General features: G+C 47.4%; 1 protein-coding gene across 1 annotated transcript; it reads right to left on the reverse strand.

Moving 5' to 3' along the window:
- Positions 1–86837: 86837 nt before the first annotated feature.
- Positions 86838–214269, reverse strand: LOC119394394 (venom metalloproteinase antarease-like TtrivMP_A). The gene is made up of 14 exons (XM_037661692.2): positions 214158–214269; positions 173315–173484; positions 170810–170902; positions 167475–167598; positions 150807–150878; positions 149843–149973; positions 145755–145826; positions 143960–144084; positions 143711–143760; positions 129079–129187; positions 128875–129006; positions 116679–116838; positions 110250–110348; positions 86838–86955 (listed from the first exon to the last, which is right to left on the reverse strand). The coding sequence occupies exons 1-14, from the start codon at positions 214204–214206 to the stop codon at positions 86923–86925; spliced, it is 1419 nt and encodes a 472-aa protein (XP_037517620.1). The 5' UTR covers positions 214207–214269; the 3' UTR covers positions 86838–86922.
- Positions 214270–288358: the final 74089 nt, after the last annotated feature.

Below are 288358 nucleotides of genomic sequence, written 5' to 3' on the forward strand. Positions count from 1 at the left end.
TATTACAGCAAAAGCTGTTATGAGATCATTTCAGCGGCCGTTTTTGGCGCCGTAATTGTCCGCCGCCGCCGGTGTCCGTAACCACTATCGCTCCAAATAAGAAAAAAATGAAATAAGAAAAAAACGCCAGGATGGAACGAAGTTCGAACCTGGGCCCTCTTCGTGGGAGCCCAGTATTCAACCTTTGAGCCATGCCGGTGCTTGAAACTGCTTTGCAAATACGACTTATACCGGCTTCATGTAGGGAAGGAACCACATTGACATATGCAATATAGCGTGGTAGAAGAGAAAAATAAGCACCAAGCGTCGCACAACGCGAATTCTGTAACCAGGTGTCACGCAACGCGAATTGCGCACCGAGTAGGTTGTTGAATGCTACCAACCCATTGCGAAGGGCTCCGCCATATTTTTCATCGTCATCAGGCACAGCATCAACAAAGCGCATAATGCCTTACATGCGTTTAGAAGGTACCACGGCTCTCCGTAGAACGACGAAAAAATGGCATAGTGCCTCCTTCCCTACTTCTCAAAAATTACAATGATTTATAGCGTAGTGGATTCCTCGCAAGTGCACTTGTATTGGTTGCCAAGGAAGCCCATAAGCGCATTCTCCATTTCAGCGGGGTCCAGTAAAGTTCATCGTCCCCCCCACTCTCTCCTGCGCCAATGTATGTTATAGAGCATGGCGGGAGAGGGAAATAGCGACTGGGCGTCACCCAATGGAAATTGCATAAATGGTGGGTCGTTTAAAGCTTCCAGCCCATTACAAAGGGCTGAGCCATAATTCTTCATCGTCATCAGTCGTCGCGTCAACAAAATGCACATAATGCCTTACAGACGTGTAGCTGGTGCCTCGCTTCTCCGCAGAATGAAGAATAATAGCTTAGTAGGTGCTTCCCAACTTCAAAAATAATGTGATTTATGGCGTAGTTGGTACCTTGCTAGTGTATTTGTATTAGTAGCCCCAAGATAGCTTACAAGGGGCCTTAGAAACGCCGCTCTTCCAGCTTTCGCTGTGACTGTGCTGCGCTTTCAGCGCAGGCCTGTAGTTTTTTGTCATTTCAGAACAATAATAATAATATCTGGGGTTTTACGTCCCAAAACCACGATATGATTATGAGGGACGCCGTTGTGGGGGGCTCCGGAAATTTCGTCATTAGAGAACAAAAAAAATGTCGAAAATTAAGCGTATAATTGCAAGGTGTAACTGGTCTCTTTTGAAAATGCATTTATTGATGGACATATTTCGGCCTTTGCACGGCGGATATAATTTATTTCTTTCGCTCAAGTATTGCTCATAAATTAAACGAGCAGAGTATTGCTAATAGTAGTATGTATGTTTTCGTAATTATTTACAGCACTATCGATAGTATTATTGGTTGTACAGTTAAATGGGCACTAAAGAGCAGCACAAAGTTGGTACAGGACGAAAGATGAGCATTCAAGAATGCGTGCAGGTTTTTGTTCTTTGCAAAAATATGACTTATTATTGGAGCAAATCGTAATCGAAGGCAAATATCTCCCTCAATTTGTCTCGTCACAATTTTTGCGCTGGAGCTGTGTCGTTATTGATTTCATGGCGCTCAGCGAATCAGAGGGCGCCATGATGCGTCACCGCATGCGTAAGCGGCCGCTGCGGCTGATTCATGGCTGCTTCCGTGTTTTCCGTGATCATGGCTGTGATTAGTAGCGGTGCAGACGCTGAACGCGCTGAACCTTGCAACGAAAACATCGCAAGGGAAACGGGTTTATATTTCAGCGACTTCAGCTAAGTGGAGCGCGATATGCTTCTTCGAACTCGGGCATCTAGTTGTTTCAGCGCACGCCGTCGTGGAGCGAAGCCTCGTTTTCATCGACGGAAGGCGAGGCGGTCAGTCAGCCAAGCGACGCTGTCGGTGAAGAGCTTCATTTGCGACTCACCCGTACTGACTGGTAAGTGCTAAAACATTTAACTGCCCACGTATTTCTGCCGTTCATGAAAAAGAAATGGTGATTCTTCTAGGTGCCTCGGAAGTAGGAGGTTGCTTCAACGCGTCGAAGCGAGGATATACCTAGGGCGAGAATTCCGTTCGCGTGCGCTGTGCAATCTCTCCTGCGGCTTCTAATTTATGTAGTATCAGGATGATGTCATTGAGCCCAATCCGCAGCGGTGTCTACGCCTTCATGTCTATGAATGCGCCATTCGCGCTGCATGTTTCGTCACGCGGTGCACTTTCGATCGCATTCGAGCCGCGATAGGGATTGCAACCGGGAGCCGGGCGCGATTAAAAATATCGATTCTCCTTGGACTCGATAACTGTCAAAATCGCACTTTGCGACACCTGTATCGTACGCAAAACGACACCAACTCACCCGGACCTGGATAGAACTTATTTATTACGATTGACACCGCAAGGAAGCTATTTACATTTTGATCAAAGAATGAGATCTCAATTGGGCTCCACCTTGACCTAATGATCCCTGTTACCGTGTCATGCGCAGCTCCTCACCAACGATACCTTACGCAAAAAGGCGCCTCCAGCAGCTATGTATTGTGTGCACTTTCGTATTGCCACGTGCGTTTCTTTATCAGTTTTGCTGTATTCGGTTTTCTCCCACAAAGACGGTCAGCAACGCTCAGCGCGAACCGCACCTCCTTGTTCGAGAAACTTTGCGATCATTGTGGATCGTTTTGTGAGGATTGCGCGCAAGAATTGCACACTCGAGCTTATTCTAGAACTTGCACGACAGCCAGCCATAACGCTGGAATATTCGACGGCACATGTTTAAATGCCGACGCGCATCACCGCTTGTCAGTTCATCGAAGGTCGACGCTCTGTTCGCCGCTATCAGTGCATACAGTGTGTATTGCTGTATATTACCTTTCCGTTTCTCGGCCACATCATCATCATCATCGGCCTGTCTACGCCCACTGCAGGGCAAAGGCCTCTCCCATGTTCCGCCAATCAACCCGGTCCTGTGCTTTCTGCTGCCACATTGTACCGGCAAACTTATTAATTTCATCTACCCACCTAATTTTCTGTCTCCCCCTCACGCGTTTGCCATCTCTTGGAATACAGTCACTTACCCTTAATGACCACCGGTTATCCTGCCGACGTGCTACGTGCCCGGCCCATATCCATTTCTTCTTCTTGATTTCAACTATGATGTCCTTAACCCCCGTTTGTTCCCTGACCCACTCTGCTCTCTTCCTGTCTCTTAAGGTTACACCTATCATTTTCCTTTCCATCGCTCGCTGCGTCGTCCTCAATTTAAGTTGAACCCTCTTTGTAAGTCTCCATGTTTCTGCTCCGTAGGTAAGTACCGGTAAGATGCAGCTGTTATATACCTTCCTCTTGAGGATTGGCCACCCTGGTGTAGTACTTGGCCACTACCTCCCACATGAATACACCAATTAACCCTTCTCGGCCACAAGTTCGGCCAAATAAAGACTTTCATCTCGGACACGTCGTCTGCGGTCTTCGTCCACGTCACGACTCCGTGACATCTGGTGGAGTGCTTTTCCTTCATGTTCCCGACGCCCCCATGAAGCCGTGAACCCAGTCCAAGTCGCAAAAAAGACGTCGACGCCAACCCCGACCTACGAGCCAGCCGCAGACAACGAGGTCTAGCACCAGAGTACGGGCTTCTACCTGATAAGACCCGGAAGACACAGGCCATGAGCACGACGGCGGCAACGATAACAGCCCCTGTGCCATCGCCCGCGGCAGCCGTACTACAACGCAGGGAGCCGGCAACGTTCCGCGGATCATCATTTGAAGACCCGGAAAGCTGGTAGAAGCGTACTACCGCGTCGCCGTCTTCAATAAATGGACCAGTGAGGACAAGCTACGGCACGTATACTTCGCCTTCCAAGACGCCGCGCGGACCTGGTTCGAGAACCAAGAGCGAACCCTGAAAACGTGGAACATTTTTCGCACCAGGTTCCTCGTCACGTTTACAAGCGTCGTCCACAAGGAGAGGACCGAAGCTCTACTGGAAACCCGTGCCCAGCTCCCAAACGAAAACGTGGTGCCCATCACGGAAGAAATGACCAGACTGTTCCGCCACGCCGACCCCGAAATGCCGGAAGACAAGAAAGTTCGCTTCCTCATGCGAGGAGTAAAGCAGGAGCTGTTCGTGGGTCTGATGCGGAACCCACCGAGTACTGTCCAGGAATTTATCTCCGAAGCAACCACGATTGAAAAGACGCTGGAGATACGCACCCAACAATTAAATCACCGCTCGACGCCAGCGTACGCAGACGTTCAACCACTCTGCTCCGACGACCTGCGTGAAACGATCCGAGTCATCGTGCGACAGGAGCTGCGAAAGCTCGCACCTTTGGCACTGCCCGAAGTGACGTCGATCGCTGAAGTTGTACGCGAGGAGATCCAAAAGTAACTGGGTGTTCCTCAGCCGGAACCGCCGCAGCTTCAATCAGTGAGCTATGCTCTGCAGCCCGACGCAAAGCCCCCCCTCCTCGCCCACGTCAAGACGCCGCACCGCCGCAGCAGTTCCGCCACCAGGCACCAGCGCCGCCAGCACCGACGCCATACCGCCCGCCAGCCGGCCAGCGATACACTCCGAGGAAGACCGACGTTTTGCGCGCCCCTGACAACCGACCGCTCTGCTACCACTGCGGGGAGGCCGGCCACACGTACCGCCGCTGTCAGTACCGACAGATGGGGCTTCGAGGATTCGCCGTCAACGCGCCGCGCTCGCAGCCAGGAGAACGACCTCGCGATATCGACGACTACCTCACCGGAACACAGTGGCAAGAACGACGACCTTCCCGCTCGCCTTCGCCGGGCCGCTACATGTCACCGCACCGCAGGCAGTACACTGGCCCAAACCGGGGCCGGCCGCCTAGCCCGTATCCGGGAAACTAAGAACAGCAACCGATGGAGGTGCGGTTGCTGTGCGACGAAATGCCGAAGATCCTCCGCGGCCGCCGCCGACGACAACGCGGCGAAACCTGCAGAACACACCGCGAAGCAGACGAAGCCCTGCCGACGAAACCTCGCGGACCGAAGAAGACCCGACGACGCAACATGGAAGCAGCGGAACATAACGACGCAGCCGCGACCCGACGCAGCGACCCAACCGCAACGCACGACGAAGAACGAGTGACCTCGACGTTCTCATCGACGGCCACAACATCACCGCTCTCGTCGACACTGGAGCCGACTATTCCGTCGTCAGTGGGCCATTCGCCACAAGCTGAAGAAAGCAAAGATCGCTTGGAGTGGACCCGAAATCCGGACAGCTGGAGGCCACCTGATAACGCCGATTGGTGTCTGCACGTCGAGAGTCACCATCAATAACCGGACTTATCCTGCGAGCTTTGTAATCCTAAAAACCTGCTCCAGGGATATGATACTTCTAATGGACTTCGTAAGTGACCACGGCGCCGTCGTCGAGCTGAGGTCTGAGTCGATAACACTAACCACAGACAAAGCGCTCCCGCCCCGCGCGACGCCAGGGAACCATGCAATGAATGTGATAGAACAGCTGACCATTCCGCCGCGTTCCGGCATCATTATTTCCGTCGGCACCGAAAAACCTGCGTACCTTGAAGGCGTCATCGAGGCCGATCAGCACCTACTCCTGAACCGTCAAAGTTGTGTCGCACGAGGTGTAGCCGAGCTGCGTGACAGCAAATCAGAGGTAGTGCTGACAAATTTCAGCCACGAATATAGGCACATCAACATTGGTACGACGGTCGCCCACATCGAAGAATGTGTAGCCGCCGGCGATGCTTTCGCCCTCTTCGATGCTGCCGAACCTGCTTCGACGAGTCGAGGTCCCAAACCAGATTTCGACGTCAACCCGAGCGTTCGGAATGTCAAGCAAGACGAGCTCAAAACCCTGCTCCTGCAATACAAGGACTGCTTTTCATCGTCGTCCAGACTTCGGCAGACACCGATCGCAAGACGTCGCATCATAACAGAAGAAAGTACCAGGCCACTTCTTCAGAGCCCGTACCGAGTTTTGACAAGGGAACGTGGGGCCATACAGAAACAAGTCGACAAAATGCTACGCGACGACATCATCCAGGCTTCAAAGAGTCCGTGGGCGCACCCGTGGTGTTAGCGAAGAAGAAGGGTGGGACCCTATGTTTCTGCGTCGATTATCGTCGTCTGAATAAAATCACGAAAAAGGACGTGTACCCTCTCCCACGTATAGACGATGCCCTAGATCGACTCCACAACGCGAAGTAGTTTTCTTCGATGGACCTCAAGACCGGCTACTGGCAAATCGACGTCGACGAGAGAGACTGAGAAAAGACTGCCTTCATTACACCGGATGGCCTGTTCCAGTTCAAGGTCATGCCCTTTGGTCTTTGCTCGGTACCTGCGACTTTCTAACGAGTCATGGATACTGTATTACCTGGCTTGAAGTGGCAGACTTGCCTTGTTTACCTGGACGACGTCGTTGTGTTTTCGTCGAACTTCGACGAACACCTCCAGTTACTTCAATCCGTACTTCAAGCAAACAAGAATTCCGGGCTCACCCTGAAGCCGGAAAAGTGCCGCATCGCGTACCAGGAGCTCTTGTTTTTGGGTCACGTGATCAGCAAGACTGGAGTACTGCCAGACCCGCAAAAGACAGCTCCCATCGCCGCTTTCCCGCCAACCACCGACAAGAAGGCCGTGCGCCGATTTCTCGGCTTGTGCGCCTATTACAGACGCTTTGTCAAAGGCTTTTCACGGATAGCCGAGCCACTAACGCAGCTCACGAGGACCGACGTCGAATTCAGGTGGCAAACAGCGCAAGTCGAAGCATTTCATGAACTCAAACGACGCCTGCAGACACCTCCGATACTTGCGCATTTCGACGAATACGCCGATACGAAGATTCACACCGATGCAAGCAGCGTAGGACTCGGCGCCGTCCTCGTTGCTGCGGACAGGTGGACTGGAAAGGGTTATCAGTTATTTTAGCAGGTCGCTGTCTAAGGCAGAGGCCAACTATTCCACAACAGAAAAGGAGTGCCTCACCATCATCTGGGCTACGTCAAATTTCCGCCACTACCTCTACGGCAGGCCCTTCAAAGTTGTGAGCGAACATCACGCCTTGTGTTGGCTAGCTAACTTGAAGGACCCTTCAGGTCGCCTTGCAAGGTGGAGCCTAAGACCTACTGAAGGGCCTTGTGGATTACCTCGTAGGCAGGACCACTGTTGTTCCGAAGGTATTCAAGCGGGGACTGACGTCGTTGTTCTTGCGCAACGGTGTTCTTCTAAAGAAGAACTTCTCACAGCTTCGAGCCGATTGCCTTCTCGTGGTACCCTCGACATTGCGGACAGAGGTCCTCCAGGCTCTCCACGACAAGCCGACGTCTGAACACCTGGGTGTTTCTCGCACGCCATCAAGAATACAGGAGAAGTACTACTGGACGCGCCCTTTCGCCGACGTCACCCGTTACGTAAAGACCTGTCGGGATTGTCAGTGACGCAAGACACCGCCCACTATGCCAGCACGACTTCTGCAGCCTATCGAGCAACCTCAACGGCCGTTCTAACAAATCGGGATGGACTTACTGGGGCCGTTACCGACGTACAATACCGGAAACAAGTGGACCGTCGTGGCAACTGACTAGCTCACCCGCTACGCCGAGACAAAGGCCTTGCCCAAAGGCAGTACCGCCGAGGTAGACAAGTTCTTCGTGGAGCATATCGTCTTGTGTCATGGCGCCCCAGAGGTCCCCATCACAGACAGAGGTACCGCCTTTACTGCGGACCTAACTCAGGCGATCTTCAAATACAGCGAGAGGAGCCACCGCCGCAGCACCGCCTACCACCCGCAAACCAATGGCCTCACCACATATCTAAATAAGACCATAGCCGACATGCTGGCCATGTACGCCGACGTCGAAAACAAGACATGGGACGCCATCCTTCCATACGTGACCTTCGCGTACAACACGGCCGTACAAGAAACGACACAGATGACGCCATACAAGTTGGTCTAGGAACGGAGCCCGGCAACGACACTCGACGCCATGTTACCAAACGTGACCGACGAGGAAAACATCGACGTGACCACCTACCTACTGCGCGCCGAAGAAGCACGACGACAGCTCGCCCGCCTACGGATCAAGAAGCAGCAGACGACTGACAACCACCGCTACAACCTTCGACGACGCCACATGGAATACCAACCCGGTGACCGTGTATGGGTATGAACGCCAATACGCCGACGGGGACTTAGGGAGAAGCTTCTTCGACGATACTTCGGACCGTACTGGGTACTGCGAGGCCTCGGCGCACTCGACTACGAAGTTGTCCCTGACGGCATTATGAACTCTCAGCGGCGCCGTGCGCGACCTGAAGTCGTCCATGTCGTGCGCGTCAAGCCATATTACGCGCGTTAGTTTATCTCAGGACTGTACTTTTGCTTACTGTTTGTTGTACTTTCTTGCTTTATTCCTGTTATTTATTGTTGCATGTATTTGCCACCCCCCGTGTTCTGTTTTAAGCATCGGGACGACGCTTTTTCAGAGGGGGGCATTGCCACGTGCGTTTCTTTATCACTTTTGCTGTATTCGGTTTTCGGCCACAAAGACGGTCAGCAACGCTCAGCGCGCACCGCGCCTCCTTGTTCGAGAAACTTCGCGATCATTGTGAATCGTTTTGTTAAGATTGCGCGCAAGACATGCACACTCGAGCTTTTTCTAGAATTTTCACGACAGCCAGCGATAACGCTGGAATATTCGACGGCACATGTTTAAATGCCCACGTGCTTCACCGCTTGTCAGTTGATCGACGGTCGACGCTCTGTTCGCCGCTATCAGTGCATACAGTGTGTATTGCTGTAAATTACCTTTCCGTTTCTCGGCCAGAAGTTCGGCCAAATAAACACTTTCATCTCGGACACGTCGCCTGCAGTCTTCGTCCACGTCACGACCCCATGGCAGTATTAGCGCAGCCACACGTGATATTTTGGAGTGCTTGTTTAGTGCTGTTGCAGGTGCGACTGCGAACATTGCGTGGTACTCGACAATTTAAGCGAGGAAGAGTGCCTCTGCTGTCGAGAGATGGGAGACCCTGTCAGCGCTGCGCAGCCTAGAAGGATTCGTCACAGAGAATCCGGAGTTCCACCTCGTGTCTAAACATCGCTGTGCTCTGTACTTCGCACAGTGCTTTGCCCAAGATCAACTGCACCTAGTTTAGAGATTTTAAACTGCATTTCACCGACACCGTCGTTTGATGGTCGTACAACCCAAGGTCTAACAAAAGTCGGTTGCCTTACAAGAGTGCACATTCCAAACTCATGAATCGAGGCATCATCATGTCTAGTTTCCTCGTAGCCCTACAGAAATTTCGTGGACACACAGTTGTTGCCAGATTCAACAGTCAGATTGAATGCCTGCTGTCCACCGGTATCGCAGATCACCTAATCCGCAGCACTTCTGAAGGCCCACTTCAGAAAATAAAATCTACAGAAAGGAAACAGGAACCCTCGATTCAACAACCACCTTAAGTTATGCCATATTTGCATTGCCTATCACAGCACATAAAAAGGTCGCAGAATTGTACGGAATTTGCGTCGTGTTTTAGTGCCATGCAAACAAAAAAGTGTGCCCTCTGCTGACTAAAGGAAAACACTAGCAAGGCTTGTGCACAGAGGACCACAAGAATGACTACACAAAATGCGTGTGAAGTAATATTTATTAACTTCTTTTGTCTTATGGCCGGTCGTATATTGGTCAAACCGGCCGCTGCTTCAATAAATGCGCGCAGGAACACAAGCAATCTATACCCACTGGCTCGGGGCAGTAATCTTGCCTTACAATTCAAGAACTGTGACAGCATGGGCTGTTTTGCTCAACTCGATAAAACTAACTTCCTTTGAAAGGCAAAAACGAGAACAGAAAGATGTCATCAAGGCTTTCTTCATCGCAAAAAAAGATAAAAAAGTTAATAAATTTCTTAGATTGTGACATCTAAGATGGACCCTTCTTATATTGTAACACGCCCGTGGTCTTGCCACATTTTCGCAGGCTGTTAGATTATCAGTGCAATTGCTCTCTGTTAGCTCTTATAAATGTTCTACCTTCAAGAAATAAGCATATATGAAAATCTGCATTCATGTGCGTGCGTCTTATACGTTTCTAACGTCTCGTCTTCTTCGTGCACTTTAAACAGTCTAAATTTATGAACCAACTATTCCAACAACATGCCTTACTTCAGAAGAAGGATTGCTCAATGACTGCTTGGAGACCCGTGAAACGCATGTTTCTGTTACCTTGATTCCTGGTATTAGGAATCATGATGCGGTCGTCGATAAGATGTCCTGTGCCACCAGGAATTGTCGTTCTGCGCAGCCTCGCAAGGGCTATCATGTGAACTAGAAAATTTTCTCCCAGAGTTTAGGGCTGAATGTTCGTTCCTAGACATAAATGCATTGTGGGATCTTTTTAAACTAAAATATTGTCCTTGACAGAAACCTTCATTCCATCACGTGTCATTACGGCCCAGCGCCGAAACGATATACCATGTATTACTAAAGAGGCATTTTCGATGGGGGCGAAAATGTTTGAGGCCCGTCTACTTAGATATAGGTGCACGTTAAAGAAACCCAGGTGGTCGAAATTTCCGGAGCCCTCCACTACGGCGTCTCTCATAATCATATCGTGGTTTTGGGACGTTAAACCCCAGATATTATTATATATTGGATTACTAAAGAGATTCCTACGTTGATAAACAGAAAAAGCCTTGATGACATCTTTCTGTTCTCGTTTTTGCCTTACAAAGGAAGTTAGTTTTTTTCGAGTTGAGGAAAACAGTCCATGCTGTCACAGTTCTTGAATTGTAAGGTAAGATTACTGCCCCGAGCCAGTGGGTATAGATTGCTTGTGTTCCTGTGCGCATTTATTGAAGCAGCGGCCGATTTTACCAATATACGACCGGCCATAAGACAAAAGAATTTAATAAATATTACTTCACACGCATTTTGTGTACTCATTCGTGTGGTCCTCTGTGCACAAGCCTTGCTAGTGGTTACCTTTAGTCAGCAGAGGGCACACTTTTTTGTTTGCATGGCACTAAAACACGACGCAAATTCCGTACAATTCTGCTACCTTTTTATGTTCTGTGATAGGCAATGCAAATATGGCATAACTTAAGGTGGTTGTTGAATCGAGGGTTCCTGTTTCCTTTCTGTAGATTTTATTTTCTGAAGTGGGCCTTCAGAAGTGCTGCGGATTAGGTGATCTGCGATACCGGTGGACCGCAGGCATTCAATCTGACTGTTGAATCTTGCACCAACTGTGTGTCCACGAAATTTCTGTAGGGCTACGAGGAAACTAGACATGATGATACCTCGTCTCATGAGTTTGGAATGTGCACTCTTGTAAGGCAACCGACTTTTGTTAGACCTTGGGTTGTACGACCAGCAAACGACGGTGTCGGTGAAATGCAGTTTAAAATCTCTAAACTAGGTGCAGTTGATCTTGGGCAAAGCACTGTGCGAAGTACGGAGCACAGCGATGTTTAGACACGAGGTGGAACTCCGGATTATCTGTGACGAATCCTTCTAGGCTGCGCAGCGCCGACAGGGTCTCCCATCTCTCGACAGCAGAGGCACACTTCCTCGCTTAAATTGTCGAGTACCACGCAATGTTCGCAGTCGCACCTGCAACAGCACTAAACAAGCACTCCAAAATATCACGTGTGGCTGCGCTAATACTGCCACGGGGTCGTGACGTGGACGAAGACTGCAGGCGACGTGTCCGAGATGAAAGTGTTTATTTGGCCGAACTTCTGGCCGAGAAACGGAAAGGTAATTTACAGCAATACACACTGTATGCACTGATAGCGGCGAACAAAGCGTCGACCGTCGATCAACTGACAAGCGGTGAAGCGCGTCGGCATTTAAACCTGTGCCGTCGAATATTCCAGCGTACCGCTGGCTGTCGTGCAAATTCTTGAATAAGCTCGAGTATGCATGTCTTGCGCGCAATCTTAACAAAATGATCCACAATGATCGCGAAGTTTCTCGAACAAGGAGGCGCGGTTCGCGCTGAGCGTTGCTGACCGTCTTTGTGGCCGAAAACCGAATACAGCAAAAGTCATAAAGAAACGCACGTGGCAATGGCCCCCTCTGAAAAAGCATCGTCCCGATGCTTAAAACAAAACACGGGGGGGGTGGCCAATACATGCAACAATAAATAACAGGAATAAAGCAAGAAAGTACAACAAACAATAAGGAAAAGTACAGTCCTGAGAAACTAACGCCCGTAGCATGGCTTGAGGCGCACGACAAGGACGACTTCAGGTCGCGCACGGCGCCACTGAGAGTTCGTAATGCGGTCAGGGACAACCTCGTAGTCCAGGGCGCCGAGGCGTCGCAGTACCCAGTACGGTCCGAAGTATCGTCGAAGAAGCTTCTCACTAAGTCCCCGTCGGCGCATTGGCGTCCATACCCATACACGGTCACCGGGTTGGTATTCCAGGTGGTGTCGTCGAAGGTTCTAGCGGTGGCTGCCAGTCGTCTGCTGGTTCTTGATCCGTAGGCGGGCGAGCTGTCATGCTTCTTCGGCGCGCTGTAGGTAGGTGGTCACGTCGATGTTTTCCTCGTCGGTCACGTTTGGTAACATGGCGTCGAGTGTCGTTGCCGGGCTACGTTCGTAGAGCAACTTGCATGGCGTCATCTGTGTCGTTTCTTGTACGGCAGTGTTGTACGCGAAGGTCACGTATAGAAGGATGGCGTCCCATATCTTGTTTTCGACGCCGACGTGCATGGCGAGCATGTCGGCGATGGTCTTACTTAGACGTACGGTGAGGCCATTGGTCTGCGGGTGGTAGGTGGTGCTGCGGCGCTGGCTTGTCTCGCTGTATTTGAGATCGCCTGAGTTAGGTCCGCAGTAAAGGCGGTACCTCTGTCTGTGATGGGGACCTCTGGGGCGCCATGACGCAAGACGATATGCTCCACGAAGAACTTGGCCTCGGCGGCACTGCCTTTGGGCAAGGCCTTTGTCTCGGCGTAGCGGGTGAGGTATTCAGTTGCCACGACGGTCCACTTGTTTCCGGTATTGTACGTCGGTAACGGCCCCAGTAAGTCCATCCCGATTTGTTGAAACGGCCGTTGAGGTAGCTCGATAGGCTGCAGAAGTCCGGCTGGCCTAGTGGGCTGTGTCTTGCGTCACTGACAGTCCTGGCAGGTCTTTACGTAAGGAATGATATCGACGGCAAGGCGCGGCCAGTAGTTCTTTTAGATGCGAAGTATCTTAGGGCGGAGTTCAATCCGGTGGTGGTGGTGGTGTGCGGCGTGACCACCCTTACTGCGCATGCGCATACCCCTTCCACACACCTCCTCTCCACTCACCCTCTCCCTTCCCCTCACCACTTTCCCTCTTTCCTTCCCCTCTCCACTTTCTCTCTCTCCCCTCCCCCTCTCCCATACCCCCCTCCCCTCCCCCTTTCCACTCTTCCTCTGAAACGCGGGCTAGACATGCCGAAATTCTCTCCTGCGCAACGCCGCGATGAGCTCGAGTGCATGCGCGTCCCCTCCCCTTCTCCCTCCTCTCCTACGCTGCCCCCCTCTCGCCCGCCTGTCGACCGCGTTCCGGGCTCGCCCTGTGAGAATTAACGGCCAGGCTAGATGGAAGATACGACGCGCGTAGCGTCCCTCTTCGCGTTCCACGACGAGTGTAGGGGCGAAAATTTGACGTAGCCCACATGGTGGCGAGGCACTCCTTTTCTGTTGTGGGATAGTTGGCCTCTGCCTTAGACAGCGACCTGCTAGAATAAGTGATAACCCTTTCCAGTCCACCCGTCCGCTGCACGAGGACGGCGCCGAGTCCTACGCTGCTTGCATCGGTGTGAATCTTCGTATTGGCGTATTCGCCGAAATGCGCAAGTATCGGAGGTGTCTGCAGGCGTCGTTTGAGTACGTGAAAAGTCTGACAAAGCGTCTGTAATAGGCGCACAAGCCGAGAAATCGGCGCACGGCCTCCTTCTCGGTGGATGGCGGGAAAGCGGCGATGGCAGCTGTCTTCTGCGGGTCTGGGAGCACTCCAGCATTGCTGATCACGTGACCCAAAAACAAGAGCTCCTGGTACGCGAAGCGGCACTTTCCTGGCTTCAGGGTGAGCCCGGAATTCTTGATTGCTTGAAGTACGGATTGAAGTATCTGGAGGTGTTCGTCGAAGTTCGACGAAAACACAACGACGTCGTCCAAGTAAACAAGGCAAGTCTGCCACTTCAAGCCAGCTAATACAATATCCATGACTCGTTGGAAAGTCGTAGGTGCCGAGCAAAGACCAAAGGGCATGACCTTGAATTCGAACAGGCCGTCCGGTGTTATGAAGGCAGTCTTTTCTCAGTCTCTCTCGTCGACGTCGATTTGCCAGTAGCCGGTCTTGAGGTCCATCGAAGAAAAGTACTTCGCGTTGCGGAATTGATCTAGGGTGTCGTCTATACGGGGGAGAGGGTACACGTCCTTTTTCTTGATTTTATTCAGACGACAATAATAGACGCAGAAATGTAGGGTCCCATCCTTCTTCTTCGGTAACACCACGGCTGCGCCCACGGACTCTTTGAAGGCTGGGTGATGTAGTCGCGTAGCATTTCGTCGACTTGTTTCTTTATGGCCCCACGTTCTCTTGTCAAAACTCGGTACGGGCTCTGACGAAGTGGCCTGGTACTTTCTTCTGTTATGACGCGATGTCTTGCGATCGGTGTCTGCCGAAGTCTCGATGACGATGAAAAGCAGTCCTTGTATTGCAGGATCAGGGTTTTGAGCTGGTCTTGCTTGACATTCCGAAGGCTCGGGTTGACGTCGAAATCTGGTTCGGGACCTCGACTCGTCGAAGCAGGTTTGGCAGCATCGAAGAGGGCGAAAGCATCGCTGGCGGCTACACATTCTTCGATGTGGGCGACCGTCGTACCAATGTTGAGGTGCCTGTATTCGTGGCTGAAGTTTGTCAGCACTAGCTTTGCTTTACTGTCACGCAGCTCGGCTACACCTCGTGCGACACAAATTTGACGATTCAGGAGTAGGTGCTGATCGCCCTCGATGACGCCCTCAAGGTACGCAGGTTTTTCGGTGGCGACGGAAATGATGACGCTGGAACGCGGCGGAATGGTCACCTGTTCTGTCACATTCAATGCATGGTTCCCTGGCGTCGCGCGGGGCGGGTGCGCTTTGTCTGAGGTTAGTGTTATCGACTCAGACCTCAGCTCGACGACGGCGCCGTGGTCACTTAGGAAATCCATTACAAGTATCACATCTCTGGAACTGCTTCTTAGGATTACAAAGCTCGCAGATAAGTCCAGTTATTGATGGTGACTCTCGCCGTGCATACACCAATCGGCGTTATCAGGTGGCCTCCAGCTGTCCGGATTTCGGGTCCGCTCCAAGCGGTCTTAACTTTCTTCAGCTGGGTGGCGAATGGCCCACTGACGACGGAATAGTCGGCTTCAGTGTCGACGAGAGCAGTGACGTTGTGGCCGTCGATGAGAACGTCGAGGTCGATAGTTCGTCGTCTTACGTTGCAGTTGGGTCGCTGCGTCGGGTCATGGCTGCGTCGGTATGTTCGGCTGCTTCCATGTTGCGTCGTCGGGTCTTCTTCGGTCCGCGAGGTTTTGTCCGCAGGGTTTCGTCTGCTTCGTGTCGTGTTCTGCAGGTCTCGCCGCGTTGTGGTCGGCGGCGGCCGCGGAGGATCTTCGGCATTTCGTCGTACAGCAACCGCACCTCCATCGGTTGCTGCTCTTAGTTTCTCGGATACGGGCTAGGCGACCGGCCCCTGATTGGGCCAGTGTACTGCCAGCGAAGGCGAGCGGGAAGGTCGTCGTTCTTGCCACTGTGTTCCGGTGATGTAGTCGTTGATGTCGCGAGGCCGTTCGCCTGGCTGCGGGCGCGAGGCGTTGACGGCGAATCCTTGAAGCCCCATCAGTCGGTACTGACAGCGGCGATACGTGTGGCCGGCCTCCCCGCAGTGGTAGCAGAGCGGTCGGTTGTCATGAGCGCGCAAAACGTCGGTCTTCCTAGGAGTGTATCGCTGGCCGGCTGGCGGGCGGTATGACGTCGGTGCCTGGTGGCGGAACTGCTTTGGCGGTGCGGAGTCTTGACGTGGGCGAGGAGGGGGGCCTTGCATAGCATAGCTCTCTGCTTGAAGCTGCGGCGGTGCTGGCTGAGAAACACCCAGTTATTGTTGGATCTCCTTGCGTACAACGTCAGCAATCGACGTCACTTCGGGCGGTGCCAAAGGTGCGAGCTTTCGCAGCTCCTCTCGCACGATGGCTCGGATCGTTTCACGCAGGTCGTCGGAGCAGAGTGGTTGAACGTCTGCGCACGCTGGCGTCGAGCGGCCATTGAATTGTCGGGTGCGCATCTCCAGCGTCTTTTCAATCGTCAGCGCGGCGTGGCGTCGGGGTTGGCGTGGCGGAAGAGTCTGGTCATTTCTTCCGTGAAGAGCACCACGTTTTCGTTTGGGAGCTGGACACGGGTGTCCAGTAGAGCTTCGGCCCTCTCCTTGCGGACGACGCTTGTAAATGTGGCGAGGAACCTGGTGCGAAAAATGTCCCACGTTGTCAGGGTTCGCTCTTGGTTCTCGAACCAGGTCCGCGCGGCGTCTTCCAAGGCGAAGTATACGTGCCGTAGTTTGTCCTCACTGGTCCACTTATTGAAGACGGCGACGCAGTCGTACGCTTCTAGCCAGCTTTCCGGGTCTTCAAATGGCGATCCGCGGAACGTTGCCGGGTCGCTGCGTTGTAGTACGACTGCCGCGGGCGATGGCACAGGGACTGTCATCGTTGCCGCCGTCGTGGTCATGGCCTGTGTCTTCCGGATCTTATCAGGTAGAAGCCCGTCCTCTGGTGCTAGACCTCGTTGTCTGCGGCTGGCTCGCTGGTCGGGGTTGGCGTCGACGTCATTTTTGCGACTTGGACTGGGTTCACGGCTTGACGGGGGCGTCCGTAACATAAAGGAAAAGCACTCCACCTGATGTCACGGGGTCGTGACATGGACGAACACCGCAGGCGACGTGTCCGAGATGAAAGTCTTTATTTGGTCGAACTTGTGGCCGAGAAACGGAAAGGTAATTTACAGCAATACACACTGTATGCACTTATGGCGGCGAACAGAGCGTCGACCGTGGATCAACTGACAAGCGGTGAAGCGCGTCGGCATTTAAACATGTGCTGTCGAATATTCCAGCGTGATCGCTGTCCTTACTTCTTTCCTTGAAGGTACGCGTCTTTTTGGTTTTTGGTTTTCAGTTATCGCTGGCTGTCGTGCAAGTTCTAGAATAAGCTCGAGTGTGCACGTATTGCACGCAATCTTAACGAAACGATCCACAATGATCGCGAAGTTTCTAGAACAAGGAGGCACGGTTCGCGCTGAGCGTTGCTGACCGTCTTTGCGGCCGAAAACCGACTACAGCAAAAGTGATAAAGAAACGCACGTGGCAATGCGATAGTGCACACAATACATAAGTGCTGGAGGCGCCTTTTTGCGTAAGGTATTGTTGGTGGGGAGCTGCGCATGACAAGGTAACAGGGATAATTAGGTCAAGGTGGAGTACAATTAAGATCTCATTCCTTGATCAACATGTAAATAGCTCTCTTGCGGTGTCAATCGTAATAACTAAGTTCTATCCAGGTCCGGGTGAGTTGGTGTCGTTTTGCGTACGATACAGGGTGATTCCACGTAAGATCGAACAATCGATGGCTGGTCGACCTCTTAAATTTATTTCAAAATTTTACATATTATTACCCGATGAGTGGAAAGAAGAGATCGGGAATTTGTTTTGCCGCCAAAAATTTTTTCGAAGCACAGGAAATCAATAATGACGATGAGGTGGAGTGGAGCGCTCATCCGCTCTGCTGTTTTGGCCAACTTTCGTTAGCAATTGCACAAAAAATATTAAAGTTAGGTAGCTGAAATTTATTTACCTAAATATATGCATGTTTTTGCTTCTGCTCAGGTATTTTTAGTTTTTATGTGTGGTGTAGATGTTTTTATAAAAAACCTCGAAAATGGCCCAACTGGCAAAATTTTCTTTACTTTGAAGGTCTTTATCTCAAAAAACCCTTGTAGCAGAGCGACGAAAATTCCGCATTACGTTCTTCGCATGCTTATCTACTAAACTGCCAAATATTGTATTTATATAGCTTTTCGGTAAAGGGATATGATCGGGCTAATTTCAAGAAAACACCGAACAATCGAAATTTCTGACGACAATTAAAAAAAAGACCCAATTTTCAAATTTCTTAAACTTTGTCCACTTATTCTCCTCCACATCAGCTTTCACAATCATTAAAAACATGTTGCATAATGTCGTTGCACTAATAGTTACGGCCCCTCCAATGAGACCCTTAGGCAAGGATGGGCAATTCCGACTTCTTGCCCATCAAGTGTATAAAATACAGGCAGGATTGAACTTCTTTTTATTAAAAGGCCAACAGTACTGAAAAAGGTGTCGCCGGCACTAAAGACGTTAATTTTGAAATTATTTGGTCACTGCAGCGGCCACGAGCACGGGGCTACCGAACAGGCGCGCGCGCACCCGTGATGCTCGTTGTAAGAGACGGTGCAGTGAGAGCTCGTTCTCGCGTCCTCAGACCGATTGAGTTCGAAACAGCAACACGACTCCGGTGACTTGAACGCACGTGCACTGGAAATTCACTATTCTATCCGCCCTCTGTCCGCATCTCAGCTAGGCGCTGATAACACGGCGGAGATGGAAGCAAGATGAAAACTCTAAGGGAGCTATGAGCGCTCGCTTCACGCACGCTGCTGCCACAGAAACTGCGCTGCGCCAGTTGCGATCAGTGTAAAGCATGAACGTGGCGCTCCAGTGGCAAAGCAAAATATGGATTGTCAAAGGAAAGAAAAGCAAAACTATCGGTAACCGGATGCGCTTGCCTCTATTAGATGTCGGCAGCAGACGGCCTGAAATGGCCGCGCGTTCGGTGCGCTGTTCACACTTCATTCGGCGCGGATAGTTCTTGCGCTTTGCTCTTACTCTTTTTTTTATTGAAATGGAAAATAAATAAAAGAGTTGTTGTCACCATTGCTTGATGACGGCTAGTCCTTTCCACATAGTTGTTAGGATAAAAAATAAGAAACAAAAATAATGTGTGTATATATATATATATATATATATATATATATATATATATATATATATATATATATATATATATATATATATATATATATATATATATATATATGCGGTTTATCCTAGTCGGCCATGGGCCTAATATTTTCGCTAACGAAAACGTTCGCTCCGAGTCCAGCGTATGAAGTCCCTGTTCGAGTCGCTGTCTATGTGTGTCATGCTTGGGACAGTCGAGCAACAGATGATGCACATCCTCGTCGTCGTGGCCGCACGAACACGTTGACGATGATGCACGCTGAATCCGGAATAAGGAGTGCTTTGTGTAAGCGGTCCCGAGTCTTAGGCGATGAATGAGTGTGTCGATACGTCTTGGGAGCTGGGGGTCTAATTGGCACTCACAGTTAGGGTCAAGAGCGTACAAGATCGATTCCTTTGTGCTGTCTGGGAACCAGGTGGATAAACATAATTCACGTTTTGTTCTTCGTAATGCCTTACTCTACTCCTCCTGTGCGTCTCATGACGAGAAAGTATAGCTCTGAATGAGTCTATTGTGGAGACTACCTTTCGAAGCACAAGAAGCTTAAAGGAGTACTGACACGAATTTTAAAAAATTTCGGTTTGTTGCTCTAAATCAAAATACTGGTGTCGAGAAACCTAGAACGACTATTGTGGTGCCTGGGAATGCATCGTATATATTTTAATTAGCGCCACCTTAAAAGGACACTTTCGGTTTAGATATCGAGGGGGTGGCTTCTCAGTGTCGTTTCATGGCAGTGTGACGTCACGGAGATACAGAAACTCGCGACGTACTAGCGGGAAATCCGTCATCTGCTCGTGGTGCAATAGACAACGATGAGTGAATTGTCGTCCATTGACCCTGACAGTGATTTCTTCGATTTAGGCTGCATGCAAGACGCAGAACTCGCGAACTCAGAGGAACTGCCTTGACTCGTCGGGATAATGTCCTTGCAGTGTGGCTGGCTTGCAAATGCTCAGCGACGAAAACTTCAAAGTCAAATTAAAATATTTTATGCGTGTTCTCCGGCTCCAGTGTGTGGACAGCGTGGACAGTGCATACCAACGCAGTAAAAAATGTCCCTTTTGCGATGTCTCAAATTTGTGTCAGTACTCCTTTAATTATTGCAAAGAAGCCAAAATTTCGCAGAGCTACCGACCTCGACATAAATGCTTTGAAGGAACGTTTAACGCCCGAAAGATCAGTCACTGTCAGTGAGACGGACTACTTGTGCTACGCGTTTTTTTTTTTTTGCTACCACTGCAATGAAAGATCTTCACGGAACGCACAATTTAACGATGAAATTCTTACGCCCCTCAAAAGAAATCGACGCAATTAACCAGATCGCTGCGACTACCAGTGCACGTGCGTTCAAGTCACCCGAGAGGTGTTGCTGTTTCGAACTCAATCGGTCTGAGGACGCGAAAACGAGCTCTCACTGCGCCGTCTCTTACAACGAGTATCTTGGGTGCGCGCGCGCCTCATCGGTAGCCCAGCGCTCGTGGCCGCTGCAGTGACCAATTATTTTCAAAATTAACGTCTTCAGTGCCGGCGACACCTTTTTAGGTACCTGCTGGCCTTTTAATAAAAAGAAATTCAATCCTGCCTGCATTTTATACACTTGCTGGGCAAGAAGTCGGAATTGCCCATCCTTGCCTAAGGGTCTCATTGGAGGGGCCGTAACTATTAGTGCAACGACATTATGCAACATGTTTTTAATGATTGTGAAAGCTGATGTGGAGGAGAATAAGTGGACAAAGTTTAAGAAATTTAAAAAATGGCGTTTTTTTTTCATTGTCGTCAGAAGTTTCCATTGCTCCGTGTTTTCTTGAAATTGGCCCGATCATATCTCTTTACTGAAAAGTCATATAAATACAAGATTTGGCAGTTGGGTAGATAAGCATGCGAAAAATGTAATGCTGAATTTTTGTCGCTCTGCTACAAGAGTTTTTTGAGAAAAAGGCCTTCAAAGTAAATAAAATTTTGCCAGTTGGGCCATTTTTGAGGTTTTTTATAAAAACATCTACACTACACATAAAAACTAAAAATACCTGAGCAGAAGCAAACACATGCATATATTTAGGTAAATAAATTTCAGATACCTAACTTTAATATATTTTGTGCAATTCATAGCGAAAGTTGGCAAAAACAGCAGAGCGGATGAGCGCTCCCCTCCACCTCTTCGTCGTTATTGATTTCCTGTGCTTCGAAAAAAAATTTGGCGGTAAAACAAATTGCGGATCTCTTCTTTCCACTCATCAGACAATAATATATAAAAGTTTGAAATAAATTTAAGCGGTCGACCAGCCATCGTTTGTTCGATCTTACGTGGAATCACCCTACAGGTGTCGCAAGGTAGGCTTTTGACAGTTGTCGAGTCCAATGAGAATCGACATTTTTAATCGCGACCGGCTCCCGGTTGCAATCCCTATCGCGGCTCGAATGCGATCGAAAATGCACCGCGTGACGAAACATGCAGCGCGAAGGGCGCATTCGTAGACATGAAGGCGTAGACACCGCTGCGGATTGGGCTCAATGACATCATCGTGATACTGCATAAATAAGAAGCCGCCGGCGAGATTGCACAGCGCACGTGAACGGAATTCTCGCCCTAGGTATATCCTCGCTTCGACGCGTTGACGCAACCTCCTACTTCCGAGGCACCTAGCAGAATCGCCCTTTCTTTTTCATGAACCGCAGAAATACGTGGGCAGTTAAATGCTTTAGCACTTACCAGTCAGTACGGGTGAGTCGCAAATGAAGCTCTTCACCGATGACATCGCTTGGCTGACTGACCGCCTCGCCTTCCATCGATGAAAACGAGGCTTTGCTCCACGACGGCGTGCGCTCAAACAACTAGATGCCCGAGCTCGAAGAAGCATATCGCGCTCCACTTGGCTGAAGTCGCTGAAATATAAACCCGTTTCCCTTGCGAAGTTTTCGTTGCAAGTTTCAGCGGTTTCAGCGTCTGCACCGCTATTCATCACAGCCATGATCACGGAAAACACGGAAGCAGCCATCAACCAGCGGCAGCGGCCGCTTACGCATGCGGTGACGTATCATGGCGCCCTCTGATTCGCTGAGCGCAATGAAATCTATGACGACACAGCTCCAGCGCAAAAATTGTGGCGAGACAAACTGAGGGAGATATTTGGCCTTCGATTACGATTTTCTCCACTAATAAGTCATATTTTTGCACAGAACAAAAACCTGCACGCATTCTCGAATGCTCATCTTTCGTCCCGTACCAACTTTGTGCTGCTCTTTAGTGTCCATTTAACTGTACATCCAATAATGATATCGATAATGCTGTAAATAATTACGAAAACATATTATATTCTGCTATTAGCAATACTCTGCTCGTTTAATTTATGAGCAATATTTGGGCGAAAGAAAAAAATTACATCCGCCGTGAAAAGGCCGAAATATGTCCATCAATAAATGCATTTTCAAGAGAGACCAGTTACACCTTGCACTTATACATTAATTTTGGATATTTTTTGTTCTCAAACGACGAAATTTCCGGAGCCCTCTGTTCTCAAATGACAAGAAACCCCAGGCCTGCGATGAAAGCGCAGCACAGTCAGGAAGAGCGGCGTTTCTAGAGCCCCTTGTAAGCTCTCTTGGGGCTACTCATACAAGTACATTTCATTATTCTTCATTCTGCGGAGAAGCGAGGCACCAGCTACACGTCTGTAAGGCATTATGTGCATTTTGTTGACGCGACGACTGATGACGATGAAGAATTATGGCTGAGCCCTTTGTAATGGGTTGGAAGCTTTAAACGACGCACAAATTATGCAATTTCCATTGGGTGACGCCCGGTCGCTATTTCCCTCTCCCGCCATGCTGTGTAACATACATTGACGTAGGAGAGAGTGGGGGGGAGGGGGCGATGAACTTTACTGAGACCCCGCTGAAAGGATAATGCGCTTATGGGCTTCCTTGGCAACCAATACAAGTGCACTTGCGAGGAACCCACTACGCTATAAATCATTGTAATTTTTGAGAAGTAGGGAAGCAGGGACTATGCTATTTTGCGCCATTCTACGGAGAGCCGTGGTACCTGCTGAACGCATGTAAAGCATTATGCGCTTTGTTGATGATGTGCCTGATGACAATTAAAAATTATGGCAGAGCCCTTTGCAATGGGTTCGAAGCATTAAACAACCTACTCGTTGCGCAATTCCCGTTGTGTGACACCTGGTTGCAGAATTCGCGTTGTGCGACGCTTGGTGTTTATTTTTCTCTTCTACCAAGCTATATTACATATGTCAAGGTGGTTCCTTCCCTACATGAAGCCGGTAAAAGTCGTTTTTGCAAAGCAGTTTCAAGCACCGGCGCGGCTCAAAGGTTGAATATTGGGGTCGCACGCAGAGGGCCCAGGTTCGAACTTCGTTCCATCCTGGCATTTTTTTCTTATTTCATTTTTTTCTCATTTCGAGCGATAGTGGTTACGGACACCAGCTTCGGCGGCGGCGGCGGACAACTACGGCGCCAAAAACGGCCGCTGAAGTGATCTCATAACAGCTCTCGCTGTAATAAATATATATTTGAAGTCACGCAGTTTCGCTACAGTAGAGCAGTTCAAACTAATTTTCATATGTCAGCCATGTATTCTAATGCAGCAACTCAAACATGACATCTTACTTTCCCTTGAGCCTGCTTCTGCTCTACCATATACGGTGCACTTGGGGAACCAAGTTTACGCCGCAATGGAGTTCGCGTGGTTGGTTTTATACAATTGATTATACTATCAAATTCCCTATCGATACCTCTTTTTACCATCAATAGCTCGATAGCATCCTAACTATCAATAGTATTGATAGTACCATCATTAGTTCTGCATCCCTAGCGTCGGTGTCACAGAAAGTGGGAAATCCCTCTACTCAGCACACAGCTCCATTATAAATTAAGGCAACACAAGGGCGCCCAAACCCGATTAGGGGCTGCACGTTTCATCTTGTCTTGTTAAACAACTGTACCGAGTGCTACGGCAGTGACTGAGCGTGTACCGGTTCATGGCGATGAGAACTTTCTATTTACGGCACACGGCAAACGTCTACCATAACAGCTCTGCTGTATTATGGTGGCACATGTGGTTGGTTTCTGAACCGGTACCCAAGACTAGGCTATAGAGGTTAGTTTAGTGGCAACTCAGAAATCCAACTTTAAGCTCATGGCACGGCCGCTCGATGAAAAAAACGCCAGGCCTGCGCTGAAATCGCAGCACAGTCACAGTGAAAGCTGGAAGAGCGGCGTTTCTAGAGCCCATTGTAAGCTTTCTTGGGGCTATAATACAAGTACACTAGAAAGGTACCCACTACGCCATAAATCACATTATTTGTGAAGTTGGGAAGCACCTACTAAGCCATTATTCGTCATTGTGCGGAGAAGCGAGGCACCAGATACACGTCAGTAAGCCATTATATGCACTTTGTTGACGCGACGACTGATGATGATGAAGAATTAAGGCTCATCCCATTTGTAATGGGTTGGAAGCTTTAAACGGCCCACCAGTTAAGTAATTTGAATTGGGCGACGCCCGCTCGCTATTTCTCTCTCTCGTCATGCTGTATAACATACGTTGACGTGGGAGAGTGACGGGGAGGGCGAAGAACTTTACTGAGACCCCGAGGAATTGGATCATGCGCTTATGGGCTTCCTTGGCAACCAATACAAGTGCAGTTGCGAGGAACCCACTACGCTATAAATCATTGTAATTTTTGAGAAGTAGGGCAGCAGGCACTGTGCCATTTTTCGTCATTCTACGGAGAGCCATGGTACCTGCTAAACGCTTGTAAGGCATTATGCGCACTTTGTTGATGCTGTGCCTCATGACGACGAATTATGGCAGAGCCCTTAGTAATGGGTTGGAACCATTCAACAACGTACTCGTTGCGCAATTCGCATTGTGCGACGCCTGGTTACAGAATTCGCGTTGGGCGACGCTTGGTGCTTATTTTACTCTTCTACCATGCTATATGGCATTGCTAATGTGGTCCCTTCCCGACATGAAGCCTGTAATGGACCTTTTTGCAAAACAGTTTCAAGCACCGGCATGGCTTAGAGGTTGAATAGTGGGCTCCCACGCAGAGGGCCTAGGTTCGAACCTTGTGCCATCCTGGACTTTTTACAGCGAAAGCTGTTATGAGATCATTTCACCGGCCGTTTTTGGCGCCGTAGTTGTCCGCCGCCGCCGCCGGTGCCCGTAACCGGTATCGCTCGAAATAAGAAAAAAAAAACGAAATAAGAAAAAAATTCTAGGATGGAACGAGGTTAGAACGTGGGCCCTCTGCTTGGGAGCCCAGTATTCATCCTCTCAGCCATGCCGGGTTTTTTTTCTTTATTGCCTCATAAAGTATTTTCATACACTAATCGTAAACCAGGGAACAGTACAATGATACACCACCAGCTGTTAGCTGACTACATGTTAAATCTTTGGCATGTGTAACAACGGCTCCACTCTGGGAACCCACTCCGGTACATCCATCTGCACTTTCTGCATTTCGACAAAACGAGAGACACATTCACGAAAGTAATAGCGAACAGGTCTGACTTCCACATCGGCATTGTGAAAGGCCGTTCGGGTTTGCCATATACTATGCATAATAAGGTCATAAGGTACGCCATCTTCATTTTCAACCGAGAGAAACCTCTGAGCCCTGCCGGTGCTTGAAACTGCTTTGCAAAAAGGTCCTCTACAGGCTTCATGTCGGGAAGGAACCACATTAGCAAATGCAATATAGCGTGGTAGATGAGTCGCACAACGTCGCACCAAGCGTCGCACAACGCGAATTCTGTAACTAGGCGTCACACAATGCGAATTGCGCAAGGAGTAGGTTGTTGAATGCTTCCAACCCATTACAAAGGGCTCTGCCATAATTCTTCATCGTCATCAGGCACAGCGTCAATAAAGTGCGCATAATGCCTTACATTCGTTTAGCAAGTACCAACGTTGTCCGTAGAATTACGAAAAATGGCACAGTGCCTGCTGCCCAACATTTACAACGATTTATAGCGTGGTGGATTCCTCGCAAGTGCACTTGTATTTGTTGCTAAGGAAGTCCATAAGCGCATGGTCCATTTCCTCGGGGTCTCAGTAAAATTACAATGATTTGTGGCAATGGGCGACCTCACAGACCGGCGAAGTCTCGGCCTTACCAGAGAGAGAGCGCGCCCGAGACGACCGCCTTGATGAGAAGTATTTTAGTCTATTTCTTTCGAACGCAAGCGCGCGCAGGACCATGGCAGCGGCACCTGCCTCGTGCAAGAGCGAGCGTCTCCGTCCTCTTCTTTGCGACGCCGATGCTGCTGCCTCTACGAAGGGCTCCCCCCTAGAGAGGAGGGAAGTCCGACGAGCGATCATAACTCCAGGTGATACAGGATGTCTTGGGTGTCGCATGAGAAGGCAGCGATCCGGGACGCAGTAGCGTTGCGTCGCACGATGGTGGGGCCGATGGCAACGTTGCTTCGAAATAGGCAGAGTTGATACGTTCGAGAGCGATTGTGTCGGGCCGGCCGTTGACGCTGACGACGAATGTCGACGGACGACGCTCCAGAACTCGATACGGCCCGGAGTAGTGCGGCTGCAAAGGCTTCCGCACAGCACAGTTGCGCACGAAAACGTGTGTAGCAGAGGTGAGCTGCGGAGACCATAAGGAGCTCTCGATTCGTGCGGGCGTGTAGGCACGGGGCGTAACTGCTGGAAGATATTTTGCAGGTCGGAAACGTAGTGTCCAGCTAATGGCACAGGCGTTTTGGCGGGGGCTTCGAAGAAGTCGCATGACAGGCGTAGCGAACTGCCGTAGACCAACACGCCACATGAACAGCCCAGATCGCTTTTGATGGAAGTTCTAATGCCAAGCGAAACGAGGGGCAGTTGAACGACCCACTTCTCTGGTTATCATTGTGCCATGAAGGAGGACTTTAGATGCCTGTGGAAACGTTCGACCAGCCCATTGGTTTGTGGGTGGTAAGAGGTCGTGCGGAGGCGTGTCGTTCCGAGAAGGTTGAGGAGTTCGTTGAAGAGCGCCGATTCAAACTGCCGACCGCGATCGGTGACTATGGTAGATGGACAGCCGAATCTCGCAATCCATGTTGACACGAAGGCTGCTGCAACTGTGGGCGCTGATATGTCGGCGATCAGTGTAGCTTCTGGCCATCGTGTGTACCGGTCGATGCATGTCAGTATGTAGCTGTAGCCCTTGGAATGTGGGAGAGGGCCGACCAGGTCCAAGTGTACGGTGTCAAAACGCGCGTCTGGAGGAAGGAAGGACTTCGCAGGCGTAATGGGATGGCGCTGGATCTTGGAGCGTTCACACGGCAAGCAACAGCGCACCCAGTCGCGAACTTGCGCGTTTATCTGAGGCCAAACGTAGCGACTGGAAATGAGCTTCTGTGTAGCGCGAATTCCGGGATGCGACAGACTGTGTACAGCATCGAACAGGCGTCTGTGAAGCGGTTCCGGGATGAAAGGTCGCGGTGTGCCGGTAGAAGTATCACACACTACCGATGTACCATCTGAAGTCAAAACGACGTCCTCCAGCTTCAGGGTCGTTGACGAATTTTGGAGGGTACGTAGGTCAGTGTCGTCACGCTGGTGAGTAGCGAGTAGGCCGACGTCGATAATGGAAGGCTCTGCAGTTCCTGTGGAGACTGCATCGACGCGGCTCAGAACATCGGCAGGAATGTTGTCGGTGCCTTTGACATGACGGAAAGTTGTTGTAAACTCCGAGATGTAGGAGAGATGTCGACTCTCGCGAGGCGAGTAGTAGGACGCCGATCGGTTCATCGCGTGCACAAGGCGCTTATGGTCGATCAGGACGCTGAACTGACGACCTTCTAGGAAGTGCCGGAAGTGTCGAACAGCCAAGTACACGGCGAGTAGCTCGCGGCCGAAAACGCTGTAGCGGCTCTGTGCAGGCTTGAGCTTCTTTGAAAAGAAAGCGAGCGGATTCAATGTACCATTGATGAATTGTTGCAAAACGGCGCCGATAGCGTTGTTCGAGGCGTCTGTCATGATAGCAGTCGGTGCATCTGGTTTCGGATGTTTCAGGAGTGTTGCACTGGCGAGGGCACTCTTGACTTGTGAACGCGCGGGTGGCCTCTTCAGTCCACTGAAGCGCTTGGTTCCTTTTGGAGCTGAGAAGACCCTCTAGAGGGGCGACAAGTCGTGCACAATTGGGTATAAACCGTCGATAGAAATTGGCGAACCCGAGAAATTGTCGAAGTTTGGTCATCGTTGTCGGCTGTGGAAAATATTCGACGACGCGAATCTTGGAAGGTAGTGGTCGAATGCCGTTCGCGTCGACTACGTGTCCAAGGAACTCGAGTTCCTGTCGACCAAATTCACTTTTGGCGGCGTTGATGACGTTTCGGCGGCTGGCGAGGCGGGAGAATAAAAACCGCAGGTGTCGAACATGTTCTTCAGCGGAAGGACTTGCGACAAGAAGATCGTCGATATAGGCAAATACGAATGGCAAGCCTCGGGTGACGGAGTCGATGAAGCGCTGGAACAATTGGCCAGCGTTCCGTAGGCCAAAGTTCATGCGGATGAATTCAAAAAGACCGAAATGTGTGGTGATGGCGGTCTTCGGAATGTCTTCTTCGGCGACTGGCAGTTGATGATAGGCGCGAACAATATCGATCTTAGAAAAGATCGTCACACCGTGCAGTGCTACCGTGAAGTCCTGGATATTCGGAAGCGGGTAGCAATCAGGAACCGTGATGTTGTTGAGCGCCCGGTAATCGCCAAATGGACGCCAATCCCCAGACTTCTTCGGTACCATATGAAGCGGAGACGCGCAGTTGCTAGAAGAAGGTCGGATGATCCCGAGTGCGAGCATGTGCTCGAACTCCGCGCGGGCAACCTTGAGTTTCTGAGGGGACAAACGCCGAGGTCGAAAATAAACCGGAGGGCCGGAGGTAACGATGTGATGACAAACGTCGTGCTGGACAGGTTGCGTCGAGTCCGGCAGGCGCGTCAAAGTGGAAAACTCACGGAGGACCTCAGCGAAAGGTTCTTCCAGCATAGAAGATATGGGCGCGATCGGCGATGTGATTGTTGCAAGGGCGCCGGTAACGGTCAGGTGGGTAAGAGAGTCGGTAAGACGACGGTGTTTCACGTGGACAAGGAGTCCATAGTGGTGCAGGAAATCAGCTCCGATGAGGGCGCGTCGGACATCTGCAACCAGGAAAATCCAGCGAAATGCTCGTCGGAGGTCAAGATTGAGCATGACGGAGCGTGATGCGTAGACTGGAATCCTGGTACCGTTGACAGCTTGCAAAAATGACACAGGTGTCGTTTTTCGGTCGGAGCGTTGAGCAGGAATAATGCTTACGTCTGCACCAGTGTCGACAAGGAAACGTTGTCCTGTGGCTCTGTCCGTGAGGTAGAAGAGGCGACTTGTGTGCTGGGCCGGACCGCTGGTCGCCGTCAGAGGTCGGCCGGCCTGTTTCCCTGCCACGCACAAGGATGGCGGCAGTGACGAGCGTCGTTTCCAAAACGGCGATGGTAGTAGCAGATGCCAGGCGTTGGTGATGCGTCACGGCTAGTGGGTGTGCGTCTCGGCTTGCTGGAACTTCGGTGGCGTGAACGGTGAGGTGACGCGCGGCGATGCTCTGCTGCAGAGACGATGCGTTCGAGGCGCTCGCACAGGGCGTCGAGCGGCGACTGGGCTGTCGAAAAAGACGGCAGAGTTCGCAACGTGGTGGTACTCTCACCAGTCGACGCTGTCGTGGCTGCGATGGCTAGCGTGGCCACTCCCATCACCTTGTCGGCCAACGCGGCAAGTTCCGTGAGGTCCATGGTAGAAGCTGTTGCCAGAAGCATCTGCAGGTTAGCCGGCAGTCGTTGTAGAAACAGCTCGCGTAACAGCGCGTCGTCGACGGATCTCGCGTTGTCTCCGAGCAGCTGCCTCATTCGGCGAAGAAGTTGGCTGGGGCGTCGGTCGCCGAGTTGTTCAGCGGACACAGTGCCGGGCACTATCGAATATACATGTATCTTAGATACTATCTTAGATACACTTTGGGTATCTTGTATCTGTATCGCGATACGTCTCGAAAGACGAGGATCTGTATCTGTATTTCCGATACATTCGATAATGTATCGTGTATTTTAAGATACAAGATACTTCTATCGCAACACAGCCGTCCGAAACAATAATCGCTGGCCAAACTCCGCTTCTCAAGCTGGTACTGGTGCCACTAAGCGATCTGAATAAATCCAAGGGCAGTGCCGTTATTTTTACGCCAGAGTCGTCCAGTGAGGGTAGATCAGGAATACAAGCACGTGGACGTCTACGCCCAGCCCACGTACCTTTTGTTTTCTCTATTTCGCTTCGTTTTAGTTGCTCCAATGCCGCTACACTTGCTCGTAGCCACTGTCCTGCGCCCCGTACTCCACTGCGTGCGGCGTCTATCGCGCAAATTCTGATGTTGTTACAGTGTCGTTATTGCAGATTATTTTGCGTCTTGATCCGTAACGAAATTTGATGCGTGTAAGAATGAGGTTGCTTCGCGTCGCGTGGATTTTACATATTAGCGATTTAAAAGATCTCTACGATATAAGTTTGACTTGCATGCAATGAATTGCCTTATATGCAAATAAGATTCTAACAACTTTAGCACCACAGCTACTGATGCTAAATCTAATAGAGCAAGCGTTTACCTAACAGAAAATATCTTGGCGTACGATATTTTTCACCTCCATCTGCATTTATTCAAAGAATTTATGAAATCATAATTTGATTATTAGCACAAGGCACAAGTGCTTTATTGGCTGTAATTTTGCGTCACATACATTACCTAGGTCTCTGCACTGTTTTTCCGGTCTGGTCGCTGCACTATGTCTTTTGTAACGCGCTCCCAAAAAAAAGATTGCTGCTTTATTCTTCTAACTATCTGCTTTATTTCTACTACTGTTCACACATTTACACGTTGCCTAAGGCGATTTTGAAAACAAATATATTATTATGTGGGCGTGCCTTGAGTATACAGTACAAAATATTCTACTTACCGCTTAAGAAAATAGCGAAATTGAGTTTCCATTATAAAAATGGAAGAGCCATCTTAAAGATGTTAGGAATGGGATTCGAGAAACGTTGTTTTACTGAATGCTCCGTTTTACTCATGAGCGTCCCAACGAGCCGTTTCAGGCAATTTTCCATAGGCACTGAATTTCACATTGGCTCAACCAAGCCCTTAGCTTGGGGGCCGGGGCGGCTAAGGGCTTGGTTGGTGGGGGGAGGGGCCCGGGCCACTACCCCCCCCCCGAAATTTTGGTGAAGTAGGTGGTTATACCAAAAACAAATAATGAAAATTGGTGTTTTTCTCAAATAGTCAAGGTTTTCAGCAAGTGCCCCCCCCCCCGAAAAATTTTTGGCTACGGGCCTGGTCTCAACAGGTAAGTTGACGATACTTCGTGATCAGAGTAGAGTCACTGCATATGCTACCTTAGGTAGCAGAGTAGCGCATAGGTCCGGCTAGCAACCACAGCTATGCGGTGAAGTCGCACTTCATTTTGGCAGGCGACATGCCTACCGCGTCGCCGATAAACATGTCTGGCGTGTCGAAGGCCGGCGATAAACATTGGCTGTCGATAACTAGTGTTAATTGAGTGAGCTGCAGCGGCGGCGTCGAGAAATACAAAAACTGGCCCGAGCGTCAGCTTCTCCGCAATGCATGGTTGCTAGCGGCGTTGGAAAACAGATGCGCAACTCTGCTACCTAAAGGTAGCATATACAGTAACTCTAGATCATAGCAGTTAAGGGCGCCATCTGTATCGTGTTTCTGTACTCATTCAATGTGAATGTTCGATAAACAACCACCTCTCTATATGACTTATATTTGTTTACCGGTTTTAGGCCTTCTTAAATATTTTTCTTATTACTAATCGCTACGTAAAGGGCGGCAATCGCTATAAGCGGCAATAGCGCGAATAGCGGCGGTGTCCTGCGATGCTTCGTGCAGCTACGCAATACGTCTGAGACATTTCTGTGTTGCACATGTTCCCTTGTTCAAGAAAAATTGCTAAAAAATTGCACGTTAGTAAGTATATCAACAAAGACTCCCTTACGCCAGCAGCTAAGTAGAACATGGAAATTCATTGCAGGTTTACGTCATCCACATATACAACAGGGGTCTCAAACTCAGCTTATAGCCGGCGGGCCGCAGTCGCGAAATTTAGCTCCAAAGGTCCGGGGACAGTGAAGATGGTGGGGTCGGAGAGAGTTTGAACAAAATGACGTTGCCATTTGAAAGGAGACCTTTGGCATATCTCATATATAGGTCATTTCTGAAGGAGATTTTGAGTCCGGATTCCAGAAACAACGATACGGATGTACATAACGAGTGAAATCTGGACGCGGATTGAAATATATATAGAGTTTTTGTTCCACGGTTATGTTTCTGCACATGGTGACCACGTGTTCCTCACGAAAGAAATGCTTGAGACCAGTAATGTCTGTGTAGCTCACTAACATACTTATTTAGAAAACAAAAACAAATGGAAAGGAGACGGTCATGTCTGCCGGCCGAGCCGCTAGCGAACGGTTGCAAGTCCCGTATACACCATGCGTTCCCCGCTCCACTCCCCCCCCCCCCCCCTAGGAAGAAAAAAATCGCTATTAGCGTTGTTGCTGCTGTACACCTGTCCGGATATATGGTATTGTGCAAACTGTCTTTTACGGACAAGGTAAAAGTCCACACCGGTATTTGCGCTGTCGTGCGAAGGCTTCTTATTGACGTTATTGTGATTACATGGCAACCCGCTAGCTGGTCGGCAAGCTGAGCAGCGACTCCCATCAATTACAAAAATGACAAGCAAGAACTGCTGTCAGCGAAGTGTATAAAGAGTTGTCCTGTGAACAAGCTGAAACAAGCCCCAATAAGTTGTTTTGGAAGGAAACTAATGTACTTTGAGCAAGAAGGGCAAAACTTTTGAGGTACTAACACATTTCATGCAAGTGAAACTAAATAGATCACAGTTCAGAAATTTTCAAGGAGACATCTTTGTGTATAGGCGTTTGCTGCTACATTGTATGGATCTGTAATAACAAATTTGAGAATGTATCGAAGTATCTTTACAATTGCCAAGTATCGTATCGGATACAATTAGTGCGGCAGTATCTTGTATCTGTATCTCCAGTACTTTTTGCCTGAGTATCTTGTATCGTATCGCGATACAATTTCAAAGTATCTTTGCCCAGCCCTGAGCGGACAGAAGCTGCTGTATGCGAGAACGCTGTGAAACTGCCGTGCTCTGTAGCAGGGTCGTCTTGAGATCGTCGTAGGCGTTCGCAGACAGCGGGTTGCTCAACAGATCCGCTACTTCATCAATGGCGGTGGGCGAGAGTGCCGCAACAGCGTAGTGGAACTTCGTAGCTTGGGAGCGGATACCATCAACTTGAAATTGTGATTCCGCCTGAAGAAACGACGCCGAAGGATGCTGGTCCCAGTACTGAGGAAGGCGGACAGCGATGGCTGAGCAGGAAGGCTCACCGCGTTGCTCGGGAAGATTCTGGTCTCGAGAACTTGTACCGTCAGTCTGTTCCATGGCCGCTTCTGCCACGGAAACTTTTGGCGACGATCACGTCCGGGTCACCAAACTGTGGTGATGGGTGACCTCACAGACCGGCGAAGTCTCCGCCTTACCAGAGAGAGAGAGAGAGAGCGAGCCCGACACGACAGCCTTGACCAGAAGTATTTTAATCTCTATTTCTTTCGAACGCAAGCGCACGCAGGCCCGTGGCAGTGGCACCTGCCTCGTGCAAGAGCGAGCATCTCCGTCCTCTTCTTTGCGACGCCGATGCTGCTGCCACTACAGATTTATAGCGTAGTGGGTTGCTCGCAAGTGCACTTGTATTGGTTGCCAAGGAAGCCCATAAGCGCATGATCCATTTCCTCGGGGTCTCAGTAAAGTTCTTCACCCCCCCTCGTCTCTCTCCCACGTCAACGTATGTTATACAGCATGACGGGAGAGGCAAAGAGCAACTCGGCGTCACCTAATGCAAATTACACAACTGGTGGGCCGTTTAAAGCTTCCAACCCATTACAAAGTGCTGAGCCATAATTATTCATCGTCATTAGTCGTCGCGTCAACAAAGTTCACATAATGCCTTACAGACGTGTAGCTGGTGACTCGCTTCTCCTCAGAATGACAAATAATGGCTTAGAAGGTGCTTCCCAACTTCACAAAAACTGTGATTTATGGCGTAGTGGGTACCTTTCTAGTGTGCTTGCATTGTAGCAGGGCTGGGCAGTATCGCGTTACAAGAGTATCGCGATAGTATTTCAGAGATACTTTTGAGTATCTGTATTTCTGTATCGAGATACATTTGAAAACTGTATTTGTATCTCAGTAGTGAAATACTTTACGATGTATCGCTTGTATCGCGATACAATGCAGGACAAGGGTATCTCGTTATATTTTCTTTTTGTCGGAAATGAGTTCACGCGTGTTTCCAAGGGGGTATGACGGTTTTTAAAGACGATAGTCTTTCTTGGGGAACTTAAACGCAGAAATTTTGGTCTGTCTTTCTGTCTGTCCTTCTGTCTGTCCTTCTGTCTGTCTTTCTGTTTGTCGGCACGTCCCTCGATTCAGCCACTCGGCCAAAGTTGAACCACTTGCACAAGGGCCAGCCATCGTGAACGGCTCACTAGGTTCATGCTTGTGTACATGGTTGATCAAAAAGCAAACATTACGCATATCTGAGGCGCAACATCACTAGGTAAGTATTAGGTGGCGTGTTCCTTTAATAGAAAATACATAGATACGTAATTTTAGAGACCCTAGTTTCTTAAGCTGCGCTGAAAATGCGACTGCGCCGAAACTTGGCTTCCTCCGTGTCTGCGCGAGCTCATTGTTGTGTTTCGGTTTTTACTTCGTCGTCGTCTAGTGAGCGCTGTTTCAACAAAGCTGAAAATGCGACTGCGCTGAAATTTGCCTTCCTCCGTGCCCTTCGCACGAGCTCATTGTTGTGTTTCGGTTTCGGTTCTGTATTGCACTGTACGAATGCCATGGGTTGGTGTTGAAAAACTTCAGTTTTGAGAAGGCCAAGAAGGTGAAAAAAAATATTTACAAAATGAAAAAGCAGCGTTGTGGGCGGCCTTCAGGCTGCCGGTTGTGGGCGCCGCTCTGGTGTTCCTGTTTTACCCAGGCGACGTGTAAATAAAAGAGTGTGTGGAGAGTACTCGTTGAGTGCGGACGTTTCTCTGCTTCAGCGCTTCGCGCCGAACCGCGTTTTCGGGCTGGCTGGCGTCCCCGCCGGTCGCGTTGGTCACCGCCGGTCTTCGCCTGCTGCTGCGCCGGGACTACCAGCACGCAACACAGCACTCATGTTTCCCGACGTATTGCCAGATGGCGTCCATATCTCACACAGCGCCTCTTCTATCGTCTTTACACGACATTTGCAGCGAAGCACGCAGATACGCGGCCAATTTTTTTCATTTGTGTTTGTGCCAAGACAAGTAAAGGCTCGCCGCCGGTCGCCGATAGAAATGGCGGCGATAGTTTTCCCTCAAGCATAGAATGGCCCATGTGGTAAAGCGCGCGACGCCGCAGACGGCAGAATCGCGGAGGCAGTGTTGTTGGCCTCTGCCGACGAAAGTCGATGTCTCTCAAGGCCAGTGCAGCTCTCCTAGTTTTTTTCCAGTGGCAAACCATTACTTCGTGACCCCCCACGCGGATACCGCCTTGGAACAGAGGCTTTGCAACGCTTCGCGTGCGTTCAGTTCTCAAAGCGGCGGCACTTCTAAAAGCAGTTCCCATAGTCGCGGCGGAAGTGACTAAAAGATTGCTATCTTTGTCGCGCTTTCAGCCACCTCTCCAGCGTGTCAGGGTGCGTTCCTAATTGATCACAAGCGTGAAACGGTATTTTGTGGTGCCAGGCTCCCCCACCGCCGGAGGCGACTTTACCTGTTGCGGATTGCTGAAATGGGTGCTGGTAGCGTCGGTGGTGGTGACGCCTTTATTGGAGAGTGACCCTTTCGGCCCAGGCGACGAGGGTTTGCTGTAGTTTCTGACGGGGCGCTCTGAGCAGCTGTCCCTGATTACACGTCAGTTTAGAGAGCCTGCAGTAGCGACTTGGGTGGGCATACACCCTCTCATCCCCAAAGAACGCGACTTTAGGAAGCCAATTTTTCGATTGTGCAGTCTCGACATATTGGGCTCCATTGCGCGTATGTAATTATGACCGCCCTACATGGGCAGCGGAATCCTCAGTCGTCTGACCCGGCGCTGACCGGGCCGGACGGCTGAGGATACCAAAGATGGCGAACGACTTGGGCTTCTGATCGGTCAGAACAACCCACGTGAGGGAGGAAGTGTTTCGGTATCTAGATGGCCCGGGAAGGGATGTCGCCGCGTCCAGTGCTATCCGGCTATGAAGGCGGTATTTATTCAATATAACCCGAATTTGTGCCCGTCTACAGCGCTAGATAGACATCTTTTCATTCGCGAGTCTTGTGCTGAGGCCGAATCTGCGCTGTCTAGAAGACAGCCTGCTTCAGAAGCTCACACAACAACCTACTCAGCAAAGCCGATCTTATGTGCAAAGTAAATGTATACCTTTTCTCAATTCACTGGTGTTCATTAGTGATTCGAGTGATTTGCTTGAACTATGCTATTTCTAGCATAGCTCATTTAGTTGTCACCAAGCATGTCGATTTCGGTGCCCAATTTTTGTTACTGTTGCTGTGAAATAGTGTACTTTTTTATTGCAATTGATATCTGTAATTATGTCATTATTAATAATTATGTACTTTGTAAGCCCCCCTCCCCCTCTGTGATGTCTTAATGGCGCTGAGGGTACCGTAATAAACAAAAACTAAACGTTTCAATGCATTGCAACTTTATTTACACTATTAGGCTGCACTTATAAATGTCTTTGCGGAGTACGAGCATCTTTGAAATAAAAAAGAAGTATTCTAGTATCTGTATTGCCGTATCTGTGTTCCGGAATACTTTTTTCGCCATATTGCAAAAGTATCTCCGAAATATCCCGTTACACTAAAGGCAAATGTATCTCAGTATCTGTATTTTAGGCTTCCGGTCCATGTATTTCGATATCTGTATTCCGGAATACTTTTCCGAGCTTCTCTGCCCAGGCCTGTATAATTGTAGCCCCAAGAGAGCTTACAACGGGCTATAGAAACGCCGCTCTTCCAGCTTTTGCTGTGACTGTGCTGCGGTTCCCGTTCGTCCCTCGTAGTCGTAGTAGTGCGTAACCAGTCGTAACGCTAGTACCAGATCTTGACCTCCAAGGTGGTGCCGGTGGGAGATTTTTCCTGTATGTTGTTGAACGATAAAATATTCGCAGCGTGCGCGTTAACTAAAAGCCGAATTCTTCTGTCTCTCATTCCCCATTAGCAGCCATTGGCATGTTCCAGTAGGAAACGTTAGTAGAAGTGGAAGTGGAAGTGTTAGCTAAAAGCCGACTTCTTCTGTCTCTCATTCCCATTAGCATCCATTGTTTACCTCCAAGGTAGTGCCTGATGAGATTTCTCCTGTGCGTGATTAAACAATAAAAATTTTGTTCAAAACGCCGTTGATTGATGAAAAAAGGCAACGAAAGACGCTAGATGTTTTCTAAAAGCAAAACTAAAGAACGCCAGATGTTTCTAAAGTAAAACGAAAAGACGCCAGCTGCTTAACGCAAGACGCCAGATGTTTTCTAAAGCAATAGTTTTCTAAACAATGAAAATTCACAGCGTACCTGTAAAATTAAAGTGAGCTGCAAGTCGTCATAACTCTCATTGAACCTTTAGTATAAACGCGCCCGATCTCAGGTCGGTGATGATGTACTGGGCAGAATTCACGGAATATTCACGGTTTACCGATGAACCTCCGCAGCTTCGCCCACTCATCATCATTCACTCCGTGGATATGCTGTGATTTTTTTTTTCTTATTTCGTTTTCTTTTATTATTTCGAGCGATACTGGTTACGGACACCGGCGGCGGCGGGGGCGGACAACTACGGCGCCAAAAACGGCCTGTGAAATGATCTCATACAGCTTTCGCTGTAATACACACGGTGTGGCCTGCCTCCTGGAGCGGATACTGCGTCGCGCGCGTAGTGCTCCTGGCTGCCGACGCGGCGCCACCAGTGGGGGAGCCTCTGGGAGACCGAAAGCGAGAGCACCGGAATTATCGCGGCAGATCGCGGCTTGACAGCGCAGCTGCGATGCGCTTATTAGCTTTTAAAGTGTTACAATAAACTTGCTATAGCGTTAGCTGTATTGGTAATCGTCCTACCGAATGTGCGCCGGCGATGCTTCAACCTAAATATAGCAAGTGTTAGTTTTATCTGAAGTGGTTGCTCGTGCGAGTTGCGCTTTTTCGCGTCATGTTTTCTCTGTTTTGTTGCCGTTGCGCTGTTCACCCTCGATGATGCATGTTTGTGCTGCAGTTATTTTATTAACAGGAGAGTTGCTCACTGATAGGTTCGGTTGTATTTCCGGAATGACTGTTGCTCACACCTTAGAAACAAAAGCTTTGTGAACATCAGGGGAGTCATAATTGCTATATTGCATGTGCCTGAAAAAAGGATCACTGTGTTATTGAAATCACAGGCGCAGCACTTTGCTGACCAGAGGTTTTTGCGCCAAGCGTACGAGACACTCAAAGACATATTAACATTTCCTGCCCAGTTGAGAAGCGTTCGTAAGAGCTTTTTCACGAAAACTTTGCAGACTTCCATGGCGTGGTCGTCCGCCCTGCAAGTCCACTTTCAGCACTTCCATGGTCATAGAGAACAGCTGGTCACCTTTCAGACATCTCGGGAAAAAATATCCGACAGGAATAATATATGATGTTCACACGCCTCTTTTTACAAAACATAGCAATCGCTTTGCCACTTGGGTTACCGCCGTTGAGTGCTCTTCTTCACCACGGTCAACGAAACCACAAAGTTTTTCGAATTGTCGGTCATATATGACCATCTGCTGTATGGCCATCTCGTCAACGATCAGGGAGCAGAACACTTCTTACTCTACAGTGAGACCCTTGAATTCGATGCACAGCCGCTCCGTTATCAACGAAGTGACGCCGATTCCACCTATTAAATGGCCTACATATTTCTGGAGCGTTGAGCGACAAGGGGGCTGAAATATATTTCTGAACCTTGCATGCTCAAAAGTTTTGTTAAAGCATCCCTTCCAAGTTACACATTCCCTTAGAATGACGTCACTGTAGTGGGGATTTTTCGTCGAGAAACTAAGGACTTGGTTTTTAACCAACTCGGCAGTCTCGTCACCTTGCGCAGCACCATTGAGCGCCTTCATAAAACAGGCAATGTCCGTGTTATTTTCATAAAACTGCGCGCGCTCCTCAGCCTCATCCACTTTTCCTTGAAGGGCCTGCAGTGCTCCTTTCACACGAGCGATCTTCGCTTGGAAGCAGCGCGTTTCTTTTGCTTCTTCTGTCACTTTAACAAGGTCGAATATAGTTTGATATGATGCATCTGAAAATGATGTCATTTCGACACACGTTTCATTTATAGTTCAAAGTGGTTGGGCGTCGTGGCTTCAGTGCTGTCACTTGACGAGCCATTTTGGCTAATGACAAAACGTGTATTTTGAAGCAGCCTTGCCCGAGCGCTCGGCATGCCAGTGCGTATTATCGGCTTCTATTTCGGAGCTTGGCCGCTTCTTCCTCGGAGCAGGCGTGCTCATCGTGCTCATGTAGCTTGGATAACTGGGGAACACTGTCGGCACAGCCGTACGCAAAGTGTCCTCAACTTCTCGGTCTTGTTGTAATCCTGCTCCGCAAAACGCAAGGCGCACACCAGGAACCTGTCATTAGGCTGCCATACTGTTGCCTTCCCGCCGGGTCCTTCACGGGAAAGGTTTTGCTGCCATGCTGCCCTGCGTTCTGCGTTACTGGGAAACTCGTTGTCGCGTATTTGCGGGTCCTTGGATGCATTTGTGGAACACAACGGCACACAACAGTTATATGTTTTAACAAGACTGTTTGTTGGCCTAGTTCCGACCAACACAACACACACACAACACACAACAGTTCACACAACAGTTACGCGGCATTCTGCCTAACGTATAAAATATCACACATGCGCAAACTGTCTTGAGTGTCACTCAGTGCGAGCGATTCATGTGGTGAAAAACAACCACTACCTCGACCTACCCGCTGAACATGCGCTCCTTCCCCCCCGCACGTCGCGTGGAGCCCTCCCTTACTACTGCCGCTCTCATAGCGAAATGCGGCGACAACTGTCAACTATGCTTTCTTGCTCTCGACCATTGCCTGCGCCGCGACAAAGCAGGCCGCACCGTGTTTTTTTCATCGAGCGGCCGTGCTCATAGTTGTGACGTGAGAAAATGTAAGAGGGGGAATGCACCAGCCATTATTTGAGACCAGGAATTGTGTACAAAGACTTACCAATACACAATTCCCAATTACCAATACAATACACAGTGCACCAATGTACACAATTATTATACAAAGACTTACCAATAAAGGTACGCGGCAGCATTTTTCCCCTCAATGGCTGATCAGGTAAACCAATACGCTAGTTCCACGGAAGAAATACTAAAACGCCACGATACGAAAGGAGGGGAATCCTTCGAGTCGCTCCTTCCATTGTTAGACATAACGAATGAAACCCACAGACATTCAAGCCAAGGAAATCATAGCGGATATTATTTGTTGTTTTTCGAAGCTTGTAGTTTCGGATCCCTACGAAGGAAACAGCGCGTTTTCATCCACTTTAATTCCTTTCAATTTATGTACTAATCATGACACTGCAATAAAACAACAAATAATGTCGCCTACGCTTTCCTTGGCTCAAGTGTCTGTTGGTTTCATTGATTGCACCATGCGAGGATTAATTGGGTAAAACGAAATGGCTGTGCAATGAACCACAAAAGTTATTCGCAATAATATTTGGTCAAATACAGATCATTTGCATGTAATATCGCGCGAAACTTACCTAAATTTCCTTATTCGCATCACATACTATTGGACAAAAATGTTATAAGACGGACAGGATCACACTCTGCTGAAAGTAAATGAGATATGGAAAAGTTTCCATTCGGCAACCCTTTAATGGCAAAATGCGACACGATACACGTTAGAGACATAAGGGAGAGCACGACATTTCTATAAAAAGGCATTAGCGAATTACAAAGCATAAAAATAAATATTATGTACTCACAAAGCAGTGAAGAAATCTTTTTAAAAGACAGGGACGCATTACAAATGCAAAAAACACATGATCATACTACACAATCAGATGCAGTGCAGTAACTCGAACAAGAGTTGCGTGAAGAAAGGGCACTTTGTGAAGAAAGTTTAGAGATTATCATCATTAGTAAATGCCTATCTGATGTCAACTGTGCGACATCTCTTCCAATGAATTCCAATTTTACGTGTCGTGCGAGAGCCCATACCATTTTCGCGACCGCTCGAAAGCGGGGCCAGGCTTTAGTTGTGGGAGTTGGTGACCGAATTATGCGCCATGGGGAACTATGCCTGTTCTGGTGAGAGCGGGATCATATAGAGCAGAGATAAATGTGGTCATTCTGCTGCCTCGCCTGTCCAGTACAACATGCTTCACGGGGGATTCTTCAGCCAACGTCCCGAAAGTTACGATGTTGAAACGAAAGTGTCTCCAGTGTCGTGACATTTTCGGAATGAAAGAGCGCAAAAATTTGTTTTTGCCGAAGGACGCACATCTAGCTTACTGTCATGACCATGGTGCGAACGAATGGTTTGAAGCGCGTGGCTAAATTCTTATTGCCCATATTTCTATATAGTAGCTGAATTTCAAGTAGAAAATGGACAACGCCAAGAAACAGGGAGACGAAAAGCAGACACTGCACAAGCGCTGACTTCCAACTGATTATTTTATTGAAATGAATGCATTATATCGGCATTTGTGGAAATAGTTGCAAAGAAAACAAGTGCACTGACAATAAAAGAGCAAAACATCACCAAGACAAAAAAATGACAATTATAGTGGCGTGCTGTGCCTACTCGCACATTCCAAGAAGCAGAGGTCTCTGTTAGGTAGCGCAAATGACAGCTTACTTCACGCCGCCGCTCTTCTACCTAACCATATTGCCGCCTCGCTGATTAGACGCGCTTGCTCATGCTTGATCGTATTTACCACAGCGCTACGCAGTGAGACAGAGATGAGGGGAAAGGCCAGGAGGATAACAAGATATTAGCATCCGCTTTGCTACGCTGCACTGGGGGCGGAAATAGCGGTCGGAAAGAGGGCGTAGAGAGAGAAAGCGGAAAAAATAGAAGAAACAGAACGCGTACACACACACACACACACACACACACGCACACACAAGCACCGAAAACAAAGGAAGAGCACACACAGGAAGGCGATTCTGATTACAGTCGTTCAGAAAAGCCGGTACATTACAAGAAGCGCCGCAGCTCTTGTAGGGCCTTCTGCGACTCTGAATCCTGTGGACGGCCTATATTTCTTCCTTCTGACAAAATTACGTCATCCAACTTCTTGAGCGCGTTGCAAAGGGATAGTCGCTGTGCACTGTGCTGTGGGGAGTCGCAAAATACATGTGCAATTCTTTCTTCTTTGCCGCAGTTGTCACAGGCTGCAGTTTCGGCCATCAAAATGCGGAACACACAGGCGTTGGTAAATGCAAACGCCTAATCATAGTCCACACAGAAGATAAGCGTCTACTCGGCGAAGCATCGATGGGACTCCAAGACTTATTTGGTGGGTCAAATGAGTTTAATCGGGCATGCTTGAAGCGAGGCTAATGGAATTGCGACGCGTTACACTGGCGAGAAAGCAACTCGAGCTTCCGTGCAGTGTCGGTCCAAGAAAGCACTAGGCGTAGTTAGTGTCGTCTGTATGGGCTGAACGGGCAGTTTGATAGGCCCGTTCATTGCCCATGATACTGCAGTGACAAGTCGCCATTCAAAAGTGACTTGACTTCCTTTACTAGTAAGGTGGTGACTTTTCTTAAGGCGATGGGGCACGGAGTTGTTGCTAGGTGTGACAGCCAATCTGTCTCAAATTTCATCTATTCTTTCTTTTCCATCCCTTGCCCCTACGTTTCCTTTTTCAGTGCAGTTGGTCAGCCTACAGAAACGAGAAACGGGCGTAGGCATCCTGGTTCTTCAAAGGTGTTTCGACTGCGCCAGGATACTGCCTTTTGAGACGTGATGGCCAGAACTCTCGAAAGAGTTCGAAAAACATGATGTTACTATAGCTCTCTTCACTAGCTTACCATGAGCCGACGTAAAAGCACAGACAGGCGTCTGCGCAAGGAATATATCATACCAGCTCGTCTGGTCCTCTCAATAGAACTTCCCGAGATCTTGGAAACGAATCTTGTCCCTTTCCGGCATCTCATGAGTCACCATATATGAAAAGAGGCACTGAAGTAAGGTGTCTAAAAGCTGCGCGAATTGCCGACGAAACATTTGATAATCACATTGCATATGGAATTGCATTGTATAAATTTTACAATGGCTTGGGGTAGGTGGTTCCAATCTGCAGGTTTTCGAAGTATAACTGATCGATAAAAAGACTGAGAGTTACATAAAGCGGTTTCACACTTATAACGCGTAAATGACGTGTTACAACAAAAACAAACCCTTTTCGCATAAATAAACGCGCTTGAGGGTTCAGCGAAGTACAATGCACAGGAATATCCACATTTTAAATGTCCACGTATGTTTAAATGTCCATATCCACGTATTGAAATTTAAGTGCACGTTAAAGAACTCAAGGTGGTCGAACTTCCCGTTGGCCTCCACTACGGCGTCTCGCATATTCATATCGTGGTTTTGGGATGTTAAACCCCAGATATTGTTATTATTAGAGTCTAACATGGTGTGTCACTGAATGGCTGTTTCGGCTTTCGCATGTTCAAAGAACGTGTGACAGCAACTAGCTTAAAACGATTGTCCGCCCCAAGCAGCAAAATGTTATAGGCGCAATATAGGGGACTGCTCGGCTAGCTGCGCATCGGCGTTTCATAGACCTGCCACTTTTGAATGAAATAGCGAAACAAGAAAGAAAAGGACGATGAAAAAACAGGCAGGATGGCAGTCATCAGCCAGCGTTCAATACGCACTGAAGACAAGCTTCTTACCTGCTGCGTCTTTCTGTACATTTCACTTCTTATCTCCCTGTACGCGCTGCCACATGTTTTTCCATGTCAGTGTCTGAACGCTATCCCCCCTTAACAAATCGAAATAGCTGCTCAAAAAAGCACATATTTCTCCATTAATTTCATTTTCGAAATTAGACCGTATAATAGTTGCAAACCCAAAATTTGTGGAGAAATATGTTAGGAATGAATTCAAATGATCAATTCCAGCATCAAAACTCCGCCAGATGCGAAAAGGAACCCAGCAAAAAGCATAAACAAACCGCTAAGCTCAGCCATTGGGTCCGACATATTTTGAGGGTGGTCCAGCGCAGCTGGGTCTCTGCACCTTACGACTTCATGATCAAGGTGTGTCTCACGTATCCTTCCCACAAAACGACGAAAATCTTTCAAAAGCGCAAAATTTTTACGAGCAGTTACACCAATAAATACTGCGTTTAGCGTATCTTTAGATTCAACAAACGCAGACGTACTTTCTTCGCGCAGGCATTTGGGCAACATATCTGTGAAACAGACATGATCATTTCGTCGTGCACATGATAGGCAGTCCATGGCGTCTTCGGTTTCCAAGTACTCCCTCTCTTCTTTAGAATAGAAAGCTTTACTCAGCTTTTCTTGGAGGTTCGTGTTGCTCTTGTTCTTCACAACGCTGTGATGCATCATAGTACCAATGCGCAGACATGGTGTGAGCGTTTTACGGTCGAGTGCGTCATGCAGTTCATTGAGTGTGTCTATGTTTTCCCCATGAGAACGAACGCTCAGTCGTGAAGCGAGCTCACTACGGAAATAGTTCGACAGTGGAAGGATGGCCATTAGCCAGACGCTGCAAATAAGCAGGCGCGCCATTTGCGAACTTTTCACTCGGGGAATAGGAATAGAAGTGGCGTAAAAAGAAGCCAAAAGCAACAGAAAGTACTTCGTGACGAAGTTGAGGTCAATGGGATGCCCTTTTTTCATGCCGGCGACAGCTAACGGCAGCAAAGAACAGAACATGGCGATTAGTAATAGGCACAGTCCTAGCCAAGACTCTGTAAGGATGTTCGCGAGAGCGACTAAAGCGGGCAGCGCTTTTCTCACGTAGAAAACATCATTTTCTTGTTGTATTACTTGAACGTCATAGTAGCGTGTCATATATGATTGAAGTATTGCAGGATTGCCTATAATGTCTGCACGTCCATTTATAATGGAATTGCTAATAGTACGTTGGTCCCTGAAATACACCCGTAGTACGGTAACATTGTAAGAAGAGAGTAGCTTCAAGATAGCCTCAACGGTTCCGAACGTGCATTGAAAGGGAGCTTTTGTTGGTTTCAAGCAGGCAACATATATTGCTTGATTTCTAAGCCGGCTTTGTCGTGGTTCTCTTGAACCTTGTGTTTCATAGAAAAGTTCACATTCCCTATTAGAAACTGAAATAGCAGCAGGCACTGAGGAAGGAAAAGGTTGGGCAATGTACCCTCCTCTGCTGTACCGTCCGCTGCTCTTGCAAGCCCGAGCTCTCGCATTTGAAACGCTAGCATAGCCATTTCCTGTTTTTCCTTCATCACGCACTTGAACGAAAACGCAGTCAAACAAAGAAAAATCCACAGCTTCAGTAGGGCACATGCTTAGGCATTTGAAGTCGTTCTCACTGGGATTTATGGAAATAATTGTCGTCTTCAGCCCCGCGTCGACATTTGCTTTGAAATACTGTGTGGAACCCTTTGACGGACGCGTCCACACTGTGGCTGCCCAAGGTATCTCGCTCAACAATAAGCGAAGTTGTTGATCTGAATATCCTTTGCATGTTACCACTGCCACTCGATCATGCTTCGAAATGTGCGGCCTTAGCACTGTACGTATATCCTCAGTTATACCACTCAAATGACGATTATACGCAATGCGAAAGAAGTTGAGATAGAAGAGCAATATGAATAGCACGGTAGCATTTCGAGCCATTCAAAATATATTACCAGTTTCTAATATGAAAGAAAGTTTAAACGGGCGGTGCAAGAAGGTAGAAGTGAACTGCTGAAAAAGACTGCCGCGTGTTTTATGTGTTACACTCAAAAGAATAACTGTAATTAGGATCGCAAACTAAGCTTTGCTGCTACGTTTGCTTTAGGCTACTGCCAGTGATGTGCTACAGGGCGAATAGGGTGTGTCATGGGCGACGAAAGAACTGCACCTGAAACAAATAAAATGAAAGCAATGACTGTAATATTTGTCGTTTAGAAGCTATTGCATATTTGTTATCCATAAAGCCTAAAAATTGACCTGATGAGCGTCTTTCTGCTTCCTGATGCTCAACTTGTATGAATGAGTGCATCAAATATCAAACACCCGTACTCTTGCGGGCAAGAATCAAGCCGTTTTGCGCTGTCCAGTTGCGTCGATATCGAAGCCGAGGCGAGAGTTATCAAATAAAGAAGCAACAAAGAAATGAACGCTTTGCAGAATAAATTGTGAGAAGAAAATGGTTTGAGTATGTCGTTAGTAGTACTGGCGCCTGTGAGAAACAGCACGAGTCCATATGTCACTGACTCAGCTGGTCTCGCCTTCCCCACACAAGAAACGCCTTGAAGCATCAACATTACTAAAAAACTTCACGCTACCACATTGATGCACAGCCAAAGTGCGAGGGAACAATCACTTTTGGAGTGCTTGTGGATCTTTGGAGCAACGTATTTGCGTTATTTTTTAGCCATCGCGAAAGCAACACGTTGAGCGACATGAGCAAATTGAACCACAGAAATGCTGGCACATACCCAGTGAAAGTATGGATTAGGGGCCTTTCAGGTGCAAGTGGCCATGTTTATTTTCATTGATTGGCCTAAATATTGTACTTCTTTTACAGAACTAAAGAATCCAGCCGAAAAAAAAAACAGTCATCATTTAGCGAAACACAGTAATGTAGACAAAGAAATGTTCGACACAATGTTCGGTTAATTTAACGAACCGTCATGGTGTGAATACGTCTACCGATACTCGTACAAAATGCGCTTGTCTTAACAGGGGCTTTAACCACGTTTAATGGACAACAAACACTCATGGTGCTTGTAATTGTAACGTAGATGCGCTGAGGGAAATGCACAATCGAGTAACGGAATAAGTGGACAGGACGAGTTATGCACAACAGTGATAAGCTTTGCTACTCATGGCGCATGCACCACTCGGTGTTAATCGGAGCGACAACAATAATTGTTGGGGTCCTACGTCCCAAACGAAATGTTGTGGCTTGCTCCGCAAATTTTGACCATCTGGTGGTCTGTAACGCGCATCTAAATCCAAGCACACGGGCTTCTAGGATTTCGCGTCCATTGAAATACAGCTGCAACATTTGAGATTCGATCCCGCGACCTTCGGTTCAGGAGCCGAGCATCGGTACCATCAGGCCACTGTGCCAGATAAAGGTACCCACCGTGTTTCGCGCATTAACAAAAGACTGCGGGCCATGAAAACCGGAAAAATCGCGGAATGGACGCCGCGCACATTGTTCTTGCGATAACCGTGTATGGTGAGACAGTAATAGGTAACGTGCACGTGTTTACGCCAGAGAAAGTTTTTAAACTTCCACGCCGCCCTGTGGCGTAGCGCAAGCGCGCGTCATCTGGCAGTGTGCTAATCAAACGTCACTCACCGTGGCACGAGTTGCGTCGATCGTATAACGTGTAGCTTGCAGGCCCGCGTCTGCAAGTGCGCTGAGACGGAAAATTGAAAAAGGGGGCATGCGATTGGCGTGTGCGTGCCTGATGCACTACTTATCTTTTCTTTCCTCTGTTCCTTGTTTCTTGCCTTGTTTGTGTCGCTACATGTGTGTGTGTGTGTGTGTGTGTCACCTGGCTAGAAGTGCACCGCGTACATGTGCCGCTCGGATTGCTCCAATTTTCAACTGCCCGTCTGTTGCTTCTCTGGTTAAAACATTGGTTATGTTTGTAAGAAAGAAGAACCAGGCACGTGGACAAAGGCGAAGGCCTTTTTCCAAGTGCAGAATCCCGAAACTCGTGAAGGCGAAGATCCAAAAAATCAGCGAAAACTGTTTCAAAAACATTGCCCAATGAAACTTCTGTATATCTTTCTGAATAAACCACGACGTCTATCGCCATGGGAACGACGACATATGCAAAACAGAACACTGAGCATAATTTTGTGAGGGAACTGTAGGTTCACTGCATTTGATGTATGTGCGTCGAAAAACCATCCTTGAATAACTTACAAGCAGGTAGGTGGAAGCGCATAGAGAAGTGACTTCACCATTGAACCCTCATGCACGAATTGTAACACCGTTAGTATATCATTGTAACTTTGGAATCAATAAATATCGAGTAGCAACTTATGAATATGAAATATGTGATTTATCCTTTCATTCTTTGCGGACTTTGAAGAAGATGGCTGCGGACGAATCGCTGGATCATAACGGAATAATATTGCAACAGATTTTTGTAACACAGAATTTAACAATGCTTGGTTTTGTCCACCTCATAAATATATGAGCGCAAATAAAATTATGTGTCCCGAGCAGACTTTGCCGAAGAAAAAGTTGAGTACGCTTGAGCTTCGCGTTCAAGAATAGAACGCGATAGCGTAATCCGTGATACATTTAAGGGAGAAAGTTGGGCTAGATGGTAACGTGAATAATAGGTCATGTTTACTAGGGAAAAAGACGTGAAGGAGAAGGATGAATACAGGAAAACGCTAGACTTTAAATAAACTTTATTACACATAACACTCAGGTATATATAGACAACTTGGAGACCACATGCGCGCAACGCTCATGTTGAACTGAACATTCAGCAACAAAGATGAGTTATTAGTGTCTTTCCAGATAGCGAAGTTTTCTGCAAGCGGTCTCCAGGCTGCCTATATATGCCTGGGTGTTATGTGTATTAAAGTTTAGTTGAAATCTAGCGTTGTCCTGTATTCCTTCTTCTCGTCTACATCTTTTTCGCTGGTAAACATGTCCTAATATTAGCGTAATCGGGGCACGCTCGCATCGTCTTCTCCTTGGCTGCTTCGCTTTTCGGTGGACTACGAAATCATGCCGCAAGGAAAACACTGTCTGTGAAACTGTAAATTGGCCCTTTGAATCTTAGAACGCATTCTGCAAGCACATTGTGAAGTGCTGATTACGACATAACTCCTCCCACCACGCCGTAAGGTACCCACAACGCGTCCGTAGGTTAACTCACGCACCTACGCTGCTGCAATCGTAGTTGAGGCAGTTGTTCATAAATACAATTAATAATGAACATGTGCTTTGCAGTTCGTGGGCGTTTAACCCTATCACTGCTTGCGCAATTCACAAGTTTGATGCCTAGTGTTATTTTACGCTTCCGCCATGCCATATTCACGCGTTAGCGTTAGAGAACTCGCTTCACAGTAGCTCTGGTGTCGGCGTCGGCGACGGCGTCGTTGGTTGTGAGCGAAGAATTGTCTGTGACCGAAAAATCGAGAAAGATGCAAATAAAGTAAACAATAAAAATCTTCGGTCCGACTGGAGATCGAACATGGGCCGCAGCGTGACAACTCGGTGTCCTACCACAAAGCCACGATGTTACTTGCGACTGCTTCGGAAAAAAACACTACATAAATGCCATGTAGTGGAAGCAGTCTTTCTAACGCTTTTATTGTTGCATGGTAGAAGCACACAATCGCGCATGGCTACGCTTAACTGCATCAACCGTTTCAGTGCGATTTTCGCGTGTGAAAAACTTTGAAGTACACAGGCATGTGGAACCAATTTCACATCTTTCGCCCTCCGATCGGCTCTCGGACTTCTTGCCGTGTGCCTTGCAAACTAAGCACAGCTTTGAGGGCTTCTTTATTTTGTTCGGCAGGTGTAACGACGGAACGGAGCCCAATCGGCGATTTGTAGGCGCATTGGCGAGGCCACCAAACTACGTTTTTTTGCGCGACGCCTAAAGAACTTGCTCAGTTGACAAGATGCACAAAGCGATCTGGTGACTCTCGCTGGATGTCTCACTGAGTCATCGCCGTAGAATCGGCCACACTGCGACATTGTAGTTGCAATTTTCGATGGTACCCTGCGCTTACGCAAAATCAACGGGATATTCTTCAACTCTAATGGCCTGTACAAATTATGAGTTATGTCATATGGTCTCTCACGGCGCCTGTGACACCTGAACCGATGACTAAAGACACTTTTCAAGGCCTCAAAAAGGAGACGTACGTGCACTATTTAGACGACGTAGTATTTTCTGCTTTGTCTCCACCACCGCCCTACTCAATGTTCTGGCCTGTCCTGCAAGCGCCACTCTTCAACCTATCATAAGAATATGCCGCTTGGGGGCAGACTATATTTCATCTAAGCTTTCACCTTAGTACCGACAATTAACCTTCGTCTTTGCCAAAAGTGGCGTCCTTCCTAGCCTTGACATGCGCCGCGGTACCACAGAGTTTCCGCAACTGACTAGCTTTATAGATCTCCGGTGGTTTGTCTGTCTATGTGTATAAGTTCGACGAATATTGCGGATATTATCGCCTCCCGGACGAAACTGCTGGCTACCCAAGGCTTGCTTCGTTAGTTCGATCGGGCCACTGACCAAGCCACTTGGCGGCGTCTGCTTGTTACGCCGCCCGTCCTAGGCCAATACGATCGAAATGCCCCAATATAAACTCGTACAGGCGCCTTACCACAGGGAAAATCCCCTATTAAATGAGCATGGGGTGCCCTACCAAAGTCGCGCGCTCACCTATGCCAAAATCAATTACTCTCTCTATAGGAAAGTACTTGGCTATTTTATGTCCTAGAATTCGGGACGTCGACAAGTAGTGCCATCTGTTGCGTTGGCTGCCGAGTGGCAGCGTCACTCATTGGGAGCGATCATCAAACATTTATTGTACCGCAACGCTTCAATATACGCTTAAATTACTTGGTCCAGATCATCTGGGACTCATTATCTGAGAGTGTGAGTAGTTTCGCTTTAGTCACATAAACTTCCCGGGTTCGCGAACCACTTTTATGTGCTATGTGAAACTACTTAGGAGAGAATTTAAAATCTTCTATAAAAACAATGCATCCTCAACTGCTTAAATTACTGAGGTGTCACAATCTCGATGATTCAGTCATCGTAAATGTGAAGTTTGGCTGATGTAGGCGAAGTTTCTGAGGTTAGACTGGATCTTTTGAAAAAAAGTTGCATTGCAGCGAAATCAACTTATAGAGGTGCTGCGCTACATAGTGCTTTCGGTTGCCCCACAACACGTTAAAATATCGGTGTTTTTACGTGTTTGTTTTTCTTGAAGATGCCAAATATATCATGGGTATGACTACTGTATAGGTCTTAAGTTTGTAATCTGCGATAAGAAGTCCTAGGTTAATGAGAGCAGATGATCAAAAATGAGAATAGCTCCTCGTAACTAAAAGTAACTAAGGATTAACAATAATCATTAGCACATGTAAACCTTCCTCTATTTGGGTATAAGTTGTGATGTTGTATTTTAGGATCGTCGCGCCGTAGAGCGTGTGACGCGTTGAGGATGGAGGAGACGATGGCTGATTGCTAGAACCACACGACAATTATATTTGGACGGCACACACACACGAAATACAAAAGAGGAGAACGTACTACAGTCGATCGTCCCACGTGGCGGTGCTAGAGTCCGGGAAGTAGTAAGCTGGTAAGAATCCCGGCGTTGACGTAGCCGTCGTCGGATAGAAGTCGGGCGTGGTAGTTACGTTGCAGCAGTAGTGGTCATGAGAGGAGTGGTTGACCCACCACTCGGTAGACGGTAGCCGCCATTGTCGGTAGCACCCCGGGTCTCTTCGGCGCCAGGCGGGAATCTTGCGACGCTCGCTGTCCTGACGGCGGAACGACGCCCGGTAGAGGGAACCACGCGCGTAAATGCGGGTTCCGCGACAGCAGCAGGCCACGTAACAGGTCTTGCGAGGCGGAGAACGTGAGGCGCTCGTTGTCCCGAAGGCAGGCGCCTCTGTGCGCGAACCCCGCGCGTCGATGCGGCTTCGATAGACCTACGGCTCGTTCAGACCGTGTTCCCAGACTGACTCGCCTGCGCGAACCCTTTTTCATCTTCCCAAGCACGAGCTGTTTTTTTTCTTCTGCATCCAGCGATCGGCCGCTCCGTCGTCTGCTCTTGCTGGTTCGCCTTTACGTGCTTCTTCACAATTACCCCCACTTAAAGGGACCCTGAAACGGTTTTGACCATTTTGTGCGAACACATTGGGCCGGTAGAGCAAGTCGTACGGATCACTTACAGACCGATTTAAGCTATGTGTGTAAACTGTGTAATCCATTGCAAGGCTTTAAAGCTGCAAATCGTCACCGATCACAGCGGCTCAGCTGTGAACCCCGCCAAGTTCCAGTGCGTGTTGCACTGGAAGCGCGACGTCACGCAGGCGGCTGGATCTGATTGGATATGTCCAGTCCACATCACTGAACCTTCTGTGGGCAACCAGCGTCGTCTGCATATGTTACAACATGCTCTGTGTGGACGTGAGCCGAGCGACAGTGTTTATCTTGAGGTTTCTTTTCTTAGACAAATTGAATTGCCCTAACCGTGTTGTGTAGCACATATCTAGCAATTGGTGACTTGTAGCTGCGACAACATGCAATGTTTGTGAGGCATCTGGCGAGCGGAATCCCTTCAGCTCGTCACTGCAATGAGCGTCGCGCTCTCGGTATCCGTTCAACCCCACGATCCACATGTCTGCGGCTGTAACTTCACCCCTGAAGACACAACTACATTACCAGTGTTTACGCTTATCGGTGATCGTTCTCGAACTCTTTGTTTCTTCGCATGCTTTTGCAGGTTGTCGCCGCACAGGAGAATAAAATAAGATCGACTGGTAGTTTGGCGGCACCTGTCGGAGCAAATATTAACCACTCCGCGAGCGGCGTGCTGCCGGGCACAGTGGGCTTCCGAGATTGCGCGCAACCTGTCGGTGCGCAATATCAGAGGCCATGACTGGGCGAAGCTCAAACCGTCGAGTGCGCTTATGACAGCGCTGCGATCGCCGGCGATGCCAGCGTGTCTGTGAGTGTAGGGCGCAAGGCAGGTTGAAGAGGAGGGTATATATATAATTGTACGAGTGGCATTGGTACACTGTGCGTCGCTTAATTTCTGGTGCGAATGATTTAGGGATGCCATTGCCTAAACGCTGACAAAACTTCAAAAACCCGTTTCAGGATCCCTTTAAGAAAGTTCTTCCTCCTGTAGAACTTGATGCCGCTTCTTCAAAACGTGGGGTATCGTAGCACACTCGCCCTCGCAGCACTATCACTGTACCACACTTTCGAGCACTGCATCATACCCATACTTTCGAGCACTGCACCACAATTCCGAGCACCGCACACTCGGCACACATGAGTAAACAAAACCTGTCACGAAAGTTCCGAGTACGACACACTCGGCCCTTGTGGGAGTAATCACAGCACAGGTCAGAAGTTTACCCTCAGCTCTAAGTAAAGTTTCATAAAAGCAAATTTTATCTACAAGACCGAACAATTTTAAAGCATCAAGTCGAGTAGATACGATGTTCATGAACTTGGCAAGCGACTCATATAGTCCGCTCCTACGCCCTCGCTGCCTTTTATATATACAACGGACAAGTAACACTCCATCAGGGCTGGGCAGAGATACTCGGAAAAGTATTCCGGAATACAGATATCGAAATACATGGACCGGAAGCCTAAAATACAGATACTGAGATACATTCGCCTTTAGTGTAACGGGATATTTCGGAGATACTTTTGCAATATGGCGAAAAAAGTATTCCGGAATACAGATACTGCAATACAGATACTAGAATGCTTCTTTTTTATTTCAAAGATGCTCGTACTCCGCAAAGACAATTATAAGTGCAGCCTAATGGTGTAAATAAAGTTGCAGTGTATTGAAACTTTTAGTTTTTGTTTATTACAGTACCCTCAGCGCCATTAAGACATTAAGGGGGGCTTACAAAGTACATAATTATTAATAATGACATAATTAGAGATATCAATTGCAATAAAAAAGTACACTATTTCACAGCAACAGTAACAAAAATTGGGCACCGAAATCGACATGCTTGGTGACAACTAAATGAGCTATGCTACAAATAATATAGTTCAAGCAAATCACTCGAATCACTAATGAACACCAGTGAATTGAGAAAAAGTATACATTTACTTTGCACATAAGATCGGCTTTGCTGAGTAGGTTGTTGTGTGAGCTTCTGAAGCAGGCTGTCTTCTAGACAGCGCCGATTCGGCCTCAGCACAAGACTCGCGAATGAAAAGATGTCTATCTAGCGCTGTAGACGGGCACAAATTCGGGTTATATTGAATAAATACCGCCTTCATAGCCGGATAGCCGTCCGGCCCGGTCAGCGACGGGCCAGACGACTGAGGATTCCGCTGCCCATATAGGCCGGTCACAATTACATACGCGCAATGGAGCCCAATATGTCGAAACTGCACAATCGAAAAATTGGCTTCCTAAAATCACGTTCTTTGGGAGTTAGAGGGTGTAAGCCCACCCAAGTCGCCACTGCAGGCTCTCTAAACCGACATGGAATCAGGGACAGCTGCTCAGAGCGCCCCGTCAGAAGCTACAGCAAGCCCTCGTCGCCTGGGCCGAAAGGGTCACTCTTCAATAAAGGCGTCACCACCACCGACGCTGCCAGCACCCATTTCAGCAATGCCCAACAAGGAAAGTCGCCTCCGGCGGCTTTCCTTGTTGCGCAAAAGACCGCAAAAGACCGTTTCACGCTTGTGATCAAATAGGAACGCACTCTGACACGCTGGAGAGGTGGCTGAAAGCGCGACAAAGATAGCAATCTTTTAGTCACTTCCGCCGCGACTATGGGAGCTGCTTTTAGAAGTGCCGCCGCTTTGAGAACTGAACGCACGCGAAGCATTGCAAAGCCTCTGTTCCAAGGCGGTATCCGCGTGGGGGGTCACGAAGTAATGGTTTGCCACTGGAAAAAAACTAGGCGAGCTGCACTGGCCTTGAGAGACATCGACTTTCGTCGGCAGAGGCCAACAACACTGCCTCCGCGATTCTGCCGTCTGTGGCGTCGCGCGCTTTACCACATGGGCCATTCTGTGCTTGAGGGAAAACTATCGCCGCCATTTCTATCGGCGACCGGCGGCGAGCCTTTACTTGTCCTGGCACAAAAACAAATGAAAAAACCGTCACACCCCTTGGAAACACGCGTCAACTCATTTCCGACAAAAAGAAAATGTAACGAGATACCCACGTCCTGCATTGTATCGCGATACAAGCGATACATCATAAAAGTATTTCACTGCTGAGATATAAATACATTTTTCAAATGTATATCGATACAGAAATACAGATACTCAAAAGTATCTCTGAAATACTATCGCGATACTCTTGTATCGCGATACTGCCCAGCCCTGCACTCCATAAGTATGAGGCTCCAACGTAGAACACGGCTGTTGATGTACTTAGCGGACTTGATGTAAACGAGAGGCTTATGGTTGTTGTTGGATACGTTTCAAAGAGGAGAAAGTGCCTCAGACCGGTGGCCGATGGTTCAATAGGAGGACCTATCTTTGTCAAAGGCGCCTTGTTATCCTTGGCGTGTTAGTTTTAAAGGGTTAGTGTTGACGTCATGTCCAGCGGTGGCACTTGTCGCTGTTGCTAATTGCTGCCTGGAAAGACAAAACTAGAGAGAGCAGTGTATCCCCTCCTACATCATTTCAAGAAAGTTTGCAACGGCGCTCAGGCCTCTTATCTCAAAGGTAAGGGAAACTGCAAAGAAGAAAAAGTGAAAAAAGGAAGATAAATGAGATAAAAAATTAAAAAAAAAATAAAAGGGGGCGGTCTACCAAAGCGAGAGCCGTCAAAGGCACAACAAAGAAAAGAGCGGAGTATGAAAGCAACTTGGAAAGCCTGCAGAAGGGCAGCGCGTCTAGCCATCACAAAGGGCTGCAGAAGATTGTGGGGAAGGCAACTACAGGCGGGAAAAGCGCGCGGCGTACTTTTAAAAGCCTACATGTCGAATTTAATTGATATTGAGAGGCGCGTCTGAAAAACACGGGCTTAATGGGTGAAGTCATTGGCCGATATACGCGTCAAGTGTCATCGATGGCCTCAAAAGTTGGGCGGCAGTCGAGTAAGGGGAAGGAAAAAAAGAGAAAGGGGCCGGGGGGAACAGCAGGAATAAGGCGCGGAGAACTTTTTGGGAAGGCGAAGACTGTAACAGTGCGGGACAGGAGCGGTCGTAGAAGCGCGGAAAGGGGAAAGGAATCCGTGGTCTGAAGGTTTTAGATAATGAAGGCATCTTAAGAGTAATATATGTATATACAGGGTGTTTCAAGAAATGTGTCCAACCTTCTCAAAAATCAGGAAAATGCGATATTTGATTGCTGCCTTCAGAATTGGTTTTTCTGTAGTGGCGGGGATTTTAAGATGGTTAAAGAAATTATTTGGGACTGTAATTAAAGAAGTTAAGTTAATTAACTTTTTCTATAAGTTGAGTGAGGTGGTTGTGTCAAATGGGAGAATTGAATTTCTTCATGCCACAAACCCAACCCAACTTTGAGATTTCGAAAAAGTGGCATCTAGTAATAATTACGAAATAATGAAATTTGACCAAATTCAATGGCGAAGCCAAAACAGAAACATAGAATAACGCAACTTCCATATTCTTCTGAGACGTCCAAAATGAGTGAATGACTTTTTTTGTAGCGCTAGGCATCTTAAGATGTTTATAGACATGACTTGAGACAGTAATTAAGAAAATTAAATTAATTAACTTTTTAATTAGCGGATTTAGGTGACTGTGTCAAGTTGGGGAATTGAAGTTCGTCGTGTCAGAAACTCAGCCCAGCATTGAGATTTCGAAAAAGCGGTCTCTAGTAATAATTACGAAGTAATGAAATTTAACCGAATTTTATGGCTTTCGCTGTTGAAAGCCGTTGCGTTTCGTTGAATTTCATTACGCCACAACAATTACTAGAGCACGCTTTTTCGAAATCTTAAAGCTCAGATGGGTTCCTCGCATGAAGAACTTCAATTCTCCCATTTGACACAATCACCTAACTCCACTAATTAAAAAGTTAATTAATATAACTTTCTTAATTACTGTCCTAAATGATGTCCTTTACTACCTTAGGATTCCTGTCGCTACAGAAAAGTAATTCTGAAAGCCCTGAGCAAATATCGCATTTTCCTGATTTTTTTGCAAAGGTTGGACACATTTCTTGAAACACCGTGTATAATGCGTACCCCCATACATACGCATTTATATATGTAAGATTGAAAAATTATTAAAAAAGAGCATTGTGGAGTATTAATGAGGCTAGTAGGGATTTTATGTTGCGAATGGAATATTGGTCAAGGTCATTTGAAGGCTGACCGTACTTTATGTCTCCTAATATTACTGAAATCATGCTCTGGCTTTTAGTGATTCCAAATTACCACGTGATAGATATATTCCTGGTGGGTGTGGGGATTGAAATCTGTGTATCAAATACGATTCCATGTTTTCCATCTCACGTGGTGACCGGAAATTTGTTTGTAGAATGTAAAGTTTGGCTTGATCGAAACTGTGCTCTTGTTGGTTGAAGTGGCTAGCTATTGCTTTTGGTAAATTGTGCTTTGTGTCTGCGCGGTGGCCGTTCAGTATTACATGAATTGGTTTTCCAGTTTCGCCTATGTATTGTTTTTTACAGGTGGTACATTCAATGCAGTACATCAGGTTGTTTGAGGTACACGTGAAGTTCGATGTTACCTTGTGAATGTAATCCGATGCTGTGCTTTTTACGTTCGTAGATGGCTGTATATGTTTCCATGTAGAGCACCTCGAGCGCCCACATGGACCAGATGTTGGTGAGGGTAGCGATGCGGGCTTGTTGGTCTGTCTTGGTTCTTGGATGTGGGCGCGAAAAGACAAGGACGAATGCAAGAATGTCACGCACACTGGCGCTACTGACAACAAATACGTTTATTTTCAATCACAAAGCCTAATTATATACCTATTTTTGCACACGACATTCACGTGACCACTAGCATATAACATGAAAAACCAGCGGCACAATCATCAACATGACAGGGTTGAAAACCTCCTATGACGAAGCTGACTGCTTCTGCAGATGTTGGTGGAGTTCTTGTTGCGAGTTTTGCATGAACAAGCAGATCCTTAAATTTGGTGCTGCGTCTGTTGAACGCTTCTGCAGATGTTGGTGTAGATCTTGTTGCGAGTTTTGCATGAACAAGCATATCCTTAAAATTGGTGCTGCTTCTGTAGGCGACCCTAGGCGGTTCGGGGTAGATTTTTAAAAATTTCTGGTTGGTTGTTAGAATTGGATAGTATTTTGTGAGGATGTTGTTTATGCTCGGAAGTGTGTTTGAAAATTTTGTAGTGAGACGAGCCGTTGTTGTGGTTGTGGTCTTAGGGCGTGGTTTGAGTGTCTCAGTCGGTCTAGTTTTAGTGCGTCCGTGTAAGCCTTATGAAGGAACGCGTTGTGATGGCTGCTGTTTGCTAGTGTTCCTTTTAGGGTTTTATGTCTGTTTGCGTAATCCTCATTTTCTACGCATATGCGGCGTAACCTTGTTGCCTGGCTCTACACAGCCTCCACACAAACTCAACGCAAGGTCCACAGCCGAAGCCTCCACACAAACTACATCCAACACGAGGCCCACAGCCGAAGTTTCCACACAAATTACATGCCCATCTCAACACTACCACCAGAAACCGGACACAACGGACACCGACGGAACCAAATCCACAACCAAATCCGGAACCGAAGTTGTCACGCAGACGCCCATCCTCATACCTCCGCACACAGACACCCAAACCGTAACAGCCGTCGAAATTAACGAACCAGAAGTTCAAACAGCCTCCAAGCCGAAACGCACGGACGCAAGCCGGTCCACCCGCACAAAGACAAACAAGTGACAAACCCTTGCAATCACTACTTCCCAGATACGTTTCATTGAATTCATACAAGCCAGAAAACTAACCCGAAAACTCGCCAACTACACCTGCCACCGTACAGGCACTGTACAGAGAACAACACAACCCCCAAAGCACTAAAACTGAAAGCGACACCCGCTTTAGGCACTCTCTACACCCATTATCAGATAACTGGCAAACAGCACTAGACAACGCTTCATTTTCGCTCTTAAATATATTCAAGAGCCACTGCACGGAACAAATCGAAGAATTCCCTAAAAAACTCCAGAACATAATCCTAACAATCGAGGAAAGAAGCGACCTAGAACAATACAAACATAAACAGAATAAAAAATTCAGGCAAAAGCAGAATAAGAAATTAAGTTCGAGTCAAGGAGCAATCCCTCGAACAGCCACCCTCGTCCCGCCGACAATTGACAATATAAACAGAGGAATACCAAGCACATCTAACATCACCACACAAATTAAGCAGTCCAATGTTGTACACATTTCAAGATCATTATGTCTAGAGGAAACAAGGGTCCTGAGCAAGGGCCTAGACTTTTGTGCAACCAACGACACCATAACGCTTATGGCTCAGTCTACTTGGACTCCTGTACCAGAACAGGCAATAGAACTTGACCTATATCTTAAAACTATCACTGCAGAAATCATTATTCAATCTAAATCATCTAAGAAGCCTAAGAACTTGACTTATTCGGAGAGCTGCATTATTTCTAAATTCAAGTCGGGCGAAGACATCATCATCAAGGAATGTTATAAGGGAGGAAGCATAGTCATTTGGCCAATACAGAAGTACAAGCACAAGGCTTACAGACAACTGAATAACCCAGAACACTACCGTAAACTAGACAACGATCCAACGGTACAATACACACTCAAAATCACCAACACACTTAGACACCTTCTTGCTGATAAATTATTGACTCCATCAGAATTTAAGTTTCTAAAAATAACGAAGCAGCAGGTCGGCTTTACCTCCTCCCAAAAATTCACAAAGTGCCATCCGCCGAATTATACCCTGTCAATATTCCAGGGCGCCTTATTGTATCAAACAACAACACCCCAACCGAAAGCCTCTCCGAATTCCTTAACCACTTTCTCGTTGACATTCCGAAGACATTTCCATCAATTGTACGGGATACCCCACACCTCATGCGAATAATAAAGAGAATAATAGCAAAGCCACACTACCACAAAACGCCATTCTCGCCACACTAGACGTTATCGCTTTATACACGAATATTTCGATCCCAGAGCGCCTAACTTCAATAAAGCAAACCTTATCCCAACATAATGTACAACATTCTACGGAAGTATATTTATCATTACTCGAACTAGTACTATCACATAACTACTTTGAATTTGAAGAAACTTACTACCTTCAAATACTAGGAGCGAGCATGGGTGTCCCATTCGCACCCACTTATGCAAAAATACTCATGGGAATTCTGGGAACAGACTTCCTGTCTCGCTGCGCGGATCAACCGCACACATACCTTCCGTACATTGATGACATACTTATAATATGCGGTCATGGCAGGGAGAATCTAACTAAATTTGCATCATTCCTAAGCTCCTTTCATCCAACAATAAAGTGAACGTCCGAGACCTCAGCTGAGAGCATCAACTTTCTTGACACAACCATATATTTTGAGAATGGCATATTAAAGACAACGCTGTATAATAACCATTTCACAAGCAACAATACCTAGATTATACAAGCCACCACCAGAAACATTAAAAACGGGGCATATTCAAGAGCCAGGTAACAAGCTGACGTCCGATATCGCGTAGAAAATGAGGATTACGTAAACGGACTTGCCACCCTAAAAGGAGCACTAGCAAGCAGAAGCCATCTCAATGCGTTCCTTGATAAGGCTTACATGGACGCACTAAAACTAGACCGCACTGAGACACTGAAACCACGCCCTAAAACCACAACAACAACAGCGCCTCTTCTCACTAGAAAATTTTCAAACGCACTTCCAAACATAATCAACATCCTCACAAAATACTATCCAATTCTAACAACCAACCAGAAACTTAAAAAAAACTCTTCCCCGAACTGCCTAAGGTCGCCTACAGACGCAACACCAATTTTTGAAGATGTTCTCATTCATGCAACACTCGCAATAAGAACTACACCAACATTTCGTCCCTGTAAGCGCTCGAGATGCTCTACATGCAAACACCACCAACGTAAAAAATCACAGCATATCCACGGAGTGAATGATGATGAGTGGGCGAATCGGCGGAGGTTCATCGGTAAACCGTGAATCTTCCGTGAATTCCGCCCAGTACATCATCACCGACGTGAGATCGGGCGCATTTATACTAAAGGTTCGATGAGCTATAACGACTTGCAGCTCACTTTAGTTATACATGTACGCTGTGAATTTTCATTGTTTAGAAAACCATTGCTTTAGAAAACATCTGGCGTCTTTCGTTAAGCAGCTGGCGTCTTTTCGTTTTGCTTCAGAAACATCTGGCGTTCTTTCGTTGGTTTATTTCATCAATCAACGGCGTTTTGAACAAAATTTTTATTGTTTAATCACGCGCAGGAGAAATCTTACCAGGCACTACCTTGGAGGTAAACAATGGCTGCTAATGGGAATGAGAGACAGAAGAAGAAGAACAGAAACTTTATTGTCAAATCAATGCGATTTGAGTCCGGCGTCTTTTTAGTGGGCCTGGGCACCCACCGCGGACGCGGTTCCGAGACCTTGTCTCGAAGCGGCTTCCTCGGCACGCTGGACGGCCCAGAGATGTGCTGTCAGGTTCGAGCTGAGCAGTGCGGTCTTCCAGCGCGAGCGGAGGCTGGCGGTGGAAGAGACGGATGAATCGGCACTGTTCGATTTGTCTGTTAAGCCCTGACACTCCCACAACATGTGGCTAAGCGTGGCAACCTCGCCACACGAGCTGCATCTGTTTGTAGTGTAAATATCTGGATACATGGCGTGCATGAGTCTGGGGTTTCTGTACGAATCTGTTTGTCATTGTCTCTACTGTACCGCCTGCGTCCTGTTTAGCCTATCGTGAAGGGATGGGTATATGCGTCTCTGTAACTGGTAGTGTGTCGTGATATCGTGAAACCTGGTCATACGATCCACCCACGCCCAGACGTTTGCCGTTCCCCGCGGGAGCTCTTCTTCCTCCGGCGATGCTCGGTGAGTGAGGCCTCGAGCAACACGGTGAGCCGCTTCGTTTGGGGTGCTCAGTCCGGTGTGTGCCGGTATACACAGTAAGTGCCTTCGGTTATCGAAGGCGACCTCTCCTGGATGTACGGGTTGTCGCTGTAGTATGTGGCACGCCTCTTGCGAGATGCGCCCGTTCGCAAAATTGCGAATCGCTGTTTGCGAGTCGCTGATCACGTACGTGGCCTTGGTCTGTGTGAGGGCCAGTGCTATAGCCGCTTCCTCTGCCGCTTCGGCGTGTGCAGTGTTCATGGTCACGCTCGTGAGGTATTTGCCTCGATGGCTGGTAACTGCCGCCACGAAACTCTTCCTGTCTGGATAACGGGCTGCGTCTGTGAAAGCCGCTTCCTTGTCGTTGGAGTAGCTTTGGTTCATGCTTTGTGCCCTGGCTTCACGCCGTCCCGTGTGGTGCTGGGGATGCATGTTGCGAGGCAATGGCGGAACGTATATTCGCTCGCGTACTGCTCTTGGAATTTCGACCTTGATGCCATGCTGCGTGTGGTATGTTATGCCGAGTTTTTCGAGCACGTGTCGGCCCGGGCGGGTCTTGGATAGGCGCTCGAGCTGGGACACTTGTTGCGCCTCCACGAGTTCCTGGAGCGTGTTATGCAAGCCTAGTTCTAGGAGTTTGCTGGTGCTAACTCAAGGCGCAAGTCCCAACGGTAATTTGTACGTCTTGCGTATGAGGGCGTTAAGCTTGTCCTTTTCCGCAACCTTCCATTTGTGAAACTGTGCCATGTATGTTATTTGGGAAATGACAAAGGCTTGTATGAGTCGTATGACGCTGCCTTCGCGCATGCCCGCGTGTTTATTCGCGATGCGTCGGATGAGTTGCATCGTGCTGGAGACTTTTGCCGTTATCCTGCGCAGCGCTTCACCATTGCCGGCGTTCTGCTCTATCATCATCCCCATCACCCGGATCTTGTTTACCGTCGGAATGGGTGAGCCGTTTGATGCTGTTAATTTGATCTCTTCTTTTTCCAAGGCGACGTAGCCCTTGGGTGGGCGCCCCTCTCTGACCGGTCTATATAGCAGCAATTCGGATTTTTCAGCCGAGCAGGTGAGTCCCGTGCCTATGAGGTAGTCTTCCACGCATTCTATTGCCTCCTGTAAGCGTTGCTCGATCGCTTCGTCACTGCCCGTTGTCGTCCAAATCGTAATATCATCCGCGTATAACGTGTGGCGCAGTCCTTCGAGTTGATGTAATCGTTCGGGTAACCCCAGCAGGACTAGGTTGAAGAGCATTGGCGAGATCACCGAGCCCTGCGGGGTGCCCGAGCTCCCGATGTTGATTTGATCTGACTCCAGTTGTCCCACACGCATGCGTGCGGTCCTTCCCGTGAGGAAGTCTCGGACGTAGTTGTACGTTCGCAGTCCGAGATTCAGCTTGTCTACTTGTCGCAATATGGCGTCGTGTCAAACGTTATCGAAGGCCTTCTTCAGGTCCAGCCCGAGGACAGCGCTCGTCGAGCGCCCAGGATTTTCTATGATTTTATGTTTCAGTTGTAGAAGAGCGTCCTGCGTGGAGAGATATCTTCGGAACCCAATCATGGTGTGTGGTAATAGTTTGTTGTGTTCGAGGTAATCCGTGAGTCTAATGAGAAACGCATGCTCCATCAATTTGCCTACACAGGACGTGAGGGAGATAGGGCGCAGGTTCTCCAGCTGTAATTTCTTGCCGGGCTTCGGTATAACTATGACCTGTGCTTCTTTCCAATGCTGGGGTAGCTTGCCACGCGTCCAACACTCGTTGATGTATTTTGTGAGTTCTTCTATCGATCCGTAATCGAGATTGCGCAGTGCCCTGTTCGGTATTCGATCCGGACCGGGGGCCGACTTGGTGTTGAGTTTGATGAGGGCTGCCTCGATTTCGGCAACGGAGAATTCCGCGTCCAGTGTGGTGTTGGTTTCTCCCGTGTAGTCCGGATGTACTTGCGGTGGCGTTTGGTATATGTAACGGAGTTCCGCCTCTCGTAGGAAATCTTGCTCCGTTCCCCCGTAAGCGTGTATAATTTTGTAAATGCCTTGCCTATGTGTGGTCTTGGTATTGGCAGGATCTATCAGCTATCGCAGCATTTGCCACGTGCGACTCGTAGTGAGCTGACCGTCCATCTCCGCGCATTTCTCTTCCCATTGTTGTTTTTGTAGGTTAAGCGCGTGCTTTTCTATTTCTTTGTTGAGCTGCGCTATCAGTTTTCGCAGTCTCCGATTGTGTTTCTGTTGTTTCCAACGGTGCTGCAGCTGGGTTTCGGCTTCCCACATGTGCAATAACCGGGTGTCTATACTCTCGAGCCCAGCTGTCGACGGTATCGTTTGCGTCACGTGCTTGATGTCCCTCCGAAGTTGGTCGGTCCAGTGTTCTATGTCTTTGATGTCTTCGGATTGTTGCTTGTCATGATTTTTCCGTAGCTGGTTCCAATTAGTGACCTTTATTTGGCGACCGGCATTGTGTTCCTGTGGGCCGCCTTCTGCTTCTATCGAAATAATGTAGTGATCACAACCCAAGTCTTGCATGGTGTTCGCCCAAATGACTTTGCGTGTGTTGCACGTAAAGGTAAAGTCCAGCGTCGTGTCGGTGCTGACTCTATTGCCCTGCCTTGTTGGTACTGCGGGGTCAGTGACCAGCTCGAGGCCGGCGTGTTGGGCCGTTGCCCACAAATGCCTGCCTTTCGGGTGATCGTGCTTGTAACCCCACGCTGTGTGCACCGCGTTGAAGTCGCCCCCAATGAAGAGCTGTTGCCCCTTGGCGATGTCGAGTGCTCGCTTGAAGAGGACGTGGAAGCGGTGTTTGCGGCATTTGGGACTGCTGTAGACGTTCAGTACGAAGATGCTGTCGGGCGTCTTGCGTGGTGGAATTAATTCTACGAGGACGTTTTCAATGTCCCTTCCATGGGTGTCGTGTTCGATAGCCGTGTGCGCTCGCTTGACCAACGTGGTGACGTTTGGTTTCTCCGCCTTGCCTGTTATTGACTGCTACCCCGAAAGTTTGGCGGGGCCGTTCGTTTCCTGCAATATGATGACGTCTGGGCGTTCGGGGATCGTTTTCAGATATTGTTGTAAGTGCGCTCGCTTGTTTTGGTAACTTCTGCAGTTCCACTGCCATATCGTGTGTTTTTGTTTCGATGGGTGTCGGGCCATGTTCACGTGGTGCTAAATGTGTGGCGCCGCTTCGCTATGCGACGTCCCCAGCGTGCTGTTAGCAGCTTCTAATCTGGACAGTCTGAGGTGAACGCTCTCCAAGCTCTGCTGGATGGTTTCCTCTAGACTGCTTAACCGACCCTCGAGTGCTTCGAGTCGCGCGTCGCGTATTGCTGCGCGCGTGCGTTTGAGACGTACTGCCTTTAGAGGGGTGGGAGTGGGTCTGCGTTTAGTATCAGGGCCTTCTACCTCATCGTCCTCTGTGGGTTCTTGTGTTTCCTGCATTGCCTGTGGATCAGTCTCGCTGTTCGCGGCGGACTGCAGTTGTATTAGTTCGTCTTTTGCGCGAATCTGTGCCTGCATGTGTTCAATTAGCCTTTTCATCGTTTGCATAGCCTGTGTTAATTGAGCTATCTCCGTCTCTATCTTAGTGGGCGTTTTGCCGCCAGCCTCAGCGGGTGGTGCTCGTTTCCCCTTGACCGCATCGGCAAAGCTCACCGATTCAGCGGTCTTGGTGTCCCCCGTTGGGGTCCCTCTGGGAGTGCGACTGCGGGCTCGGCGTTTCTGATGCTGCTGGGGGCCCGGGGTGGGGCTCCGGCACCGGCAGCGGGTCCTGGATCTTGAGCGGGGCTTGCAGGCGGGACCGGTGGTGGCAGCGGCTATGGCGGCCTCCGCCTCCTCGGCGGCCCTGCGTCGTTCCCATTGCCTCTTCGTCACGACGTAGGGGGTCTTGTACCTTGCGCGGCAGTTGCGATCCGCCGTAATGTGTGTGCCCCGCACAGCTTGCATCGGGGGGAGCACTGGTGGTCGGGGCCTGGGTTAGGGGCGTCACAACCGCGGCACACTTTGTCCTGAGGGTTTTGGCACACGTCCATGCGGTGACCAAGTCTTCCGCAGCAGTGACACATATCGATTTGCTTGCGATACAGGACGCAGCGAAGGAGGGCGCCGCGGTTCCTGACGTAGGTGGGCACTCGCGGTCCTTCAAATGCCACTATGACGGTCGTGGTGTTACTGAGCCGTTTAGCTGCCAGGGCTTGAGGGTTGCGTGCGTGAACGATGTTGGTGTGAATTGACTTGGCGTCCTCCTCCAACGGGATGCCCTTGATTATTCCCTTCACTGTGTAGTCGGGGGCCGTTTCGTAGGCACTGACCTCGTGGCGGCGGTCGCCGACGGTGATGGCTTGTAAGTGTCTGTACTTAGCGGCGTGAGTAGCGTGGGGTGTACTCACGACTATGATGTTTTGGTGGTTGTTGGAGCACACCGTGTCCTCTCCAGCTTCATGCGCAGGAACGTTGGCAGCCCGGTAAATGGCCGATGCGAGGCGCACGGTTCCGGTGGTGGCCACGTCGAGGCCTCCTCGGGGTCGTGGCACGATCTTGAAATCGCTTCGTGGAAGTAGTGGCATTTTGCTGTTCCTGATAACTTGCTGCCTGACGTTACGCTGTTGTTGACGTGAACGCTGTCGGTTGCCGACCGTTCCCTCGCCGGTGCGGGAGTGCGCTCCGGTCTGGTTGTTGCTCTGCGCGTTCGCACGGTTAACTTGGGTCTTGGATCCGATGGTCTTGGATCTTGGATCCGAACGGGGAGGATATCTCCCCCGAAACTCTTCGGGGGAGATATCCTCCCCGTTCAATTGGACTTCCATCGCAGATGGGCGAAGCGGGCGCCCGCATCAGAGAAAGCGCTCGGCGCGTCTCCTCGGGTGGCTGGCTAGCGTTGCGCCGAGCCGGTCGGGCGCGGGTCAAAAACCTCTCGAATTCGGCAGAAAAGTCGATTCCCACCTTGCATTGTGGTGTCAGTAGATTGCTGGTGACTTTCCGCTTGCGTTGGTGTAAAATTCATAGGGTGAATAACCGAAAACCACTGGGAAATAGTTCTTGGAAGACGGAGCCGACGTGAGATGCGTCCGCTCCCTTCGGCGACCAGCGCGTTTCCCCAATGAGAGACAGAAGAAGTCGGCTTTTAGCTAACACTTGCACTTCTACTTCTACTAACGTTTCCTACTGGAACATGCCAATGGCTGCTAATGGGGAATGAGAGACAGAAGAATTCGGCTTTTAGTTAACGCGCACGCTGCGAATTTTTTATTGTTCAACAACGCACAGGTAAAATCCCACCGGCACCACCTTGGAGGTCAAGATCTGGTACTAGCGTTACGACTGGTTACGCACTACTACGACAACTACGCGGGACGAACGGGCGCCACTTTAAGGAGCTTCGCCCCTAAAAGCACAGCATCGGATTACATTCACAAGCTAACATCGAACTTCACATGTACCTCAAACAACCTGATCTACTGCATTGAATGTACCACCTGTAAAAAACAATAAATAGACGAAACTGGACAACCAATTCATGTAAGACTGAACGGCCACCGCGCAGACACAAAGCACAATTCACCAAAAGCAGTAGGCAGCCACTTCAACCATCAAGACCACAATTTCGATCAAGCCAAACTTTGCATTCTACAAACAAATTTCGTCATCACGTGAGAGGAAATACATGGAATCGTATTTGATACACAAATTTCAATCCCTACACCCATCAGGAATAAATCTAGCATGTGGTAATTTGGAATCACTGAAAGCCATAACATGATTTCAGTAATATTAGGAGACATAAAGTACGCTATGCCTTCAAGCAACCTACAGCAATATTCTATTCGCAACATAAAATCCCTACTAGCCTCCATAATACACTAATAATGTTCTTTTTTAAAAATATTTCAATCTTACATATATAAATCTGTATGTATGGGGGTACATATTATATATACATATATTGCTCTTAACAGGGGCGTTGCCAGAAATTTTTTTCGTGTGGGGGTTCAACCATACTTTATGTATGTTCGTGCGTGCGTTTGTATGTGCGCGTGTATATATACGCAAGGAAAACTGAAAATTTTCGGGGGGGTTTGAACCCCCCACCCCCTCCCTTGGCTACGCCCCTGGCTCTTAAGTAGCCTTCATTTTAAAAATCTCAGACCACGGTTCTCTTTCCCCTTTCCGCGCTTCTACGACCGCTCCTGCCCCGCATGGTCACAGTTCTCGCCTTCACAAGATGTTCTCCGCGCCTTATTCCGATTCCCCCCCCCCGGTCCCTTTCTCTTTTTTATCTTTTTATTTTTTATTTCTTTTCGTTCTCCTTACTGGACTGCCGCCCAACTTTTGAGGCCATCGATGACACTTGATGCGTATTTCTGCCAATGATTTCACCCCATAAGCACGCGTTCTTCAGCCACCCATCTCCATATCACCTAAATTCGACATGTAGGCTTTTAAAAGTTCGCCGCCCGCTTTCCCCGCCTGTAGTTGCCTTCCTCACCATCTTCGGCAGCCCTTTGTGATTTGATAGATGCGCCACCCTTCATCAGCCTTTCGAACTTACTTTCATACTCCGCTCTTTTCTTTGTTGTGCCTTTGACGGCTCACGCTTTGGTAGACCACCCCCCATTTACTTTTTTTTCTTTCTGTTTCTTTCCTTTTTCTTCCTTTTTGTCTTTTTCTTCTTTGCAGCCTCCCTTACCTCTGAGATGAGAGGCCTGAGCGCCGTTGCAAACGTTCTTGAAATGATGTGGCAAGGGCTAGACTCCTCTCTCTAGTTTTCTCTTTCCTGGCAGCAATTACAAACAGCGACAAGCGCCACTGCTGGACATGACGTCAACACTAACCCTTTAAAATTAACACGCCAAGGATGACAAGGCGCCTTTGACAAAGATAGGTCCTCCTATCGAAACGTCGGCCAGCCTGTCTGAGGCACGTTCTCCTGTTTGAAACCTACCCCACTCCGTGTATCCATCTGGTGGCTCCCTTCTTCACCTATGGTAGCTTTGTAATATGAACTTGCTTCCAAAGAAGTAAATGTGAAATGTTTGGACAGCTCACGTAAGTGCCAGGGCTTCTCGCTCAATTGTCGAATAGGCAACTTGTCTCGGTTGAAGTCGGTGTAGCATACCTCCATGACGCTGCATACGTAGCACCTACGCTTGTCAATGATGCGTCGGTGCGATGTATAAACGGCTTGGAAAAGTCGGGCGCTCTCAAGACAGGTTGCATAAGCAGCATGGTCTAGAGTACATCGAAGGCCTGCTGCTCCCGCTCTCCCCAAATTACTTTGATTGGGGCTCTTTTTTTGTCAGTTTCCTGAGTGGTCCTGCTATCTCGGTAATTGTTGACAAAATCTCTGTAATACCCCTAAGTCCAATAAAAGAGCGCACTTATTTTTTAGTCTGGGGACGTTTGGCTGCCTGTATCTTGTCAAGCGTTTCGACCTGTGGTTTGATCATGCCATTTTCAATATGATGGCCCAGCAATGTTACTGACCGTCCACCAATCTCACATTTCGTTGGCCGAATCGTCAACCTCGATTTTCTGACTCGTTGAAGAAAGGCTTCAAGGGTAGGCACATGTCCTGTACAAGTTTCAGTCGCAGTGAGCACATCGTTGAAGTAGAAATAAATATGTCGTATATCTGCTACAACTTTCCTCATAAGGCGATTAAAAACAGCTGGGGCGGTTTTAATGCCAAACGACATGAAGCGAAACTGATAAAAGCCGGATGCCGAAGCAAACGCTGTCATTGCTTTCGACCCTTCATTCATGGGCACCTGCCAATACCCTTTAGCAAAGTCGAACTTGGAAAATATCGCACCTGCCCAGGTGTCCAAAGATAATATCAACCCGAGGTATAGGCTCATTGTCGTTCACTAGAATCTTGTTCAGTTGTCTGAAATCAATGCACAGACGTATTGTCCCGTCTTTTTTCTTGACAACTACTATCGGCGACTGGTATGGGGACTCAGATAGTTCTATGATGCCTTGCTTTAGCATGTCTCTAATTTCCTTTTGAACGGCTTCTCGCGTAGCAAACGGTAATGGATGCGACCGTATGCTCACTTGTGTGTCCGTGGTAACGTTCAGCTTGCACTGGGTAAGGTGTGTTCTGCCTGGACCGTCGGTGAATACCTTCTCATACGTATTCAGTATGTAGGCGACCTGAATGCGCTGACTAGTAGAGAACGATTCCGATATGTTGTCATCGGCAGCCGATTCTTTTGGCTGAAAGGGCGCGCATGGCAGATCGTCATGTTCGGTATCGTCAGTCTCACAATCAGCTGCCGCTTCCTGCGTTCATGGTGGTATGCATGGCCGTTCTTCATACTTTTTGAGAAGATTTATATGGAACAGGGATGTTCTTGATCCCAGCTCAATAACATAATCTACGTCATTCCTCCTCTCAAGTACGGTGAAAGGGCCTTTCCACGTCAGGATGAATTTGTTGTTGTCTGAGGGGAGTAAAAGTAGCACGTTGTCTCCCATAGCCAGATGACGCGGTTTAGTTTTCTTGTCGTAGTGCTTCTTCTGGACAAGTTTGGCTTTCTGAAGTGCTTCCTCGGCTAGACGGTAAGTGCCTTCTAGTCGTGTCCGTATGTCAACTACATAGCCATATGAAGTCTTCGTGTCAGCATCTATATCATCGCCGGCCCATAATTCTTTCAATATTGTCATGGGCCCTCTGACGTAACGGCCATACAGTAAATCAAAGGGTGCGAAACCCAAGCTCGACTGAGGAACTTCTCTATAGGCAAAAAGTAAAGGGACTAAGTACCGATCCCAATTTTTGGGCACTCTTGACACATCCGTTTTATCATTTGTGTTAGCATACCATTGAACCTCTCGACAAGGCCATTTGCCATGGAATGATATGGTGTAGTTCGCAACTGCGTGAAGTTAAGGAGCCGGCTTAGCTCGCGCATCAGGTGGGACGAAAAGGATGACCTCTGTAGCTGATTACTTCCTGAGGGAACCCCATTCGCGAAAACACTTCCAGTAGTGCTTCGGCGATTCTTTCCGTTTCAATGCTAGGCGGTGCCGCCGCTTCAGGATACCAGGTTGCCATGTCAACCACTGTCAGAACGCATCTGTTTCCTTTTTTCTGACCTGGGGGATATCGCGCCCACAATGTCAATGGCAACTCTCTTAAACGAAGTATCAATGAGGGGCGTTTTCCCAGCGGTACTCGGCCGACTAAGTGTTTGGGGAAAGTCCTCTGGTACGTGTCGCAAGATTTCAGAGATCGTGTGATGTCGGACTGTACCCCTCGCCACTAGAACTCCTCAGGGACACGGTCTTCTGTGCGTCTTATTCCTTGATATCCCGCAAGAATTCCCTCATAGCCATTTGCATTACGAAATATCGGAGGGATGTTGGTACAAGTTGTTTCAGTTCTCTCCCCGACCGCAAATCTTCCATAAAGAATTCCTTCTTTCATAACGAAATAAATCTCGGCAAATCTCGTTTTTAACGGTTTGTCAGCTGCTTCCCAGCATTTCTGTAGGCTGCTGTCATCTCTCTGTCTTCTCCGTAAATCGGTTGGACTTATATCCAGGGGACTAAATGCGGGTACCGCTAGCAGACGATAACTTTTCTGTTTGACTGTCGCAGCCACCTCTTTGTTGTGGTTCGTTTCCCTCGCAGCAGATGTTAGGGTTCCCCAGGATGGGATGCTTGTGGCTACGTCAAAAACAGATGCGCCGGAATTTGTTAGATGCAAGGTGAAGTTTGGTAACGTTACTGTAACTGTAGTTAGTGTATACGTGCACCCTCAAGCAAAAGTTTCATACGCAGAGTTGGCTGCAGTGTGTAGATCTGATCATGATCCCATAATTATATGTGGTGACTTTAACGCGCACCATGAATTGTGGGGTAGTGAGCGTTGTGATGTAAGGGGTTCTGCTATAGTAAAGATATGCGAAGACCACGGTTACGCTATACTAAATGATGGTTCTCCGACGTTCCTACGGGGGCATAACTACTGCAGCGTACTAGACATCACTGTGTGCTCCTCTGAATTAGCGGCTCGAGCGGACTGGACTACAGACGCTGATACAAGAGGAAGTGACCACCTGCCAGTATTCATTTATCACCCAAAGTTGAAGAAAACGAGAGATAACCGCACAGCAAGAATTACAAATTGGGCAATCTTTCGAGAGCTACAGAGACAAAATCTTGAGCCTTGTTATGACGCAGAAACGTATGCATCGAAGATAAAACATTTTCTAACAAAAGCTACTCGTGCAGTACCCATTCCAGATGGATATGCGGGTGTTGACGCTGAATATGAGCGGTTTCGGGCAATTCGACGCCGATCTGAAAGAAGATATCGCAGGTCGGGAAATTTAGAAGATTTCAAGGTTGCACAGAAAGTACATTCTGCAATGCAGAACCAACTGCAGAAGCTTTCAACCAAAAGGTGGCAAGATTTATGTGCCTCACTTTCTCCATTTACCTCGGCGCCTCAACTGTGGAACATGGTACGCGCCCTCCGACAGCCAGTACTCCACTCGAGACCACTACAGGCTCTAGCGCTGTCTCGAGGAGTTAGCGAACGTGTGATTGCCGAAGAATTTTGCGATCTTATACTGAGAACTGGAGAGGCCGTCCAAACTAGCGAATATAAATCCTCAGCAGAATCAGCTTCGGCGGTTGTAACGAAGTTCTCTGCGGTCAGTTCATCAGATCTGGATGACAGCTTCACACCAGAGGAGCTCCAATATGTGCTGTCTTCTGTAAAACGAACAAGTTCACCAGGACCAGATGGAGTCACATACGCTGCACTGGCTAATTTGTGCGAGAAAGGAAAATTGCACCTGTTGGACATTTACAATAAAAGTTGGCAAGAAGAAAAGGTTCCGGAAAGTTGGAAGATATCGAAAGTAGTACCGTTGCTAAAGCCAGGGAAGAGCCCTATGCAGTTGGATTCGTTTAGGCCGGTTAGTTTGACAAGTTGTATTTCGAAAGTGATGGAGAAAATGATCAATGAACGAATTTTATGGTGGCAAGACATGAAGAAACTACTACCAGAAAGCATAGCCGGCTTCAGAAGAGGTAGATGCACAATGGACTGCATTTTGGACTTGGTCACAGATGTGGAAAACCAACGTACGGAAGGAAACATCACTGTCGCTGTATTCCTTGATGTCCAACGAGCATACGACACAGTGAGTCACGTTCACGTTCTGGAAGGCCTGGCCCTGCAGGGATTCAAGGGCAAGATACTGCGTTGGATCGCTGACTTCCTGAGGCACCGGCAAATTTTTGTAGTTACACAGGAGGGCCCGACGTCAGAACACGTCGTCAACCAAGGAGTGCCACAGGGCAGCGTGCTAAGCCCTACTCTCTTCAATGCAGTCATGGCGCAGCTCCCGTATAATCTTCCACCTAACATCAGATGTTCAGTATATGCTGATGATATAAGTATATGGACGTCTGGTCCATCGTTTTTGGATGTCCAACAAACTTTACAAGAAGGATTGGAGTATGTAGACCGTTTTCTAAGAAAAAGAGGTATGGCACTGAGTCTGGCTAAAACAGCCATACTACCGTTTACATTGAAAAGACCTGGAGATTTCCAGATTAGTCTGCAAAACCAGCCTATTCAAATGGTAAAAACTCATAGATTCTTGGGAGTGATTTTAGACCGGAGACTAACATGGTCGCCTCATGTCCAGTCCCTTGAACAAAAAGTGAATCAGGCCATTCGAATCCTCCGGCATCTCTGCGGGGCAAAATGGGGCGGTACTACAGAGTCGTTATTAGCCCTACATGTTGCGTGGATACGCCCCATCGTAAGTTATTCACTGCCGCTGCTGCACGGACTTCCAGCCTCCACCGAAAGGAGACTCCACTTGTTATTGGCAAGGAGCTTGAGGGTGTGTCTGGGGTTGCCACGGTCAACTTCCAGTGCTTTAGTGTATGCAGAGGCTCGAGAACCACCTTTGGCAGTACTCCGAGCTAAAGAAACATGTCGAAATTTATTTAGAATTTTCACGCAACATGAAAGTCATCCTTTATCTGGTGCACTAACGCAAAGGACGGCAACGAGACTACAGGATAGTGTATCATCATTTCAAGCAGTAGTACCAGGATTTAAACGATGGAAACCTTCAAAACCACCTTGGACGCTGCCGCTTCTCAACGTTATCTATGAAATAGATGGCATACGGAAGAAAGCAGACATGGCGCCTCTAGTAGCCGCACAGATGGTACTTCATCATTTTCATATAACGCATAATGACAAAACGAAGATATATACAGATGGATCATGCACTGAAGAAGCGTCAGCCTGTGCGGTTCTTATACCCGAAATAGAGGAAAAGAGAATGTACAAATTATCCCACAAATCTTCATCGACGACAGCAGAATTGGTGGCTATCTTTGAAGCAGTTAAGCTTATTTGCGAGAATTCTGAGCCACGAAAGTGGGTGATATGCACGGATAGCAAACCTGCCCTTCAGCTAATCAGAAATGCGAGATCACTTTACAAAAATGGTGAAATAGCACAATGTATTGCAGAAACGGTGGAATATGCCTCAGCGCAGGGTCACAACATTGTATTCCAATGGATACCCAGTCACACTGGAATAAAGGGAAATGAAGAGGCTGACAGCCTCGCGAAGAAAGCATTGAACGAAGGACGGGATTGCGCAATCCCTGTGTCTGGGGCGGATATTCGACATTTTATAACGCAAGGAGCTAACCATTGTTCGACGGAGAAGTGGTTTGATAGCCCTAAATCAAAGGAATCAGTACTATATGAAGTTGATCCACACAGAAAATTTTTCATAGCGACAGATCTCCCACGACACTTAGAGACTTTAATCCACAGACTTCGATTGGAAGTAGCCTACACAAACAGCTTCCTGCACAAGATACATCGATCCAACTCCCCGGAATGCCATTGTGGTCAAGCAGAAGAAAATGTTCGCCATATTCTTTTGGAGTGCGTTAAATACGCGAATGAAAGAGAAAAATTAAAGAAAAAATTAGCAAGTTTGGACAGACGGCCCCTCACATTAAAGAAATTACTTGGACCATGGCCTGAGATGCATCTTCAGAAAAAGGCGAACATCTTCCTGACAGATTTTTTAGTGGAGACCGGACTGGATAAGCGCCTGTGATAAACAGCCAGGGATTGATTTATATGAAATGTGTTAGTGCATATACTGTTAGTAGAAAAGGAAGGTGTGCGGGTGAACAGTTTATGACAGTGTGAACTGCTGCAAGCAAACTGTGTATTGGTATGATTTTTTTTTCGGATTGTTCATGTTTAGGTACCGTTCAGTATTATTCTTTTTTTTTTTCTTCGCTGCATAACTTCGTGATATGGAGTAGCCGAGGCAATATGGACCTCAACCTCTCCACAGCAAAACAGTTAGAACAGAACAGAAGTCCTTGTTATCTTCCTGCCAAGCTGATTCTTCCACCGGACTAGATGGATAGAGGTGCCTTTGCCAATCAAGATCGGGATCGGATACATCACGGACACCTTTTACGTGGCTCAAAACAACGTCGTACAGAGGGTCGTCCATGCATATTGCGCGAGTCTGGCACGTGAAGAAAGGTGAGGTGATTCGCACTTCCGCTTCGGGTAGTGTCAGTACCGTTAGATCGAGAACACAGGCAGAGGAAAATTTCCCTGTCAGCTTACTGACTGGTACAAGGGACTTTCTTAAATAATTAAATCGCATCCCGTATCTCTCAAGACGGTAACGGAGTGGCCTTCAAGGACACCTTCAGCCGTAGGCACTGACTTGTCATCCCGTTTAGGCATCTCCCCTCTTTTGCGTTGCGACGAATCGGTACCATGTCGCAAGACTTGTGTCTCTTGGATTATTGACTCGGTCTGGTGTTCTTGCTCTTTCAGGCAACAGGCTCTGCCGCTTTCCTTGTTAGGACAGTCCTCGGTGTTACGCTCACTACGCCTGCACTTTCCGCAAAAAGTTTTTTTTTGTCCTCGTCCCCTTTGTGGTTGACCAGCAGTCTGCGGCTTTGAGGCCACGTTTTCCACAAAGAAATCATTGCAGCTTCCCTTTTTCCTCTTTTGGAGGCGTGGGCTGAGCTTGGTCTGGCGCTTTATCTAGTTTGGCGTTCTCGTTTTTACCCTTGTCATGATTTACTAACCGCTGGGACGCCATGTAGTGATCAGTAGCTTCGGCCAGCTTTTCTATTCCTTGGCAATTCCTTTCTCTCAGGAAAATTGCTAGCTTCCCATGGCATGTCAGGAGGAACTGCTCCGAAACAATAATGTCTTGCAGAGCGTCATATGTTCGTTCTGTCTTGGCAATCTCCTGCCAATTGTCAAAATATCCTAAAATTGGCCCAGCGAACTGCCAACCTGTTTATGAGATCTCTGGTTTCGCCGACCGAAACCTGGTGCGGTACCCCTCCTCGGTAAACCTGAAGCGCTGCAACAACGTCTTCTTCAGTGTTGCATAATCCGTGGCATGGTCAGCGGCTGTTCTGGCAGCAACAGTTCGCTTCGCCTGTCAAACAGAGGCTTAGTGAGAGGGCCCATTTATCCTGCGGCCAATCTTAGCTCGTGGCGACGCGCTCAAAGCGCTGGATAGAAGCATCTAACTCATCGCGAATTTCGTTGAAGGGAGGTATGAGTCTGTGCGGACTCTGATAGCTTTGCGGAGCGCTCATGTGCGCACCCTCCGTTAACTGGCCAGTACCCATGCTACCAGCTGTCGCATCGAACTCCCGTAGCATCAACCTGAGTTCCAGTACCTCTTTCTCTGCCTTCCACCTCGCCAGTGCCTCAGCATCAGCTTCCTCTGCCGCACTGCGTTCGGCTAAACGTGCTTCACGAACTTCTCATTCACGCACGCGCTCTTCATGTATGCACTGTTTTAGCGCTGAACCGCTCAACCCTAGTTCCTTCCCAATTGCCGAAAGCTTGTCTGTCTCCATCGTCAACCGTCAGACACGCATGAGCAACGCGATGCTCTTTTACACAGGTTTAGAGGAGTCCTGTTTCGCGGACGCCAGATATGTGAAGTTGCATTTTAGGATCGTCGCGCCGCAGAGCGTGTGACGCGTTGAGGATGGAGGAGACGGTGGCTGATTGTTAGAACCACACGACAATTATATTTGGACGACACACACACACGAAATACAAAAGACGAGAACGTACTACAGTCGATCGTCCCACGTGGCGGTGCTAGAGTCCGGGAAGTAGAAAGCTGGTAGAGTCCCGGCGGTGACGTAGTCGTCGTCGGCTACATGTCGGGCGTGGTAGTGACTTTGCAGAAGTAGGGGTCATATGGGACTAGTGGGTGACCCACCACTCGGTAGGCGGTAGCCGCCATTGTCGGTACTACCCCGGGTCTCTTCGGCGCCAGGCGAGGATCTTGCGACGCTCGCTGTCCTGACGGCGAAACGATGCCCGGTAGAATGAACCACGCGCGTAAATGCGGGTTCCCCGACAGCAGCAGGCCACGTAAAAGGTCTTGCGAGACGGAGAACGTGAGGCGCTTGTTGTCTCGAAGACAGGCGCATCTGTGCGCGAACCCCGCACGTCGATGCGGGTTCGATAGAGCGCCGGCTCGTTCAGACCGTGTTCCAAGAATGACTCGCCTCCGCGAGCCTTTTTGCTTCTTCCCAAGCATGAGCTGTTTCTTCTTTTTTCTGCTTCCAGCGATCGGCCGCTCCGTCGTCTACTCTCGCTGGCTCGCCTTTACATGCTTCTTCACATAAGTGATCGAAGGTGCGAATGAAATTAACAATACATTTAAAACTTGCAGATTATCGTTCGATTGCCATTCCCACCAGTTCCACAGCGCACCTGGCGAGTCATGTCTGTTGTTTTGAAAATTGATTAGTTAGAAGCAGCACTGATTGGTTTCTGAGAAAGCACAAAAAAGGGGATTTATTCTTTTTACGGCTCAGTAATACGGCTTAGCTAACACCATATGAAAGAGAGAGAGAAGAAATAGTAGAGAAGGAAAGGCAGGGAGGTTAACCAGTATAGGACAACCGGTTTGCTACCCTACACATGGGGACAGGGTGGGGGAGATTTAAAACACCATATAAATATTATAGGGTACTTGTCGCGTCAAGCCAATCTAAACGCACGGCTTTGTCGTCACTGCCACGTCACGACACGTCACGAAACGTCACTTTCCATAGTGAAAACAGCCGATGTGGGTTGTTGTAGTCCGAAGTCAAGGTAGTTTATCCGGTGAAATAAAATTATAACGGCTTCTTTTTCGGCGACGCCACCTGCGCAAAGATGCCAGTGCATTCCACAGCATTAGAACAAGCGCTAAAAACGACATGCCTAATTTGTGTCACAGGGCCCCTTTATGGAAGAGATGACGTGAGTCCATAATTATAGTATTGTAGAGGGCTTCCACAATATCTAACAGACAAACGGAGAAATGATGCCGTCCCTACGAGTGCGGGCGTCTTATTTATTTCCCCTTCCTGCTCGTCTCTCTTTTACCTTTCCCGGGATTTCCACACCGTCAGCCACGCTGCATGTTTACGGTGCGACATTTCGACCAGTGTGGTCGCCGAAAGCACCTCTTATTTCGGTGCGCTCGAGTCGGCAGGCTTTTAGGAAATACGACCAGCTGCGGAATCATACATGGATGGTGGCTACAGATTCTTGAATCCGTGACATTTACCAAAGATGACGGGCCCCCTGTGTCCAGTGGGGAGATGTGCGAATTTTTACGCCGCCGCAAATGCGTACATATGATCTCTACCACGTTTGATAGAAAGACTTGGGTTGAGGTCACACACAAATATTGCCTCTGAAACAACGAGATATTGTTTTTAAAACATCCATCAAAAATGTCGGTTAATCGATTAAACCCTCACATAAAAAGCAATAAATCGATGAAAGGCTGCATAAAAGAACGATTAGCGGTGTTATGATCGGCTTTCACGGCTTGGCGACGCTAGATCGTGGGAATAATTTGGCGGTATCTGCCTTGCTTTCTCCATCGTCAACGTTCCCCGAAACACACCTGATGCAGCGAAAACACGGCAGTTGTCTCCTGAACCCTTCCCAGCTGTCAGTTACCCTCGTCAATCGCTGGACACACTTGACTGGGTTTGACGGTTTTATGGCCTGGAAATGAAATATTTGCAGTCGGGTTTGCTCGGAAAACGCAGTCGCTTTTGCGCTGCTTTGTTCAGCATTATGCGAGATGCACCAGACAATTTGCCGAGTGCCTGAGATTCCTCATGGGGCACCTTTTCCACACAGCGCGGTGTCTTTGTGGCTTTGTCACCCGACCGGCAGCTGGCCGTCACCTGCACCGGCGACGCTATCGAGGCAAGGAAAGACTGCACCCAACAACAAGACCAGTTTTCAGGAATGTGCGCCGCCGTGATCCCTTCTTTGTGTGTATGGTGCCCTATTGTGCCATATGTTCACCTCCCGGGGACCGTCCGTGGAACCGAGCGTGCCGCTTCTTTTTTCCTGGGGTGGGAAAAAGGCAGTGCTTGACTTTTCCTTTAGGGGGCGCAGATGAAGGGAACTTGTTGATTGGACGATCCTGGACTCAATGGTTTTCCCTAACAGGGAACATTGGGACGAACCAGGCTTTATAACGTGAGCGTCGAGACGCTCCAAACACGCTACCACACGCTGCCAAATAGTCATGTATATAAACATTCTTGTAATCAGCTCCGTCTCCTGAGCTCTACTTCCCCCTTAGGCCTAGCTTGTACCGGTCCTATGGGCGACGCCCGACCGCAACAGCGGTTAATTAATCAAAAATTTTAATCGACCATCACTAGCCCAGAACGACAGGGCTCGGTCGCCCGACAACGGCAGTGCCGACGAAGGGCGGATCCCACCGTCAGGGCTAAGCAAGCAGTGGAAGTACGAATACGTTTATTGCTCAACCTTACTATAAAAAAACCGCACAAAGCAGGCAAACCGCAACAGCAGGCAAACCGTAAGGAAAATCTGAAGGTGACAGCCATAGGAACACAAGCGAAACGCTGGTATCGAGCCGATACTGAGTTGCACGCGCCAAAAATTGCGGCGAAACGAGAAACACAGGAACAGGGCATTTTGTTATTGCAATTGCCCAGCGTTAACTTCGAGTAGAGCTGCCCATAATTTTTTCATTGTGGAAAGTCATTCAAGGTTTTGAACGAGAGGACAAATCCCACTAGTTTAATGAAAAACTATCAATAAATAAACATACAGGTGAATGGTAGTGCCAGTGCTCGTAAGGCTGTCTTTTTCACCAAGATGAGCGCCATAGCAAATAGCACAAATGCCCGTTTTATTAAAGATGCGGCTTGGTCAGCTTGTCAGCTGCATTGGCCACTTCTAACCGGGAAAGGTGTTCTGTAGCAATACTGATCTGTAGCATGTTTATACAATATTTTAATCATTGCTCAAAAACCATTCGGCGTAGCTATACATTCTCACTTCAGGTGACGATGTCTCCCCCCGGCTGTACGTTGAGAGTGGCCAAAAGGGGTGGATGTTTCTCTTTCGCTGAGGTGAGGAGGGGCTACGACTTCTCGGGGGTTCAGATGAGGTCACATGACTGCATCGACACTCACCACGCCTACCAATGTTTGCTAATTTCGCTCCACTGCCCCGATCGGCCCTATGGATGACCATGCCGCCGCTCAAAAATCATGCTGGAAACCCGAAATGCTATAGAGAAAAAGTGGTAGGCCACTTAAGGCAATAATAAACAGGAGTGGGGGCAACCTACCGCTGCGCGGTATGCCGTGCCCACCCAGTAGGGAGGACTTGTGGCTTGGCTCAAGCCTTTAAATTTGCCTTTCTCTTTGAGAGGAAACATATGATGTAGCACCGTGTTAAGGCTTCTAAACCCAGAGCGTTTCAATTTTGTGAAGTTACTGCATGCACGGCAGCGACCTGGGCGGCAGGCTGGGCTTGCCTGTCCCTATGTGGGACTGAGTCGGATGCACCACCCCGTCGCGTTCCGCGGAACCAATTAAAGTTGAAAGTACAGCTCGAAGACAGGACGAAGGAAGATGTCACGTAGACGCGTGCTGACTGCCAACTCAAACTTTTACTGAAGAAGCCAGGAATATCTATATACACGAAAGAATGAAAAAATATTAGGTTCAAATTTTCGTCACCTGCGTGACATCAATAGCAGAATACTTTTTCTAACAGGTCAAGCAACAGAACCATTGCACACCGCACGCCCCTTTGGTGGATTGCAAATGCTTCGAATATTTCACACGCGCGCCTTTGACGATAGCGCCAGAGAAGGGTGGCGTCAAGCAGACTGCGAGTCCACCTATACCTAGCACAATCTGTGGGTAGATTACTACCGACCCGTCCCTAATTAATTGGCTTGTTCCCGAAACCTCTCGTTGATGCACTGCCCAGTCTGTCCCACGTACACCCTGCCGCATGAACACGGCATTTAATATGCAACACAAGTCGCGCACTCGATGCAGGCCTTGTCGTGTTTCTTCGAACTGCTTGGTCTGTTCTTCCGGGCTTGTTGCTGAGCTAGTTGGTTCATAACTGGAGGAAAAACTGTAATGACGCAAAGAAGACGGGGACGAAGCGAAGACACGAACAGACAGACACGAGCGCCAACTTCCAACTGTTTATTATCAGAAACCGCGCCGATTTATATAGGCTGCCGAACAAGGTATTCCCATAACAGAAGTTGAGACATGGCAGAGCTAACAATTCATCATGAGCCTCAAATACAGAGTCAAGGCATGCGCCGGAATTGCACTAATGCAATCGAACTAGTCTGTCTGTTCGTGTCTTCGCTTCGTCCCCGTCTTCTTTGCGTCATTACAGTTTTTCCTCTGTTTCTTCCGTTTTCGTTGACACGTCGGCCCATTCCACCCAACTTCAAGGGTGCTGAGAACACGACAGTGACACCGGTGCGTCCAGCCGCCTTCTTGACCTAAAGAATGACTACCACATCGCGGTTCGGCTCTCCTTCTTCCTAAGTACGACGCCCCTGCACCTTCATTAGTAGCACCTGAACCAATGACACAAGCAGTTGTCATGGGAACCCCGCGGCAAACAGCCTTTCAATTTTGTTTTCCAAAACTCGGCTGCACCCTGTGTTCGCAGGAGCGGAATAAGGTGTTCCTCATGGCGGACAGTGCAGTACCTCATTTCGCAGCCTTCGAGTGTTGCAGAGCTGAACGGCAGAAGACTTCTCTGAGCGGGGCTTCACCCTTCCCAATCGCTATCTTCAAAGGCGCGCGCGAGAGATATTCAAAGCCTTTGCTATACACCAGAGGTGAGCGATGTGTAAGCGTTCTGTCGCTCGACCTGTTCGAAAAAGAAGTCCGCTATTTGACGTCACGCACGTGACTAGAATTCTAACCTAAAGTTCTAACCTAATGTAAGCTAAATTCTAACCTAATGTCGTGTCACCTTCCTTCGTCCTTTCTTCGCGCTGTTTCTTTAACTTTTGAGTTATGTACCAAGTAGCCTGCCTTTCACTGCTTCTCCAAATAAAGTTCTTTTCAATGCAATTGAAGGCGCGACGTTGTCGAACGGCCCATTACAATCCAAAGTGAGGATAGTGGTGCGAGAGTTCGTTGGCGCTGGCACAACACCTCCTCTTTCAGCTGAAGCACAATGTACTGTGCTGAGAGAGAATAACAGAGAGCTGAGCTAGTTGGTAATTATTCATTCTAAAAAGACAGGGCGTGCAAACACGGACACAAGAAAGAAGTCAGGACACCACAAATGCCGCTAACAACTGAAGAGACGCACAACGGCTGAAAAGAAAGAAGGCACGAAAACTTATCTGCGCATGCCCATTCAACAGGCGAACATACCAATCCGGCACGCTTGGCGGTCTACGTAGAAGATAACTGTTAAGGCATTTGATTTCATCTTTATGCAAGTTAATCGACGGTTGGCTCACGCATGCGCTACCACTATTCTCGATATGCCATGCTTCAATCATCAGGCGCGTTTCTTCATTTCTATGCCGGTACAATACTGCGCATTCATCAAATTTTGGCGTGCACTTACAATCTCGACAATGTAAAGATAGATTAGAAGGTGAGCCTCCTTTTAGCGATCTCTTATGTTCCAACAATCTCTAGTTAATGCATCGGCCCGTCTGTCCTACGTAGAAGCGGCCGCAGCTGAAAGGGATCTTATATACCACACTCGTACGGCAATCAGCGAATTTTTTTGGTGTGTTTTACAAAACAAATATCGGTCCGCTTCTTGTCTTTTACTCCCTCATTCTTCCTCTGCACAGCGGCACAAATCTTACCTAGCTTATTGGCAGCCGTGAAAATAACATTAACGCCGTATCTACTTCCTACTTTCTTTAGCCTGTGAGATACGCGATGAATGTACGGTATACCTACCACACGTTTCTTCCTATCGCTTTCATTTGTGGCATTTGTGGTGTCCTGACTTCTTTCTTGTGTCCGTGTTTGCACGTCCTGTCTTTTTAGAATGTGCTGAGCGATGCGGAAGAAAAAAAACGCACCATCATTTCTGCAGGTTCGCCCGTGTCCTCCAGGCTTTGGTGTAGCTGGTTGACGACAATGTGCTCTGGTGTCCCTACCCCCTCGCCCGCCCTTTGCCCATGTGAGAAAGATGTGACCTAAATACTCAATGGTTGATGACATGCCTGGCTCTTGTATCAAACGGACCTCCCCCGTTTAATAGACCTAGGAAAAGGTTCCTTTCCTGAATTCTTAGTTGAGATGAGCAATAAGCCCTAGCAGTGAGAGATAGTCATGATTTACAAACACCTCACTGATGATATGGTGCATTCTAGACTCTGTATAGCATCTGAAGGCCGCTATTGCCGCAGTTACCTCGCCTAGATGGATCCTTTCGTCTTGAAGCTCGCTGGCGCTGCCATTGCAGGGTGGCAAAGGCTCCAATTGCTGTGTGGAGAGCAACCGCGCTTTCACGGTGGAAGGATGTCTGCTTCACTTGCTAGAAATTTCTAGATTACTAGGAACACATTGTGGGTTATGATGTTTTGCTTTGCGCCGGAATGATTAGATACAGCAGCAAGTTGTACGCCGTTGAATTCACACAATTCTTGTAAAGCTGTCGCAGGGGACAAGAGAATATTGCTTACAAGTAGTTCTGTTGCTTTTTATAGCGTCTGCTTTGAGTGGCGTGATTGGCTTTTTGGGCTTGCGATTTAATCGCAAATCAAAAGTGGATTCTGATTCTGATTCCGAATCGTTGATTTTTCAAACGCTCAGCAGTTTAAGCAAGTGTTCGTGGCTCAAAAAGAGAAACAACGAAAAACAAGAAATGAACTGCAGGAGTGTGTTTAACTGGGCTGGTTGGTACATGCGCAGTGCTTCCGTATATATTGCATTTCCAAGCAATAAACCAGTGATTGTTAGTTCAGCGCTTGTGTCTGTCGTTCTTCTTCTCCGTCCCGTGTTTAGCGCTGTTTGCTCTCGCCTTAAAAACAAGAAGACAAGATCGGATACAAGGCTTCAAACTAGTTCGTATTCCTCTTGCCACTCAAGTATCTATGTATTTGCCAAAGATGCCGAAGAACGCTCTCCAAAGCCTCTCGTTGGCACCCGGGAAATCACTGGCAGTGTCGTCGCCATCGTCTCGTCCCCAGCGTTCAGCGTCTCGGGCGTGTTTTCGCGCCTCTGTCGGCGTCTCACTTTGTAACTTCGTCGTTCCTCGGAGGGTACGACGGGGGCTCAGTGAAAATGGCAACGTAGGAGTGGGAGTGACCTCCACAGACTCGCAATTGATTCGCCGCAAAGAGTGGAGCTACGTCACAAACAAGCGGCCAGTTCCGTGATCGCCGAACGCGGCCACTCGACCCTCCCCCAGCACTCGCCCGTCGCTTGCCGCACTCGGATGCCATATTGCCGTCGGGAAAGTGTAACGGAGTATTAACACGATCGGTGCTGACTAACGCTCCCAGGTTTAAATTTACGTATATACCCAGTGGGAAAGCATTGGTACTGTTTAATGGGTCGCGTGCGAGCTTGCCCAGACTTTACGACGCACGAACAAGAGCGACAGAAGAATATTCGAGGTGACATCACTATTTCTGAGCCCACATTTCTTCCGGGAGCGCTCCTATGGCTCTCGGTCCCTACCATTGCAATTGGCCTCTCTACAAAACTACTGCCGAAATACGAAGGCCGCTACCGTGTCGTCGAACGCGCATCCCCGGTGAACTACCTGAGTGAACCCATTGAGCCTTCTTGGGACATGCGCCGTCGAGGGCGCGACAAAGTCAAAGTGGAGCGCCTCAAGGCCTACTATGACCCACTCATAGTGACGAGCAGTTAGGTCGCCGGACGGCTTGCCTTTCGCACCCGGAGTAATTGTGGCGAAGCCTTGGTATTGTTTAATGGTTTGCGCTCTCCAGAGGCTTCTAGTGGGTTGCCCTCTTCTGGATGCCGCTCGCGCTCGAAGTCCGTGCTTTTGCCTTGACTGTCGCCACTGCGTATTGCCGCTGAGTGCCGTCCAATAAACACCTTAACAACCCCATAAAGCGGACGGGAGGATGACTGTCGCCGTAGCTCAGTGGTAGAGCACCGGACGCGTTATTCGAATGAGGCAGGTTCGGTCTCTGCCGGCGCCAAGTCATCTTTTCGTCCACTTTACTTTGTTCACATTTATACCTAATTACTACAAGTAACGTCCCCTATACTTTCCCTGGAAATACTGTCTGCTAGTTCTCATTAATATTATGTTTAACAAAGAAAAACGAGCCCTTAAGAGCCATTTTCTTTCCTCCTTTTCACTTGTATGAAGTCATGCTTTATCATAGCGGCCCCCGGCAGCTGCTTACGGATCAAGGGAGGTGCTTTCTGCCACGTGTTGTGGACGACATCCTGCGTGCCTCCTCCACTGAGCACAAGCTGACTACCGGTTATTATCCACAGACGAATGCGTTAACCGCACGTCTGAACCAAACACTGACTCAGATGCTCTCAGTGTACGTCTCACCACATCACCGTGACTGAGACAGAGCACTCCCGATTGTCTCCCTGGCGTACAACTCTTCACGACATGGCACCGCTGGTTATTCACCGTTTTATTTGCTATTTGGCCGACATCCAGCGTCACCGTTTGACACACTCCTTCCTTCGGCTACACCCCTGTCTACTGAGCACGCCATGCAGCTCGTCGGTAAGCCCATGACCGACTATCCTTGTCGCAAGAACACCAAAAAGACCGTTATGACAGTCGCCACCGAAACGTTCACTTCCAGCCGGGATCTCTGGTACTTTTCTGGACACCATACCGCCAGGTCTGCTTATCAGAGAAGTTTTTTACCCGTCACAATGGCCCCTATCAATTGCTATGACAACTCAGTGACGTGAATTATGATCCCGCCCCTGGACACTGCCTCTTAGACCTCCTCACACCAGATGGAGGTTGTGCACGTTTCCAAACTGAAACCGTATTTCCCTCCTAGTCCCTCGCTGACATAAAAAAGCGCCATGACGGCGCTTTCGCCACGGGAGAGTGATGTCACGGTGCGTCATGGACATGAGCTAGCGCGGTGCTCTACGAAGATGAAGACGACTAGTGAGCGGGAAGCGCTTGCGCACGGGGTTTCTCAGCCATCATGTTTGGCTGCCGATTCACTGTTGTAAATATCCATTAAACCGTCATCTCGCCTCCATCAAAATATATTTATTTCTCTCCAGAAAGAGAGCTCTCTCTAAGCGGAAGATGAATATTCTTTCTCAGTTGAGCTATTAGTGCTTTCCACAAACACCTCGTCTACAAGTCTGCAAAAAAGATCAAAATGCAGTAGTTGAGTGGCACAGCACCATACACAATATATTCAAAACAGGCGTTATGAATATAAAAAATTCAATTATCACCGATGCAAACCACTTTAACGTCACATATTCGCAATAGCCTTGAAGATGTGAATTGAAAACATTTTTGAACACCTACTGAATTAATGATTTTCAGTGCTCTGTATTTTGAACTTTCACCTAAAAAAAAACGCTGTCATATGAAGGATGTATTTATAATAAAGAAAATTGCGGGCAGTTTGCACTAAGTCGCACAGGCCTTCACACAGCTGAGCACGAACCCGTCGCCGCTCGTACTCCCCGTCAACCTACACGTCTAGCTTCGAGGTGCACGACTTCCTCCTCCGGAGTACGCAGCCAGGCTATGTACTATACAGCAGAAGTTGCGCGCCATGTCGCCATCGCTGGGCGTGGCTAAGCTACTGCGCATGCGCAGGTTCACCAGGTGGTGCGGTATCCGGGCGCTGAGCGACGCGATGCTTGCGTCCTTCTTAATATATTTCCTTTCTCTCATTACTTTCTCTCTCTTTCGCGGATGTTCTTTCTGTATCTCTCTTTTCCTTTCTGAATTTCTTTCTCTCTACTTCTCTCATTCTGATCCTTTCTGCGCTATGCGTTACTCCCTCCCCTCCTCCTTTCTCTCCTTCTCACCATCACATTTCTCCTCCTCGCGCTTACTTCCTTTCCGACCCCATAGCTACACTGTACTATACAAGGGTACGCTGTGCTCTACAAGCGTGCTTGGATAGCCCAATGGTTAGGACACTCGCCTTCGGATCTATGGTACGCGGTTTCGAATCCCGCCTCGAGAAGGCTGTTTTTTTCGGCAACACTCTTTCTCTTTCTCTGTACGTTTCTTTCCGACTCTCTGTTTGTTTGTTTGTTTGTTTCTCTCTCTCTCGCTGTACTCGTTCTGAGGTAGCCGCACAACGGCATATACCCGTTAAGATGATAGTTTTCTGCGATGGACTGACAAGGAACGATTTGGTAAACAGCTTCGCTGTTAGAAAACTGTCCCAGTACCGTTGCTTGCGTGATCATCACTCTTGCACTGCATAGCAAGGATTTTAATATTCGTGGCAGTGCTATGATCTATTTTATAACCTTGTTGTTGCAGCGTTCCTTTCATGGTTTCGAAGCCAGATAAAGTCAACATTCAGACCTTGGTGAAACCTTGAACTTATGGTGCATTGTAATTTGTTGAGTGCAGATGATAAAGTCATGCCCATATGCATGAATAAAAAATGCTAAGCTTTGTCACGATAAGTACCTATTTAGGTACAAAGGTTGGAGTTACCTGACATTACTATAGGAGCAGTTTTAAATGGTAGAAATAACTTACGTGACGCACAGTAAACCTATTTCTATTCGCAGTCACTCAATAGCCTTTCTTGGTGAGCAGGCACGTGGTGTTACATCTCAAAGTTTTAAGTGGGTCACAGTGCACATTATACTTCATATGTAGTCCATATCGCTAATGTACTCAGCATTAAGGCTAATCTTTCTAATGATATTGTGCCTTCCAGCTGGCATTGCTCTGCTTTGAATGTAAGAAGATATAGGGCTGATGTTACTCGACAACTTCCTCAGCTACGGAATCTTCGTTTATTCCATAAATACTTCCACACTATCGGTGTAAATTCATTAAAACTATTTCGACACCTCTCAACGCAATGATACAGTGTCCATGCTATTTCCTCACTAATGCCTTTCAAAGCTATTCAACCTGTCACGTGTACGCGGAGAAACGTTACTAGCGCGCGAGGCGAGTGCTTTTTATTCGCCTTGTGCAAATGGCGCTCCGGTGACGCAAAGGGGGGGATTCGGCATTTGTAGTCTGGTAGGCTCTGGCTAGAACAGCAGCATTTTCGTTATAGTTCGCTCGCGTCGTACGGCACTCCTCGACTACTGGCTGCATTTTTTACAGTGATAGTTCAAGAAATGGCTGCCGACATTGCAGGAAGTTAAGAAACGCTTACATTTAACGTATCTTCTCTGTACCCACAGCCATCGCTGCCAGTATCATGCCCCCTATAGTTAGTGGCCTAACACACTACGCTCGATGGCGTTGAAGTATGAGATGTGAAAGCACTAACGTCTCGACAAGCCAGTTCACAAAAGTCTGCGCTACTTTGGAAGCGAGGCGCGATTGATGGTACGGCTTATTCGTAAAAGTTAGCGTTAGGTATACAGACTTGAGCTGAACGTAAATTGGCACTTTACTCTCAATTGTAGTCTTGTGGGCCCGTGTACACAAAACGTTTGCCGACAAAATTCGATCCGCGGTTCGTGTTTCATTCGATACCGATAGTACATCTTGGTAAACAGAAGAAAAAATCGGTCAAAAGGGCCAGGGAGATGAGAAAGAGCGCTCTTTCCGACCATTCTCTTGACCCCTTTGATTGATTATTGCTATTATTTTACTGCGTTGTAACAAGGTTGAATATTTTAAGGCGAAAGCCTTCGGTCTTGTAGTTTCATACAATAACCAAGAGAGGAAACTAGCGCTGCGATCGCTCAGCCGCCATGGGAATGATGAGAAGTAAAGGCTTCCGATCGGATAGCGTTAGCTAGCGAAGTCTACGGATCTTTTTCTACAACTTCAGTTTTGTTTCTTCTGCAGCGTGGGTAGGGGGTTCGTTGCAAAGCACTGGAGCAGTGCCATTGTTTTTCAAAGAGGCTGAAGACCGCTAGGTCTCTTGGTTCGCTGCGACATTCCAGCTTTACAGATTGTATTTGACAGTTTTTGCAAAGCGTCGTGCACTCACCTGTGCGTATTGATGCAGCGCCCCATGTCAGTGCAGAAAATTGCATAGAGTTAACGTTTTTCTATAAGTGCTACTTGTCAAAACTGTTTAAAATCGACTTCAAAACGACGGAGAAGCTAAGTAGACGCACCGTCATGCTCCTCCGACTCGACTTCACAACAAAACAAGAGATTTGTTTGGGGCAGGTTACTTCGACAGATGCACATGGCCACGCAGCAGATGATACATTAAGTGTTTCTCACTGAATGCAGCACTGTTATTTCCATAAATAGATGACGCGTACATTGGAGCGAAAAACAAGCATGTTTGTTTTATGTGTTGTAGAAAAATATTTTATAATATTGTGATGCCAAATTTGCAACACAATTGTACAGCATTGCATACCCTGGTAATTGCATTTGTCCAGGTTTCTCTTCCATCTCACGGTCACGCAAACTTGTTCAATGCGTTTTACGTACAAAAAATTAAGAAATTTTAATTGGAAATAACTTCATTGACTTTGTTTTACATTCGGCAAACAAGCGTCGCGAATCTCAAGAACGAAAGCCATCCGAAGCAGATCCGAAGCCTGTACTTCACATCATTCCCATGGTGGCTCAAGCGCTGCTGAAGGAGCCCGCATATACACTAGCGCCAGATTCCCTTCTAGGCATTATAGTAAGAAACGGTATGCCTTGGATTCCTCATCAAACGCGAAAAGTGGCCGTCGGCGTCCCGTGCCGGAGCCCTCCACATGAGTGATATATGTATAATCATTACGCGATGACGACACCATATGACGTCAGAGATGCACGAACTTTGCTACATCATGACGTCACTACGACGCGATGATGACGTTGCATAACGTGAAGTTAATAATGAGCTCACCACATGACATCCTCGCTTTCCATTGTGCAAAACCACGTTTGGCTGTGCAAAACCACGTTAGGTGCAAAAGCTTTCGGAGGGGGGGCGGGAGAGGAACAATACATAGACTGAACAAAAAGAAGATGGCTTTCGCCCTTGTGTCGACTTAAGAAAATTTATTTCAATGATCGCACCACGCCCTGTCAGGACTAGATCGTTGAGAGTGATATACATTATTTTATTGGAAATATATCTTACTACGACTTTCCTGTGTGAAAGCTTTGTATTTATCTACGTTAGAATATTTACAGTAATTATGCTCAGCGTACAATCAGGCGACCGGGAACGAGTCATAAAACGTCGATTTATTAACGTTGGGATTAAAATGTGTTGTGGAAAGAAGTTTTCACAATCTGTGAATAGTTCATATCACTGTCGTGCATTCATTTTTCCCTCGTGCTCTCAACATTTTCATTTCTTGTTTGCATCTTAAGTAGGTACGACGAGCTTGCATAGCAGCCGCCTAAAATATTGGCCGAATCAAAAACTGTTGCCTCTAACGACAACTTAATTTACTTGAGTGACATCACACGTCGTTTGAGATGCTGTTAATACTCCGAAAAACAGAATTGAACCAAGCTTGTCAACCGAGCACGCGTAGGAGACTGTATACATACTGCCGCGCCTGCTCTATGCAGAAAACGAAGTGCCATCTGGCAGTCTCGCGGAACGAGGCATTGACCGAAGAAGAAGAGGGCCTTGCGTTTATGTTTTTGCCTACACTGTTGCATAAAACGGTCTGTTTGCTCTTGTGCTAAACTTATTGGTTGTCCATTTACGGTGTACCGCGACACTGGCGCAGGTGCTGGGCAGCAACCCTGCCTGATGCTCCACACTCTTTCTGGGAGCCGTTCATCGAGTCTTTAGCCGCCGCCACCTGTTACAACTCCCGTGCACCGCTTCAGTCGGCTGTTGCTAGGCCTCGCTTCATAGCTGACTGTTTTGGAGGTACCATCTACCAGGCATTTTGTACCTCTGCCAATTACCAACGCTAGCCCGCCAAAGGTCATGCATGGCACCTCTACTCTCAATCCGCCACAGGTAACCTTTCTTCAGCCACTTGTACCTGATCGCTTCAGTGGTGCCCCACATGAAGACGTTTAAGATTTCTTCACCATTACGAACGCGTGGCCGGCATCAATTAGTGGAATGCTCAAAAGAAGCTTGGCCGCGCGTATTTCACACTCGATGACAGCGTTCACAGAGGGCTTGAGAATCGAGAAGGCCGTATATCGACATGGAATGATTTTCGGCAGCAGCTCGTTGACAGCTTTTCTAGCGTCGATTGTCGAGCGCGTGCTCAGCAGTTACTAGTTAACACTTTAGTAACCTAAGAAAACTGTGGCAATGTTTGTCGAGGACATGACACGCTTCTGTCGTAGGGCTGATTCCAACATGTGCGAGGACAAGAAGTAACGCTAGCTTATCTGTTATTCCCCAAATACAGTGGCTGATCTTACAAGGAAAACCACTGCCAATGAGCGAGCTATGCATCAAAGATCCAGGCAGTTTGATCGCTTTTGCACTTGCACCCGAACCAACGCCTCCTCCATGACTCGGGACGATCAGGACTCCCTGCGTGACCTGATCCAGGAGACTGTTCGAGAAGAACTTCAGAAGTTTTGGACTCTAACAATGGATACACCTGTGGCGGCAGTTGCCGAAGTCGTTCCTGACGAACTTAGGCATGTCTTCTCCGCTGCTGCTTCTGGTCACGAGCAGCGTCACATGAGTAGCGATAGACGCGACGGGTTGTGGAGGCCGATGCTGTGCGGCGTCCACCACATTTCACACCTATCACCCAGTCGAATATCGTCACGTCCGACTACCAGCCGCCTCCAATGAGCCATAGACGCGACGGTGACGCCTATCGCCTATCGTCAAGTCCTACCCTACCAGCTGCCTACATCCGCACATTCGTCACAACCTCAGCAAGGGGCCTAAAGACGCCTGCCCATGACTCGATCTCATCATCCCACCAGACATCACTTGCCTCACATTGGTCACCACCACAAGACCACGCCATGGGACGCATGCACTTTTCAAAAACGGACGCTTGGCACACAGTCGATAAGCGTTCCATCTGCTTCAATTGCGGTGGTGCCAGCCATATACCTCGCATTGTTGGCACTGTGACACAGTGTTTCGCCCTCCTCGGCCATAGTATGACGATCGCCACGCCAACGCCACCACATGGTTCGCCATGACGACAATGGTTTTCAAGGATCCCCAATGACGCGGTCTCCCTATAAGCAGTCGCTGCCCAATCACCAGCCCGACTTCAGCCAACGGTCACGCTCTCTGTCCCGTGTACAATCGCTGTCACCGAATCGACGTATTTTTGCGGATATTCGTAGAAGCATGTCTTTGAGCCCACGGCGGGGAAAATAAAGGCGGCGACCTCTCGCGGTGAGTTCGTATGCCGACCACATGAGCATAAAAAAGTCCCTCATACTGCTGGCACCTACGAACTTTAACAGCAATGAAACTGTGAGCGCCTACCACGATGTGATTGCTGATGGACAGCAAGTGACGGCCTTATCGGATACAGGTGCCGACTTTTCCATAATAACTCAAGACCTCCCCGCTCGTCATAGTAAAATGAAAAACGCCAGGCCTGCGCTGAAATCGCAGCACAGTCACAGCGATAGCTGGAAGAGCGGCGTTTCTAGAGCCCGTTGTAAGCTTTGTTGGTGCTACAATACCAGTACACTAAAAAGATACCCACTACGCCATAAACCACAATTTTTGTGAAGCTGGGGAGCACCCACTACGCCATTATTCGTCATTCTGCGGAGAAGCGAGGCACCAGCTACACGTCTGTAAGGCATTATGTGCACTTTGTTGACGCGACGACTGATGACGATGAACAATTAAGGCTCAGCCCTTCGTAATAGGTTCGAAGCTTTGAACAGCCCACCAGTTATGTAATTTGCATTGGGTGACGCCCGGTCGGTATTTCCCTCTCCCGTCATGCTGTATAACATACGTTGACGTGGGAAGACGGGGGAGGGCGAAGAACTTCACTAAGAGCCCGAGGAAAGGGATCAAGCGCATATGGGCTTCCTTGGCAACCAATACAATTGCACTTGCGAGGAAACCACTACGCTCTAAATCATTGTAATTTTACTGGGACCCCGCGCAAATGGATCATGCGCTTATGGGCTTCTTTGGCAACCAATACAAGTGCACTTGCGAGGAACCCACTACCCTATGAATCATTGTAACTTTTTTAGAAGTGGGGCAGCAGGCACTGTGCCATTTTTCGTCATTCCACGGAGAGCTGTGGTACCTGCTAAACGCATGTAAGGCATCATCCGCACTTTGTTGAAGCTGTGCCTGATGACGACGAAGAATTATGGCAGAGCCCTTTGTAATGGGTTGGAAGCATTCAACAACCTACTCGTTCAACAACCAACAACCTACTCGGCACATACCCGTTTACGCGGTGTAGGGGTATGCGGTGTAGGGGTATGCGCCACAGGTGATTGACAGTCTATATCTACACAGGAAGGCGAGAACACACATTGGTAATTTAAATGCGAGAGCGTTAAGAAAAACCGACATCGGCAGCGTTGACCCGACGAATGGAAAGAACAAAAATCAGGATCCAAGCAGGAATCGAACCTAAGCATTCTGCGTGGCAATCACGTATTCTACCACAAAGCCACGCCAGGTCTACGAACTGGTTTGGAAAAACAGCCTATGTAGGCCTGATGTCGGTGCAACGCCAGTTGTGGTTGTGGTGCTGGGTATCTAATTTTACAAGAAAGCAATAAACACTACATATGTAGTCCTACAATACAGGCGTCATATCATATCAACGTCCGTGATTCCAGCATTGGCTCCGCTTTTATAGCAGTCTAATAAGCATGACATTTGTATTCCTATGATTCAGCAAGCTATATTGAAGCATTGCTCGGCCCCGGAGGAATACATTAACGAAAGTTTCGAATGATATTCACATCATCTCAGCGTAAAGTGCACTGAGTCCGCCAGAATGACGCAGTGTCCTCTTCATTTCTTACGAGGCTGAGTGATGGCCTCATGCTGACCGAGGATGATTACATATTGGTTGACAGCCGCTTTGTAGACTAGGCTGCGTAGGTCACGTACGCCCATGTAGCCTACGAATACGACAAGCGCCATCCACTGATGTTGGTCTACGTAGCCCTATCCAGGCCTACCAGCCTCAACGGCCTAACCCTCACCAACGCGATGGGTGACTTCAGATTTCTACATGTCCCCGGCTCTACAGAGAGACAATTTGTCGACGAAATGACAGCGGCATCCACGATTTCTAACAGCTGTAGTATAACTCATACTTGACTACAAATGGACCTCTCGCCACCGATATCGCGACCGGATCCGATAACAAGTCATGAGCAGCGTCTAGTGCTCACTGATCACGGTGGTGATGACCTTGTTCAAGAACTGTTAGGAACCTCTTCCACACATGCACGCGGGTTCGTGAAACGTGCGTGCTTACTCCACGATAACGGACAAGTATCAGCTTACCGGTTCTGGTGTTCGTAATACCCACGTTGCCGTTGGCAGCGTTACCCAACTGTAAACAACTGGTTTAGAACGCATATGCGGCTCTTCAGCTTATATGTGTGCGTATAAAATTTATACAAATCTTTAGCATCATTGCGTGTGTTTTGCTCAGGAAAAAAAATACGCCACAGTCACCTTCCCGCCGCATGCTTCGCATAACAACAACTCCCACGGTACGTGGGATCTGCCGAAATTTTTCTTATTTCGTTTTTTCTTATTTCGAGCGATACTGGTTACGGACACCGGCGGCGGCAGCGGAGGACAACTAGGGTACGAAAAATGGCCGGTGAAATGATCTCATAACAGCTTTCGCTGTAAAACGCCGTGGGCAGAACCACATACAGAGACTGCGGGCGGTCAGTTACTGCTGCCTACGGGAAGATGCACAGCAAGAATCAGCATAGGTGATTCTTCTCTCATTGCGCCTTTCATCGTTCTCCCAACGTGCGTTTCTGAAAAGATTTCATTATAGAAATAGACTTTCTCAAGGAGCACGGGGCTGTAATCGACACCCCAGACCACGTGATTCGCTTTAGAAATGTCCCGCTCTGCCTTATTGTTTATCGCTGCAGCACATATCCTTTCGCCTCATTGACGACGACATAGTTGCCCCGCCTCGATCGTTACCCTTGTTTCACTGGCATGTTACGTACCGTTTGACGGTGAATGAGTCGTGGACCGAAAAACTTCGGTGCTTTTCACTCACGGCATCTCAGTAGCACGCACAATAGTCCATGTCACCGACGGGCGCACAAGCTTGCTGTTCACCTATTTCAGCACATAGCACCGGCACCTTCGAAATAGTACAGCTTTGCCCTATTTCGATGAGGTAACATATGTTTGCGACTGCTTTTCAGCACTCCAAGCAGCATCTGCGCAAGATCTACAATACCTAGCACATATTCTTCACGTCAGCCCTATTTTACCTCAGCAGGAGCGAAAACGCCTCGTAGCTCTGGTAGCCGTCTTCCACGACTGTTTTGCGTCAACCTCAAAAGTCGGCCGGACATCACTGACCAAGCACCGATTCATCACAGAGGACAACGCGAGACCAATTCGCCAACAGCCGAATCGTGTGGCTGCAAAAGAACGAGAAGTGATAGAACAACAGGTAGCTAGAATGCTTGAAGACGACGTGATTCAACCGCCAAAGAGTCCAGGGGTGTCCCTTGTTGTTCTAGTTAAGAAGGATGGCAGCCTGCGTTTCAGTGTGGAATATCGGAAGCTAAAACAGGTGACGAAGACAGACGTGTACCCGCTTCCCCCTATAGATGATTCGTCCGACAGGCTTCAAAACGCACGTTACTTCTCTTCGATGGACTTCAAGGGTGGATATTAGCAAATTGAAGTAGACCCCAGAGATCGTTAAGAACCACTTTTGTGGTGCCAGACGGACTGTACGAATTTAAGGTCTCCGCGCCTGCTGCTTTTCAGTGCCTTTGGATACCATGCTCTCAGGACTGAAGTGGAAAACCTGCCTAGTCTCTCTTGGCACCGTGGTTGTATTTTCCGCAACGTTTGACTATCTCCTTGAACGGCTGCAGGTGGTTTTGTAGGCCGTATGGTCCGCCCGCCTGACGCTGAAGACAGAGAAGGGCCACTTTTGCTTTGAGGAACTGCAGTTTCTTTGCCATGTCGTTGGTTACGCAGGAGTTCGTCCGGATCCCGACAAAGTTTCTACCATCGCAGAGTTCCCTATACCATCAGATCATAAAGCTTTCAGGCTTTTTCTGGCCCTCAGCGCATATTATCTGTGGTTTATACCGAGATTTCGCATGCATTGCATCACGTTTCTCTCGCCTCATGAGCGTTGACGTTGCCGTTATTTGGGGTGACGAACAGGAAACTGCTTTCGATGGTTTGGGGCAACGTCTACACACGACCCCGGTGCTTGCCCACTTTGACTAGACAGCCCGTACAGTGCTCCATACTGCCTCCAGCAGTGTTGACCTCGAGTTGTTCTTGTGCAGCGCCAGGAGGACGCCGAAAGAGTGATCGCCTACGCAAACAGAACTTTTTCACGTACAGAGGCAGGCTACTCAACCACAGATATGGAATTGCTAGCCGTGGTATGGGTGGTTATGAAATTGCGAACTGCCGGACATTCAATATGACGATTGTGTGCATGTCGCGAAAACGACACACGGACGCTGAATTCCTGTCTCGCTCAACGACAGAGCCGGCTGCTCCTCTCGATGAAGGAGACAGCATTCCTCGATATTCTCGACACGTCGACCATTGCATACCAACAACACGACGAGCCTGAGCTGCTCGGCCTGAACCATATGTTTAGATGGACGGACTCAGAAGGCACCCAAAATCTTTGCAAGAGGATTGTCGTCATTTTGTTTACGAAACAAAGTCCTTTACAAATTGAACTTCTACTACCCTTCTTTTTGAAGTATTTCAAGCGTGGCACAACGAGGTCGGCTCTGGGTATTTAGGCTACACGCGCACACTAAGCAGAGTGCAGGAGAGGTACTATTTTCCAAGACCCGCTGCTGCCAAACAACATCAAGTTCGCTCCTGCCTTGATTGCCAGCGGTACAAGTCTCCTCCGACGAAACCAGCGGCTTTGTTAGAACCAGTCCAGGTCCCACCTACCTCATTTTACTAGATCGGAATGAGACTTTTGGTTCCACTTCCTACCTCTACTGCTGGTAACCGCTGGATCATTGTGGCTGCCGACTACGTTAGTCGCTACGCCGAGACAAAAACCATCCATAAACGAACAACAAAGGAGGTGATATGCTTTTTCATAGAGAATATTGGGTTGAGACACGTCGCACAATCCCGCTTACGCCGCACTACTTACGCGCCGCGCCTCTCGCGCAGCTCATGTTCAGAGCTCGAGGCGCGAGCAGTAGAGAACGAGCTGTCACTCCTTGCGGTCAGGACGCTTGCAGCCGCCGTCGCTAGGGTAGTTCGTCTCCCTAATAAAGTGGCGAGATTTCGGCACGGCCACGTCGGCCGCCGTCACGTCTTTACGTCTCTCTCACTCTCGATACAGCGGTGACCCGGACAACCACGCCCTTGGATGAGCGGCGCTGCCATGCTTCCTCGACTGTGCCCGCCAGTGAAGCCTTTCCACCCGACCTACCCTCGAGCGTAGCTCTATCAGCTCGACGCAACTCTCGCGATCAATGGCATCAAGGGACAGAAGACGATGCACGCCATCCTGCTTGACGCCCTCCCGGCTGAGCTGCGTCATCTCTCCGCCACGTCGTCCTCCAACCCGCAGCCATATGAAGACCTCTGCGATGCGGTGCTGGCCCGCTACGACGAAACGTACCACCCGCTACCGGAGACCCGTGAGTTTTGGGTTTCCCTTCCATCAACGCTAGCGGTACCACCCGGCACGCAGCCCTCCCATGACCGCGACTTAACTTCCCCGGCCTCCTGTCCTTCCACCTTTCGTCCGGCCTCCAGCGCGGCGGTTCCTGCGCCCGACCACCGACCCGACGAGGTTGAGAACGTTGCTGCTGCCGTCGACCAGTCCGCCACGAGGTGCGTTACTTCGACGCCCTCTGCCGACGGCTGACAAGGCATGCCCACCATCCGCCCGTCGTCCCCACCTTCGCCGGCACTCAGTACGTCTGTGCCGCAGTTTTCACGACGGCTTCCGCGCCGCACGCCCTGGAGGCCGCCGCGGCCACAGCCAACGTCTTGCCCGCTGTTCGCCCATCCCTCGGAGGTTTTGCCGTCGACGATATTCGAGCGCGACCTTCCATCGAACTCCAAGCTTTGTGCTTCTTGCCAGCAGCGATCAGCATCGCCCTCGATGTCTACTGCAGCAGAAGTTCGTGCCCCTTACCAACTTCGGCCGCACTTGCGGGACGCTGCTACTATGGCGGAAGCGCCTGAGGACGACATGCCTGCTGGTTCACCAATGGCAGAGCGAGCCACACATGTGACGCCTGCACAGTCGGCCGGCATCCAACATCCTAACCCACGCGAGCCCTCGTATGCCACCTGCCGAGGGTGCTTCAACGTGCACAGGTGCACCATCCCAACCTGCAGAGACTACGCCTGCTCGGTGTCACCGCAGATTTGCTCGCGAGACCTTGACGCAGGACGCCGCCCATCTGACATGTGGTCACTGTGCAGGTGCGCTGTGCAGGCCTCTTCCGCGCATCTACAGCCCACCGTATGCGCCGCTATTGCTTCTCGCGCCGCAGACGACGCACGCGGAGTGCGCCTAGCAGTCACCGGCATTGTCGTCGCCTGTGCAACGCCTTTCCTCATTCGCAGCAGACTTTCTGAGATCGGCTCCGACATGCACAAAGTCGGGCGCACTTGCTACTGCCAACAGCGTCTATTCGTCGCGACCCTCGCCCGCTACGTAGCTCCCAGAGCCGCCCGCCAGAGGCCCGATGGTTCTCGATAGTCCTTTAACGTTGACGACCTAGACTGCCCACGGATATTTTGCCTCGCGTCAATAGTCTTTTATATATACCCCATCATTTTTCATTTCCGCTTCATTTCTGCGGGGGGAGTAATCTGTAGCGGCATCATGATCCCTCAAAATCATCATCATCGTTTTACCACTTACGCGCCGCGCCTGTCGCGCAGCTCACGCTCAGAGCTCGAGGCGCGAGCAGTAGAGAACAAGCTATCGCTCCTGGCGGTCAGTACGCTTGCAGCCGCCGTCGCTAGGGTAGTTCGCCTCCCGAATAAAGTAGCCAGATTTCGGCACGGCTACCTCGGCCGCCGTCACGTCTTCTCGTCTCTTTCACTCTCGCTACAGCAGCGCTCTTAGATCATGTGCTGGTGCTCAGTGGTAGGGTCCATCAAAAGTCGACAGCCTACCTCTGACAAACCAATGGTCTGACCGAGTGGCTGAACAAAACATTGGAAGGGGTGCTTTTAGTGTATGTGGACATACAGCACAAAATTTGGGACGAGAGGTTACCTTATATAACATTTGCTTACGACACTGCTAAGCAAGGAACGACACGGATGACTCCATTTCGCATTGGTCATGGACGAGAAGTAAGGATGATGTTGAACGCGACGCTGTCACAAATGTGATGACGTTAAACTGAGTGCCGACGGGTTTACTGAGCGCGTGGAAGAAGCCAGGTTGCTCGCACCTATGCGAATATACCACCTGCAAGAGCACAACGCAGGTTCGAAAATCTGCGTCACAGACCTGTCTCTGACGAAACCGGCGACAGGGTACAGGTGTGGGAGCTGTTATGACTGACCATCGCTGGCGACCCGCTGTCTATGAGAATGGGTGGGCAACGCTTTTTCGCTGTTCGGGGCCCTTCTAGTTTCCCAGAAAAGGGCGCCCCGCGGCGGGAAGCGCGCCACAAAGGATAGAGAATCGTTCCAGCTCTTTTGCCCAACAGAGAGACTCCAAAGATGGCACCATCTTCACAATGGGCCACTTTGACATGGTTTGGTATGCTACGGTGCCGACCTGTCCTGTATGTTTTCACAAGCGCCATTAAGTCGTGTAAACCCTCGCAAGCCCTTCTGGAGAGAGGCGGATGAACTCGCCCGATCTCCCCTCCTCCCGGCCTGACCCTACAAGAGTGTCACTGACTGGAGGAACTTTGCGGCATCAACGAGTGCAACGACCCGTCGGCGACAGTGTGATGCCGTGTGTGTGATTGGCTACAACCAAGATGGAGGAGCCAACCTCAAGGGTTATAACGATGGTGCTGAGTGAGAGAAGGTGCTCTGAACCCTGGGGTAATGGCTCATCCAGTTCGCTCGTCGCTCAACGCTTACCGTTTCACTATATAAACACGTTTACAAAAAGTGCCAATAGCCCTCTTTGTTTTCGATTTCAAAACATGCGAGCATCAGTTCCTCAACTCGGAGACTCAGTTATGGTATCAAGCAGACTTCGGGTCCAACGCAGCTCTAACATCGCAACAACTTGTTGCAAGCGGTGGGACGGCGCTAAAGCCGGGGCACCACAACGCCTGTAGGAAGACGAACACTATCCTAAAAGCTGCTCAGAACATTCTTGTGACCTAACCGAGTGCTGCAAAGGCTAAGTGACGTCACCTGGTAGGTCGTCCCGGATAGCCCCAGTGTACAAGGCGTCAGCAGCACCGACCTGAACTTAATGTGCACGTAATGTGCATAAAGCCGCACGTAAGCCAGTGACCTTGCGAGGGACTGTCACTTGTACAAAGGAATTTTATGGAAAACTGACCCGGCCATAGCATCGGGACGATGCTCTTTCAGAGCGAGGCAAATGCCGCACCCGCTCTATGCGGACAACGAAGCTGTATACGCTCTGACAGTCTTGCTGAATGAGACATTGACTGAAGTAGAATACTTGTTTGGGTGTATATTTTTGCCTATGCTGCTGCCTAAAAACGGGCCGTTTGCTTTTGTGCTAAACGTCTTGGTTGTCCTTTTGCGGTGTACCGCAACAATACCTTATCCTATAACCCAGATACGGAAGCCGAAGCCCAAATGCTGCAGTCAGTGAACGAAAACGGTTTGGAAAGTTATTTTGAGTACGCCACGACCATAAAACAGGAACGAAAATAAATCCTTGCCAGACAAACCAACCCAGCATGCTCCTCGCTGCGGGAGTATGACTTTCAAGCTCAGCCAAGGTCGACACCGGAGGAAAAGCATCAGCGGAAGAATAGTATGGTGACACCACCGGCGCGGAAACCTTGAGTAGTGTTCGCGAAATCAACACTGGCTGAAGGTGAGTTTTTGCTACCACTACCTTTATACGCATCTTGCGCTAATCAAAGGGCGCTACGTAGCACTTATTGGGCGGCCCAGCATCGCAGTCAGTCGATTCCAGGGGCGCGAAGGCTGTGAGACCCACGCATGCGTCACCCTTGTATTTAGGCTATAGATGGCCTCATGTTAGCAGGCGAAGGGGAGGGGAGGCATACGAGTCGCGTTTGAGTCTTTTCCAACCACGGCTCAATCTCGCTTGTTCTGTCCGCTAGATTGCGTGTTCTGGCGCTGCATTATCATTGGCAAACTCCACCACACGGTACCCTATCAGCCAAGGTCAGAGCCGGCAAAGAAGCTTCAGCAAAACACTACTGTGGCACGTTCGCGAAAATGAACAGTAGCTCGAAATGAGCCTTGCGTGCCGCCACCGTCAGTAGCGCTGGCTTCATCCAACTTAACTGCGCGATCTCGTCTAGAACACCGACGCCGCCTACCACCGGCAGTATGTTGTCTTGTAACGCAATACGTTGGCTCCTTTCTCGCGGCTTATAGTTGAAACGTGTGGACGTCTCGTTGCTGTGCTTTCCTAAACCAAGGCATGTAATAAATTCATATCCCTGCAAACTAATGGTCTCGTTCTTTGCCGAAGCCAGCAAGGCCGATCCATCGCTCGACAAACGTGGTTGTACCATGTTGAACCATGTTGAACCACGGGAAGCTATTTCCTTCTTGTCGTCCTCACAACTTCGCTGTAATGTATGTAGTACACCGGTCGTGGATTTCCAGGAGGGCAAAGCCCAGCGGCGCAAAATATTACGCCAGCGTGCGTCATCTACTTTGTGATTTTCCCTAGCTTTTTTTCTTGGAACGTATTCCCCGATGCTTCCTTTTCAGGCGTGCGCTACGCCGCAACATGACGGCTTTTTGTATTTCGTATATTTTATTAGCGCTGCACACAACCATAACTAATAATCCATACGAACTCCCTCAGTTTTCTGTCCTAAGCCGGCGCACCGTGGCAGCTATGGTAACTACGCGACGAAGTAGGCGGAGAAACACGCAATGGTGATGCTTGTGCGCCAGATTGTGCCTGTCACTCTGACTGAGAGAGAGAGAGAGGGAAAGAAACAAGGGGAGGAAGGGATGTTCACCAGACGCACGTCCGGTTTGCTACCCTGTAGTGGGGAAAGGGATAAAGAGGAAAAATGAGATGGACAAAATTACACGTACACTTGCGGGAGCACATCAAGTCTAAAGGCCGTCGAGTTATGCGAAGCTTCTTTTCCGCGTACCAGCTTCTCCAGAGTATAACAGATAAATTCACACTGCATACTTTGAAGGCCTTTCAATTCGCAATTTACTAAGCGTTAAATTCCAAGGTGTCGTGCTTGCGAGAGTTAAGGCTCCTTCACGCCTGCGGCTAGAATCGGTCGCGGGACCATTTACGACCGGCGCACAGTAAGCGACTGGACACGACCGATGGTCACACCTGCGTGCGATTTATGCCAATCGACACACGGAATTCGCGTCTGCTCGCATTGCTATAGCCCCGCAAATTAAACTGACGCCCTGTTCCCGCGCATCTTGTTGGTTCAGAGGTTTGCGACTGCAGTCGCGCGACCGAAAAATTGAACAGCGAGCGACTGAGACAAGACAGTCGCGTTGCTACCGAAATGGCCATTTGCGACCGCATGCGATGATGATACATTTCGGGACTAACTTGGTCGCGCGACCAGTGCTATTTTCAGGCTTATTGTGACAAGCCTTTAGCTTATTGTGACAAGCGTTCCGGTGGTTTTTGCCACGAGAATATGTACCTTTTATCTACGCCGTAGCCGACTCTGTATTAGACGGATGACCATGCTCTCATGTGCATATTGTTCGTATGCGCTGAGAGCCTGCTTCCCCTGCAGGGGCGTCTGCGCAAGCAGGCGTTTCGTAAGTAGCGGCACCATGGACCCGAGCTCACGGGGGTTTTGACTCCTCCCACGCCTAGCCGTGCGTGGCTTTGCCTTGTCTGAGGAAAACATGATCCTGGAGGTTGAGCAGACGCGGGGTGACAGGACCTTTCAGGCCCCCCGGCAGAGGCAACACACCCCTTTGGCCCCGGCCTTACGTAGACGGCACTCCTGGGCTGACCAACCCAGGGGAAATCGGCAGTCTTTTTCCTGTCCTTTCCTGTCTTTTTCTCTCCGCACACCTTCGTCTTTCTCTCTCACTTTTGATATTTCCTGTCTTCTCACTTCTTTTACTTCCACGTTTCTCGGCGGCAAGGGTTCTCTTGTGCAAATAGCCAATCTTGGCCTGGGACCATTATGTTATAGCAACGATGTACACCTGACGTGTGCAAGTCATGCAAACTGGCACCGCCCCCTTGTTGGGCTCCTTGGTGGGTGGCTGCCATTGTTGCCAAAAAACTACATGTGTTATGCATAGTGCATTTCCGCATCTCCCTGATCGTGCCGTCTTAAAGCGTGTACGCACCGAAGCTGCCTTGAACTTTGTCCCTGAGCGCACAGAATCCTTCCCTAGATACCATGTAGTGCATAGCCTTAAATCCGAAAAACCCGTCCGAGCTATTTCTCCTTTTCTTGCGGCCAAATCACTGTGTGATTCCATTGGACCAGAATACAAAGCAGCTAAAATGGCAAGCGGTGACCAGCTCCTTGAGGTTCGTGACAAGCTGCAACATGACAAACTTGCTGCACGCAAAGCATTTGACGACACTCCTATCACCGTGACCCCATATCGCTCTTTGAATACTGTTCGAGGCGTGGTCTCAGAAATCGACATCATGACCTGACTGATGCTAACTACTGGAGGGTTGGCAGGAGCAAAATATCACTGAAGTACGAAGAATCAAAATCAGAAGAGGAAACAAATGAAACCCCAGCAAACCACTTGATAGTCACTTATACCTCCAGCACATTACCAGAGTTTCTCGAAAGCGGTTCTACCAAAACTCGTGTCAGGCCGTACATCCAAAACCCCGTAGATGGTTCAAGTGTAAGAGATATGGTCATGGTTCGCAGACCTGTCGCGGGGACATTTAACTTGCGCTTAATGTGGATAAAAAGATCACTCTTCTGAAACTGCACTGGCACAATCCGGTGCATAAAGTGTGAAGGCGACCACACTGCGTATTCTCGATCATGCAGCAGTTGGAAAAGGAAAAAGAAATCGTCACGTTGAGAGTCAAAGAAATCTCCTATCGGGAGGCTAGGAAAAGATGCTCGGCTTTTCAGGGCAGATCCTATGTTGGTACGGCACGTCAGGGGGCAGCGCCCACTTATTACACTTGTTCACAAAACTCTTACTCTTCCATTGACTTTGTCATAGGCTCCGCCATGCTCTTCCCGCACTTAGACTGGTATGTTATCACTAACTCCTTTGGAAGTGACCGCTTTCCCACAGCCTTGAATATCAGAAAGCAAGAAGAATGTATTCAGCCTGCACCACAATGGAAACTGGCCCCTGCTGATTGGGAGCTATTTAAACAATCCACATTTTTATCCCGAGATTTTATCGCTGAACTTCTATAGATGATGCCATAGCATGTTTTACCGAATTTATCATAGCTGTCGCAGAAAAATGCATCCAACAAACAAAAGTTACGTCACATAAAAGAAGAGTTTTTTGGTGGAATCAAGAATGCAAGCTGGCACGAAAGAAACAAAATAGGGTCTCGGCCATATTTCGCCGGTACTCAACTGCACAAAATCTCATTGAGTTTTAAAATGTAAAAGCGCAGGGAAGGCGTACGCAAACAAAAGGTTAGGAGGGAAACCTGGGAGAGGTTCCTCTCGGGTATAAATTCGTTCACTCAAAAGAGTGAGGTATTGAATGGACTCCGAAGGTTAAAAGGACAAGTGCACCTACTGCCTCTCGCGAATCCTTGTGGCAACTCGTTGGAAAAAAAAGCGAAGGCCCTTGGAGAACACTTTGAATGTTTTTCGAACTATGTACACTATGCTGACTCATTTCTAAAATACAAACAAATAGCAGAACTTAAGGATACGAGCCACATAACTGTCTATTCACCATCTCCGAGCTGCCTTAAGCAAATGTCAGAACTCTTCACCAGGACCTGGCAGAGCAGTGTATGAAATGATAAAACGCTTGCACTGAGGCACTGAACATACACTACTTGCACTTTTCAATGCCATGTGGACTGCTGGATATCTTTCGCGTTCATGGAAAGAAGCTATCCCCATTCCCATCTTGAAACAGGGCAAGCACCCATCACTTGCGTCAAGTTCTCACATGCTCTCTTTGTTAAATATTTGAGAAAATGGTAAATCACCGTCTGTTACACTTTCTTGAGGCGAATGATATGCTTGACTCCCTCCAGTGCGCCTTTAGAGAAGGGCGGTCAACAACCGACCACTTGGTTCGAATCGAGGCTAACATAGGTGATGCATTTCTACATAAGCAACACTTCCTGTCAGTAGTCTTAGATATAGAAAAAAAACTTAATATACCAGGTGGCGCTTTGGGATCCTTAGCGATCTGTCAGCGATAGGAATTCATGGTAACATTTTAAGTGTCATCGTTAGCTACTCGTCCAACTGCACTTTCCGTGTGAAAATCGGGAACACACTGCGCGCTTATTTACCCAGGAAACGGGAGTGCCGCAGGGAAGAGTCCTCAGTTGCACACTCTTCATGATGAAGATGAACTCCCTGCGTTCGACATTACCACCAGCCATCTTCTACTCAATCTATGTTGATGATGCCCAGATAGGCTTCAAATCATGCAACCTTACAATCGGCGAGCGCCAAATCCAGCTTTGCATGAACAAGGTGTCCAAATGGGCAGACGAAAATGGCTTTAAACTGAATCCCAAAAAAGCTCATGGGTACTCTTTACGCGAAAGAGAGCATCTTCCCCAGATCCTAATATAAAACTCACTCGGCAGCAACTTAGGACGAATACAGAGCATAAGTGTTTGGGAATGATACTCGATTCTAAGCTGACATTTACACCACACATAAAACACCTTAAGGAAAAATGCTTAAACACAGTGGACATTCTTAAAATCCTCTCACACCTCTCGTGGGGCAGTGACAGAACATGCCTACTAAACTTGTACAGGAGCGTCATGCAGTCGCGCTTGGACTCTGGAGCGATAATCTATCAATCTGTCGCACCAAAAGTTTTAAAGATGCTGGACCCTGTTCATCACCTTGGCACTCGACTCGCCACACGAGCCTTTCGAACAAGCCCAGTAGAAAGCTTCTACGTAGAATCTACACTGAATCTATGGAGGGCATATTGCAGCTTCACATATTTCTTGAAGGTTAACGCTAACTCGGTACACCCTACCCATACTTTCATAAGTATACCAGAAATGCCACGCTTTTTCATAATCGACCGAGAGTGAGGGAGCCCTTCCCAATGCGGGTGAGGAAACCAAACGACGAATTCGACATTCCGCTGCTTGCATACAACCTCATGGCCCCAATAAATCTTCCGCCGCCCTGGCAGAGGCAGACTGTTGAAGTCGACACATCATTCATTGAGGTCACCAAGCACGCCACCAATGTGCATATTAAAATGCACTTTCAAGAAATCAAGCCCAAATACTCGTGTCCATAATTCTATACGGATGCGTCCAAGACACATACCGGTCTCTTACGCAGCTATTGGTCCGGCGTTTACCGAAAGCGACGTTCTGCATCCGGAAAAGTGTACCTTTACAGCAGAGGCGTATGCAGTTACGGCTGCTGTGCAACAAACCAAACGAACAAAACTACATAAAGCCGTGATATTTACCTACACCTAAAGCGTTGTTAGGTCCCCAACATCTTTCGGCAAACATAAAAATCCGGTTTTAAACAATCTGTACATACAATTGTGTGCAGCACACACATCTAACCAGGTTGTTAGTATATGTTGGGTGCCAGGTCATAGAGACATTGAGGCCAACGTTCATGCTGACAAAACCGCTCGAACTACGCTAACAGGGACCTGTGGCCGTGCTTTGCCTGTTTGTATCACGGATTTAAGGCCAGTTATTTGTTTAAATATAAGAAAACAATGCCAACGCCTGTGGGATACTGAAATATGTAACAAGCTACATCTAGTAAAACCGCTGTTAGGCTCTTCACCACTGCTGACAAAACCGCGGCGAACGGACGTGTTGTCCTGCAGACTAAGGATAGGACACACGTTCACTACACACAACTTTTTGTTGACTAGTAGTGAACCGCCTGTATGCAACAGATGTGGGGACAGGTTCTCCGTTCTCCACTTGCTTGTGGAGTTTCCCGAAGCTGAGCATCAGAGAAAAAAGGACTTTCCGTAGTTTACACCCAGCATATCTCATTACACCCAGCAATGTTTCTCGGCACTGAACCACTCTTCAGCATCGCATCTCAACTTCATAAGATAGACTTTTACATTGCAGATCATTGGCTCAAGACATTCGTATCACAGCCTCACCTGGGAGACCGATGTTTTAGAGATCACATAACATAAGCACACGCCTCTATGCCCTTGTGCGCAAAAACTTAGCGACGCCGTCGTGCCCACAGTATTTGGCAAGTTTTATTACACCAACCACATATAGCCCATTCTTCATACTGCATCGCATACGTCAACCGACAACATACTTTTACCGTACATGTATTTTATGTATTTTACGCCCTCACAGCAACTTGTTTTAGGCCATTCTACAGCCGCTTCATGTCACCATCAGTCCCACTATTTCGTTGAAACTTCATGCCCAACCATTTGCTTGGCGCTCTTTGACCAGATTTTGGCCCTTGCGCCAGTAAAATCCACACATCATCATCATCAGTAGCAGCAGCATGCGCTTAGTACGTCGGCTGCCTTCACACACAAGTGTAGGCGAAAACATTAGGCAGATGATCGAGACCGCAAGAACTAACAAATGTTAAATATAATTTCGCCCATGTGTACATCATTGATTTTCTGAACTGAAAGTTTTCTTGGTTATTAATATGATTATTGCCATTATTGTTGTTACTATTTCTAAGAATTTTCACTGAATAAATAAGTCAGCCAGTGGCTCTGTCGTTTGCTTCATGCTGCTTGTTGAGTCATTGTTGAGCACTTTGAGAAGGACAGAGCGAGTGATCTTAATCTGCTTTTCACTCAACATGACAGATCCCTACTGGATGCAGTGTTATAAATTGAGGTGGTATTGTCGACTAGTACAACGATATACGGACACAAAAGCGACACAAAATCGTGGTTCACCAAACTAAAGGAAGCTTTACGGGTGACGCTGTGCCCGTGAAAGCAAACTAATTGGAAACTACGCAGCGGCGGGAAAAGTGCCCCTAGCACTAATCGGAAACCAATTGAGAGACTCCGATACTCGTTTATATTTAAATGCGTCGGTGTGCACGTGACAGCTTGTATAAAGGTAGGTGTTCCTCCTATTAAACTTCTTCATTGCGAGCCAGCGCCCGTCCCATTGTTTCTTTCTTCGTCCTCGCGTTGTTGCACTGTTTTTAAGATGACGTACTCCAATCCAACAGAACAGCTACCCCCCCCCCCTCACGCAGCCGCATATCACCACGCGCCGTGATACCCGCGGCCGTTGCGCGGAGCCTAATCTGATATCCCAGTCTATGTGAAAAGAAAAAAGGCCATACTAGAAGAAACAAATGCGATAGTATAAAAAGTCTGAAGTCAAGGTGGTCGGGTAGCCTGCCATAACGCATTCCTATATGTTTGCACGAGCCTGATAGAAGTTACATAATTTCTGGCGGTTTACACTTCAAAGCTACGATAAGATTTCGAGCCCCGCCGAAGTGGAGGGCTACTGAAATTTTGACCACTTGGGAATCTTTAACGCGAATTGATATCACACAGTACGCCAGCCTCTGGCAATGTGACCGCAGCGACCGCGATAGCGCGCGCGTCCATCGCTTCAGCCCCTGAGTCCCATAACCCTTTACCACAGCGGCGGCCTGACAGGAGCCTCGGCTGCAGTTCGTTACCGTTTTATTAACATTTTAAAACTGCGGCAGGGGTCTGTCAAAGCTGACCCTGATAAGTGCGGCACACATAGAGAGAGTAATAGATGAAAAGGAAAAGGCAGCGAGGTTAACCTGGTAGTATTAAACGGTTTGCTGCTCTGTACAGGGGTGGGGAAATAGGCGTCGGAAAGAGGACAGATGGAGTGCTGCACATTTTTGACTGAACTAAATAGGCTACCCAGGTATATACACCGTGCATAAATTTTGGATCGTGATACAATGACCACGTTCCACTAGATGCATCAAAGGCTGTAATTGTTGAAGAAAAAGCAAGGTTATGCACATTGCGACTACATAATCCTATCTTTAAAGCGTATACACGAAGTAAAGTGAACCGTAAGAATATAATACGCACCTTGCCAGGCATGCATTTCATACCATCCAGCATTTTGTATTTGGAACAAGTCATATAGCCGGCGTAGGGATAGCAACATTGAATATGGCAATCAGCCTCCTGCGGCACAATCAGAATTAGGCATCCGAATAGGACGGAAAATCTTTTGCAGTTTTTTTTATTGAAATAGAAAATAATTGATGTTGTTTGCAGGTCTTATTCCTGGTAGAGCACATGCGGGAACGAAGGTCGTTGTGAAGAGCTTTTTGCAGCAATATTAAAATTGCAAACCACCAGTGAACGGCTGTTAACTAGTCTTCGAAAAAAACGCCCGTTTATGTCTTGCCTACCCTGATTAAGACACTTAGTAAGCGTTCGACCCTAAAGTGTGTGCGGCCGACTTCGTTATGGTGTTCAATGTGGGAAAAGAAGCACCTGATGGAAAAAATGCGAAAAAAACATGAGATTAATGCGCATCGACCTATTCAATGTCAAACCCGCATGAGTAGGCCGGATCTAATCAATATCCACGCATACAGAAAGAAGCAAGAGTACCTTGTTACGAATACTAATCGCGGCATATTATGTCAAAGTAAAACGTGATGTGTGTATCGGTTACGCTCAATTGACCCTTTGTAGAGTGGCATCTCCATTTTTCAAGAGCACGATTCCATAAACATACCGTTATGAGTTATTGTTCTGAGCAAATGTTATTGCGCATTTGGCAGTACTGTGAATAAGACGGCGTATCGTCTTCAAGCAAAATCTTGTTGCAAGTATAAGCTCTTTCCTATCCTTATTTCTTTGCCTTGTGTTGCGTTGTTACCACGCTGCGCAAATTGAATGAAATAGCCCAACAACATGTTTTAACAGGTTTTATTGAATCATAAGTATTCAGTGCGGAATTAATGCGACATATCTCTGAATATTACAGTAGAAAGAAAAACAAAGAGTCTGAAGTCGTAATTCAGTGTATCAGGTAGAATAAAAGATTCCTTCTCATTTTAGGCAAGACAGTAAGATTTGTAGAATTCGATAAAAAAATATATTTGGGCAATGCACACGAAGCAACATGAACATGGAGAGGAAAAGAAAATTTAGTAAGAAAAATGCCTGACGAAGCAAAGCAACTCCGGGATTAATGGGGAGAGGCCGCGCACGTTCATACTTTGGATAAAGAAATGAAGTCACGTGAGGAGCAATGCTTGCGCCGTTTTTATAATGTGAACACATACAAATACTGAGGCTACTCTTGCAGTGTGAAACTATATCAGGCACAAGCCCGTTTGCAACCCTGGACCAAGCAGCGTTATCTTAATCCCAGCCAGACTGTAGAAGCGCGCGGGAGTTTAAGAAGGAACGCCCGCGCGCCTCTCCACTCCGGCCGTATCTTAATAAAGGTGCTACTGCGCCTTTGCACACGACAGCTTTCATTATCTGCGCACATATATGGCGAGGGAAAGCGAATGAATAATATTTTTTTAGTGCGCAAGGTCGGTGTCTCTTTCGTCTTACGTGCCTGTGTGTGCGGGTTGCACTTGTGCAGCGCGCTTGAGGCGGTAAATGCACTTGCCGAAAGTGTCACAATACCATGCGGTCGGTGCAACACGTAACAAAGTTTAGCAGCAAGATAAACAAGGAGTCACCAAATGCATTTGTCAGAGGTAACCCTAACACGAAACAGGATGGCAGACTGGGAAATTTGGAAGAAAGGCATGATATTTAAACAACAGCGCAAAAGACGGGACCAAGGAAGAGAAGATACATGCAACGCGGTACTTGCAACTGATTTTAATGGAAGAAAGGCGTGCTCTTTGAAGCCGGATAACAAGCTTACGCGCATGCTCATTGTCAAAACGCAATGAACAACAGAGGTATTAGCTAGTTGGTAAGTATTTATTCTAAAAGACTGGGCGTGCAAATACGGACACACGACAGCAGTCAAAAGAGCACAAACGGCGTCAGAAAACTGCAACGGCGCGCAACGGTGGAAGAGAAAGAAGGCACGAAAACTTCACTACGCAGGCGCAGGCAATAGGCCAACCTAACAATGTAGCACGCGTGGCAGTCTGCGTTAAATATAACTGTTAAACCAGTTGATTTCTTCTTTACGGAAGTTAATCAGCGTTTGGCTCACGCATGCGCGACCACTGTTAGCGATATACCATGACTCACTCATGAGACGCATTTCTTCATTTCTGTGCGTGTAGAAAACTGCGTATTCATAGAATTTAGGCGTGAACTTACACTGTCGACAATGTAAAGATAGATTATAAGGTGAGCCTCCGGTTAGTGATTTCTTATGTTCCAGTAATCTCTGGGTAACACAGCGGCCCATCTGCCTTACGTGAAAAAGGCCGCAGCTAATAGAAACCTTATACACCACATCCGTACGGCAATTAGTCGATTCGCTGGTGGGTTTTAGGAAACAAATATCAGTGCGATTCTTGTCTATTACTCGCTCATTCATTCTCTGCACAGCGGTACATATCTTGCGTAGCTTATTGGCAGCCGTAGAAACACTATCAAACAATCATGCTCGGGCATAACAAAATGGATGTCTGTTCAGTAACAGGGGCCACTGCAACGCGCGAATAACCTACATCTAAAGAAACGCGTAACCTGTGCGTTAAAGCTAGCACTCATTTATGCCCACATGAGTTGGTGAGGGAAGACTCAAGGTATGGCATGGCTACAGCGTTTTGTACAACCTTAAAACTCATCGACCAGAAGTTTGCCAGCGGCTTAGAATATCTAGGGTAATATTGCCAGCACACGTGGTTCTTCTGAAACGTTAAGGAAATGTCTAGAAATTGTATTCCATTATTCTGAAGCAATTCTTTAGTAAAGTCCAAGCCTCCTCCGATCGAGCCGATTCAGCCGATCGAGCCGCCTCGCGGGCCGTTCGAGCATATCGGAATGAACTTGCTGGCACCATTTTCGGCGTCACGTTTAGGAGAAGGGGATCGTCGTAGCTACAGACTACCTCACCCGCTACGCCGGAATCAAGGCCCTGCCTAAAAGTACTGCTTCTGGAGTAGCGGTCATTTTCGTATTACTACGCCACGTCGCTCCTGAAGTCCTAATGACCGCTCTGAGGGCAGATTTTACGGCACACCTAGCGCAAGACTGTTGCACTCTAGCCGGACAAATCACTGATGGATGACTGCCTACCACCCGCAGGCAAATGGTGTCACTGAACGTCTGAATAAATTTCTCGCCGACATGTTGGCACTGTACATTGCCATCGAGCCCGTGACCTGGGATGTAATCCTTCTGTACATTATCTTCGATTACAACGCGACAGTGGGAGAAACAACACAAACGAGGTCGTTCCAGGTGGTGTACGGAACGAGCGCGGCAACGATACTTGACGCTATGCTGCCGAACGTCAGCGGCAATGGCGACTTAGACGCTGCAGTCTGCCTTCAGCGTGCCGAAGAAGCCAGACAACTCGCGAGGCTGCGCACCAGTGTAGAAAGTGATGAGCGACAGGCGCCTTCACAGCCTTCGACGACGCATCGTGTATTACCAGCCTAGCGACCGCGTGTGGTTCTGGGCGCCGACACTTCGACGCGGACTCAGCGAGAAGCTTCTTTTGCGATACTTCGGGCCTACAAGGTATTTCAGCGCATTGCCACATTGGACTACGAAGTTATTCCCGACAGCATTTCCAGTTCCCAGGGGGCGCCACGCGTGGACAGAAGTCGTCCACGTAGTGCGCCTTAAACCTTAATTACACGCTGACGAACTGGAGAACTTCATTTCGAACTTACTGTGTTAATTTCCTTTGTATCAATTTTACCTGCATGTTCTGTTTACAGCATGAAGGCGATGCTTTTTTTTCACGAACGGACAATGCCGCATGGGCTTATGCCTCCTTTTTATGTAACCGGGTTTCACCCACCAAGAGTGTTACCACCACTCGACGCAGGACACGCTGCAAAGTTTGAGAAATGGCTCGATTGTTTTAGGCCATTCTGATAAGATTGCGCACGCGACACGAGTAGCGCAGTTAATTATGGAGTACCAGTTGTAATGCTGGAGTTTACGATCGTTCATGTATAAAAGACGACGAGTGCCACCGATGATCGCAAAACGGGTGGCCGGCAACTGATCGCGGCTATCATTGTACAGAATGCCTTGCTTCAAGTTTAAGTTGATTAGTTTTCCGGGTACGAGTTCGCCCAATAAAGAGTTTCGTGTCTACCAGCGTGAATTCCGCTTTTTTCACCGTCGCGCCACTTGACAATAGTAAAGAGGCTTACTACTTCCGAACTTATTTCAATTATTCCACGTACCGTTTCACAGTTTAACTGCGTTAACAGTAGGAGCATCAGGCCGGAAGAACACCTCGCGTTGAGTACGCTGAAAGCAGCGGCATGAGCTCATTGCTTTAGGTATTAATTCATGCTTTAGCAGTCAGCTCACCTCAGCAGCTGATACGTTGCGCTTGTAAGTTGGCATACCAAAAAGAAATACAGGAATAAATAGAAAGCAAACAAACACACATATATAAGAATATTCGAACACACGGACTTGCTCTCCAACCTCTAGTGCCAAAGCACCATACTGGGATGCATGGGACAGGCAAGATCGCCTGTCCCATCAGGCGGAATGCAGACAAGCGAGTCATTTGCAGATGCTTGGCGTGTTTAAAGGTGGAACCGCATGACGGTCGGAGGGATGGGCGCGTCATTTTGACGAATGCCGTATCGAAATCACGCCGCTGCGTCTTCCCACCTGGAGTAGAAAAAAAATCACAGCATATCCACGGAGTGAATGATGATGAGTGGGCGAAGTGGGTGATGAGTGGGCGTGAATCTTCCGTGAATTCTGCCCAGTACATCATCACCGACGTGACATCGGGCGCGTTTATACTAAAGGTTCGATGAGTTATGACGACTTGCAGCTCACTTTTTTTTACATGTACGCTGTGAATTTTCATTGTTTAGAAAACCATTGCTTTAGGAAACATCTGGCGTCTTTCGTTAAGCAGCTGGCGTCTTTTCGTTTTGCTTTAGAAACATCTGGCGTTCTTTCGTTTTGCTTTTACAAAACATCTGGCGTCTTTCGTTGGTTTATTTCATCAATCAACGGCGTTTTGAACAAAATTTTTATTGTTTAATCACGCACAGGAGAAATCTCACCGGGCTCTACATTGTAGGTAAACAATGGCTGCTAATGGGAATGAGAGACAGAAGAAGTCGGCTTTTAGCTAACACTGACACTTCTACTTCTACTAACGTTTCCTACTGGAACATGCCAATGGCTGCTAATCGGGAATGAGAGACAGAAGAATTCGGCTTTTTGTTAACGCGCACGATGCGAATTTTTTATTGTTCAACAACGCACAGGAAAAATCTCCAACCGGCACCACCTTGGAGGTCAAAGCGCAAGACTGGTTACGCACTACGACTACTACGACTAAGACTACGAGGGACGAACGGGTGCCGCCTTAAGGAGCTTCGCCCCTAAAAAAATACGCCTCACGCGGCACGTCGCCCGCTCGTCCGCCAAGCACTGTTAGGGTGCAGACGCGTGTTCGGTTTCTTTCAAAGCAGCCAGGCGACACTGACCTCCACGCATTTCGGTGGAACCTGTTTAAGCTGGCGTGCGCTTTTCACAAAAATCTAGCAACCCAGCAAACGCGGCCCGAAAACGTCGCTGCATTCTTTCTGTTCGAGTGCACTTAGGACCACGGCAACGCGGGCGTTCTCTGCGTGTCGTGTTTTTCGCTTGCGAAAAACGCGCCATGCGGTTCCGCTTTTACACGTGATGCGGATTTCTGTCCTGCGGCGCAATTCTCTCAGAAACGTTGAACGTTTTCACGCCCTCACAGTCTCCCGTTAGTCTCAATTCGTCCAGACTTCAAAGAAGTGAGAGGCCTGTGCCTGCACGGCTGCAGCTTATGGTCATTTTTTAGCTAACGGTTGTACAATGCCACCGTGTCGATGAGCTCACGTGATAGTAACACGTGTGTCTCGCAAGTGGACAAAATCGACGGAGGCTAGTGTACAGAGAGCCGTTTTGCTTCATTAAGCCGTCGTTCCTGCGATGTGCTTCGTGAAGGTTCCCTAGATTTCTGAGAGTCGTGTCATTCTTATAATTAAAACATCTAAGATTTTGCGTCCCAAAACAACGATATGATTATGAGGGAAACCGTAGTGGGGGACTCCGGAAATTTCGACTATGTTGTTTCTTTTACGATCGTTGACATCTCACAGTAGACGGGCCTCTAGCTTTCGCCTCCATCGAAATACGACCGCCACGACTGAGATCTAACCCGCGACCTTCAGGTCAGTAGCCGAGAATCATAACAACAGCTCCAACGCGACGGGGGATTCGTAAAGAGAAAAAAAAGTTAAATTCTGATCATTGATATATATAGAAATGTTCCTGCTGAATATTATCATATTTCTTGAGAAAACGTGCAGTTTGTTATCATACCTGTTTCACGATGACTTTTTGTCGTCGCCCTCCTTGGCCACTTTGCCGTCTAAGTCTTTTGCAGAAGAATTGTGCACGAACAGTCTGCCCTGGAAATTTGTTTTCGTCTTTCATGAGGTTTTGCGCGTTCATAACTCTAATGCATTCCTGCGACAGTTTCCTGGAAGAAAAAAAAAAGCTTGCCATAACCATGTATGTCTCATATAACATAAAAAATTATGAGAACGCTACGGTACAACTTGAAGCCTCTGTAGGCATTTACATGTAAAAACGTTTGACCCCCGAGAACCCACGACACAAATACTGGCAGAAAATGCGGACAATCATATCAGATTAGTTTATCTTTCAGATAGCACAACAGTTGCCTCTTAACTTGCTTTCAGCAAAAATATCTGATGTCGCTTGCGGGGAGATGCGCAATTAGCCTCAATCGCCTTCTATCTATGAACAGCTATTATTCATATGAAAGGTCGTTTCGCGTATTTACTACGCTTTCACCCCACGACTACTTCTTTTGAACGAAGGCTGATAACGTTTGGTTTCAAGTTATGTGAAGACAATGAAGGCTGATAGACGTGCCAGCAAAGAAACTATGCATGCCTTGTGACTGTATGAAACCAGTCTCTCTGGAACATTAACTCTTCTGTGCCTTCCTCCATTCGTCTTTCCATCTATCTACTCTAAGAGGGCACGCCGGTGTAGCGAACGTCGGTCGCTCTTTTGTCTTTTTCCCTCTCTGCCAAGTGAGGGAGAAAGACAACGTCGACGCCGGAAGGGGTGGCGGGAACTGCGTCGCTACCCCAAGAGGGACAATGGTAGAGGAGGGATAACGGCCTAAATGAGAACAGGTGGTCCTCGGTTTTCAATTTTTGCACGCATGTTTAGTCGCTGTCGCTGCTCGCGCCTTCTGTGTGACAAGAGAATCGGCTGACGAGAGTCTGGGAGCACGACAAGACGCAGACGGCGTCTTTCACGGACGATCGGACGACAGTTGGAGTCGTTGCAGTGTAAATAGGACGACGAGACGACAAAAGACACACCCAGCGATAGTCGGCTGATCGAAATCGGTGTCGTGTCGCTCTAGTGTAAACGCGCCTCTAGTAATAATGAGGACGACAGTACCATTGCTTGCTTAGCTCCCAGATGGAGAGGTGAAGAGCAATTGCTGGAGGAAGAACCAGTAGACCCTAATTCATGTATAATTCAGAGTTTATTCGAACATGGCTTCCATTTAAGGAGTGTTCACCGTGTAGCTGGCGCATACGGTGCAGCAGTTGCGACAGTCGTTTGTCATCGAGTTTTTTTTTAATTAAATGCGTACAAGAAGCTGGTGCTAATGCGTGGTGCATTGGCACTACTCTTCTCTTGCATAATACTTGTCGTCACACAGTAGAGAACGAACACAAAAGTATGCAAAGGCCGACAATACATTACTGCCGCAGTTAGTCCCACTTCTTCAATACAATAAAGTGCCTATGCAAACACAAAAGTTTACAAAACACAGATATTCGCACAATCTAAATGTCCAACAAAGGTTCGCTAAGATGCTGTCATAGCCGATGATAAGTCACTCGGTAAATGCCGCTTAAATTCCGCACTCTAACTGCAACAGTTCTGTTTTCATAAAGAAGTCTCTGCTAATAAGAAAAGTATTGTTATTATTATTATTATTATTATTATTATTATTATTATTATTATTATTATTATTATTATTATTATTATTATTATTATTATTATTCCGGGTGACGAACTCGCCGGGCTGCGCCGCCTCCTCCTCGACGCATTGGAGGGAATCTCGTTCCTCAGCGACGAGGTATCCCAACTACGCGAAGACAACGAGCGGCTCCGTAAGGATCATTCCCGCGGTGTTGAACAACAAGCTCGCGTGGTCGCCTCCCTTCGTGCAGAGGTCCGCTTCCTGCGTGAGGAGCTGACGAGCCGCACGGCCGCCGTGGCAGTGAAGGCACCTGTGAAACCCCCAGCGCATGTGACCGTTGACCCGTCTGTGACCTCCAAGCAACCTGCGTTCTCCGAACAACCCCTCTCCAAAATTCTTTCATCTTCGACTTCGCCGCCAGCTGACGTAGACACGTCGGAGCGTGTCAGTGTGATGCCTGTGACAGCCTCTTCTGCAGCGGTGACTGAGGGTGAAAGAAAGAAGAAACCCGCCTCGTTTGGAGTTATGAAAACATCCACTATATCTGTAGCTCAACGGCCACAAAGGCCACAATGGCCAAAGGCCATTTTTGTTACGAAGTTGAGCCCGGACACCACTACTGCTGACATTAAAAAACATATTGCTTCATTGGATCTGTCTCCCATCTCCTGCCGGCGACTTCAAACAAAGTTCCAGTCATATTCTTCATTCTATATTGAAGTTGACGAGGAAACACTACAACGCCTGAATGACCCTTCGATGTGGCCCCTCGGATGCCTCTTCAAGCCATTTCGTGGGGAGCTGCGCGATGACATGCTTCATCCCTCTGAGAGTGACTGGAATCCAAAGTGCCGTGTGACGTAGACATATTCTACCAAAATGCTCGGGGTCTGCGTACCAAGACACTCGAGTTTTTCTCTAATGTTCTTTCGTCTGCTTTTCCTATTATTGCTATCTCTGAAACCTGGCTCGGCACTGAAATTCCCTCATCTGACTTTTTTCCCCCGACCTACTCCACCTTCCGCAGTGACCGAGATTTCAGTGAAACCAAACAGAAAGGCGGTGGCGTGCTGATTGCCATTGACAATTCACTGAAATCCGTTAGACGGAAAGACCTAGAAACCATCGAAGAATCGATCTGGCTAGAAATCAACCTTGAGCGCCGTAAAAAATTGTTGATTGGATGTTTCTATTTACCACCCAGCATTTCCCCTGCCTCGTTTCATGATGTGATGTCTTCTATTGAACTTGTGATATCTTCTCATAGTGGACACAGAATTATTGTTCTTGGGGATTTCAATGTACCTGGAATTGACTGGAGTACGCTTACCTTTTCTCATTACAATCATTTCATAGAGAAAAAGTGCAGCCTGCTCTTGGACTTTCTGGCGTTTAATTCCCTACTGCAACATAACTCAGTCGTCAATTCCAGTGGCAACGTCTTAGACCTGTGTGTGTCAAACGATCAACCCCTTGAAGTTTCCCGCTCCAGCATCTCTCTTGTACGTCCTGACAAATTCCATCCACCACTTAACGTAAGATTATCCGCATCAGCCGAAACAACGAGCTACAGCAGTTATGTAAACAGATCTCCAAGATTTGCTTTCAAGCGAGGTGATTACACGGGCCTGTATCATTACTTGTCCACCGTTGACTGGTCACAGGTTACTGACAAACCAAATGTTGATGACCAGGTTGATCAGTTTGCGGAGCTTGTACTGAGCAGCATGCGTAATTTTATTCCCCAATGCACACATAGACAACGTAAATATCCCCACTGGTTCTCATCTGAACTTATCAGTGCACTGAAGCATAAAGATCACGCACACAGGAAATCTAAATGTTCTCCATCGAGCGAGTGGAAGGAAGAGTTCAGCTTTTTTCGAACTCTCGCTAAACGCCTATATAAACGGGATCATAGTTCGTATATTGAATTCTTAGAAAAAAGCGCTTCTGACAGGCCAGCTGAGTTTTGGAAGTATGTACGTAAACGGTCCAGCAAAAGCGGAGAGTCTTTCAGACTACTAGACTCAAATGGGGTAGAAGTGCATGCCGTCGCTGACTGTTTTGCCGCACATTTCTCATCCGTTTATAAGGCCTCAGACTCTAGCACTGATATCAGACCGCCTAAGGCAGTTCGCTCACCCAGTGCTTTGTCGCTGGATGAAAATCTTATCTGCGAATGCATTAAGTGCTTAAAACCATCCTTATCATGTGGCCCAGATGGCATCCCCTCCGCCATACTAAAAGCTTATAGTAGTATATTTGTCCCAGTACTGACTATGATATTTAATAACTGCCTGGACACTTCCACATTTCCTAGCATGTGGAAAACTGCTCGTGTTTTCCCAGTATTTAGGTCGGGCTCTAAAACAGATGTTTCTAATTATCGCCCGATTTCTCTACTATGTGCCACATCAAAGATCTTCGAGCTGGCTCTTCACAAAATATTGTCTTTTAGTGTTAAAAGCTCATTGATTCCTAATCAACATGGTTTTCTCGCTGGCCGCTCAACTACCACAAATCTTGCTAGTTTCATGACGCAGATCTCCACACCTATTTCTCAGAGAGGACAGGTTGACGTAATCTACTGTGACCTGAGCAAGGCTTTTGACGTAGTCAGCCACACACTGTCTATGGTTAAACTTGCGCAATTTGATGTTGACTTGTCGGTTGTGAATCTCCTGCAGAGCTATCTGCTCAATAGATATTGTTATGTAGCGGTAAATGACCAATCATCTTCTTTGTATAAAGTGACTAGTGGGGTCCCTCAAGGGTCAGTATTAGGCCCACTCCTATTTTTAATTTACGTTAATGATGTTTCTTTTGCCATTCGTAATTCTTCTTTCCTCTTGTATGCCGATGACATCAAGATTTTTAAGGAAATTCATTCAGTTAACGACTGTCGCTTGCTGCAGTCAGACTTGCGCTCTTTCTCCGAATGGTGCAACGCTAATAACCTTTCTCTGAATGCCTCGAAGACAAAATTCATGTCTATCACTCGCAAAACATCTAGCGTGTCATTTCAATACTCTGTCAATTCTGTGTCCTTATGCAAGGTTTATGAGATCAGTGATCTTGGTGTTGTTGTTGATAGCACGTTAAACTTTTCTGCTCACGCTAAGCGTGTTGCTTTGCGGGGTCTTCGCACCCTAGGCTGTGTTTGCAGATTGTCTAGAGAATTCCGTTCTCCTATGCCCTTCCGAAAATTGTACACCGCGCTTTGTCTTCCTCAACTGGAGTATGCGTCCGTGATATGGAATGGCATTGCTCAATCCAGCGGTAACACCATTGAACGAGTCCAGAAAAAATTCCTTAGCATATATAACCATCGCTTTGCTAAAAAATCTCGTTCAAATACTGCTGAATTATTATCATTGCCATCACTTCACTGCCGACGAAATCGTTCTGATCTCTTGTTTCTTTACAAGCTAGTCCACGGTATCATATCCTGCCCTGTACTTCTCAATTGTGTTAATTTTCGAATTCCGCGTAAGTTAACCAGAGAGAACAGACCGTTTCATGTACCCGCCTGCTTCTTCCAACACTCTACCGTTCACAGAGTACAAAGTCTCTATAATGTTAATTTTCTTGATCTTGACATTTTTCATAGTCCACAATCATTGTTTTTATCCGAGCTTTGTACTGTTTTGACATAGTATGGCACAATGTACAAAGTCTTCCCTTCTCCGTCTTTCCGCATAGTTGTATATATGCAATCTAATTTTTCATTCCCCTTCAATATTTCTCGTGTTGTCTTATTTTACTCCTCCCCTTTTGTGTTCATTTCTCTTTGTCTACGTGTATTTGCTCTTTTTATTTGTGAAGACTGTCTGTATTGTATAGTTTATTTTTATTGTTTTTTTTGCGTGCGCCTGCACAAAGACCTTACGGTTGTTCCTGGGCACGTTAAATAAATGATTGATTGATTGATTGATTATTATTCGATTGTCATACACAGATACACAATGACACAGAAAAAAGAGGGAGGGAGCAAGCTGGCAAAATAGAGGGGCACCACGCCTGCCTTCTCTTTCGGGAGCATGGAAGAGATAGAGAAAAGGAGGAGAGAAAGAGGAAAGAAGATAGGAAATTAAAGCAATAATGATGAAGACTTGGATAAAAATAGGTAAAATCATGAAAACAAACGTCTATAAACGGGGAGTCTGATTCGTTTGGTCCATAAAAGTCAGCAGAGATCTGTGGGAAATACAACAACCGTGTAGCCAAGCACACCGGTTGACAATAATTTGAAAAAAAAGCCGGCAGATCCCACGCATTGTGGGAATCGATGTAATGCGAAGCAGCCAGCAAAGAGCTGCATACATCGTCTTGTATGTCATTGAGGAAAATGCGTGTCATGGTTTTCATGTTAACTCCTATTATTTATGTACGTCAGACAGTAACGTCGCGCAATACCAACTTCGGGGTAGATCAAGCTAGCGAAACGGCCGCCAGCGCACCATGAGCCTGGCACGTAAGTCATGCTGTACATGACATACGTGTCATGACTTTCATGTTAGCTCGTGTTATTTATGTTCGTTACACACTCACGTCGCGCAATACCAATTTCGGGGTAGATCGAGCTAGCAAAGCCGCCGCCAGCGCCCCATGAGCGTGGCACGTAAGTCATGCTGTACATGACATGCGAGTCGTGATTGTCATGTTAACTCGTGTTTTTATGTTCGTCATACAATGACGTCATAAGATACCAATTTTGGTGTATATAAATCTAGCGAAACCGCCGCCAGCGCCCCATGAGCGTGGCACGTAAGTCATGCTGTACATGACATGCGTGTCATGATTTTCATGTTAACTCGTGTTATTTATGTTCGTTGCACAGTCACGTCGCAAGATACCAATTTTGGTGTATATCAAACTAGCGAAACGGCCGCCAGCGTACCATGAGCGTAGCATGTAAATCATGCTGTACATGACATGCGTGTCATGATTTTCATGTTATGACTTGTTATTTATGTTCGCATACAGTCATGTTACGCCCTACCAATTTTGGTGCACATTCGATGAACCAAGCGACCAGGAAAGCACAAAGTCGTAGGCGGCTAGATAGATAGATAGATAGATAGATAGATAGATAGATAGATAGATAGATAGATAGATAGATAGATAGATAGATAGATAGATAGATAGATAGATAGATAGATAGATAGATAGATAGATAGATAGATAGATAGATAGATAGATAGATAGATAGATAGATACGCTCAAAGTCGCAGAAGTTCGCTAAGAAATGCTTCGCATTTAAAGAAAATTCACGAGATTTGGTATCATTGGTATATCTGTTTCCTCTAAAAACTGCACTAGTACGTGCGCAGCGATGTTTTGAAAATTTCCTCTTGGCCTTTGGACGCAGATTTTTGCTATTGATGGGGGCCGTTTATGCAAACATTTTAGTTCTTGGAGAAACGTCTTACGAGGAGCACCATAATTTTTACATTGTAGAAGAAGGTGCTCTCTGTTACATGAGCATGTAGCGCTGTCAGAATTTCTTGTTCTATTGTGCAGGAATGTCTTCGTATAGGCCGTGCCTAGCCGAAGCCCATGAACGACTGTTTTTCAGGTCGGCGATCTTTTACCACAATATTAAATTCTACGCCTAGATCAAGGCTACGTAACTAACAATGATTTGCTTCATTTACCAACCAAGTTTTCTTCGACAGTTGGCCATGACTCTTGTTCTTTCGACCACATGCTCTGGCTGTGCCCAACCCTTAATGCCTCTCCACCTTTCACGAAGGAGCAATGGGAGGAATTCCTGAAGAGCAGCGATCTCCACACCCAACTCCAGGCCATCCAGAGGACCCACGACATTGCGACGGATCTTCGACTTCCAGTCCCATCGTGGGCGGAGCCACCAACTTGATCTGGGGACCCAGGCTCCCCAGATTCGAGTTCCTCAGAACTCCAATAAAGTTCTTCCCATGTCATGTCAGTCGACAGCACAGTTTGTTCAGTATACATCGCGCATCACTCGTCGCTAGAGGTAGTAGTCATAGATTATTCTCCTGATGCCCTGCATGTGCAATGCGATCAGTTGTATGGTTTCCTCTGATTTCAAAGTCACTTGGAACCGCGTTCGAAGGGAAAGGCCTGCTGGACCCTGCTTCGGTGGGATCTGTCAAAGCGCTGCATTACCGTAAGTCTGAGGTATCGGCGGATAAGGCGTACCCACAAAGAAGTCGTCTACGGCATCCGCGAGGTGGAAGCGCGGTGATGAAGTGGGCGTTAAATTGCGTAGAGCAAACTCTGGAATCCTTCGGTCAAAAGCTGCCAAACTGAAGCTCGGCGGCGATGACAGGAGACACAGTCGAGGCGTCGGCTGAAGCAGCAGTATTAGCAGCATCGGGCAAGGCTAGTGTTAGAAAAAACGCCAGGCCTGCGCGGAACGCGCAGCACAGTCACAGCGAAAGCTGGAAGAGCGGCAAAAAAGAAACGCAAATGCCCTGGGCTGCCATTTGGCCGGGGCTTCGTTTATCGTAGGCAATCAATTCATGTTTTCATAGTTTTAGGACAGGCGGCAGACAGACGTTTATTCACAGTAAAAAAAAAAAATTGCTTGCCGATAGGCTCTCGATGCCGAAAAAAGAGCAAGGCGCCGAGGCGAGGGCAACTGGCTTTCTGAGCAGCGGGAAAGCTTTCCCCGTAAATCACTAATAGTACGCGTAGGTCTGAGGACGGGTACACGATACTTTAGGCAACGAGAGAAAGAAGCTAAGAACGTCGCTACAATTCTTCTAAAAAGAGAGGGCCTGCAAACACGAACACATGAAAGAAGTCACGACACCACAAACACCGACTAACAACTGAAGAGACACACCACGGCAGAAAAGAAAGAAGGCACGAAAACTTGTCTGCACATGCGCATGCAATAGGCGAACCTATAAATCCGGCACGCGTAGGTGTCTACGTGAAAGATAACTTAAGGGATTTGATTTCATCTTCATTCAAGTTAATCGATGGCTGGCTCACACATGCGCTACCGCTATTCTCGATATGCCATGCCTCAATCATCAGGCGTGTTGCTTCATTCCTATGCTTTGCAAGCCGCATGTCGTGCCTACACTCGATATTTAGCAATTGAATTAAATAATCCTAATTAACGAATTAGTTATTTACCAAACAAATATTGCCTGTAGTGCGGAATGTGACTGTCAGTAATTTGCAAGTGATTTCACTCGCGTGCCTCTAATATTGTATTTTTTAACCCTTGGCTACAGATAGCTGGGACACCCGGTATATATATATATATATATATATATATATATATATATATATATACGGCGGACAGAGTGATAGACGCCAGCCCGCCCACACGCGAGTGAGTTGATACGCCGTTGGAGCTGGGGGAAGAAAACGGAGGTCACGAGCCTGTTGAGCGAAGCTGCGCACGTGTAACGCGGGCTGCTCGCTCATTAAACAATGACAGCCTGTCACCCTCAGGCTAACGCGGCAGTGAAACTGGCGGTACCAGCAATTGCACTCTCACGGCCGGTGAATGAAAAAACGCTTTCCATCTATGTGAACCTGTAGCGCACAGGAAATATCGATGGATTGTATGCTGGGTGCGCCTCTTCGTTTGACTTGGCATTTCCTGCCTATTGCCTGCTGCATATTCTGCTGTACGGCCCGGGTGTCCAATTAGACCCATCGTTGCTGTAGTGTAATGTAGCATCCATAAATTCTCACTCGCAAAGAAAAAAAAATACCCATCTATTCACAAAACTCACTTTTGTCGTCGGACGAGTGCGATCCACCGTTCACGCCGATTCCGTTCATATTCTCTAAATGGAAACCAGTAAAAACGCGTGCCCGGAGAATTCCTGTAGGTGTTATCGCACCCAACAACGCATTAATTATTTCTGGAGTTCGGCATTCCTACGAACAGCGCAACCGACACAAAACGAACTGCCCTCGAAAATACCTCGCGCTGCTTCAGCGGGAGTGTGGAGCGAGCAGGGGTGCAATCGCGTAGCGATGTTCTATGCAATATTATTCTTATCGTCCACCACCTGCAGCTGACTGATCGCGTTGATTATGCGGACGGACCGTCGCTCTGGTCACTGGCCAAGCGCGAAAAGCACGAAAAGTATAGTCATCGTAAAACGCATCGTTCCTCTATTTCACCCCATTGCGAGCGCGTGAGAGCATCCTGCCAAATCTGCGCTTCTTGCCGCTAGGGACACCTTCGCTCGGGCAGCCGAGTTACGTCTGCACGGAGCCTATACCGTACATTCAGTCATTTCATGACTGCCAATAGCTAGATAATATTTGTACCGCTGTGCAGAGGAAAAATGAGCCAGACAAAAAACAAGAAGCGGACTGTTATTTGTTTCGTAAAACACACCAGCAAATTCATTGATTGCCGTACAAGTGTGGTGTATAAGGTTCCTTTTACCTGCGGCCGCTTCTAGGTAGGCCAGACGCGCCCCTGCATTGACCAGAAATCATTGGAACATAAGAGATCGTTAACCGGAGGCTCACCTTCTAATCTTTGTTACATTGTTGAGAGTGTAAGTGCACGCCAAAATTCGATTAATGCGCAGTTTTGTACCGGCATACGAATGAAGAAACGCGCCTGATGATTGAGGCATAGAATATCGAAAATAGTGGTAGCGCATGCGTGAGCCAACTCTCGATGAACTTGCATAATTATGAAATCAAATGCATGAACACATATCTTTATCGTAGGCCCCCACGCGAGCCGGATTGATAGGTTCGCCTGTTGCATGGGCATGCGCAGATACGTGTTCGTGCCTTCCTGCTTTTCCGCCTTTCTGCGTCTCTTCAGTTGCTAGTCGGCATTTGAGGTGTCGTGACTTCATTCTTGTGTCCGTGCTTGCACGCCCTGTCTTTTTCAAATGAACACTTACCAACAAAATCAGCTCTCTGTTATCTTAAGCTATAATTCTATCATGTGCATTGTACCTGCGAAATTTCCACTCCTCATGTCTATTGAAGCAAAACTGCTAGCCGGCCTAGTTGGAACGATTTCATTGTAGTACTTGCGCGAAAACAAACGGGGACGAAGAAAGGAGACACACGGACAAGCGCAATCTAACAACTGATTTATTTTTGAAAAAAGCGTTTGCTTAAAAGCCCAACGTGATCTGCGCGCTTCCGCCAGAGAGCACACACCATCCGCGCATACAACAATCAATAGACCACAATTCCCGAGATCATCGCGTCCACACACACACACACACGAAGCACCTCCATCGACAAAATTTACCTACATCGACATTTTGTCGATGTAGGTGCTTCGTGTGTGTGTGTGTGGACGCGATGATCTCGGGAATTGTGGTCTATTGATTGTTGTATGCGAGGATGGTGTGTGCTCTCTGGCGGAAGCGCGCAGATCACGTTGGGCTTTTGAGCAAACGCTTTTTTCAAAATAAATCAGTTGTTAGATTGCGCTTGTCCGTGTGTCTCCTTTCTTCGTCCCCGTTTGTTGTCGCGCAAGAACTAGAATGAATCATGTCTATTTTTCCGGAATCTCATTGAACATTCTGTCTCTGTTCGGTTTTAGAAATACGGTACTGCAGTCGTCACTAACAACTACGGCATTAAAACAGTAATACTTGCAATTAAAACGACCCATAGTGCTGTCTTATCAAAGTACTTTTTACCTTTTTAACACGAAATCGTTTTATGCCTTGGTCTACCACGGCTCCCCTGACGTATTTCCGTCACGGATACGACGTTGTAAAATATAAAGACTAACAGATAGCAAAGAAAGAAAACTAGAACAGAGTTCCGTCACCGGGAGTCGAACTTGCGACCCCTCGATCCCCAGCTCGCAGCGCGAAACTATTAGGCCTCAGACGGCACGTTCTTCGCCATGCTAACGGCAAGCTATATATATACACTATTTGCCGGTGGCGGTACTCAGAGATCGGTGGTAAATCAGCGTGCTTTCGTTATCACTATCGAGATGGCTCAAAGCGCTCGAAAAACGCGCTTTCAAGATCGACGCCCCACGCGTCGAGATGAGTGCGCCCCTCTACAGGGCGTGGTCGCTCGTGCGCGCGCTTATCTCTTAATGGCGGTGGTTTGTACACCTTGTGCTCTCACCGCAAGTTTGCGTTTAGAGCTCGAAGCTCACTTCGATCACTGCCGCGGCCGCTTTTGCGAAAGCAGCGCGCTGCTCAAGTGCGTTACGTGCGTCCTTTCTGCTTGAGCAGCGCGTTGCAAGTTTCGAGCTGCTTGCCGTTCTTCGCGTGACATTACAATTTGTTGCTATAGCATTCATTCCGTCGCCATTGGAGGCGAAAGTATGCCCAACAAACGCTCAACTACGTCTGTGAAGACACATTTCACTTTCGTGTTATACCGAATCCTGTGGCGGAGGGATCAGCCATGTTTTTTCTTGTTATTTCTATTGATAAGTTCGCAGTGGTACCAGTTTATTCTTTATCTTCGTCCTCGGTTCAAGCGGATAGCGACTTTGCACGTATTTAGTACATTAGTTCCGTAGCTGGGGCCACCGATATAGCAAAATATTCATACGGCTCTGCTTACCCTACATATTGTCTAATGCTGTTCTCGCTGCATCGGGAGAGCCGATACTTTCGTAATCCTCCATCCACATAACTCATCAGATATCCATCAGCCCAAGGACACTCGGGAGTTTCGTCATGATTAGACCCCAACCTGGAAAAAAAGGCATGAAATTGTTAAAATACAAACCAGATAATCGCTGGTGTTGCTTCAAAGAGCACTTACGTGTGTGCAAGCTCGTGGGCGAGGGTATCCACGCCATTGTACGTCATAGGTAAATCCTCACCTTCACCCATTGCCAAATCCCTACAAACTGCGCCGATATATGCGCGCCCTGGAAGTGTTTGAAAATAAGGTTTTTTTTAGAAATCCTGCTGTTATCGCAATGTGTGTACAGCACTGGGGCTCATAGGAGATGCTTTTATGCAATAATGTAGAGAAAGGGAAATGTTTTAATGAAAAGCTGGCGAAAGGTTGTGTCATGTTGACACACTAAACAGAACTTGCACGGTCCTTTATAGATTTGCCTAAGACGACTCAAAGGGGAAAGCAACCATATTGTTTTTCTTCTCAGAAAATTGCATTGATCCCCCCTGAGAGTTTTTATGCACCCAACATGATTTCACACGGCCTCCGGGATCGGAGTCACTGGAAGCTTTGTTCACGTCACGTGGTTTTGCAGTTACTCTTAAAGATTAGGAGAAACTTGGCACTCCTTCATTCACACGCCCATTCGCGCACGCAAGTAGGCACCACCCAACTCCTCGAATTCACACGCCCTGTGAATGAGGAAGCTAGTGCCGAGTTGCGCCTAATGTTCAAGATGACAAATCACAGTTTCGCCGCAACGGCGAAGCAATGAATGCGATAGCAACAAATTGGAAGCTAACGCCAAGAACGGAAAGCAGCTCGAAATTTCCAGCGCGTCGCTCAAGCGCAAAGGACGCACGAAAAGACCACACACAGGACGAGCGCGAACTTTCATGCGTCACAGCTCGACACTTGAAGCGCACTACTCAAACATAAAGCAGGATGCAAGAAACGAACGAACAGGTACACACAGGACGAGCGCAAACCAACTGTCACAATTGTTGCTTATTTCTGTTTGAACAGCGCGCTTCTTTCGCAAACGCGGCCGCTGCAGCGAGCGAAGTGACCTTCGTACGCTCTGTGACTTCAGCGAGGACATCGCGAGAAAAGCACAAGACATACAATCCGCCCCCCCCCCGCTGCACCCCCCCCCCGCCCGCCCCCTTTTTTCCTCGAGATAAGCGCCCGATCGCGACCACGCTCTGTAGGGTGAAGAGCAACGGCATTACCCGGCAGCTACTACCGCGCGAGCAGACAGCGGAAGCGCAAGGTCCTCCCTGCGTAAATATTAGAAGCGAGCGAGCTGGCCGACGCCTTTAAGTGCGCCCGTCGCGCTCCTCGCGCCATCTCGCTGGTAATGAAGGAACGCTGATAAGCGCCTGCCATCTCTGAGTACTGCAGTAAAGGGTCTGTATATAGCGATCGCCGTTAGCTATCTGAAGGATATGCCTTTGCTGGCGTAGTGGTCAGCGCCACGCGCTGTAGACTGAGAGGTCGATGGTTCGATTCCGCGCTTATTTTTCTTTGGGTCCTATATATATATATATATATATATATATATATATATATATATATATATATAGTAGTCCAGTAGATCCTCCGTGAGAAGTCACAACGTTGTTTATTTCGACGTTTCAGCCAGAGTCTGGCCTTCATCAGGAATAAGGGTACAGTTCGTTGGTGCTCAGCTTTATACAATCTTAAAGGAGAAAGGATACGCGAAAAAAAAAACATGAGGTAGACCCCCCCCCCCTTTCTCCGGCCGCCCCCTGTCCGCGGCCTGCATATCCTTCCCTCCATTAACGTATTGTTCCCGACCAGGCGGTGCGGTGTGGGGAAAAAAGGAGCTTTTTTAAGAAGTTAAGCCTTTAACTACTCAGTGTCACGTGGACGTCTCGTCCCCAAAAGGGGGGCACCGTGTATTGCCGCAAAGGCTAGCAAGCGGGCGCAATGTCAATTTTGGCCCACTCCTGGATTCCGCAGTCGGGGGCTCCTGATTGTGCGCAAGGGTGCTGTAGCACATGTCATGCTTGGCACAATTGATTGTTTAGTAAGGTAGAAACCGAAACAGACGACAGCTGTACTTAGAAAGAGTAGTTACACTTGGAAGTATTTTCAGTTGTCCAGTGATCGTCGCAGCTGCAGTGCCCTGAACTCTTCAGTTATTATTGTCATTATTGCCGTTATTGTTTTCTAATTCTTTAATTGCTGCAAGTGTACCCGGATTCTCATTTATTCCTCTTTCGAGGGTGTTAACCCTTTCGGCCCTGGCGTCGTCAAATGACGACACCGCACAACACTTCCCCTAGCACCTCGGAAATGAAACCAAAACTGCTCATTCTTGGGGCCATAGTTCTTGAATGATTCCCACTGTGATTGACAACAAACTTGCGGCATGTTTGCGGAGCTGGGAGCCATAAACAAGAAGAAACTTGACCGAAGTCATGGGTGACGCCGAGGCGGGTCAGGTGAGGCGGCTAAGCGCCGTTTTCGGGACGTCGTACAGAAGCTGTTTCAAGGAGTATCACGCTGAAAAATGAGACATTCTTCACATTTTGCGCACTCTTGTGAGTAGCAGAAATAAAGAAGCAATTTTCCTAATTTCACAACCACTGAGGCCTGATGACCTAATTTGATTCCATGCTGATTAATTAATAAATACTTGCGCTACTGGCTCGATTTTTCGTTTTTGATCTTCTGAGGTCCTACCTATTAGGACAACACGCACGAAAAATGTCTCCGGCCAAAATAAAAAATCCAAGGCTGAAAGGGTTAAATCGGTGGATGAGGTATGACTCTCGTTGTTCACGTTCTCGGTTTGATGTAAATCCCGTTTCTAAGGGTGTTACTGATAGTTTGTCGAATGCATGGTCGGGAAGGTTGAGATGTTTTGATAGAGGTAGACTTGGGGCTGATTTCGCATGGGCTCTGTGATTATTGAAACGAATCCTAAATGGTGTTTCTGTTTGTCCGATGTACTGCATACTGCACATGTTGCATTTGAGTAGGTATACCACATTAGAGGAATCGCATGTTAGGTTTCCTCGTATGTTAATCGAAAACTTGGAGTGTGTGCTGGTTGCCTTGTCTGTTTCTCGCATCGCTTTACATACAAGACATCGTGACTTTAAACAAGGTCGACATGAATTATTAGGGGGTGAAGTATTGATCTGGGAGTGCACAAGTGTGTCTTTGAGGTTGCGTGGTCGTCGGTAGACGACGCCAGGGGCGGATGGAAATGCGCGTTTCAGACGTTCACTTTGTTCCACAATGTTGTAATGTCGTTTAAGGATTTTGTTTATATTGGGGAAGTTCGTGCTGTAAGTTAAGCAGAGGTTTGTCCGTTGCGGGTCTTGTTGCGGTGGCCGCTTCATAAGTAAGTCGTCACGCTTCAGTTTTCTAGCTTTTTGAACGGCGTCATCAATTACATGTGGGGGGTATATTTGTTTATCGAGCATACGTTTTAGCCTCTGTGAGCTCGTGTCAAAATCAGCGTCTTTTGAGCAGATTCTCTTAAACCGGTGAGCCTGGCTGTATGGAATACTGTTTTTACAGTAGCGCGGGTGATCGCTTTGGTAATGGAGGTATTGTTGTCGATCCGTTGGTTTGCGGTATAGGGTTGTAGAAAGTTTGTCTTCTTCTGTCGATCCTTTCTCCTCTAAGATTGTATAAAGCTGAACACCAACGAACTGTACCCTCATTCCTGATGAAGGCCAGACTCTGGCTGAAACGTCGAAATAAACAACGTTGTGACTTCTCACGGAAGATCTACTTGACTACTTGCAACGCTGCGGCCACTATATATACATATATACATATATATATATATATATATATATATATATATATATATATATATATATATATATACTTATACATATACGCAGCGTGACGATGGCGACGGCAAAAACCAGCCAATACTGTCCATATAATTGCTATCGCAATTATATGGGCTCCGGCATCGGTCTACCATTGACCGAGCGACCATGTCATGCGATGCTGTCACACATTTTGGTGACCTATGACGTAATTTCGTCCTCATAGTGTGACCTCCTCGTGTAATGATGACTTTTTGCATCACTCGTTTTGACGCCGACTCACGCAAGAAATGACGGCGGTCACTTTTGGCATATGATGAAGCATCTAAAAAATTTGCCTTAAAATTGTTGTCTATAAGAAGGTATAACAGCTGCATTTACCGGTACTTACCTGCGGAGCAGAAACCTGGAAGCTTACAAGGAGGGTTCAACTTAAATTGAGGACGGCGCAGCGAGCAATAAAAGGGAAATAAGGGACAAGAAAACAGCAGAGTGGGTCAGGGAACAAAAGGGTGCTACGGACATCTTAGTCGGAATCGAAAATAAGAAATGGATATGGGCAGGGCATGTGGCGCGTAGGCAAAATAACCCCTGGCCATTATAGTAACTGAGTGGCTTGCAAGAGAACGCAAACGCGCAATGGGGAGACAATGTTATGTGGGCAGATGAGGTTAACACTTGGTGGGGCAGTGGGGCTCATATATCCCACTTTTCTATTCGCCACGTTCCAGTTTTTTAGATCAAGACTACTGAATCGATAGCTTTCAGGTTTTTAGTGCGACTGTGTGGATGTTTAGAAAGCGCTTTTGGCTGTTGCTCTTATGGTACTCGCAAGGTGCTAGCACATACCTGTTTTCCAAATTAACCTTTCCGCGTGCACGCGCTGTGTCCTTTTTTCATGAGATTTTGGCGCGCTCTCTACCCGATTCAGCATGGGCGGTCAATTTGAAATGTTTATTTCATACTCACGAGTTCCTAAATGTCCTATTATAGTGGTTTTATTCGTTCCTTCAGGGCTGGGCAGAGATACTTGGAAAAGTATTCCGGAATACAGATATCGAAATACATGAATTGGAAGCCTAAAATACAAATACTGAGATACATTTTCCTTTAACGTAACGGGATATTTCGGAGATACTTTTGCAATTAGACGAAAAAAGTATTCCGGAATACAGTTACAGCGATACAGATACTGGAATACTTTTTTTTATTTCTAGGATGCTCATACTACGCAAAGACACCTATTAGTGCAGCATAATGTTGTAATTAAAGTTACAGCGCATCGAAACGTTCAGTTCATTTACTTATTTATTACGGTACCCTCAGCGCCATTAAGACATTGCAGGGGAGGGGGGGCGGACAAAGTACATAACTAGTAATAATGACACAATTACAAGTATGAATTCCAATAAAAATACATTATTTCATAGCAACAGTAACATGGATTGGACACCAAGATCGACATACTTGCCGAATAAACTAAGCTATGCTACAAATAGCACACTTTAAGCAAATCACTCGAATCACTAATGAACACCAGTGAATTGAGAAAAAGCACACATTTATTTTGAAGATCTGCTTCGCTGAGAAGGATACTGTGTAGGCTTCTCAAATGGCCTGTCTTCTAACAGCGTCGGTTCAGCCTCAGCACAAGACTCACGAAAGAAAGAAAGTCTGTCTACCGCTGAAGGCGAGCACCAATTCGTGTTATAGTGAATAAATAACGCCTTTATAGCCGGATTGCCCTGCAGCGTGGCGATATCTCTTCTCGGGTCATCTAGATACCGAAACACTTCCGCCCTAACTTGGGTTGTTCTGACTCTACAGAATCCGAAGTCGGTCCCCATCTTCGGAATCCTCAGCCGTCTGACCCTGTCGGCTTCAATGAAGCTTTCACCACCACCGACGCCACCAGCACCCATTTCAAAAAGCCGCAACAGGCGAAGTCGGCTCCGGCGGTGGGGGTGCCTGCTACCACAAAAGACCGTTTCACTCATGTAATCAATTAGGAACGCACCCTGACATTGGAGAGGTGGCTGAAAGCGCGTCAAAGATAGCCATCTTCTAGTCACTTCCGCCGCGACTACGGGAACTGCTTTGGAAGAGCCGCCGCTTTCGAAACTGAACGCACGCGAAGCATTGCAAAGCCTGTTCCAAGGCGGTATCCGAGCGGGAGGTCGCGAAGTAATGGCTTGCCACACGAAAAAAATTAGCCGTGCTGCACTGGCCTTGAGAGACAGCGACTTTCGTCGGTAGAGGCCGACAACACTGCTCCCGCGATTCTGCCGTCTGCGGCGTCGCGCGCTTTACCACATGGACCATTCGGTGCTTGAGGGGAAACCATCGCCGTCCTATCTGTCGGCGACTAGCGGCGCGCCTTTGCTTGTCTTGGCACAAAAAGGAACAAAACACGCCATTCCCCCATTGGAAACACGCCTCAACTCATTTCCGACACAAAAAAACCAAGGTAACGAGATACCCTTGTCCTGCATAGTATCGCGATACAGGCGATACATCGTAAATGTATTTCACTACTGAGATACAAATACATTTTTCAAAGGTACCTCGATACAGAAATACAGGTACTCAAAAGTATCTCTGAAATGCTATCGCGATACTCTTGTATCGCGATACTGCCCAGCCCATACAGTTTCCTCAAAAAATTGTGCAATGCAATAATGACAACCTATTAGTTATATATTTTCGAAAGCGTAGCCAGTCTAGCATTATGTGCGGCTGATTGCAGTATCAATTTTCATTCTGCGTCACGCAGGGAATTCTCTTCCCGTGAAGGAGGCAGTTGAGCCTCCTGCATGGACAAAAATTATATTCTTACAGGCATGCCGAGTACCATAGAGTTTCTGACAATAATACGTAGAGGGGAATCTAGCGCTAGTGTCTACTGGGGCTCCTTCAGCGGCGCTTCAACCACCATGGGAATGATGGGAAGTACAGGCTTCGGATTTGCTTCGGAAAGATTACGTTCTTCAGATTCGCGACGCTTGTTTGCCGAGTGTAAAACAAAGCGGTATAAAGTTATTTCCAATTAAAAGTTACTTCATTCTATTGTGCGTAAATCTTATTGCAAAAAGTTTGTGTGACCGTGACATGGAACTCAAACCTGGACAAATTCAACCACCACGGTATGCATTACTCTGCAAATGTATTCCCGATTTGGCATCACAGTATATTGAATTGTTTTCTTTACAGCACATAAAACAAACGCGCTTGTCTTTTCCTCAAAATAACGCATTATCTATTGATGGAAATAAGTTACCGTGTTGAGTGAGAAACAATTAACACATCATCTGTTGTGATGCCGGATGCGTCTGCCCAAGTGGCCGGTCACCAACGCATCTCTCCTTTTGTTGTGAAGTCGAATCAGAGGAGCGTGACAGTGCCTCTACATAGCTTCACCGTCATTTTGCAGTCGATTTCAAAAAGTTTCGACAAGTAGCGCTTATCACAAAAAGTGAACGCTATGCAATTTCCTGCGCTGACATGGGTCGCTACATCTATGCGCAGCGGTGACTGCACGACGCTTTGCTTAAACTGTGCAATACAACCTGTAAAGCTGCAACGTGGCAAGCAAGAAACCTTGCGGTCTTCAGCCTCTTTGAACAACAAAGCACTGCTTGAGCGCTTTGCAACCCGCCACGTTGCCCACGCCTTGCAAAGAACGAAACTGAAACGGTAGAAAAAACATGCCTGATCCCTCTGTCATAGAAATCGGTATATCACGAAAGTAAACCGTGTCTTTACAGACGTAGTTGAGCGTTTGTTGTACATTGTTTCGCCCCGAGGGCGGAGGAGTGAATGCTATACCAACAAGGTGTAATGTCACGCGAAGAACAGCAAACAGCTCGAAACTTGCAACGCGCCGATAAGGCAGAAAGGATGCACGGAACGAACATACACAGTATGAGCGCGAACTGTCACAGCTCGACAGTTGAAGCGCGCTGGTCAAATTCAAAAAAGGACGCACGAAACGAACGCACAAGTGTACATTGGGATGAGCGCGAACTGTAACAGCTGTACCTTATTTGTTTGTGAGCAGAGCGATCCTTTTGCAAAAGCGGCCACTGCAGTGAGCGAAGTGACCTTCGTGCTCTCTGTAACTTCAACGCAAGGTTGCGGTGAGAGCGTAAGACGTACAGGCCACCGCCATCACAGATAAGCGCGCGCGCGCTTGACCGACCACGCTCTGTGAGGCGGACGCTCATCTCAACGCGTGGGGCTACGACCTTTAAAGCGCGCCCTTCGAGCCCTTCGCGCCATCTCGCTAGTGATAACGAAAACACGCCGATGTACCACCGATCTCTGTGTACTGCCACCGGCAAATGGTGTATATAAAAAGCACGCCGTTAGTACGACGAAGAGCGTGCCGTCTGTGGTAGAATCATTCCGCGCTGCGAGCTGGGGATCGAGGGGTCGTAAATTCGACTCCCGGTGACGGAACTTTCAGTTTTTTATTTGCAATATGTTAGTCTTTATGTTTTACAGCGTCATATTTGTGACGGAAATACGTCAGCGGAGCCGTTGCGGACCTTGGCATAATACACTTTTGTGTTAAAACATCCGTAGACAGTTCGCTAGCTAACAAAATTGAATCCGAAGCCTGTACTTCCCATAATTTCCATGGTGGTTGGACTATCGCAGCGTCAGTTTCCTCTCTAGGTTATTGTATGAAACTCTATGCCCAGTACCTATATCTGCTGCTCGAGTGCCGTTAGCGAGTGGATGTACAATGGATATTTAGTTTAGCTTTTTTGTGATAGAGAATAGGTGCTTGTAGGCTCTGTGGTTCGTGGTTTTAGGGCAGCAGCAAGTTAGCATGAAAAAAAAGTAAAGGTACTTTTTTTTAAATGACTGTCTTTCAGGGGTCAGTGGGTGTCCCAAACGTCTGGAATTCTCGCTCGCGCGCTCCTTCGTACATTAGGATGGGCGCCGTGGCGTCGGCCGCGGCCTCCCACACACCAGCTCCCGGGGTCCAAGTTCGAACACAGCGACGCTTGGTTCGAGAGCACCATGCGCGATGAGAGGCAAACACCTCTCGCTTCAAGTAACCATTCGAGGGAAGAGCGGCAGTCTGTTCACGATCACTTTAACCACCGACGCGGCAGTCTCCGGCTCGCGGGGTGGGAGGAAACGGCGTGAAGGCATCCAGGGCTGCAACACCGATATTCCTCGGACGTAGTCCGCGAGCTTGCTGTAACGCAACAATGCCAGGAATGAAGTTGACTCCTTGGGACAGTTGACGTTGAACTAGCGAAGAGGGTGGTCACCGGTGTCGCGGGTGTCGCGTAGGGGGCGAGGGCGGAGTGTCCCGTGCAACGAATTGAGTCGGCTGCAACACCGGGCACCCTCGTCATCTACCGAAGCTGCGACATCATCAGCGACGCCACGTCACCTCCACTACGAGCTGGAATGGTCCATACGGAACTTTGTATTGTTTATTTTTGTTACCGTTTTTTTGTATTTTTAACCAGCTTTAAAATATCATTGTATTAGGGTGCGCTGCATCGCACACAAGCTCCGAAGCGGGAGCACGCTACCTTTCTCAATATTTTTCTTTCCTTTGAATTTCTGTTAGTCTCCATCGTGTCGAGTATTAACATACCGCGTTGTATTGTTTCGTACCTGTAGTTCTTCATTCAGTACATAGTTCCTTGTGCCGTTCTTTTGTTCAGCGCGTATGTTTGTTTTCCTCTTAGTTCGCGGAGTATCTCTTGCCGTTGCCATTGTTCTAATTAAATGCTTGCTTGTTCCTTATCAAATGTCCGTGTCTGCTCAATCAGTCATTCGGTCATCGTGAACACCGCTACACGTGCAACCCCGCTCGGGTCAACCGGCCATTAAAAATTCGAAAAGTACCACTTCGAGGCCTTTCAGGCGTCGCAGGCCTAAGCATAAAGTGGAAGCCTTCGAGTCTGCCGCAACGCCGTTCTTAGATCCGCGGGGTCTCACCGGAGAGTGGGACAGTTGGACACATATGCCCCACTTTTTCAGATACAATCATAGAGCAGTGGGACACATACATGTCCCACCTTTTTCTCAAAAACCGTTTCATTCATACTGTCTTCATATATTTTTTTAGCAAAGACTATTCGATTGAGTTTTTGTTTACCTGTCCTTTTCGGAACATATTCGAAATATAAAACAATTTTATCCGACGTGGGAGCGGCCCGCAACGTGCTAGGGCGCGTTCCGAGGGACCGAAATAAAGTTTATTCATCCATCCATCCATCTCAAATAAGCTTCCGCCCGTTTCATGGCCGACCCCCTGCAGTGGGTTGCGCCTGGTTGTCAAGGAACAACCAACCAACCGATAAGAATAGAGGCCTCAAATTTTGTACATATTATAAAAAGCCGATAGAAACGACAATGCCGCCCTCAATAGGTGGCGTGCGTTGTTCATACCATTATGCCTCATAAAGGGTTAAGAAGTTTGTGGGTATAACGTGGCAGCAGCAAGCACAGGACCGGGTTGATTGGCGGAATATGTGAGAGGCCTTTGCCCTGCAGTAAGTGTAGTCAGGCTGATGATAATGATGATGCTGATGTTCGATATCTTGTTAGAACTGTTAGGATCATCTGTTATTTGTTTTAATGAAGCGAGATTCTGAGGTGCGAAGGCGGAATTACTGTAATATATCGAGAGAAAAAAATTTTTTTTCTCTCGATTTCTTCTGGCGAGGTCTTGCTCGCCAGTACGCCGATGCGTGGCCATGGATGAATTATGTCAGCACTGGAGAATAACGCCGCTTCTACCCACTGGCCATGTTCTACCAATCTACATAGCAACGAAACCGTTCATTTTTTGTTGCTTTAGACCCCCTTGGCCCTGTTCCCATATCAACATTGGGAAAAAACGGATAGCCGTGGTGACTGATAATGCCGCGTATACTACGCTAATGCCTGTGCTCTGCCGGCCACCTGTGCAACCGACGCTGGTGATTTGCTGTTACGCGACATTATATTGCTTCACAGCGCCCGCAGAAACTTGCTTACGGACCGTTGCTGTACATTTATGTCTCAAGTCATCGTCATCATCCTGTTCCTGAGCACCTCTGTCTATCGTCAGACCGACGACCTGACGGACCATTTCACTCCAACACCTAGGGGCATACCCACCACATATGTGTCACAAAACTACCCTGACGGGCACCTCGCCCCTCCCGATGTAACTTTGGCATATATTTGGTCTCATAGCGATACAGCTGGCTTTTCACTTTTCAGAGTGTACGGACGACAATCGTCTTTGCCATTAGACAAAATTGTTTCACGAATTATGCCATTCACGAACGAGTATGCCCATGCTGCCGACCATATCCGTCATCTCGCTGGTGCTCGGGCTACACTGTTACAACGCAATAAATGACATCGGTACGATGCTTCACGATCAATGCACATTTCGCTTCTGGTAGCCTTATGGTCCTCTGGTATCTTACCACTGTGTGGTGTTGTCTGAAAGACTTCCGTATTGGTACACGGAACCATACCGCGTACTGCGTCAGGTGAAACCTGTCACCCATGAAACTGACCTCGTTAGCAATTGCGCAGACACGTTTGGAATGACGGACCAGATTCATCATTTCTGGTTCGGTCCAGTAATGTCGTTCACAGTTCGCGGCTCAAGCCCTACCGCTCATCTTCCGACGACAATCTCGAGGGCTCCGGGAGGGTGTTGTACCTTCTGGGGTAACTACGTAGTAGAAACTGCTATTGAACACTTCGTTCATGACCAAGAAGACGATGAGAGCAACAGAAAAGGCTGGCGCTGCCGATCTGCAGTTGTGAATACATCTCATATGTGGCCTATTTATTTCTATAAGAGCCAAATCAAGAAATCGAAACTGGGATAAATTTCACTGGAGCATAAAGCACGCCTGAGTATCTTTCACTTTTCATACAACTGTAATCAAAATGTGGCAATTCTTCATTTTATCATGAATTTAAAAAAGAGTCAAGTCCTGCATCTGTTTGAATCAAACTAAGACACATTCATAAACCAGCTTTCTGTTTCACCGTTTAGATCAAAACAGCCAACATGGCCGCATGTATTCTGTTTCAACTGTGTCCTTGTGGCTTTGCTGTCGTGGTTTCGTTCCCCAATTAGTTTTTCTTGGTTGAATTTGTGCTTACTGAAGGACATGATCTTGTAAAGCAAGGCTCGAATGTAAAGACTAAGAAGCCGAATTTCCCACTTCTTTCTTCCATTTAGTGTACCTTTCCAGTTTCGCGCTACAGTATCATGTCGTTCAGTAAGCACCAATTCACCCAAGAAAAACTTCGTTGCCATTTGCAAGATCAGCGCCGTTGCACACCAGTTGCGAGATCAGCACCATGTGTGTCTCTTCTTTCCTTTGTCTTGTGTATGAAAAAAGTGCTGTTTTATATTATTACCAAGCAACCTCACCAACTCGTCCAATTTACGCGTCTTCAACCATGTTCCACCGTGGTGGACAATGAGAATAACGAGATGTACACCAAAGAAATGCCAGACTTCTTCCGCTATGCCGACCCCAGTATGTCTGATTAACTGCGAAAGTTGTTACTTCATTGCAGCCTTGCGTGAATTGAACTACTATCGTCGTACCCCGAAAAATTCCTCATTCACTCGTAGTTCCTAAGCCAGCCCGCCGTGTGCCACCGTAGTCCGCAGTCACGCTCCTCCGTGCCCGTGTCCAGGGGCATAGGCAGAAGTTTCTTTCGGGGGGGGGGGGGGGGCACCTTCTTGATCTGAAGTAGGGGCCGGGCAGAGAGATGTAGTCTAGTGTCATTTTTGGCGAGGACTGCACACGACCCCGCGGTTCCACTGACAACGTACGCGGACTCCGCAGATTCAGCACGCCAGAACATCCGGCGAGAGCTCGCTCGCAACCACCCTGATGCGCACGTAGCCTCCGCCTGCCCCCCGCGTTATCTATCGGAGGGAATGCTAAACCGAAAGGAGCGCTCCCTTCTGCTCGCACTGCGGACCGGCTCTGTCTGGCCCGCCGAGCGCCGGCACCGCCTTCGCGGTGCTCCCTCACCCCTATGCGGCGACTGCGGTGAGGAAGAAACACTCCAGAATCTCGTCATCTCCTGTACCGCTCTGGCTCCGCAACGGGAGCACCTCGCGCGCGACTTCGGGAGGCAAGGGTTACCCTGCGGGACCATGAACGATGTGCTGCACCCGGCCGGAGCCATGGACCGTGTTCGTGGTGCTCTACGCGCGGTGCTCGAGTACATTGATGCCGCGCAACTCGCAGACCGCCTCTAGGCCGTGCTTAGCGCGTGACCAGCAACGACAACGATGGATCTCCCCGCTTTCTCTGCCTCCAGCCCTCTACCTGTTGTGACCTTCCTTTTTCCTCCCACCATCTTCTCATCCTTCCCTTTTACCCCCTTCCCCTAAAGTGACGCGGTTGTGGTGTCCTCGACTGAGAGGCAGTTACTGTGTCACTCTCCACCTTTCTATTTTCCATTTTCCATCAAGAACCTCTTCTCTGCTTCGTATGCAATCGCAAAAACAAAAATAAAAAAAACATTTGCGGAGGGGAGGGGGGCACGGACCCGGTATGCCAACCCCTGGCTACACTCCAATGCACCTATCCCGTTTCCAGCCACCACTGCCGCAGACGGCGCCATACCGCGCGTGTCGGTCAGCGACATGCCCCAAGAAAGAGTGGCGTATAGCTCACCCCCGACCATCGCCCTCTCTGCTATCACACGTTAAAGAACCCCAGGTGGTCGAGATTTCCGGAGCTCTCCACTACGGCGTCTCTCATAATCATATCGTGGTTTTGGAACGTTAAACTCCGATATTTTATTATTATTATCTCTGCTATCACGGCAGAGAAGCCGCCCGCACCTACTGCCGCTGCCAATAACGTGACATGGCGTCACGCCACTGGCCTCAACGCACCTTGTGAGCAGCGCGGTGAACGCTAACGTTACATTGCTGCCTATCTCACAAAAACTCAATGTAGACCTCCATGGCCATCGCATGCACCATCACCTGGAAGCCACGTGTCTCCCAGCGACTACAATACGCTGGGTCAGGTCCGTAGCTGAGGGGGGGTAGCACCCCCCCCTTCGATATTCTGATGTATGGGGTCTTTTACCGAAAATAAGTAATGAAAAGAAGTGCTTTTCTGAAATAGTCAATGCCTTCAGCAAGTGCCCCCCCCCCCCCCGGCGAAAAATATTCCTGGCTACGGGCCCGCGCAGGATCGACATCGATCACTGGATTGGGCAGATCGGCCTTAAGGTCATTCACGCTTAGCCTCCTATGGTGCGAGAGCGGCAAAAGTCATCAGAAATGCTCTTGCTTCCCCTCCTAACATGGCGGTAATCGAGGTGGCTAGCACGATTGTTCTCCGACCGATTTTTACCCCACCACGACAGCGGAACGCCTTTCCGTTTTACCGGAACACGCACTTTGGCTGCCCTGGAATACCAAGCACGAAGTACCAGAGAAGACCAAGGCCAAAACTTGGCCATCCGCAACCCTGTGGAAGGACGGCGACGAGCCATTCGTGACATGAGGTCTGTGGTATTTCAAGCCGAAAGCCTTAGATGCCTCATCAAACGCGAAAATTGATCATCGACGTCGGCGTCAGGCGTCGGCCGCCCCAATGCGAGTGCTGCAAAAAGCTATCGTCACGTGATGACGTCACCATATGACGTTATATTGACGGCACAGATCGCGATATTTTGTGAGGTCATTATAAGTCACTATGACGTCATCGCAGGACATTGTCGCTTGGTTAAAGATGGGCCGATCTCGGAGGCAGGGCAAAACCACGTGAGCTGCAGAAAGCTTTCGGAAGGGGAGGAGGGGGAGTGAACAATGCATTGACTGAAAAGAAACTGCATATGGCTTTCGCCTTCGAGTCGCCTTAGACGAATGCATACACACTGCGACTTTTTTATTCGATTTCTTTCAAGGTCAATCCACCTACCTGAAATGGCCTTTGACTTTCTTCCATTGACAAATTTTATCATGTCTAGCCTGCAATAAAATTTCGAATTTTATTTATAGATTCGCGTAATAACAACATCACCCACAGCTAGTGTGAAATTATTTGATACCACCTAACTTCTTTTTCACCTAATCAAAACAAACGAAACATCGCGCTTCGAAAGGGTGCCTCATCACGTTCTTACATAACGTTTTATCAAAGGAGAAGATGCCGACGCCGTTTACTTACCCTGTCATTAGGTACACGACGTCATATTTTCCTGGTATTTTACCTTCCTTTTTATAATTTCCTAGCCCACCCAACATCTCTCCCGCCTCAATTTCACCAGCGTTATTTTGAGCGAAGTCGTGGTCCTGTGGTAAATAAAGCAAAAGAAAGGGTACGTAAGTTTGGCGCTCAATGGCAAACGCTGACTCACTGCTGGATGACATTTCCTTTCTGTGAACGTGCAAAGAGTTTTCACCGGCTTTGATGTTTTCTCTATGCATGTGATCTACGCTGGTGAAAGCTCATATAATGAAATTGTATGACTTCATATTGTACGAAAATATCTGAGCTTATGTGAAAGCTATAGCGTTAATAAAATATTTGTATGAATGTTCTACCGATTCTAAGCAGATATTGAAAGCACAAATCCACTTGACGTTCTCTGAGACCTCTGCGGAGCTTGCTGAAGCAAATATTCCGTCAAGGCTAGGCAGATTTCCGCGGTAGCCAAAGCGAACCGCTGGAGACAACTTTACTGAAGGTCGCACTATTTTGTAGGAAGACTCGCAGCTGGTATGTGCCTTTAGGAAGTGATGGGAGTCATAGCGGATTTATGGAGTAACATTGGCGCTGCTGAAAAAAACAACAAAAAGAACACTTTATAACTACCCTAGGCAAGCAATGTATTTCGAAGTTAAACTAAATATGTACCTATGTCTTCTGCAAAACGTAAAGTGACCTAATGCAAAACTTATGCACCTGAGTGACACACGCACTTACTGTGCTGGTAAACGGTAAGCCATTATCTTTTTTCTTCCAATTGTATTGTCCTTAGTTTAACTTGCCCGTAGCAGTAAATTCCATAAGTACAGGTATTTTGTGCCGTTTACCTTGTTCGTGATCTTTTTCTTTAGAATTACTTCAACAGCAAAGATAAACAAAACACTCATAAGGATTGATGTCCCTCCTTCTTTATTAGCAATAAATATTGGGACCAAGAAGTGCACCGTTCTTTTGCTAGGTGCGCTAAAAGTTCAGAAATTGCGCAATTGGCGGAAAATTGTGGTTTTTTTACCAAAATTTCTATATTGTTTTTCAAGCGAACATTTCTTTCTTGAGTACAACAACGAAATCATTGTACTGGTTGTAAAAATCCGCCCCTACTGTAAACTTCTTCGAAATCGAGGATGGTGACCAGCACCACGCAGCTCAATCGGTAGAGCATCGCACGCGTAGTTAAAGGGTTGTGGGTTCGGATCCCGCCAACTGAAAGGGTGATTTTTCGTACACTATAATGCCTTTCAATTTACGTAATGATGACCACAATACAGTTAAAGACAACAACTAAAGTCCGATATGCTCTCCGAGCGTATCTCAGAGCCCACCCACAGAGAAGCGCGTGTTTGAGATCTTCTCCGCCAGGTGCCGCAACGATTCCAGCTGCCCACAATCTTAAAAAAAAACTAAATAAATCAAATTTATTTATTCATTCTGACAGTAAATTGGTACTTATCTTAAGAAGGTTATGCTACAATATCACATGTATCTAATATAACTTCACGTGAACCAGAAACATGGATTTCTATTTTTACGAAGACTGTTTATGAATATTCGAGATACCGAAAGCGCTCGACCGGATATGCTTGCAAGTGAAACAAGTCTTAATCGTTGCTCGTGCCACTAAAGTCCATAAAAATTATGAAGATTTCGCTTCTGCTATTAAATTTTTGAGTACTATGCCATCTGGGCATGTTCTCAAGGGTTCCTTCACATGACAATGCCATGCCAAAATGCTATGATTGGATATTATTCTTACTTTAACTCTTGTCACACCGACAAGAAGGAACTTCACATGTGGGTTGGCCATGTCCAAGTACCTCAAGTTCACCTAGAAAAAAATGCATGTTCAACGCCACAATGAGATGTACAGTGTCATCTTTTTCAGGAAACACCCAAATCATGACGCATGTAATAGAACGTTACAATGGGGGATTTTTATATCAAGTGCACGGCGTAGTTCTCTCCCACTGATATCTTATTCGAGATATCTTGTGTCATGTCGTTTTGTTTTATCCCCGCGAACTTCCGTTCGCATCCCACGCCGGTTTGTGCGGCGTGGGATGCGAAAGAGACGGGTAGAAAGAAATAAAGACGCGGATAGAAATTCTTGGCAAAAGCATTTCTTGACGAGGCGGGATTTGAGCCCGCCTGGCAGCGATCGAAAGGGGAACGTCGTAATCACTAGGCTATCCAGGCACGCTAGCAGGGTATAGCCTAGTCTATTGTAGTATATTATAGCAAGGGGGTGTTAAAGGGAAGTGAGGATGAGGGAGACAAAGAGGAGAGAGAGTAAAGCATACCAAAAGAAGAAAGAGAAAGAAAGAAAGAGAACAAATAGAGAAATAGAAAGGAATTGACGAAAGAAAAAGAAAGATAGAAAGAAAAGAGAGAGAGAAGCAAAACGTAGAAATAAACAGAAAAAAAAAAGACAGAAAGACTAGAGAAAAGACACAAAAATGAAGAAAGTGAAAAATAACAACGCCGCTCAGCTCCACCTTTCCTACAGGCTTCGTACCACTAGTGCGAAGCTGGGTTAATATTTTTACTGTTAAAATAATAATCTTCGACAAAAAGAAACCACACAATTGTTTACAGACGCTACCTATTTACAGAATACGTACAGTCAGTGCACATAGCGCGGTAACCGCGACGTGCTATCTCCAAACTGTTTTGCGTGAAATGCAGGCAATCGCTGAGGGCGAATTGCGTTACATATATACTCTTAGAATGGCTTAACTGTTACTAGCTCAGGCATACCTTAAGAAAGCCACGTTCCAGCGATCGCGTGGTCGCAACTTATGATCATTTAACTGTATATACAAACAACCGTTCTTGCGTGGACGTTACCAGAGCTTTTCAAGATAATTTTGTTAAAGCTTTAAGAATCTCAAAACCTATGGCGGTATGTGGGCGTGGTCAGAAAAATTCAGTTTTTCTTATATGTTTTTTTTTACTTTTCGGTAACATAATTTTTCATGTAGCCTCAGGCTTTACGTTTACGGCTTCCTCAGCGAGCTATTAGAAATATTCATTGCTTGGTATTGAGGCAAACATGTCCATAGGCCACGCCTTTTTTTTCTGCATGCTTCTACCGCTGCTTTTCCATTTCGGTGAACTAGCATGCATCTAGCATCAACGAGCTCATAGACCAAACTTAAGGTCGTATAGATTGCGTGACTGCTTTTGTTAGAAGATGCAGCCTATGAGGCCAAGCGTGTGGTATCGCGCAATGCAACGGCGAACCGTAATTCACGCAGTAGCCCGAAGGGCCACATACACTGCGAAATAGCAAGGCGGCACAGAGTGCTTTGTCTCGGCTTCCTCTTTCGCAGTCCATGTGATCCTTTGTACTAATGTGTAAATCACGTGCTACCAACTAGCCCACCAGCCTGTCATTTTCAAGGCAGAAAAAATCTGTCAGAACAACGTTCGCTGGAATGGCTCACCACACGTCAGCAGTATACGAGGACCCGCATGAGCTAAATATCGCAATGAAAGAGGGAGAAGTTATCGGAGCAACACACAGTCAAATTTGTTCAGGTGAGGTAAACTCAACTGTCTGGTCGGCTCAGAATTTCAGACTTCCGTTATTAAATTAGCACATATTTCCTTTTTTGTAATTAATGCAATTATCATCCATAGCCTGGAATACCTTTTGTAATTTTACTGCTCTTGATCTTCGTATTTTTTCTACTTTAGTGATAGGGAGGTAAACATTAATGTAATTATCATCCAAGGGCTACAATAAGCCCTCTTGGCCAATCCCCCAGAATGGGTATGTGCCAAACTTTGTAGGCTACAAACAAACGAACAAACAAACAAACAAACAAAACTGGCTTGCAGCTGCAAAGGTAAAATCGACATTTTCAATGTGCAACTTCTCTGGCGAATTGCGCAGCAATTTTGGCGACCAAATGGTGTCTGTAACGCAAAAGGCGCGAGCAATTTCTGATAAATAAAGACTCCGGGAGATCCCACGCACTGTGGGAATCAATTTCATACAAAACAGACAGCGAGTAGCAACCTATGCCGGATTTTTCGCTTTAAGTCAAGCGTTGCGACGTGGTTCGACGTATTGGTGTATATTGAGTAGTGGTGCGCATATCGTGTGAGCTTACCAGGCACTGCCTGAGTACACTGGCGTATGAAGGGTAGTCCGCCGCGGTGGTATAGCGGTTACGGTGCTCGGCTGCTGACCCTAAGGTCGCGGGTTCGATCCCGGCCACGGTGGTCGCATTTCGATGGAGGCGAAATGGTAGAGGCCCGTGTACTCAGATTTAGGTGCAAGTTAAAGAACACCAGATGGTCGAATTTTCCGGAGCCCTCCACTACGGCGTCTCTCATAATCATATCGTGGTTTTGGGACGTAAAACCCCAGATATTATTATTATGAAGGGTATCTCACGCTCCGACGGAACGTCGGTGCACACGTTAGAGCAGAGCCGTCAGTTTCATCGCCACGAAGTGAACGCTGCATGGCGATGATGTGCATATCAAACTTAGCGGTCGTAGCGTGTTTGCGCTACGCAGGGCTATAGCTTGAGTGATGATATTAAAGCCGATAGCCGACATTGCCAACTCAACTGGTATTCGTCGTACATCGTGTTCGTCATACACTCACGCCTTCTTATGCCAATTTTGATATGTACCAAGCTAAGGAGACGGGCGCCAAGACGTAGGCGGGTAGACATGACGCTTGCATAGGGTCTTTTGCCGGAACAGTTTGAAGCACTAGCGTGGGTCTGTGGTAAAATACTTCACTGCCATGCTGAATGCCTGGGTTCGATTCCGGCTCGAGCCATATTTTCATTCATTGCTTCCATCGGGTTATTTAAGCCGTCACAACACCGCCGTCCACTGCACCGCATTTCTGTGACACGGGTTCCTTCACACCGAAGCGTGAATATTTATAAAGTCTGGGTTCATATAGACTGATAATCACCTGTGGCACATACCCGCACACCACGGGCCGCGGTATGCCGCTATGTGCCGCACGTGACTTTTAGAAAGCATTTCATATGGTAGGCGGCACGGGAGTCGCATTATTTTTCTTATTGAGGAGTTAATGCCGAAGAATTATTGTTAGTATTTATGTCACGACCTGCCAATCGTGTTCGTCATACATTCGCGTCCTCTTATTCCAGTTATGGCATGTGCAAAGCTAAGTAGACGACCATGAGGGCATCAAGACCTAGGCGACTAGATAAATAGATAGAAACGGGAAAAGTGCCTCTAGTTTGCTAAGAACATTTATTACATAGAGTTCCCAAGAAAACAAATGTTGTTGGTGTGGGCCAACTTGAATTTGAGAGTGGGTGAACATAATTCTGGGGGTAATTTGAGGCTGGGGAATGTATGGGTCAGCCGTCAGCTAGCGTGAGAAGAGCGTCATTATCCAGGCAGCGCGCACGGACAAGCGTTTCAATGAGCGCTTTCTCCTACTCGCCGAACGTCGCAGCCCTATGGCGGAGCAGAAACTTTCCTTGCGGAAGTTCTGGCTGCGCATGCCAGTTGTAGACAATGGCTGTTTACCAGTTACAAGTTTCCCAATACAATCTTCAGGCAGCATTTTACATTGTGGGCAGGTATGAGAGCTGACCCGGGCTGCGTTGCTTTGTTCCAGCACTGCGGCACGGAGCAGTGGTCTACCGTATCAGACGCCTTCAATGTCAGCGGCTATATATTGCAGTGCCTCCACCAAGTGCATCTGAATGTGTCACTTGTTAATACTTGCCGAGAATGATAGCATATCGCGATGTTAAAATCAAATTATCGCTTTTTCTTCGATCTTGTCCTTTATACCCCTTAAATATTTAAACAAAAACAATTACAAAATAATCTTACCGCATTCGCCATGATGGCCAAGTATGTGATCAATTCCTGATTTGTCTTGTAAAATCTCTGGTGCTCTTTGTCGGAAATGATGTGGAGCTCCACCTGAAACTTGTCAACTTTTGAATCCCGTGCTTGAGGATCTAGGAAGGGTGCCTGTTATTTAATGATTTGTCCATGGTGCCTTTCGCTGTGTGTATAAACGAGCCAACCTAATTTAAGTCTATCAAATATTTGCTCTGCGTGCCTCACCATAGCATTCATCACGGCCTTTAGACTTTTTTATATATATAAAATTGTCTCATTAGTCATTGTCGACACACATACATAATCGCGCAAAGCATAAGTGCTCCCCTCGACCGAAAGGTAGCAGTCCCTAACTTACGAAATGCCACGATTGTCCTGCCGATTAAGGCGTGCCATACGCGAAGGAAGAAACGTCCACGCACACATCGTTCCATTGTGTGGCATGTGCGGTGACTGGCACAGGTAATGACATATTCGCTTATCTGAAAGCTCCAAAACCTGAATACACGCCTGCCCTCCATAAAGGGTATGGCGCACCATATCTATACGCCTGCCCATTCTTCGGTGCTCTACAGCACCGATACGTGTGTCGAAACAAAAAAGAAAGGAAACATCTTCATGCGTATTGATAAAGTGACCTTCCTATTCCCTTCCTTCATGCTTAATAATAATGTGGCCCGTTCACAAGGGGACGTCCGACTTGTTTTCTTTCACATTCGTATGCGTAGTGTCTGCTAACTCCAATAGGTATTTGTTTCATATACCAAAATAAATTTTTCTGCTGGCATAGAGAACTGGTCATTTGTTATTTTGAAATTCTTTTTATGCTTGTTACAACTAAGCTCAGATATATGAGGTGTTTGATATTACAATAGAGGGGCGTTTAATCCGCTGCGCCGCCTCAGTGTTGTTGATGTGGGAAGGAATTCACACTTTAAATTTAACTTACAGTTCAACTCCTCTAGTTCGCCATTGCTGTTCTGGTGGTTGCTCCTATCGTTGAGATGTGGCATTTCATGATCTAAAAAGATATATGAATGTACACTCAATGCTGCGAACATTTATCCAAATTATTCTACATGTATTCAAGAGGCACTTTTTTTTAATATTTAGAAACCACTAGGAACCAGTGCTGGGCACTGGTTACTAGTGGTTATGTCTATGTGTCTTTTGTAAAATAGGTCTATTGTAAAATGCTGCTAAAGTACGTTCGCTGCTTTATTCTTATTTTTTTAACTGTTTGCGAACATGCTTTTATTTCATATTTCGCGGGCTTTCTTTAAAAGCACCAAAATATGGGCCACACCGCATGTACGCTGCCAAAAAAAAAATGGATTGGGCGTTCTTAAAGCGCTCTACGATGTGTCGAAGCGCAGCTAGTCCTAAAGTGAACATTAAAAATGTCGCATATTTGACCTTATTTATTTAACCAGTAAATCATAGTACAAAATATACCATAACGAGCGCCACGTGATGGTAAACCAAGTACCTTTGGTTTCATTCAGCGGTGGTTAACCACGTGTTTATTTTTTTAATATATGCCTCTACTTATGCGAAACACCCTGTATACTTATGTTTAATGTTTAATTCAGAGTCATCTTGCTATTTGATTTAAATATACTCGTTTTATTTTTCTGAGGTCACCGTAATGTATTTTTATTGCTACAAATTTTCAGGCAAGTAGATCTAGAGAGCGAGAGCGAGAGAGAAAGGTAAAGGAAACACAGGGAGGTTAACCAGGAATATACTCCTGTTGGCTACCCTGTAATGGGGAAGGGGAAAGGGGTGCGAAAGAATGAAAGAGAAGGAGAGTGTCGGTAATGACACTACAAGGTCAATGGGAACCTTCGATTTTTCACTTCCGACTACCCGCGGACTGCCAAAGCCATCCAGAACGCGTTCGTTTTTCTCTGGTTGCTCCGCCCCCCGCGCGGGGAACTTCCGGTCGGCGTTCATTTTTCTTGGGCTGGGCGGTTCTGGCTACCCACGGGGAGCCCGCGGGTCGCCAGAAGCTTCCAGGACAATTTAGTTGCGGAAGCTTTCTGGAAGGTTTCGGGCTGCTTTCGGGCTAGCAGACGCCGAAAAGAGACGATGCACGCTCGCCGCCATCTTTGTGAGCACTCGACAGATTGCAATGCGGACGCTTGGGGACCACACCTTCGCTTCTCCTTACGCTCGGTGCCGTTTCGCCGTGCGAGATGACGAGATTACGAGTGGCGGCGAGCATTTAGAGCTAATGTTTACTGCTTTTCTTAAGTGTCCCGTGAAGATTCCTTTCATGAACAACGCGGCGTGCACATGTCCCAAAAGTTACTTGTACGCACTCGCACGCACGCATGGAGACCCCTTTCAAGTTTATTTTTTCGTAGTAGTATTCGATTGTCGTGTCATGTGTGCTTTCTGTGCACTTAGCGAAGGCGATTCGGATCGAACTAGCTATTTCGCTTCACCGTATGTTTGCGTGCGTGAACCCCGTCAGAACTTGACTATTTCAACCAGGTCTTCGATGTTGATGATATGCACTGATTGAATAATAGCGATCGCATCATCGTTTTTTGTGTGATGGTCGTTGGTCGCGAACGGCGTGCGAGCGTACTTCGATCTACGGGCCAGTATATGTGGTATGGTATTATGTTATGCTACGGCGCGTCGATTTGAAAAAACGGAGATGAATTCAGAAATGTATACATCCTTTTGTTGCTTATTTCATCGTCGGCTTTGTCTTTTTCCACCGCTTAGTAATAATGCCATACACTATGTACGCGGTTACACCTAGTAGGTCAAATAAAAGCTGAGGTACATGATATTTTTGTAAGTGCCCCTTAGGTCTGTAAAAGAGGCTCAGGCAACATCTGTGAAAACGAGTCGAAGACGCGTCACACACAAGTCTATTTTAGGTATAACGTGCACTCGTGGTACCGATACCGCCGCATGTCTCAAGTTATAACAATACGCAAGCTGGTCAACGCGTGTGTGCGACGTAGTACGCGATAGATCCTCGAGCTCTTTGGGGCACACGATCACTTTCCCGAGATTTCGCGTCGTGTTGTGCAGCGACTGTCACGTGTACTAAGCAGACGTCAGCTGGTTAAACCGTTAGCGGCGCGGCAGCTCACCTTGCATCGTTTTCGAGGCGCCTTGGCGCTGTGCACCAGCTGGCTGTTTTGTGCGCGGATGGGGCAAGTTGCGCTTCATCTTGGGAACATACGTAATCGTATCCCAAATGCGTATGCTCGAGAATATCATTTCAGCTATTCAGCAAAGCTCGCCACATATTTCCATGCGGGCAATTCAGAAAAATTGGCCGCGTATCTGCGTGCTTCGCTGCAAATGTCGTCTAAAGACGATAGAAGAGGCGCTGCGTGAGATATGAACGCTATCTGGCAATACGTCGGGAAACGTGAATGCTGTCTTGCGGGCTGGCAGTCCCGGCGCAGCAGCAGGCAAGACCGGTGGTGACCAACGCGACCGGCGGGGACGCCAGCCAGCCCGAACCCGCGGTTTGGCGCGAAGCGCCGAAGCAGCAGAAACGTCCGCACTCAACGAGTACTCTCCACACACTCTTTTATATTCACGTCGCCTGGGCAAAGCAGGAATGCCAGAGCGGCGCCCCATGGCACTCGTACAGTGCAATACTGAACTGAAACCGAAACACAACAATGAGCTCGCGCAGGGGGCACGGAGGAAGCCAAGTTTCGGCGCAGTCGCATTTTCAGCGCAGCTTAAGAAACTAGGGTCTCTAGAATTACGTATCTATGTATTTTCTATTAAAGGAACACACCACCTAATACTTACCTAGTGATGTTGCGCCTCAGATATGCGTAATGTTTGCTTTTTGATCAACCATGTACACAAGTATGAACCTAGTGAGCCGTTCACGATGGCTGGCCCTTGTGCAAGTGGTTCAACTTTGGCCGAGTGGCTGAATCGAGGGGCGTGCCGACAAACAGAAAGACAGACAGACAGAAAGACAGACCAAAATTCCTGCGTTTAAGTTCCCCAAGAAAGACTATCGTCTTTAAAAAACCAACGCGCACGCGGCGCAAAGCTTTGTTTGCTGCCACGGCGGTAGCGTTTGTTTACCTTTACGCTGGCTGTCCCAGCGTTCGATTTTGCGATCTTCAGACAGCTCCGGGCTGTCTCGGGATTCCCACACACGTGAACAAGATGCTGTTTCCTGTCCCGACCGCAACTAGCTGGCTGACCCTCTGGCTAGCTTTGGCTGCCAGCGAACTGCCAGAAGTCCGAAAATCGAAGATCCCCACTGTTTAAAAGCATTGTGTGAGACCAGTAATAACTTTTCGTTCGGTCCGGTTTGCCGAAGAAACCGCATCAACGCCCCTATAGCCGCTCGCGCTGAAGAACGGGTAGGCCAATGCCTCAGGATTTTGTCCTCTTTTAGAGGCCGGTTGTCTAGCTGGCACAATGCGGCTGAGAGAGCTGCTCTTTGGGTGTTGAAACGGGTGCATTCGCAACGAAGGTGCGCGATGGTTCGCAACAGTGTGAATAGCAGTGATAACCTGCGGCACTTTGTGCCTGCCAGAATACGTGTGAGACGTTTCCTGGCGGCTCAGATTCTCTAGGAGAAGAAATGGTAAAAGATTGAACGTTAGTGAACATGTTGCTAACGAATGCTTTAACCCAGCAGACAAATAAAATATGAAAAATCATTACAGTTTTATTTCCTCAATTAATTGTGAGCGCCGACTAGGTAGTTCGTCGTCTTCACACGATGCGTCAGAAACAATATCGCTACCAACGTTGTTGCTGCTCTACACCTGTCGGTGGATGCTGTATTACGAAAAGAATAATACGCTTTCGAACAAGGTAAGACTCCAAAGCGGTATTTGCGCCATCGTGCGGAGGCTTCTTAATGACGCTCTTGCAAGTAGATGGCAACCATAGCTGGTCGCCAAGTGGAGAAGAGACGCCCATATATTACAGAAGTGTCAAGCAAAAACCACTAAAGCGCAGCGGTTAAAGAGCTACCCTGTTAAGCAGCCAAACAAATCCCAATAAGTTGTTTTGGAATGGAAATAATATGCCTTGAGCAAGAAGATTTGCATCTTATGACATAAACAGGCATATTGTTAAAATTAACGAAAGTTGCTCGCAGCTAAGAAATTTTCAAGTAAACACATTTTCAAGTAAAACACTATATATATATATATATATATATATATATATATATATATATATATATATATATATATAATAGCAAATTTGCAAATGTATCCAAGTATCTTAAGCTACATTTGGGAAGTATCGTATCGGATACAATCATTTCGGGAGTATCTTGTATTGTATCGCGACACAATTTCAAAGTATCTTTGCCCAGCCTACTAGGTACGTGCTTATGTATTGCTGAATGTGTCGTTTCTAAGGCACACTTATAAATGCGACTACGGAACGTTGTCCTGCGCAATTTACCGCCAGTGCAATAACAATTCCAATACCTTGAAATTCTATTTGCATGAAAGCCACGATCTTCCTGGGCTGTTCACAAACGTGAACAGGCCTAATTGCTTAGTTGACAAGAAACACTTGGTTCACCTCCAGGGTGCCGCGTATAATGCTTACAGTAGACAACAAAAAATGAGTTTTGAGTACTGTATGCGTTACTGGAAAAAGTAACTAAATACGTCACTCGTTACACTTAAAAAAAAATCACAGCATATCCACGGAGTGAATGATGATGAGTGGGCGAAGCTGCGGAGGTTCATCGGTAAACCGTGAATCTTCCGTGAATTCTGCCCAGTACATCATCACCGACTTGAGATCGGGCGCGTTTATACTAAAGGTTCGATGAGTTATGACGACTTGCAGCTCACTTTAATTTTACATGTACGCTGTGAATTTTCATTGTTTAGAAAACCATTGCTTTAGAAAACATCTGGCGTCTTTCGTTAAGCAGCTGGCGTCTTTTCATTTTGCTTTAGAAACATCTGGCGTTCTTTCGTTTTTGCTTTTACAAAACATCTGGCGTCTTTCGTTGGTTTATTTCATCAATCAACGGCGTTTTGAACAAAATTTTTATTGTTTAATGACGCACAGGAGAAATCTCACCAGGCACTACCTTGGAGGTAAACAATGGCTGCTAATGGGAATGAGAGACAGAAGAAGTCGGCTTTTAGCTAACGCTTACACTTCTACTTCTACTAACGTTTCCTACTGGAACATGCCAATGGCTGCTAACGGGGAATGAGAGACAGAAGAATTCGGCTTTTAGTTAACGCGCACGCTGCGAATTTTTTATTGTTCAACAACGCACAGGAAAAATCTCCCACCGGCGCCACCTTGGAGGTCAAAGCGTGAGACTTGTTACGCACTACTACTACGACTACGACTACGAGGGACGAATGGGTGCCGCCTTAAGGAGCTTCGCCCCTAAAAGGAACACGTTACCTCTATACGTTACCCATAAAAAAAGATAATGCTTTATCATTATTGTTACTGATAAAAAGTAACGCATGTTACTTCTGCCGTTACTCCATGGTCAGAAGTTTTATTGAGTGCATCTTTGTTGCAGGAACCCACAATAACCATTTTATAAAGCTCATATTTGTATTTCACTAAAGAGTTCCAGCCCAAACAATAATTTGACCTGAAATACTGATTGAGTGAGAATAATTGCACAAGTTTGCCGTAACATCTCTATAGTATAATGGATTAAGATTGTTTTACAGTTACATGTGATGGCTTGTAACTCTGTGCCACATGGTGAAGCCATTTTTCTCAACATGAAATTAAACGCAAAATGATCAAATTTACCATCAACGCTCTCCGACAAAAAACCTCTCTAAACTCTCGGCAGACTTGCAGTAATTATGACGGCGTGTTTCTACTAACAAAACTAATGCGCAAATTGTGTAGCAATGTACAAAAGCTTAAATGTCATACTTCCCTAAATACTATTTGCGCACATAATTTTATTTCCCTTGAACCTGCACAATTATCGCAAAAATTGTGATCTTGTACGTCAGGGTGTTCAACGCCAGTCTCACTCACTCAGAAATGAATAGCGAGAAACGCAGTCGCAGTTGTAGATAGGAAGAAGCAAAACTAACTGGGGAAACGAAGTTGATAAACAGCGCTAGAGTACTGCATGTGTAACTTCCTAATGTGAATACAACTTACTGAACGCCAGAAACATATGCATTTCAAATCTATCATCGCACAGCTTGCCTTGCTTCTTAGTGAATACGTCCGCACCTACGTTACATAGGCGCTCGAAGGATGCACTACATGGTATTCTTGTATTCACTTTCAGGAAGAGCTGATGAAAGCGCGAAAAGTTTTACTTGAGCCCACATAGAGCGATGTCATGCGCCACCAAAGGTATCGAGACAGTCACTCATCTTGAGTTGGCAATGATGTCGAGAAGGAGCTCAGGCGGATCGCTATACGACCAGTCTTGATGTGCGCAAGTAAAGCAAATCAGGGCAGCTCGATTTTGGTCGTTTCCAGGACCGAATTTTGCTTCGCTTCATCGACCATCCACAACAACTTGAACTTCGACAGCAAGGTAGCCGACACTAGCAGATCTATTTATGAAATTTGGGCAGTTTGCTCCCCATTTCAATTCGCCCCGCGCAACAAAGCACACCGCGCGGGACCACTTTTTCAACGGCTGGCGGGCCGACAGCAGTCCGCTGTTGCGAGAAAATAACGCCGGGGTGTGCTCTGGGAAAGTGGCTCCCACGAGATGGAGTAAGTTTGTGTAAAACTACGGGGATAATTGGAATAAAAAGTAACGAGTAACCGGACACCTCATGTTAACAAAAAACGTTAACGCAAGTACATTACCCATTACGGTTTCCAAAAGGTAACAGGTAAGTTACTAAGTTACTGAAGAAAGTAATGTGTTACCGGTAACGCCGTTACTTGCAACGCGCTAGCGCCAACACTGTTTTTGAGGGATTATGCTAAACAGTTATAACACAGTTTTACGGTGCATTGCAGTAACATGGTACCACTTGGACGAGGCATAAAAACCGTTGTTGTTTTTGTTGTTACGTGCCGCCTAGTCATTGACTACTGCGATTCACCGCATGAGTACCGGAACTCATTCGGTGAATCTTATGCGCTCGCTACAACATGCGCCGTAACGCGCGCCAACTGATTTACGCGGGCCAAGAAACCACCGCCAACTTATCGGCCTACCGCTGCGACGGAGCCGATGAGTCGTGGCCGCAGCTGATTTCGTTCGCTAAAACCAGGGTGTAGAGCAGCGCGATCACGGTGCGCGAATACGCTAATCATGTGTTTTGTTTTCTTTGTATTTCGCGGGCTTTCTTTTCAGTATGGAAAACATGGGACACGTAAGACTTTCTTTATCGCTAATAATGCAATGGGGGTTGCGCGACGCTCTCGAACTTTGCAAATGCCATTTCTTGCGTAGCTCAATATTTAGCAATTTAGTTAAGTAAGCCTAATTAAAAAAAAACCGCATTTCCCCGAAGGGGAGTATGAGGAAGTGCGAAGCACGGGGTGATGCTATGAGGGGGCGCGCGCGACTAAACTGCAGAGCCGAGCGAAGGAGACGGCAGCGAGAGAGCACGCGCCAGCCGACCCACGGAGATCTGGCCGTTTTTAAGTGCAAAGCACATTTACTGATGATGATGATCTGTCTTCCGAACTCGTTCCAAAGAACCCGCAACGCGTTCAACTTGTTGGCGGCGTTGCGCACGCCCGAGATGGGGCTCAGGTTGTTGTCGAACCACAGTCGATCGCACACCGCGCAGCTATATCCGAAGCTGTGGTCCAGGAAGTCTCGCTGGAAGTGCGCGTCCGGCCGATCGAATTCGAGGGCCCGCGCTCGCTCACGCAACGCGCGTCCCCGCGCCAGATCGGCTTCGGGGTGCTCGGCTCGCTTCGCACGCTTTCGTTCGGCGTCTCGCCGCCGGCCTTCATCACCACAGGCAATGCGCGGGGCGCGCAGCCACGGAGCGGAGGGCGGAGCGCGCGCAGTCACGTGGGGCGTGACGTCGCTGCGCCGTTGCTACAGACGCTCCTCTCCGCTCCTCGCGCCGTTGCTATGGGACGGCGGATTCAGGCTCGCTTATAAAGTGCATTCGCACTTAAAATTAATTTGAAAACAAAAAATTCGGCAGATCCCACGTACCGTAGGAGTCGATGTTATGCGAAGCATGCGGCGGGAAGGTGACTCTGGCGCAGTTTTTTTTCTGGCGCAGTTTTTTTTCGTGGTGTACATGACACACATGTCATCACTGTCACGGTATTACCTGTCATTTACGTTTGTCATACAGTCGTGTTATGCCATACCAACTTTGGTGCACATTCCACTAACGAAACGGCCAGGAGAGCACAAAGTCGTAGGCGGCTGGATAGATAGATAGATAGATAGATAGATAGATAGATAGATAGATAGATAGATAGATAGATAGATAGATAGATAGATAGATAGATAGATAGATAGATAGATAGATAGATAGATAGATAGATAGATACGCTCAAAGTCGTAGAAGTTCCCATTTAAAAAACAAGGAAATGAAGTCGGTGAAAAGACAGGTGATACGCAAGTGCATTTGTAGGTTTTGACGGCGCACCGAAAATCCCATGACCTCAATCTGATTTCAGGGACATGATTTCAGGGATAACGACAGCCGGCGACGTCATTATGATATCACGATCTTCAGATTTCCCGCCATAACCCCGACGTGATGAAGACGTCGTCACACGACATCGTCGCTTGGTCAAACACGGGCAATTCCTGAGGTACGGGGAAAGCATGTCAAGGGCAGAAAACCTCCAATGTATCGGATCCCGGAGGCAATGCAACAGCACGTTAGGTGTAGAAAGGTTTTATGTAGGAAAGGGGAATATCTATACAATCGACTCCTCTCGGTAAAGTTCGTCGTTGGGTGAGTTGGTGACAGTTCATTTTTACGCGCGAAGCAGTGCACGCAGGTACATAAGGAAGACACGTCGTTCTGTCCGTTCGATAGTGTCTTCCATATATTCCTTGTCTCCGAGCGCTGCTTTCCGCGTAAAAATGAGACTCCGATCAAGAAGAATGGACAAAAATCCAGTTTCGCCGCAAGGGTTAAGCAATGAACGCGACAGCAAGAAAGGGGAATGTCACACGAGGAACGATAAACAGCTCGATATTTGCAGCGCGCCGCTGAAGCACAAAGAAAGACGCCCGAAAAGGACGCATGTAACATTCCAACACAGACAGAGACAGAAGATTTTATTCTTCTTCTTTCTCTTTCCCCCGTTCCCCCGCCAAAGCAGTTCTTCGTCGTCTTCGAGTCGCTACACTCTCCCTGGCTTTGTTTTCAACCCTCCGCTGGATATAGGGAATCACATTGCTGATAGCAGCTATTTCCATGCCACCGTCTTCGGTTACGTAGCCGATGGTCTTAAGTATTCCGTCTTTTGTAGCCGTTTTCGTCACCTTAAATGGTCCCAACAGTTTTGTACTATGACTGTCATAGCCTTTCCGTATCAAAACTAGACCACCTAGAGTAATATTGGGGATCTTGTTGTTATGACGCTTGTCAAACGCTCGTTTAAGCGAATCCCGGTGTTTTCTTTGGCTCTCTGCAGTCTTCTTGGTCTCCTCAAGGTGTAGTTTTGTCTTGATTTCCAGCGTGTCGTCTGCAGGCAGATACGCCGGTTCACCGAAGGCCGCATACTGGGGACTGCATCCCAAAGCACTTGTATGGGATCTGTTGTGATGCGACACTGCTGCTTGTAGGCAACACTTCCACCCTCCTGGGGATTCCGGGTACATGCTTATGTATTGTTTTATGTCTGGTATGACCCGTTCTGCGAGCCCGTTGGCTGACGGGTGGTAGGGGCTGTGAACTTCAGAGTGATGTTTTTTTCTTGTGCCCACTTTGCAAGTTCCTGGCTCCTAAATGCCGATCAATTGTCAGATACAATGCATTTCAGTCCCTTAAACATGTCTCTGTTCAGTAATGCTATGACAGTTTGCGCATTCTCCCTTCCTGGCTTGGCCGCAACAATCCTTGAGCGTTCGTCAATGCATACTAAGAAAGAGTGAGTTCTCCTCCCGCCTTCGCTTTTTTCTTTAGTTCAGCGAAGTCAACATGAACAGTCTCAAACGGCACACTTGCGTGAGGTGGGAATATCATAGTGTCCGTTTTCTGCTTGTATTTAGCCTTGTTGAGTTGACAATTGTGGCAGGAGCTGATGTAATCGGCGACATCCTTCTTCAATCCTGGCCATGTAAATCGCCTTCTCAATTTGTAATAGCTTCGCCAAAACCCATCGTGTCCTCCTGATTGTGGGCTATCATGATACAGCTCAAGAACCTTTTGTACCAACGTAGCTGGAACCTGGAACTTTCCTCCTATGGGCATCAATTGCTCTGTACCTTCCCAGAGCCTGAGTAAGTTCACACTTTCCTTTTTCCCACAGCCACTGATTACAGGAAGCCGAGAAAGTGCATCGGCATCTGATAATTCTTGCGCGCTTCTGTGTGCGACTTCAAAGTCAAACTGCTGGATTTCACTGATCCATCGGGCTATTCTCCCTTTTGGTTGTGAAATATTCAGCAAATGGGTAAGTGCCTGATGATCAGTGAATAGTTTGAATTTTGTACCTTCGATGTAAGATCGAAAATACCTCATTGCTAGAACAACAGCCAATGCCTCCTTCTCTGTTGTGCTGTAGTTCTGCTCTGCCTTCGTAAACGTATACGAATAGTAGCCAATAACTTGGGCTCCTCTTTCATGTTTTCGCTGATACAGAACAGCACCTGCACCGAAGTTGGAAGCATCTGTCATCAGTTCAAAGGGAAGAGTGAAATCGGGTAGCGTAAGGATCGGATCTGATGATATGGCTGATACTAAGTCATCGTAGGCCTTTTCACATTCATCAGTCCAAATAAAATCTGCGTTCTTGTGAAGCAAATTGTTCAATGGTTTCGCTCGGGCCGCAAAATTTTTTATGAAGTTTCTGAAGTGTCCAGCAAGCCCAAGTAAAACTCTGAGCGCATGTACACTATCTGGCTTCTTCATGTGCCTTACGCGCTCCACGGATTCTTCCTTAGTGCTTTTAGTAAATCCATTCAGGACGCGTCCAAGAAATGTAATTTTTGTCTTGAAGAACTCACTCTTCCTAAAATTTACTTTCAGTTTAGCTTCGCTCAGTGCGATTAAAACAGCAGTCAGATGTTCAGCGTGAGACGTTTCATCTTTTGAATAGACTAAAATATCGTCGACATAGACGTTGCAAAATACTCCAAGAAAGGGTTTCAAGACGCCATTCATCATCTTTTGAAACCAGGCAGCGCTGTTCTTCCACCCGAAAGGTAGGCGATTGTACTCACATATATCAAAGGGAGTGACAAAGGCCGTGTACCTTTTATATTCCTCTTCGAGTGGTACCTGCCAAAATCCTTTGCAAAGATCTATTCTGGAGAAGACTTTGCAACCTCCCGTTTCCTCAATTATTCCATCAATTCTTGGCATAGGAAAAGGGAATAGGTCCGTTTGGTGATTCAAAATTCGGTAGTCTGTACATAGTCTCAAAGATCCATCTTCTTTAGGAGCCAGCGTAATTGGTGAGGCGAAGGTAGACACCGATGGTCGTATTATGCCAGCATCTAATATCTTTTGGATCTCGCTTTTCAACCAAACTTTCTTCTCGCCTGACATGTTGTAAGGCTTTCTCCTGAACGGTGTAACGTCTTTCAGCTTGAAAGGAACCGAAAATTTTGTTGTTGCTGGTGGATAGTTGCTTAAGCAGACAAGTTCGGGGAACTTGTGGCGGACGTCGTCTTCACATGTAATAAGGTGATCTGCGATAGTCAATGAGGCGCACGTCTCTTTTGCTACAGTCACTTCATCATTCCAATAAAGGTTTAACTTTAGGGTCTTCATATCAGGTCGGGAAAGTAAAAATTTGTGGTCACACCCTTTTACTACGAGAGCGTCAATGTCAGCATTCTGACCTTGAAAAGAGACACTTGTTCTCACCCATTTATCGTAAATTTGTCTGGTCCCATCAAAACTTTGTACTTGTACCGACCTCCCTCGAATAATTTCTTTCCTCTTTACAAGTGCCTCATTTATGACAGACACAGATGCCCCACTATCTACGAGAGCATCAACATCTTCACCATTTACCTTTAGTTTGACATACAGAAGATTAAGAGCCGTTACAAGAACAGTCTCCAATTTTGTCGTCAGGTGGGACTGTGCACCCTCTTTTATTCGTTTTTTGTTTCAGCTGAGTCTGGATGCGAAGAAGCCATATGCTCTTGGTCGTTACTGGCATCAGAGATTACATTGATCACTCGGTTTCGACCAGGCCAATTGTCAGGATCACGTGACCTCCAAGGTGTCCTGTCGAGATGGTAATATGGCCGACGTGGGTTCTGGGAATTCGAATCAACTGAGACGTTTCCTCAAAGAAACTAGAAGTTCCTCGACAGTTTTTGGCGATTGCACTTGTGCCTGTCTCTGGAGTTCCTTAGGAAGGCCGTGAATAATGAGCGGAACTATCGCCGACTCCGGAAGTTCCGGGTTTGCCATTTGAAGAAGCCGCCTTTTCTCATAAAAATATTCTAGGGGCTTTCCTGATCGAAATTTGTAAAAAATTGCTCGGTCCCACCTTTTAACGGGGTTTTCGTCGAAAGCTGCCACGAAACTGCTTTTCCATTCATCCCATGTGTCGGTCTCGTGTCCAGCGTAGTGAAGCTCGTACCACTTTCGAGCCAGTCCGGTAAGGAATGGACGCATGTTCCTGATGCGCTCACTGGATTCTTGCCACGAGTTGTCCTCACACGCGTGTTCGTAGAACTTGATCCAGGTGTCCGGCCTTGTGCTTTCACCATCAAATGGATCAGGCTTTGCTATCTCCTTGTTGGGCCTTTGTTGTGCCTGGATGACGGCAAGACTATCCATGAATTGCTGCTGTCGCTCTGCGTGCTGCTGCTGACGGTGGACCATTTCCATGAAGCATGAGCCAACGGAATAATCTTCTTTGCTTTGCGCGACCCTTGACGACGCTTTCAAAAGCGGCCGCATGATGTATTCTTGTAACTCGGAGTACTTCAGTTTCATCTTCACTGATGGTTGCTTGTCGATCTCCTCCGGCGTCTTCCCGGCTTTCTGAGCGACGAACTCACGTAGTTCGGAAGTCGTGACACTTTCAGGCAATTCATACGTTTCTTCATCCACGTCGCACGTCGAAAAATAAGGCCTGTCACTTGAACTTCGGGATAAAGTCAAAGTTATCCACATAGTTGCGTTCTTAATCCTGTCGAACACTGCGCCAATGTAACATTCCAACACGGACAGAGGCAGAATATTTTGTTTTTCTTCTTTCTCTTTCCCCCGTTCCCCCTCCAAAGCAGTTCTTCGTCGTCTTCGAGTCGCTACAACGCACACGAATACACATGACAAGCGTGAACTAGCAACTGTCACAGTTGTTACGTCTTTGTTCTTGAGCAACGCGCTGCAAGTGTCGACAATGGAGAATCAGACGCTCTTAGATATTTATTTTTTTTTAACTGCGGCGCGTGGAGTGACCCCTCTGCATCTCCTGCCACACAGGGGCGTCTGACGCAAGGTGTGCCCGGTGTTCTTTCTTTTTATTCCACATCACGAGTGGGTACGGGAAGCAGCCACTTTGCCGCGTGGTATCAAGGGCAGTTTTCAAATTGAAAGAAAATGTAGGAGCGTTGCGTGATAAGAAACACGCCCAAGCTCCTCCCTAATCTGCGTATCACCAGCGGTAAATGGTGCACATAAGTAGCTCACCGCTACTTCGCCGGCGAGAACATGGCGTGTCGTTGAATTGTCTAACGCAGCGCGCTGGGGAACGAGGGGTCACTGGTTCGAATCCCCGGTCGGGTGCTTCGGAATTTGTTTTCTCGGCTTTATTCTTCGTTGTGCATTTATATATATATATATATATATATATATATATATATATATATATATATATATATATATATATATATATATATATATATATATACATATATATATATATATATATATATATATATATATATATATATATATATATATATGTATATATATATATATATATATATATATATATATATATATATATATATATATATATATATCCTGGGCATGACGGCGACGGCAAAAGTGTGTCCATATAATTGTTATCGCAAGAAAAAAAAACGCCAGGCCTGCGCTGAAACCGCAGCACAGTCACAGCGAATGCTGGAAGAGCGGCGTTTCTATAGCACGTTGTAAGCTCTCTTGGGGCTACTAATACAAGTACACAAGCCAGGTACCCACTACGCCATAAATCACAATATTTGTGAAGTTGGGAAGCACCTACTAAGCCAATATTCGTCATTCTGCGGAGAAGCGAGGCACCAGCTACACGTCTGTAAGGCGTTATGTGCACTTTGTTGACGCGCCGGCTCATGACGATGAAGAATTATGGCTCAGGCCTTTGTAATGGTTTGGAAGCTTTAAACGGCCCACCAGTTATGCAATTTGCTTTGGGTGACGCCCTGTCGCTATTTCCCTCTCCCGCCATGCTTTATAACACAAGTTCACGTGGGAGAGAGGGGGGCGAAGAACTCTACTGAGACCCCGAGGAAATGGATCATGCGCTTATGGGCTTCCTTGGCAACCAATACAAGTGCACTTGCGAGAAACCCACTAGGATATAAGTCATTGTAATTTTTGAGAAGTAGGGAAGCAGGCACTATGCCATTTTTCGTCATTCTACAGAGAGCCGCGGTACCTGCTAAACGCATGTAAGGCATTATGCGCACTTTGTTGTTGCTGTGCCTGATGACGACGAAGAATTATGGCGGATCCCCTTGTAATGGGTTGGAATCATTCAACAACCTACTCGCTGCGCAATTCGCATTGTGTGATGTCTGTTTACAGAATTCGCGTTGTGCGACGCTTGGTGCTTATTTTACTCTTCTATCACGCTATATTGCACATGTTAATGTGGTTCATTCGCGACATGAAGCCTGTATAGGACCTTTTTGCAAAGCAATTTCAAGCACCGGCATGGCTCAGAGGTAGAACACTGGGCTCCAACGCAGAGGGCCCAGTTTCGAACCTCGTTCCATCCTGGAAATGTTTTTCTGATGTCGTTTTTTTTTTTCATTTCGAGCGATAGTGATTACGGACACCGGCGGCGGCGGCGGACAACTACGGCGCCAGAAACGGCCGCTGAAATGGTCTCACAACAGCTTTCGCTGTAACAAAACATGGTTCATATCTTCGTCATAGGAATCGGTATAACACCAAAGTGGAATGTGTCCTGACAGAAATAGTTGACTGTTAGTTGTACATTGATTATATGAGAGCTTGCTCAATGTATATATGTAGCGCCGTTTGACGTGGATGCACCCACGTTGACGCCTAGTGGCACATCTCCATCCCGATGGCTAACGCCAAAGGTCACGATTTAACCCTTATGGTAACTGAAGTAGCTAACCTACAACAGAACTGAGCATTAGCTGAATCTCGGTAAAGATGGCATCAACAAGCGTATAACACTGGCACTGATTTTGCACTCATTCAAAGCGTCGTCATTTGAGGAGAGAAACTTCAAGGTGTGCGCTTCCCAGTAATAGGGTTAACTCACGCCTGTGCTCATGCATATAGCAGACAGCGCTCGAGGAACTCGAGCGGCAGAGTTCGTAGCTAGAGCCGTGAACGTGGGACGGCGTTCCGTTTTCCTCTGCGCCGAAGGCTGAAACTACCGAAGCGCTAAATGTCGGCGCTCGTCAGTGTCCCGATGCAGTACTTCACTTCACAGATCTCAGACGACGAAACCGCCGCACGTGAACCAAGCTCATTGTGAAAGGGAGAAGGTGTTAGAGATATAAGGCGTGTTTGTGAAGCCTCACGCAGAGCGCCGGTAGCGCAGTGGGTAAAACGCCCAGCCTCTTTCGTCGCGCACCGAGAGGTGGTGGGTTCGACTCCCATGTCGTCCAAATCTCGAAAGTGTTCATCAGTTCTTATTTCTCATCTGTACTTTCACGACGGAAGTACGTCATTGAAGTCTTCGTGGAGCCCGGAATGAAACACTTTCGTGCTAAAATTTAAGACACAGCTGACTTACGCCATCAAATTTCGGAAAATAAAATTCAGTAAGAACTATCAATGTCACATATATTCTGAAAAACATCATTTTTCAGCACACGCTACCCAGATTACCGTTCATGTTCCTACTAAATACGAAGCCTGCGTTTTTATGTTTTTGTCTTGTTTGCGTCACGAACAACCCTTCCCATTGTGCTGTGCCAATATCGTGAAGTACGACATGTAGGTAAGAGCTCCTTCGTTTGGCATATACTGCCTTGAAACGGGTCGAAATTAAAGCTTATATATTTTCATTCAACCAAAATATAGGCAACAACTTACATGCACGCGCGCCCATAGAAACACATATACACACACTCACATATTCCGAATCTGCCCAAAAATAACCAGGCATATTACGAACACTTTCTTGTAATATAACCGTTGTGATTCATACTGTCGAGAAAAATGGACGATAAACCTTTTTCGAGAGAGTGTATGAAGTACGTACCACATATTTATACAAAATATCATAGCGCCGCCCCCCCCCCCCCTCCGAGAAGAAAAAAATAGATAAGGCTCACCCGCTTTGCTGAAATTTATTTTCAAAGGCTCCACTTCGAATAACAGATGCAGCATCTGACCTTGAATTGAACGTTCACCTTGTGGGACAGGCTTAATTCGCAAATTGTCATTGATAATGCCTTCCTAGAAAAATGGAAGCCGTAACAGTTCAACAGACCGTTGTCGTTGGCGTCAATTTTTCGTTATATGTGATTATACAAATTATATACGAAAGCATCATAATTAGCAGTGTGTTTTGTTAAAAGTGATATTATAAATATAAACCATAACAGCCACCATCAGCAAAAAGGCGTTTTTAGCCGACAGGGACGGTGCGTTTTATCTTCTGCTTGCATAGGCTGGTCACTGACAAATTCGTCAACATGTCGTTGCCATCAAAATGAAAGATGAAAAAAGATGGCTGATCCCTCCGTCATAGGAATCCGTATAACACGAAAGAGAAACGTGTCGCCAAACAAATAGTTGATTGTTTATAATGCATTGGTATATGAGTGCTTATACAATGGCTACTGTTGTTTGGCAGATATAGCACCGCTTGATGCGGACGCACTCACGTTGACGCCTAGTGGCACATCTCCGTACCGACGAATAACGCCCATGATCGTGATTTAACCCTTGCGGTAACTGAATTTCTCAATGTATACGTGGACATCGCGTATGGTGAATAGCGCGCAAATATGGCATCAACAAGCACATAATAAACAATGATACTCCACACGTATTCCTTCTAAGCGTCATGAAACGGGAAGAGAAACGCTACGCGCATGTCTTCCCTCTAGCCTGGCCGTTAATTCTCACAGGGCGAGTGGGGAACGCGGTGCGACATTTTTCGCACCGCTATTTTTCGATATGGATAGATGCTATGACAGAGGCTTGGGCTAAAAGCCACCACTTCGCGCGTTGACGAAATTAGACATTATTGGAAATGTACTGAATGCGAAGGTCGTAGCAACGGCGCGTTTTTTTTCTTTTTTTTCAAGCATGGTGGCACACATGTCACCGGCCCATTATAAAGGGGACGCTCATAGCATCTATCCATCCATCCAAGAGCACTGAGAGGAAAGTGTGAAAGATAAAAGGCGCGTTCATGTAGCCTCTGTTATGTGTTCAGCGGTAGCTCAGTGGGCTAAACGCCCAACAGCCATCATCGCGGACCGAGAGGTCATGGGTTCGACTCCTATCAACGGAAATTTTTCTTATAGTTTTCTTTTCTTTGCCATTTCATGGCATTCATTTTGCTGACGTATTTCCGTGACGGAAATACGTCATAAAAGTCTTGGTGGACCCCGGCATAAAACACTTTCGTGTTAAAAAGCAGTCTTCCCGTATATATAGCCTTGCCAAAGTCTAGTCCAGCAGACGCAACGTTAGTGAATGTACTGTGCCAACCGAACGAACGCCGTACTCTCTTCTTGCTCCTTATTCGTCGCGAAGCTCCCGAACATTGCGATGCAGTCTGTGCTAAGCGTTCCTTACACATTTTGCGAGTGAAACCCGAATACATCAAAATGAAGCTAGAAACGCGCATGGCAATATCATAAGCAAAACGAAGCAGGTTAATCGGAGACTAAGCGGAAACAATTTTTAGCTCTCCCAGTTCGGCCCAACTGAACCACTTAACACTTCTGCACTCTCATCTACCCACATCAGCTCGGATATAGAGGAGCGGTGATGCCATTCAATTATGATGAAAGAAAATGAATTTTCTAAAACAGGAAGAGCGTTTCATCGATCCATTAGGAGGGTACTGTTCTCGCCCGTATTTGCGTCGTCGGTGGTGTAAGATTCAAGCCAGGCACAGCAGAATAAATGCATACGCAGAGCGCTCTAGCGTTATAGCGGCCCTGCTCAGCGGTAGCGTCCTTTGGAATGGTGAAACGCAATGCGCAAAAGCGTCGCATAGGCGGCTTGCACTGTAGAGAGCCTGCAGTAGGCGTTCTTGAGTCGCAAATGACAATTTTCACAGCTGAAGCGTAGGACAAATTTTATTATATAGTGTGACTGCTGTGTTGAAAGAAAACTTCGCCACGTTTGGTCGTTTCGCACTGTCCATAGTGGGGGGGGGGGTGCTCTGCACCCTTAACATTTCTCAGTGGATGGGCAAGCGCCCCCCGCCCCCGCTCGTAGATATGTCTATTAGAGGTGTGCATGGGCTCCGGGTAGCCCGAAAGCCCGAGCCCGACCCGGCCCGCGGGCCGGGCTCGGGCGGGCCGACGTGTTATCACCTCGGGCCCGGGCCGGGCTCGGGCTACTCGGAGTTTTATCGGGCCGGGCTCGGGCCCGGCGCAAAGCCCGACTCAAGCCCGAAATATAGAGAATGAGTGGGAATTGTTTACCAGCACGCACACAGCGCCTTTTCCGCGACCGCCCTTTACCGCTTTTCCTTTCTATTCGCTGCTTTAAACAAAAGCGGAGCAGGTAAAGCACTGCCTCTGCTGCACTCCGACAAAGAGAAAAGTAACACCACTTGAGCTGGTGACGGCGCCACGCGACTGTTCGCGTTAGATTTAAGGCCAAATCGCATATGAGTGAAAATGCACGCGACAGCGACGAGCGACCCGACGTAGATCGCCTTCGTGCAAGCTGACGCTTGCATGCGCATACCCCATACACGTGACGGCTTTGGAGAGCGAACTCCATTGTTGCTGGCATGAGGCCGTCTACTTGTATTTTGTAATCTGTGTAATAGAGAATGTTCGTCGTGTGTCGTTTGATCATATTTGATATGCTCAATAAAATGCCAAATTACCGGAAAACGATGTTTTGTTTTTGCAGCGAACCTTCAAAAAGCCGGGCCGGGCCGGGCCCGGGATTTTGTGTTCGTACGTCGGGCCGGGCCGGACGGGCTCGCAGCCCTTTGCCGTCGGGCTCGGGCGGGCCTTCGACAAAGTCAGCGGGCCCGGGCCGGGTTCGGGCTCGGAAATACGGCCCGTGCACAGCTCTAATGTCTATGGACCCCCCCCCCCCCTTCGTGCTTTGTCGTGCGGCCCCCGCAGTGTCGGCTGCATGCAACTCGGCCCTCCACCTCAAAAGGTTGCCGACCCCTGGGTTAAGCAATAACTGGATCATATTCCCCAACCTGTGTTGCATGCGCTCCACCAGTATTTATTCTTTTGTCTGCAAAGCTGGAAGAAATTCGAGCAATAGGATTTTTTTGCTGTTTCTAGCCGAAATTATTCTCGACGCAGTGTTCATTTTAAAGAAATGTCGAGAGGAACATAACATTTTCTTTTGAAGTGCTACATGATGCGCTACTAGGGCTGTGTCGGGTCCTTCATAACTTTTTTAAAATTTTTAGTAAGCACCAAAATGCAGCATTTGCACACTAACTTACCACTTCCACGTTGCCGTCTTTCTGTCGCACTGCCACGGAGGACTGGTAATGCGTGTCATGGTATATACTCTGCTGAATATGAGACGTGTCTACCTGCAGCACAAGAGGTATATAAACATAAGCAATAGCATCTGCATGTTATCCTATGGCATGATTATTTTGTAGCTCGTATGAAGATGATTGTAGATTATATTTCGTCTATACAAGTAATATACAAAGTGACGGTTATCTCAGCCAAACTGCGCGGCAGGACTGGACACAAAAAAAAAAGTGATACAAGCAAGCGCAAACTACGCAGACTAGCAATCGAGAACACGTCGTGAGGCTTTTAGATATCCTCCAGAAAATATGACATGTGCCTCTGGAGGGATAACGAAGTTACAGGTTTGCAGAACGACCTTTAAGCTACGTGGAAAAGGAAGGCTTTACGGATGTGGCCATAAAGGTAAAAATTGCCCCGAAAAGAACGTCGGAAGCTTTTTACGCAGTGAAGGCACATAAGGCACAAGCTCCACTAGGAGCAATATTTTCTGAAAGCAGCACCTGGCTCAGTGCGGTACCCCGATTCTTCCAAAAGCACCATTTCATGTTCGGAATTCGTTCGGGATCCTGGAATCACGTATGCTATTAAAATTATTCAGAGATACTAGCCCGGGATTCGGTGCAGCCGCAAGTATCTACGTTGAGGATCTGTTCCTTGAGAAGTCAAGATGTTCTTCGAAGTGTCAACACCAGCACGGCGAACCTTGACGACGAGGCAGAGTTCGTTCAGAAGAAGTATTTTGTCCGTAGAAACTGCTGAAACATATCTACTCGTGTTTCTAAATCACCACCGTTGAAGTTGGAGGTGAACTCCACGCGTAGAGAACCAGCGTTTCCATCGGCTCCAGTGTTGTTAAAGTACTCAGGGTAAGTTTTCTAAGCGGTGTCAATGGGGTAATTTAAAACCACAAGAAAGATCCCGCCAAAAATATTTCGGGAAGAAAACAGCGCAAAACGACGGAGCACCCGAAAAGGGAAGGCACAAACAATGGCGCCGTCTTACAACAACAACAACAAAAAGCGACAAACTGACTCTTCGTTAAACCTATATGGAAAAAGAGACGGCAGAGTCACTAGCACTCCTGAAAAGTTTCTGGGCTTCTTCGTCGAACGGTTTCTGTAACAATAGATGACACTTGTATAAGGTTAAGTTGCCAATCGGGGCTCAAAATAATGCAGAGACAATTAATCTTTCCCTTTTACGCAATGAAATCCGTCTCCTCCTGTAGTCTCACCAAATACAAATGGTTCGAATCATTCGATCAACAATCTATCTAGAAGTGCTTAATTTATATTTAATAGACCCTTGCATAAAGCTATCCATTCCATTGAATTCGAGCCAAAATATGGAATTCGAATCATTAGTTCACCGCCTGCGGATTGGTACAGCATTTACACAACACTTACTACACAACACAAAGCGTGCGTATAGTCCTGTGTGCTCCTGCGGCCACCCAGACGAGGATCTACATGTTCTACTCCTCGAGTGTGAGAAATACGATTCACCACGAAAAGTATTACGAGCAAGTTTGTTGCTTTTAGACAGAAGACCATCCACTGTAAAGAAGACACTGTCCATGGCCAACAGCGGGCATTTAGAAAGAAGTTCGTGTCGCCTTGAAGAGGCTTCCTGAATAATCAAATATTTTATGGAAATATTAACACACGCGATGTTGCTGCCTTCCTCTTCATACTCAAAGCAGATGTATAGCGTTGTGAGCATGTGCTTGATGTTATGTGTAATTCTTTGTCTTGTTGTGTTTTCCTGTGTATTACAAGCCTGTGTTTCCTGTGTATATGTGAGTTTGGATGTCCACATGTGAGATTATTTTACCTATTTGAAGTTGTGTTCTACTACTTGTGCACATATGAAGTTATTTTAACTATTTGAACTTGTGCTCGACTACTTTACACTTATGTGGTGCTCGATTGTACTGCATTTGCACATCATATGTTCGACTCTATAACAATTTGTGTCTGTAATATAATCATTTTTTACAACATATTTTACCTACTAATCGAGAAGGAGTAGCCGGTACCACTATAATGGCGCCAACATCTCCTATTCACCATTTCAATAAAAAAAAAAGTAGCGGTGGAGTGTCGCTTCAATTACACATTGCGCGGACAAAACAACAAATGATGCAATTTCTTGAGAGGCAATATTACTTGTCAGAACAACGCCTCAGCTTTAATACCAAAAAGGGCATGCGAAAAATATCTTTTATTTTCTTAACATAGCGGCGAAAGACTGTCTCGTGCCCCTTTTTCCTCATCCTGTAAACGGTAAATGAATTTCACTACAGCAGCAAGTTAGCGCATGCTAATATTAAGTCGCTGGGATTGCGCAATGGATGTAACTTCGTTCATTGGGCAGGTTACGTTTAAAACACATTGCATTTTTATATCGTACGAGTATCAAATTCAATTCGCCCTAAAGATGGGAACCAATTTTTCACTTACCATTTCCACCTCGTGAAGGTATTTGCTGGTTGTAACAAAAAGGAGGTCGTCCACCAGGACTGTACTTTTTTCAAGGTTCAGAGTTATCTTCTCGCTCAGCTTCAGAAGCAAATTTCTTGCTGTAGAGCGTTCTTGCAATACGCGAGGATACACGTGGTATTCTGTCGGGACTTCGAAAGAAAATAGAATGAACGAGATGAGAATAAATATTTCCGTGTGTACACTCTTTATGCTATTGTCAGTGATCATTTATAACTTCTAATTTCCACTTTCACTTTTCCATATTAACTTTTCACGGCTTTTCATGTATCGCAACTTTATCAATATATATTAAATGCACGTGGCCATAATATTGCCACGCGCATTTGGGTCATTCCACGCCAAACGCCCCAGCCATTTTATCGAAAATCTGAGATTTGATAGAAAAAAAATTGTGCAGTATTTTTGCATTGAAAATAGTAAACCGCTAGATTATTTCGGAGACAAAATTTTTTTGGTCACGTGGGAGCTTTTCAAATTTTGCACAATGTCATCTGAGTGGCGTTTGCTAAAAAAATAATTCTGATAGTATCGTTTCTTCTTTTAATGTCAAATTTTATTTACACATTAAGCGAAAGCGTTTGCGTAAGATGTCGAGTCTCATTTATAATACTGGAATTTTTCTGCCTTATACGCCTCCACAATTTTTTTTTCAAAATGTTCTCAGCGTACATTTCTCCGTTGTGATACTGCGCTATGTATGAATATCCCAGTAATCAGTATTTACTCTACAGAAGGTATATTTTGCGATAGAAATATTTGCAGACCACTAAAGTTGTGAATCTTACGAGAAAAAATCACAAACTTGCAAAAATTTTCATTTTGGGCCTACTATTATCATTAAAACCTTTGTTTTGCAGGAACAAAATTGTTTTTGAATTTGTTTATACGGCGGCGTCGGCATTGAAGTTGCCCATCGCCGTCAATGAGAAACTTCAATATTATTTTCTTCCGTAAAACAAAAAATGGAATTGTAAAAGTTGCCAACAAGAACTACTTCTTTATGTCCCATTGAGGTATAAAGCTCATTTTTAAATGGAGCACCACGCGGTGTATATTTCGGCTCAATGTGACCCAAAATCAAGATTTTCACCAATTTGTGATTTATTCTCGTAAGGTTTTGAAACTTCCGTGGTATGATGATATTTTTACTGAAAAATATGGCTTCCGTAGGTTAGGTATTTATCACTGGGATATTCATACATTGCGTAGCAATACAAGGGGGAAATCCAAACATAGAACATTTTGACAAAATTTGTGGAGGCCTACATGGCAGAATAATTGAAGCAGTATAACTGAGACTCGAACAACTTGTATAGACGCTTTTGCTTAATATGTAAACCCTATTTGGTATTGAAAGAAGGCGCGATCATCTCAGAAATAATTTTTTAACAAACTTGACTCTGACGACATTCTGCGAAATTTGGAAGGCTCCCACAAAATAGAAAAAAATGTATCTCCTCAATGTTCTAGCGATGTACTGTTTTCAATGCAGAAAATCAGCAGAATTTTTTCGATCACATTTGAGATGGTCGCCAAAATGGCTGGGACGTTTGGCGTGGAATGACACCCATCTTTCCATATATGTATGCAACCGGTCCGTTACACGTATAACCGGTATAACCACTACCTTGCGCAAACCACGCCCGAGTGTCTGGGAGCCTTCCAGATTGTTTTAGAATCTTCTGATAAAACTGTGCGCCGCACGCCAACAATACTGATTCATCTGGAAGTAACCCGGGAACCAGCGATAACGGTGGAAAGTTCAGTATGACACGTATAAAAGCCGAAGCACTTCACAGATGAGTAGATTACTCGACATCCGACGCTATTTTCGCCGCTATCAGTGTGCAGCTTCAATTCGCCTAAATTTCGCCCAAATAGAGTTTCGTATTTCCGATTCCTGCTGGAGCCTTCTTCACCGTCATGGCCACGTGACATCCCGTGGAGGTGCTGCTTCGTTCATGTTTCGAACGCTACCGCGAACCCAAGCCGAATCCGCGAAGGAGACGCTGAGAACAACCCGGGTCGTCGAACTAGCCGCAGGCAGAAGAGATTACAGCCAGAGTACGAGCTCCGGCTGTAACACGATCACATCGAGCGCAGATACGATGGCAGCCCCAGTGCCACCTACAAAGGTCGTGATGCAACACGCCAGGGAGCCACAGACTTTCCGCGGGTCATCGTTTAAAGACACGGAGAGCTGGCTCGAGACGTACGACCGAATCGCCGCCTTCAACCACTGGTACTCGAAGAAAACCGCGCCATGTCTCTCTCTATCTACTTAGAAGACGCTGTGAGGACGTGGTTTCAGAACCGAGAATCGACACTTCAAACCTGGGACCTGTTTCGGATGACGTGGCTTAACACCTTCGCGAACGTCGTGCGCGAGAAAAGGGGCACTGCTTTCCTGGAGACACGGGTGCTGCTACCGAATTAAACCGTCGCTATCTTCACGGACCGCACGACGTGGCTTTTCAGCCTGGCCGACGGTGCAGTGCCAGAGTACGGGCTGTGGCTGTAAGACGATCACATCGACCGCAGATACTATGGCAGCCCCAGTGCCACCTACAAAGGTCGTGATGCAGCACGCCAGGGGGCCACAGACATTCCGCGGATCATCGTTTGAGGACACAGAGAGCTGGCGCGAGACGTATGACCGAATCGCCACATTCAACCACTGGTACTCTGGAGAAAAAAACCGCCAGGCCTGCGCTGAAACCGCAGCACAGTCACAGCGAAAGCTGGAAGAGCAGCGTTTCTAGAGCCCGTTAAGCTCTCTTGGGGCTACAAAACAAGTACACTAGAAAGGTACCCACTACGCCATAAATCACAATTTTTTTTGTGAAGTTGGGAAGCACCTACTAAGCCATTATTCGTCATTCTGCGGAGAAGCGAGGCACCAGCTACACGTCAGTAAGGCATCATGTGCACTTTGTTGACGCGACGACTGATGACGATGAAGAATTATGGCTCAGCCCTTTGTAATGGGTTGGAATCTTTAAACGGCCCACCATTTATGTAATTTGCATTGGGTGACGCCCGGTCACTATTTCCCTCTCCCGTCATGCTGTATAACATACGTTGACGTGGGAGAGAGACGGGGGGGGGGGCGAAGAACTTTACTGAGACCCCGAGGAAATGGATCATGCGCTTATGGGCTTATTTATTTATTTATTTACAGAATACTGCAGGCCCAAAAAGGGGCCCAAGCAGGGGGCGAATGTACAAAGAAGTGCATTTAAGCAACCCGAAACGCGTGCAAACGTTAGAAAATGTCAATAATACATAATGAGCAAAAAATAACACTAACAAGTATAAAACAAAACAAACATGAAGAGAAGGAAGGCGCAAACCGTACAATTATTAAGAAGGAACAATGCGAAATGTAAACACCAAAAGTAGCCAAAAACCAAAAGTAGACACCAAAATATAGTGAAACGTAAAATGTTCACATATTTCAAGTTAAAGCCAAGTTAGGCAACCAATACAAGTGCGCTTGCGAGGAACCCACTACGCTATAAATCAGTGTAATTTTACTGAGACCCCGAGGAAGTGGATCATGCGCTTATGGGCTTCCTTGGCAACCAATACAAGTGCACTTGTGAGGAACCCACTACGCTATAAATCATTGTAATTTTTGAGAAGTAGGGCAGTAGGCACTGTGCCATTTTTCGTCATTCTACGGAGAGCGTTGGTACCTGCTATACGCATGTAAGGCATTATGCGCACTTTGTTGATGCTGTGCCTGATGACGATAAAGAATTATGGCAGAGTCCTTTGTAATGGGTTGGAAGCATTCAACAACCTACTCGTTGCGCAATTCGCATTGTGTGACGCCTGGTTACAGGATTCGCGTTGTGCGACGCTTGGTGCTTATTTTACTCTTCTACCGCGCTATATTGCATATGCTAATGTGGTTCCTTTCCGACATGAAGCCTGTATAGGACCTTTTTGCAAAGCAGTTTCAAGCACCGGCATGGCTCAGAGGTTGAATACTGGGCTCCCACGCAGAGGGCCCAGGTTCGAACCTCGTTCCATCCTGGAGTTTTTTTCTTATTTCGTCTTTTTTTCTTATTTCGAGCGATACTGGTTACGGACACCGGCGCGGCGGCGGCGGCAGCGGCGGCGGCGGCAGCGGCGGCGGCGGCGGCGGCAGCGGCGGCGGCGGCGGCCGGCGGCGGCGGCGGACAACTACGGCGCCAAAAAACGGCCGGTGAAATGATCTCATAACAGCTTTCGCTGCAAAACCGCGCCATATCTCTATCTACTTAGTAGACGCTCCGAGGACGTGGTTTCAGAACCGAGAATCGACACTTCAAACCTGGGAGCTGTTTCGGATGACGTGGCTTCCTGGAGTTGACTTCCTTATACGAGGAGTGAAAAAAATTCGGCAGATCCCGCGTACCGTGGGAGTCGATGTTATGCGAAGCATGCGGTGGGTAGGTTACTGTGGTGTAACTGTTTTTACTGAGCGACACGTTACAAAATGGCGCTAAAGATTTGTGTAAATTTTATACGCACACATATATATGTTGAAGAGCCGCATATGTGTTATATGACCAGTTGTTTACGGTTGGGTAACGCTGCCAATGGCAACGTGGGTATTACCAACACCGGAAGCGGTAAGCTGATATGTAGTGCTTATACGTGTCCCGAGAACGCACGCACGTTTCACGAACCTGTGTGCATGTTTGCAAGAAGTTCCTGACAGTTCTTGAACAAGGGCATCATCACCGTGATCAGTGAGCACCAGCAGCTGGTCATGACTTGTTATAGGATCCGGTCGTGATCGTGGTGACGAGGGGTCCATGTGTAGTGAAGTAAGTCGTATAGTAGAGCTGTTGGAATTCTGGATGCCTCGGTCATTTCGTCGACAAAATGTCTGTCGACAGAGCCAGCGACATGTCGGAACCTGAAGCCACCCTTCACGTTGGTGAGCATAGGCGTGCGCAGGGTTCCCTTTCAAGGGAGGGGGGGGGGGGCAAGGTTCGTTGCAGCGCCCCCCCTCCCAATTATGTCAATGTATGGCGCTGACATTGCGCCCCCTCCGTGTCTCAGCGCCCCCCCTCCCTATTATCTCAATGTGGGGGGCTGACTTTGCCCCCCCCTGCCCCCCTGTGCGTACGCCTATGTTGGTGAGGTATAGGCCGTCGAGGCTGGTAGGCCTGGATAGTGCTACGTAGACCAACATCAGTGGATGGTGTTTGTCGTATTCGTAGACTACCTGGGCGTATGTTGCCTACGTAGCCTAGTCTACAAAGCGGCTGTCAATCAATCTGGCATCATCCTCTGTCAGCATGAGGCCATCGCCCAGCCTCGTAAGAAATGAAGAGGAGACTGCGCCGTTCTGGTGGGCGAAGTGCACATTACGGTGCGGTGATGTGGATATCATATGTAACTTTCGTTAATGTATTGCTCCGGGGTCGAGCAATGCTTCAATATAGCTTGCTGAATCATAGGAATACAAACGTAGTGTTTATTAGACTGCTATAAAAGCGGAGCCAACCCTGTAACTACAGACGTTAATCTGATATGACCCCTGTATCGTAGGAGTACACATCGTAGGGGTATCATGTAGTGTTTATTGCTTTTTTGTAAAATTAGATAGCCAGCACCACAACCACAATTGACGTTGCACCGATATTATGCCTGCGTAGGCTGTTTTTCCAAACCAGTTTATAGACCTGGCGTGGCTCAGTGGTAGAATACCTGATTGCCACGAAGAATGATTGGGTTCGATTCCTGCTGGGATCCTAATTTGCACTCTTTCCATTCGTTGAGTCAACGCGCCAGATGTTGGTTTTCCTTAACGCTCTAGCATTTAAGTTACCAGTGTTTGTTCTCGCCGTTCCTGGGTAGATATAAACTGTCAATCACCTGTGGCGCATACCCGTACACCGCGGGCCCGTGATAAACGGGTATGTGCCACACGTGTCTAGGGGAAAGGGTTTGACGACGTACACGACAGGAATTTAACGTTCTTCATGTCATGAACCGGCAATCATATTCGTCAAATCCTCTTACACTCCCATGCAAATTTTGGTCCACACCAAGTTAAGGAGGCGACCATGAGAGCACCCAGACGTAGGCGGCTAGATAGATAGATAGATAGATAGATAGATAGATAGATAGATAGATAGATAGATACGTAGATAGAAACGCTCAAAGTGCCAGAGGTTCGCTAAGAAATGCTTCGCATTTAACAATCACTATTGGCAGGATTGGTACGCAACCCACCGAAGACAGTAACCGAATTCCTCACGGAGGCTAGAATTGAAAAAAATTCGGCAGATCCCACGTACCGTGGGAATCGATAATATGCGAAGCATGCACGCGATGGCGAATGGCGCAATTTTTCACATTGAGCGAAACGTTACGGAATGAGGCTAGACAAATGTGGAAGTGGTGTACGCACACTCATATGTTGAACAGTATATGTATTATATAACCAGTTGTTTACTGTTGCATAACGATGCCAACATGGGTGTTACCAACACCGGACGCGGTAAGCTGATATGTAGTGCTTATAATCTTCAATACTGGATAGCGCGAATCCGAACAGGACAAAGAAGGAACAGAGATGCACAGGACAGGCGTTACTCGCAACTAAGCTTCATTCAGGAAAGTTTCCCTAGGTATACCCACAGCCAAGTGGCACGCGCAGGCGCACTGCACGTACGTTACAGTCGCAGTTACAGTTGTTATGCTTATAGTTGTCCGTTACGACGGACACGCGCGCACGTTTCACGAACCCGTGTGTATGTGTAGATGGGGTTCTTGACAGTTCTTGAACGAGGTCATCAGCGTGATCAGTGAGCACCAGCAGCTGGATTGCACATGTAATCGGATCCGTTTGTGATCGTGGCTACGATTGGTCTAAGTGTAGTGAAGTGCGAGGTATAGCACCGCTGGCGGAATTCCTGGGTGACTCTTACGATGAAATGATCTATGATGCCTCCTGTCCTGGACGTGGCAGCGAGGTTTCTCGATGCCCTGTCCACATTCAAGCCGTCTTTCACGTAGTATAAAGACCAGGCGTTATTGGGCCTTGATAAATCAATGTTGAAGTCACTGGTAATGATAGAGGCCTGGTTCTATCGGCAGATTTATTGTAGGAAGCACTGACCCCGGTTTTTGCGTAATCAACGTGGTCCACGTTGCAAACCACGTGAACAAGTGCATGGTAGTTGAGCGTCATCCAGGGGTGTTATGTCTTCAGCTTCCTCACTTTGCTTGCGTCCGCCGCGGTGGTGTAGCGGTTACGGTGCCCGGCTGCTGACCCGAAGGTCGTGGGTTCGATCCCGGCCGCGGCGGTCGCACTTCGATAGAGGCAAATGCTAGATGCCCGCGTACTGTGCGATGGTCGGTGCACGTTAAGGAATACCAGATGGTAAAAATTTCCGCAGCCCTTTGCTACAGCGTCTCTCATAATCATATCGTAGTTTTGGGACGCAGAACCCCAAAATTATTAATATTATCACTTTCCTTGCGTATCAATGTGTGTGTTCGCGGTTACTGTGTTGGTTGAGACTTTGTATCACCTGTGGCACACACCCGTATAACATGAACTCTGGTATGCGGGTATGTGCCACACGTGACTGAGAGAAAGGGTTTCATGACGTACGCGACAGGTATTTTGTGTTATTCATGTCATGACCAGTGAATGGTGTTCGTCATACGCTGATCCCCTGTTGTGCCAATTTTGGTATATTACAAGTTATGGAGACGACCAGGAGAGCGCCCAGACGTAGGCGGCTAGATAGATAGATAGATAGATAGATAGATACGTAGATAGAAACGCCCAAAGTGCCTGAGGTTCGCTAAGAAATGCTTCGCATTTAAAAGCACTTAAGATGTGGTTGTAGCAATACAGCAGCTCAACCCGTCTATATCCTACGCCGAAACGCACTCGCCAGGTACCGAAGAACTATGGGAAGCCATCGGAGTGATCGTTCGGGAGGAGCTACGCAAGTTGTCCCATTTGCAGCAACCTCAAGTGGATTGCGTCACCTATATTCTCCGAGAGGAAGTCTGATAATCGCTTGGAATTCCCGAATCACCGGAGCCTCAGCAGCAAGTGATGAGCTATGCCACTACCTCACGCCGCGCCTGTGTCAGGGCGCTACGCCGCCACAATTCCGTCGACAGCCCCCGACGCCACCTCGCCCACCTGTCGACCAGCGCTAGCAAAGAGGAAGACGGATGTTTGGCTTGCCCCAGACAACCGCCCACTCTGCTACCACTGCGGAGAAGCCGGCCGCACGTACCGTCGCTGCCAATACCGTGAGATGGGACTTAGTGGTTTCGCCGTGCATGCACCGCGTACACAGCCAGGTGAACGGCCTCGCGATATCCCCGACTATATCGTCGGAGCACATTGGCAACGACGATGACCCTGCTGTTCACCATCGCCACTTTATTCGAAGGCCCTTGTACAAGCAGAGCGGCAACGGCTACCGGCGTCCAGCCCCCAGGAGCGTGAGCACGTTCTTCACTGCTCACGCCTCGAGCGCTAGGCATGAGCTACGCGAGAGACGCGGCGCGGTGGTTGGAAAATGACGATGATTATGAATTGCGATGATGATGACGCTACAGATTACCCCCCCCCCCTCCCCGCAGAAATGATACCGGAATGAAAAACTATGGGGGCGTATATACAGGAATGTTCATGTCGCGAAACGATAGGGTCCGTGGGCAGTCCAGGTCGTTAACGTGGAAGGTAGCCGTCAGAAATGACAAGGCCTCTGGGGGGCGACTCTGGGAGCAGCGCAGCGGGCGAGGGTCGCGACGAAGAGACGCTGTTGAAAGGAGCGAGCGACACCGATGTCGTGGAAATCGGTAGTGGGCCGAGAAATTCCGCTGTGCAGCCCAACGAAATTGGCACACACACAAGCTCTTGTGATGCTGGCGGTTCGTCCGCACACTCGGGTAAATGTGACTTAAAGACAGAGTGGAGCGTAGGCGTAGTACATGTTGGCCAGTTGATTTAGACGTTCGTCGGTGCGAACTTCGCCTGGTTGGGCGGGTGACGCAGTTGGCGTGGCGACGGTGCCGGTAACGGCGTTGGTGGTGGCGCATTACAGGCTGCGGCTGCTCCATAGTCTGCCATGTAGAGTGCAGACGAGCCGCGAGGCGTGCGCTGCAGATAGACGTGGCGCGACTAATCTCGGTGTGATGAGCCGTGCTGGAGAGACTGGTAGACGGTGCAGCTGTAGTCGCAGAATGAAGTTTAGTAGGTGAAGGAGAGCGCGTGTGCGGGGCGGCAGGTGGGCTGGTAGGGCATACGCGGTCTGGTCTACCTGTGGCAAGCACGGCGGGTGGTCCTCGGGATTTTCTGTCATCGCCGCAGCGTCACGCATGTTCGGCCGTAGCTGGTTATGGGCTTGAACGTCTGCTGCGGGAGATTTCGAGGATGATGGTAGTTCCTGTTGGCAAGATGCGCACAGTGTCGAGGTCGAAAAGGCGGGTTCGTTGGACGTCGCTGACGATGCCTCCGCAATTGGGGGTCGTACAGCGGGAGTCACGATGTCCGTGTCCACGGCAGGCTCCAGGGTGTGCGGCGAGGTAGCCGTCGTGGAGCCTAACGTGTCAGACGTGTCTTGGGCCGTGGAGGTCGGGGAAGACGTGCAGGAGGCCGGCAAGTCTGAAGGACCGTGGGCCGAGGCTGTCCAAAGAACAGACCTCTCAGTAGAGTGGCCGACGGCAGCAGGAACCTCCTGTACCTCGTCGGGCGGGTGGTCGGGCGCGGGAATCGATGCGCTGGTGGCCTGACGTGAGGACGGAGGAGTCGTAGCCGGGGAAGGTAGGTCGTGGTCATGGGAGGGCTGCGGGCCGTGTGGTAGCGCTCGCGTTGACAGAGGGGAAACCCGGAACTCACGGGGCCCCGGTAGCGGGCGGTACGTCTCGCCATAGCGAGCCAGCACCGCAGCGCAGAGGTCGTCGTATGGCTGCGGGCTGGATGACGACGCGGCGGACAGATGATGTAGCTCAACCGGCAGCGCTTGGAGCAGGACGGCGTGCATCATCGGCTGTGCCGTGATGCCATTCAGAGCGAGAATGGCATCGAGCTGCATAAACCACGCTCGGGGGTAGGCCGGGTGGAACGGCTTCACTGGCGGGCAGAGTGACGGCAACATGGCAGCGCCGCTCGTCGAAGGGCGTGGTCGAAGCCCGGGTCACCAATTGTAGCGAGAGACGAAGACGTGAAGACGGCCGACTTGGCCGTGCCGAAGTCTCGCCACTTTATTCGAAGGCCCTTGTACAAGCAGAGCGGCAACGGCTACCGGCGTCCAGCCCCCAGGAGCGTGAGCACGTTCTTCACTGCTCGCGCCTCGAGCGCTAGGCATGAGCTACGCGAGAGACGCGGCGCGGTGGTTGGAAAATGACGATGATTATGAATTGCGATGATGATGACGCTACACACCTCACCACATCGCCGGCAGCACACCGGCCCAACACGGGGCCGATGTACCACTCCTTATCCGGAAACCTAAAAGCAGCAACCGATTGAGTTGCGGTTGCTGTACGACGAAATGCCGAAGATCCTCTGGCTCCGCCGAAGATGATTCAGGAATCATCAGATACCCGCTCGCCGCCTACGAGAATGCGCCTTCGTCAGAGCACTCCTCTGGCCCAAGACCTGACGACACAACGCTGAAACACCACAGCAAGTCGACGCAGCTGTGATCCGACGTCACGACCAAACCGTAACGCAAGACAACGAACCACCGGTCTCTATGTGCTTATCGATGGCCACAACGTCAACGCTCTGGTCGACACCGGAGCCTCACTAATCCGTCGTCAGTGACCCGTTCGCCGCCAAGCTGAAGAAAGTTAAGGCTTCCTGGGAAGGCCCCGAAATCCGGACCGCTGGAAGCCATCTAATGGCCGGCTGGAGTCTGCAGAGCAAGAGTGAGCATCGACGAACAGACTTACTCTGTGAGCTCAGTAATCCTGCAAAATTACTTCAGGGATGTCATACTGGGTATGGAGTTTTTAAGCAGTCAACACCGTCATCGAGTTAAGAGCCAAGTCGATAACTCTATCATCAGACGAAGCGACGCCGCCGGATACGAACCCATGTCATTATGCCTTGAACCTGCTTGAGATCACGTCACCATTGCGCCTTGCTCCGGCGTCATAATTCTTATTGGCACCTAAACACTGAAGTCATCGAAGGCGTCATCAAATGTGATCCGCGTTTGTTGCTGGATCGTGCCAGTTGCGTCGTAACAGGCATGCGTGAAGGAAAAGTAAACGTGATGCTCACGAACTTCAGTCAAGAATACAGACACCTCAGCAGGGCACGACGACAGCATATATCGAGGAACTCAAGGCCATCAGCGGTGCGTTTGCCATTTCGGATACTGACGAAGCCGCAACGACGACCCCGATACCCCCACCTATCCTTCGACATCAACCGACGTCTTCTCACTTGCCAACAGCAACAGCTGCGATCCCTTCTGCAGCTTAGAACACAGCACGGGCTGAGGCTTGCCCGGAAACCCGGGCCCGACCCTAAGCGCGGAGCTTCAGACCCGAGCCCTCTGTGAAATCTAGTTTACCCAGACCGGCCCGGCCCGTGGGACGGGCTCGGGTCTGAAGCTCCGGGCTTAGGGCCGCGCCCGGGTTTGAGATGGTGGGCTCGGGTCGGATCGGACCGGGCTTGGACTTTGCTCACTTCTTAAAGGGACACAATGAATTGGTTTGAAGTGTGCTCTGAGAGCTCTATTGTCATTAATCTCATTGTCGTAAGTATATTGATATAGGAGAAAATCAAGGTGACAGTTCCATTTTTAAGTTTGGTGCCGACGTCTCCGCGCGTAACAGTACGAATTTGTCGCATTTTGAGGATATTGACTTAACCGAATTTGCCGAAATTTGATATCCCTATTGCAAAATGCAGCGCCGTTCCAGTACCCCCAGCGTGATATCAGTTCGTTTTTTGGCACTGGATCGCAGTGGGAACACTGGTATCAGAGACGTAGCCAGAGGCTTACCCGGGTTGGGGGTTCGAACCCCCCCCCACCCGAAATTTTTCAGTGTTGCTTGCGTATATATGCACGCGCACATAAACGCAAACATGAATATACATAAATTATGATTGAACCCCCACCCCGAAAAAATTTCTGGCTACGCCCCTGACTGGTATACGATCGAATTCACTAGGACTCCCGTGAACGCACTGGCAAAGAGCTTGGTCGCGCTTGTAGGGGCACTGGCCTTTCCGCTGTGACGCTGGCGCTCACTGGGAAGCGCTGGAGACGCTGGAATTGTCACTGGCGTGCGCTGGCACATACTGGAGCCCGTACTGCTTCTGCCAGTGCCGCGCGCTTCCTTCAGTATTGCGCGCGGCGGAGTGCTTCATTATCGTTGAATATGGAATGTTTGATCCGATGGTATTGATAGATACTATCCTACGAGGTCCCTATCATGCGTCACAAATTCTAGCTTGGCAGAGAAAGACGATTAGATACGCGCACTATTTTCATGATGTACGTGATATGTGAAATCACGGTCCCTTTTAATGTGTTCCTGTCAAATATGGAGAAAAATAGGTTAATAACCCAAAGCAGCCAACACTGACCATTTTCCTTTCTAGCACACTTTTCCTTCATTCATGCAGTGGCAATATAGTCGTTAATTCTTGCGGAGCAGGGAGCAGCAATGAATACACATTTTGTGCATGACACGCATATATATATATATATATATATATATATATATTGTAGTGGAGCAGATGCACGAACGAGTATGCGCCTGTGAAAGAGGACGAAAAGACGACCCGCGCTCTGATTGCACGAGAGCCTGTACCGCCTCCGTCAGCGTTGCATTGCGTTGCCGTACGGTCCTTTTTTCGTTGCGACCTCGTTGCAACTTCATTACTCCAATAAACCTCATCACATTTGGTGGAGGTTGCTGAGATCCCCAAACAGACCTGGAGCTCCGCTCTCGCAAGTTGGCCGAAAGACCACCGGACAACATGACTGACGCAGTCACTGCCCAGCCAGCACCACCGGCTGCCCCGTCCCCTTGCCCCGGCTCTACCCGTCAACGAGACCCGCCCATCTTCAGCGGAAGTGGTGAGCACGACGTCGAAGACTGGCTCTCCTTATACGAACGCGTAAGTGCCAGCAACAAGTGGGACGACGCCTCTAAGCTTGGCTACGTTATCTTTTACTTGGCTGACGTCGCTAAACTTTGGTTTACCAACCGCGAATCCGCCATCGCCAACTGGTCAGCCTTCAAGACCCTCGTAACTGAAGCATTTGGCCGACCAGAGGTCCGCAAGCTCCGCGCTGACCAGCGTCTACGCCACCGAGCGCAGCAGCCTGGAGAGACATTTCCCAGTTACATTGAGGATGTGCTAGACCTATGCAGGCGGGTTAACCCATCTATGCCGGAAGACGAGAAGATCAGGCACATCCTCAAGGGTATCGAAGATGGCGCATTCCAGATGTTGCTGGCGAAAAGCCCGACCACTGTGGAAGTGCTCGTCAGCCTGTGCCAGAGCTTTGACGAATTGCGTCGTCAGCGTTCCATCGCCCGGCAAAGTCTCCCATCACCAGATTCGATCTCGGCCGTCGCAGTCGCAAACGGCAACGTTTGCCAGGGCACACTTACCAACCAGATCAAGGACTTCATCAGAGAGGAAGTGGCCCGACAGCTCTCCCTGCTACCTCATAGCGACTCGTCCACCGCAACCCTGCCTCCGACACTGCAGCAGGCCATACGCACCGAAATTTGTGGCGCCCTCCCTGCAGTTCCGGCCCCTTACCCGCGCACTTCCATGCCGTCCCGCCTCTCGAGTTCCGACTACGCAACGCCTGCTCCATCTCAACCTCTCAGCTACGCAGCTGTGGTCGCGCGGCCCCCACCGCATCCAAGCTCCTTATCGGCACCACCCAATCCCGCCTCGCCTCCAGTTTACAGGCCCCCACCACACTTCTTCCGTCCATCAGATGCGTGGCGCACTCATGACAACCGCCCTATCTGCTTCGCGTGTGGTATCGCTGGCCATATTGCGCGCGTCTGCCGCCGCCGTCCCACACCTGCGTACGCCTCCTTCGGCACTCCTGCCTACGCGCCGCAACATGCCACCACATCTGCATCCGAGCAGAGGCACTCCGACTCGGATCGCCGCTCAGCAAGTGCTCGTTTCCCTTCTCCTCGTCGCCGGTCGCCATCGCCTATGCGTCGTCGCCCACCTTCTGATGAGGGAAACTAATCAGTGCAGTTCCGGAGGCAAGAACTGCAACTTGTGCGCAATTCTCAAGGCCTCCATTTTCACCGCAAAACGTTATTGATGTCGAAGTTGAGGGAGTCGCCGCACTAGCACTTGTAGATACCGGGGCCGCCGTTTCTGTGATGAACGCGAACTTTTGTCGGAGGCTCAAGAAAGTGACAACATCTCTCTCTGGCATGGTGCTGTCCACGGCTAGCGCGCAACGCATTCATCCCTCAGCTGTGTGTACGGCGCGCGTCATCATCCAAGACATTATGTACATCGTCGAATTTTTTGTCCTGCCATCTTGCTCTCATGACGTCATCCTGGGTTGGGATTTCCTTTCACGTCATGACGCTATCATCGATTGTTCACGTGCGGAAGTGTCCCTTGTGTCAACATGTGAATTTTCATCTCCCGACCGTTCTCTCCTTCCCTGCAAACTCATCGTTGATGCCGACACCACCTTGCCACCGGAAGCTTCAGTCCCTATTACCCTTTCGTGTGCTGCTCAACCTGACGCCACGGTCGTGTTTACGCCATCTCCATTGTTTACTGAACGCAAGGGCATCGTTCTCCCATTTGCCGTTATCACAATTGCGTCTGGGTCAACCGTAATGCTGATTACAAACCACTGCAACTACCCCATTGCCTTACTCCGTGGTGAAAGTTTAGGATCCGTACAACCTGTCGACCACATCGATGATCTTGATCTTCCCGATGACACCACATGTTGTCACATCGCCACAATCACTCCCGCATCTCAGCCATCAAGTTCGTCAGCGTTCGACAACGCCATTGACGCAAACCTCTCCCCCTCTCATCGCCGCCAACTTGTTGATCTCCTTAACAAGTTTATCTCTTCTTTCGACTGTCAACAACCTTCGTTAGGCCGCACCACGACTATCAGTCATACTATCGACACCGGCTCCCACTCGCCCCTGCGACAGCGGCCTTACCGCGTTTCCGCCGAAGAGCGCCGCGTCATTACGGAGCAAGTGGATGACATGCTTCAACGTGGAGTGATACAGCCTTCTCAAAGTCCTTGGTCATCACCTGTGGTATTGGTAAAGAAAAAAGATGGCACCATTCGATTTTGCGTTGACTATCGCCGCTTAAACAAGATTACGAAAAAAAGACGTCTACCCGCTACCGCGAATAGACGATGCTCTTGACTGTTTACAAGGCGCCGAGTACTTTACATCCTTGGATCTGCGTTCTGGGTATTGGCAGGTGCCCATGGCTGAGTGTGATCGCCCTAAAACAGCCTTTGTAACGCCCGATGGCCTATATGAGTTCAATGTCATGCCGTTTGGGCTCTGCAACGCGCCTGCAACATTTGAGCGCATGATCGATACCATCCTTCGAGGCCACAAGTGGAAGACTTGCTTGTGTTACCTGGACGACATAGTAGTCTTTTCAGCAGATTTCCCGACACCCTTGATCGTCTGCACGAAATTCTCACGTGCCTAACTTCTGCGGGCCTACAACTTAACACCAAGAAGTGCCACTTCGCAGCACGGAAACTAACCATCTTGGGACATGTCATCTCAAAAGACGGCGTTCTTTCCGGATCCCGATAAGCTTCGAGCTGTCGCCGAATTCCCAAAGCCCACATCGATGAAAGCCCTCAGAAGTTTTGTCGGCCTCTGCTCCTATTTTCGCCGCTTCGTGCGCAACTTCGCGTCCATCATCGCACCTTTGACGAGTCCTGCTTGCCAACAGCAAAGGTATCTCTGCATGGTCACCTGCATGTGATGACGCATTTCGCCAGTTGCGCTGCCTGTTGACCTCACCACCTATCCTTCGTCACTACGACCCCACTGCTCCCACAGAAATTCACACCGATGCAAGTGGCGTCGGTCTTGGTGCAGTTTGGCACAACGGAAAGGCACCAAAGGTGAATACGTTGTCGCTTATGCAAGTCGTGCTCTCAAGAAGGCTGAATTGAACTACTCCGTGACAGAGAAGGAGTGCTTGGCGATAATCTGGGCATTGACGAAGTTTCGCCCGTACCTTTACGGCCGTCCTTTCGACGTGGTTACAGACCACCACGCTCTCTGTTGGCTTTCCACCTTGAAAGACCCGTCGGGACGCCTGGGCCGTTGGGCACTTCGATTGCAGGAATACGACATTCGTGTCGTATATCGTTCCGGTCGCAAGCATGCGGATGCTGATGCACTCTCCCGCTCGCCAATAACACCAGATGTGGCTTCTCTGTCACACCTCTCTAACACCTGGTCACCACTCGACACCACTGACATGCTTTCGGAGCAGCGTAAAGACGCATACCTTGCCTTGTTGCTCGACTACCTTACCGATCCTTCTGCTGTCCCTTCGACGAGAGCGCTACGCCGTCAAGCAGTCCACTTTTCCGTGCGAGACAACATTCTGTACCGCCGCAACTACATGCCAGGTGGTCGGAAATGGCTCCTTGCTGTCCCTAGTCATATGCGCTCTGACATCTGCGCGAATTTCCATGCAGATCCCCAAAGTGCTCACGCCGGCGTCTTGAAAAACCTACGAAAGGCTACGTCAGCGATATTACTGGCGAGGAATGTATCGCTTTGTGCAGAAATACGTTCAGTCTTGCCCTACATGCCAACAAAGCAAGACACCTCCGCGACACCTTACTGGCACGTTGCAGCCGCTCCCGTGCCCGGCTCGCCCATTTGACCGCGTGGGTATCGACCTCTACGGCCCCCTCCCGTATAGTGGCTCTGGAAACCGGTGGATTATTGTCGGCGTCGATCATCTTACGCGCTACGCTGAGACTGCAGCTCTCCCGGCAGCGACCGCCCGCGAAGTTGCACTTTTCATTCTCCGCAGCTTCATTCTACGCCATGGTGCTCCGCGGGAACTACTCAGTGATAGGGGTCGCGTGTTCTTGTCAGAGGTCATCCAAGCCCTCCTCGCTGAATGCAACATCATTCACCGGAAATCCACCGCCTACCATCCACAGACAAATGGTCTCACCGAGCGGTTCAACCGCACACTCGGCGACATGTTGAGGATGTATATCTCCTCCGACCACACCAACTGGGACACTGTACTACCTTTTGTTACGTTCGCTTACAACACCGCGACGCAAGCGACTACCGGCTTTTCCCCGTTCTTTCTCTTGTACGGCCGCGAACCTTCCCACCTACTGGACACCATACTCCCGTACCGCCCTGATGCCTCTGAGTGCACTCCAGTTTCTGAAGTCGCCAGATACGCCGAAGACTGCCGTCAGTTGGCTCGTTCCCTTACAGCGGAAGCTCAAGGTCGACAAAAGACGCATCATGACGACGTTCGTCACCCAGCTCCTACGTTTCCTGCTGGCTCCCTTGTTTGGCTTTGGGTACCCCCCCACGTCCCTGGCCTTTCCTCTAAACTTCTGGCGCGGTACCATGGTCCGTACCGTGTCATTCATGCCACCTCGCCGGTGAACTACATCGTCGAGCCCCTCACACAGTCGCCAGATTTGCGCTGTCGAGGGCGCGAGACTGTACACATCGACCGTCTCAAGCCCTACTACGACCCCCTCATTCTACGTACTCCATGAGTCGCCAGGATGGCTACGCTTCACCCCGGGGGTATTGTAGTGGAGCAGATGCACGAACGAGTATGCGCCTGTGAAAGAGGACGAAAAGACGACCCGCGCTCTGATTGCACGAGAGCCTGTACCGCCTCCGTCAGCGTTGCATTGCGTTGCCGTACGGTCCTTTTTTCGTTGCGACCTCGTTGCAACTTCATTACTCCAATAAACCTCATCACAATATATATATATATATGTTTCGCATCCGTGATGTGTTGCGGTAATGACTCCATATTTTATACTTTATAAGTCTCGAGGCGTCGGTGTGAACATACAGGGCAAATTGTTACATCGCCGTGGAGTTGGCAAGAAGTAAACGAGCTCTGGCTTCGCGGCCCCTCCCAATAGAGGCCAGATTAGAGCTGTCGTTCGATATCGCCACACCGGAAACGCAGCTCGGGCAATTCTTGCACTTCCACTTACTTTAGTTGTAAGTTAGGCAACAGTTAAAAAGGTTCCGATGCCAAAATGCAGAAAGTTCAACCACCGCAGCTCATCTGCGCTGAGATCTGTCCTACCCAGTGCGACTTTCAGCGAGTGTTAGGCCTAGCGCACCGGCCGATTTCTTGTACATGACGCCGACGCTTCTTGGTTTAAGTACACGCAATTCCAAAGTGTAAGAACGGCTGTAAAGTTCAGTCTGGATATCCGTTAATTTAAGTTAACCACTGTTTCTTGTCTACGGTGTCCGCACAAGGAGCGATGACCATCGATGCGACGCGCTTTCAACAACGGATGCAGGCTCACCGAAAACAGCCGGCCGCGCTCGCCGGTACTTCTCTGACTCATTCGTCAGAACACATACCTGTCAACTGACACGCGTTAGTGAACTAACACACCGGCATATTTTTTCAGTAAATTGTGTTTGTTTTTGCTGAGCGGTTTTACATTTGTAGGTATCGATAGAACTGCAAATTAGTATGCAGGCACGCCCGCCCCGCAGTAATACCGTCGCTCACGCGAGAAAACTACTCAGTGTAAATTCATGTACGCGCGTGTTTATCGAACGAGTCATCATAAAGCTTGTGTACCTGTTGATCGTTAGCAAGGGCAAGAAACTGTTATTAAAAATCGGCAGTAACTGCCGTCAAACTGTACCCTGCTGCTCGATCCATTGATATTATTTTTTTGAGTGAAGACGATAATTCTTAAAGAAACTTAGCGCTCTTGCCATTTTAGGCATTTCATTCGTTGCCGGCAACCCTTTGTTTGTGTCTTATAAAGAAGCAAGCCTGATTTGGAAGGGAAGATCGCGTGTACTTTGAGTATGCGACATCAAAATATGTAACGAAACGCTGTGTTACTGCATTGACTAGCCCTTTTACATGTAGGTCGGCATGTTTCACCCATTTCCGGAGTGGCTTGCACTTCTGGACGCTTGTGTCTGTTTACCAGACTTTTGAAGTTTGCTTGGACTGTGTGAACTTGTGTGTTGTGACTTGGACTGTGTGAAATTGTGTGCATGTAAGTGTAATTTTAAAGCGATGAATTATACTGTAATAGATGACGAGGTTTGACGGAATTATTGCCGTGCATTAAAGAGAAAAAACACTCTGTGGAGGAGTGATAGCGCACTCGGTTGGGGATCGAGAGGTGGCGAGTTCGAATCCTCGTGGTGGAGCTTTTTTTTTCATACGGCTTTTTTTCTCATTGTAATAATGCTTGCTATATCTGTTTCTTTACTAACATATTTATGTAGGGAAGGTAGGCACCGCCGTTTAACGCGGTAGAGCGGTTTTGCGCTTGAGTACCCAGCGCCTCGAAGTAAAACGCCGTTCCAGCGGCCCAGTATGCAGCGTGACACTGGGCCCATAATCCGGCATGGCACTGGACGCTGGTACCCAGTGGCGCTGGGTTTTGCAATAGGGGGGTTATGCGTATGGCCCCCTCAAAGGTCAATGTTCTACATTTTGATCTTTTAGGAACTACGTAGGCCCTAGTAGACACCCTCAAAATGTGCGACGTCACCGTGTTTGGTGCGCGAATTTCAAGGCGGCTTCGCTACCCGCATTTTCTTTGAGGCGGTTTTCTCGCTTACCAAGAGTCTTGACGCGGCGAACGTGGTGAGTATGGAGCTGCGAAACAGTAGTTTTCTTCAATGTTCCTCTTCAATGTTCCTTTGAGATAGTTAGAGATACGTCGCACATATTTTATCTCGAAAAATGGCTGTTCTATGTGGGGCAAGCTATTTGGAGAAGTTCTTTGAGACACAAGTAATGAACTTCTTTTGCTTCTTGCATCTAGGGCTACTTGGTTTATGTGAAATGGGAAACTAAAAGCTTATATAGTTGGCATCTCGCTAGTCTATGGTTTATTTGCATTTGTTATTATTTTAGATCCCAAATGTTATGTCGTAATCGCAGTGATAAATGTAGTATATTGAACGTAGATCTATAACCCATCATCTCAAGAGCGATAACAGAGCTCCAGAGCGGGGAAACATGCTTGGAAGTTTCAGCTGCCCACTCAAATGAAAGGTCCGCGCAGACTCGTTACATAGAATCTCTATGAAGACAGATCTTTTTCCGTGGCTCTGTCATGGCTCCAAGTTGTCATGTAACACGACATGCACATGCACACCTGCTTTGTGTGCCCAGATTTATGACCTCTGAGCTTTCCTCTTGTTCCGCTATATGGCGCGAGAGCTACATGAACTGCCGCAATAGCATTGGGATGTGCAGGAATAGCATAGGTCCATTGTACAAGGCGTGGGGCAAAGTATATTCGATTGACTAAATATCTGGTTGAAAAAAAAACAATTACGAATGCAGTGCCGGGTAATGCCCCCTTACCTCGACCCATATATGCATCCAATGAGTAAGCGTCGAGAAGCTCATTCGCGTCTTCCTTACCAAACTGTAACGAACCCCGAAAATAGGCCTAAATTCCTCCGTCCACCTCCTGCCAGTCCTACCCGCGTAGTCCACTGGCCACCTCCTACCGGTACAACATCGTCAGGAAGGCATACACCGTTATAATATGGAAAAAAGAGCACGGTACAAATCGTGCGTAACATACACTGCTGGAACCTGCGAGTAGGAGCCCTAAGAGAGGAGTTTTATAGACGATATCGAAGAATAGCACGACGTTCGGTAACTACAGAAATGAAGAAATGAGCCGGACAGCTATGTTCATTCTGCAGAGGTCCACAAAGCCATCAGAAATTTGCTTCAGAGGTGAATGTTTGAGGACAACGACTGCCGACGCCTTCACAATTCACAAGGCAAATGCTGTGCTCCCCTGCGTCTAGCTGAAGCAGTGCAAGAAACTTTGGCGCGGCTGTTTATGTGGTGCGACAGCGCATGGCGTGCTGAAAGCCGGAATCTCTAGATAATCTAATTTTTTGCACAGTAGCATGTGAATAAATAAAGTGCAAACTACGCCACATAAAGTTTCAACTGTCAAAGTTGTGTGCTTTGACTGACAGAGACAGGCGCCGTGTCTGCATCACGTAACACCTGAACAAGTTTACAGCGTGCATTTTTAACGTTGTTTACAGCAGTTCCTTGAGTTGTGGTCGCCAGTGCATCAGTCATACCGGCCGATGCTTTAATGAGAGTAAGAAAGAACATAATTTGAAGGTGCGGAATCAAACGGGAGGGTTCCTGGGGGAGCATCGCAAGTGCTGTGGTTGCACCCTTGATTTTCAACGAACGTATTTTCTTAAGAAAGAGAAAAATACAGGTAATGTTGAGTGCGAAATTGTGGAGGCTTTCTTCATCCATAAAGCAGGGGACAAGTTCATTAGCAGGCCCTCCATTGCTCTGTCTGACGCAGAGATTGATTATTGAAAGGTTTTATTTAATGCGTCGTTATTTCACCCGCACATCTCCGTTTTTGGGTGTTTTAGATTTTCCTTGGTGTTTCTGCCTTTTCAGGCGAAGCGTGCATAAGTTATTACGTTTTTTTTTTATGTTTGCGCCTAAGTACTCTTTAATTCCTGTACACAAGCTTCGTATGAATCCTCCGTTAGCTAAACAAAGTCATAAAAGAATGCATTTATCGCTGTTTCTCATTCCTGGTAGAACTTTACTTTAGAGGTGTGCACGGGCTCCGGGTAGCCCGAAAGCCCGAGCCCGACCCGGCCCGTGGGCCGGGCTCGAGCGGCCCGATGTATTTTCACCTCGGGCCCGGGCCGGGCTCGGGCTACTTGGAGTTTTATCGGGCCGGGCTCGGGCCCGGCGCAAAGCCCGACTCAAGCCCGAAATATAGAGAATGAGCGGGAATTGTTTTCCAGCACGCATACAGCGCCTTTTCCGCAACCGCCCTTTACCGCTTTTCCTTTCCTTTCGCTACTTTATACAAAAAGGGAGCAGGTAAAGCACTGCCTCTGTTGCACTCTGACAAACAGAGAACACCACCTGAGCTAGTGACGGCGCCACGTGACTGTTCGCGTTAGATTTAAGGCCAAATCCCATATGAGTGAAAATGCACGCGACAGCAACCCGACGTAGATCGCCTTCGTGCAAGCTGACGCTTGCATTGGCATACCCCATACACGTGACGGATTTGGCGAGCGAACTCCATTGTTGCTGGCATGAGGCCGTCTACTTGTAATTTGTAATCTGTGTAATAGAGACTGTTCGTCGTGTGTCATTTAATCATACTTGTATGCTCAATAAAATGCCATATAACTGGAAACGATGTTTCGTTTTCGCAGCCAACATTCAAAAAGCCGAGCCGTGCCGGGCCGGGCCCGGGATTATGTTTTCGTACGTCGGGCCGCGCCGGGCGGGCTCGCAGCCCTTTGCCGTCGGGCTCGGGCGGGCATTCGACAAAGTCAGCGGGCCCGGGCCGGGATCGGGCTCGGAAATACGGCCCGTGCACAGCTCTACTTCACTTGCCACAATGAATTTTGAGCGACTATGGCACATATATTTGCACTGGTGATTGCAATAAAGATTGGTTATAGGTCAGCGCCCGACGTGTATACCATGTGTCTCTTTAGACATGTGCGCCGGACCCTAAATCACCGGCGGCGGCACGTGAACGGCGCGGGGTTCATCGCACCGGCGGCGGAGCGGCGCGGGGGGGTGGGCGAAGCAGTGAATGCGACAAGCACACGCCGCAATGTTACATGAACGAGGGCTAACAGCTAACTCTTTTTGCTCCCATCTCACTTAACTCTACAAAACGCTGGTGTACGGCAATACGGCCGCTCCCGGGAGAGGAGCGGTTTTCGGTCAGTTTGTCGTATCAGTGGCCCGAGGGCGAAGCAGTGAGACCACAGCGCTTACAACGCTCACAGCGCGTAGAAGGTATACGAGCCGTTCGCTGGGAGATGTCTGCCGAAATAACGCGCGTGCCAGCGCTCTCGACCGCGCCATTATAGTCAAAGTTCACAGTTCGCGCGTTTCCTTCTGCTTGAGGAGCAATCGATGGCAGGTCTCGCACGCGGCTTGATGTTATTCCGTGTGACGGAGATGGCCAGCTTTTTTAAATGCGAAGCATTTCTTAGCGAACTTCTGCCACTTTGAGCGTATCTATCTATCTATCTATCTATCTATCTATCTATCTATCTATCTATCTATCTATCTATCTATCTATCTATCTATCTATCTATCATTCTATCTATCTATCTATCTATCTATCTATCTATCTATCTATCTATCTATCTATCTATCTATCTATCTATCTATCTATCTATCTATCTATCTATCTATCTAGCCGCCTACGACTTTGTGCTCTCCTGGTCGCTTGGATAATCGAATGTACACCAAAATTGGTATGGCGTAACGTGACTGTATGACGAACATAAATGACAAGTCATAACATGAAAATCATGACACGCATGTCATGTACAGCATGATTTACATGCCACGCTCATGGTGCGCTGGCGGCCGTTTCGCTAGCTTGATATACACCAAAATTGGTATCTTGCGACGTGACTGTGTGACGAACATAAATGACACGAGTTAACATGAAAATCATGACACCCATGTCATGTACAGCATCACTTACGTGCCACGCTCATGGTGGGCTGGCGGCCGTTTCGCTAGCTTTATATACACCAAAATTGGTATCTTCCGACATGACTGTGTGACGAACATAAATAACACGAGTTAACATGAAAGTCATGACACACATGTCATGTACAGCATGACTTACGTGCCACGCTCATGGTGCGCTGGCGGCCGTTTCGCTAGCATTATATACACCAAAATTGGTATCTTGCGACGTGACTGTGTAACGAACATAAATAACACGAGTTAACATGAAAATCATGACACCCATGTCATGTACAGCATGACTTACGTGCCACGCTCATGGTGCGCTGGCGGCCGTTTCGCTAGCTTTATATGCACCAAAATTGGTATCTTCCGACATGACTGCGTGACGAACATAAAAACACGAGTTAACATGAAAATCATCACACGTATGTCATGTAGAGCATGACTTACGTGCCACGCTCATGGTGCGCTGGCGGCCGTTTCGCTAGCTTGATCTATCCTGAAATTGGTATTGCGCGAAGTGACTGTGTGACAAACATAAAAACACGAGACAACATAAAATTCATGACACGCATGTCGTGTACAGCATGGCTTACGTGCCACGCTCATGGTGCGCTGGCGGCCGTTTCGCTAGCTTGATATACACCAAAATTGGTATCTTCCGACATGACTGTGTGATGAACATAAATAACACGAGTTAACACGAAAATCATGACACGCATGTCATGTACAGTGTGACTTGCGTGCCACGCTCATGGGGCGCTGGCGGCCGTTTCGCTAGCTTGATCTGCCCCAAAATTGGTATCTTGCGACGTGACTTTGTAACGAACATAAATAACACGAGTTAACCTGAAAATCATGACACCCATGTCATGTACAGCATGACTTACGTGCCACGCTCATGGTGGGCTGGCGGCCGTTTCGCTAGCTTTATATGCACCGAAATTCGTATTTGACATGACTGTGTGACGAACATAAATAACACGAGTTAACATGAAAATCATGACACGCATGTCATGTACAGTGTGACTTGCGTGCCACGCTCATGGGGCGCTGGCGGCCGTTTCGCTAGCTTGATCTGCCCCAAAATTGGCATCTTGCGACGTGACTGTGTAACGAACATAAATAACACGAGTTAACATGAAAATCATGACACCCATGTCATGTACAGCATGACTTACGTGCCACGCTCATGGTGGGCTGGCGGCCGTTTCGCTAGCTTTATATACACCAAAATTGGTATCTTCCGACATGACTGTGTGACGAACATAAATAACACGAGTTAACATGAAAGTCATGACACACATGTCATGTACAGCGTGACTTACGTGCCACGCTCATGGTGCGCTGGCGGCCGTTTCGCTAGCTTGATATACACCAAAATTGGTATCTTCCGACGTGACTGTGTGACGAACATAAATAACACGAGTTAACATGAAAGTCATGACACACATGTCATGTACAGCATGACTTACGTGCCACGCTCATGGTGCGCTGGCGGCCGTTTCGCTAGCTTGATCTACCCCGAAGTTGGTATTCGCGACGTTACTGTGTGACGAACATAAATAATAGGATTAACATGAAGACCACGACACGCATTTTCCTCAATGACATACAAGACGATGTATGCAGCTCTCTGCTGGCTGCTTCGCATTACATCGATTCCCACAATGCGTGGGATCTGCCGGCTTTTTCATCTCTGCTTTAGCCATGTTCCTTGCCAACGCTCGTGAGCTTTTACTCATGGGTAGAGCATACAATGCGCGGAGCGATGTTATCGATTTAGAGTTTTTACGGAACATGGCGGCGACGGTGAAAACCTGTCCTGAGTGTCCATACAATTGCTAACGCAATAAAGAATATACAAAAAACCGTAGAAGCGGGCTCGCCTTTTTCCTAAAAAGCTGCATAGTCTCCGCTGTAAAGAGTGCGTCCGTTGTAAGAATCGTATATTCCGGCGCCTTTTTCATTGGTTTCGTTCTCGCCTTCACTACCCTTCTTACAGGGGGCATCTCCTCGCCAATAATTTTTTCATAAAGCACGCGTACCATGTCAGCACTAAGCGTTGAACCTATCATAATTCCGCGCTTGTCGGCTACAGTCTATTATCTCAGCATGCGCGGTCGCAAACGCACAAAATGGAGCAAAATGATTTAATCGCACACGATCGTCTTGCGACAGAAGCAAGAGCGGATGGGCTGCTGCATAGCAAAGCAGTATGGGAGACAATTCACGACTGTTATTTCTCGTAAATGTACCAGTCGAGAGTGTGTACCCTGATCATGTCACGTGAATCACTGTTCTGGCATCACGAAATGCACCAAAAGACAAGAAACACCAAGAGAGAATAACACGCTGGTTATTTTTGCTTTTTGTTGTATTTTCAGAGGGTGTTAGGGGCGCTTATTAAAAACAGGGCGTGCAAACACTGAAACAGCAGAGTAGGCAAGACACCAAAAACGCCGTTAATAACTGAAAAATCACACAGCTGCGGAACCGCAGGTAGACACAAATATTTATCTGCACATTCCCACGTAAGAGATCATACCTAACAATCAAGTGCGAGTAGTGGTCTACGTGAGAGATAGCTGTTCATTCTCTCGACTTTTCTCTTTTTTCCGTGTTTCCACGTCATGTCTTCCTAACATGAATACCTATCAACTGGCTCAACTATATTTTGAGTTTGCCATCCTCCTTACTTCTGTATTTATTTATCGATTTACTCGAGTAAGAATGAAAGGAAAAGGTGTGCTAACGCACTGATGTATATATATTTTTATGGACAGTGTACTAGGGTCCAAGACTCCAAGAATATGCTATCCAGTGAGTTGGATCGTCACCCCCCCCCCCTTTAAGGCTGGAGGACGCGGCAGCGTTAAGGTAAGGCAATACTCGTGATATTGCTGGAGAAGAAAGAGGTACTACAATTTCTAGGGAGCTATTCTCGATGCGTTCATCCAAAGGAGATGTCCACAGTCTATTTCGGTAGAGCGCCTTCAGTGATTCGAAAAAGCCGTGAGCCGTGATGTCACCTCGCTCTTGAACACGTCGCCGCACCGAACCCGCCAGCACATTTCTAGCGTAAGAGAGAGTGGACGAAATGCACAGAAACAAGACCTTTCAAGTCTAAATTTGCATATGAATTTGTCCCAGATGTTTGAGAACGATGCAGGGAATGCGTACCGACCTTACAGCTGCGTTAGACGATTGGCCGCATTAAACCTAAATTGATGGCTAACACGATCAGAAGACATGTGTACTGAAAATCGGATCTCTGAGGGCTGCGTTCGTTGCATTGAAGCGCATTCCGTTCCTATCATTTGTGTCGAGAGTGTTTGAAAGCTTCGTGATATCATGATGGCGCTGCAGAACAAGAACCGGAAACAGGGGGCGCGCTTCTCGCCGAGCTCCCGCAATTCAACGGCCGCTGAAATGGACAGTTCATTACATAGACACATCTAGAAGAGCTCCTCCGGCGAAGTGCTGTATTTTATTTCCAGATTAAAAGAAAACACTAATGGCGGCGCGCCGCAATTATTGCGCGGCGGCGGCGTGATCTCCCTTTGGATTTCGGCGGCGGCGCGAGTGGCATGACCAAAAAGAGACGGCGGCGGCGGCGCGGGGCGGCGGCGCACACCTCTAGTCTCTTCCTTTCAGCTGTTTCTGCGTATTTCGAAAAGTACATGTGGCACATGCGCTTCGTTATAATTTTTGTCTAGGTTAGTCTATTTACAACAAAAGTAAAAACTCACGGAGTCCCTTATGCAGTCACCTAGGACGACTCGAAGGCCAAAGACAACTTCTTTTTCTTCTCACTCGATGTGTTTAAAGCCCCTCTATTTTTAAATATATCTAAAGCCCCTAAAAAAGATAGGGACTTCAGATGTGTTGAACATGCTTTTGCACTGCCTCCGTGAAGGAGCCACCGTTGACGAAGCAATGTTGTCATGTGATAACGTCACCTTGTGACGTCATGATGACGTCACAAGTTTAGGAGATATTTGACGTCATGATGGCGTCATATGGCGACGTGATCGCGTAATGATTTTTTTTGCATCACTCGCGTTGACGCCGCCGACGGAGGACGCCGACGCTGGGCGCCGGCCAATTTTCACGTTAGATGAGGCATCTAAGGCTTTCGCCCTAATAAATTTCTCCATTTCGCTTGCTGTGACAAGGTGCTACTATGCTGAACAAAGGTAGAGGTATCGCGAAGGGTGCACGATCGGCTTTTTTGGAAGAGCATGATTTAAATTTCAATAAAGAGTGCAATAAAAAGAAAGTCAAGCAGGCGTTCTGTTCTTTGTGTTGTCTGTCTTTATATCGCGCTCCCTATTGAAAGTGAATATGCTGCCAATCACTTTCATTGCTGCAATATCTGCTGCAAAATGCTATTGATGATTCCCATTGTATTTGCAGAAAAAAATAGATACGATATACCACTGCCGAAAAAACGCTCATCGCACCCAGTACGTCCCCGCGACTGCTTTTACTGTGAGGCCCTTTTGTACAAGGAATCGCTGTAGGTTAAGGCATAGTTGTTAGCGTAGCATGCACCAACAAACCGTAGATATTTGCTACTTGAAACGCCTTGCTGTCCGAATCGATGTTCGGGCAACACCGCCTAGATTTCTGGCTCGTGCCCTGGCGGGCCCGATATTCGGTCGGGCCGGGCTGGGCCGGGTAGGTGAGATTTTTTTCTCGGGTTCGGGCCGGACACGGGCCTAGCTTTGAGTCACTGGGCCGGGCTGGGGCGGATAAACGTGAATGAGTGCCGGGCCCGGCCCAGGCCCGGGCAGAGCCGAGAATCACGGCCCGTGCAGTGTTCAACTGCAGCAGCACGAGGACAGTTTCTCGCCGGCATGAAGAGTTGGACAGACGTCACTTGCGAAGCACCGCATCATAACGGAAGAAAATGCTGGACCACTCCGTCAGTCCTGCCTCATTTTGACACGAGAACGAGACTTTATAAAGTGACAGGTCGATGAAACGCTGCGGGATGACATATTACAGCTATAAAGAGGTTTATTAGCGGCGACGACATTCGACGATACAGCGACAGTCAAGGCGGGGCCGACTCTCAGCGCGAGCTGCGTTCTCTTCGAGCCGAAGAGGGCGACCCACTAGAAGGTGTTCGAGAGGACGACCCATTATCAAGTTCGAACGCTTCGCTACAATTACCCCCGGGCAGGAAAAGGGAGCCACCTGGCGACCTAGCAACTAGTCACTATGCTATGAGGGGGTCGTGGTAGGGCTTCAGGCGCTCCACGTTGACAATGTCGCGCCCTCGACGGCGCATGTCCGAAGACGGTTCTATGGGTTCGATGAGGTAGTTGACCGGGGATGTGCATTCGACGACACGGTAGGGGCCTTCGTATTTGGGCAGTAGTTTGGAAGAGAGGCCAGTTGCAGTGGTAGGGACAGAGAGCCAAACGAGCGCTCCAGGGAGGAACGTGGGCGCAGAAGTGGTGTTGTCACCGCGAATGCTCTTCTGCCGCTCTTGGTTATGCGTAGTGAAGGTCTTGGAGAGCTCACGACACTCCTCAGCAAGTCTGGCTGTGGCAGAAATAGGCGCACATTCAGAGCGATCCGGCTTGTATGGAAGTATCGTGTCCATGGTGTGCGACGGGTGCCTTCCGTACAGTAAGAAGAAGGGTGAAAAACCAGTAGTGCTCTGAGGGGCGGTGTTATAGGCGTAGGTGACGAAGGGCAGAATGGCATCCCAATTGGTGTGATCGGCGGCGACGTACATCGAGAGCATGTCGCCGAGCGTGCGGTTAAAGCGTTCGGTTAGGCCATTCGTCTGCGGGTGGTAAGCAGTAGTTTTGCGGTGAACAGCATGGCATTCTTTGAGAATGGCTTCCACGACTTCCGACAAGAAGACACGGCCTCGATCGCTGAGAAGCTCTTGGGGTGGTCCGTGACGCAGTATGAATCGGTTTAGTAGGAAGGAGGCAACATCGCGCGCTGTAGCCGCTGGGAGGGCGGCGGTTTCGGCGTATCGCGTTAGATGGTCAACAGCGACGATGGCCCAGCGGTTACCAGCCGAAGTCAGAGGAAGTGGTCCGTACAAATCGATGCCCACGCGCCCAAACGGACGGTTAGGGCAAGGTAATGGTTGTAGACCTGGTGGCGACACGTGCGTTGCAGGTTTTCGGCGTTGGCAATCGAGGCAGGAGCGAACGAACTTCTGCACGTAGCGGTACATCCCTCGCCAGAAGTATCGTTGTCGAATGCGGTGGTAAGTTTTGGATACCCCAGAGTGCGCGCATTGCGGGTCAGAGTGGAAGGCCTCGCATATTTCAGAACGCAGACTGCGGGGTATCACTAGTAGCCACTGGCGGCCGTCGGCATCATAATTGCGTCGGTGCAGTAGGTCGTCGCGAACGGCGAAATGGTGGGCTTGACGACGCAACGCGCGAGTGGATGGTGTTGCGGACGGATCAGTGAGCAAGTCGATCAGCGAGGTGATCCATTTATCCTTGCGCTGTTCGGTAGCGATGGTGTGAACGTCGATTGAAGCAACAGCTATGTGAGATACTGAGCAAGGGGCATTGTCGTCAGGCAAGGGAGAGCGCGAGAGGGCGTCGGCGTCAGCATGCTGGCGTCCGTTGCGGTACAGCACTCGGATGTCGTAGTCTTGCAGGCGAAGTGCCCAGCGGGCGAGATGGCCTGAGGGATCCTTCAGTGACGACAGCCAGCATAGTGCATGATGGTCGGTGACGACATCAAATGGGTGGCCATAAAAATAAGGTCGAAACTTTGTAAGGGCCCAGATGATCGCCAGGCCGTCTGGCGATCAGACAAGATCAGGCACATCATGAAAGGCATCGACGACGACGCCTTCACCATGCTGCTCACCAAGAACCCCAGCACAGTGGCAGAGGTCATAACGCTCTGCCAAAGCTATGAGGAGCTGCGCCGGCAGCGATCGATGACCCGTCGCTCTCCATCACGCGACGCCGAGCTCGCTGGCTTGTCGACCGTACCCGACCACTCCGCGTTGCTCGCAGAGATGAAGACATTCGTGCGCGAGGAAATCGCGCGCCAGTTCTCTCTGCTGGACTTTGCTCGCCCTCGGTACGCTCAACAGCCGTCACCCACCCTTCTGCCTCCCCTCCGTCGAGCAATCGAGCAGGAAATCGCGGAGGTCATGCCCGAGTACCACCAGCACCATCCGGCTCCTGCACCTTTGAGCTACGCCCAAGTTGTCGCAAGAACGCCCCCACCAATCGCTACGGCTGCCCCACACATTTACGCCGAATCCTCCGCTCGACCTCACTCTTTCGAAGCGGATGTACCGGTAACCTACGCCGACGTCACGCACAGGCCACGACTGCAGCCCACCATGCAGTCCTATCAGTTGCCGCCCCGTCAATCCCGTCCTGCACCATGGGCGTGCCCTGCCCCAGCGAACCGATGGCGCACACCTGACAATCGCCCCATATGCTTCGCATGTGGTTACGCCGGCCACGTGGCGCGCTATTGCAAGCGCGTGCAGCCGCCTAGAGAGGTGTCGCCTGTCACCAGCCAGTCGAACCGCCCATATTACGACCCACCTACGCCTCCGTCGCCGACGTCTCGCCCAGCTGCATCTACCCGCCGTTCACAGTCACCACGACGTCGCTCGCTGTCACCGATGCGGCCACGTCCGGTCCCACGCGATCAGGAAAACTAGTCGTCGCTGTCCACGAGGCAAGGGCTGCGACGCTATCGAACTGCGAAAGCCCTCAGCGAAGCCCATCGAACGTGATAGACGTTTTTGTGGACGGTGTTCGCGCCTCTGCCCTTATCGATACTGGAGCCGCCGTATCCGTTATGGACTCTAAACTAAGCCGCCTGCTACGAAAAGTGACGACGCCACTTTCCGGGCTCTCCCTCCGTACAGCCAGCGCCCAAAGTATTCACCCGACGGCGGTATGCACCGCCCGCGTCATCATTCAGGACGCTCTGTACGCCGTCGAATTCATTATAATTTCTTCATGCTCTCACGACGTCATCCTGGGATGGGATTTTCTCGCCCGCCACGACGCCGTCATTCATTGCGCACCAGCCGAAATAGAGCTCTCACCATTCTCAAATTTGACGCCGGCAGACAGTTCATCGGCTGCGACCAAGGCAATCGTCAAAGACGACATCACAGTTGCTGCAAATTCGTCAACGGCTGTGTCAGTCTATTGCACCGGTCTCTGCGACGCCGTCGCACTCCTTTCTCCATGTGACCGCGTTTTCACTAGGAAAGGCTTGCTGGTGCCATTTGCGACCGTGGAAATCACCCAGGGCGACACGGATGTTTTTGTGACCAACCCATCCCCGTTCATTGTTACTTTGGTGCGAGGGGAATGTCTCGGCAGAGTGGAACCCCTCGAAGACGCACAATTTATGGACGCACCCGACGACACGCACTGTCCCAGTTCCCGTACGCTGAGTGCTGTTTCCACGTCCGATTCGTCACCTGCTGATGTGTTTAGGTCCTCCATTGCTGACAACCTCACATCGGTCCAGCGTTCCCAACTTCTCTGCCTGCTGGTAGAATTTCGTTCTTCTTTCGATATCGGGCAAACTTCTCTTGGCCGCACTTCCGTTGTTACGCATCGCATCGACATTGGCGCCCAACCACCACTGCGGCAACGTCCATATCGCGTGTCTCCCGCAGAACGTCGGGTCATTAATGAGCAAGTCGACGATATGCTTCGACGCGACGTTATTCGGCCCTCGGACAGCCCATGGGCGTCTCCCGTTGTTCTCGTTGCGAAGAAGGACGGTTCCGTGCGGTTCTGTGTGGACTACCGACGGCTCAACAAGATCACTCGCAAGGATGTTTATCCGCTGCCGCGAATCGACGACGCGATTGACAGCCTGCAAGGAGCCGAATTCTCTTCATCTCTTGATCTGCGCTCGGGGTACTGGCAAGTGTCCATGGCGGATGACGCTCGACCGAAGACAGCCTTTGTCACGCCCGACGGCTTGTACGAGTTCAACGTCATGCCGTTTGGTCTGTGTAATGCGCCCGCGACCTTCGAGCGCATGATGGACACCGTTCTGCGCAACTTGAAATGGCACACGTGCTTGTGTTACCTTGACGACGTCGTGGTTTTCGCTCCGGACTTCTCCACGCATCTCCAACGTCTGCGGCATCTTTTGACGCGTTTGCGCAACGCCGGCCTCCAACTGAATCTGAAGAAGTGCCGATTTGCAGCACGGCAACTGACAATCCTCGGCTACGTCGTGTCCAAGGACAGAATCCTTCCCGATCCGACCAAGCTTCGGGCCGTGGCCGAATTTCCCAAACCTACGTCCGTCAAAGAACTGCGCAGTTTCGTAGGACTGTGTTCGTACTTTCGACGCTTCATACGAAACTTTGCCACCATCATATCACCGCTGACTAAGCTCCTTGGAGGTAACGGACCCCTAAAGTCGTGGTCGTCCGAGTGTGACGACCCATTATCAAGTTCGAACGCTTCGCTACACAGCCTACGAAGAGTACGTGGGAATCACCGGTTGCCTTGGTGAAGAAGGATGAAACTATGAGTTTCTGTGTCGAGTAGCACCACGTGAACAAAATTACAAACAAGGACGTATATCCGCTCGCACGGACAGACGGCACGTTGGATTGACTTTATAACACCAATTTATTTTGTTCGATGGATCGCAATAAGGTCTATTGTCAAACTGAAGTCAATGAGAGGGACCCTGAGAAGATGGCCTTTATAGCACCGGTCAGTCTGTTCGAGTTCAAGGTCATGTCATTTGGTCTTTGCTCGGCACCTGCGATGCTCCAGAGCGTTATGCGCACCATGCTGGCTGGATTAAAGCGGCAAATTTGTCTTGACCGCTTCGATGATGTCGTCCTTTTCGCCCCCAGCTTTGATGAACATCTCCGACGCCTTGAAAAGATACGTCAAGCAATCATGACCTCCCTACCCAGCCTGACGCTTGAAAAGTGCCGCTTCGAATACGAGGAGCTCTGGTTCTTGGGCCGCGTGATTAGCAAGTCTGGAGTTCGTCCGTACCCTAGAAGACAGCCTCCATTCCTACATTCCCGCCACCCGCCAACAAAAAGGTCATGCGTCGATTCCTCGGCTTGTGTCACGACAGGCGGTTCGTGAGAAACATTTCCCGCATCACCGAGCCACTTACTAACCTGACCAAGAGCAACGTCGAGTTTAAGAGTGAACCGCCGCAGCAAGAAGGATTCCGATCGCTGACACGACGTTTGTAGTAGCGGCCAGTACTTGCGCATTTCGACGAAGACGACGATACACAAATACACACCGACGCAAGCTGCGTAGGACTTCGCGCCGAACTTGCACAACGAACATAACGTCGAAAAAGGGTCATTCCTTACGCCAGCCGGTCGCTGTCAAAGGCCGAAGCAAATTATTCGATGACGGAAGTAGAGTGTCTTCCCATCATTTGGGCTGCATCAGAGTTTGCCCCTACTATGAGGCAGACCTTTGAAGGTCATTAGAGGCCACCGAGCCTTGTGCTGGCTAGCAAACTTGAAGGACCCTTCAAGGCGCTTCTTATGGTGGTGCCTTAGACTTCAGGAATTCGACATCGAAGTGGTGTACAAGAGCGGTCGAAAGCAATCTGACGCCCACTGCCTGTCCCGCGCACCTGTTTACCTGCTGTCGCATGAACACCTCGACGACGACAGCTTCTCGGGACCCATAGGTGCCGAGCACTTCGCCGAACAGCGAAGCTACTCGGAAGCCAGGCAGAGGACTTGCAAGGCAGCACCACCGTTGTGCCTGAAGTATTCAGGCGAGAATTGGCGTCATTTTTCTTGGAAAACGACTGTCCTCCTAAAGAAGAAATTTTCGTCGGCGTGAGCCGACTACCTTGTAGTTGCACCTTCGGCACTGCGACCAGAGTTCTGCAGGCCCTGCACGACGACACGATGGCTGGCCATCGCAGATTTCGCAGCATGCTCGCGAGAATACTAGAAAATACTACTGGCCACGCTTACCGCCAACATCGCATGTGTCACCTGAGGACATGGAGGGACTGCCAGCAACGCAAAACACCACGGACAAGGTTAGCCCAACTTCTTCAGCCAATTCCTCCACCTTGTCGACCTTTCCAGCAGATCTGGGTGGAATAGCTGGTGCCATCTTCGACGTCAACGTCCGGTAACAAATGGATCGTCGTAGCTACGGACTACGTCACCCGCTAGGCCGATACCAGGGCCCTAGCCCAAAGGTAGTGCCGTCTAGGTAGCCAAGTTTTTTGTCGAGATGATGCTACTGCTTCAAGGTGCCCCAGAAATCCTTATCACCGACAGGGGTACGGCGTTTACGGCAGACCTAGCGCAAGCAATCTTGAAATACAGCCACACTGCTCACTGATAGACAACTGCGTACCATCCGCGGACTAATGTCCTCACCACGCGTCAAAAATAAAACCCTCTCCTAAGTGCTCGCTATGTACGTCGACGTCGAACACAATGCGTGGTATGCCATTATTCCGTCCGTGACCAAGTTCAACACAGCCATACAAGAAACGATGCAGATGATGCCACACAAGTTGCTCTATCCTCTTTAGTCCCCGTGACCACATTTGGGGTTATTTGTTCGAGCTAGCGTAGCTGATTCTGAAGCAAATATTTTTTATCTTCAACTGGGAGTTCTGTCCCGGAGAGCATTACTTTACTTAAGCACAACGAGAGGGTGCTCCACGTCATGCATCCGTGATGCACGGTAGGTTTGAAAATGGCGTTTCCCACCAAATGTCAACTTCTTCGTCATCGCGGCGAGTAATTTGTTTTTTCTTGTGGTTCTCATTGTTTCACCTTACCCAGTATGCGTGACAGCACTACTGAAGGGTCTCCAATCGAGCTGTAATCAATTTTTATGCATATTCTGCCTTGTAAAGTGCGGTTAACAGTTGTTTAAATTGCAACGCTATCAATGACAGGAAAGCACCAGACTGCAGAAGAAATGCAATAGCTCCTGCAGGAATTTATTCCAACTGAAAATTTGGTACTTGGGACTTCTTGTCGCTCTTTGGTAGTATTCCATATTATTGTCCTATCATTATTTTTATTGGAAGATCAACTAATCATTCTTCAATTTTTTATATACCCTAGACGACCAACTAGTACTTTTTCTTTCGTCTAAATTATGTATTCCACCCTTATATTGGCCACTCCTTTCATAGCGAATTCCCAATAGTGGGTGGGAGCCAAAATTAAAGTTTTAGGCAAGCAAGCAAGGACGATGCCGATCTTTCACATTCTGATAATCCCGAGGTAATTGGCAATGATGCTTACAACGGCAGCCATACAGAAGGTGAGAGTAAGGGCAGCAGCGGCGAACAAGATGCCTCAAATTGCACGACGCCCCGAAGAAGGGGTCCCGAAAAGTGCAGAATGAGAGGGTCCGCATTTTTAGATAATTTTTCGTAATAAAATATGACAGAAGGTTGTAGTTAGAGGTGGTCGAAGGACGGAAAGTAGAAGGTGAAGGTGAATCTACTAGACAGGATTACTAAGTTCCACAAGTTCATGGCCGGAGTAGATTTAATCGGCCGCTTTGTGTCCTACTACCACATTTTATTGCGCACAAGAAAGTCGACTGTCCGCATGGTCGCACAGTTTTGGATAGGCGTGTTGTAATGAGTGGATGAAATTTAACAGCAAGTAATGGTCTTGAAAACTCAGGCTTGACCTGAACTCAAAATACAAAAGGAACACTGCAACCTCCTTCGTTCAAGCGTCGCGCGCTCTTTCCAACAGACCACGTAAAAGAGGAGCAAGCGAAGAAGAAAACGAAAGAGGACAAAGGCCGACTGGCCGTTAGAAGCGCAACATCACTCTGTTACCGCGCGAAAACGCGATAAGACATGCCAAAACACTTCCCTGAATACCCTAATCTTGGAGGAAACAGTAAATGCAGAAAAAACAGAGTGTGGAGCGAAATCTAGAGTGCATTCATCAAAACGTGATGTTTTCCTTTGCCTTCAGAACAGAAACTGCTTTGTGGACTTCCACAGCTGTTACGATCCAGAGGCCCCGTTTAGGGACAGCCAAATTTCGCCAGTTTTTTCACTGTGCATCCGAAATAAATTTTTCCCGTTTTCTTGTACGCTCAAGAGGAAAATAGAGAAGATTGAAATAAATTGACCAGAAAGTTTTTTGCGACTGAAGAGGTTACAGAAGGAAACCGGCAACGACGCTCGACTCTATGCCGCCGAACTTCACTGACATAGAAACTATGGACGTCGCTATTTACCTGCAGCCTGCCGGAGAAGCTGGCAGCTCGGCCGCCTGCGTACCAAGAACCAGCTGAGGGTTGACAGCCGTCACTGTAGTCTTCGTCGACGCAACGTGGAATACCAACCCGCCGACCTTGTTTGGCTCTGGATACCGATATTCCGACGTGGACTCAGCAAAAGCTTCGTCGACGTTACTTCGGGCTCTACAAGGTACTCAGAAGCCTTGGCCTGCTGGACTGCGAGGGTCTCCCGGACGGCATTAGGAAATCTCAGCGGCACCACACACGACCTGAAGTTGTCCATGTCGCTCTCTTCAAACTGTTTTATACGAAGTGGCGAACCTCTGTACTATAATTCTTGCTTTATCTATTGTTCTTTCCTTGTGCATGCATATTTTCCCCTCTCATGTTGTGTTATAAACATAGGGGCGATGCTTTTTCAGGGAGGGGGATGCCCCGCGCACTTCTTATAGTTTTATGTAACTGGTTTCTATCTAGTACAACCACTGCCTTGCGCAAACCGCGCCCGAGTGTCTGAGAACCTTACAGAATCTTTTATATTCAACCGGTAAGACCGCGCGCCACACGCGAATACAGTTTATTCTGGAACTAACCCCGGTGAAAGTTCGATAAGACATGTGAAAAGCCGACGCATTTCACATATATGAGTAGATTACTCGAATGGCCGATGCTGTTATTCGTCGCTATCAGTGTACAGCTTGAATTGTTTTTACTTGACCTTTACTCTCTGGGCACAAGTTCGCCCAAATAAAGAGTTTCGTATTTCCTGGTCCTGCTGGAGCCTTCATCACCGTTGCGGCCACGTGACAATATGACAAATACCAGTGACAATATGACAAAACAGCTCCGACCACTGCGGCAAAAAGTCAATGCTAAGAACTTGAAATAACAAGCCTAGCCTAATTAACAAATGGTAAATTGATGTTCCGCTTCAGACAATTATCACGAGACGTGCGTTTTTTGCTTGCAGAACGTGGTTATCGTGCATTAGTATTCTTTACTCTGCGTCGTCGACCTTCTCGTAGCACCTTCAGCACTCTTAAAAATGTTCAGTAGCCTTTTGGGACCAACTACTGCGCAGGTTAGGTTAACCAGCAGCTACAGTGGATTCAAGGAAACCACTACGGCGCTGCGTAACTGCCGAGCCAATCATTACAACGTGATGTGCTGGAACTGCCAGCCAAGAAATACATCAGCAGCGAGGTCAGCAAAATTATTGCAGCCTACCGTATGTGTTGCAGCTTTTTTACACCTAATCTATAGCAACCAGATTGCATGCGTGGCCCAAACTGTGGCCCACATTCAGGAATGTACGTGAGCACAAGCGAGTGCGGAGAAATACAGGATGATGAATTTTTAAGTATCCGACGCGCTTCAGCCGTATGTCTACTTCTGACGACGGACGAATGCGTTCACTACTATATCGTTGTGGTTGGGACGCTATTTAGTTGTTCGCCATAAACGCGACGTGAGAGCGACCCGCTGCGTGCTAATCACGTGCACCGAAGGATCTCAGTAAAGTTATTCATCCATCCACCCATCTATCCATCCATCCATCCATCCATCCATCCATCCATCCATCCATCCATCCATCCATCCATCCATCCATCCATCCATCCATCCATCCAGAAGCTCACTCAAATAAGGAGTTAGCAATATTTCAGTTTTCTTCGTCATCATAAAAGCCTGAGAATACCTTTGAGCTTGTAAGTAGAAACGAAACTTACTTGCATAATATTTTAATTATTCTTCGACATGTCGCCGGCCTTGTCGACAGACAATTTGTCGATGAAATGACCGAGGCATCCACGAATTCCAACAGCTCTACTATACCACATACTTCAATACATATGGACCCTTCTTCACCACGGTCACGACCGGATTCTACAGCAAGTCATGACCAGCTGCTGGTGCTCACTGATCCCGGTGATGATGCCCTTGTTCAAGAACTGTCAAGAACTTCTTGCACACATGCACACGGGTTCGTGAAACGCGCGTGCGTTCTCGGGACACGTATAAGCACTACATATCAGCTTACCGCTTGTGGTGTTGGTAATACCCGCGTTGTCATTGGCAGCGTTACCCAACCGTAAACATCTGCTTATATAACACATATGCAGCTATTCAACATATATATGTGTGCGTATAAAATATATACAAATATTTAGCGGCATTTTGTAACGTGTCGCTCAGTAAAAAAAAGTTAGGCCACAGTCACCTACCCACCGCATGCTTCGCATAACGTCGACTCCCATGGTACGTGGGATCTGCCGAATTTTTCTTCTTAGTAGTTGCACTGGCAAATGAAATCATAAGACCTTCACGGAAATAATACGAATTCTTGGCTAAATTGAGTATCCCTTGGTTTTGGGGAAACCGAAGGGTTTTTTTTCGACGCTTGATTGAATTCGCCGCTAATTCTTTCGTCTAAGTGTCTTTTGATTTGTTATGGACACTCAGGAGGAGTTTTTGGCGTTGTTGTCGGAGCAGACGTGATCTTCGGTACGAATTCGAAATCGATAACTTCGCCTCGCGCGTCGTGTGTCAGAACTAAAACGACCGAGGATTGCGTAGATCCTCTCTGTCGTTTCCTCTCTGACGTCAAGCAGAGAGGAAACGCCGCGCCTGACTTTCTTTCTGCGAAAGGCACATGGGGAAGCGCCAGACAGGGGGCCGCGTATCTCTGGAAGGAAATGCGGACTTTGAATGGCAGGACGCGGTCACTATTGCCGCGTGTATCTCTAGAACATTGAGCAGGTGACAAAAAACATTCGTACGTGTTCTGCTCTCATCGCAAACGGTAGCTCTGTAGCCATAGATTGCATGAAGGTCACTTCGCTCGCTGCAGCGGCAGCGTTTACTAAAGGAGTGAGCGGCTAGCCTTTCTTCGAGTGTCATATTTGGGGTTCAACCGCCCCTCCCCCCGAAAGTTTTAAATTTTGCATGTTTATGTACACACGCACGCATACAAACGCACTCACTAACACGCAAGCTATGGTTGAAGCCCCCCTCCCTCCTCCCCGCAACAATATGCCTGGCCGCACTACTGTAGTGTACCATTCCAGTTTATTGCGATCCCATACACTGCTTCACCCTTGCAGCGAAACTTGTCCGCCTCGGTGGTACAATGGTTATGGCGCTCAGCTGCTGACCTGAATCTCATGGTTCAATTCTGGCCGCAGCAGTCGCATTTAAATGGCGGCGATATGCTAGTTTGCATGTACTTCGCAATGCCAGAGCACGTTATTGAACTGCAGACAGTCAAAATTTTCCGAGCACTCTATTATGGCGTGCTCATAATCCTATCATGGTTTTGGCATGTAAAACCCCAGGTAATATTAATATTATTATTATTATTATTATTATTATTATTATTATTATTATTATTATTATTATTATTATTATTATTATTATTATTATTATTATTATTATTATTATTATTGTTATTGTTGTTGCGGCGAACTGTGACTTTTTATGTGATATCAATGAAGTAATTAGGATTTTGGTGATGATGAGAAAACATTTCAAGAAATTACGAAAAACAAGACCTTCCTGCATAGCAGCAACGCCTTCTTGAAAAATATTATGGACTCAGTGTCGGCGCGCACATGTTCTTAAATTTCTCTACAACATCGCTAACCAATAATAACGAAGTGCACTAAGAAGTGCGAAAACGGCGTCTCTATCGTAATATTGATTTATATACAGTAATAATTAAATAGTAGTCACATTAAATCATCGTCATTTTAAAAACCAGACTGAGGAAAATTTAAACATCGTACACTAAAACACAAATGCACTAACTCACCTGCATAGCAACAAATCATGAACCGCAACAGCGCAATGAAGATAAGCATTATGTTGTCTGTGTTGTATGTGAGAGAAATTTAAACCTTGGAAGCAGACTTTCGTATGCCCAAGCACCACACCCTATATATGCACCAAACAAGAACAAGTGTTCACGTATTTCTTATTTTTACTGCGAGCCTTGTGAAAAAGCCAGGATTACAACTGATAAGTGATAAATAGCGGCTTCTTTGTGGTCATTGTTATGGTCAATGTTATGGCCAACGTTACGGGCTTAATGCCATCCTGCCTGGAACGTACGGCGAACTAGATCAATAATGACGGTGAGGCGCAGCTTTTCCGCAAGTAGTCTGACCTCGACAAAACCAAGACAATGCACTGGCACTTGATATCCTGACACGAAAGTATAGCTCGGGCCGCATTATATATTTCGGCAATTCTGTGCTTAAACAATGATAAAAGAAGCGATGTTGCTGCGCCGTTTTGCGATCAGATGGTTTCAGGTAGTTACAATGGTGTGAAGCAGGGGTCGGCCACCTGCCCGCGGGTCGCATGCGGCCCCGTCACGACGTCATACCCAAGCCCCCTAACCTTTTCCTCTTACCTGACGGCAAAAATGTCAGTTTTGGCCTCAAATGGCGTTAGATGGGAACAAAGACAGATCGATTCCAAATGTTGCGGGCTTTGTCCCCCATCTTCACACTTAGCCAGATAACGTCTACTCGTTTTCGTTTGCACAGGTACGAAAAAGGGGGAAGAAAGACCTTTTATTGAAATTCTAGGTCAGCGAAGGACCTTTATCCAAGAAAAAGGGAAACTCGTGTCTGACATGCTCGCAGATGTTGAGTCTTTTGAGCTGAAACTCAACCTTTTCAAACAGCAGGCTAGTCAGTCTCATCATAAACACTTCCATTGCTGCAAAGGTTTTGCGGGAGATGCGAGCACACCGCTTCCCACAGAAAAACTGTATCAAATATTACGGTGTTGAAAGGAAGAGTTCGAAGTTAGATACCGTGATTTTCCAAAAAAATGAAACATTAAAACGTGGCTGATCCCTCCATCATAGGAATCGGTATAACACGAATGTGAAGCGTGTCTTCACAGAAGTAGTGCTTATTGAGTAGCGTTATATAAGAGCTTGTGCAATGTATATTGGCGTTTGGCAACTATATTACCATTTGACGTGGATGCACCCACGTAGACGCCTAGCGGCACATCTCCATCGCGACGACTAACGCCCATGATCATGATTGAACCTTTGTGGTAGCTTAAGTTGCTGACACACACCTGGACACAGCGTATCGTGAATCCCGCACAAAGATGATATCAGCGAGCACATAATAAACACTGGTACTCGATATGCACTTCCTGAAAGCGTCCTCAATTGAGAGAAACGGCACGATGTGCGCTTCCGAGTGATAGGGTGATCTACGCCTGTGGTCATGCATATACTACCCCACTGCGCTTCAGCAACACGGGAGGCAGAGGTTCGTAGCTCGAGCTGCAAAAGCACTAAGGCGTTCCACATCCCACTGGCGAACGGTTCCAGTTCTCGCTCCACCAAGGCGCGACACTCGCCCGTCGACATCGTTGCCTTTTTGCAGTGCTTACTGCAGGAGTTTTATTAGCCGGTGCACTATTAGCTATCGCACTCGAAGCAGTCGTAGCGGAGAAACACCGTTGGTGAATGTGGAAGCTGCACTACACCGACAACGAGCGATCACACGCTAACAGGAAGTGAAAAGCAAAGGACGTATCTGCGTCTAAGGCGACTCCCCGATGCCAGCGCGGCCAGCATTCTTCGCTGGTATCGAGACGCTTTAGTGCGCAATCTCGGATGCCATGCTTTAGCTGCGTCACCGTTGGTTTTTATTGTGCTACTGCCAACGCATAACGCGAGTTCTGCGCACTAAGGTTTCGAATGCGTCAGCCAAACCACCATCAATATTTCAAATTATGTGTTTGAGTAAGGCATTCAAATTGTAATGATCATCTTCTGAAGAATCAGCACTACATGCTATACCAAGCAAAAAAAAAAAAGAGATGGCTGATCCCTCCGTTTTAGGAGTCGTATAATACGAAAGTGAAACGTGTCGTCACAGTAGTTGATTGTTTATAGTGCACTGGTATATGAAACTTCTGCAATATCTATTACTGTTTGCCAGATATAGTGCCGCTTGATGTGGACGCACCTACGTAAACGCCTAGTGGTACATCTCCTACTGACAACTAACGCCATGATCATGATTTATTCCTTGCGGTAGCTGAAGTTCTTAACATATAGGCGGGCACCACACATAGTGAATCCCGCGCAAAGATGGCATCAACAAGCACATAATAATCCATGATACTCAATATGCACTCCTTCAAAGCGACGTGAAATGCGAAGAGAAACGCTACGCGCGTCGTAACTTCCCTCTAGCCTGGCCATTAATTCTCACAGGGCGAGCGAGGAACGCAGTGCGACAGCCAGGCCAGTGTCGGAGAGCTATTTTTCGATATGGATAGACGCTATGCGCGAGGTTTGGGTAAAGCCGCCACCTCCTGGTGTGTTAAAGCATTGACGAAATTACACTTATATTGGGAACGGTCGTAGCAACAGCACGTTTTAGGGGCGAAGCTCCTTATAGCATCACCTGGTCGGTCGTCGCTCCATCCGGCGTTCCCCCGCCATCGCGTCTCCCGTATCATTCAGTAGATGGCGCTGTCCCATACAGATGCATGCAAACTGCAGTTGGGTGACGATATACTAGATGGCGCTGTCCTATAGAGATGTGTGCAATATGTGTGCTAAAAAAAGAAAAAAAAGGGAAAAAAGGAGAAAAAGAAAAAAAAGAAAAACTAAAGCAGCGGCACCCTGCACGCTAGATGGCGTGCAGTAATCAAAGCGGCGTATCGCTTTGATTACTGCTGGGCGAAGCCACTGAACATTTCACGGTGTAACCATGATTGCTTCAGGAGCTTCGCCCAAGCTCTTCTTCATTCACCCGTGGATATGCTGTAATTTTTTCCCCGAGCCAAGTAGCACACCTCTCATCCCCCCGTTAAATAGGGGAGGCTCTATTGATCCAAGAGCACTCCGAGAGGAAAGTGTGAAACACAAAAGGCGCGTTCATGTAGCCTCTGTAATGTGTTTAGCCTCCGTAATGTGGTTGGCAGTAGCTCAGTTTCAATTAATGTTATTACATCACATGCCTGACTTCTTTGTATCGTCAGAGATGGGGAAACTACACTCCTTGTCACCGTTCTTCCGCGAAGTTGTGTTGTCCTATCGATTCCTAGGAGCAAGGTTTTCTATCCACTACTTATCTACACTGCCAACGGGTTTGAGCCTTTTAAGGAGTTTCGGGCTCGACGCATAGCGAGCATCCTAAAGGTACTACGCGAAACCCCCTTCAAAAGGAGGTTTTATTTACATCCTTTGTTAAGGGAGTGATTGCATGGAACTAGCAGAGTCTTTAGTAGGTAAATTTGTGTTGTTATTTAACTCATTTTGAGGGCTTCAACTAAGCGCATTGGAAGTTTTTCTGGTTCTTTGGAGAGCTTTTAAAGCCTCCTTTTAGAGGTAAATTTTGGTGTTTTTATTTAACCCATTTTGGGAGCTCGAACAGAGCGCATTGAGAATTTTCCTGCTTCTTTTGAGAGCTTTTAAATCCTCCTTTTGTACGAGGTCGTAGAGCGATTGCGAAATGAAAAAAACAAAAATGTATATATTAGGCACCATAATACGTTTATCAGACAATTTCTGCTACAATTCATCACTAGGACATAGCAGAAAATAGACATTACGGTATTTATGCACAACCATGACATTTGCATACAAGTACGCACGACACAGGGATCGAACTCGCGACCACACGCACCGAAAGCAAACACTATAACCATTACTCCACAGCGCCACCACTTGCTCGCGTGCTTTTTTCGTGGGCTTATATATGTACCAGTGTATGTACAAAGCGGCTGGTAACCCGTCGGCAGAACTTAGAACTTCTGGTCTTGCACCACAGGCGTGTGTTTGCACTTGCGTAAGGTGAATACATAATTTGTGGAGCGTCATGCAGGCCGAGTCGACGTAAACACCCTCGGCTCCGAATTCTTCAGTTCACCGTGCCGTGCCGATAGAAAAATAACAAACGCGTGCCCTCTTGAATGCTTCTACATATATCGTAAATGCTTCGCTCGCACTAAATTCGTGAATACCAGCGTGACAAAGGTATCTTCAGATGAACAAACGTATGTGCATTCCATGAGCATATGCTGAGGAGCAATTTTCGTTATTTCTGCAGCCGCGAACTGGGCGCCTCCAGATGCGGCAGCGTGTTCTGAGCGGTTCTACGAGTAAGACCGCCTGCGTTCTCACATGAAAGTTACACACGCAGATGCCCGGCTTACAAGAATATTGTAACGCACCTACAATAAGTGCATTTATTGCGCACGTACTGTCGCGAGCTGCACGCAGGGGCAGCAGCGCGCTCTGAGCACCTGAACGATAAGCTGTTTCCGCAATTAGCGCTTATTCGCAATGCACGCTTTAGCGCGGCATACAATGGTTCTCTATAACTCATATTCAGTATTTAGTTGCTTTCCTATTCGAAGACTATCTACTACCTTACTCATTAATCTTTTTGTTAAGCATCACGCCTCCGCGTTAAAACGAATACCCGACGCTTGCCCCAAGTCAGCACAACCTCCCCAAATTTACCAGTGACAGGTCCCCTGCAAAATAAAAAAGTTAATGTGCTTGCTAGTGATGCAGAATTGTCGATGGTACTATCGATACTATCGATAGCGGAGCCACTATCGAACTATCGATGGTAAAAAACACTACCGATAGCGCTATCGATAGCAAGCACTATCGATAGCATAAAATGAATAGCGCGAACTCATTGCAGCATTAACATGGTTCCCCGCGCGCGTGGTACACAGTGGAGCCGAAGGAGCAGGCTGAAGAGCAAGAAAGTTGACATGCTTGTGTTCTTCACCAGAGTGCTTCGCTGACACATGATCATAAAGTCAAACTGTTGAGCTGTAGCGGAAAGGAAGCCGTTACATGTGGTGGAACTACGCGGCTTCAAATTTATATTGCATTTTATGATTCCAAAATAAAAGAAATTATCAAGAGCTAAATTTGTTAATCGTAAGGTGTAACTGGTTGCTTTTGAATATGAATTTATTAATTGACATATTCCGCCATTTTCATGCGGATATGATTTGTTTCTCTCGCCGAACATTGCTCATAAATTAAACCAAGCTGACAGTACGCTATCGCAAATATTTTGGCAATATGGCCAGCCAGCAACAGCATCATTATTCGCACCACTATGGATAGTGTGTCACGTGGTTGTGAGGGTGAAGAATGAGGCAGAAAGACTGGGAAATACGAAGCTCCTTATTTGGGCGAACTTGTGCCCAGAAAATCAAAACTCAACAGACAAGCGATACACGCTGCGCACTGATAGCGGCGAGAACAGTCGCCGGCCGTGGAGTAACCTTTTATATATCAGTCATCGAACCTTCCAGCGTTATCGCTTGTGCGCGCGGAAGCTCTCGAATACATTGGACTCTTCGCGTCGAGCGCGTAATCTTAACAAAATGATCTCAAACCATCGCGGAGCTTCTGAAACATTGCGGCGTGGTCTGCGTGAAACGCTCCGAACAGTCTTTGTTGGTGAAACCCGAATACATCAAAACAAAGCAATCAACACGCGTGCCAGAAATATCGCCAGTAATATTACTGATGGCACTACCGATTGCACCATCGATAGTTGGTCGATAGTAGTACTATCGATAGTTTGTTTACACTATCGATAGTTTAAAAAAAAACTATCCATACTACCGATAGTCAATTTACCGATAGTTCGGCATCACTAGTGCTTGCTTCTCTCTTGTGAGCGCCCATGTGTACTTGGCCCTCCTCTACCACAGATGATGTAGTAAGGATTAAGAAATAGGCATTACCGCCTTCCTCAATGAAACAGCGGTTGTTCAGAAAATAATGGTACTTTTGAATTACTAGTATGGTATTTTCACAGCACCAGACAGGTTGGCTTGTTCGCAGTTATGAAGTTCACACTCATAACACAGAAATATGAGGACGGCAGCAAATATGCAGAAAACTGGAAAACCTCTATCATATGTGTACTCCTTCGACCATCTGCTCATTATGTTAAACTTTATTTATACAACAGGCACCTTCAATTATGCTACTATGGATGAAAGATCCACCAATCTACGTTAGAACACTGATTTCTGCCTAACGTTCCGTTGCCTATCTGTCCTCTACAATATGACATAATGCGTGAATCGTCTGTTCAACTTGTTTGGCAATGAAAGACACGCAGTTATACTGAACAGGCAGTGTTTCAGCAATTTGATTTACGCGCACAAGTTCATTTCTTCCATTTGCATGCAGGACAAGTAGTCATACTTCAACTGATACAAGAACCAGTGGTTGCAACATTTTATTGCAATATAGACAGCAGCAGTTCTCGTGTCAATGTAAGGATATAGGTATATGAGGCGTTTTTTATTTCGAAATGAGTCAAGTCCATCCAAAGAAAATTTGAGAAAACGGCAAAAATTTGCTATGCAAACTAAATACAACGCTGTCAATTCTATTCTATTTTGTGTTTTACATGTCGCCTAGGGGAAGTTTCTGGCCACAATCAATTGAAAAATACGCAGCTGATTTCGCCATTATTAGCATGATAACGTTGGATTTGGCTCATATTGAGACATTGAATTCAATGCGGTATTCTTGAAAAAACTTTATTGAAATTCCGCCAGCGGCACATTCTTGCTTCGCCGCGTCGACATTGCTTCTGTTCACGATGTCGCCAGATCTCTCGCCGATCTCTTCACTTCCATCAGAATCCATGATAATCCAGCTCCGAAAGGGTAAAAAAACTTGCAGAAACACAAAGAAAACAAGCAGAGCAGTCAGGCTAGGCGGGAAATCACACGGAGGCTTCCATGTTTGCTGAATCACGTGATCGCTGAAGCGCTATGCTATTGGCATACTGGATTTGACTCATTTCGATCCATACAGCGCATGGATCTGGCTCAAGTTCGTTTTGAAACGAGATCTGTGAGCACAAGTAGCTGTTGGTATTTATTTATTTCGTTCTCATAACTCTTTCAGAAGAAAGTTGAGAGAATGTACTTGCCAATGGCGCAACCTTTGAGCTAGTTTCAGTATCTGGATGTAGCTCATTTCGAAAAAAAAACGCCACATATATTTCCGTCGTCGTGTACAGAACCTAATCCAAAGACTGAGCACGTGGAACAACATATACATTACAGCATAAGCACTATACATAATTCACAGCAGTAAAGCAACACAAAAGTAGGGTGTAAAATCTCATCATGATGCACACTGACGCGTGCACTTCACCGTGCCAGCATGTAAGTACAATCCAAAGAAATAGGCTGCAAAAGGAGCTTGGCGACAGCCTACACGTGAAGGCAATTAAATTAGTACAAAAGGCTAGCATCACTTTTGAGAAATATGCAGCCGTGAAGACAGGGAGGTTGTGCGGTTTTTGTTGCGTTAGTTTGCCATATGGCATCAAAACATGTCACACATGATTGTGCAGTGCAGAAAACTGTGTCCTGCAGAAAAGTCCAAAATAGATATGTGGTGTTAACTGTAGGTCCACTTACCAAAATTCATACAAGCATTCACTAATGCCCACAAAATGACAAGGTGGCCTTCATATATTGCTGTACATATTTACTCACAGATATCTGAAAAGCATCGCAAATTTCTGGACGTGTGCTTGCGAACTTCTCGGCATAATCACATGACTGCAATGTAACAGGACTTCTATTATGCATAATTAGTACAGCTATGTTTCAATGTTTTCATGCCTGCCAGTGCGATCTCCAACTCTAAAGTTCCGACTCTTTATTTCCTCACTTTATGGCTTATGCGAATTTACCCTATTAAAAATAAATCCAAGTATCATTAGTCAACTTGCAATTTCGCTATCACATGGAGTGAACAAAATTTTCCTATACATAGCGCCTGGTGGCTTTGCACATTGGATCCTAGGACTTGATATGCCATGAAGTTGACTAAAAATTGACCACACATGTACACAGGCTGTAACACAGCCGGGACTTAAGTTCATAGCTAAACAAAACGCGAAAACAAATCCACAAGACAGAGAAACGAAGGGGACAGGAAGACGCACTGCTAACAACTGAAGTTTAACACGTGTTTGGCCTTTTTAGTCATGTTCGTGCTCTTTCTGTGGATGTGCGATTATTTATTCTTGCAATGTTTTCGTATTGTGCGTTTATATCTTTCTGCGGTTTCGAATAAACGTCAGTTACTAGTAACACGTTGTCCTGTCCCGTTCATTTCTCTCTGTTGTGATTTTTTTCGCAACTTCTTTAACGACGAGCATGCACCAACTCGCCCAACTGTCCCATTAGGACTTAAGTTTCTTGAATAACGCTGGCTCCACTCAGACTCTTTTTAACACAATGCAAAATTTTAAAATGCAGACGAGATTGGAAATGTTGCACGCAGTATTGTGCATAACACTCAGCCTCAATCCCAGTGCTTGCTCAAATGTAGTAAGATGTACGAGATGTTCTACATAGTGTATAGTCAGGCACCGTAGAGTCTTCTCGCAATCGAGGGCATTGGCAAGGGGTTCCAAGAGAGGCACTTGCCCCCCCTAAAGAAAAATCAGCACTTTGCCTCACCTAGGCTACACTAGTGCTCTCCCGCTTACCCGGCCGCTATCTTACACCACCTTGCACCCCCAAGACAAAATCCTGCCGACACTCGTGCCCACAATAGACTGTCTTCAGCACAAACAGGTGGGCGAGCAACTACTGCTGCTTTTACAGAAGTGTATTGCTGAAAATTACGCAAGAAAGAAGCCAATAAAGTTTCTGCATCCATAAAATAAAAGTCTTAACCATGAATGTCTTAACCAGACTCGCACTTGACTACCATTATTGCAGACTTTTTGACGAAACACAAAATAAAAACAAAATTGCGATGCTGCTAATATTTTCTTTTGAGCTTTTCACTTAGTGTACACAGGGCCAAAAATACACGAAGGTAAAAAAATACGAAACGACACGAGAAGTGTACCCTTGTTATGTTTACCATCATTCGTGTAGTTTTCGATGTAAGTAAAGTAATGATTACAAGTGCACTTTAGAAGGGGTGAGAATTTTGGTAAGGTCCTCTTGATCAACCGCAGCTACTCTGTTTAGGAGTGAAGAGTGGGCAACTTGGTATTGGTTCATGGAAAAAAAGCTGAAAAAAAAAACACTGCCCTTCTAATGAGGATAAAATAAGGCCTGGACACAAGAACAGCACTTTCACCTTGTCAGAGTGTGTCAATAGCCATAATACTGTGTTTTCATTATAAAAACTATGGCAACATAATGCAAAGCAGCAAAATAACGACAGCGAATAAACAAGGTGATTCAACAACGTGGTTCAAAACATAGTTCAACTGACTTGTATCAATGCAATTAAATTAGCCTTTCAGATCTCCTAATGATTAAGAATATGCACATGTAACCTTGGCAAGTTCCACTGCTGATATGTGACTAATGAAATTGCTTTCCTTCTATGCCATTCAATGCCATTCAACGGCTGTTCATTGTTTTTTGTTTTCACTGTTTTCTGGTTTTCATTGTTTTCACTAGCACAATTGTTCACCCTTTTTGATTTTGTCACTTTGCAGTTCACGTATGTGTTTTGCCTTTGAAGGTGCACTTGTTTCTGCTGCTGTGTCATTTTTTTTGCTCATAAGTGCCTCATGCACTTCTCAAGCTACCAATGTAGCTTTTTTTGAGGCGCATTTTTTGTATTTTTCAGGGATAAACGTTCATTTATTCAATACCATAAAATTCATGCGCTTCACTGTCAGCAGATGTCTGTCACACAATATGGCCTTCATTATATCACCTTAACGTGATTTATTCTTTCTCGCTAAATGAATCCAGATAGCGACGTGCCTAGATATTCTATTTTACTGTACCGTGATATATACGTATCAAGGTACAGTGCATATGTACAGCCGTCCAAATCTCTGGCTATCCTGCGCGAGCGCCGATTTTTTGTGCGTCAGCGCCGTACGACGGAGCCAAGTTGCAAACAGGGCGAGAGTAAGCGCATACCCATGAAGCGCGCTTAGCTGGGCCCATCGTCTGCTTGGCCGTTCGTTCGTGAGAACGTCGCCCCGCATTAACTCACTTTAGACGGACAGACAGCCCATCTTGCCCGTATCCAGTGCTGCACAGTATCGAAGATACATGTATCTTAGATACTATCTTAGATACTCTATGGGTATCTTGTATCTGCATCGCGATACGTCTCGAAAAACGAGTATCTGTATCTGTATTTGCGATACATTCAATAATGTATCGTGTATCTTAAGATACAAGATACTTCTATCGTAACACAACCCTGCGAAACAGTAATCGCTGGCCAAACTCCTCTTCTCAAGCCGGTACTGGTGCCACCAGGGCTGGGCAAAGATGCATTGAAATTGTATCGCGATACGATACAAAATACTTGGGCAAGAAGTATTTGTGATACAGATACAAGATACTGCGGTAATAATTGTATCCGATACGATACTTTGTAATTGTATCTTAAGATACTTCAATACATTTGCAAATTTGCTATTATAGACCAATACCGGGCAGTCAAAATTAGTCTTGATGATATTCTTATAATGCCACCTCTGCAAATAAGTTGTGGTCAGGGGGACCCAAAGTGAGATGGGAATTATCGCTGTCAGCCGCCCAGCTTACATGCCATGATGGACTTTTTATTGGCTGCAATGAGCATGCATGTTTGTATGGAAAATTTAGAGGCAATCGCTCTTCTACAGACATCAAGGTGAAAAAATTCTTCTAGCATATCCGTGCTCCGACATATCCAAAGTTTAATTGCGGTTCAAATGATTACGCATGCAAGACAACGAGGATCGGCGTAAAGGTTTCTCTGTTATGTGACGCGCAGTCATTCTTTCATATCGCCAGCTGGTAATAAAAGGGTAACTGTCATCTTTGCATAAACGCCGCACGAACCTTCCGCGGCACTTTGGGGCGTTGCTTTGCGCCAGTCTGTGTACTGTCTTGCGTGCGTAATTGTGCGAACCGCAATTAAACTTCGCGGCCGAATATCTAGGGGCACGGACATGCTAGAAGGACATGCTAGACTTTGTCTCCCCCTAGATACGCAACTTTTGTGGAAAGGTGGTCTTCACGTGCCTCCCCGTGGTGAATTTTAGGAAAACCATAAAGCTTAAATCTGATCACCATCTATATCGTTGAATCAAATGTATGTGCACAAAAATATTTGCATTGAAAATTTCTTAACTGTGACCAACTTTGTTTCATTTAAACAAAATGCCTATTGGTATCTCAAAAGCTTTGTGCTTCTTGCTCAAAGTATATTTGTTTAATTCCGAAACAACTTATCGGGGTTCTTTTAGGTGCTTAACGTGACATCTGTTTATACACTGCGCTGTCAGTGGTTTTTGCTTGTCGCTTTCATAATTGATGGGAGTCGCTGCTGTGCTTGCCGGCCAGCTAGGGGGCTGCCATCTAATTACAAGCACTTCAATAGGAAGCCTCCACACGATGAAAACGCATTCCGTAAACGCATTACCGTATTCGCTATACCGGATCACCGGACAGGCGTACAGCAGCCTGGACTGTTAGCGACATACTCACTAACGTGCAGTCTTTTAACATTTATTCTTCTACAACATAACATGTGCCGAGATAGAAACGTTTCAAACGCATTGTATAGTTGCACAAATAATCACAGGACGCTACCTGCTATTCACTCTATTGCCACTTACAGCTCCCATCCCATGGTGATTATTAACAGCAAAAAAGAGAAAGAAAGAAGAAAGGAAGAAAGAAAGGAAGAAAGAAAGAAAGAAAGCAATTGAGGAGACCTAACAAAGGAAAACAAATATATATCTAAGTAAAATAGAAAGGCGGTTACCAAACTATCACACTGAATAAGAATAGAGACACGATAAAGGCGGCACACCTGATAGCCATGACAATTAGGCATCAATTATCGTCAACTTACTTGCCAAGGCTAGACAACAGAAAACTCATTGACTATGGAAAATATCATAAAAGAGCTCGTTGGGAAGCTCATGATAAAAACGGTGCATTTGGCATAACAATGCTTCTCGAATCTTCTTCCTAACGTGTTCATGATGGTTTGTAATGATTCCCGTTGTAGCCTGAAACTCAATTTCGCTATTTTACGAAGTAGTGAGCAGACTTTTTGTTACTGTATACTCCAGGCACCCCCCCTATATCTGTCCTTAACATCGCCTTGACATAGCAGTAAACTCGAGTAGAATGTAAATAATCAAACAGCAGCAGAAATGGCGCAGACATTTAAAAGTAAGAATATAGTCAATAGCTTATTTCGGCAGCACGTTACAAAAGACACATTGCTGTGAACAGACAGTGAAGATTAGAGAGACCCGAGTAATGTGTGTCATTGAAAAGAAGGACGGCTAAGGAAGCATTAATGATCTTAAAAACTATTTGAATAAAGATAGCGGAAGAAAAAGATACGGTACGCCAAGATGTTTTCTCTTAGGTAAATTACATCTGGCATCGGGTGCGATAACTGTTAGAATCTCTTTTTCGTATAAGTCAATCTGATCTAATATGTAAGTAAAATGAGATCCACGAGATCCTTCATATCACTGATGTGTAAAAGCCACGAGACGCAGAGCAACCCCATTCTTCGATTCTTAAGACATCGTAACGAAGCCCCACGCAAGAGAAACTTTGATAACGACTCTACAGCGGCAACAACATTTGCGTGAAAGACGCCGCACGCATTGGAGTACGCAGCTCAGCAAGTGTCACGGTACTGACAAAACTAAAAAGGAATAGAATCTGGAAAACAAAAGGTCAGCAGGGCGTAGATGTTCGCGCGCTTGGTTTTGTCCGAGACGGCGCGAGCGCCACCATGTTACTGTGCTCCACCAATAGGGACGCGGAGACACCTTCGCCTGGCCTCGCTAGAAGACTCTGGCGGAAAGATCAAAGAATGTTACTGCGTTTAGTGTTATTTAGGTTGCTTAGTGGCAGCAGTATCAGCATGAGAAACTGAGTTCAGCCAACGTTTATTGTTTCGCACCGGGGTGTTGCGATGCAGTACCTTGTATCTTAAGATACACGATACATTATTGAATGTATCGGAAATACAGATACTGATACACGTCTTGCGAAACGTATCACGATACAGATACAAGATACCCAACGAGTATCTAAGATACATGCATCTTCGATACTGCCCAGCACTGGGTGCCACTAAGCCTTCTGAATAAGTCTAAAGGCAGTGACGTTATTTTATTTTTACGACAGTCATCCAGTGAGGGCAGAATATGAGGAAGACAAGCGCGCGGACGTGTACGCCGAGCCCTTTTACGGACGCGGACGTGTACTGAAACGCCCCTTTACTTCGCCTGAGCGTGGCCACGGTGTCGCAGTCCTGCCGAGTAATTGCATATAAGGATGCGTGCGAAAAGTTTGAATGCATTCCTCCTGATGAATACCTGCACCGAGGGATAAGTAAGACTTGTTGCTGGGAGGGTTGGTTGAACACCCCCCCCCCCGTTCTACCCCAACAAAGGCTGTGTTTGCTCGGGTTCAGGCCGGTAGGTTCCTTGTTGCAACAGGGGAGCACTGGACGGAACACAAGACGAAGAAGGGAGACAACAGCGCTGTTTCTTCACCTGTACAGCACTGTTGTCCTCCTGTCTTCGTCTTGTGTTCCTTCAAACTTTCTGCGCTCTTTATTCGCCGGAAGAACGAGGGCTGCGTTGCAAGTTAACGGAAACCTGAAGCGCTACAAGGTAGTCTGTGCGAATGTGTTTCGTCTTGTTTATATTTTGTGTTCCTGAAAAGCTGAAATAAATATTGTGACCTCCATTTCTCAGTATCATATCACAAATAGGAATGCGTCCACTCAAATTTTCTGCACGGCTCACCACCCCTTCCAATTACCGCGCGCGACCGCGCTGCCACGTCCTTGCCGTGCAATTGCACGGCTCTTGATGAGCGATGGCACGATTTCACGGCAGAGCCGCGACAGTGCTGCCGCGCGCGAGCTATCGAAGGGACGTTTCAGTAGCAGACGACGCGGGGCATGCACCGCCTCTGTGTATGCCTGCGCATGCGCTTCGGTTTTGCCACTTGCTGTGCATGACGCTGTGCGGACTGTGAGCCACGCGCTCGCGTATTCGCTCTAACAGTGGACCGACCCGTACACTATTCGCTGTAAAAGTAGCTTCTATTTTGTCCACATGTCTACGCCACCTTTCTAAAATTGAACAAATATTCTTCCTCCATCAACGAAAGCGCACAAGTGCTGAACTACAGCTCAATGCTTCTTTCTACAACCTCGTCACAATGGAGTTCTGATAAGCATAAAAAATGTGCAAAGTCCAATTTTTCAGCTAGCGGCTCATGGCATATTGTTGATGCGCTTTCGAGAAGCACTCGCTTGCGCGTCTGATTTGAAAAGTGCTTTAGGTGGGCTGTTGAATCTGTTAACAGCAACCCAGCATGATTGTGCCCCTTCTAATAAAAGATCGGACAGCCTTGCTTAGAAGGTACGAAATGCCTCGTTGGGCAGTACTGTCAGAAGAAGTGAAATCTTAACATGCTAACTTTTTTTTTATCCAGAGGTATTTCAACACGACGAAAACGCATGCGCCGACGACAAACCGCCTTTCAAGAAAGCATAATGCACACTGATGTTTGCGTTTGTCTATTCTGCGAAATAAGAGCCTTATCCTTTGAAACCTTCAACACTCGTGCGCCCATATAGAACAGACGTGAAATTGTCAGAGACCCACGGAGTCTTACGGTGAAGGTCAGCTTGGAATAACAATTTCATAACAAATGTGCAAGTATATTGAGGAACAAAGCGCAAGTGTAGTTAGCATAACGCTTATCATGTCATGATTTTATAAGCTTTAAAAAAGTGCCAATGAAACGGTTTCAGTACAGTATTTATTACTGCTTGGAATCAGCTTGGGGGATTTGTTGACTCAATAAGTGGACGATTCTATTTATTTAAAGCAAAGTTCGTAGTAGCCACACTATACAGATTTATCTGTTTGTTAAGTGTAATTGGAACTTCAGTAGGTGATAAAAAGTAAAGCATATTGCAGGAAACACGTGCAGCTACGTTCACCAATATGGTCGTCTTTCTTAGCGGTGCGAGAAAGCGCATCGGCCACGGCATTGGCTTTTTCACTGACGTGGCGAATATCGCTCGTATATTCAGAGATGACGGCGAGCTGTCTGATTTCGCGGAGTGCATAGAAAGTGCCGGTGGACGTTAATGCGGACGTCAGTGATCTGTGGTCTGTAAGGATGTGAAAAACGCGTCCCTCGAGTGAATGTCGAAAGTGCTTCACAATCAAGTAGATGGCGAGTAGCTTTCGGCTGAAGGTGCTGTAGCGGTGCTCGAGAGGGCAAAACTCTTGGAAAAGAAAGCGATGGGCTACCAAGCGTCACCAACAAACTGCTGCAAGACTGCGCCGGCGCTAGTATCAGATGCGTCTACCACGACGGGTGTTCGGCCGCCGCGTTTAGGTGGGCGCCTCGCCCATCTAAATGCGGCGGGGAGCCATTGCCGGCGTGTCGCCGGCAATGGCTTCTTTAAGCGCTCTAAACGCGCGCTCGGCCACATTGTTCCAGGGTACGGGAGTACTCGGTGCCTTGAGGTCCGTGAGAAGGTCGTTGAGAGGCTGCAGTATATCGGTGCAGCTAGGAATGAAGCGACGGTAAAAGTGGCAAGGCCAAGCAATTCACGCAGCTGCCTGATGCTGGATGGCTGAGGAAACTCACGAATGGCGCTTACACGATTGGGTAGCGGACGAATTCCGTGTGCGTTGACGCGATCACTGAGGAAGTCCAGCTGCGTGACACCGAGCTCCCTCTTAGGGTCGTTAACAAGCGGGCCGAGCTTGATCAGTCTATCGAGCACTTGACGTAGATGAAGCTTGTGTACTTCAGTAGCGGTACAGAAGACGAGGATGTCGTCGAGATAGCTAAATCAGCACGTCGAGCCACGTAAGACTTGGTCAATGAAAGGTCGAAACGTCTGTGGCGCGTTGCGAAGGCCAAATTACATGAACCGATATCCAAACAGGCTGAAGGGCGTTATAATGGCCAGTGGCGTACCAACTTGTTCGCGAGTGGAGAGGCGAGGGATTATTGGTCAGCTACCAGCTCGTAAAAAAGATCACGTGCTACGTGACGCCAACAGGCGAAAAAAGAGTGTTCCACACTCGCCGCCATGGCTGCGATTGGCGCTGACTAACACTCCAAGGTTTAAATGCACATATATACCCCATAAAGTGGACGGGAGGATGACCGCCGCCGTAGCTCAGTGGTAGAGCATCGGACGCGTTATTCGAAGGTCGCAGGTTCGGTCCCTGCCGGCAGCAAGTTATCTTTTCGTCCACTTTACTTTCCTCACATTTATATTCTAAATACTACAGAAAGCACCCCCTATACTTTCCTTGGCCTTATTGTCTCTTAGTTCTCATTAATATTGTGTCTAACATAGAAAACGAGCCCTTAAGAGTGATCTCCTTGCCTTCATATATATATATATATATATATATATATATATATATATATATATATGTGTGTGTGTGAGTATAAACCTTTTTATGAAGGTGCCTCTACGTTTATACTTACAACCTTGCGGCAAATGAAGTTCCCCTTCCGCACTTAAACGTGATGTTGTATATATTATGACGGCTCAGTTGTGCCTCATCTTTAACTGGGGTAACTGAGCTAGCTGTGTTTATTAACATCATAAAAGAAACACAGTAAGTTCTACGTAGCGTGCACTGGGACAAGTGTTGTGCATGTAATAGTATTACAAGCAACACTTTTTGTACATTGCCCTCACAACATTATGCAGGAATGTAATTATGTCCACGGCGGCGTAGCCATAGATTTTTATTATATTTTTTTCTTGTTTGTTCCTAGTTGAAATAGAGTGTCTAGTGCGTTTTTATTGTTATTGCTATTACTACAATACTATTCTATAACCATTGTTGTTAACTTGTTAACCACAAGTTTCCTTTAAAATGGTAAGAATTTGTGCTATTAGAGGCGCAGTACATTCTTTATATTCATCGCATTTGTATTTGGAGCATTGCTTGGAGGAACTTCCGGCCCCTCCAAGTAAATACGCCTATGCTAACGGTGTCAGCACCAATTTTCGTTGAAAAAGTGTGGGCATAATATAACGTTAAACTACCCCTCATGTTTTCCTTCTGCATTGGTGTTTAGCTGTTTATGGCTGGTCGAAATTTTCTGAGTCATGCACACAACACCTAACGCGATGCAACGAATGACGCGAAAATAATCCGTCGCGCATGTCCGCTTATGCACGAATACATAAATTATAGAACATACAATATTCAATACGGAATATTGTTCGTCACTGGTTCCTCGCCATTCGTCACAAATTTTCGTTGGACTATAAAATCACCTGCTTGTTACACGACGTTAGAAATTTGTGAAATAGAGTGGCGTTAAAATGACGTAGGCAGAATAAACAGCGCATTACTATGCTGAACAATATCTGAACTTTTTTTTTTTGGAATAGCCGCTACGTATCTTATTCTACAAGTAATTAAAAAAGCTGCCCGCCCATCACACAGACCGAGGATAATTATAACAGCAGGCGAGATGGATTCATATCAGTATAAATATTTTCAATTGTAGCATAAGAATGTTGAGCTGTTTGTGCACGTATACAACTGTGAACTAATCCTTGCTGAAAGACAGCGAGAGAGAAATTAAAAGCTCTGCTCGCGTGTACTTCTATTCCATCTGAGTTGTATTTTGCGCCGTACAGGTCTTTTCAAGGTGAATCACGGCCAACTAACGTAACGTTAACAGAATGATCTCAAACAACCGCGAAGATTCCCGTATATTGCGACGCGGTCTGTGCCAAGTGTTCCTAAGAGTTGTAGCGGGTGAAACACGAATGCACCAAAATGAAGCAACAAACGTGCATGGCAGTATGATAATCAAGACGAACCTGTTTAATCGGAGACTAAAGAGGAAATCTTTTTTACTCTCCCAGTTCGGTCTCACTAAAACACTTCTGCACTCTCATCTACCTAGAGCAGCTTCGATATAGAACACCGGTGAGGCTGTTTCCTTTCGATGAAAAAAAATGAATTTCCTGAAACACGAAGAGCGTTTCGTCAGTCTATAAAGAGCGTAGTGGTTCTCGCCCGTGTTAGCGTCGTCGGTGGTGTAAGTTTCACGCCAGGAAAAGCAAAATAAATGCATGTGGAAAATGATCTTGCGTTATAGAGCACCTGCTCAGCGGTAGCCTCCTGTGTAATGCTGCAGCGCAATGCGCGAAACTTTCGAATAGGCGGCTTGCACTGTATAGAGCCTAGAGTGCGTGGTCTTGTGTCACAGATGACAATTTTCACAGCACAAGCGTAGGACCCATTTTATTCTAGAATGATATGATTGCTGTGTTGAAGGAAAAGTTCGCCACATTTGTTCGTTTCCCACTGCGCAGCCGACAGCGACCACTGTCGAAAGTGGGGAGGGGGGGGGTCTCCGCCTCGCTAGCTTTTCTAAGTGGGGGGCTAGCACCCCCCTTGCCCCCGGTAAGTACGCCTATGACGATATACGAGCGCAGAGCGACTCGAGTGCAGAGCGACACGACATCGGCCTTAGACGTCGCAGAGCGACGTCTAAGGCCGATGTCAAGAGTTACCGACTTTTGGCAGTAAGTCCAGATGGTCGACTAGATGACCGCGTTGAGAGGAGGGGAGTCGGGAGGATGGCGTCAGTCAGGTAATGTAGGAGGAAGGACGCATATTTGAGCGTTCTTTTGTGCATTCTTTGGCTGACCCAGGCATTAACGTCACAAAGCGACTAGTCACTTTTCGTTACGCGTGGCCGAGTATTAAGGTAGACCTCGTTGGTCAGGCGCGTTCTTCAGGCGTTCAGGTGCCAAGAATCTAAAGTGCATTGCCACACTGCAAACCCTCTAGGTACGGTCCATTCCCGGACGCTCACTTCGGCCACCTACACATCGATATTGTCGGTCCCCTTCCTCCATGCGGGAACCACCGCTACATGTTAACCTGCATTGACAGGTTCACAAGATGGCCTGAAAAGATGCTACATTAAAAAACATAACTGCGGAGTCGACAGCTCGAACACACGTCGCTTTGTGGGTTAACAGCTATGGTGTCCCTTTGGTCGCCAGTTCAACTCAACATTGTTCGCTAATCTATTTTGGCTCTTCGGTGTGAACCAGATAAAGAGTATCCTTTACCACCCCAACACCAACGGAATCATCGAACGTTTTCATTGCCAGCTGAAAGCGTCACTCATTGCTTCCAGTTTCCTTCATCGTCGACCAAACACCTTCCTTTCGTTATATGCTTGGCATCCGCACGACTCTTCGTAGCGATTCGTAGGATTCTGTGCATGATCTCCAAGTGATACGTGGTGTTTTTAAGTACTTAACTTCGTCAGCAACTCCTCGTCGCTAATATGTAACAAATTTTTCACCGGGGAACGTAAACCTTTCGGCTGGGGCTAATACTACAGGGTATAAAAATAAAATTATAGCGATAATCATTGACCGTTTACTGTTCTAATAGTATGACTCGTTACTAGGTCTTGATAAATCGGAGAATAATAGCGCGTTTAAAACACAGCGCGAGTGCCAGAATATTTTACAAATCTGCGTGTAGATAAACCACGCCGAGGAAGGACCGTTATGCGCATTTCCTTTATCATGAAAGGGCGTGTGCTTGGGCATGTTGGCAGTTCATGTTTCAGTTTTTTTAGCGCACAAATGAACAAGGACGGAAAGCGACGCGGACACAGCGTAGGCCGGGTCGCATAGGTCAGCATAGGCTTTCAGTATAGGTCGGGTGGGCATGAAAATGTGGAGCTCACTCAGACTCACTCCTGAAGTATATTCTGGTTTAGGACTCAGTCGGACCCAGACTCACTAATATTTTCTTCAACCAGACTCAGTCGGACTAAGACTCAGTAATCTTTTCCTGAACCCGACTCACTGAAACTCACCAAAATATTACTCACCCGGACTCACTCAGACTCGCACACACGGCCCTACCTGAGTCTGAGTGAGTTTGCTAACCTATGCCTTGCATGACAGCAAGCCCGAAGGAATGACAGAGTAAATACTTTAAGATCAACCTGACGAACATAATTACACTACACACACAGTCACCCTCGCAGAGCGGTGTAGTTCATGTTCTCGCGGCGAGGACAACCCTTCATTTGGTTTATTAAAGCTCAACGGGTTCATGAAATACCTCTCGGGCTTGCTGAAAAAACACAACCCGCGGAAAGCAGACACGGTTATGAAGTTCTCAGCCAAATATTGCAGTCGTGCGCGCCACGTAAAGGTTACAAGTGGAGCGCGAAGTTGCTGTTTTCTCAGGCGCCCCTTTTTCAAACAGAGGCAGGTTCTCACTCTCGTCGGTGGGCGGGCGCTTGTCAGCTGACATCAAGTTTCTGTTTCAGCGCGTTGCAAAAGACATAGAATCCTTATTGTCCAATAGCCGGCATAAATCAAGAGCGGTGTTTGGATCAAATGTGCTTGTTCCCGTTGACACTGTGTATAATAGTTGTTGTAGTTAAATAAAGCAAGCTGAAATGTAGAAGGGCTTCGTGGCGAGTTTTCAAAAAGATGACTCACTTTCGGTAGAGGCCAACTGCCATCTGCTGTACTGAGCGCGCCCGCGCACGTTCGAACGTACTTAAATTTGGCCGCACTACCCACCTGAATTCTACTGTCAACTCACTAAGAGTACTTACGGTCTTCGAGTCGTCTTCAAGAACAACCATCGGCCTGTGTTTACGCTTACGTAAGGCCACTACATATTTTTTGGGGCGTCAAACTGGACGAAGTGAATACCTTCGGCTCCGAATTCTTCGGCTCGCCTCGTTGTGCTGTTATAAAAATGATAAACGTGTGCCCTCTTGAGTACTCCATATATCGACAATGCTTTCGCGGTATCGAATCCCGGCCGCGGTGGCTGCATTTTCGATGGAGGCGAAAATGTTTGAGACCCGTGTACCAGGGGCGTAGCCAAGGGGGGGGGGGGTTCAAACCCCCCCTCCCGAAATTTTTCTGTTTTGCTTGCGTATATAGGCGCGCACACATACAAACGCACGCACGAACATATATAAAGTATGGTTGAACCCCCCCCCCCCCGAAAAAAATTTCTGGCTACGCCCCTGCCGTGTACTTAAATTTTGGTGCACGTTAAAGAACCCCAGGTGGTCGAAATTTCCGGAGACCTCCACTACGGCGTCTCTCATAATCATATCGTCGTTTTGGGGACGTTAAACCCTAGATATTATTATTATTATTATATCGACAATGCTTCGCCCGCCCGAAATTCGTGGATGCGAGCGTAATAAACGTATCTTTAGTTGGCCGAACGTATGTGTATTCCATGGGCGTATGCTGTGGGGCAATTTTCATATTTTCTACCGCGAGCTACACGCGTCCAGTGGCAGCAGCGTGTTCTGAGCTGTTCTAAGACCACCTGTGTTTGCATTGTAGGGGTGTGGGCCGGCCGCCGCCCAGAGCCCCTCAAAGACGAGGACGAGACACTGAGCAACACGTCTTTATCATTCCAAGACTCGGCCGCAACTCCCTGTCAGTGGCTACTGAGCGCGAGCGGTGAGCATATCAGTGTCCATCGTCCTCTTCTACCGTCGGCGGGCTCACGGCTGCCGCTCCCATGGCATATAAAAGTTACGCACGCAGACGCCAGAGCGACAAATGACATTGGTAGGCGTCTATATTAAGTGCATTTAAAGCGCGCGTACTGTCGCGAGCTGCACGCAGGGACAGCAGCACCTTCTCAGCAGCTGAACGATAGTCTATTTCCGCAATGAGCACTTATTTGCAATTCGCGCTTTTGTGTGTCATACAGTGGTTCTCTATAGCTCATAATCATTATTTAGTTGCTCTCACACTCGGAGACTACCTACCAGTGGCGTAGCCAGGGGGTCGCATGCCGGGAACGTGCCCTCCCCCCTCCCGAATTTTTGTTTTTGCCATGGCATACAGAGCAAAAGTGACACTTGAACACATCTGCCTGCCGGCCCGCACTTTAGATCAATGAGGTGCCCCTACCCCCCCCCCCCCCCCACGAAAAAAAATTTCTGCCTACGCCTCTGCTAACTACTATCTTATAAATTCCCGTTATTGTTAAGCATTATATGGCAGCGCATTGAAGCGAATGCCATCGGCGAACCCCAATGCCAAGCTATTTTAGTAACGTTGGTCAAGCACAAGATGCACAAATCGACCACTGATATGTCTCCCGCAAATTCAAAAAGTTAATGCACTTGCACCTCTCCCTTGTGAATGTGCATGTGTCCTCGGCACTCCTCTTGCACAGATGATGCAATAGGAATTTACAAAAAAAATATGTATTACAGTGTTCCTCAATGAAACAGACGTTCTTCAGAAAATAATGGTTCTTTTCAATTGCTAGTATAATACATACACAGTAGTAGAATGGTTGGCTTGTTCGTAATTCAGAATTTTACATACATAACACAGAACCACAAGGGCTGTAGCAAATATTCACAAAACTGAAAAACCCCCGTCACATCTGCACTCCCTCGTTCACCTGCACATTATGTTGAAGTTCACTTATACAACAGGCACCTTTATTTATGCTACGATTGATGAAATATGACCCAATCTACACTAGAACACATGCGAGGACTTGTTTTCTAACTGTCTGTCGCCTATTTGTCTTCCAGAATGTGTTCTAATGTGTAAATCATCTGTTCTACTTGTTTGGTAACAAAACACAAGCGGGAACTTTGAGCGACCAGTGTTTCACCAATTTGTATTTCATGCAGCAGTTCATTTGTTTCATTTGCATGCACGACAGATAGTCATACTTTAACTGATACGAGAAACAGTGTTTGCACTATTTTATTGGAATCAAAACAGTGGCAGTTCTCATGTCAGTGTGAACATATGTATATTTCCGCCTTGATGCACAGAATCTACACCCAATACTGAACACATGGAGCAACATATACAGTACAGCCCAAGAACTATATATAATTCAGTAGGATGGAAAGTTGGGCTAATTGGAATGCATGCATGGTTGATGCAGCGCTGCAGACGGAGACGAAAAAGAACGCAGAGTACACAGGACGGGCGCTGTTCGCAACTGAGAGATTTATTTCGAAAAAGAAACCGAGGAAACCAAGAATTCGTAGATGCGGAAGTGCTTTCTAGGCACAGTAGCAAAGTGACCCTTGAAGTTGTCGAGGCCTTTAACATTAAATATTGGGAGACGCATGCGTGAGCCATCCGTCAATTTTCTTGACGGACAAGACGTATGCTTATCTGCTTGACTCGTGCAATATCAGGTGACATGTTTGAATATGCTCTGAAGAAGGTGAACGTGTTGTTGTTCAATATTTTACTTTACTGTCTTATGCGCATGTCTGCTATGGCCTTCTTGGCTTTCTCGGTTTGTTTTTCGAAATAAATCTTTCAGCTGCGAGACAGCGACCGTCCTGTGCACTCTGTGTTCCTTTTCGTCTCTGTCTTTAGCGCTGCATCAATAATGTATATATAATTAACAGCAGTAAAGTAACATGAAAGTAGTGTGTAAAATCTTCTCATAATGCCTACTGACATGTGCACTTCACAGTGCCAGTATCTAAGCACAATCTAAAGAAATGGGATGCGCAAACAACTTCGTGTAAGCCTACACACGAAGGCAACCAAATTAGCACAATAAGGCTAGCATTATTTTGAGAAATTTGCAACCATGCAGGTAGGCATGTTCTAGTTTTTTTTTATTGCATTAGTTTGCACTATGGCATTAAAACATGTCACGCATGATCATACAGTTCAGTTTTCTGCAGAAAAATCTTGTGGGCATTGCTGAATGCATGCAAAGGCATTCAGCAATGTCCACAATATGAGAACGCTGCCTTCATGTATTGCTGCACAGATTTACCCACAGATATGAAAACTAACGTAATTTTTTAGAATGATGCTTGGGAACTTGTCGGCATTATCACATGACTACAATGTACCAATTCTTGTATTATGCATAATTAGTACAGCTATGTTTATAATACATCCATGCCAGGCAGAGCCATGTGCAACTTGAAGTTGTTCATCTTTAATTACTCACTTCATGACTTATGCATAATTACCGCATTGAAAATTAAGCTCAGAATCATGGCTGCAAAGTCAACTTGGAATTAGGCAATGACATGCTTAAAATTAAAGATTTCCTATAAATAGTGGCTGGTGGCTTAGAACATTGGATTCTATGGCTTGATATGCCATGAGGTTGAGTAAAATTTGACCACACACGTATAGAGGCTGCAAGGAGCAGTCAGGACCTAAGTTCATAGTTAACGAAAGCGGGAAAACAAAACCACAACACACATAGAAATGAAGGGGACAGGGCGACGCGGTACTAGCAACTGAAGTTCAAAACGCGCTTGGCTTTTTTAGACATGTTTGCACTTTTTCTGCGACTGTTTGACTCTTTATTTTGTAATTTTTTCGCACTGTGTGTGTATACATTTCTGTGGTTTGCATTAAACTTCATTTGCTAGTAGCGCGTCGTCCTGTGCCTTTCATTCTCATTTATCTGTGTTGGGGTTTTTTTTTTCCTCGCACATTCTTTAACTATGAATACACGTCAAGTCACCCAACTGTCCATTTTAGGATTAAGTTCCGAATAAATCCGGTTCCACTCAGTGTCGTTTTGAACAATGCGAAATTTTCAGATGCACACGCTACTGAAAGGTTGCACGCAGTATCACGCATAAGACTTAGCATCAATCCCAGTATTTTCCCAAATGCTGTAAGATGTACGAAATGTTCGAGATAGTAAACAGCGAGGCGCAGCGGAGTGTTCCCTTAATACACTGTCTCGTACGCAAGCAGGTGGGTGAGCGACTCTTGCTGCTTTGCCAGAAAAGTCTTCTTGAAAATGATGCAAAAAAGAAGTTCATCAAGCTTTCTGTATCCATAAAATTGAATTTCTTGCCAAGGACTCACACTTGACTGTACTTATTGCACACTTTTTAACAAAGCATGAAACGAATGCAAACAGGGCGAAAAATACACGAAGGTAAAGAAATGCGAAACAACACCAGAAGTGTTACTCTTGTCCCGTGTACCACCATGTGGGTAGTTCTCGGTTTCAGTGGTTGGCATCAGTGTTGACAGATGCCGCCGACTAAACAAGCGAACAATCACCACAAAAGAAGCCCCCCTTCCCCACCCCCCTTCCCAAAAAAAAAACGGCGGCACTCCTGCGAATAAGCCCAAAACAAGCAGAAGTTAAAATAATGCTTTCATTCTTCAAAATTATTTTATAGTGTTAACAAAATACTACAAGCACATATGGAGGTGAAAAGTTTATTTATATTACTTTTTGAGTTATTGTTTATTCATTTCTCGTAAAAAAATAGACGTTTGACTGACTGAAAACACTGAAGTTTGTTTCTTGCATTTCAGAACTGCACACTACACAGAGTCATTGTCACTGGTTTCCACTACATCTGGAAAATCCATGTCATCCAATTCCGTGCAAATATACATGTTTTTCGAAATGAACATTTGCATCATCTTTGCGGTTGGCGGAAAATCCTGGCAGCAAGCACCTAGAAGTCGAAGACCGTAGCGAACGTGCAGGATGGCGCTCAACTTCTTGTTTTTCATCCTATTCCGCAGGCGTGTTCCGCAGTCGTAAAAAAACATTACCACAACATACCGTAGTCAGTGCATGTGGTCTGCGGCGTTCTCTTCTGCTGGCCTCCACGTTGGCGCGCTGTTGCTCGCCACATTTAATTCACCTGTTCGTAGCCGCCCGAAACTTGTCCTGCAAGTTAAAACAATTCCTCAAGCTACGACCAAAATGCGTGTTTGTGCTCGTAAACTGCCGATGGTTTAGCCATTGGTCTAGATGTACGAATGTAGTACGTACGTACGTAAAGTATCAGTGTTGCCGGTCATCGCCGAGAATTGTTTAGCACCGTGAGACTGCATGAATTTTTTTGTATCGCCACTTCTAGCTCGCAGCCTTGCTGATAGCCCGAACAAATGAAAACACAACAGCGGCATAAAACTGAACCGTTTAATAAAGCTATACAAACTGAAGGTGCTTGGTCGTCGTAACAGTAATATGGCTACTCTGGCAAAACATCTTTACTTCATATCAGCTAATAGAAACAAGAATTGACTGTATAATTTAGAATGTTCGTATACACTTCTCTCAACGCAAGAGGAGAATACTCGGACGAAATAAGTTCGCCAACGGTATCGGTGTGGCCCAGCGTGATGTATTCCATTCCGTTGGTTTCGAAATCGCCTGGACACGCGCGCCGCGCCGTGCATCCCACGTGTTTTTCGAGCCAGAGGCAGAGACGTGCCTTCTACTTTACTGTTCACATGTAAACAAGAGAAAAGAATCTTCCATCTCAAAATGACCGACTTCCCGCTTCGCGAGGCTTCACTGAAAGTGACGTCAGGGTCTCTCGTGATTTTTCTTCCTCCATGCTATAGCGGCTTTATAAATGTCGCCAGGAGGAAAAGAAGGGCCTAAGAGTCCTTAGGGTGGGGGGGGGGGGTATATTTTAACTCAAGCCACGTATTTGACGACATATACCCGTGCCGGGCACTACAATTATAATATTTTCTGAAAAAGCGCGAGTAAGCCCCCCAAAAAATCGCGACAAGCGGCGAATTTCCAAGCGACTCAGCCAAGAAAAGAAGCCCAAATCCGCTTATATTAATCGGAACTAGCAACTCTGGTTAGCATTATCATGTAAAGGTGTGTGAATGTAAGTGAGGTACATTATGTATTTAGACACGTTAGACACTAGCTTCTGGATCAACCATAGCTGCGTGCTCTGTTTAGGACTGAAGATTGATTCATGCCAAAAATCAACAGCGTACTTGTAATGATGACAAAAGAAGAGCTGGACACAATTCCACCGCTTTTACGTTGTCCGGAATTGTGTCAACAGTGAGAATACTGTGTACAGATCATAAACGCTATTGCAACATAACGCAAAACAATAGAACGAGAGGGAAGAAACAAGGTGATTCAACCATGTGGTTCGACAGATTCAACTGGCTTATATCAATGCGATTGAAATAGCCTTACAGAACTAACACATATCCTAAAGACTATAAATATGTGTGGCAACACACTGCGCACAAACCGGCGCAGCCTCCGCCTCGTCACTATCTAGCCCGGCGTGACACGCCTCCGATAAGGGACAGCGCCACCGCAGCGTCACCGGAGGCTTACGTCGCCGACGGTGGCTTTAAAACCAAGCTGCCAAGCTCGGAAGTAATCATTCCTTCGCTACCCGACTGAGCGCAGCGTCGGTATGCTCGCCCCGCTGCTGCTACTCCGTTAATAAACAGTTGTTACGTTTTATGTTGGGATGCGTCCTTCCATCGACACGGCATCCAACATCTGATGACCCGTAAACCGAAATAACCACACCGCCATGGCCGACGTGGAAGCGCATGCCGCTCTTCGCGAACAAGTACAAGAACCTGAACAGAAACTGCAGGCCCAGAAACAACAACATTCTGGAAACGTCTCCACAACCCTGGCTGTACCTGCCGGCTCCGCTGATGACGTCAGAGCCCCTTCAAACGGCTTCCCGCACGCTGCTCCACACCATGTCTGGGGCGCCGCTGTCAAGCTTCTGCCATTTACGGTGGACTCGCCCGAGGTGTGGTTCGCCCAAGTCGAGGCCCAGTTCTCCCTGGCGCGCATCACACAAGACCGTACACGCTACGATTACATCATCGCCCACCTGGACGCCCGCTACGCCAATGAGGTACGGGATATTCTTGGTAATCCACCAACGGCCAACCTATACGAACACCTGAAGACTGCCCTTATCCGCCGCCTGTTGCTCTCGGGAGAACAGAAGGCACGACAACTTCAGTCCGCAGAGCTTGCCGAGCGTAAACCTTCGCAGCTCCTGCGCCACATGCGTGCGCTCGCGGGCAACATGCAAATCCAGGATTCGTTCCTGCGAGTGCTTTGGCTCCAACGACTCCCGCCGCACGCCCAGGCAATTCTGCAGGCTCATGTTAGGCTACCTCTCGACAAACTTGCGGAGATTGCTGATCGCGTCATCGAGGTCTGCTTGCCGCAGTTGTCGCCCACCATCCAGGCTGTCGCCGCACCGCTGAATACCGCGGAGCTTGCACGCCGCATCGACGACATCGATCGACAGCTCACCTCCATTCAACAACGGCAGGGCGAACATCTTCCGATGAACCAGCGCCGCCCTCATGCAACGCGTGGACAACACCTGGCATCCCTTGGCGTTCTTCTCCAAGAAACTTGCAGCTCCTTCAACCGCCAGTTCCGCTGACGAAACCATGACCACCGCCCCGACAACTTTGCCAGCCTACTACAGAGAACTTCTGGCGATATACGAAGCAGTGCAACACTTTCGCAATATTCTCGAAGCACAGAACTGCACCATCTATACCGACCACAAGCCCCTTACCTACGCCTTCTCTCAACGTCGCGGCAAACTCCCGCCTGTACAGCAGAACCAACTCTCGTTCATTGCACAGTTCACCACCATCTATGTCAGCGGGAAAGACAACGTTGTCGCCGACGCGCTTTCACGTGCAGCAGCCATCAGCTCGGTGCAGATAGCAGCGGACGTCCTCGCCGAGGCTCAGACTACTGACGCCGAACTGCAGGAACTTCTCAAGGGCAGGTCCTCACTTCAGCTGCAACAAGTCCCCATCCCAGGGTCGACAACCACAATCTGTTGCGACATATCGACAGGACGAAGCAGGCCCTATGTACCCCTGTCCCATCGCCGTGGTCTTTTCAACCAGCTCTACAACCTCAGCCATCCCGGCATACGCGCCTCGACACGCCTCGTGGCTGACCGCTACTTCTGGCCCTCCATGCAGCGGTATTGTCACACCTGGGCGCGCTCTTGCATTCAATGCCAACGCGCTAGAGTCACCAAGCACGTCACGTCACCATTCGGAACATTCCCTCAGCCCTCTCGTCGGTTTGAGCACGTCCACCTCGACATCATAGGACCCTTTCGCCCGGCTGACCCCTACCGCTACTGCCTCACCGCCATCGATTGGTACACTCGATGGCCCGAGGCATGGCCCCTCGAGGGAATCACCGCGGAAGACGTCGCCTCGGCCTTGTTAACCGGCTGGATTGCTCGTTTCGGCGCCCCCCGCCGCGTAACCACCGACTAAGGACGACAGTTCGAGTCGCACCTTTTCAGGCTCCTCGGGCTGACCGTCGGTTTCGAACACGTGAGGACCACCAGTTACCACCCCTGCGCCAACGGAATAATCGAGCGTTTCTACCGACAATTCAAAGCGGCCATTATGTGCCACCCGGACTCAACCTGGCTCGAGGCCATCCCCGCCGTTATCCGCGGTCTTCGCGCCACCTTCACGCCGGACATCCACGCTGCACCAGCAGAGCTCGTCTACGGAGAACCACTCCGTCTCCCAGGTGAATTTCTCGCTGCACAGCCATCCAGCACTACGACGTCAGATCCCACCGACTTCGTCGCCCGGCTCCGACGCACCATCGCCGCCTTACGCCCGTCACCTGCAGCCCACCACTGCAAGCCACACCTTTCGTCTTCAAGGAGCTAGCATCGTGCACGCACGCTTTCCTCCGCGACGACACCGCCCGCAGGCCTTTCCAGCCACCCTACACCGGACCCTACCTGGTCGTCCATCGCGACAACAAAAATTTCACTCTGCGCCTGAACGGGAACGACGTCCGCGTCTCGATCGACCGGCTCAAGCCCGCATACATCACTGCGAACGAACCGGGCAGCGCCACTCCATCCACAGGCATACATCCACAGCCGCCGACGTCGCAGCCCGCTCCGGTCACGACACGCTCTGGACGTCTGGTACGCCTCCCAGATTTCTACAGACCCTGAGGGCTCTGTACTCCGCCGGGGGGGGGGGGGGGTGATGTGGCAACACATTGCGCACAAACCGGCGCAGCCTCCGCCTCGTCACTATCTAGCCCGGCGTGACACAACTTCATGCTACACCACGCCTCCGATAACGGACAGCGCCACCGCAGCGTCACTGGAGGCTTACGTCACCGACGGTGAACTTAAAACCAAGCTGCCAAGCTCGGAAGTAATCATTCCTTCGCTACCCGACTGAGTGCAGCGTCGGTATGCTCGCCCCGCTGCTGCTACTCCATTAATAAACAGTTGTTACGTTTTATGTTGAGATGCGTCCTTCCATCGACACGGCATCCCACATATGCACATGGAACCTTGGCAAATTCCAGTGCTGATGTGTGAGTAATGAAGTGACAATACCATAAAACGCACGTGCTTCACAATACACACTGCCACTTAGCGGATGTCTGTCACATCATACGGCTATAATTATGCCTCAACATATGCTCATAATTATGTGACGCCTATGTCACATGTTAACGAGCGAAAGTTGGCACCGAGATGGACGATCAAAACAAGCACGTTAAGCATGAAAACAGAATAAACAGAAAGGAAATTCGGGCTCAATGCACATTTCATCACATGATAGCATGATAATAATGCGTTTTTTTTTCGCTTGTATACTCCCTTAAATCACTCTGCTTCATTTATTCTTTAACGAAAGAAAGGAAATTATGTCGTACAAACATCTTTTTCAAGGCGCACTCGCGCATTTATTTGCTGGCCGTGCGAAGCATTTGCTATATTCACAGGAGTTTCTAAACACGCACCACACATCGTCGCTATGTGAGCCTAATTATTTTCTTTTTCTCGATTTTCACTTCACTTTTCACGCAACGCAATGTGCGGAACGACACCTACAGCTGCCCGAGCTACGATAAGGACCATAAGGACGCGCAAACAGCAGAAACATAAGTATACTTACCATTTGTGTTCCTGATGGGGCCACAAAAACAGCGTGGCCATCATCTTCTTGGTGATATACACAGCGGCAGGCTTGCTTGAGTTGCCGGTTCTTGCCACACTATGGCACTCGCAGTGCGGCATGGTGCACTGTCATCAAACCACGAATTTCACGTCCAGCGGCGACAGCAGGCACAAAACACGCACACACGACCGACACACCTGGGCAGTTCAGAAGCGGCGTTCACAAAAGAAGGTAATCCCATGACGGCTTCGCTTCGGCATCTCACACGCTGTTTGGGCCAGCCTACGGTAGTCGCCTCTGGCAATTCGGAACTTAAACAGGGACTTTTAGCTGGTACGTATACTATTTTAACGTTACCATGTTAGCGGAACACCGGATTGCGTTTACCGTGTTACCGGAACGCATGTTTTAGAATAGGTTTACCTCGCCATGCGTGAACGTTTACGTACGTGCGTAAACGTATACCTTTATATTTGCGCAAACCACTAAATGGTGATAACTGCATTCAAACTACATTTAATTTAGATAATGTTGAATTACCATTGCGGCAAAATCATAATAGAGGTATAAGCGAAGTGGTGTAGCAATACCCGGTTAGCGGACGATGGTGTCGACATCTTGTCATGCTTCGCGCAACCACAGTCATGGACATGTTTGTTTTCGCTTAGTGTTTATGAGGGGGAAAAATGATTAAAAAGGCAACTCATTCGTAATTATGCCGCTCCAAGGCACTTACATTGGAAGTAGTATGCTCAATGTTTCTGCACTAACGATGTTGTGCTTTCCTGGTTCACCTTGGCCCGGCTAGATGGCGCCACCTATCCAGCCTGTAGGGGGCTTTAGGCCTCTCGCGTTTACGGATTCGGTATTTTAGGTAACTCTAATCTCGGTAACCCGGCTAAAACAAGGTGATCGTAAGTGGAGCTCGCACTTCGGCGTATTTTGACTCGGCGGCTGGAGTCTCCGCGAAGCGGATGTCACGAGTAGCAACGAACGAATGTGGATTTGCGAGATATGGCCGTAAAGGTAAAGCCTATCCGGCGAGTAGTGTACGTTCCGTAAAGGTTCGCGCATGCGCAGGTTCTATCCGGTATCTGTCAACAGGTTAACGTAAAGAAGTATACGTACAAGCTAAAAGTCCGTAATGACTGCCTTATCGCGTTTCTTTCTTTCTTTTTTACTTTTTTTTTCATTCGCGCGCACGCGTCGCGACGATTTGATTTTCTCGCTCTTGCTGACGAGCAGGCGGGCCCGCAGCCGCCCGAAAGTCGAAGTTCCCTGCGGCCGCTTAAACAGAATCACGTTTTCTTTTTCCTTTTTTTTGCGTCGGGTATAGAGTTTCATACAATAACCTAGAGAGGAAACTGGCGCTGCGATCGTTCAACCACCATGGGAATGATGAGAAGTACAGGCTTCGAATTAGATTGCGTTAGCTAGCGAACTGTCTACGGATCTTTTTCCACAGTTTCAGTTTCGTTCTTCGTGAGGCGTGGGTAGTGGAATGCGTTGCAAAGCACTCAAGCAGTGCCTTTGTTGGTCAAAGAGGCTGACGACCGCTAGATGTCTTGGTTTGCTGCGACGTTGCAGCATTACAGGTTGTATTTGATAGTTTTAGCAAAGCATCATGCACTCACCGCTGCGCACAGATGTAGCGTCCCATACCAGCGCACAAAATTGGATAGAATACACGTTTGTTTGGTAAGCGCGTCTAGCTGAAACTCGTTCAAATCGGCTGCAAAAGGCAGCGTAGCTAAGAAGACGCACCGTCACGCTCCTCTGACATCACAACACGGGCCGGGTGTGCCCCCCCCCCCCCCCCCCGAAACGACAACATGCATTTCTTTGCGGTTGCTCAACTTGCGAGGTCATCATAGTCAAAGATATCTTTCATTCTATTCGCTAAAAGCTGGTTTCCTTCTTTTTTTTTTTCCTGCTCAGTAGTTTTCCTTCGTGAGTACGTTAATACGTTTTCTTTATAATTCACTTATCGGATGTACAGCTGTAGAGTTCATATTATTTATAAAGGCAACAATGCAAATGGAAAGATTAAGTAAAAATTGAGGATAATTGGTACTCCGGCAACCAAAAACTGAGGGCGACTAAGGCGGTGCATAGAGGCCTATAGTTAGTTTTCGGTTCCGAGCTGTGCAATGGTGAAAGGACATTTCAGAGTCAGGAATGACACCGTTAATTTTGCGACATTTCAGGTTGAATTGCTTACTCCATTCGTCATGTACGTTGTCTGGCGCGCCATTGCAGTCAGTTTGCTTCACGTTCATCAGCGAAAAGCCCATCGATCTGAACGATTGCTTTTGCTATTGAAATGAACCCGTGACATCTGCGCCTTTTTACCAACGTCATAGATACACGCACCCTGGACGTCATAATACGCTCCCCTTTGCCGGGCCAGCACCGGAACTGTCAAACTATATAAGCCTACGTAGTACTGATGGTACTGGCTGCGGCCCAGTTTGATTGCTGCTACTGCTTCGGCCTGCCGGCAATTCCAAGGCGTACGATGATCACTCTCGGCGCAACCAAAGCGCGCTGCTCGGCGTTCGCTGCTGTTAGAGTTCTCATAATGCTAGTCGCAATGACAGTGGTGCAAGGACGCTGTCCTTATAATCGGCCGGGTCTGTTCAGTAACTGCGCTTACAGTGAGTGCACTCCTGCCGAGTGCGCCTCAAGTGGTCTGGAGTGTTGCCCGAAACCCTGCGGTGGAAGCTGGTGTGTGAAAGGTACTGTCCGCTGTTTCATTACTTACGTATTCATCAGGATAAAGGCAGTGAAACTTCACAGTGGGTTTCCAGGGACACCTGCGACGTGGGCTTAGAGTTAGCTTTCAGAGGTTTAACACTTTTTTCATAAGGATTTAGTATCGTTGAATAATCTGCGACAAATTTACTCGGCGTTTTTTACGATACGTGAACCTATTAGTACTTGGTTTCATAATCTCTCCAGATAAAAACTTTTTAAAGGTGTACTAGCAAAATATTGTTCATCGTGAAAAAAACAGGCAGACGTGCGCAACAAACAGACGTGCGCAAGAAATACATAAAAACACATAAAATACATAAGAGCACATGCACTGCCCCACTTTAGTATGTCATTGGCGGAATCCTGCGACACCACGTAAATCTTTTTTGCGAACTGGTAGGTTTGTTGGTACCATGAGGCGGAAACTAAAAAAAAAAAAAAACGCTACAGAGCGCAGGCCGCTAGCCGGTTTCCATGAAACAAAGAAGCCATTCGTAGGCAACCTAATCGCATTCGCCACGTGGACGCAAAAACAAAACACACAAAGAAAACATTCACTTTTTTCATGCCAAGCAGGTCTTCAGACTTTTTTTTCTTTCAGCGCAACTTTTCTTGCTTGCACAACAACGACAAAACTTCATTTTCTCGTTTTTGAAGCGGCATCAGAAAGAGGTTCCTCTTGCAGTAGAAAAAAGAAGGAAGATTCGTAGCAGAAAGATATTCTGCGCACTTTGTGTTCGCTGTAATAAAGTGAATGTTTTATTATTTCTTTTTTCGCATTCGAGTGGCGCAATGGTTGCATAGCCTATAGGATCATATAATAACTGACGGGGGTTCAACACCCCGAAACCACGCTTTCATTATGAGCGATGCGGTAATGGGGCGCTTTGGAGATATGCGCCATCAGGTGTTCTTAAACGCACCCCTAAAGCTACGCACACGGGCCTCAAACATTTTGGCCTCCAACGAAATTGCAGCCGCCGTGTCGCCAATAGGATGTTTCACGCAGTAAACACATGGCAGCCTACGCTGTCTCCTGTAGCTCTTTCATTCCCAGTTTGAGGGGCATGTTGTTAGTTCTGTTGTCAGCATTTCGAAATTTCTTCTAGCTATCTTAGCCATTTCTCTGAAGTTTTTTTAATTCTGCAAATATAATTAACGATAATTCATTTTTCTTGCGAGTTCATTAGTGCAGGCATGTCTTATTGCTAAGAGAACACATACTCTACTAGATAGAACACACACCAAATATTCTTACGTTAAATCTTGAACCAGCACAAATAGGAACGCCACACACACAAAAAAAAACCATGGCTGATCCCTCCATCATAGGAATCGGTATAACACGAAAGTGAAACGTGTCTTCGCAGAAGTAGTGCTTATTGTGTAGTGATATATGAGAGCTTGTACAATGTCTATTCGTGTTTGGCAGCTACAGCACCGTTTTGACGTGGATACACCCATGTTGACGGCATGTCTCTATCGCGACGACTAACGCCCATGATCATGATTAAACCGTTGTGGTAGCTGACGTTGTGAACATATATTTGGAAACAGCAAATCGTGAATCCCGCGTAAGGATGATATCAACAAGCTCATAATCAACACTGGTACCCGGTATGCACTTCTTCAAAGCGTCGTCAATTAAGGAGAGAAACGGCACGGTGTGCGCTTTGTAGCAATGAGTGACCGACGCCTGCGCTCATGCATACACTACCACACACTGCGCTTCAACAACACGGGAGGTAGAGGTTCGTAGCCTGAGCCGCAAAAGCGCGCATCCTGCTGTGTTCTGTCTCGTAGGCGCTGGTCTCGCTCCACCAACGCACGACATTCGCCCGTCGAAATCACGTCCTTTCTGCAACGCGTATTGCAGCAGTTTTGTTAGTCGGTGCTTTCGCAATCGAAGCAGTCGGCGGCGCAAAAATCCTGTTGGTGCATGTGGAAGCTGCACTACTCCGATGAGCCGACGCACGCTAACACGAAGCGAAAGGCAAAGAAAGAACGTAACTAACGTAACTGCGTCAAGGGTGCCTCGGTGACGCCAGCGCGACCAGTGTACCTCGCTAGTATCGATACGCTGTAAACATGGCCTCCGATATCCCGCGCACTCTCGGAGGAAGCGCTAGTAAGTATCGATCGTGAAGCACTATTTCTTTTCTCCTCTCACAGACGGCGGCACCACCCCGCTCCGCGCCGCCTACCTACACCGCCAACAGAGAGCACCGTGCAAGAGAATGTGTGAAAGATATAAGGCGCGTTCGCGCCGTGTGCAGCATCTACCGAATTAGCTTAGTCGGTAGGGCGTCGGGCGTTTGCCGTCGCGGCCGCAAGATCGTGGGTTCGATTCTCAGCGGGGATGTTTTTCTTGGTTTTTTTTTTCTTTCTCGCCCGTTGGCGTCCATTTTATAAACGTCATATCCGTGACGGATGTACTTGGTGGACCCCGGCATAAAACAATTTGGTGTTAAAAAATAGCTTCCCTCGGCTGTGGACAATTTCGCTGAGCTGTGAACATGTGCTGTGCTGTACTATATATGGAACGGCGGTGGTCACTCTCCGGCGCTCTGCTTTTCGCATGCCGGTGTGTGTGTCTGTGTGTGAATTATTAGCTTGATAGTGTTAGCCAGCCCTGCTTACAGGCATGGTTGTGATCGGCGCCTTGGCCACGAGTTGACCAAATATTTCCCGCAAGCACATGCGCATGTGGCCGGAAGCATAGCCGCTGCGGTTACAAAATTGTAACTGCTATGCAGGCTAATGTATTATTCATATATTATTGTGTGGTTTCTTCGCACGCTTGCAGGCACGGGACCTCCGTCTGAGATGGGACCTCCGTTTGAATACCAACACGTCTGTCCACGAGCGTTCACATGGGCCCCGAGCTGTTCAGCGCCGAAGAGTAACGTCACTTGTGAACAACTGAATTGCTCGAAACTGGGATCCATCTGCTGCCGTAACGGCTGCAAGGAAAACTACTGCTACCAGAAACCTGGTACTTCCGGGTGATGGAGTTCTGCGTCTTCTCGATACTTCACATCGAAATAACGAAACCTCCACTCAACAAATGAAATCAAGTAACTGAATTGATCATCAGTTCTTCGCATGTCTGTGATGCATGCTGTCACGCAGTATGCTCAAACTGACATTTTGTTCAGTGTTCAATAAACGAACTGGTTGCTTTAATGTGTCACGAGTTCGACCATATTACTCACCTCAAGTGGCCCTGAAACACGATTTTAGGCTGGGGCCATCATGAAAGCTCGCGTACGAGACAATTCAGATAATCCAATTTTTTGCGCACCTGCCACCGGTCAATATATATGCACTGACCTTATATTCCAGGCTTTGAGGTCATTTCGAGCTTTTGTTAAGCGTTTGGGCAGCCCTATTTTGATCTACGGGCGTTCGCCCAGCAGCTATCTTTTTCTGGTCATCCTAGAATAGAAACGACGATGATAAGTGCGTAGCACACTATTTCCGGGTGAATCTGCTGTGAGCAGTACTCTAAAAGGAGCAAGTTGTAAAGACGAAGCATTTTAATATGCGAAGAACCAAATATGCACGGTTTATTGCACAGATAGTTTCCTCACTATCCATGAACATCCGCGTTTCTGGCACAAGATATAGAGAGCATGTGCAAACTTATACGCAAACATAAGTTTGCACAGGCTCTTGCGAGATATCGTTGCTCAACTGAGATCACATCGGTTTGATTGAGTTTTTAGAGTGAAGCTGTACAATGCTTCATTCTGGCGGATTGCATTGACGGCCAAACGATTCGCGGTACAACAATTTCCACGTGGCATCGTCGCGTCATTTCTCCGGGGCGCGGAACAATTCGCGCGCGCGTTTAGGCCGCGACCGCCCCGCGCGCTCGTTTAGAGGGCCAGGAGCAATATAAACGCGAGTTCAATCGACGCTACCCGTCTAAAATAACTCTCGAAGATTGGGCCGACGACGTGTGTGCGATCGTCTGCTGTCCGCCGGACACCCTTCCACCATCTCGGGCGTGCGTGGCCGACTGTACCGTGACTGTGCGGCGGCGACGATCCCGCATGGTTTGTCGTCAGACTGCCCCGAGCAAGTGCCAGTGCGCAGGACGTTTCGCGACTCGTTGTTCAAGGGAATGGTGTGCAGGTTAACCGCCACGAATGGCTATGTGTACCCGCTGTTCCCCCCGTGCCGGAGCACCTCCTTAATATAATTGCCGTCGAGGAAAGTCTGGGGTCACCAGGCCTTCCGTTTATGTGCATACGTCACTTGAACCAGGACAGTGACCAGTACGGTATGAAGGAGAAACTGATGACGTTCTTAGGGGAATAGCTGTCAAGAGCGAAAACCCTAAATAAAATAAGCCAAACAAACAGTTTCGCTGATCTTCCATCTTCACCTATTTGAAGGGCTCCGTATATTTTCTTTTCTTTTTTTTACCGCTTAATCTGTTGTGAGCTTTGTGCAGTAGTCAATTTTGGTGGCAATGTTGTCTATAGCCGTCGCCGATCGTGTTCGTCGAAGGTATCGCTCATAATTACAAAAAAAAAAAAAAAACTCTGGGCCTGCACGGGAACAAATTGCACCACAAACAACTGAAAAAAAAGCGAAGATGAGCAAGGCAAGACAAACGCAGGCGTTGTCTCGCAACTAACACTTCATTTGTTACAGAAAAAAATAAGTGGAAAATCACAAATAAACGACAGCAGAATGTTATTATCACTTGGCGAGATGGATCCACATTCGTTGGTGGGGATCGATTATCGTTCATATCAATCCACGTCATCTCGATGAACTCTAATTTGTATTGCGGAAAGTAACTCTCAGGTTCTCCGTGGGAACCAACTCTGCTATAGAGCCACGCTAGTGCCCTCTACTGCTTGTAAAATATGGATGGCTCTTCCGAAATCAAGATTAGATGCAAGAATAAAATGTTTATTGGCAAAGCAGATTGGTTAGAGATTATACTAGCCACACTCTTGTGCATGTTTGCGAGGGCACACCGCCACCTAAGTACACCACACTGCAATGTGCACTCGTTGTTGTGGACGCCATTGTTTGCTGCCACTGTGTGAGGCTAATTTTGGGCTTGGTCTGGCTGATGCGGCCGATCCGGCCACGACGCAACAGCATGGTAGTGTGCCCCACGCAGCGTGGAGCCATCGCTGGAAGTGTGCTATAGACGGCTCCATGCTGCCATTCACTCGCCCATCACTGGAGTATAAGAGAGTGCAGGCTTGGCGCTGGCGTTTAGAAGAGCAACTGTATCGTGCCTAATCTGTCTTTGGAGCGTCGCTCTCGTAAATGATAAATCAAATATCAGCGTACAGAAAGTTACAGTTTCAGTGATAGTGTAAACAAACTCTAATAAGAACTGTCAAGCAATATATATATTGCAGTTTGTTTGGACCGTACATAGCGTATGTAGTGCGCTCCTGTACGAAGGGTTGACTTCCAAAGACCGCGCTCTTTTAAGCTTCCGGACTTTGTGCCCGTATATCTCGTATCATATAGTGCTGAATAAAAGTCCCTGTGTTCATTCTCGCAACGATGGTCAGAACCTCGCCTGGGCGCCCGGATGAAAACGCTGGGATTCGGATCAAGGTCACTTGAAGACCGCCGACAACATGACCTAAACGCATTTCTTGCCTAAAACACCTTACAGAGGTTTCCTGTCGGGTGTGTGTGCCACGTACGACAGGTCAACGCGTCTGCAGCTCTGCAGTCGTTGTGCAGCATGGTCTTGCCTAATCGCGCTGTAATGTACCTGGACGGACTGGATATACCCCAACAGGGAGCGCAGACTAACGACTGTTTATTTCTGAAAGGTTTGTCATACATATAGAAAGATAAGTAGCGCCGCAGGTACAATATATAAGATAATGACAACACACTGAAATTGCGCATGGTAAAGCTCAATTTTTTCCATGAAATGAATTTTTTAAGACAGATTAATTGATGGTACACTGACGCCTTCATTTGCACGTGCCTGTGTGATCATGTATGCTTCCGTAATTATCTAAGGCCATGTAAAAGACAACACCATGTATAACCAGCTGGCCCCCAGTTCTGCTCTTGCTGCGTAGCAGACGCGCGTCACGCCACTTGAATTTTGTGACGAGATAAGTTAAAGGAGGCTAGCAACTACAAAGCTCACATTCGATATTGATCACCTTGATCGACTGCCACAACATTCAGAAGCTCTGCAGCTACGTAGGTGCGTACGTTGCCGTAGAGCCACGTGGTAGAACTGTGGTGTCATGCCGTGTAAATTGTGCAATGCTTGCGAGGGTTAATACTGCGGAATAACTGCACACATTTTAAACATCTGCGGCCATGAAGGGCTGCGCCAAATTGATCAATAATAGCCACAGCAGCATTGAGAGTGGCCTTCCATCTCGCAATTCGTTACATTCATCGGCGATAGGAACAACACGTGCTTTCTACCACTCGAGCCCGACTCAGGCATCTACGTAGCTGGAAACGCGGCGTGACCGATGCGTAGTGTTGAGTGTCCCGTCATGGGAATTGCTTCACGGAACTATATGAAATGCCTTCAAGCTTGCCACCCCGTATGAAGCGTTAAACCATGATTCATTATCATCGTCCTCACCATTAGCATCAAGAACATTGCCTAGTAATAGCGTTAACTTCTTGTTTAATGTGATACGTGAAGTGCGGCATGGTTGGGCGATTTATAGCAAGCCAACTAAAACAGAGGTCCATGCACAATTCTTCGCTTTCTTTTTGACCCGGCTCACACGGGCGCTTTAAAGCTCTCCGCCAATTTTAGGCTAAGCCACAATTCAACATCACGAGCAGCCCGAACATAGCTTAGCCTAGCATAGCAGCATTCTGAATACACACTGTAAAAAATAGCTGTTAAATAACACAAAAAAGAGGAAGATTTTCTGTTTTGGGCACTGAAATGTTCTTGAACTAAAAAATAACAGAAATTTCTTTCTTTAGAAGACCAGCTTTTTCTGTTAGCGCTATATATGCACTTTTTCTTGGATTTGACAGAAAATGTCTACGCAAGAAACATTGATGTTGTTGAATTTTGCAGAAATGCTGAATGTTGACAATTATTTGTTTTTAGGGTCATTTAGCCTGACAAATCATTTCACTAATAAATGATACAGGGCTATTGCAACAAGACACGCGTTCGCATACCTCAGTCGGTAAAGAGATGCTTTGGAACGGCATGATACACGGTCCTCCGCGGAGAAACTCAGACAAATTTTTGCCATCTGGAGGCTCTTTACTCTGCACTCCTCAATTAGAATGCATGCGGGCTATGCAGCCGATTCCGTGTCCTTGGGTTCAGAATCCGAATGCCACAGCTACTAAGCCACCGAGAGTTGACGCATATAGTTTTACCCATACGCGCTATTTTGCCTCCTTTATAGCTGACGTACAAAAGGAGGGAAATTTTTAGGCCTAAACGTCTCACAGGTCGAAATTTAGTTGTGGTGTTGCAGTTGTGCACGAGTCTACACCGAACACGTAGCCGTGAGAACACGTAGCCGTAGACGTAATAGCGCAGTTACACATGTTTGGCGATCCAAAAGAGGCCCTCGCTCGTCTCGATCTTCTCTTCGATTTGCTCCGTTTTTCGGCTCCTCTCTCCTGCTGGCCTCCTCACCAAGCGCGGAGGAAGAGCAGCGAGCGCACATCCTTGCGTGCAGATAAACAGGACTTTTTCTGTGGAGGACATGAGCAGACGCGAATGTCGACGTCACGGAAAAGGCTGAGGGTCGGAAGAATTGCCGAAACGCCCGGAGAGGTGAAGGGATTGTTCCTTTGAATTTGTGAGGCGCCCGCGGCTCGTTGCGCTGCCACGTTTGACATTGTTCATCGGGACGGTAATCTAAACCAGATATGTGTGCGTTTACTTGAAATGTTAAAAAGCATTATCGCAGGTGTTGCTTAAAGGCCCTTCAAGGGCTCGTTAGACACAGCATTAATGACAACCAACATACAATCAAGCTAAGGAAGGTGTAGGTGACGTTATTCGTAGTAATTATGATACAAATGTGAGGAAATTGTAGTGGACGAGACAACAATTTACTGCCGGCAGGAACGGAACCTGCAACCTTCCAATATATATATATATCTATTGTGTCGCCTGCCTTTGCCTATGCCCCCTTTTATCTCAGGTACTGTATCGGGGCCCCTTCACAATCATTTTGTATGGGACCATCGCATGTGTAATTTACACGGTTTGACAATATTCCACGAAATAAACATGCGGAGCTGACGTGTGGTGCAGTGCTCATGCGAAATATCCCTGGGCTTCACCTTCAAATGCGCATGCAAGGAGAGAGACTGGAAGCGTGATGGGCGGCGGAGTAGACACCTATACTCGCGTGAACCACCGTCACTGTATTTGTCACCGGTATTTTTTAGTAACATATGCTGTATATCTTGGACGCACACAAATCCCTATGCAATATCACGGAAAGACATGAAACAACTTTTTATGGTTGAAGGCGTCGATAGATTCTTAGAAACCAAATGGATGTGCCCCCTATTTCGTATTACTGTGCTGGGAACCTCGCATTGTCGCAGCGTACCGCAAAAGCTGCAGCGGACGCACGCGTCCCGTTATCACAATCTGCTCCAACGTTACTAGGTTACCTCGTTTATCTGTGCGACCCCCACCCCCTTCCATTCTCATGATTCCTGTCAAAGCAGAATAAAGGGACACTCTGAAGGGGTGTCACTCTGAAGGGACAGCACACACGAGGAGGAGAGACAATGATATTCACAACGCAAGCGCTGGTATTGTGTCCCCGTTGCTGCCCTTCAGAATACAGAGTATTCCAAATAACACAGATTACAGGGGTTCTTCATTCCAGGCCGCTGCGACCGGTCATTTGCTCTCGTTTCATCAATGAGCCCGGCGACGCACGGCATCAAGTAAACACGGCCTATACCCCGTTTTATGCATCAGGTGCCACACTGGGGAAGCAAGCGAGATTTCTTGCTTGCTGCCGAACCAAGAAATAGCTCAATGATATAAGGCAGTTTTAGAATAGCGTACGAAAAGCTTTGCGTTAGCGTTTGTCGCCACTTCGCATGCGTCGTACGCTATCCTCTTGCGTGCCCCCGTTAAGTGACGGAAATAGGGAGTGTTTGAATAGCGTACGCTAAGTTAGCGGTCGTTGCGGTCGCCTGCTATTTCCCTTACTTAGTGGGAGCCCGCAAGAAGTTAGCGTACGACACATGCGCAGTGACGTGAAACGCTACGCAAAGCTTTGCGTACGCTATTATAAAAAAAAAATCGCTAATAGCGGGCGGCCGCAAACTTAGCGTACGCTATTCTAAAACTCTCTATTACCACCCGCAATGCAGTTTTCTTTTTTCGTTTCAGCGCGAAGTAATAAATGAACATGCTTCGTGCCTTAGAAATAAACAAACCCGGTTATTTACAGTTGTCAGTAGGTTGTTCATCATCTTTTTTAACGTCTCTCTTTTCGTAACGTGACCTCCGCAATCATTTCAGGCTGCGCGATGACGGAGCAGATCGCGGAAGCCAAGCACGCGACGCGCGGACTTGGACGTGATGCTGACCTAACTGTGTTCCACAGCGCTGTACTTGATGTGCAGTGAGCGACTACGACAGTCGTGATATAGCAACGGCGCAACGTATAAGAATAACCTTTTTCATAGGGTCGTCGGGCACACCAATTCGTTACGCACATTCAATATAATAAAAAAGAAACAGAAACGAGCCGAAAGCGAAACTAAACTATTTTGCGGACGCAGCGGAGTGACACAACGTTCACATGCGGAGGCTTTCGCCGCTTAGCGCACTTTACAAATTGCGCCATCAGTTGCGTTAGCGTCTTTGTTCCTGTGCGGGTGCTCAGCCAGTACATGTTGAATTTATCGCGGGCAGTTCGTTAACCGTAGCCGTCGGGTGCGTGTGTGTTTGCTTGGTTGGTTCTACTTGCACAGTGTCATTGATACCTTGTGACTCACTACTGCTGCTGGGAGATATTTGGAGCGGTCAACGAATGAGAAGGCGCCGAGCTCATCCACGCTGAAACGAGGTAAGCAAGGGCAGCAGTTCATTTCTGTCTTCGTTTTACTTACAGTCACGGCGAAGCTCTATGAGTTCCTTGTCTTCTATACCTGGTATTGGGCTTCAGCACCGCAACTTCTGCCAATGCCGTAACTCGTTGTAGGGTTATAGTGAACAGAGCCTTTCTGCTGCGACTGCATGCTGTACGAGTTAAGCCTTCTTTTCTTGCGGCGGCCATGTCTTATCATTCGGGCATTGGATCGCAAACTTTGTCTCTGCAATTGTTCTGTGTTCGGTATACTCTGACATTAAAGCGCAGGCGTGCTGGTGGTGGTCGGTCACGTAAAGTTTAGTAAAGTTTAGTAAAGTTAACGATGTTGCGCCAGGCAAGTACCCCCACTTCCATATATTTGCTACTGTCAAACACCTTCGACGCGGCGTGGCCGCCGAGGCGCGTGCGCGGAACGTTCGTTGTGGGTTTGGTAAGAAGGAAAGCGGCACGGGGGGGGACTGAAGCGGTAAACGATGCCGGCTGATTGCCGGCGGAATACAGTTGGTATAGTTTTCGCGCTTTGGCCAACGGTATGTCGCTGCGCTGTTCACCATTTTCGGGGCTTTCTCTACGGCGCGCCTCAATGCCGATGTCGCTACCAAACCAAACGCAGGTAATCGAGTTTTATGCAGCGAAGCATGCTTTTAGTGAACGCTTATAGAGGCGGCCTGCAAGTGTTCTTTTAATGCGCTGTCACGGAGCAGCTTTCGTCATGAGTTTTTCATAATTACTGTGTGCTTAGAAGTGCTCGGACGCAAGCTTCATCGCGGCGCATAATCCCTAGGAGATCGCGCAGTCGGTGCACATAGACATAAATAGCTTCAGTTGCCGGATAATGCAGGATCGCGTTCGTGCTCAGTCGAAGAAGTCGTGCATGAGCACATTACTGGTTACTATTGAGACTAGCGCTCGATTATCGCCTGGCAGCTGTTCGTGTTAGCGCATCGTATCTTGTTTCGGGTACACTAATTCGTGTTTACCAACTGCTTGTGTAGCCGCGAAAAGTACAGTGGCGCTCAAAATTTTGCGGACCACGGGAGCGCATGGCAGACAGCACCGAGGCGCCTTCTTACGGCTGCTTGCGAAGCTCTAGAGCGCGCACTGCGCGCGCGCATCCTTGTTTACCTGCCGGCCTGCTCGTTCGCTCGCTTCAAGTGCGCGCGCGCCGGAAAGCCAGAGAAATCGGAAGGTGCCGCTTCTGCAGTCGCCGCGGAAGCACCGAGCGGTGATATCACGACGAAAATATGTAACTTGTACTGGCAGTGCTCGGTGCGCGTAGCACTCTGCGCTTTGTTCCCAGACGCTTCGGAGCGTAGAAAATACGCTTTGCGTCAGTTTGTCTCAAATCGACATGTGTGATAACACATATAAGCAGCATCCATTCGCGGAGCTCATGCATGCTGCAGTATTTTTTTTTTTTTTTGTGGTGCTCGGTGCAAATAGCATGCGCCCGTTGATATGCGCTATAAAAGAAAAAACTTGGAATCGACCGGTTTGTAGCACGAACCAACAAGAAAAACCCACATGGGTTAAAAAGTGAAGAAGAAAAATCTTGAAAGCTGACAAAAAAAATCACAGCATATCCACGGGGTGAATGATGATGAGTGGGGCGAAGCTACGGAGGGAATCATCTGTAAACCGTGAAACTCTTCCGTGAAATGCGCCCAGTACATAATATAAAGTGTGAAACATCGTGTATATATTAAACATCAAACTTTTATTGTACTGTTGGTTTACGTGGTCCCTTCATTATCACTTGTGATCGGTGAAATGCAAGGAAGAAGTCCGCTCCCGAGCGAAAGAGCGCCAAGAGCGACCGCATTCCCCGCTCGCCCTGTGCGAATTAAAGGCAAGGCTAGAGGGAAGGCAGGACGCGCGTTCCACGACGCGAGGTCGGTAGCATGCCCAACGAAAGCCAACGGAACGCGATCGTGCAAGTGCTCCGGCTTCGCATCGCCTCATGGTTCCATTTAGCGTCCCAAAACCAAACATATTGCTCAAGGTGTGCCTTGCGTTTTTCGTAGAAATAATTTCTTTATCATGTACATTAAGACGAAAAGTTGAAAGCTCACTAGAGTGTATCGCCCGCAAAGTATGTCTTTTAGTGTGATTTAACTCTCGTACGGCAGGGTCCTCGCGCCGTTGCCGGTCCACCTCGCCCGTTGACGATCGGGCGAGGTGGCTACATGCAACTACTACTACTACACTTTAAGAAAAACATCTGGCGTTCTTTCGTTCTGCTTTTACAAAACATCTGGCGTCTTTCGTTGGTTTATTTCATCAATCAACGGCGTTTTGAACAAAATTTTTATTGTTTAATCACGCACAGGAGAAATCTCACCAGGCACTACCTTGGAGGTAAACAATGGCTGCTAATGGCAATGAGAGACAGAAGAAGTCGGCTTTTAGCTAACACTTACACTTCTACTTCTACTAACGTTTCCTACTGGAACATGCCAATGGCTGCTAATGGGGAATGAGAGACAGAAGAATTCGGCTTTTAGTTAACGCGCACGCTGCGAATTTTTTATTGTTCAACAACGCACAGGAGAAATCTCCCACCGGCACCACCTTGGAGGTCAAAGCGTAAGACTTGTTACTCACTACTACGACCACGACGACTACGAGGGACGAACGGGTGCCGCCTTAAGGAGCTTCGCCCCTAAAATTTGTCCAAACCCGGACAAAGTTTTCGCCAAGTAGAAACGTTTTCTTTTAGGCAAATCGCTCGGGGCTTCCGCGGTGAATGCAGTAGCGGCACCTTGCACATTCTCTGGCGTTATGGTGCGCGCGCACTTGAAGCGAGCGAACGATCAGGCCGGCAGGTAAACAAGGATGCGCGTGCGCAGTGCGCGCTCTAGAGCTTCGCAAGCAGCCGTGAGAAGGCGCCTCGGTGCTGTCTGCCACACGCTCCCGTGGTCCGCAAAATTTTGACCGCCACTGTACGTGAGTAAATAACGAATTCATGGCAGTAATACTCACCGATAATGACTTGGCTCAACTCACGCAGGTATCGCTGGTATTTTCTCTAACACTGACGGAATCCCACAATGCAGCTTCAGCAAGAATTGTGATATGCATCTGCAAGGACAGCGAAACTGCAACTGCATGGCTGTATAAACGGGCAGCCCCCTTCGCATTGTTAGCGCGCTTGCATACAATTCCTAAGCGCTCGGCTTGTGGTCTATCTTCATTTGCACAGCCTGTCATGCTGTTTATTAAAGACGATAGTCTTTCTTGGGGAACTTAAACGCAGAAATTTTGGTCTGTCTTTCTGTTTGTCGGCACGTCCCTCGATTCAGCCACTCGGCCAAAGTTGAACCACTTGCCCAAGGGCCAGCCGTCTTGAACTGGTATGGCTGTTCATACTTGTGAACGTTGTCGATCAAAAAGTAAATATCATGCATATCTGAGGTGCAACATCACTAGGTAAGTATTAGGCGGCGTGTTCCTTTAATAGAAAATGCATACATACGTAATTTTAAGGACCCTAGTTTCTTAAGCTGCGCTGAAAATGCATAAGAATGGAAGCTTGAGCGAGTTGGTATGCGTTCATCTTTGTTGAAACAGCGCTCACTAGACGACGACGAAGTAAAAGAAGGCACAGGACAGGCGCTGCCTGTCGTGTGCCTTCTTTTACTTCGTCGTCGTCTAGTGAGCGCTGTTTCAACAAAGCTGAAAATGCGACTGCGCTGAAATTTGCCTTCCTCCGTGCCCTTCGCACGAGCTCATTGTTGTGTTTCGGTTTCGGTTCTGTATTGCACTGCACGAATGCCATGGGTTGGTGTTGAGAAACTTTAGTTTTGAGAAGGCCAAGAAGGTGAAAAAAAATATTTAAAAAATGAAAAAGCAGCGTTGTGGGCGGCCTTCAGGCTGCCGGTTGTGGGCGCCGCTCTGGCGTTCCTGTTTTACCCAGGCGACGTGTAAATAAAAGTGTGTGTGGAGAGTACTCGTTGAGTGCGGACGTTTCCCTGCTTCAGCGCTTCGCGCCAAACCGCGTTTTCGGGCTGGCTGGCGTCCCCGCCGGTCGCGTTGGTCACTGCCGGTCTTCGCCTGCTGCTGCGCCGGGACTACCAGCACGCAACACAGCACTCATGTTTCCCGACGTATTGCCAGATGGCGTCCATATATCACACAGCGCCTCTTCTATCGTCTTTACACGACATTTGCTGCGAAGCACGCAGATACGCGGCCAATTTTTTCGCTTGTGTAACTCAATCTTAAGTTAGCTATGATCGCATTGCCCAACATTCAGTCCTAAAAAGATGTGTGGTGGGTTCACTTTTACTGCTGGGCTTCACATTAATTCTTGGGTCATCTGACCATTTCAGTGCGCGCAGCACATCCCAGTCAAGTAATCGGTAGCATTAAGTTCGAGAGCCGAGGGTAATACGAGACAGCGTTTATTTTTATAAATTATTTTTCTGCAATTGTAAAGGTTACTCTCTCTCACTAGGAGGCCGTCGGCTTTAATGAATGACTGTGTGTCGCTGCCATCACATGCAATAAAACTTAGCGAAACTAATTGCATTGAAAATTTTAGATGTGTCGGTTCTGTATTGATCGTCGCTTCTTTCATGCAGTGGCAACCTTGTCCAGGGTTACTACGCATGTCTTTTTAGTGGCCACGACAAATATTCATTTTGGTTCGGAACGAGTCGAACATAACCATGTGGGGTGCTCCCAGGTAACAGAAACTCATTGTGATGTCTTTACAAACCAGGTGAGCTGTTTTAAACACCTTACTCCAACTTTTCTTAGATGCCTGCTAAGCTTGTTTGCATCTTAAGATAATACATATCAGGAGTAAGTGTTCGCAGCGCTTTTGCTCTCAACGGCCACCTTTGACTACGAATTTAATGAAGCTGAACTGCCAGCTCTGATGTATTTTTCCCTCTCACTTTTAGTAGCACACAGTACAAGTGTGTGCAATTTGTATTGCGACCACGGCAAATAGTAAAATTGATTGAAGTTGCACCTTCAGTGTTGCACCTACTGTACTTGTGTGTAAGAGTTGCAGATTATATAAGATAACAGCATTGCAGTAAGCTCTGCTTTAAAAAAAAAAGATATAGGAAGTGCAGCGCTCTGTATGAGCTAAGATTTGGAACAATTCCCATGACGCAAAATTTGATGCTAATTTCTGTGAAATATTTAATTAGTTGCTGTTGCAGGGGTCCAGTCCACCAAGGTGCCCCACAACATTCAGAATGGCGTACAAGTGCAGCATATGTCAAGCAGTTGCCATTACTTTGCCTTAGTTCTTGAAGTAAAGCACCAAGTCGGGCTAGTTGGTTTAGATTCATAATGACTACTAAAACTGCGCTAAAAAGACAAAGACGAGGAAAATGGGACTCGCGCAGACTCACAGCTGAACGTTACATGTGTGAAGGATGACATATATACTCAGTTAACATTTCATGAAATAAGATCATTGGACACAGATATGTCTACGTCACAAAGTGGCACCTTTTCATCAAATGTTAACTGTGTATATATGTCATCCTTCAAACATTACACGTTCAGTTGTGAGTCTGCGCGAGTCCTGTTTTCCTCGTCTTTGTCTTTGTGTTTTTAGTGCAGTTTTAGTCGTAGTTCTTGAAGCATGCATCACTGCAGAAAAATGAAAGCAGCCTTCACATCGCTGTCCTTGTTGCAGAGCATTTAGGAAAGGGAGCTCATTGAAGAGCCATATATTTAGATATCACAAGCGTGATGGCATTCCAGCGGCTGTGGTAACTTGCAGGGGCGTGTCACTGACCTGTACCATTGATACATGTATTCAGACATGCTGAGATCTCAAGCCCTTATTGAAACATCTGAAAATGCATATCACTGAAGGAAAGAAAGTTTCATGCCCCTTTGTTGCTTGTTCACGAATGTTTGCAAACAAGTCCACATTTTCGTCCCATGTTTAACGATGTCACAGACATGCTTTTCAACCAGGTGTATGCGAGTCATATTTGGAGGGCATTTCTACAGAAAGGCATATGGAAGCACAAACTAATCTACAAATAGAGACACATAGCGCTGACTTGGAGACATGTGCATCTGAGGAACAAAATAAGACTGCCACTCGGGGGTTTATGGAAGCAAACGAGAGGCGGCTGAAGGTTTCTTCCACCAAGAATCTCTGTGTACTGATATAACAGATGCTTTCTGACGTTTCTATCTGCGTCTCCTTTAGGACAGTTTTGTGCCATCAATAACAGTTCAAGTCATTTCTGAGGCAATTTGTGACCTCCATAGCAAAAATCTTGACCATATGGCTGATGCATTAAAAATGAAGTTGGGAGATAGGATTTCATTGAGTTGACTTTCACGAGTATGCTTGAAAGTGATGTCATTGTCGGCCTGCACCGCAACAGCGGAGCTTTTCGCACTGCTTACTCTCGCAGGGAGTATTTTCAGAGCAAATTCAATTATGTGCAGCCAGTAGCTGTGCGTCTGGGAAAAAATAAAAACAATCAAGATGCTCATTTTCATTATGTTCCAATAATTGAAACCACAAAATCGCTGCTAAGAGATAACTCAGTTAAAGATCAGTGTGTTAACCTGGATGTTCATGAACGAGGTGTGTTTAAGGATTTCACTGATCTTCACTGATGATTGCTATGCTTACAGTCAGATAAAGCGGCCAAAAGTGAAGAAACGTCTCGAAGAAATAGAACAGCCAAAGAACCGTCTGAAAAGTGTGACACCAGAGTGTGAAGGTGCACCTGTTCTCCTTGCCCTGCTTGACGAGGATGAAGAGCTCATCTACAAGACCGTTGAGGCAAGCTTAAAATTTTGCCTTCATGTCCCATCTGGCAGAAAAGTGCTTGTGCATGCAGAATTCAGATGTGCATTGCATTTTTGTATAAAAAATTCCACTTCCAATAACTGCATTATTTTACCGGCAGTACGTTACTACAATGTATTAAGATGGTGATGTTTGAAGTCTGTCATAGATTTTACAATCTTTTTGAGCTTTGCACATCATATGTTTGTTCATGCTAGACTGCTCTGAGACTCTCGGAGTAGGTATCAGGCACAGTAGAATGGCATTAATAGATAGTGTAAGGAACTATTTTCGCGAAATTGTCCAAGGCATCATCCTACAGAATATTCGGCGTTGGCGAGGTCAATGCAAAATCACGAGCACAAATCTGTCTGTACACTGATTGGTCGGTGATTCTGTGGTTCGCGAGGCTGCACGAAATGACTTGGCAGGACCAACCAGCTCATTTAAAGTCATTGAGATGGGAGGTAGAAATTGGGTGTCGCGCCTTCTGGTACCCTTGGATTCCTCTTGAAAGAAGCTACTCCTAAGGCACATTTGTACGGCTTGGATAAAGGGGAGCTTCATATCTTTGCTAGTCACGCGGAGTATTACTTAGGACTATATGCTAATGAGTATGCGCGAGATGTTGTAGCTGCATAAATTAAGAGAATATTGAGTAGAAAAGTGCATGTCATGTATGCGAACGAGGGTCCGCAGATGGGAGACGGTAATGAGGTTGCACTATATTCTTTAGAGCCCATTTGGAGTCACGCAAATTTTGGTGGTGACAAACTTTATATAAAAGAATATCTGCTCAGTCTAGCTTAGTAACAGATATGTTTGTGACTGCAACCATTAAACGTTTCCGTATTCTTTAACGGCATTGTTGTCGGCCTGATTTTATGTGTTAGTGCAGCTGATAACAGTCAGTCTTCAGAACTGTTTTGTCTCTTGCATGCGGTTTATCTTGTCATTGTATGTTTTGTCTCTTGCATGCGGTTCATCTTGCCCTTGACGCCCATAATATGTATGAAAGGTTAGATTTTGGAATCGTTCACCATCTCATAAGCACTGATGTTTCTTTATTGTCATTTTTTTAGGACCGGGTCTCCTTGAGGCAGAAATGTTCACCGTCTGTGTGGATGGTGTTGCTCTATTGACTACTCAGCGGGCCGCAGCTTTGAAAGTCATGTTTCTCTTATACTTTGTCCTCAACATCGAGTATCCAGTTGAAGTGGCTTTGAAATTGGAGTTTGTGCAGAGGGGAGGGCTTGTCCCCCTTTCCTAATATATGTTCGCGTTAACCTGTTGCATTTCTTACAGTTTCACATATCTTATAGAATCATAGCTGGTTACATTTACGCCTTTACAGAAGGTGGGGGAGGAACTTTTTAAAAATTGTGGTTTCGAGTGATTCTGACCAATTACGGACCGCGGAAAAACAGGCTGTTTTGGGATGTGCTGGAAATATTTTTAGTACTGTTTCTTTCGCTCTATCTTGCTATAAAATATTGCATATTGAGCTATCACGGATGAGCTAAAGTTTTCCAAAAACCGAATTGGAAGCGCTTGAGCATAGGACCACGAAATTCCAGAATATTTAAAATACCATACATTTCCTCCTCTTCAAGACAGAGAACAGTTGGCAGACTTATCCACAACTTTACTGATTTCTGTACCCGTATTCACCGCCCAAGAGAACGTTCATGAAAATCTTGAAAAACGAATTTATTTAGCATTTACTGCAAGAAACAGTATGCACCTAATTTTTTTCTATTCGTAGCACAGCTTGTAGTTTTCGTTTCGGAGCTTTCACGGCACATCGTGTGGATATTTAATTAAGGGTTGGTGTAGGAGTGCAAGCTTGCTAGGCAGCGAAAAACAGGTGTAACTAACAGGCGCAAGCTGGCAGCCAACATGGCCGGGCAGTGATTTCTCATAGGGTTTGTGGCATATTGCGATCAGATAACCTGTCCATATTGGTATGAGCTGCTCGTTCAGGCTTTTCATATAAACTGGGAAGGTGAAGGGGATCGAGTCCCCCAGGACCCTTGCACCCCGAGTCAGACACGTTACCTCTAGGCAATACAGCCGCGATCGTATGGTTTGGTTATAACAGGGCTCTATCTCCACCTCGGACTGCATTTCACGTAATGTTTTAGCTTGCGACTGCATGCTATTGTGTATGTGCGAGATAAGAGGCGCAAATCAAGGATACGAGTGGATTTTTAAAGCAGTATGGGCTAGAGCAGCTGGCAGATGGGAACCTTTAACGCTGTTACGTCATACCCTTAAGAAAGACAACTACCCGCTTGTAGCACAAAGCCCCAAGTAGATCAGTACGGATTTCTCAGAAAGAAAAGCTTCTTAGTTGCCGAAAAATTCGTCCTGGTCCGGGGTTCCAACCCGGGACCAACGCCTTTCCAGGGCGGTCGCTCTACCAGGTGAGCTAACCAGGAAGCGAGCAATTGACAGCGCGAGGGCGAATTTGTCGACAGCTCGAAGCACATGGTCCCAAGTAATGCAAACTTCGTGGTTAGCTCAATTCTTTCTGGTTCCTGGTTAGCTCAATTGGTAGAGCGACTGCCAAAGAAAGGCGTTGGTCCCGAGCTCGAACCCTGGACCAGGACGAATTTTTCGGCAACTGAGAAGCTTTTCGCTGAGAAATCCGTGCGGATGTACTTGTGGCTTCGTGCTACAAACGGGTGGTTCTCTATTTTTCATTTTTTAACCCTTCCGCCACCTTGCGGGATTCCGCAGAACTCATTTGCGTTTTGCATGACATACCCTTACAGGTGGAGCTTAACTGTCCGCCTTAATTTTCTTTGACAGTAGCCTTTCGCATTATGATGTAGCCTACAGTTGTATATTGAGCAGTGTGTAAGATAATAGAGGCCCAAGTTAAGAAATTATGCATGCGAATGACGTTCCACAAGAGAAGTCTTCAAATTGGGGTCATTAACCCAGTCGCGTTATAGCCTTAAATGGCGGTTCCCCAGTTTCTTCCTCCAAATGGCCACTTTTATTCTGAAAACAGATGAAAGAAGCCAGCAGGGACTTAAATCGACCAGCGAGGTCACAGGGTGAGGCATTTGTTATGTTGACCTTAGTTTTCTGACTTGTGGCTTCTTTCATACATGATTAGAAACAAGTCGGTAATTTGTCTTTGTGCACTGGTGAAAAAAAGCAAGTGGCGTGGCACTTGTGCCTTGCTTTCTACTAGTGATTTTTTTCTTTTATGTTAACAGCATTATAGTCAGCCATTTTGATCATTTTTCGTGATTTGTTTAATCTAAGCTTTGGGAGTACACATTATTAGCCCGGTGCTATTTTAGTTTATTAATATCGACTCTTCGTTTCTTCAAGGGCAATCGCGGGAATCAACCCAGAAAGAAGCACAAAGGCACGACGAACATCGAAGAAGCAGTATTGTTCGTCGCCAAATTGGCTGCCCTGGCGAATGCCCTGGATCAGTGCAAGTTCTAATCTTATGTTTGAGCTGTTTAATAAAAAGTAAAATTTAGAAGTTCATACCGTTGCCTTCAAATTCATTAGTGAATATGAAACACTGGTTTTAATGCTAGCACCATGCTTGCCCAATTGCTGCTGCATGCTTTTGCAGATGATGGCACATAAACTGTACATGTATCCAAGTGTTAGTCAAAATATTTACTGAGTTTAGGAGAGAACAGAACGCATCTTTGTTAAACCTGCAGGATCACAATCAATATGTAAACAAAAATTGTGATCGCAAACCGATTCTTACTTTAATACTGGACAAGGCAGAGAAATTAACTGCAGACATGACTGAATAGCACAAAAAGCACAGACAAGGTAGAGACGACGGACAGGACGCCGTCACTACCCTGTATGTGGTTGTTGCGCTATTCAATCATGTGCAGACAACTAGCCTAACTCGCGTCTCTAAAAAGGCAGAGAAAATATGTGTAGAATTACAGAAAAAGCATTATAAGAAATATTGTGTGCGATTACAAAAATAGCCTGCTATTTGAACTCTATTTTAGGGAGGAAGAATTTCTGTAGGATAACAGAAAAAGCTATAACAGAAACATAGCGTGGAAATGCAAAAAGCTTGTTGTTTTAAGAAAGGTGCCAGAAACAGAAAATCTCTGTAGAAGTACAGAAAAACCAATGACAGACATTATATGCAAAATTACTGCGAAATGGAATACAGAAAACAAACAAGAACAGAACTGTTATGTCACCAAATTTGCCATGCATTTTCTGTTTTTTTCACAAAATTTTTTTTACAGTGCAGCTCCATAGCGCACACACTGTAATAGCCTTGATAGCAATAAACACTCTGCCATGGCCCTAGGACTTCACTATCTCGCCATGCTCCTGTGTGTACCTTGCGTTTAAAACATACGCAGGGACAACAGACATCGTAACAAGAAGCACACGCTTCAACACGTGTTTTTCGAATAAAAAAAGCACACTTAGCGCTATGTGGATAAATTTGTCCACATTAAATCGCTACTTACTTTCCATGCCCAATACTTAGCGGGATCGTAGAAGGCCGCTCATCCTGCGTACACTGTGACGAAGGTTGGGCAAATGTATCGCGATGCTATACAAAGAGTGCTTTAGTTACAGGTACAAGATACTACAGCAGTGATTGTCTCTGATACGATAACTTTCAATTGCACAAGATACTTCGATAAATTAACAAATTTGGTATTATAATGTTATAACATTATAAATTTATAATGTTAGAAATATGTTATAATGTAGCACTAAGCGCCTCTGCACAAAAATGCTTGCTTGAAATTTGTTGAGCTGCGACCAACATTGTTTCATTGAAATAAATTGCCTCTTAGTATCTCAAAAGTTTTCTCTTTCTTGCACCTTATTGGGGTTTTAGCTACACTGCAAAAGGGTTTGAGCCTTTTAGGGAGTTTTGGGCTCGACGCATAACGTGCATCCTAAAGGTACTACGCAAAACCCCCTTCAAAAGGAGGTTTTATTTACATCATTTGTTAAGGTAGTGATTAGACGCAACTAAGGAGGTAAATTTGTGTTTTTATTGAGCTCATTTTGAGGGCTCGAACGGAGCGCATTGGAAGTTTTTCTGGTTCTTTTGAGACTTTTAAAGCCTCCTTTTATACGAGGCCCTAGAGCGGTTGCGACATGAAAAAAACAAGTATATTTTAGGCAGTATATTAGGCTTACCGGCCAATTTCCGCTACTGTTCATCACTAGAACATAATGGAAAACAAACATCAAAGTATTTATGCACAACTATGACATTTGCATACAAGTACGCACGACACAGGAATCGAACTCGCGACCACACGCACCGAAAACAAACACTATAACCATTACTCCACAACACCACCACTTGCTTGCGTGCTTCTTTCGTGGGCTTATATATGTACCAATGTATGTACAAAGCGGCTGGTAACCCGTCGGCACAACTTCGAACTTCTGTTCGTGTACCATCGCCGTGTGTTTGCTCTTGCGTAAGGTCAATACATAATTTGTGGGGCGTCATGCAGGCCGAGCCGACGTAAACATCCTCGGCTCCGAATTCTTTGGTTCACCGTGTCGTGCCGCTAGAAAAATTATAAACGTGTGCCCTCTTGAGTGCTTCTCCATATATGGTAAATGCTTCGCTCGCGCTAAATTCGTGAATATCAGCGTGACAAAGGTATCTTCAGATAAGCGAACGTATGTGCATTCCATGAGCGTATGCTGTGGAGCAATTTTCGTTGTTTCTGCAGCCGCGAACTGCGCGCGTCCAGATGCGGCAGCGTGTTCTGAGCGGTTCGAAGACCGCCTGCGTTCTCATACGAAAGTTGCACACGCAGATGCCCGAATTACAAGAACATTGTCACGCGCCTACATTAAGTGCATTTAATGCGCGTACTGCAGCGAGCTGCACACAGGGGCAGCCGCGCGCTCCGAGCAGCTGAACAATAACCTGTTTCCGCAATTAGCGCTATTCGCAATGCACTGTTTAGCGCGGCGTACAGTGGTTCTCTATAACTCATATTCAGTATTTAGTTGCTTTCATACTCGAAGACTACCTACTATTTTACTCATTAATCTATTTGTTAAGCATCACGCCTCCACGTTAAAGCGAATACACGACGCTTGCCCCAAGGTCAAGCACAACCTCCTCAAATTTACCAGTGACAGGTCCGCTGCAAAATAAAAAAGACAATGTGCTTGCTCTTCTCTCTTGTGAACACCCATGTGTACTTGGCCCTCCTCTAGCACAGATGATGTAGTACGAATTAAGAAATAGGCATTACCGCCTTCCTCAATGAAACAGCGGTTATTCAAAAAATGATGGCTCTTTTGAATTACTAGTATGGTATTTTCACAGCAGCAGACAGGTTGGCTTGTTCGCAATTATGAAGTTCACACTAATAGCACAGAAACATGAGGAGTGTATCAAATATGCAAAAAATTGGAAAACCTCCATCATATGTGTACTCCATCAACCACCTGCTCATTATGTCAAACTTTATTTATACAGCAGGCACCTTCAATTATGCTACTATGGATGAAAGATCACCCAATCTACGTTAGGACACTGTTATTTCTGCCTAACATTCCGTTGCCTATCTGTCCTCTACAATGTGTCATAATGCGTGCATCATCTGTTCAACTCGTATGGTAAGAAAACACAAGCAGTTATATTAAGCAGACAGTGTTTCAGCAATTTGTTTTGCATGCACAAGTTCATTTATTTCAATTCTATGCACGACGAGTAGTCATACTTCAATTGGTACAAGAACCAGTGGCTGCAATATTTTATTGGAATCAGATCAGTAGCAGACTTATGTCAATGTAAGGATATATATATATTTCTGTCGTGGCGCACACAACCTACTCCCAATACTGAACACGTGGAACAACATATACAGTAGAACCTGAGCACTATACATAATTCACAGCAGTAAAGCAACACGAAAGTAGGGTGTAAAATCATATCATAATGCACACTGACATGGGCACTTCAGCGTGCCAGTATGTAAGTACAATCCAAAGAAATGGGATACCCGAGAAACTTGGTCTCAGCCTACACATGAAGGCAACTAAATTAGTACAAAAGGCTAGCATCACTTTTGAGAAATATGCAACCGTGAAGACAGGCAGGTTGTACGGTTTTTGTTGCGTTAGTTTGCTATATGGCATCCAAACATGTCCCACTGATTGTGCAGTTAATCTTCCTGCAGAAAAGACCAAAATAGACCTGTGGTGTTGACTGTAGGTCCACTTACCAAAATTCATAAAAGCATTCAGCAATGTCCACAAAATGACGAGGTCGTCTTCATATATTGCTGTACATATTTACTCACAGAGGTCTGAAAACAATCGTAAATTTATGGACGTGTGCTTGCGAACTTGTCGGCATAATCACATGACTGCAATGTACCAGTACTTCAAGTATGCATAATTAGTACAGCTATGTTTCAATGTTTTCATGCCAGCCAGTGCCATCTGCAACTCAAAAGTTCTGCATCTTTAATTCCTCACTTTATGGCTTATGCATAATTATCCCATTGAAAATTAATCCAAGTATCATGGCTGCAAAGTCCACTTGGAATTTCGCAATCACGTGGAGTGAACAAAATTTTCCTATATATAGTGACTGGTGGCTTTGCACATTGGATCCTAGGACTTGATATGTCATGAGGTTGAATAAAAATTGATCACACATGTATAGAGGCCGTAACACAGCCGGGACTTAAGTTCAAAGTTAAACAAAACGCGAAAACAAAGCCACTAACACATAGAAACGAAGGGGGCAGGACGGCGCACTGCTAACAACTGAAGTTTAGCTCGTGTTTGGCTTTTTTAGTCATGTTCGTGCTCTTTCTGCGGATGTGTAATTATTTATTCTTGTAATTTCTTCGTACTGTGTGTTTATATCTTTCTGTAGTTTCGAATAAACTTCAGTTGCTAGTAGCGCGTTGTCCTGTCCCATTGATTTCTCTGTGTTGTGATTTTTTTCGCACCTTCTTTAACGACGAGTATACACCAACTCGCCCAACTGTCCCTTTAGGACTTAAGTTTGATGAATAACGCTGGCTCCACTCAGCCTCTTTTTAACACAATGCGAAATTACAAAATGCACGCAATATCGGAAAGATTGCACACAGAATTGTGCACAACACTCAGCCTAAATCCGCGTGTTTGCTCAAATGTAATAAGATGTACGAGACGTTCTACAGAGTGTATAGTGAGGCACCGTTCAGCGCAATCGTGGGCACTGGCAAGGGGTTGGCAAAGACACACCAGCGCTTGGCCTCACCCAGGCTACACCAGTGCTCTCCCGCTTACCCGGCCGCTATGTTACGCCAGGTTGCACTCCCCATGAAAAAATACTGCCGACACTCATGTCCAGTATAGAGTGTCTTGAGCACAAACAGGTGGGCGAGCAACTATTGCTGCTTTTGCAGAAGTGCATTGCTGAAAATGACACAAAAAGAAGCCCATAAAGTTTTCTATCCATAAAATGAATGTCTTAACCATGAATGTCTTAACCCGACTCGCACTTGACTATCGTTATTGCAGACTTTTTGACAAAATACAAAATAAATACAAAATTGGGAAACTGCTAATATTTTCTTGTGAGCTTTTCACTAAGTGTACCCAGCCCTATCGAAAAAAACAGCGTTCCCAGTGCCTCCCAGTGCATTTCAGCGCACTGGGTGGCACTGGAAACGCTGTACAGTGTGTCCCAGTGTACTACAGCGCGCTGGGAGGCACTGGGGAAGATTGTACAGCGTGGCCAGACCGCCCAGTGCGCTGAAAGATGCTGGGAATACTCTACAGTGTGGCCCAGTGCCTTACAGCGCACTGGGGGCACGGGCAACGCTGTACAGTGTCTGCCCGCGCACTGGGAACACTGGCAGCACTTTGGAAAAAACTGGGCGCGCTGGGTGTAATTCATATAAGATGTGGTATTGGGTCGCGAGAAGTGGAAATAAAAACTTATCGAATATCTTGAAAATATAATTCTATTCTGTGTCCTACACATCTCCAGCTTTAGTTTTAGTTAAGCGACAGACGCACGTATACGCTAAAGCAATCATCTGTCGAGCGCGCGCGCACGCGCTTTCTCAGAAGTGTGTGATCGAGTGTCGTAAATGTAGTTCATATAACTGCATCGAAGGAACTTATCATTCGCAACCCAATATGACATTAGTATCAGTCTGATAATACCATAAACCTACTCTAGCAGTCAGTCCTTTCATATGGGCTCGTACCCCTGAAAGCGGCACGCCACCGGCAACAGTGAGCCAATGTAACGACGAATCTCGGCGTTTTTAGCTTCTGATTCATATAATCGAATGTGTAAATATGGCCTCGAATGAGTCAGGTATGATCGAAATTACATTTGAACGGTTATTAGATTCTTCGTAATTGAATATCCACGTTGTTCACAGTGATCGTGGCGCACGGAGTACAGCTCTAAGCCTAACGGTCGGTTCGGCTAGGATGAAGTGCTGCGGCTGTATAGTACGCGGAACGTAAACAAAAAGGACAGAAAATATCTTCAAACGGATGACGAAAACTAAAGTGTTCAGTGTGCAGGTCAGTTGCACATTGTTTTTTACATAGGTATGACTAACTGCTTAGCGAGTCAGTGCGATTGCCGCAACACATCTGCGGTTAGGGTAATATTTTTTGCGGGAAAACGTGCCAGATAGACTTTCTAATTCTAGGCAGCACATAAAAAACAAATTAAGCACCTTCGCTTAGGTTCTCGCGAGCACGAAGAGACTGAAATCTGCGTTTCTAAACGAGAAAAATCAAAATACTGGCTACCGGACGTAGTTAAAACATGAAGTAAAAAAAGACAGTCTCTCGTCTTCCAGGTGTGCAGCGGTATCGTGTCAGATTCAGGATACATGGTGCGTCGAGGTGGTGGGTTCGACTCCCGCTGGCTCTTGTTTTTTTTTTTTTCGAGGTCTTTTTTTGTCGCAGTGCGCGCGTGTCAGCCCTAATTACGGTGTGGGTATGACCACAGTTTTTAAAAACAATTTAAAAGCCCGATTCGGCCCGTAACGGGTGGTCCAGTGTGCAGTGTGCAGTGCGCCAGCGTGCCTCGTGCAGCGTGCCAGCGTCCCAGTACCCAGCGCCACACTGGTCCAATAATCAGGTATGGCACTGGGACAGTGCCTTTGGGTTTTCCGATAGGGAGGGCTAAAGATACACGCAATTAAAAAATACGAAACACACCAGAAGCAAACTCTTGTCATGTTTACCATCATTCGGGTAGTTTTTGATGTAAGTAATCATTACAAGTGCACTTTAAAAGGGGTGTCAATGTTGGTAAGGTCTTCTTGATCAACCGCAGCTACTCTGTTTAGGAGTGAGGATTGGGCAACTTGGTATTCATTCAAGGCAAAAGAAAAAAAAAAAACAGTGCACTTCTAATGAGTATAAACTAAGGCCTGGACACAAGAACAGCACTTTCGCCTTGTCAAAGTGTGTCAACAGTCATGTGTTGATCATAAAAACTATGACAGCATAATGCAAAACAGCAAAATAACGAGAAGGAATAAACAAGAGATTTAACAACGTGGTTCAAAACAGATTCAACTGACTTGTATCAATGCATTTAAATTAGCCTTGCACATCTCCTAATGGCTAAGAATATGCACATGTAACCTTGGCAAGTTCCACTGCTGATATGTGACTAATGAAATTGCATTACTTCCATGTCATCTAACGGCTGTTCATTGTTTTCTGTTTTCACTGTTTTCTGGTTTTCATTGTTTTCGCTAGCACAAATGTTCATCCTTTTTGATTTTGTCACTTTGCAGTTCACGTACGTGTTTTGCCTTTGAATGTGCAGATGTTTCTGCTGCTCTGTCTTTTATTTTTTTGCTCAACCGTGCCTCATGCACTGAGCGATGATAAGACGCGCAAACAGAGAGAACATAAGCATTACCATTTTAAAGACGATAGTCTTTCTTGGGGAACTTAAACGCAGAAATTTTGGTCTGTCTTTCTGTCTTTCTGTTTGTCGGCACGTCCCTCGATTCAGCCACTCGGCCAAACTTGAACCACTTGCCCAAGGGCCAGCCGTCTTGAACTGGTACGGCTGTTCATACTTGTGAACGTTGTCGATTAAAAAGTAAATATCATGCATATCTGAGGTGCAACATGACTAGGTAAGTAATAGGTGGCGTGTTCCTTTATTAGAAAATGCATACATACGTAATTTTAAGGACCCTAGTTTCTTAAGCTGCGCTGAAAATGCATAAGAATGGAAGCTTGAGCGAGTTGGTATGCGTTCATCTTTGTTGAAACACCGCTCACTAGACGACGACGAAGTAAAAGAAGGCACAGGACAGGCGCTGCCTGTCCTGTGCCTTCTTTTACTTCGTCGTCGTCTAGTGAGCGTTGTTTCAACAAAGCTGAAAATGCGACTGCGCTGAAATTTGCCTTCCTCCGTGCCCTTCGCTCGAGCTCACGGTTGTGTTTCGGTTTCGGTTCTGTATTGCACTGTACGAATGCCATGGGTTGGTGTTGAAAAACTTTAGTTTTGAGAAGGCCAAGAAGGTGAAAAAAAATATTTAAAAAATGAAAAAGCAGCGTTGTGGGCGGCCTTCAGGCTGCCGGTTGTGGGCGCCGCTCTGGCGTTCCTGTTTTACCCAGGCGACGTGTAAATAAAAGAGTGTGTGGAGAGCACTCGTTGAGTGCGGACGTTTCTCTGCTTCAGCGCTTCGCGCCAAACCGCGTTTTCGGGCTGGCTGGCGTCCCCGCCGGTCGCGTTGGTCACCGCCGGTCTTCGCCTGCTGCTGCGCCGGGACTACCAGCACGCAACACAGCACTCATGTTTCCCAACGTATTGCCAGATGGCGTCCATATCTCACACAGCGCCTCTTCTATCGTCTTTACACGACATTTGCAGCGAAGCACGCAGATACGCGGCCAATTTTTGTTTCTGACTGTGCCGAGCACGCAGGGTGCCCATCATCTGCTTGGTAATACACAGCGGCACGCTCGCTTGAGTCGACGGGCCGTCGCGATTATCCCACTCGGAGTGCGGCATGCTGCGCTGTCGTCAAACCACGCATTTCACATCCAGCGGCGAGCACACAGCGAGACTGCAGGCACAAAACGCGAACACGCGGCCGAAACAACTGATCACTTGAGAAGCGGCTTCAGCCAAGGTGCGATATGGCGAATACCGCGACGGCTCCGCTTCGGCATCACGCCGCCGCGGGCAATTAGAAACTTCAACGACTCTGCCCTCGCGTTTCTTTCTTGTTTTCTTTTTTTTTTTTCTTCTCGCGCGCGCATGCGTCGTGAAGTTTCGCTTCGGCAGCGCCTCGTCTGGCTTGCCCTTGAGCTGGCGGCTGGCAGGCCGCAGCCGCCAAGGTCGAAGGGCGCTCTGGCTTCCTCTCTGAACGCATACAGCACCCGTTCAGAGGGGCCGCTCGAGGACAGTCGCGTATATCTTTTTCTTTGGGCTATCTGTGCACAGGATTTTATTCGGTGCTCTGAAGCATACCGCCTCTAGCCATTATGTTGTACACAAGCGTATACTGAGTGTGCGTGCGGTGCCGGCGGCCGCATCGAGGGTTCGCAGGCTTTTCCTTTTAGTTTCTTTATTTCTTTCTGTCTTTTACCCCCCCCCCCCCCCCCCGCGGGAGCCTAGATGTGACTTTGAATAGGGGGAGCGTCCAAAGCTCCCCATACCCTATTCGAAAACTCTTAGCTCCTGTTGGACCCAAAGCGAGCACCCGCAAAGGGGTTTGGGGCCCGAAACCTTTGGGGCCCCTATTAGAAATCTCCCCAATAATAGTTGGGGTTTAACGAACCAAAACCACGATATCGTTATGAGGGACGCCGTAGTGGACGGCTCAGGAAATTTCGACCAGCTGGGGATCTTTAACGTGCACCTATATCTAAGTAAACGGACCTCAAGCATTTTCACCTTCATTGAAAATGCGGCCGCCCCGGTCAGGATTCGACCCCGCGACCTTCGGGTCAGCGGTCGAGCACCAATAAAAACTCTATTCATAATAACGCCTCTGTTTCACTAGGCTATAAGTTTGGCTATTAAACCAAATGACATGGCTAATTTGACTACTTTTGGCTTGAATTTGGGCTCATTTTCAAACCCACCCAACGGCAACCCTGTGCTTACTTTTTTATATAAGTTAGCGTCTAAACCAACACGTCGCTGGGCATTACACGAGAGGCGAAACGGTTGTTATGCGGAAACACAACCGTGACTTGTGGCCGCTGTATGTACAAGACAGAACAAGTTTCTATGTGCATGCTGCACGGGGTTCGAGGACGCGCGTAGTTCCTTCAAGATAGGCGCGCCCGTCTGTCTCCGACGGTAGAGGAAGTCCGCTTTCATATCACAGTCGACACCTGCAGTCTACGACAAATACAAAACCGAGTAAAAAAATTTAACAAGAAAGTCACCAATTACCGCCTAATACTTGCACAGTTACAATTTCAGGGTTTGTCGTTCGCAGCAAGAAAAAAGGAAGCAAGAAAGGATTGCCGCTGGGAGCATCACTCTCTCAGCTGAAAGGAAAAATAGAACCTGTGCGCGTGCCAATGCGGAAAGTCCGGGTGATAAGAGGTGACACGTGCCTCATTGTTTTCTTTTTGTTTTTTTTTTACTGCACACATTTGTTCATCCCATGCGCCACGCTATACACGCATTTTCCTACGGCAAGTTTTCTGTTGTTTCAGTAATCACACACGCTCTTTGTACTCCATGCCACGCGTTCGACGATAACGCGCTGTCAAAATAGCGAGCAACGGCTGCGCGCGAAGCTTATACGGAGGGTGTCTGCCATTGTAACCCCATTCGCAGTCATGGCGTTCTCTGTGCGCACCGTTTCGATGTTTTGCGCCGCTGTCATGGTATTCACACTTGTCCTGTGCGCCACATGGACCGAAAGCGCGTGTCCCAGAAGGGGAGGCCAGTATAGTAATTGCGCCTACACCACCTGCACTCCGGAGAGCTGCGCCGCCCGAGGTCTCGAATGCTGCCCAAAGCCTTGCGGGGGTTTCTGGTGCGTCAAAGGTAAGTCAGCGGCTATTTAATGAGTTAGTCTGGATGGATCATGTCTTGACGAACCGGAAGTTTTCTATGAAATATTTTTAACGCGTTTTTGAACACACCATGGCGGCTTATCAAGCAAGGTGTTGCGCCGCAAAGCTCGAGGGCGCAAGCTCGATTCCCGGCCACAGCGACCACATTTGCATGGATGAAAAATGAAAGGACACTAGTGTACTTAGATTAAACCACGTTAAATATCAGCAGGTGATCAAAATGAGTTCGAAGTCCACCGCTAAGGCGCGCCGCACATTCATTTTGTAGTTTTGGCACGCAAAAATCTCGAAATAATTATTACTGTTAACAGCTTTACCCAGCTTACGGTATTTCACAGATTGTTACAAACTGATTAGTCAAAAATCTAGCGGTGTGCTAGTAATTTGTGATGCACAATTCAAAATCTTACCGGCTGCCGTAGAGTGGGCAGTGCGCCAAATCGCTAATGGTGGAGAATAGGGAGAGAAGCGCTTTTTTTCTCCGTCGCTGGCCTCCTCGTTGGAGTGCCGCATCAACGACTACATTCGCTCTCTCCTCTGTGTTCTTTCAAAACATTTCCCGCCTTCCTAGGGTCATTTAAAAAGAAAAATAAATAGAACAATAACGATCTTGAGAAACAACACAGGAAAGCAAAATATGTCTACGTGCGAGTGCTGAATTACTTGACTACGACTGCATAAGGCAGCTGCACATGTGCGCAATAGAGACCATGCTCGGACATTATGACGCGGCGACGAATTTATGACCCCAGTATTACTGGTTACGTCCAATAAATAGGATAGATAATATTCCACATGCCAATGAACCTCGTTTAAGTGGTTTGTACAGTCGTTACCCGCCGGCTTTGAATGTTCAAGCCTAATTAGTAATAGTAGAGTACTAGAACAGGGGAGTGCCCGGAACGGCAGCAGCAGCAATGTACACAAAGTGAAGCCCACACAGGGTCAATCCGCTTGTGGCGCTGCGATCGGTAGTCTGCAATGCGTCATCGTTCAGAAGTTGCGCGCGGCACCGCCAAAGTGGTGCAGGGGTAGAATGCCCGCTTCCCATTAAAAAGGCCCGGGTTCGAACAGCAGCAGTAAATGGTAGGTTTTTATTCTTAGTGTCACCTTTTACAGCTCTATTAGCTTTCGTTTGTCTCTTAAAACTAGCTTCTGTTACTACGTACTGCTACAAAAAGTAACGTAAAATGTGAACTCACGTTTTGAGTCTCGTATTCGCAAAAATCTCGGAGGCCATACTTTACGTGCTTGTTGAATCCCGGGCGATGGCGCTGCAAATAGCTACGCTCACTGTGAAATTTCTTCTATTTTACTTCACATTTTTCGTTACTTTTTGAAGCAACACGTAGCAACTGAAGCTATTTTTCAGAAACAAAGGAAACCTATTACAGCTATAAAAGGTGACACTAAGAATAAAAACCCACCATCTACAGCTGCGATTCTAACCAGGGCTTTTTGTGGGGGAAACTGGCATTCTACCTCTGCACCACATCGGCGGAGCCGCGCTCAACTCTTAGACGACGAGACATTGCAGACTACTGATCGCAGGGCCACAAGCGGATTCACCCTGTTTGGGCTTCACTTTGCGAAGCTCGTTCCGAGCACTCTCCTGTTCTAGTACGCTCTAGTAATGGTCACTGTGAAAGAGCGTTAGTCATGCAAAAATTGGCCGCAAGGTACTCCAGATATTGTCCAAGGTAAATGTAACTGGTAGTGAAGCTTCCATAGAAGCCCATACGTTCAGGAAATGGGGGCTCATCAGCTGCTCATGGGGCTTAGCGCCATCTGTGTGAGGAGGGAACACTTCCGACGGAACAAAAAATAAACCGAATGTGCCGCAGTATCCGGGAAGCAAGTGACGCCATTTTGTTGGCATTAGCGCGAAATTTGATCTAAAAGAAGTTTTCGTAGGCCCCTGATCGCAAAGGACTCGCGCTAAGGCGAGCCACGAGTCCTTCTCGAATGCGCTTTAAGTAAATGCCAGCTATAAACTAACATCGACTCATGACTAGAAAGTGGTGTTCAAACGTACGACCGTTTAAGTCGCCTTGGTTTTACTATGAAACGTATTCTTGAAACTTTTATTCGGCGTTCGTGGCATATTCATAAAGAGATTAAAGCAAGCAGCAGTGTAGCTCTCACATATATATGCAGCGCTGCTAATTTGCTTCGCACATACGCAGGTTTCTTAAAGAATCTTACTTGTGCACTTCAGTTCAAACAAGAAGAAATGACGTCTATTCACGCCAAAATTAGGACATTTGAGTTTTATTCAATGGCCACAATAACGCAATTTTATTGCACTGCACACCATGAGCATCGCTTCCAAGTGTGGCAATAGGTAGAAAAGTGCGCGGACACTACGTGCATTATTTTTTTCGTTATGCTCCGATAAATTACCACTACGTGTAAAGTATACAGACATGCGAATTGTAGAGCGATAGAAAACTTATAGCGATCTGCTCACCGATAACAGGAATAACAGTAGGCCCTGCGTCTTCGAGAAGGAAACCAGGCCGCAGGAATACTGATTCACGAAAATACAGCGAGTATAGTTGCCCCAGTTTCTTATTTAGAAGGCGTGGGTCCCCAGGCGTACGTGTGTTGCTATTGGGTGATTTTGAACAAACGATGGTTGGCCGACCTCTCAATTTTATTTCAAAATTTTATGTGTTATTGCCTGATGAGTGGAAAGAAGATATCCGCAATTTGTTTTGCCGCCAAAAATTTTTTCGAAGCACAGGAAATCAATAATGACGAAGAGGTGGAGTAGAGCGCTCATCCGCTATGTTGTTTTGGCCATTTTTCGTTATGAATTGCACAAAATATATTAAAGATAGGTAGCTGAAATTTCTTTAACTAAATATATGCATGTTTTTGCTTCTGCTTAGGTACTTTTAGTTTTTATCTGTAGTGTAGATGTTTTTATAAAAACCTCAAATTTGGCCCAGGAAACGTTATTTTCTTTACTTTGAACGTCTTTATCTCAAAAAAGCCTTCTAGCAGAGCGACAAAAATTCCGCATTACGTTCTTCGCATGCTTATCTACCAAACTGCCGAATATTATATTTATATAGCGTTTCAGTAAAGAGATATGATCGGGCTAAGTTCAAGAAAACACCGAACAATGAAAACTTCTGACGATAATTAAAAAAAAAAACATTTTTTATATTTCTTAAACTTTGTCCACTTATTCTCCTCCACATCAGCTTTCACAATCATTGAAAACATGTTGCATAATGCCATTTCACTAATAGTTACGGCCCCTCCAGTGAAACCCTTAGGCAAGGATTGGCAATTGCGACTTCTTGCCCAGCAAGTGTATAAAATGCTGGCCAGATTGAATTTCTGTTTATTAAAAGGCCAGCAGGTACCGAAAAAGGTGTCGCCGGAACTGAAGACGTTAATTCTGAAATTATTTGGTCACTGCAGCGGCCACGAGCGCGGGGCTACCGAGCAGGCTCGCGCGCACCCGAGATGCTCGTTGTAAGAGACGGCGCAGTGAGAGCTCGTTTTCGCGTCCTCAGATAGATTGAGTTCGAAACAGCAACACCTCTCGGGTGACTTGAACGCACGTGCACCGTAGACGCAGTGATCTGGTTATTGACGTCGATTTCTTTTTCAGGGCGCATAAGAACGTCATCGTTAAACTGCGCGTTCCTTGGAGATCTTTCATTGCAGTGGTAGCAAAATCACACGTAGCACAAGTAGTCCGTTTCACTGACAGTCAGTGATCTTTCGGGCGTTAAACGTTCCTTCAAATCATTTATGTCTAGGTCGGTAACTTTGCGAAATTTTGGCTTCTTTGCAATAATTAAAGGAGTACTGACACGATGTTGAGACATCTCAAAAGGGACATTTTTTGCTTCGTTGGTATGCAGTGAAAAACGCTGTTCACACACTGGAGTCGGAGAACACGTATAAAATATTTTAATTTGACTTAAAATTTTCGTCGCTGAGCATCTGCAAGCCAGCCCCACTGCAAGGACATTATCCCGACGAGTCAAGACAGTTCCCCCAAGTTTGCGAGTTCTGCGTCCTGCATGCAGCGTAAATCGTAGAAATCACTGTCAAGGTCACTGGAAGACAATTCACTCATCGTTATTTATGTGCACCACGAGAAGATGATGGATTTGCCGCTAGTACGTCGCGAGTTTCTGTATCTCCGTGAAGTCACACTGCTATGAAACGACACTGAGAAGCCCCCCCTCGATATCGAAACCGAAAGTGTCTTCTTTAGGTGGCGCTAATTAAAATATATACGATGCATTCCCAGGCACCACAATAGTCGTTTTAGGTTTCTCGACACCAGCATTTTTTTATTCAGAGCAACAATCCGACATTTTTTTTTTAATTCGTGTCAGTACTCCTTTAAGCTTCTTGTGCTTCGAAAGGCAGTATCCACAATACACTCATTCAGAGCTATACTTTCTCGCCATAAGACGCACAGGAGGAGTAGAGCAAGAGCAAATCACAAGAACTATCCTCGTCGAATGAATTGTGAACAGCGTACCGGACGCGCGGCCAGTTCGGGCCGTCTGCTGCCGGCATCTAAGATGGGCAAGCGCATCCGGTTACCGATAGTTTTGCTTTTCTTTCCTTTGACATTCCATATTTTGCTTTGCCACTGGAGCGCCACGTTCATGCTTTTCACTGATCGCAACTGGCACAGCGCAGTTTCTCTGGCAGCAGCGTGCGTGAAGCGAGCGCTCATAGCGTTTTCATAGTGCTTCCACCTCCGCCGCGTTATCAGCGCCTAGCTGCGATGCGAACAGAGGGCGGATAGAATAGCGAAGCTCCAGTGCACGTGCGTTCAAGTCACTCGAGAGGTGTTGCTGTTTCGAACTCAATCAGTCTGAGGACGCGTAAACGAGCTCTCACTGCGCAGTCTCTTACAGCGACCATCACGGGTGCGTTCGCGCCTGCTTGGTAGCCCCGCGCTGGTGGTCGCTGCAGTGACCAAATAATTACAAAATTAACGTCTTCAGTGCCGCCGACACCTTTTTCGGTACTGCTGGCCTTTTAATAAAAAAAAAATTCAATCCTGCCTGCATTTTATACACTTGCTGGGCAAGAACTTGGAATTGCCAATCCTTGCCTAAGGGTCTAATTGGAGGGGCCGTAACTATCAGTGCAACGAAATTATGCAACATGTTTTCAATGATTGTGAAAGCTGCTGTGGAGGAGAATAAGTGGACAAAGTTTAAGAAATGTAAAAAATGAGTTTTTTTGTAATTGTCGTCAGAAGCTTCCATTGTTCGGTGTTTTCTTGAAATTAGCCCGATCATATCATTTAATTAAACGTTATATAAATATAATATTCGGCAGCTTGGCGGATAAGCATACGAAGAACGTAATGCGGAATTTTTGTCGCTCTGCTACAAGGCTTTTTTGAGATAAAGACGTTCAAAGTAAAGAAAATAACGTTTCATGGGCCAATTTTGAGGTTTTTTTTATAAAAACACCTACACTACACATAAAAACTAAAAATACCTGAGCAGAAGAAAAAACATGCATCTATTTAGGTAAATAATTTTCAGCTACCTAACTTTAATATATTTTGTGCAATTCATAACGAAAGTTGGCCAAAACAGCAGAGCGGATAAGCGCTCCACTCCACCTCTTCGTCATTATTGATTTCCTGTGCTTCGCAAAAATTTTTGGCGGCAAAACAAATTCCGGATCTCTTCTTTCCACTCATCAGGCAATAACATATAAAATTTTGAAATAAAATTGAGAGGTCGACCAGCCATTCGTATGTTCAATCTTACGTGGAATCACCCTATCGCATCCTTGCACAGCACATCGTTTCCGCGGATACCGAGGCAAGCGCGCGGCGGTAAATATTATCCGCATCATACCGTTGCCCGTTGGATACTGTACTCAACACGTTCACTAACCATGCAAGACACCTCACAAGCCCGCGCACAGCAAAAATTAAATTCTCACCACAGTAATTTCGAGAGCGCATGCAAGTGCGGAACACCAAAATACGTGAAGGGGCGTGTCGGCGCAGACGAAATTTACGAGCGCGCCTTTCCATGCCCACACAAGGGCAGCACTGAATAATAATAGCTTGCGCCTCCCTTCAGAGGGCGCTATGAAAAAGGTGTTTCGTAATAATTAAACGCTATCATAAATTATTTGCACATTGCACCTACGTAATATTGTTGAGGAAATAAATATGTGATTTCTAAAACATAAAGATTGCGTCGTCCTTGAATAAAACTTAGTTTTTCGCTATTAGTATTTGTTCCCTCCACACCTAGTCGCGCTTAAATCGCAGCACCCGTAACTCCCCTTGCTGATGTCCCTGCTATAGGTTCTGAACCGCTTTTCGCCCGAAGCTTTGCGACCTATTTGGATCGACCTTGTAATTTCGCTCGGGCGCTTCCACGGCGACTTTAAAGTGACCTCTTGCGCTTCGCCCCACTTTCCAGTGTTTATGCAGTTGAAGCTGGGTGATGAAATTTCGCGGTTTTTCTGTCCCATGACCGCAGCGATCCTAATGTTTGGGAGCTGTACTACCTACGAGCATAAATGAACGTTGCTGTTCCATTTTATATTTATTACCAGGTTACTTATTAACTCTAGAGTTTTTAATACGCAAGTGAACCTAAAGGTTGCAGTTCAAGATTGCGAAAATATGAGCGCCACCCGGAGTGGAAAACGGGAACTGCGCCGTCCTATCTCTCACAGCGAAAAAGGGGCGTTTCTTGTCGCACGCCCATGTATGCTACGGCCTACGGTGTCCCAAAGGCCGCTTTTACCAACGTAAAGTTTGTTTTAGCGAAACCCTTGCAAGCTTCAGCGAAACAGACACATGAATGGATTCGCGCCGTCATCACAAATTGTGCTGTGCTGTGTGATGTCGAAATTCTTCACGCCTCACCGGCATAAAATTCTTTCGGATCCCGGCGGACGCATGGTACGATCTGTGATTTAATTGTGTATAGTTATTGCTGTTTTTTTTTGTCTTCGTATAGACTGTATATGCACTGGCTTGATACCTAGTTATTAGCATGCGGGCATGTACAGTGCACTTTTGTATGCGACTAAAAGCGTAGAATATTCAAATTGTCTTTTTTCTGTATGCATGGTACATTTTGCCAATAAAACATTCAAACAAACTCTGCTCTCTATTCTTGTCTAATTTGTGTGTACACGTAAACAAAAACAAAGTCTTACTTAGAATAAGTAGTGTAAAGGTAGGTGGATGGGCAAAGCTTCATCAATCAGAACGCAACGATTGCCGTTTTGATGATGTGGCAGGTTGCACAACAGGAAGAAGGTCGCGCGCTCGCCATCTGAATGCCTTCCACTCGCTCACTTTGGCTTGCTGGTGTATCCCAATTGAATATGGCGCTAAACCCCCCCCCCCCCCGCCCCTCAGATCGTTTGTCTTCATCAAGATGGCGTCCCCCAATGTGTATCCGCAATGCGCCGCCATGTTTTAGTACCGCCCCCAAACACCAGGCGTTGATCCGGCGCTGCGAGCGAATATCGCGTTCCATGGATGGTATAGGAAGTTTCACTCCCCTGGTTCAAGCGAGCGAACGAGCAGACTGCAAGGCAGAAATGGACGCGCGTGCGCAGTGCGCACTCTCGTAGTTACCCGTGAAGCCGTCAGAAGGCTCAGCGATGCAGATTGGCACATACTTCTAATAATAATATCTGGGGTTTAACGTCCCAAAACCACGATATGATTATGAGAGACGCCGTAGTGGAGGGCTCCGGAAATTTCGACCACCTGGGGTTCTTTAACGTGCACCTAAATCTAAGTACACGGGTCTCAAACATTTTCGCCTCCATCGAAAATGCAGCCGCCGCAGCCGGGATTCGATCCCGTGACCTTCGGGTCAGTAGTCGAGCGCCGTAACCACTAGACCACCGTGGCGGGGCAGGCACATACTTCCATCGTCTTTGTAATGTCGCATTCGACCACATGTTAAGCTGAGCATGCGTTGCAACTAATGCGTAGAAAACTACACTTCATAAAGTTTGGAAGCAGCGAGAAACGTCGCCACAGTAGGAAGTAGTGATTTTACCGTATAATTACTTTCAATTAAACAATGGCAATGATTGTTAAGTGGACCTGGATGCCGTTTTGTATTGCCAACATTTCCTCTTACCAGTGCTAAGTTCCTGCCTTGTTAATTAGTTCTTATTTATGCTAAATCTATTAATGTGTATTATTTCGTTACCAGCCTACCATAATCTTTACTCATGCTTGATTGGCGATAATGAGTGATCTACATTATGCTCGCTATTATGTTGTATGCAAAGAAACAAGTTTTCCTTCGTGTTAAGTGTTGATGAGATGGTCAGCACAAATAAATGAATAATTAAAAGAAAAGTAGCGGATTTACATTTGCGCAAGTCGTTGACACCGAGTCGACATGGCGTTATTGGTCGAGCTGCGAGGCGGCATTTGGCAGCGCCGTCTGTAGAGTACACGCGCGTACGCATCCTAGAAACGCCTCCGAGATCTGGCAGCGGGCGTAGGCTCTACGAAACGTTTCACGAATTTAACACTACAATAGGGTGCAAGTGGCGTCGCGGGGTGAGCAAAGCAAGTGAACTGTTTCCAAAAGCATTGCAAGCGTGAAACGCATAGTTTATCGTGCATATCATCCCTGGCAATGTTTTCTTAGTGGCTTCCGTAGATGCGGATAGTGCCTTACTTTTGAGGACATAAAGTTTGCTTCGAAATAAAAGCTTTCTTCGACGGGGGGCTAAGCTAGATAGCTGTGCACGTTGTGTCCGCGTCGTTCGTTCCCGTCCTTGTTCGTTTAGTGCGCTAAAAAAGTGAACCTGTTTCTTTTTTAATGTTTTTATTTTTGCCCACTCGAAGTTTATTCCTTTTTACTTAACTCTATTAAGGACCTGCTGCTAGAGCACTGCACGGGCCGTGATTTTCGGCCCGGGCCCGGCCCGGGCCCGGAACTCGTTCGAGTTTACCCGCCCGAGCCCGGCCCGGTGATTCAATACGCGACCCGGGCCCGGCCCGAACCCGACAAAAAGTTTCGCCTACCCGGCCCGGCCCGGCCCGATGGCATATCAGGCCCGACAGAGGCCCGAGCCAATAATATAGGTCCAGAACACAGAATCTACAGCAAACTGTTTTAAGTAGCAAATATCTACGCTTTGTTGGCGAATATTTCGCTAACAATTCTACTTTAACCAACGGTAATTTCGTGTAAAAAGGGGTTCACGGTGGAAACAGTTGAGTGGACGTACTGGTTACAATGAACGTTTGGTCTGCTATCACTGGTCTAGTACTATAGTTATGGTATACTATAACTTTTTTTTTGCTAATGCAATGGGGATCATCAAGAGCGTTTTGTAGCAGATATTGCAGCAAAGAAAGTCATTTGCAGCATGGGTTCAGTTTCGATAGGAAGTACAATAAAAACAGAGGAGACAGAGAACAAAACGTTCTCTTCAATTTGTTTTTATGGCGCTCTTTACTGAAACTTAAAACATGCTCTAACGAC

The sequence above is a fragment of the Rhipicephalus sanguineus genome, chromosome 5 (genome assembly GCF_013339695.2).
Source record: "Rhipicephalus sanguineus isolate Rsan-2018 chromosome 5, BIME_Rsan_1.4, whole genome shotgun sequence".
NCBI classification, from domain to species: domain Eukaryota; kingdom Metazoa; phylum Arthropoda; class Arachnida; order Ixodida; family Ixodidae; genus Rhipicephalus; species Rhipicephalus sanguineus.

What these genes read in the sequence shown, in the direction of transcription:
- LOC119394394 (XM_037661692.2), bottom strand. Translation starts at nt 214,206, where the DNA reads ATGCTTATCTTCATTGCGCTGTTGCGGTTCATGATTTGTTGCTATGCA. An exon ending in TCGGTGTGACAAGAGTTAAA is followed by an intron (nt 144,085 to 145,754) that starts GTAAGAATAATA and finishes TATTTACCACAG; the next exon opens with GACCACGACTTCGCTCAAAA. An exon ending in GCCCACGAGCTTGCACACAC is followed by an intron (nt 129,007 to 129,078) that starts GTAAGTGCTCTT and finishes CTTTTTTTCCAG; the next exon opens with GTTGGGGTCTAATCATGACG.